The 288,358-nt window shown below is 39.2% G+C and overlaps 1 protein-coding gene across 1 annotated transcript; it reads left to right on the forward strand.

The window, feature by feature from the left end:
* The first annotated feature begins 45,876 nt into the window (after window positions 1-45,876).
* Window positions 45,877-241,007, forward strand: LOC149191908 (ubiquitin family protein). Its single transcript, XM_089404409.1, has 6 exons — window positions 45,877-46,557; window positions 102,117-102,261; window positions 239,744-239,858; window positions 239,934-239,997; window positions 240,188-240,353; window positions 240,455-241,007. The coding sequence occupies exons 1-6, from the start codon at window positions 46,277-46,279 to the stop codon at window positions 240,695-240,697; spliced, it is 1,014 nt and encodes a 337-aa protein (XP_089260535.1). The 5' UTR covers window positions 45,877-46,276; the 3' UTR covers window positions 240,698-241,007.
* The last annotated feature ends 47,351 nt before the right edge of the window (window positions 241,008-288,358 follow it).

The raw sequence follows: 288,358 nt of genomic DNA on the forward strand, positions 1-288,358 counted from the left end.
AGAAAGCATTATCCAGAGGCACTGCTCGTGAGTTTGTTGTACCTGCAGAACAACAAGCTTATCAGCAGAAGCAACCAGCAGCAGGTCCTCCCATCCTCAAAGAAGCTGAGCCTAAAGTTAGCCCATCTTCTATTGACTATGCAGATCTGCAAATTAGCCAAGCTTCTTTTGTCCCCAGCCTAGTGATAAATAAGGGAGAAGAAAGCTCCCCATCATCTTATGCTTCTCTGTCTGTTCAAGTGACAATCCCTCACAGTTGCCCACTAGGCACCGAGGCAGGCCATAACTCAATACCCAAGGCTGATACGGATTACCTCAGTCTTGATATTCCGATGCCTACCCAGGTGCCCTCCACACAGCTTGAAAGGGCAGATTGTCAGATGGCAAAGGAAGAAGATGCACAGTTTTGGGACTCCTCCTTGGATGAGGACTGTTCTAAGCAAGATGTTGGAGCAGATGATGTCTTTGTGTCCTCCACACATGAACACATTGGTACGCAATTTATATTAATTGTGCAAGCCACATATGACACAGAGAAGTACACAGCATTCATTGTTATCCAGCAGGTGTACAAAGGCTCCCAGGAAGAACGTCCAAGGAGGAGAACATACAGAGAGGGGATGAAGTTTGGATCATCTCTACCTGACAAGGTCAAAGGTCCTAAACTGTTTGAGGTAGAGGATCAAATAAATCCAATTTTGCAACTCTTTGATGAACCGGCTGGCAGGCCGGCAGAGAGGAGGAGAAACAATTTTGAGGGTCTAGTAGATGGCCCGTTTTTGAATATTTATATTGTTTTCGAGTCTTAATGATTGTAAGCATGTTCTTTTACAAGTTTTAACGTAGACTTAATTAGACTCCATGCCAAATGGATACTAGGCAATGTTGTTAAGCTTGTTTTGCATGAAGTCATTGGTCTACAGTTCTTAAGACCTCACAGGGAGGATCATCTCATCCCCAGAAGGAGCCAGTGTTAGCTCTGCTACATACTTCAGCATTTGGAAGACCAAATATCAACTTGGTCGTGTGTTTGCGCTCAGAAGGCAGATCGCAACAATCTTTTCCTCCCTTCTCCTTCATTTCCCTTATACTCCCCTAGCCCCACTATCTCTGTTTTCTTCCATAAAACTTCTTCATTCCTCGAATAAACCCTCTGAAATCCGACAAAGCCCCTTTTTAGCCCCAGTCCTAAGCACGAAGTTCAAACCTACCTTAAGACCCGACCATATAACTTGGCGCTTTCATAACTCATCGCTTTAATCGCAACCGTTGATCGTTGCACCTCGATCTAACGGTCCCCGGCCGCATCCGACAGAAAACATGTGCACTGATCTTATACCATCTGATCATCTCTGGAATGATCGGATGTCACCCACTTCCCCCACCACCGAAACATGCCCGCGCTTTAACCCGCGGGGAAAGCGGTTTCCTCCCGTCACATCTGCCACGCGTCGCCCGCTGACTCGCATCGCTCCCTCGCATATGATTACCTCTCACCTCCAAAAGCGGTGCGGGCAATACCGCCTACTCACCTTTCCCCGCGCGTTAACCCCCTGTGCATGTCTTCCGCCTGATCACCGTCGGATCTGTCTGCCCGAGATCTGATGGCTCACGACTGTCCGCCTCCCGTTTCCGTCCATTACTCCCAGCCGTTAAGTCCCCGCGCAGCTTCCGCCCCCGATCACCATTGGATCTTCCCGTGTTTAATCCAACGGCCCTCGTCCACCCCGATCCCATATCTCCCCATACCTTCTGCAAAACGATCCCCGCCATCGATCACTACGATCCAACGGTTGATGTTCATCCTCTGCCCACTCGTATATCCTCCATGAAGTCAACACACCCTGGTCATGCCGTGCACCTGAAGGACGACAGTGATCATCTACCAAGTACCTGGTGCATTTCCTCTCCAACAACCGCATTCAAGAAACAGAGTGGCCGAAGAATGAGAAGGACAAGCCTTGAGCAGTTAAACGCATTTATTAGTTATGGAATGTCTTCCATATTGCACTCCACCTGCTCAAGAAGGACAACAGAATATCAGAGAAGATCAAGTCCGTTCACCAAAGCAAGCAGATTGCAGCAGAGACCCATACTGGATAGTTAAAGCGGTTGGTGGTCAATTATGACCCCTCCACGCATAGAACAACAGGATATTTTTGTAATCAAACTCTATATATACCCTGAACACAGATGTAATCAGGGTTGATGGTTGTTGTTTTGATGTAAATTTCAACTTCTGAAGACTATAACTACTTTGATACTTGCAGCATCTGGTCTTCATTTTCAGCTAATACAAGCTTATTTTGTTGTTAATTGCTCACTTTCCATTTCTACTCTGTTCTAGGTTGTGCCTGTTATGCATTTGTTCATGTGCTCTTGATATTTAGCATTAGAGGGGCTGTCATCCCACCTTTGTGTTGAAGTCTAGTATGTATCATTGAATGTGTTATGCAGGTTTCTGTTTACTTAGTGCCATAGAGTTGTCATCTTGTCTGTGCATTAGGAAATAGATTTGCAGACCTCTTTATTGGTTGCAGCCGGCCATCACATGGTCTTGTGCATCTACCGGTGTGGTAAATATTCTCCATGTTCACCTAATCCTCAAACTATGAGTAATTGGTGGTCTAAAGCCTTGTAGTCTGGGGATGTTCACCCATGTCTGGAGTTAAGCATAGTAGAAGTGGTTATCTAGCTTGAACAAGCATCATTCCTTCCATTCATCCATTTCCAACATCTTGTTGAGTTTGTAATGTTCCCAAGCATCTCTGAGATACAACCTAGGAGAGTTTCTTGGGGTGATAACAAAACCCACAGATGCATTTGCACTAGCAAAATGGGAAGTTAAGAATGCCAAAGCATTAGCTCTCATTAAATATTTTGTTAATGATGAAATGTATGTCCATATATCAAATGCTACATATGCATGGTCTGCTTTGCGAATTTTTAAAGACGTCTTTGATACTCAGCCTGAATCAAATAAAGTTGATCTACAATTAAAATTTTTGCAACAAAAATTGACTGAAGGAGGTGATGTTCTTGAATACATCTCCAGACTTAAGAATTTTATGCAGGAAATCATTAATGCTAGTTTTCAAGCAGTAGATGATAGTTTTATGGTCACATTTTAATTGTTGGACTTCCTTCTTCCTACACACATTTTTTTGGAAACTCTACAATTAACTAGAAAGTTAGAGAAGCTAAAGTTTGATGAGCTTTGCGAAATGTTGACCCAACATGATAAAACCTTTGGGAAGAAAAAGAAAGTTGGTGAAGCTGTTTTTTTCACAAAGACCAACAATAGTAAATCATCAATTGCGAGTTCTAGAAGTAGAGGCAGAGGGAATTTCAATCAGAATCAAGCAACACATAATGTATGAAGTCGAGGTCGAAGCCAAAGCAGAGGAAACAACTTTAACAATGGAAATAGTTCAAGCAGGAGTAATTTTCATCCGCATCTCTAAGCAGTAGCAGTTCTTCTGACAATGATTCTCCAGAATCTTCACCTGATTGACGAACACCAGTTTACATTATTCCTCTTTACAATGATGGTGACTTTTTCATAATCTCAAACAAGTGAGCATCAACTACCAAAATGGGTAGTTCAACCTTTGAAAGATGTAAAGCCTGATGAGCAGAATAAAACAGGAACAAGGAAGTCACACAGAAGTGAAGGAAATTTTGCCTTGATATCAAATGATTTTACTGAACCTTCCACATATAAAGAAGCAATAAAACATAAAGAATGGCAACAGGATATGATGAAATAATATCGAGTAGTAATTGATAACAACACTTGGAAACTTGTTGATTGTCCTCAAAATGTTAAACCCATAGGATGCAAATGGATTTATAGAATTAAGTACAACCAAAAGGGAGAACTTGAAAAGTATAAAGCAAGACTTGTGGCTAAAGGTTTTGTGCAGCAGGAAGGCATTGATTATGAGGAAACTTTTTCTCCTATAGCTAAATGGAACACCATCCGATTAACACTTGCATTGGCCGCTCAGAAAGGGTGGAAAGTTCATCAAATGGATGTAAAAAGTGCTTTTCTCAATGGGGATTTACAGGAAGAAGTGTATATGACACAACCACCAGGTTTTGAAATTGAAGGGCAGGAACATAAAGTCTGCAAATTGATCAAGGCTTTATATGGGTTAAAACAAGCTCCCCAAGCTTGGTATGCAAAAATGGATGAATACCTTAGGAAAGTTGGTTTTCAACGAAGTGAATCTGATGATACTTTGTATGTGCGACAACAAGGTAAATATCTGGTGATTCTTGTTATGTATGTAGATGATTTGATCATTACTGGAAACAATGATGATCATATTGCACAGGTGAAAATGGAGTTACATGCAAGTTTTAAGATGACAGATTTGGGATTACTTCACTACTATCTTGGAGTTAAAGTCTTCCAACATCCACATCATATTTTCATTTCTCAGAGTAAGTATGCAGCAGAGGTTCTTCAGCGATTTGGAATGCAAGATTGCAAGCCTGTTCTTACCCCCATGGAGAAAAACTTGAAACTTTCAAAATTTGAAGGGGGGGGAATGGTGGACAGCACTACTTATAGACAGTTGATTGGCAGCTTGATTTATTTGACAAATACTCGTTCTAATCTGTCTTATGCAGTCAGTATTCTTTCACGTTTTATGCAGGAACCACGAGACAGCCACGGGAATGCAGCCAAAAGAGTTCTTCGGTATATCCAAGGAACAAAAGATTTTGGTCTTCTTTACACAAAGACTAAAAACCTTGTACTTGGTGGTTTTTCAGATGCCGACTTTGAAGGAAGTATTGATGATCGAGCATCAACATCAAGTTATTTAATGAACATGGGGTCAACAGCAGTGTCTTGGAGTTGTAAGAAACAAGCTACAATGGCCACTTCTTCAGTAGAAGCAGAGTACATTTCAGCATGGGAAGCAGCATGTGAAATTGTTTGGTTGCGCAGAATTTTGTAGGACTTGGCCATTTCTCAGGTAGAAGCTACATCATTATTCCTTGACAGCCAGTCAGCCATCAAGCTTGCCAAGAACCCATCTTTTCATTCAAAGACAAAGCATGTGGACACCAAGTATCATCATATCAGATCTCTCATTGCCAAAGATGTCCTCAAGCCAATTTACTGTCCTTCAGAAGATCAGATCTCTGACATTTTCACAAAACCTCTTGGCAGAATAAAATTTACTAAGTTCAGGGATGAACTTGGTATCTGTTGTAATGTATCTTTGGATCATAGGGGAAATGTTAGATGATCCAAAATAAATATTATCGTAGGTTATTAAGTTAGAATAAAATAATTATTAATTTAAGATATTAAATTATTAACTATTAATCTAGAATATTTAATTATTAAATGGAGACATTTAGAATTAGTATATTGTTGTAAAAGGATATGACTCTATAAATGTGTCGTATCTTAGGCTCTAATTTAGGAGAATTGTTAGTAAGTTGTTTGAATAGCTTTTATTGTAAATGGACACTTGTTATTTTATAAGTGATCCATAATTAGAGGTAGTTAGGACATTGAGCTTATAAATAGCTCATTGCAAGAGCGTTTTGTTGTTCGGGTGTAAACTCTTGCAAAATTCCAGACGTAATTGTTTTTCTTATTAATAAAATTACGTGTCTGAGGACACTTCTGCCATTAATTATAGAGTATACGAATGGTCGAACATTTAATGTCATTCTGGCGCCTGTGGACTTTGAGACACAACATGGGAAATGCAGAGAGAGACTTTAGCAACCTGCAAAATAAAACCCTAATTTGTCCAAAAATCTCTCATACCTTGAGTTCCTGCACTAGTCAATATCATGTTCCAATGCTGCACTCAAAATGAATCTTTATAAAAGAAACCATAAATGATAATCCTGCTAATCAACAACATTTAGAAGCAAACCCTAATTATTAGCAATTGAGAAAGGAAACACTAACTAGTAACAATAAAAGAACAAACCCTAACCATGAACATCAAACAAGTGAATGTAAAGATTGTCTTGTCAACTACAAAACACAAACATGTAAACCGTAGATGATCAAAGCTCTGTTAATTCCAAACATGACTCTTCAATCAAAATTAACCCTCTACTCAAGTTTCGTCACTAAATCTTCTTTGCTCTCAATTCGAAGTGCAAGCAAAAGAATAAAAATCACTCCATTTTGTGTGTAAACAAGAAATTGAAAGTGTGACTCAAATATACTTTCAAACACTATCAAGTAATCAGGTGTATCAATTATAGAAGCAATCAGTGTGTATGCAAACAAAACTAAGCTCACTTCAAGCTATTGTCTGCCCAAACCCAAAAAACACACCTTGACAAATGATCTCTTTAAAGTAAACTTGAGAAGTTAAAGTCTGTAGTGACTACATTCTTGCAAAAGAAATATTGAAAATGAGATGTCTTATATCAAACCAATGAATTCAACCAGATCACAAGTGAAAATTTCTTTCTTCAATACATATTCCTGCACTTAGTTTGTATTAAAAATAACAAGTTCAAGACCTCGCAAGTATAGACCATTATTGAAATACCCAATTGCACAATCAAATCTCTGATAGTGACCAAAGACAAAAGTGTTAAAGAAAGTAAATAATCAAATCAAATCAATGAACACACGAACATGCAAACAAATGAAATAACACTTTGGCTTATAAATAATAATTCAAACAAAAGAGTTTCATGGACACCCAAATGTATGGTAACAAAGGGTCAGTAGATGTAGGTAAAACCTCCACTCGAATGCCAAATTTGTCAAAGCTATAACCATGTTCCACCACAAACCAAGAGATATCAAAGTTGGCATTATACTCAAGCAACAGTTCCGATCGTTTCAGAGTTTTTTCAGCAACTAGGTTTTTTCCAATGTTAACAGACCTCATGTGGTTTTAAATTGAGTCTCAACACCATTCATAAAGGTTATCAACTCGTTAAGGAATCCAAATGTCTTGTTATACTTCTTCAAGCCCTAGGTTATAATAATAAAGTTTCAAAGGTTTCTGACTGTGTGTATAAATGTGCAGTGACAAAGGAATCAATCATGCTTCACAATATGCTATATCTATGATGGAATCAACACCCCCAAGGTAACCAATGTCACAACAAAAGAACCCAATCCTTTTCTGCATGCAAAATAGGGTATTATTACAACATAATAGTTATTTGGATCACATAGCTAAAATAAATATAATGCTTGAAAATAATATCATTGTTTCATCCTAAATCCTTCAAATCTAAATGCTCAGTCAATCATAAGTCGAATTTCCATTCATAAATGAATAGAACACATGTAAAAAGGCATCCACAGGTCTATCAAACCAACCAAAAACTTTCATTGTTAAGACACCCTTATAAAAGATAAAACACACACAAAATAGCAAATTCAAACCACACATGAAATAAACAACTAGAGGGATGTCGAGATGGTTTGGTGTGCCCTAATAATCTAGCTCACACCCTCATTTAAAGTCTTAAATTACAAAACCAAAATGAATCATCAAATGCACAAGAAATGAAAAGAGAAACCTGTCATCAGAAGCTTGTATATTAAATCAAATCAATCTTTTACATTAGCAGCCATATGCTAAAGGTAAAAACTAGCACTATGGAATTTATAATAACATCATTTCCCCCCCACATGCCATGGCTTAGATTTTTATAAAAGTTACATTTAAATTTTGGCACTAGCAGCTCATTTTTTCAATTCTGGAAAATTGTGCATTTTTAACAAATTGGCCCCAAAGATCCTTCCGTATCTTCCTAACCATGGAAAATTTTGGAATATTTTTCATACATATCCTAATTTGTCATAGTTTCAACAAGCTCCATGTCTTGGAATTTTCTAATTCAACTCTATTGCCTCGAAAATCATGCTTGAAGTTGATTGTTTGGATATTTTTACAAATCTGGGTTTTACATGATTTTTACAAATATTCCTCAAAGAACCCTTTGGATCTCGCAAATCAATGTGAATTTTGAAAAAATATTTCAAGGGAGCCTAATTTTCCATATTTTTGACAAAACCCATGTTCTAGAATTTCATGATTCTTCTTCATATGCACGCAAATTGAGGAGAAAGTTTGTAGTTTGAAAAATGTGCGAATTTAGGGGTGAATTATTAATTATTTTCTAAAAATTGATTCGCATGACCTGGGTTCATTATAACTCATGTGGAGGTGTTAAAAAATCATTTTGGACAAAAAATCATTTTTGATTTTCCCCTAAAGTTTGTCAATCTATCGAAGCCCCAAATTGGTGTAGGAATGTTAGTGGTGCAGAAACTGAACTGCACTTGGTAAACCACCATTTGGAGAGTGCACTTGACCCTGATTCATTCTTTGAAGAGATCTCTAATTGGAGTAATCGACAGGCCCTGTGGTGACTTATCATAATAACGTCATGAATAATTTCTTTTTCTTGCAGGAATCTTTAGGAGTCTAGGATCAAGGCCAACCGCTATGCACTTAGCAATACATTTCTATAAAGATAATTTGACCAAGTTATAGACCTGCATATGCACAAACCATCGTTAATAATGATTTTAATGTGAAATCATGTTGAAACAAGGGAAATGTGCTAAATGGTAAATATTTACCTTATCATACCTAGCATGCATAAAATAACAACAATAACCATAGAAACTAAGAAAAAGCATGAGGGATTTCATAGCAAAAAGTGATATAGACACAATAAATGCTTGACATCCCCCCATTCTCATCATCTTGCATGTCCTCATGTAAGTGAATCAACTGTCACTCCCTTGCAAAAAAGCAATATTAAATCATTTATAGGTGACCTTGCACTTACAATGATATTCCTGCAACTTTGTGTAAACAAAAATTCCTCTGCTAGATATGGTTGTTCTAAAAGGAGAATGCATGTTGGTTAATTTTTTGTATTGGATTCTTTATTCACTACTACTGAGCGAAAAGGATATTTGATGACAGGGTTGTCATAGATATGCTAACAATGTTGTCACTGCATGGATGTTTTATTATTGAATGAAATAGCCAACGATCAAAAGTCTACAAAGCATCTTAGGAGCAACCCTTAATCAGTAGTTGTTCACCTCAATATCCTCATTATAAATAAAAGTGACAATTTCAAATCCATGGTGTTAAAGATAGATGGAAACATGGAGAAAGAAGGATAACAAAATGATACACTTTTAGAGTGACAATAGCCACAACATACCAATGCTAAGCTACTTGCAACCATTATAACCACTGAAACATTGATGGTTGTATAAAGGAGAAGTGTTAGAATGTGCATCTAGATCTCAACTTGGAAAACTGAAAGAAATATTTTAAGAAGAAAAATCTCATGGTCGGTAATTCGAGAAATCAGGTGGAAAGCAAATCAAACATGCATGAGAAGATTGTTTGTACATCAATGCAGAGGGGGGTAAATTCTAGTAGACTACAACAATAGGAAGAGAAGGAAATACCAAACTCTTCCATATAAAGAAACATGCCAAGAAGATGAAAGTTAATATTCTATTCGCCTCAAGATCACATCCGAACCTCATAGCAATAGATCTAGTCAAGACAGTAGGACTGGAGACTCATGACCATCCTATACCATATCCATTAGGATGGGTCAACAAAGAAGTAGAGATAAAAGTAAACAAAAAATGTAGAATCGAATTTGTTAATAATGTTGATTTATTGATGAAGTAAACTTGGAAGTTGTTCCACTTGATGTATGTGGAATTTTGTTTGGGAGTCCTTATGTACATGTGGAATGTGATCTTCATGAGGATAGCCAACCAATATTGGCTCATCAAGGAAAGAAAATCCTTCATCATCAATGAATACAATGGAAAGTTAGATATCTCACTAGAAATTTCCAACCATGCCAAAAAATTGATCATTTCTAGCAAGATGTTTTGTTATCTTTAAGAGAAAATGAGTTTGTAGAAGAGTCCATGAGAGTTAATTCATCCCTAGAGGAGTGTACTAAGGAGTATAAATAACAACTAGAAGATTTGTTACAAGTGCATTGTGTGTATGTTCAAGGAGTTAAAGAACCTAAGAGGAAAGTGGAGCACGAGAGCTAGTTGTTGTCGGAGCTTTCATTACCAAACATTAGCATATATAAGAAATCCATTATAGAAGAAAATGAGATGAAGAATCATTTTAGTAGAAACTAGAACAGGGTGTCATTTGACCAGGTACCTTCCCATGTGGATCACCCATCATCATTGTGCCAAAGAAGGATGCGAGTTGGAGGATGTGTATTGATTAAAAGGCATTAAACAAAATTATGTTGAAGAACAAGTACCCCTTGCCCAGGAGGGATGATTTTCCAAATCAATTGCAAAAGAAAAATACTTCACTAAGCTAGACTTCAAGTTAGGAAATCACCATGTTGATATTAGACAAGAATATACATGGATTACCACATTCAAAACTAGGAAGGGTTTTTATGTGTGATTAGTCATGTTGTTTAGCTTATGTAATGCACAAAATATGTTCATGAGGTTAATGAATGATATATTGCACCCTTTTATAGATTCATTTATTATTTTTTATTTGGATGATATACTGGTATACACTGCGACCTAGGAGGAGCACACTTACATTTGATGCATTTTCTAAAGACATTGAAGAAGCACCAACTACTCGTTAATCTCAAGAAATATAAATTTTCATAGTAGCCTTTGGTGTATTTAGGATATGCAATTGGTGGGGGAGAGCTAAATATAGATCCTGTCGAGATGGAGGCTAACATGAAGTGGTTGGTGCCTACTAATGTTTTTGTAGTTAGGAGTTTCATTAAGAAGCATAGTACCTGAGGAAATTCATAGCCTCATTTTAGTAGTCATGGCACCACTCCATAACATAATAATGAATGGAAATATTTCTTAGCGGGGGAAGGGTTAGCAAAAGGCCTTTAAGGAGTTAAAGAATAAAATTATTCAAGCATCAATTTTGGCACTATCGAACTTTGAAGTGGAGACAGGTACAAGTGGATATTCTATGGTAGTGGTCTTGATGCAAGGAGGAAGGATTGTGTGCAATCATTCTGAAGTATTTCATGGGATAGTTATCAACTACCCTACCTGCAACAAGAAGATCTATGCCCTGTTGAAATCTATGAAGAAGCGAAAACATATTTAATCAAAAAAGAGACAAAAATCCACACAGATCACTTGCCACTACAGTCGTCTAGGCCCAAAGTAAGCTATAGTAGACTAGGAATTACAAGTGGATGGGGTTTTGATAACAATTTCATTTGGTTATCAAGTACAAGAAGGGACAAACATATTGGCATACATGCTTTCAAGCCCATCCACATTATCATAACTTTGGGAACTTTGATGCACATGGAGCCATTCACCCATGATGCATATAGAGAGGTAAATACAGAGGATGAGGACTTTAAGGAGGTGTTTCAACATTTGTATAGGTAGATTCATGTGCACAGTGGTGACAACATGTTGATTGTTATCTCCAAAAATAATTACTCTACAAGTTGGATAAGTTATGTGTTCCTAAAGGTGAGGAATTATAACTTATCAGAGAGGCTCGCAAATCCAAGCTTGTAGGGAACTTTGTTGTAGGGAAGGCAATGGCTAACTTAGAGAGGTATGTGTACTCACTCATGATACAAGAATAGGTAGCCAAGTTCATAAGATAAGCATGCTTTGTTGTACTAGTAAGCCTAGTAACATGAAATAGGATCTATACTATCCCTTGCCTATACTTGTTGTTGGTTTGTGGTAGTTGAAAGCTTTAACAATTTGTGTGTTCTATTTCACTATAAAAATACAATAAATGGGAAGGAAGTAGAAAAATAATTCTTTAGACAAGTATGGGTGTACTTTTGGATACCAATGAGTATCATTCTAGAAAGCCACACAAGGCTTCTCGGTGCATTTTGGACTACATTATGGGAGAAGATGGACACAAAGTTGAAGAGTTTTATAGCATTCCATCCATATACAAATGGATAAATAATAGTGGTCAATACGACTTTGGTTCAACTTTTGAGGAGTGATAATCAAAACCATTTGAAGACTTGGGATGAAAATTTGGTATATATACAATGGACTTAAAACAAAGAAGTCCACACTCATACTAGTAAGTCCCCATTTGAAGCTTGTATTACATATTTGCCACCCTTCACCTTTGGATATTTCATATGGATGGAAATGAGGAGTGAGGGAATATTTGATCAGAAAAATCCATCTACAAGTACATGAGACTATGTGGAAGTCATGGGAAGAATATGAGGTGAGGCATGATCAACACAAAATAGAGAAGTCATTCAGAGTAGTAGATAGAGTATGGTTATAGTTGAACAAGGAGAGGCTACCTCTCTTAGTAAGAAAATTAATTCTCTATGATATGTTACTTTTGAGATACTAGAAAACATGGGAGATAATTCTTATAAACTCGGTCTACCCCCGTACATGAACATTTACTTAGTAGTCCATTGTGTAGAATTCAAAACCCTATGAACCTTCTATGCTAGATCAGGGAGAGGAGCAAGTAATATATATAAAGGATTTAGATACATTTTCTTACGAAGATTTAAGAGAAAATATAGTTTTTCAAAAGAGTTCTATAAGTACAATATAGGGGCAACATGACCTTTGGCAAATTGGGTTGAAAGGACAACTTCTAGGCAACGATAAATGGTACTCCAGGGAGAAGGAATACGAAAATATTCCTTACCCCATTTAATAAAATGCTTTAGGGACCAAAGCTTCCCAAAATGGGGAGGTATGATCTAAATTGGATCAATATGTTAGTTTTCATCCACCTTGATTCTTTCATAGTGGAATAATTGGAGGAATCATCTCACAAGGCCATTTGTATTGGTGGGTCCCAATTTGGAAAATTGGGTTATGAAACCTTCTAGAAGTAATATGAGGAATTAAAAGGAGATTTCACAAGTAAACTATGCCACTTAAGCATCACACCCCCTAGTCCTATTCTACACTCAAATACCTTTCTAATGGCATAGTAAAGACCTCAAATGGATTCTGCATATAAAAGTTATGTCACCTAGAAGTTGACTTTCCTATTTTTATCACCATGATTCAAGAGGATGCCCCATTAGCCCCCATTGTTTATAGAAAAGGAGATAACACTTATGAATAAGAATTTATAAGATTCAATATTGTAACTATAGTTAAGAGTAAAATGAGTCAAACTTAACCACTAGTAGGTTATCAGGTTGTGTTATAAATGGGCCACTAGGATAAAGAGGGGTTCCATTTGATTCGAGTGAATTTTGCTCCATATATGAGTAGAGAAAATGTGTGTGTGTGAGAGAGAGAGAGAGAGAGAGGGTGTGTGTATTGTAGTAGCCTACAATCTTAAGTATCTCTCCTTTGTACTTGCTTCCATTCTCAATCAAAGAAAGAGGGAATAGAGCAGCCTCACCTTCCAACTGAGTTTTCTCCCCTAAGGGTTTCCTAGATTATATCTTGTGTTTATTACTGTTTGTGAATTTTATTTCACTATTCTCTGTTTTCCTTATTTTTCTATCACATGTATAAGCATAACACATTAATTAATGAATCCATAAATCTAAGGAAAGCTAATCCTCATAGTGTAGATTTCAGATTTTCAAATATACTTTAGCATATCTATTTTGACGAACTGTCTAGTGGAATATCCATTAGAGTTTATGGATCATATTAGCCACATTTGAAGGGTATACCCTAATAATCAAGAGTTCACATATAATGATATTTACCTCTCACAAATTCCTTCGCTAGTTTCCAGACCCATTGGAATTTTGGCTATTTGAAGCATCTAGCATCATGAAAAGATAAAACAACACCATAATATGAACAAATAAGGTTTCCTATTTTGGCATATACATTCATAGACCATAAATAAAAAAAATCCTATGTATTTAGACCCATATTAGAAGTATTTCCGCTTGAGCCATTATGGCATTGTTGTAGCGGCTACAACCACCCTCCAAAATTTTGCCTATGCTTCGTTTTGGAGCCTCCCTCCTAAATCATAACAACTTATCTCGCACTAACCCAGGTACTTGTCCTTTCATTGAAATTTATCTTTTGATTTATGGCTTGTGTTTGCTTACTTTCATTGTTTTCTAACCATGAGTCAATATCTTGACTTGGTTGCAACCTGGTTCCAAGCTTCCCTTAGTGAATTATGCAATCCTTGAGGGCAACTAGCCTTGCTCTCGGGAATTGCGCAGTCCGAGCCAACAGTGATCCTTCAGATCTAGAATTGCACAGAGCCAGCTGACAGCTTCCCTTTAGCTGGGAAACTGTGCAGAGCATGAGAGGCAGCCATAGGCACTCATCCTAGGATGTAGGTTTTAACCCCGTACAAAAATTACCCACATACAAATTCTAAAACACAGAAAATAAACAATGTGAGAGCATAACACATAAAACACATATACACATAGTTTTTCCCCTGGATCCCAAAACCGGGACTACCAGCTTGATTTTTCATTATGTTCCTTTCAATGTTACAATACATATTTATACATGTCGAATCATCCAATACCATGAACCGAAAACCATCGCGTCCAAAAAAACCATGTGCGAAAATCATGCACAAAACCATAGGTAGGTCCGCCCAACCTAATATAGGGTCCAAAAAAAATTCACGAGGCCCTGCGCCGGACCCCGTAGAGGGGGGATACCCCCCCCCGCTGCGCAATCAACACAACGAGGAGGGGCTCCCCCCTCTAACCCCCTAGTTCACTACGTGGACTAGTCGTGGAAAGAATATAACACAACCCAACATTCTCCCACTTGTTGTTTTCTTTCCACAAGGGGCCATAGGAGAGCTTAGTCATTTATCCACCCTTGTAATGCCCATTGTTTCTCTACACCAAGAGAACTTCTCAGAGCTCACATATTTTGTCAAGGCATCTGCAGTATTCTTCAAGTGTCCACCTTTACCAGCAACACCTTTTTGTCTTCTATCATATCCCTCACAAAGTGATACTGAACATCAATGTGCTTTGTCTTTGAATGGTAAGCAGGGTTCTTTGCTAAGAAAATTGCACTTTGGTTGTCACAGTATATCCTTATAGCTCCCTATATTAACCCCATACTTGAACACAATCTTTGCAACCAAACTGCTTCCTTGCTTGCATGAGTGGCTGCCATGTATTCTGCCTTTGTAGTTGATAGTGCCACTACAGATTGTTTCTTACTCATCCAACTGACTGCACCTCCAAATAAGTTAAACACATACCCACTTGTAAATATTCTCTAGTCCAGATCTCCAGCTAAGTCTGCATCAACAAAGCCACGATTATCCAACACTCTGTCCAATCCTGGTCTTCCTTGATAGCATAAGCCATAATCACTAGTTCCACGCAAATACCTGAAAACCCGCTTCACTGTTGTCCAATGCTCCTTCCTCGGTTTTGACATAAACCTGCTCAATACTCCCACTGCATGTGCAATGTTTGGTCTAGCACAAACCATTGCATGCATTAGGCTACCCGCTGCACTTACATATGGAACACTGGACATGTCCTCTTCCTCTTCTTGTGTCTTGGGACACTGTTCAGAAGATAACTTCACACCTACAGGAATAGGAACCTTCACCGGTTTACTATCCTGCATATTAAACCTCTGCAGTATTGTCTTGACATACTTCCTCTGGTTCAACCAGAGCTTCCTCTTTGCTCGATCTCTTTTAATTTCCATGCCCAAAATATAGTTTGCAGCACCAAGATCTTTCATGTCGAATTTGGAGGACAATTGGGTCTTCAAATCCTAAATAATTTCTTTGTAATTTCCAACCAGTAACATATCATCCACATACAAGACCAAATAAATAACACAGTCACCAATTAATTTAAAATACACACAGTGATCTGCATTGCTTCTGGTGAAGCCAAGTCCCCATATAAATGTATCAAATTTCTGATACCACATCCTTGGTGACTGTTTTAACCCATACAGAGACTTCTTTAACTTGCATACCAGTTCTTTCTTACCCTTCACCGCAAAGCCTTCAGGTTTCTTCATGTAGATCTCCTCTTCCAGATCCCCGTGAAGAAATGATGTCTTCACATCCATTTGTTCTACCTCAAAATCAAAAGCAGCAGCAATAGATAAAAGTAATCTAATAGAAGTTACCTTGGCAACAGGAGAAAAGATATCACCAAAATCAATTCCCGGCACCTGGGAATAACCTTTTGCTACCAACTGAGCTTTGTATTTCTCCACCTTTCCTTCTGCATTTGTCTTCTTCTTGAACACCCATTTGCTGCCAATGGGTTTTCTTCCAACCAGCAACTCCACCAGATCCCAAGCCTCATTTTTATGCAAAGATGTCATTTCATCAACCATGGCCTCTTTCCAGAGTTTGTCGTCCTCTGAATCTATTGCTTCCTTCACAATTCTGGGATCATCGTCAGTAATAGATACAACAAAATTTGAACAGAAAGCAAATGGATTATACCTTTCTGGTTGCCTTCTTTCTCGAACTGATCTTCTCACACCCAGAGTTTTTGGCTCTTCATCTTCTGATTTTGCCTCTGCTGTAGAGTCTAATTCTTCCCCCTTAAGCTCAAACTATATCTTCTCAGGTTCCTTTGGTTGGAATTCATGTTTAATAACATCTTTTACCTCTCTGAACACCACATCTCGGCTGTACACAACCTTCCTTGTTACTGGGTTCCAAAGCTTATAACCCTTTAAACCATCCTTAGACCCAATAAAGATGAACTTTTCAGATTTACTATCCAACTTGGTTCTTTCCTCCTTTGGAACATGTACATATGCATCACATCCAAATACCCTCAGATGTGAAAGAGAGGGTTTCTTACCAATCCAACCTCTTGTGGAGTCTTATCCTCCAATGCTTATGAAGGTGATCTATTGACCAGGTAACCTGTTGTCTCCACCGCCTCTGCCCAAAATTCATGTTCTAACCCGGCACCACTAAGCATGCTTCTTGCCCTTTCCATCAATGTCTTGTTCATTCTTTCTGTAACTCCATTTTGCTCAGGTGTGTATGGAGTAGTCTTCTTCCGTGCTATACCACACTTCTTACAGAATTCTTTAAATTTCTTACTGCAAAACTCTCACCGTTATCTGTCCTCAACACCTCTATCTTCTTCTCTGTCTGGTTTTCCACCAGAGCCTTAAATTGTTTAAACCTGTCAAAGACTTCAGATTTCTTCTTAAGGAAATATATCCATGTATTCCTTGAGAAGTCATCTATAAATGATACATAGTACACAAACTTACCTAGTGATGGAACCTTCACAGGTCCAAACACATCACTGTGCACAAGCTCTAATATCTGTTTCACCCTCTTACCACCAGAGGGGAAACTCACCCCATTCTACTTCCCATATATGGAATTTTCACAGAAATCAAAATCCAGAGAGCTATTAGTCATACCTTCTACCATACCTTTACCATTAAGTATTCGAAGGCCCTTCTCTCTAATATGTACAAGCCTTTGATGCCATATCATGGTCTTTTCTCCAGAGACCATTAGATTTTCTCTCCATTTTCAGGAACCACAGAACTGTTGCACCCATCAATAATAGTGCTACCTTGTAGTTTGTACAGAGTTCCAATCCAAACTCCCTGCATCAATACCAGTGCTCCCTGAACCATCTTGTAGGTATTTTTCTCGAACACTATTTCCACAACTCAAAACTTTGACCATTAAATTTCTCGATCTATATCTTTCCACTGCTCACCATCTTCTTTCACCACCAAAATCGATCCCACAGATCTCCCACTGAACAGGGTCTACCACAGGCTCGAGCAAAAACCCTCAGCAACAAAGGCGTCCCCTTGAAGCCAAAACAGCTCTAATACCAAATGTAGGTTTTAACCATGTACAGAAATTACCCGCATACGAATTCTAAAACACAGAGAATAAACAATGTGAGAGCATAACACATTAAACACATCTACACAGATATTTTCCCCTGGATCCCAAAACTAGGACTACCAGCTTGATTTTTCATTATGTTCCTTTCAATGTTACAATACATATTTATACATGTTGAAGCATCCAATACCATGGATTGAAAACCATCACGTCCAAAACCATGGACCGAAACCATCGCGTCCAAAAAAATCATGTGCGAAAATCATGCACAAAACCATAGGTAGGTCCACCCAACCTAATATAGGGTCCAAAAAAATATTTCTCGAGGTGCTACCCAGGACCCCGTAGAGGGGGACTACCTGCCCCCCTCAAACCCCCTTATGACCCCCCCATTGCACAACAAAGCAAGGGCTCCGCCCCCCCTCTAACCCCCAGTTCACTAGATGGGCTAATCGTGGAAAGGATATAACACAACTCAACACAGGAATTGTGCATAAGCTTTTCCCTCAATAGTTGCCCGATGCATGAGCTAGTGAGTTTCCTGGTTCTCTCCAGAAATGTGCAATCTCTCCAGGCAATGCATGGCAACTTTTTCTTGAAAAAGTGAAAATTCATCCTTAGAAAATAGGGATATATTTTTAGCAGTCTGGAGGTGGCACTTGATTTATTTTGGAAACTGTCGCTAAGTCTCGCTTTTTCCTAGATTTTTTTCCTTTGCTTTATAAACCCTAAATCGACAAAATATATTTAATGGACATTGCCATAGCTCATTTTCACATTCGAACTTGGAGCTTTGGCATTCTTTAGGAGATCTAGGAACCTTCGGCACAGTCGTCGCAACTTTTCCAGGTAAGTCTTGTTTTCTAGTCTTTTACTACTTTTTGTATCGCTTTTGTTTGCTTAGCTTGTGAGAGTGTTTCTTTACCCATTTTATTGAACGACCGCTGGCATTTTGATTTGTTTTATCATGTAGAAGTGTTGTAAGTTTTGCATTGCCTTTCCCAAGTGTTGCATGCATTACCCAGTTTTTTCACCTATGGTCATTGTTGCAGCAACTCTCTCCACAAGCTTCATTCTTCTTCAGTGTCATTGATTCATGCACTCATTTATTTGCATGCATCATAATTCACTCATATCTTCACCAACCATCAATTCCACCTTCATATCTTTTCATTTTCATGCTCCCATTGGGCAGATCTAGGCTTCCTTTGCCCGGGGCTTTCTCCTCTCTGGCATGCACTGCGCATTTATGGATCTCAAGGCTCTACCTTGGCTCCAAAAATTGTGGAGAGGTTGCCAAGACCTGGCTCCAACTGTGCACTGTGCAGTTCCAAGAGCCAGTCTTAAGCCTTCGCCACTAGGATTGCACAATGCGCAGTCCCAACCAGCCTAAGCCAGACTAAACTACGCATTACGCAGTTCTAGTCAACAGCAACTCCCCACTGGTAGTTGGGACTACGCAATGGGCAGAACCAGCTAGCAGTTAGTCACCTCTGAGAGCCAGAATTGCGTAATTCTTCCCAGCAGTTGCCCAGTTTGTTGCTTGGTTTGTCCTTGAAGTGCTTTTGGTTTCAAGCTAACATTTTCATGCCATGAGTATCATTATGTCTCTAGGTACAATAGTTGTTGAGCAACTCTCCAGTAGTATAGGTAACATGGCTTCGAAGAAAGTTGCATCAAAGCATACTATCGAGAGTAACATTGGGGAAGAAGTTGATCAGGTGTTAGTGAATTTTACAGTGTATGCAGACACTCGACCATTCATTAAGAAGGGAATGAAGCTAACATGGCAAAAAATCAAGGATATATTGCAGGGGACTTCAAGGAAGATCTAGAGGATCGGAAGGTTTATGTCAATATCCACCAATCAGGCTTACATAAGGTTGCATGCAGGCACCCCACCTTCCCATGTGCGGACATCATCCACTGGATTGCCTCACATACAGATCTAGAGACTATGACATTGAGAAGTTCCAGTGGAACATAGCTTGCTACCTTCAGGACAGAGAACTATCATCAAATGTATCACTTACCTCAGCAGGTGAACCGCATGGATGTACTTTTCTATGCCCCCACAGTTATGTGAACACCAGAGACATCATAAAGTGTTGGGTGAACGAGTCATCAAATTTTAGAGTGACACCCACTCATTTTTACAAAACTAAGTCACTCAAAAAGGCCTACCAGCTCGTGATCATCTTTGCATGTCAATTGTACAGTCAAGAGAGCACAGAGACCTTTTTGTAGAATGGGTGGTTCTGTTAGACCAGTTAGTCAATGATGGAAGGGCACTGAACTAGTCGGATATGTTGGCTCTTCAGTTGAAATTCCATGTGACTAACGACTGAAATCAACCCAAGGATGAGCAAGCGAGAGTCTACATGCCTGTGTATTTACTTGATGCAATTTATGCCCAACATCAGTTTCCTAGCATGGGTTGGACATGGACATCATCAGGGACTGTCGTCAACATTTATTGTAAGTTTCTTTCTGATTGCAGCTACTGAGGATTTATGGCAAGGTTGGCTAACCATTTCATTATCCCGATGTACAAGTTGATCTTTGAGCACGATCCACCTTGCATGTCCCAAGAAGCAATGGAGACAATAATTAACATTGTATATTGGTATGCCTCACCTGATGGCACCTTCATAAGGATGTTTGGCGGAGAGAAGCCTCTACATGTTCTACTAAGGTTTGCCACGGATAAGTTGGTCATGCAAGAGGTCTCATATCACATCTCCACAGGCTTATCAACAAGGTTGAATAGGAGGAAGAAGTCACCATGGCCCACTCTTGCTTTGTGGATTAGATTGTACGAGATTAAGAGATTGAAGGATGTTGATGTCGAAGCTAAGGAGATAGAAAAGTTCAAGTTCAGAACCAAAGATTACAATCTGTATGAGCCCCACGAGATTTTCAAGAACCATTGTGTGAAGGTGTATTATCCATGGATCCACGAGGCATGTCATTGGGCAGAGGAGGACCCTTGGAGGTATTGTTACAACTACTCCAAGCTCAATGAACCGGTCAATATATCCATAGCATGGAAAGTTTCTCTGCCGTCAGCAGCACCACAGGAAGAAAAAACAACAAAGCAATAAGCAGAAAACCGACACAGGACAAGCATAAGAGGAAGATTGTCGAGAACCTAGAGGTTGAGCAAAGCTACAAGTTCAAAGAAGATCCTCTCATTGAGAAAGCAACTTTGGCAGCAAAGGAAAAGAGGCAACAACACGTAAAGAGAGCAAAGCGAAGGAAGAGAGAAATGCAAAGGTTGGAGGAAGCAGAAAGGAAGTTGTAGGAAACAGAGAAGAAGTTGAAAGAAAAATAGGAGTTAAGAAGTAGAGAGAGGGAAGAGAAGAAGAACATTACAAGAAGAAGGGAAAGGCGCGATGATAGAGCAAACTGCACCCATATAGGTTGAGGAGTTAGAACAACCAGCAAATGAAGAAGAAGGTGAGCAGATGTAGGATTAGGAGCTCGCTCAACAAAATGAGCAAAGGGTTGAAGTAATGGACATGGAGTTGGCACAGGAGCCATAGGACCAAGATACCGACCTCATGCTTAGACCACTCGAGGTCGCCCCTCAATCTCCACCACCTTTAGTATCAGAACCATTCCCGAGCAAGCAAGGACATGTTGTCCTCCTTGATGATGATCCGGTGATGGATGTGTAGAATATATCATTTGACGAGTTGCAGTAGAATATAGTACAGGCGCATAGAAATAATTTCTTGGATGATCACATGTCACCTACATTTATGAAGGAAAGGATGATAGTGTCATATTTCAGAAAGCATCCAGTTTCCATGGTCTATGCCACTATGGCTTATGCAGGAGCCACGAGCTCAAATGTCAAGTTCATGTTAGCAGAGAATGAACAGATGTCAAAGAAATTGCAAGCGGCCAGGTAGAAGGTAGAACAATCCGCGTGATCCGCAATGGTAGAGATGAGGAAAGCGATAGTTGTTGAAGTATCAACTCTTAAGGCCACCATGCGGAAACTCTATGATAGATTTGTCACCGTGCATAAGGTGGTGGTCCATCTATATGGTTTTGAATAGTGGAGCATAAAGATTGTCTGAACTCTCAAGGACATACATGCTGTTATTGCCCATGTGCAAGAATGGACAATGAGGTACAAGGGAGCCCCGCTTCACTTGCCAAAGATGATGAAGCCGCAGGCAGATCTAGACAAACCAAGGATTGAGATGTTGATCCAAAACTATGAGTAGCTCGCCTCGTTTTTCAATAGCATACATGATTCATATGCATGGCTGTATAGGATTTTGGATGTCATGGTGAGAACACACAGGATCACATCAATCGGTTCCCTCACCAAAGCTAAGGAGAAGAAACAAGTCCAGCTAGAGGTCGACAGGCACATGGAGCAACTAAGGTGGGAGGCCACTAGCGATGACTTGGAGCTAAGCGCAGAAAACATGTAGAAGTACATTGGTGGTCCTACGATAGTCAAGACCATGTTGCACATGCTTCTGAATGAGTTGGACAAGGGTTCCAAGAACATATACCCAGAAGTTATGGATGCCAAAGTTCACTTCCCGAAAGACATGACCAATCAGTTTGGGGACACCATAACACAGTACCAAGATTGGTATCGGTACGTCACCAAGGATCATCAAGTGGATGTTTCTGAGTTGGTCTTTCCCCAAACTTATGAGTCATAGTGCGTTATCTTATTAGGCTGACTCTAGCCTAACTTGTCTCACATGGGTATATGTGGAAAATGTATATTAATTGTAAATATGTTGTAAGTGAAATTCCAAGTGTCATTAGTGGAATGTGAACAATCGTTATGTAATGTAATGAGTTATTTGTAAATAAGTTGAAGAGTCATAAGGGTAGTTAAAGAGTCACAAGGGGGGATGTCAAGGGTCACCCCACCCTTTGTTATAAATAGAACCTCATAACTCATAGAAAAGGCTTTTGGGAGCCAAGCTTTTAGTTAGGCTTAGGCTTAGATAAAGCTTGGGAGTATTGTGACGAGCCTTGGCTTCTCCACAGCATAGAGCGAATATACTTCTTTGGAGAAGCAAGTATTCTTGACTGTAATGTTCCACTATTGGGGCTAATGGTTGTCAATGGTGTATGTATAGATGGAACTTTCACTTTTAATAATAATAATTGAGCCAACACGCTTTCATGCATATGTTTTTATTGTAGTTGGACTATTTTGGTTGCTTTAGAAATGTATTTTGTTTAACTTACGCATTTTCTTATGAACTACTTTGTATGCAAGTGTATGAATCATGTTGAACGTCTATTGTTGGATTAACCCCTCACTTTGGTTTGTGGACTATTCCTCTTCCAGCTTGTGATTTCATTCCGCTCGTGTGTTCCTTTCAAGCTGCGTACTATTACAGGATTTTAAGGGGCACACTTCCTTTTCCCCTCCGTGTGTTAGAATGCCCATGCATCTCACTAGACTCGCTGCAAGGTCACACACTTGCTTCCGACTAAATTCATCATACTTACCTGTGCACGCTATCGTGGTCAAGGCACTACATTACCACCCACTACTGGTACTCCTACTCCAAATGGTCTAAGTTCTAGTTGGGACTTCTTACTAGGGAAATCCCCTCGAATGTTGGTGGGTCCAGCACCATCAATAGGCATCAAAGTTGACATGCAACTTTTGTAAGAAAAAGTTTTGGACACCCCATTTCCACCTCCTATATATACCCTTTTTTATAACTAGAGGAATTGGCAACTGGGTTGGGCTCGTACTCGCATGACAGGGAGTCAATTATAATTGCTACCATTATACCTCTAGGGCCTACAACCTATTCTCCTCTCTTTAGACTAGGTTATTCCATGGGATTTGAACCTTGGATCTCTTAGTTTACACAACAGTTCATGTGAGTTTCACCACAAGGACTACATTTGATATATAATTTATTTATCTTTATAACTAAATTAAAATCCCAGACCAACCATCCCTTTGCTAAGGTCATTATGCAGGTTAAACAACCCACTATAGGTTCAAAATTTAACCTCATCCAATCCTTAAAACACTTGACATATCCTTTCATAAAATACAACCTACCACTACCATCTCTTCTTGTTCCATTACATTAACCTAGTTTTAGAACCCAAATTTATACTTATTGACTTTGGCATTTTCTTGATGCATTTCCTCTTTTTTGTTTTTTTTTCTCCTTCCAACAAGGGTTATCATAAGCTCCCTACTTCCATTGTACTCAAGATACTCATTGGACTAATGTCTAAGTGTTTTCTAATAATCTTCATCTCTTACTGATCATTTGCATTCCCAATCAAACTACAAAGATTCACTTCAAATCCCCATAAATAAACAATAAGGGAATAAAAATTTTGTCATTGTCATTCACTCCCTTAATGGATCCATCACTTTTAATGCAAGAGATAGCCTACTAGAGATCAACCAAATGCAAATCCTTGTACATGTTCAAGGGGGTAACAAATGTGTCATAAAGGATTTCCATAATATCTCCACCTTTGCCAGTCACCTTTGCCTCCATCCACAATTCACCTCGGGTGCCATTAATGGATAAAACCTAAGCAAAGTTTCCTACAATTTTTGTTATGTTAATAGGGGAAATTTGAGGTCTAAAATTGGCCTCATACGGAAAATAATGAAATAATTGTAAAAAAGGAATAAGGCTTATGAATTTTTAAAGGAAAAGGAAGAAAACAACTTCTTTTAATTGTATTTTGACTTATCTCCTTTTAGGTTTACCCAAATTTCAAGTGTGAGCACTGTTATATGTAAAATTAGATTCTGCATCAAATGGGTGCCCACACTTGAAATTTGAGTAAATATATAAGGAGATAAGTGAAAAATATGACTAAAAAGAGTAGTTTTATTCTTTTCCCTCCATAGATATTTTACCCCTAGGGGTGTCATCATTATCTTGAATCCTATTGGTACTCTTAAAGTTGTTTTTTAAAGTAAATTTTTCATTTTGAGGCCCATTTTTTAACCTGAAAATTCCCTTAATGCCTCTAGTGGGAGCAACCCCTCGAATCTCCTCTTCCTTAATCCCATTAGAATGCCATGTAGATCAAATCAAGATGGTGTTCATATCAGATGACCCTCAATGTGATCAATTGAATAATAAACACTTTAATCCTCCATCATCATCATTCATGCCTTGACAATTTAACTCACATATTTATTAAGTTGATTCAAAACTATGCTAAGCAAATCCTCATCAAAACCCTAGATGTGTTTGCGGTCCTTATCCTCCAAACCTTGTAAAGGTTTGAGGTTCACAACCCATCAAGACTTATGTGCTAATCAGGTTCAAATAGTAGATAATATAAGACAAGACAATATAATTTTGTTAATGTCCAATGAATGTCCACAAAAGTAGGCCAAAGGGATTGTTAAGTACAATGATGGCATTAGAAAGCAGGAGTAACAAAAGATATTGTATGAATGTTTAGGAAAATAGGGTCTTCCGTATATCATTAACACCTATAATAACCATTCACACAACCTGATCATAGATCATAACAACATTTATTTGTATGTGGTCAAAACTCTCTAAGAGGGAAATAGTCCACGACCCCAACCAATGTGGCTAGATGAGATAATTGTACCAATGCAAAAGAAAATTTCTAACTAAGAGAGTTTATCACAATTGATCATTAGAAATGACCCTCCATGCTCTTTAAACAGAGATCATGGACCAATGAAGTGGTAAGCCATATACCAATATCCATTAATATCAAGGAGAATATGAGCCATGGATCACTCTCTATGTAGAACATATTGTGACTATCGAATCACAATGCAACTACTGCATACTAGAAAAACACACTTTTACCTAAAGACACATTGCACCAAGTTGATCTTAACTAACTCCTAAGTTTCTAGATAACCTAACATTCGTCCTTAATAAAAACTTGGGATAGGAATGAAGTATTTACAAATTTTACACAATATGAGAAAGAAGGAGGCATTAGATCTTATACCTCTCTTCATGACAACTTCTTGAACTTATAGCATAGATCAAATATAGAAAACTTTTCTTTTATAAGAGACCTTGTGAAAATGCCTACAATTTGGTCATTTGTTAGTTAAAAGAGTATTTCGATAATTTGATTGTGAAAGAGACTTCTAATGAAGTGCATTTTTAGCTCTATTTGTTTGTTCTGATGATGTTGAACTATATCTTTGACCAACTTGATTTCACTCTAATTTTCACAATAAAGGGTCATTGGCTGCTATTATTGGTGTCCAAACACTAAAAGGATTTGTCGAAGCCAGGAGGCATATTGACTCCTATTAACCATTGCTCGGTATTTTTCTTCTATTGAAGAAGAGCAATAACATGTTACTTCTTACAAGTGTCGGTGTTAAGACCTAAACCAAGACTGAAAACATATATTTTAGTAGATTTACAATCATCGGTGTTGCCAACTTAATCTAAATCAGTGAAACCAACCAATAAAGGAGCCCCACTTGGACTGTAATGTATCCCAAACTAATTGTACCTGAGATATATTGAAGTATCTTTTTTGTTGCTTTCCAATGACTTTCATGGTGTGTTTGTATCTACGGGGCAACAAGACCAATAGTAATGGAAATATTAGGATGGACGTGAGCCAAATATAAGAGGCTACCAATTGACTGATAGTACAAAGTGGAATCAACTTCAGGTGCAGTGTAGGTAGAAATAAGTTTGACTCTCGATTGGAAGGGAGAGGGGGATGGTTTAAAATCTTCCATGTGAAAGTAGTGAAGAAGGTCACATCCATACTTAGTTTGGGAAAGAAAAATTCCTTCATTGTTTTGCAATACTAACAAAGAAAATATCCTGTCTATAATTCCAAACTTCTTCTTAAGGCTTGATTTCACATGGGGTAAATGTTTAGGGTTAGTACTAGTGAGGATAAGGTCATCAACATAAATGAGGAGGATTATGAGAGCCCCCTTACTTTCTTCATGTATACATTAGGGTTAGAATGACATCTAGAGAAGTCGATGTCAAGAGGAAAGTGATCCATTTTTGCATGCCAAGCTCAAGAGTTTGTGTAAGACCATGGAGATATTTCTCAAAGCAACAATCAAGGTTGGGGTCACTTTGAACATAGTCGGGATGATGTTCCATGTAGATTCATTATTGTATATCCCCATATAAGAAGGAAAATTTAGCATGCATTTGATGGACCTCCTATGCATGTGAGGTAGCAAGGACTAGAACAAGGTAGATGAGATTGAATTTGGAGATAGGGGAAAAGGTTTCATTGTAGTAAATTCTTGAGATAATTATTTAGCAACTAACTAAGACTTATGTCTTTCAACTCTTCCATATGATCCATACTTAGTTCTATTTACCAATTTATATGTAATAAGTTTTCTTCCTTCTGGAAGACTGATAAGTTCCCAAGTATTATTTTTTATTAAGCACTGATATTCTTCATTTATTGTTGTGTCCCAATATGCATAGCTTGAAGCTTTTGAAAATGTTTATGTATCATGAGCCTTTGAAAATTGAGCCAAAATAGATGAGGCCTAATGGAACTATGAATGTGTATAGTGATGATTTGTAGGATCACCAACATGATCACCAGTTTCTTCTCTTGTAGAACAAGCCCATCTAGGAAGTTGTGGTGCTTGTGCAAGTTCATGTTCAATGGAATCATCTAAACTAAGGAAATCGAGAGGAGGTGGATTTTCACTCTCACATCGCCATTTAAAGAAGAAACCAAAATAAGTCTAGAAGATGGCATAAGCACCGAATATGGATCACAAGTCAAAGATGGCACAAATGTCAAATGAGGCTTATATGTCAATATATTTTCATCAAATTTTACATCTCTTATAATGATTATTTAAATGGAACGAGGTTGAGGAATTCTATAACCTTTTACATCTTAATAATTTCCAACAAAATACACTTCTCACTTTTAGGTTGTAAGTATTTCCATTTCTTGAGCCCATGCCATACTACCAAATACATGGAAGTGGCTTACATGTCGTTATTTCTGTATGGATTTCCTTTTCCTATCAATATGTGATCCCATGCCATACAGTTAAATACATGGAAGTGGCTTACATGTGGTTTATTTTTAATCGATGCTTCTTTCAATGTTATATTTTTTAAAGCCTTTGTGGGAGTGCAATGTACTACTTGATTTGCACAATTTATTGTTTCCACTTAATAATGAAGGCTTGTCCCCTTAGGTTGGATCATACAATTTGACATTTCCTTTAAAGTGTGATTATTTCACTTAATAACATTATTTTCTTGTGGTGTATATCGAACAATAGGTTGCATTTGAATGCCCTATCTAGTGTATAAGTTGTGAATTTATTGTTAACATATTCACATACATTATTTGTTCTTAACCTTTGCCATTGATGTCCATATTGTTTTTCTACAGAGCCTTTGTAAGCTAAAAACATGTCAAAATTTTTACTCTTAAGTTTTAAAAAGTAAACCCAACTACATTTGGATAAGTCATCAATGAAAGTTAAGAAGTACTTGTACCTAGAGAAAGAAGGATAAGAAAGAGGACCACACAAATCACTATGAACAAGCCATAAAGGGGCTTAAATGTGCCAAGAGTCACATTTGTCGAGAACACAATAGACATAAGCACCGTCTCTACAAGAAACAAGAGGAAGACCTATCACCATATTTTGATTACATGGTTGTTGCAATGAGTGATAGCTTATTTGACCAAACTTCTCATGCCAATTTTTTCTTAAGTCATTGTTATGAGCAATAAAAACCACGAGAAAAGATGATGAACCAGAGTTTTCAAACTTGTACTGTAAACAACCCCTCCCACATTTGCCCACTTTGACAAGCTCTCCAGGGTAAACACGAGTTGATTGTTACTATGATATGACTCGACAACCAAGTTCTAGTTAAGGAAGTGGACCCTACAAACTGAAAGCTTACTATTGTTAGTGCCTAAATCTACCTCAGGCTAAGAAAGGTAGGATCTAGGGTAACATCAAAACATGCTTAACCTGGTAGCTAGCCCTACCAGGTCAGGAGAGGGCTCTCTCCTTGTCAATCTCAGAAAAGATGGCCAATGAAAGCTTGAGATGACTGATGTAATGATTGATTTTAGGCTAGGTATGTGTACATAGGTGTTTGATTGAATTTGATGATGTTTTGTTGGCTCAAATGTAAAAGGCAGATTTGGGTCCGGGGAACGAGACTCAGTTTTGCAGAGATCTCTATGGGGCAAGGTAGGCAAGTGATTTGATACTTCAAATTGAGTGATATGGAGAGCTTTTAGACAGGTGAGGAGTTGAAAAGGGCATGAAAAACTTAGGGATCCTTTTCAAACAGCTGAAAAAATAGATAACTAAACAAACCCTAGGTAGAGCACTGCAATTTTCAATGTATTCTACCTTTAATATGAAATAAAGAGAGATAATGGCATACATAAACACATGTAGACTTACAAATACAGAAGAAAACACAATACCAAAGCAAGATGCCACATGAATCCCATAAAGTGCTACAAACCACTAGTTTATTCCTTAGCCAAACTGTTGCAATGAGTATACAATAAGCTTCAAGCTTTCCCAAAATTCCAACCTTCTACCAAATTCCAACCCCTACACTATGAAATTCATAAAATATATACATTTTTTCATCCTTGTACTAAGGGAATTGAGCTCAACCATTTTCTTCAAAATAGAATCAGTTACATTAAATTTGGACCGAATTTATGAAAATAGGTGTTGAAGATGAACTCGTATCTCCTAAACCATAGCACCTGTTAAAAAACTGAAAGAGGTTTTTGTAGATAAGGTCATTTTAGAGAAAAACCTCTCTCAAATTTGGGAAATTCGTTTCTAGTTGCTCGCAATCGGTGCCACAAAATCATCTCTAAAACATAAAATCATTAAAAATTTAAATATGTGAAAATGAGCTATAAAGATCTAGTCACATATCCCAATTCACGCCACCTGTGAACAAACTGAAAGAGGTTTTTATTACATGGCTCATTATTAACAAAAACCTCCTTGGGTTTTGCAAAATTGTTAGGATATTCCGACACATAGGAAATAGTTAAGTATAACTTGGTCTAGTATAGAGTTAGGTAAAGTGTGTTTCTTTACTATGTACATTTTGTAACTTACAATCCGACGGTCACGATATGTAGTGATTCGACGGTTCATTCTCTCCTCGATATTACCGACACTTGATCCGTGGCTTAACACCCGATTGGTCCATGATCTCTATTTAAAGAGCATGGAGGGTCATTTGTAGGTTAACCGGTTCATGAGAGAAGCTTATGTAAATTTTCATTCTTTTATTAATAAATTGCCTGAAGTGGCTGCGTTGGCTCAGGTCGTGGACTGTTTCCCTCTTTGAGGGTTTTAACCACGTCAAAATATTGGTGTATTGATCTGTGATCTGTGTGTGAGCGGTGTCCTTTGGTGTTCTGTCTGAGGAACTTACCTTGTAAATTCCTACATGGTATCAGAGCTATTTGAGGGCCGCGTCCATTGGTGATCCAAATCTGAAGCTGGTAGAACTGCATCCGACTGCCGTTTCCTAGATCTACTGTTTCTGACTACTTTCGGGCCGATAGGACTGCTCTATTGTGTTGGGAGCATCTGTTCCAGTGAGAAACCCCTTTCGTTTCATACGAAAAGGTTTCTGGTAGCCCCAGCTACGTCATTTTTAAGATCTGGAGGTATATAGTGTTTATTTGCAGTTTACAGTTATTTTCTCTCTGTTTATTTCGGTTTCGGTTTATTTAGCTTTTTTTATCATCGGATCTATACCTTTCATTTCTGCGTATGCTCTTTGCCCTACGACTCTGTGCGATCTGGGAAAATCAGAAATAGAAAGGAAGGATTTTTCTCATGCGTATGCTCTTTTCCGCTGCGCCTTAGTGTGATCTCGGAAAATCAGAAACATTGAAGAAAATATTTAGTTTCCGGCTAAAGCTAACTTCGAGCTGCAAGGTTCGTTTTTTTTGTATGTCCGTGTTGGGTTTTGTGTTTTTTTTTTTTTTTTGTAGGGAAAAAGAGCTTTCTCAAAGCAAGCACGCAACCCAAAGCTTCAACCCCCCCCCTCTCTCTCTCTCTCTCTCTCAAACTTTTTGTATAGCTCACTTGGTCCAAAGCTAATTTATGAGAGTAGAGGTCTTGAGTTCAAGTCTCCTTTTTGTGGGGGCGGATTTTTCATTTCTGCACATTCCCGCACTTCGTCAGCATCTTCATCAATTTTTTTTCAAAAAGCCATAACTTCTTCATCCGGAAGTCGTTTTCCGAACCGTTTTTTTTAAACAGCCTAATTTTTTGAGATCTTTCCATTGGAACACTTAGTTTCAGCATCTATAGCTTCAGTTTCTATTAAAATGTAAAGTCCATGCCAAGTTATTCTTGACAGCACCAACTACTTCCAATGGTGGTCCTACATTGTGGATTTACTTAGAAGTAAAGGTCTTTACAAAATAGCCTCAGGCCAAGAGACCAAACCGAAAGATGAAGTTAAGGTAGCTAAATGGGAAAATAGGCAAGACCAAGCACGTGGGTTGATAGGGATGTCTATTTCTCCAGATCTTAGATTCCATATTGCAGAACTTGATGCTCCTGATGAAGCAATGAAACAGATTACTAAAGTCTTTGGAATTAAAAATGAACTTAGAGCCCATCAACTTGAAAATGAGTTGCTTACATTGGACCCTAGTAATTTTTCTTGCATTGAAGATTTTTTGTCCAAGTTCAAGACCCTTAGACTTCTCTTGGAAGGTGTTAAAGTTAAGAAAGAAGATAGTAACCTTATCTATTCCATTCTTACTAAGTTGGGACCAGCCTACTCTGTGTTTGTTTCCACCTTCCATTCTACAAGAGAAGCCTTCATTTCTCAAGGACAAGACTACAAGTCCCCTTTCTTTGATTCTTTTTGTGATTCTTTAAAAAGAGAATAAGAAAAACTCTTACACCTTGGTATTCTTAATCTTGGAAACTCTTCTAAGAAAGCGTTAGCCACCCAGCAGCAACCAAATCCAAAGAATCCTAAGAAGTTGTATCCTAAAAAGAATGGTCCTAAACCAAACAAGGGTCCTAAGCAATTTCAGCCTCAAAATGAAAAATCGTTTCAACAAAATGATAAGACAAATAAAAACAAAGGGAAGAAGACTGATAGACATTGCAACTTTTGTAATCGAGATGGCCACTTAGAATCCAAATGCTTTAAGAAGATGGAAGCCTTGGAAGCAGCAATAAAGAAGCATAACGTCCATTTGGAGCACTCTTCAACTTCAACTTCATCTTCAGGAATGGCACTTTCTGCATGTGGTTGTCAAGCATCTCAGTCTGGCTATGCACTAAATGTATCTTCTTCTTCTCATTCTCATGAGTGGCTCATTGATTCTGGAGCTTCTTATCACATGGCCAAAAACAAAGCCATGTTTTCTTCTTTAAATGATTGTAACACCAAAAATATATATGTTGGTGATGATAGATCTCTTAGTGTTGTAGGGACTGGAACTGTTCATATAGACAATGGTCAATTTAATGATGTATTATGTGTTCTAACCTTATCCTGCAACCTTCTATCTGTATATCAGATAACTCATTCAGGTGAAGGTAAAATCGTTGAATTTTCACCTCACAATGTTGTAATTAAGGACCTAAGAGATCCTAGACAGATTTTAGCTACTGGCATTGCTGATGATTCTACAAAGTTGTATAAGTTTCACAACTTTGGATCATTAAATCTTCCCTCGGTATTTGTTGCTCATAATGATGAAGTGAGCAAACTTTGGCATGAGCGATTTGGTCACTTAAACTATCACTCTCTTCAGAATCTATGTAAAGAAAATATGGTGACAGGTCTTCCAATGGTATCTTGCAGAGATGTTGTTTGTTCCGGATGTGTACTCGGAAAACATCATCGGGACAATTTTGAAAAATGTGCCTCTTGGCACGCCTTAGCCCCTTTACAGCTCGTGCATAGTGATTTATGTGGTCCACTTCCAGTTGTTTCCTTCTCTGGCTACAAGTATTTCTTAACTTTCATTGATGATTTCTCTAGACGCACTTGGGTATACTTCTTAAAACTCAAGAGTGAAGTATTTAACATGTTCTTGGCCTTTAAGGCCTTTGTTGAAAAACAATCTGGACATCAAATTCTTAAGTTAAGATCTGATAATGGCGGAGAATATGTTAACAACAAATTCATCAACTTTTGCACTCAGAATGGAATTCAAATGCAACATACTGTTCCATATACTCCACAACAAAATGGTGTAGCTGAAAGGAAGAATCACACCTTAAAGGAAATGGCTAATTGTATGCTTCAATATAAAGGACTTAGTCTTAATTATTGGGCAGAAGCAATTAACTGTGCAAATTACATAATAAATCGCACTCCTACTAAGGTTTTAAAGAATATCACTCCAGAAGAAGCATGGAGCTCAATTAAACCAGATGTAAGTCACTTTCGTGTTTTTGGAAGTGAAGCATGGGCCCATACTCCAGATGAGAAACATAAAGCTTTAGAACCTAAGAGTGAAAAATGTATTTTTGTTGGATATTATGAAGATGTCAAAGGATATAGACTTATTCCACTTAAGTCCAAAAATGTTATCATTAGAAGAGATGTAAAGTTTGCTGAAAATATATCGGCCTACGAGCCTAGTTCGGCGGATGTGCCACCTCTCCCTATCTCTTCTACTTTTGAAAATATTTCTTCTTCAGATGATGAAAGCGAGGATGAAAATCCTCCCCCACCTTCTTAGGATCCTCCTTCAGCTCCTCAGCTTCCAAAATGGGTTCGTGCTACTCGGGATGCAGCAGGTGATCTTGCCGGTGATCCTACAGATCAGCGACGTACACGTTCTCAGTTTGATAGAGCCTCTTATTTACTGGCTCAAGCTTCATTGAATTATGATCCTGACACCTTTGCAGAAGCGTCAGGCCATCCAGATTGGGAAGTAGCTATGAATGAAGAATATCATTCATTATTGGCAAATGATACATGGGATCTTGTTCCTCTACCAAAGGGACGAAAACTTGTTAGATGCAAATGGGTTTACAGAACCAAGTATGGACCAGATGGGAAAGTTGATAAACATAAAGCTCGTCTTGTTGCTAAGGGTTTTTCACAAGATGAAGGCATTGACTACACTGAAACCTTCTCCCCTGTTGCCAAAATGAGCTCTTTCCGCCTTGTTCTTTCCCTTGCTGCCTCTTTCAAATGGGAAGTCCATCAGATGGATGTTAAATCTGCCTTCTTGCATGGGGACTTGCATGAAGAAATCTATATGGAACAACCTATTGGCTTTATACAAACAGACTCCAGCCTTGTATGTCGGCTTAAGAAATCCCTTTATGGTCTCAAGCAAGCTCCTCGAGCTTGGTATGCCAAAATGGATAACTTTCTTTTAGAAAATGGCTTTTCTAGGTGTCATTCTGACAATACTGTCTACACCAAGAAAGTGGGCAAGTCTCTTATCATTCTTGTTCTTTATGTTGATGATTTTATCGTGACTGGTAGTGATCCCAACCTTATAAACCATGTGAAGTCTAGCCTTAAAAGGAAGTTTGAAATGATAGACTTAGGACACTTACATTATTTTCTTGGTCTTCAAGTCTTGCAATCGAAGGAAGGTATTTCGCTTTCCCAGTCCAAGTATGCCTGTGATATTCTACGCCATTTTCACATGGAAGACTGTAAGCCAGCCCCTTCTCCCTTTCAGTCTGGAGTCAAACTTTCAGTCACTTGTACTTCTCCTGAAGTTGATGCTACCTTATACCGTCAACTTGTAGGAAAATTTTTGTATCTAACCCATACTCGTCCCGACCTTTCCTTTGTTGTTGGCCTTGTTGCTCAGTTTATGCAAAACCCACATGAAATTCATTGGAAAGTAGCTAAAAGAATACTTCGTTATGTTGGGGGTATAGTTCAGTTTGGGATTCATTACAGTGCTGAAGCAGCTCCTCTATTGGTTGGTTTCACTGATTCCGATTGGGCTGGTGACCCTGATGATCGGAAGTCTACTGCAGGTTATTTGTTCACTCTTGGTTCAGGACCTATTACATGGGCTTGCAAGAAACAAGGTGCCATTTCTCTTTCTTCAGCAGAAGCAGAGTATCGTGGTGCCATAGAAGCTAGTAAGGAAGCCTTGTGGCTTCGTCAGATCCTGTCAGAGTTTGGCTTTCAGCAGCAACATCCGACTACACTTCGGTGTGATAATCAAAGTGCCATTAAACTATGCAAAGATCCAGTCCAACATCAGTGCAGCAAACACATTGAAATGCACATGCACTTCATCAGAAAGCTCATTCACGACCATGTTCTTGAAGTGCAATATTGTTCAACAGATGATCAAATTGCAGACATCTTTACAAAGGCTCTCACAGAGGCGAAGTTCACTAAACTTCGATTTATGGTTGGAGTTCAAGAAGTTGTCACTAAGGGGGGATAGGCTCTGGTGCCTCCTTCCTTCTCCTATTGTGTCATATTTGTAAACCTTCAATCCTATCCCAAGTTGTTCTTAAGGGGGGATGTTAGGCTATTCCGACACATAGGAAATAGTTAAGTATAACTTGGTCTAGTATAGAGTTAGGTAAAGTGTGTTTCTTTACTATGTACATTTTGTAACTTACAATCCGACGATCACGATATGTAGTGATCCAACGGTTCATTCTCTCCTCGGTATTACCAACACTTGATCCGTGGCTTAGCACCCGATTGGTCCATGATCTCTATTTAAAGAGCATGGAGGGTCATTTGTAGGTTAATCGGTTCATGAGAGAAGCTTATGTAAATTTTCATTCTTTTATTAATAAATTGCCTGAAGTGGCCGCGTTGGCTCAGGCCGTGGACTGTTTCCCTCTTTGAGGGTTTTAACCACGTCAAAATACTGGTGTATTGATCTGTGATCTGTGTGTGAGCGGTGTCCTTTAGTGTTCTGTCTGAGGAACTTACCCTGTAAATTCCTACAAAAATTACTTTCCATCTGTTGTAAAATGGCACCGCACTAAAATGACTAAAATAATAAAAAAATATGAAAAAATTGCTTTATTTTAATGTAGGCTCCAAATATCACTGTATATCTCCCACATAGTAGCACCTGTGCATAAAGTGAAGGAGGTTTTTGTTACTTGGTATGTGATGAACAAAAACCTCTTTCACTTTTGAAAAATTCCTTACCATTATTTCAGAAACGGATTTTGTACTAAAGTTGTCATTGTGTGCAACAACTGACCTCAAAACATGCATAATCAAGAATCACTCATTCATTTCAATATGATCCAGAAACTGGTTATAGGAGTGTGATATACCGTTGGAAATATTTTTCCGAGCTTCTTCTAATGGACACATTTGTGACATGTTTTGTGCTAAATATCATGTGCCAAACATCTAACCAAACCAAACCTAGTAAGAGCTCATGTTGATCCCTGGCGACAGGCTACGAAGACTAGAACTAACATCGACTCCATTGGGGATGGCAGGTCCTTCGAGGTGTCAAGAACACTGTAGACCAAGTGCCTCATCCATTGGGCAATATGGTTAGACAGCTGCAAACTAAAAGCAATTCATACCAATCCAAACATACACATACTGCAACCTGTACATAACAAATACAGGAAACTGAAATGATGCCTTTGGCAGCTTATTTATTTACAAATCTACCCTACTTTGCTGCAAAATTGATAGATCAAGTAACGCTATAATGCCAGATCAACCAATCAAGTAACTATGACAAGGATGTTGCTTGAAAGTGTTTCAACCAGGACACAAATGTAAACGCTGACAACCACCCATGCACAAACTAAATTTGGCTGTGAGAAAGACAATCTGAATTATCATTCAAACTGAAAAAATACTCCATATATGCGACAATAGGATCAAAGAAACTAGACTCTGTTTGTTGCCCTAACTCCTCAACATAGACCTCCAACTGCAAAGTGTCAATGCAAACATCAAAGGGCAGCTCTATTGTTTCTTGTTTTGAAGGAGGGAGAGTTTCTAAGAACTTTTTGGGATCTCATAATTCATATGATTGGATCTGATCATTGAAATACTGAATCTCCTTCTCAAATTTTTCAACAACTAACTCAAAGAAACCTGTTTTAGCTTTAGGAGGAAACTTCGGAGATCTCAAAAATTGAAGCACGGTAATGAAAAATACTTCATCAATTTCAATATCCACTAACTGATCTCTAACTTCTTTTAAAACTTCACAAAACACAAGGTTTGCCACATACCCTACCATTTTATTTTAGTGCATGAATGGATCAGTGAGCGCTGGAATCTCTGGATTGAGTTGGAGTCGCCAGGTGAATGTTTCAGCCTTCATATGTGTCTGACTGTTGTCCACCATCAGCAATTAGATCTGCAACTTGAATGATCTTTCCCGGAGAAGATCTGTCACCTCTTCCCCAATTTAATGTACTGGGGCAATTTGCAAGTCAGATGTTCAGTTCATAAACTAGACCGGAGATTGACTGAAGCAACATTCATCTACTTATGCACTTGTAGAGCAAGAGCAGTTCGAAGGCTACCTGGCTAACTTCACGCTTCGTTTGTAGTTTATAAAGCAAACAACAATAATGAACAAACAAACTTTTCTTCCCTAGCGGAGTCGCCACTATGTTAGTGCCTAAATCTACCTCAGGTTGAGAAAGGTAGGATCCAGGGTAACATCAAACCATGCTTAACCTGGTAGCTAGCCCTACCAGGTCGGGAGAGGGCTCTCTCCTTGTCAATCTCAGAAAATATGGCCAATGAAAGCTTGAGATGACTGATGTAATGACTGATTTTAGGCTAGGTATGTGTACAAAGGTGTTTGATTGAATTTGATGATGTTTTGTTGGCTCAAATGTGAAAGGCAGATTTGGGTCCGAGGAATGAGACTCAGTTTTGCAGAGATATCTATGGGGCAAGGAAGGCAAGTGATTTGATACTTCAAATTGAGTGAGATGGAGAGCTTTTAGATAGGTGAGGAGTTGAAAAGGGCATGAAAAACTTAGGGATCCTTTTCAAACAACTGAAAACATAGATAACTAAACAAACCCTAGGTAGAGCACTGCAATTTTCAATGTATTCTACCTTTATCCTTGTTTGATTTAGTTAAGATGAAATAAAGAGAGATAATGGCATACATAAACACATGTAGACTTACAATTACAGAAGAAAACACAATACCAAAGAATGATGCCACATGAATCCCATAAAGTGCTGCAAACCACTAGTCTATTCCTTAGCCAAACTGTTGAAATGAGTATACAATAAGCTCCAAGATTTCCAAAAAGTCCAACCTTCTACCAAATTCCAACCCCTACATTATGAAATTCATAAAATATATACATTTTCTCATCCTTGTACTAAGGGAATTGAGCTCAACCATTTTCTTCAAAATAGAATCAGTTACATTAAATTTGGATCGAATTTCTAAAAATAGGCGTTGAATATGAACTCGTATCTCCTAAACCATAGCACCTGTTAAAAAACTGAAAGAGGTTTTTGTATATAAGGTCATTTTGGAGAAAAAAATCTCTAAAATTTGGGAAATTCGTTTCCAGGTTCTCACAATCGGTGCCACAAAATCATCTCTAAAACAAAAAATCATTAAAAATTTAAATCTGTGAAAATGAGCTGTAAAGATCTAGTCACATATCCAAATCACACCACCTGTGAATAAACTGAAAGAGGTTTTTGTTATATGGCTCGTTATTAACAAAAACCTCCTTGGGTTTTGCAAAATTATTTTCCATCTGTTGTAAAATGGCACCACGCTAAAATGACTAAAACAGTAAAAAATATGAAAAATTTGCTTTGTTTTAATGTAGGCTCCAAATATCACTGTATATCTCTCACATAGTAGCACCTGTGCATAAAGTGAAGGATGTTTTTGTTAATTGTTATGTGATGAACAAAAACCTCTTTCACTTTTGAAAAATTCCTTACCATTATTTCAAAAATTGATTTTGTACTAAACTTGTCATTGTGTGCAGCAACTGACCTCAAAACATGCATAACCAAGAATCACTCATTCATTTCGATATAATCCAGAAACCGGTTATAGGAGTGTGATATACCATTGGAAAGATTTTTCCAAGCTTCTTCTGATGGACACATTTGTGACATGTTTTGTGCTGAATATCATGTGCAAAACATCTAACCAAACCAAACCAAACCTAGTAAGAGCTCATGTTGATCCCTGGTGACAGGCTGCGAAGACTGGAATTAACAACTACTACCTGTCAATATCACTAGATCACCCAGAAGTCAGCCCACAACCTCTGATGATCAAATCTTGAGCTAGAACTGTTTTTCACAATCCTAATACCCCATTCGTGCCCTTGACACATTGTGCACACAATTATGAGGCTCCAACCACACCCATAAGCCTACCTCCATGTGGCTATGACCCAAATTCCTCAGTTTTGTGCTAGTGGTTACGAGATTTGTGCCACTTTTTTAGGCTAGCCTCTAGACCATTGCCCATAACTTTCCAGAAACATAACTATGCTGATAACAATGCTAAATAATCAATACTTGAGCAAAATATTGACAATTGCATTCTTAAAACATGATACACATTTCATCAAACATATGATAAACATTAGACTTACCCAGTGATGGAACCTTCACAAGTCCAAATACATCACTGTGCACAAGCTCTAATATACGTTTCACCCTCTTACCACCAGAGGGGAAATTCACTCGATTCTGCTTCCCGTATACACAATTTTCACAGAAATCAAAATCAAGAGAGCTATTACTCATACCTTTACCATGAAGTATTCTAAGGCCCTTCTCTCCAATATGTCCAAGCCTTTGATGCCACAGCATGGTCTTTTATCCAGACACCACTAGATTTTCTGCTTCACTTTCAGGAACCACGAAACTGTTGCACCCATCAACAACAATGCTACCTTGCAGCTTGTACAGAGTTCCAATCCGAACTCCCTGCATCAATACCAGTGCTCCCCGAACCATCTTGCAGGTATCCTTCTCGAACACTGTTTTTACACCTGCATCATCCAGCTTTCTTATAGAAATCAAATTTCTGGCTAATGCAGGAATATGTAGAACACCTGGAAGCGTTGTAACCCTTCCACCTTGCAACTTCAACTTTACTTTTCCGCGACCAATGATTTTAGCCTTCCTGTCATCCCCAAAGAAGACATCACCACCATCATATTTCTCATACTCGCAGAACCACTCTCTATGGGGAGTGAAGTGAAAGGATGCACCTAAGTCAATCAACCATGCCTCATGATCTACATGTGTACTTGAAGAAGCCAAGTACACATCCCCACCTTCATCTGAGGTGGTTTTCGCCTCTGCAGAAGGAGCCTCATCAGATCCCTTTCCTTTGTCAAGAGCTTTAGATTTACAGTCCCTTTTAAAGTGGCCTTCCTTTCTGCATTTCTAGCACACCACCTTTACAGGTTTTCCTGGAGATTTAGACCTCCCTCTAGATTTAGATCTCCCACTCGATGAATTATTTTTGTTTCTGTCCTGGGACCATCCTCGTATAGACAAGGAATCACCATTCTGGCTCTCCATATTTTTCCGTCTCATCTCCTCCGTCAGCAAGGCTGAGACTATTTCATCAAACTGCAAGGCAGTTGCATTGCTACCTATTGCATTAACCAAACTATCCCACGAATCTGGTAGAGAACACAACAAACTGATGCACTTATCTTCATCTGAAATTTTAATATCAACAGATGCTAACTGACTTACCACAGTATTAAATGCGTTCAGATGCTCTGTCACCAAGTCTCCATCTTTCATCCTCAGGTTATACAGCTTTTTCCGCAGGAATAGTTTATTCACCAGAGACTTAGATTGGTACAAAGTCCCTAACTTGTCCCACAAAGCCTTCGTCATAGCTTCCCTTGATACATTCAGCAATACTGAATTTGAGACACACAATTGCATTGTGCTCTTTGCCTTCCGATCCAACTTCTTCCATTCTTCATTGGACACTCCCGTTGGTTTAGTACCCGAATCTACCGCGATCCATTGATCTTTATCCACCAACAGATCCGCCATCTTGAGTTTCCACAACTCAAAACTCTAACCATTAAATTTCTCGATCTCTATCTTTCCACTACTTGCCATCTTCTTTCACCACTGGAATCAATCTCATAGATCTCCCACTGAACAGGGTCTACCACAGGCCCAAGTGTAACCCCTCAGCAACAAAGGTGTCCCCTTGAAGCCAAATCTTCTCCAATACCAAATGTAGGTTTTGACCCTGTACAGTAATTACCTGCATACGAATTCTAAAACATAGAAAATAAACAATGCGAGAGCATAACACATAAAACACATATACACAGAGATTTTCCCCTGGATCCCAAAACCGGGACTACCAGCTTGATTTTTCATTATGTTCCTTTCAATGTTACAATACATATTTATACATGCCGAAGCATCCAATACCATGGACCGAAAACCATCGTGTCCAAAAAACATGTGCAAAAATCATGCACAAAACCATAGGTGGGTCCGCCCAACCTAACATAGGTTCCAAAACCAAAATTTTCCGATGCGCTGCCCCGGACCCCATAAAGTGGGGTTATGGGTACACCTCAAACCCCCTGTGACCTCCCCCCTCTAACCCTTGGTTAACTACGTGGGCTAGTCGTGGAAAGAATATAACACAACCCAACATTGTTTTACCCTTTTTGAGGAACAGTTGTAATGAGTGGTCGTATTAGCCAACCTCTTCACATAAATCAACATGTATTGAGAAGTTCCAACATCACTAGAACCAGTTGCTATCCTAGACACCACTCGTGTAAAGTTTCAAGCTCGTGTAAACATGAAACTGAATCCAAGCATAGTTCCCTATGGTTCAAGCTTGTGTAAAAATGAACCCATCTCCATTTTAACCCTCATGATTATCATTCTATCAGCCTCTTCCATCAAATGAGCCTTGGTTTTTCTCCTTCCATCGTTACCATTTGCTTGGCCGATCATACAGTTTCACTTGGTTGTTTTACCCTTTTTGAGGAACAGTTGCAATGAGTGGTCGTATTAGCTAACCTCTTCACATAAATCAACATGTTTTGAGAAGTTCCAACATCACCGGAACCTATCCTAGACACCACTCCTTCCTCAAAGTGGAGTCCTCTTTAAGCTATTTTTAGACTCTCGAAATATGAAAAGATTGCTGAGCACTTGTCATTTTTAGCTTGTTAATGGATTGGAAACGACATCTACTCAGTATAAGTTTAACCCTTTTCCAGACTGAGATAGATTATTTACGAAAAAGGAATACGTTGATCAAACATGGTCAATAGGTTCTCTCTTGTATTGTTTTACGCTTTTTCAGACTTGAGAGACAAATATACGAAAAAGAACTTGTGGAGTTTTCTTTTTGTCCCTTTTCAAACTCTCTAAACATGAAAAGGACCGAGTTATCATTGTCGTTAGACTCGTTAAAACATCAAATAGTGACAAACTTGTCCATCATGACAATACCGAGTTTCACCTTCGCTAGACTCGTTAAAACATCACATAGCGATTGATTCACTCGAACGGTGGAATTATAGAACAAGCATATGTTATCCTCCTCAAGCTTGATAAAAATAAAGAGGTATTGGTCATCAATGACTAAGGAAAATGTGAAAAGGGGTAAACCACTTTACGACAGCAGGTCGCCCTTGAACATGACACTTTCACTTCATCACTATGACTATTTGGGTTGGGTAATATGCTTGATGGTCATCGTAACTTGGTCTATCATACCATCCATTACTTTGGTTTTGGGTCAATGCTGCCAATCCATTCAGTGTCGCCGACATGTTCAAGAGAAGTCACTCAGTTTAAATTCATCCTTTGCAATACTCATAAACCTTCATTTTCATGACCGCCAATCCTAAACCTCATGTTGTCAGTCACATTCCGTCTCCAAATATCATTACACTCGTTTTGTGTCGTTGATGTGGGATACATCAAGGAGTCACTTCTTGTCAACATCAACACATTATCTAAGAAGTTGACTTAGAAACACCCTTCCAGTACCTTGAGGCTTGCATACATCAATGACGGGTTTCTCGCTTCCGGTGATAGGTTGACATCATTGGCCTTCAACCAAAAGACTTTGTATGGTGTTTGACATCTAAACATCTATTCACACCATGCAAAATGTACTATAGTACCTTGAGGATCATAATCATTATCGGTGATTACTCTTGCGTCTATTAACGACTTACATAATTGGCTGGTAATCAGATGGTGTCTTCCCATGTTCGACTTCAGATCACATATTCGCATGGTTAGGCTCGTACTTGAGCGAACGATTAAACGAGATAGAAGACCCCGGATCTAGTTTCATCCATCCGGGTTGCGATTTCAGGAAAGTACCAAATCATCCGTACACTAACCTTACATTGACGGTCATCCGATCATGGGTCTATATCTGTAGACGACTATCTATGTACTTGTAATGAAAGTTTATATGTTGAGCATGGGTATGCCTTCCCTTAGTAACTCATGAGAAAAAATCAAAATATCATGATATTATGTATTGTAATCGATGCAGATCACCATTTGCTTCGAAACCTCCTCATCACATCGTAAAGCATATCACTCGACATTATCATTTTCGACTTCATGCTTTAGGGGGCAGCTGTTATAGATCCATTTGGGCACATCACTCCCAACATTCAAATCAATACTGTTAGGGCTCATAAAACCATAATCAAGTTGCTACATGCCCTAGAGAAGTCATCACTTTTAATGCCTCCTTCCTTGAAATTTTCCTGGCCTGAAGCCCTCTAGAAATGCCTCCTTGAGGGACCAGCGCAACCTTGGTTAGGGGTAAATGCGTTTCAGTGCAGGTAGGCCCATGTAAGGGTGCATTTCAGTGCACTTAGGCCCACTTTTCCCTGCACTTGGCGAGATTGAGCGAATCCTCATAGGGTTCTGGGAATATTCTTATATTTTGGAGCCTTCTAGAAGATTCCCACACTTATCATCTCCTATGAGCTCGAAATTGGATAAGGAATGAGTTAAGTAACCTCCTATCCTCTCATCCTTTCCTTTATGGAAACTAACTCTAAGTTTGGAAGGCCATTCAATACCCTCATTTATGACCAAATCACCTCCATTTTCCTATAAATTGAGCACTCATCTAAGTGATCAAGGGCTGGACTTTGAGAATTTGTAAGGAGATACTGTTGGTGTGAGGTTTGAGATTGTAAGCAAGTATTGTTATGCTGCCGGAGTGTTGTGCTTTTGATGTGATGTTGGTTGGAACCCAAGTTGGAAGAGCGATAATGGATTAGACTTCATGGTTGTAATTCTTCCTTCTACTTAATAAAACTATTTACACATTTTCCCATATTCTTGTCTTTATGTATGATGATTATATGTGTAAATGCTTTCGATTCCATTTGCTTATAGTAGATAGATCTCTTGCTTTGATTGGTTTTTGTCCTCTGTTTATGATTGCAGGTACTTTTCAAGCGGATTAAGTTTGAGAAGGAGTGACGGGAGCCATACAAAGGAGACAAAGGGAAAGCGAAAGATAACAAGTAGGTCCCTTGTCTTATTTATCTTCTATAGAAAAAGGTTAAGCGCTTTAAATCTGTTGTTCTAGGTGTAGCTACCCACCTAGGGAAATTGTGTTTATCCGTAGATGCAAAATTCCACATAACACATAGAGGGCATTGAGATTTACACAATCTCCCTAGAACCATCTTGGACAAAGTTAAAAAAAAATCAAATAATCTTCACTATTTATACCCTTAACATCACTTCCTTCATAGTGTTGAGCGTTCTCACCATAATTTGTATATGTATTGCTCACCATAATTTGTATCTATATTGCTACCACTATTATGTTGAAGTCATTCACAATGGCGTTATGTGTCAATGGTGAAGTAAACAACAAAAGTAATTGAGTGAAAAGCTTAGCCATGTCCTAGGTTGTATCTTTGTCCAACCATTGCATACTTCAATTTAGTAGAAACCCTAGCACTATTGCACTAGGTCACAACTTTGTGTAGCAAAAACTCTACTAATCCTCAAACCCAATATGAACAAAAAGGAGCAACAACTATATACACATTAAATGTCCCTTGAATGATTTCCTAAACCACAATTTAAGATATAATAAAAGTATTCTATTTTTTTAAATACATTTATGTGAATGTATTTTCTAATTTCATCATACATATATATTTATAATTTTTTGTTTTGTTTTTGTTTACTAGGTAATGTGAGTCCTGAAATGATTGACACATTTAACTTGTGGTTTGAGTAGTGACTCAGGGGCATCTAAGCTGTCAAAATCACATCTACGTTGGGCCATATGAGCTCTTAGCATGGCTAGATTTTTGCCTACAAATTTTCGAATTAACTGACTGACCTTTACACCACAAAGTGCCTTAACAGAACACCCTGTCATCATCTACTCTAGCTCGAGTGCTAAAAATTATTATTTTATTAATTATTATATGGTTATATATAATATAATTGAATTTTTTTAATTTAAATATTTAAAATTTTATGAATTTTAGTTTTAATTATTTTTTTATATCAATATAAGTATATATATGTTTTGTTAAAGTATTTATTATTAGATAAAACTTAAGATAACTAGCGTAAATCTATCAATCTATCTTCACTGGTTTACCAAGAGTTGAGAATGATCAAATCTTTATGTATCTTAACATATTTGTATCTCAAGATCTTCTAGACTTTTGGTAGATGTGGAATTAAGATGATGTAGATGTGGGGTTAAGATGACTCTAAATTAGTTTAATCCCCTTTAAATAGGCTATATTCCAAATGAATACCATAGACGATAACATGAATAATAAATATAATATAAGTGTTGATAATTTTGAACTAAAAACCACCGATAACTTCACTAAAAAAATAATTTTAACTACTCAACAAAAAAATGTAAAATTTTATTTTAACACAAAATTATTTTTATTTTAAATTAAAATAAAACAAAATTTTTATTTTATCACACTTCATTCATTTTTCTTTATTTTAGAAGTCAAAATATTTAACATCACTTCATACCCTTCTCCATTAAAACATTTTCCTTTGGCAAACCTGCATTATGCATTATTCTGTTAATGACGGAGCTTGACAGCAGAGTTTTACAAAATCACTGACACAGTTTTTGATAAATCGTCAACGTCATCTTCGTTAAGGAGAAGTTTGACACGAAGTTATTAGCAGAATCACAGCAAGAGTTTAATAAAAGCGAGGGTAAAATAGCTGTTTTTATCCGGCGCCTTGTTAGTAAATCCCTTCTCTGCACAAGCTCACTGGTGTGATGTCACTCAATACCAGAGCGCTAATATTAAAAAACTGATAATTTCTCCATCGTCAGTTGCAGAAGCTCCAAATCAGTAGTTGTCATCATTCCCCTTGGATTTGATTGTACGTCTCCACTCCCTCGCCCCGATATACATTTCATCTCTCAATCGGAGAAGAGGGGAAGTGTTTGTACGGACAATGGCAGAGGCTGCGGCACCATCTTCATCTCCTTCGGTGGCGGCAGCAGGAGAAGAAGAGATAACCGTGGCGGTGAAATGGAGCGGCAGAGAATACACGGTGCGCGCGTGCGGAGACGATACAGTGGGGGAATTGAAGAGACGAATAAGCGAGGTGACGAACGTGCTGCCAAAGCGGCAGAAGCTTCTCTATCCAAAGACTGCACCCCCCAAATTAGCAAATGACGCCACTCTGCTCTCCGACCTATCCCTCAAACCATCCCTCAAGATGACTATGATCGGGTATGCTAAATATTTCTCATTTCTTTCGGTTTGCATTAGTAACTGACATCCCTTGGAAACTGAAAAGTGAAATAGTATGTGCTGGTTAATTTGATTCAACTACTAGGGCAAATTTGGCCTTATAGAGTCAGAGGCTTGACTGTAATGCAAACCTAGAAACCTAGAACAGATATGTGAACAGTGGCCCTAATATTTCTTTGTGTTAAGGGATGTCAATTCTAGGGAATTGGTATTTCTTTGTGTTAAGGAATGTCAATTCATTAGAATTTTGACTGCAGCAGGATCATGAATAAGAGGATGAACCCGACCGCTGGTTTTGTATTTACTGGACTTCAAATTGATTTGTGGACGTCTATGGTGGCATCAATTTTTCTGCCCAGTCCAAACTCAATTGAAGTTTATTAATCTTGTATGCAAGCTTATGTCCCCTCGAAAGTTCAAACATCCTCGTTCGTGTTCAGTTGATCTTTTTTTCCCTCACAGGCCTTTAGCTTTGAAAACAAAAACTGTTCATTATATTATTCTAAGTCTACTAACCATAGCTGATGACTTTTATTGAGCTATCATTGTACATAGCTCAGAAAAGCAAAATCTCTTTTTAGTTATTTGTTTTCATGAAACCCATAAAATTTAATTTAATTTAATTTATTTTTTAATTGTCAGAGCTAGAGCAATTAGAGTCAAATCAATGAATGGACCAATATTTACTTATACTGAATTTTAGCTGTGGCATAGTCGGTTAAAGCATGACTATTATACATGTCCTACGTGAACTGCGGAAATCATCCATGGCAATAAAGTCAGAATAACAAAGCATATTTACGGTGCATAGGCTGCCATGATTTTTGCCACCACAATATGTTCCACCACGACTTAGCGAAATCGATGGTGCATTAAAGAACCCTCTAATTTGATTCTCATGGTCTGTTTGCTCAAACACCCAATACCACATGGGTAGGAGAGGGTGGCGGCTCATCACCATTATGCTTTGAAGGCTAGCCAAGATTTTTAGGAGGCTCTTTTGTGCCCCAGCCACAGCAGTTCAAATATTAAATTATATCAATTGTCAGTTGGCTCGGGTTTGATCCTGCTAATTTTGCATCCTAAATTATTTAATTATTAGTTGATTAGGATGTGATCCAACCAGTTTTGTAGGGTGTCTTAGATGGTCAGTGCAGTCCCAGGACTTCAGTTTGAGTTTTTGAATCATTGTATCTTTCTCCACTTCAAATGTTCTCTTTTTGGGCAAGTGGTGTGCTGCCCCTATAGATATCATGTTATTATTTGTGTACCTGTCTGGCTGTAATTGGCATATATATATCTCTGTTTGCAGAAATGGACATGATATTAATTATAGTTTGTGGTTTTCTGGTAACCAATCCAGATAATGGAGGAAGACATTCCCAATGAATACCAGAAACTGGTTGATTTGTATCCTAAAATGATAAGGAATACATGTGAGAGGAGGGAAACCCTTATCTATATCAATAGAATAGCTAAAACCCTAATAAAATCTTAATGCTTAAGTCATTAATAAGAGTCACTTGGTCCTTATTACAATAAAGTGTTCTTTTACAAATAAACCGTTTTTGCAACATCCCTTTGGATTTCTGTGCAGCATTTTCCCATGTTTGGTGGCGGGACTCTTTTGGCGCGCAGAGTGATTTTTGAAGAATGTGTGTAAAAAAAATAAGATGCACTTTATGATATAAGTTACATCAGGAACATAGAACAAGATTTAAACTCCAAACAGCTTATCTGAAAAAAGCTACTACTTCAACCAAGTGAACTAAAACATGGTCATATCTAAAGCATGAAAGGACAAAGGGGGATTTTTTTCAGTGTTGTTAAAATCGCGATAAAATCACGATTTTTTGAAAAAATCGCGATTTTTTCACCTTGCCGATCAAATCGCGATTTTTATACGAAAAAATCGCCTACTTTTTTTTTTGCCGATTTTTACTGAAAAAATCGCCCTTTTTTCAAAAAATCGCGATTTTTTTCGAAAAAAGCGCGATTTTTAACGAAAAAATCGTGGGGGCTCAGGACAACATAGTTTTATAACTTTTTTTGGGTTTTTTCATGCAATGTTTTTTGAAAGAAACAAATAATTTTTGAGTGGGGTAGCTTAATGATCAAGTCTAGGCCCTAGTATGGATATGCTATTCATGGTAATGTTAAATTCTTAAAGTAAAAGTGACATTCTCCTTAATCTTCATTTTCATCCTTTTACTTAAATTTTTAACATTACCATGAAATGACTCAGGATGTTTGAGAGTGGTTCCAGCCTCATTGGATTTCATATGGAGAAAGTAGAATTTTAGATTTCATTTAAAATTCAGCAGACTTATCAGTTTTTCAGGATTTCAGGATTGGGAGATTGTAATGTTTCCAGGTGACACCACCTGCCCGGGCTACCCCTACCACCAGTAGAGGACGTGGTCTACCTCCTATAGCTCCTACTTCTAGTTCTTCAACGTCTAGAGCACATCAGACTCCACTGCCATTTCCACCTGCACGGGCACCAGCATCTACATCTAGAGGGAAAGGGAAAGCTGTGGCATTTTCTCGCAAGAGGGGCAGAGGAAATCAATAGGATTAGACTTTCATTTTATTGTATATGACATTATGACATGATGAGATACATTATCATATTTGTTGTTGATATTTTGAGGCTGAGTTGGGACTCAGGAGTCAAGACTTACTATTCAGGACATGATTCAATGTTATGTGTGATTTTAGCGCTAGAAATGATATTAAACATCTTATACATTAGTTTTTTTATCATATTTATGTGTCAATGTATTTATTTTATGTTGTAGATGGTTTAGATATTAAAAAAATTGAAAAAAAATGAAAAAAAAATGAATATTTTTGTAGCATACGATTTTTTCCCGCTTTTTTCGATTTTTTCCCGATTTTTCCGATTTTTTCCGATTCGTTCCCCGCGCCGATTTAATCCCGATCGCGCTTTTAACAACATTGATTTTTTTAGCTGATGGCTACTCAAGATAGTGGTGCATTACAATATGTTAAATCTTGGGTGTTCTGTGAAAAAAATTTAGACTCCCATGTGGTTTCTTCTTCTAGAAGGACCCCTCCACTTGAACTTATCCTTGGAAATTTACATTTTGTGAAGACTTCTCTTCCTTAACTATAGGATGTCACTTGGCAACAATATGAGAATCCCATCCTCATTTATTAGTGGAGTCTTTGTTGTTGGAAAATGTAACTCGGTTTGGTCTTCATTAAATGTATTTGAGTCATCTTGTAATGTACTTGTCAAAATAATAAAGAAAATAATTTTTATTATTATTATTTTGACTTATTAAAGCATGGGTTTCATGCTTGGGTCACCATATTTTAGGTCAAAGTCCCCATTGAGGACTTCTAGGATTTATTCTGAGTCAATGGAGTCATTGTACTTTTAAAGAGACCCTTCTTGGGCTTTTGAATCATGTAAAAAGGTTTAGTATTGAGTTAAATATAATTTCTGTATCCAAGAGATCAAGTCGGCCTAAGGACATCAATTCGACCTCCCTTGAAACCTGTAAATAGAAGCAAGTCGAATTCATTTGGAGCATCTCATCTCAAGCAAGTTCGATATCTCTAAGGAAGTCAGAAAAGTGCGAAGTAGGTCTAAGGAAGCCAAAGGAAGTGTGAGCTGGGTGTAGTCTAAGGAGAAAAAGAAAAACGAAATTTTGGTGCCTCTCTCTCTTTGTTTTGTGCCCTAGTTTGGGAGATCGAAGTCTTCCAAGTTTTCCTGATGCCGAAAGTTGCTAGATAGTCGAAGTTGTTGGAAGAGAGGTCGAAGATCTGGGAGGCTGACTTGGTGTGGAGGGAAGATTTGGTCTTTATGTAGGGTGAAGAGTCTCAAATAATACTATTGAAAGGAAGAGAATTTTGACCGGGTTTTCCCCTCGAGGGGGGTTTTTCTCTAGCATAGTGCCTATATCTGGTGTCCATTGTTTTATGTGCTTTTGCTTTGATAATTGCTTGATGAACTAAAAGAAAGAAGATATAAAACTTAATAAGAAGTCAAAAACATCACAAGTAATTATCAAGTATAAGAAAATCTTTTTGCCTTTCTGATTTTCTAACATGCTTTGGTGAAGAAGGAAGAAAAAGGCAGTCTCAAGCACTTGATCAAGGAACCATTCAAAAGGATTATCTTAGGGAAGGAGTCTACTATATTCAAGAAAGATGTCTAACACAATCAAGGGAGAGAACAAACTTGAAGGAGCCTCAAACTACAAGTCTTGGAAGAAGAGGATTGACCTCATCCTTGAAAAGAACAAGGTACTAGACTTGGCCAAAGGAAAAATAAAGAAGCCTTTAGATGACTCCAGTGACGCTGACAAAGTAAAATTTAGAGAATTAGAATTGGTGGCCATGACTCTAATGGTAGAAGGAATAAAGGACAATCTTGTCCCATTTATAGGCAACATCAATCATGCTCAGGAAATGTATGAAGCCTTGTCAAAGTTATTCACTATTAAGAACATTGGTCAAGTGGCAAGCTTGAAGAATGAATTAAGGACCACAAAGATGACTAAAGAAGATACAATGGCCTCCTTCTTTGTGAAGATAGCAAGAATAAGAGATGTTCTTTTGGCTGTTGATGAAATTGTTCTAGACAAAGAACTCGTGATCACTGCTCTATTAGGATTGCCACCTACTTGGGGTGCATCTACTGCAGGTCTTAACAGTTGGAAGGAAGCTCCCACTTTTGAAGAACTATGGACTGCCTGTAGTCAAGAAGAATTGAGGATCTCATTAGTTGCCAATTTTGAAGATGTTTCAAATGCTTACATTACTCAACATAAAGGAAAGAAATCGAAAGGACCAAGGAAGAAAGTTGACATGTCCAAAGTAGAATGCTATCAATGTCATAAGAAGAGTCACTATAGAAGTGACTTTCTTGACAATCTAAGAAACAAGAAGAGAAAAAGAGATCAAGCCAATGTTGTTGAAGAGGAAGACCTAAAGAAATCCAAACCCGAAGAATCTGACATAAGGGACTTACACTACTAAGTCCTTAATATCTCATTTTATATTTTTGATGTTTTAGAATTTATAGGTTTTTAACATGTTTTTGGAAAAAGACATTTTTTGTTTTTGTAAGTTTATAGGTATCCCTCAAGCATTGGAGGGAACCCCCAACAACTCCCAAAGATAAATATCTCATTTCCTTTCAATTTTGGTTTCATGTACTCATTTAGTTTTGATGATATTAATACTAATCACCATTCTCCCTCTATTGTCTTGATTAGTAAGACATCTGCCATGATCTCAAGGAGTATGGAAGAGGACCTCCCAAGACAAGGTTTGTCAAAGAACAAAGGTATGCTTTAAAACATTGATTTTTTTTATAATAAATGTTTATCATTTGCAATTTATTACTAACATTGTTGTGACTAGCTATAGTGAATCATATTGATTCTTAATTTGGCCAATTCATCACTTGATAAATCTACCACGCCCTCATATTCTTAACTGATTTTATAGATACCAAGAAAGGTTCTCTAGAAAATCGTAACCTAAGGGTATGCTAATGTGAATGTCTAAAACCCTAAATTACTTAGGGTTATTGTGAAATGCTATTTGAAGTTCTTGTTGATGATGTCATGTTTGGCATTTCAGTATGATCATGAAATATTAACCTAGGATTGAATGCCAAAGTCTAAATCCCGAACCTTTGAAGTTTTGATAATTTTGGGTTTGCTATGTTCTTATATTGAAACCCTAACTCATTAGGGTTTGGTGGAATGTGTAAACAAGACCCTTATCATGTCTTAGAAATGATTTTCTTGGAATATGTGTTTCCCTGATCAAACCCTAGTTTGTTGATATTTGTGAAGTTGGGTTTGACTAACGCATGATATGAAATGCCTATGCATGATGATAACGTCCTAGATGTATGAGTTAACCTATTTGTAGGCGGTCATGAATCCTAGGGTTTGGAACTAAGCCCTAACCAAAGTTTGTTTTTTCTAGGATGATAATATTTGTGAAATTCTAGGGTTTTGAAGTTGAACCTTAGTAGAAGTAAAAATCTCTGATGTAGGTGACAATATGATGATTTGAGATTTGTGAAATTTGAGTTGTAGTTGGACTAATGTTTGATTGGAAATCTAGGGTTTGCAACTAACCTTAGTGGAAGTTGGTCATGTCAATGACTAAGCTGTGATTGGTTTTGATTGACTCTTTTGTATGAAATCTAGGATTTGTATGAATCCCTAGTGGAAAGTTTAACATATGAATTCTGAAGTTTGTTAGATGCCTTGTAGATCTATATTCATTTGAATTGTCTCTAGGGTTTGCTATATGTTGTAGTGTAGGGTATCTCACACCTTTGAAAGAAAGATTGAAACCCTAGATGGAATAAAAGTTGTTATGAAGTAGTCTAGGGTTTATGACAAAGTCCCTAGCAAGATGTTGAAGAGTATGTTTCTCTTGGGTATCTGATATATGAAATGATTTCCTAATTCTGATATGACTAACTTCATGCTTCTATAGATTTGGTTGTACTCGCTATCTAAGTTGTGCAGGTACACAATCTTCAATATAGTGAAGATGTTCGTTGATGTGGTAAGCATGATGGGGATGATGATAACTCTGATGAAATGGTTGGAAGCCACAAAAGATTCTCCAATGATGAAAAGAAGAAGAGATCTCCCTGAGATTAAGAGGGAGTCTAGATAAAGAGATGCTCCCTAGTTGAGAGGGAGGGCATAACTTGGTTTTGATTGAAGAATGAATTTCGAAGGATATGTTGCTGCATGAGAAGTAGGAAAGGAAAGTGTATGATTGAGGAATCTTCTATCAGAGATTCGGTTGATAGTCCTACTATGAAAAGTTGAGAAGCAACATCAAGTTGTTTGGAAGACCCTAGAGGTTTGTATTTGATTATGTACATATGAAAGTATATTATTGATTGGGGTTGTGTTTGTATAGGTGAATCTCTCGAAGGTTTTGATAGCATGCTGGTTACCAATCAGTTTGATTGGGAGAGATTGGTCATCCTTGATTTGCTGGATCAAGGAGTGTTGAGGCTTTGTGAGTGAAGCATTGCCTGGGAGGACATTTGGCTGACACTTTGTGTTGATGTCTAGGTCCCGAAGTTGGAAAGGTGGTGTTGATTATAGAGCTCTGTTTTTGGATACACCCATGGATCTTTGGGTTTGTGGTTAGCAAGTAAGCCTGATGGTACCTAGAGAGGCTAAAAACCTGAGTCCATCTTATTCCCACTTGGATAGATTGCCTTGGTCAAGAATCTAGTCCGTGGCATTGTGGTGCCTAAATTGTTGACAGACTAATGGATAGATTGCCCTGGTCAAGAATCTAGTCCATGGCATTTTGGTGCCTAAAGTTCTTCATGGTTCATATAGTTGAGATCTTCCTTGTACTTGTATATGATGAATACCTCCCTAGTTAAGAGGGAGTGTTGTAAAATGTAACTAGGTTTGGTCTTCATTAAATGTATTTGAGTCATTTTGTAATGTACTTGTCAAAAGAATAAAGAAAATAATAATAATATAATTATTATTATTATTATTGTGACTTATTAAAGCATGGGTTTCATGCTTGGGTCACCATGTTTTAGGGAAAATTCCCCACTGAGGACTTCTAAGATTTATTCTGAGTCAATAGAGTCATTGTACTTTTAAAGAGACCCTTCTTGGGCTTTTGAATCATGTAAAAAGGTTTAGTATTGAGTCAAATATAATTTATGTATCCTCCACATCAAGTCGGCCTAGAAGAGATCAAGTTGGCCTAAGGACATCAATTCGACCTTCCTTGAAGCCTATAAATAGAAGCAAGTCGAATTCATTTGGAGCATCTCATCTCAAGCAAGTTCGATATCTCTAAGGAAGTCGGAAAAGTGCGAAGTAGGTATAAGGAAGCGAAAGGAAGTGCGAGTTGGGTGGAATCTAAGGTGAAGAAGAAAAACGAAATTTTGGTGCCTCACTCTCTTTGTTTCATGTCCTAGTTTGGGAGATCGAAGTCTTCCAAGTTTTCCTGATGCCAGAAGCTGCATGATGCTGGAAGCTGCATGATGCCGGAAGGTGCTACATAGTCGAAGTTGCTGGAAGAGAGGTCGAAGATCTGGGAGGCTGACTTGGTGTGGAGGGAAGGTTTGGTCTTTTTCTAGGGTGAAGAGTCTCAAAGAATGCTATTGAAAGGAAGATAATTTTGACTGGGTTTTCCCCTCGAGGGGGGTTTTGCCCTGACATAGTGCCTAGATCTAGTGTCCATTGTTTTATGTGCTTTTGCTTTCGTAATTGATTGATGAACTAAAAGAAAGAAAATATAAAACTTAATAAGAAGTCAAGAACATCACAAGTAATTATCAAGTATAAGAAAATATTTTTGCCTTTCTAATTTTCCAACATTTGTTTGGATGACCACCTTGTTGCCAAGTTTCTTTCTGAAACAAGATACATGGAAGACATCATGGAGTCCTCCCTCGTTGGGAATGTGTAGAGCATACACAACATCACTAACATTTATTCACACTCTATATGGGCCATATAACCTGGATGAAGCTTGTTCTTGCCTTCTTGTCATAGAGTGGTTTGATTGTGTTTCCATAACTGAATAAAGACCATGTCTCCAACAACAAATTGTCTTTTAGAACAATGCTGATCAACTTGTTGCTTCATGCAGTTAGTCGCCATGGATAAGTTGTCCTTGAGGATGCAAATGATATATTGCGTTTCCTTTAGTTTGTTAGCGACAATATGGACTAAATTTTTTAGTAGTGTAGTCCTTAGATGATGGAGGTTCATAGCCATAAAATGACTTGAAGCGGGTCATTTTTCTGGAAGAGTGGGAGGTAGTGTCATACTAGTATTATATAAGATGGAAGTGTTGTATCCACTTGCCTTGCTTATCCCTTGTGTACATCCTAAGATATCCCTCCAAGCACTTGTAAACACCTCAGTTTGATCATCTTATTGAGGGTCATAGGCAATACTCATATTAAAAGTGACCCTTGCTAATTTGAAAACTTCTTGCCATAAGTGACTCACAAACTTGGGATCTCTATCACTAATGCACTGGGCCTTGTTACAGTGCTTGAGGATAATTAGCAGCAACACTAGTTGTTAGTACTTAAAAAAGAAACAAGAAATTAGTCTAATTATGGGAGTTCATGAAAAAGTTAGTTAGTCAATCTAACTTGGTCATTTCATTTAATTATGTCCATGAGTCTATATAACAAAAAAGAAAAAAAAAACTGAAGTTTCGTTATAAAGAGTCTCCTGGGCATTAGAATAGGGTTTTTTGGGAAGTGTGCTACTGCAACTAGTATGGAGATATCCTTTGGATCTAGAGCAACATCCATATTGCCTTGGATTTGCCCCATTGTTATTGGAACCAGATTGGAACCGGCTGAACCAGCTAGTCCAACCGATTTGGGGCCAAATTCGGTTCGGACTGACCGTTTGAACCGGAACAGGCTTGTTCGGAGGTAGGTTCCGCCAGTCCGAAAAGCCCGCGGCCGCACGGCCTAGACTCTAAAAAAATCATTTATTTATTTATTTTCCTAATTTCTAACCTAGTCTAGCCCCCCTTAAAGCTATTTAAACACCCCCAACCCATCTATTTCACTCATACTATTCATTCAAGTCTCTTGCAATTCTTGATTTGAGTTCGGTGAGGAGAATTCAAAGAATTTTTTGCAGGATTGTTCTGAGAGAGATTTTTTTGCAGATTTGAAGAGTTGATTGAAGTCTTGGAGAGTTGTTGGGTTGAGAGATTTTCTAGCTACTTTAAAGATTTTTTTTTCCCAGAGATCTTTGGGTTTTCTTCAGTGGTTTTTAGAGATATTTTGTTGGGACTGCTACATAGCTGATTTTAGAGGATTTTGGAGCTGATTTGCTCCAAAAAATTTAGAGGGTAAATCAAGGAAATTTTTGCCATCTATTTTTATTCCATTTTCTCAAAAAATCAGTTCTTTTTTCCCAAAAAATTTAAAAACCCCAGTGTTTTTATGCAAATTTATAAGGGCTACTCCAGAGCTGATTTGGGAGGATTTTGGACCTAATTTTTTTTAGAAATTAAGAGTGAAAATCAAGTTTTTTTTTCAACTATTATTGTTCTATTTTTCTCCAAAAATCTATTTTTTTCCTTAAATTTTTTAAGACCATAGTGTTTTTATGCAGAATCCAGATTTGTAATTTTTTTTGTTTGAAAAAAATTGTGGCTGTTATTTTCTTTTATTTTTTCTTAACAATTGTTGAAATTTGCAGGGTTATTTTGAGGGATTTTGTTGGCAAATTTCTGAGGGAGATTTTGGAGCTGATTGAAGAGTTTGTTTTTTGATTGGTTGGAGTTTCTTCTCTTCTCCAAATTTATAGATCTTCTCCAGGTATTTCATTGCCTCTATTCTTCTTTTATTTTTCTCTTAATAAAAATTGCCATAGAATTCTAAAAACCCTAAGGTTTTTATGTAGATTTTTCATTTCTTTTTGTAGAAGTTGTCATGGCCCCCCAAAAACAAGAATGATCCAGCTTGGGTTCACTGCCATTTAAATGAACAAGGGATAAAAGTCTGCAACTATTGTGGGAAGAAAGTTAAGGGTGGGGGGATCCATAGAATTAAAGAACACCTAGCACATTGGAGAGGGCAAGTAAAACCTTGTGAAAATGTTTTTGATGATCTTAAAGCAGAGATGCAAAATCTAATTGAAGCCTACAATGATGAAAAGTGGAAAAAAAAGAATTAAAAAAGATATAGGCAAAAGTCAAAAGGATGATGCTATGCTTAGTGACCCTGATTTTGAAGAATATATGCCCAGTTTTGAAGATTCCTCTAGTTTCCCTACTAGAGTTGGAGAGGGTAGTTCAAGTGCTTTTAACTTGAAGAGGACAACAACCCATAAAGGGATTGACTCCTTTGTACCCTGCACCACCCCTAGTTCTCAACCAACCCTTGATGCTAAATGGAAGAAGATAGAGAAGGAGGTTGCATATGAATGCATTGCTAGATGGTGGTATGATGCAGACATACCTTTTAATGCTACTAATTCTGCATATTATCAGCCCATGATTGATGCTATAGCTTCATGTGGAGCAGGCTTCAAAGGCCCTAACTTTCATGATATCAGGGGGCCACTTTTACAAAATGAGGTCCAAAGAATACAAGAGTACCTTACATAGTTCAAGCAATCATGAACCAAAATAGGATGCACAATTATGTTTGATGGATGGACTGATGGTAGATTTCGTACCATACTACATTTCGTAATTGCTTGTCCAAAAGGTACTATGTTTCTCAAATCTATTGATGCGTTTGATCAGGTGAAGGATGCACAATTGCTATTTCGTTTTTGGATGAAGTAGTTATGGAAGTAGAGGTTGAAAATGTTGTACAAGTGATCACAGATAATGCTTCTAATTATGTTGTAGCGGGAAAGATTTTGGAGGAAAAAACTCCACCATTTGGTGTTTTCCATGTGTAGCCCATTGTTTGGACCTCATGCTCAAGGATACTGACAAAATTGAGTGGGTGAAGAAGTGTGTGGATGATGCGAAATCCATAACCAAGTACATCTATAACCACTCATGGGTTTTGAACCTTATGAGAAAGCACACAGGGGTTAAAGGACTTGTTCGATCAACCATCACATGATTTGCAACCAACCTTCTTTCGTTGCAATCGCTTGTTCAACAAAAATATAACTCGAGGAAGATGTTTTCATGTGGTGAATGGAATTCATCTCAGTGGAGCAAAAAGGTTGAAGGGAAACATATGATTGACCAAGTATTTGACAAAAGATTTTGGTCAAAGGCAGAGGAGTTTGCGCTATTTAATGAGCTTCTTGTCAATTTTTTTGCGGATGGTGGATAGTGATAAACCTACCACGGGTTTTGTTTATGAGCCCATGGATTAGGCCAAGGAACAAATAAAGGCAACATATGGGGATAAAAGACAAAAGTACATTCCTCTATGGAGAATCATTGATGAAAGATGGAACAAACAACTCGATAGACCTTTACATGCAGCTGGCTACTACTTAAATCCAAGGCATGTAATTTTGGATTTTAATGCTTCTTGCTTATAAGTTATAAGTTTTAATTTTTAACTTTTGTTGACTTGATGAATATGTTTTTGTTTTCTGATTTTTGAAGGTAACATTACACTACAAATTTTGAGGCTGATGGGGAGGTATTAGGGGGATTGTATAAATGCATTGAGCACATGGTCCCAGATTCCAAGACTCAAGATCAGATTCATAACAAGCTCTTGAATTTCAGTGAGAGTATCAGTACCTTTGGAATTTCTATGGTTGTAAGAAATAAAGCAAAGAGTCCCCCAGGTAAGAACTGTCAAAATTTGCAAATTCTTATATTACTCATTTCAATTTGCAATTGTTGAGTCCAAGTTTCAAGTTTCAAATTCATTTGTTAATACTTTTTTTTTTTCCTTCCACCTTTTTTGCAGCTTATTGGTAGCAACAATTTGGTGGCGAATGCCTTCAATTGCAAAAATTTGCAATTCGAATATTAAGCCAAACATGTAGTGCTTCAGGGTGTGAGCGAAATTGGAGTGTGTTTGAGCGTATACACACTAAGAAGAGGAACCATTTGGAGAAAAAATGGTTGAATGACATGGTTTTTGTTCAGTACAACCTTAGGTTGAGGCGCAACCAATTGCCAAATAAAATTCGTGAATCAAGCACCATTGCCTTGGCTGACTTTGATCCAACATTAGAATGGGTTGTGGAGAGTCAAGCATCAACATTGAAGACCTTTCTTGGTTGGACTTGGACCCACCTCCACAGGATGCAGAGGTAAATATATCAGAAGCACCAGTAGCAGCTTTTGCTTCAGGGCGAGGGGAATCAAGCCATAATCCCATTGCAGATTTGGATGCTACTCATTCTTCAAATGAGGATGAGGAGGATGATCAAGATGATATTTTATCATTGATTTGCTGTAGCTGTACCCTGTAGTATTGTAGGCTATAGTATCTTACTATGATCTATCATGTTATTTTGGACTATAAAGGCCTCTTAGAGCCTGCGTCTTGATGTTTGTAACTTTTTGGTTCAACGATGTTTTGCACTAAGTGCTACTTTGGTTATATGCACTATTACTTGCTATATAAATGAGAACTTTTGCATATTTGTGTATAAATGATTTGGATTCATATCATTTATATATGAATCAGCACATGAATATATCTGTTTTTTCTTTAAAATATGAATATTTTGTGTTTTTGGTAAACTATTTTTTTTTTCCAGTACTGGTCCGGTTCCGACCAGTTCCCGGTCCACAAGGTTTTTCGATTTGATCACCGGTTTGGTTCTGATAACATTGATTTGCCGTGAGATGACATCCACACTTTCACATGATAGTTTCAGATTGTATCACTAAGGATTTTCAAGCATTAAAGAGTTAGTTCCAGTCATTATCATTATCATCGTTTTCTTCCTGCTATTAGTGTTGTTGAAATATGCTATCAGTTTAGTTTGTTTGTTTGTTTGTTTGTTTTTTTGTATTTTTTTTTTAAATCTTGCAATAGTAGTTATATTTGTATTTATGGAGACTTTGCTTTGGTATAGCCCGGTAAGTGTTCAAAATGGTCTACAAAATTAGGGAGTTATGTCTTAGTAGAGGAGAAACTTCAGTCCACTAGATGTTTAATAAAAATTAGAAACGTTCTTCTGGCACATAGGCATCAGGTATACTGCCTAACCTACTGATCGACTAAAAATAGAAAAGGACAGTACATAACGTCATATAAAAACTAGAACCTCAAAGCAACACTAGCAACTGATTCTACTTGGATTTCAGTGTTTGATTTTTGACATCAACTCTGCTTTGCAAGGAGGCTCGGATGCACTTCTCTTTGTAACAGGGTAACTCACATAATTGGCAATTTTAATGACAACATCTGAGAGAGCTGCAACAAACTGTTTCAATTCTGAATTCTCCTATTTGAGTCCTGCCAAGGTGGCTTCGTTTTCCCTTCTATAATGCTCAGGTGGTTGAAGTCGGCCATCTATCTCCTGGTTTCAGGCTCCCCTCTTCTCTTCTATTTCCCTTAGGCTGTTTTCCAGTTGAGGATTCCACTAAGTGGATTGGAGGGTGGAATAATGGACATCTCTTTGAGTGTCCTGAAGATCATGGTTTGTGCCGCGAGGGGTCTGTTTCAGGGCTTGAACCTCCCTATTAAACACATGATAGCAACAGTGGCATTAACTTGTGTCTGTTGTGGCAGCAACAGCTGGGTGAGGAAAGAGCTGAGAGGATGGGGGAAGAGTAGTGCATAGGCGGAGGAAGGCAGAGGATATGTTGTAAGACTGAGGTTGTGGATTCAAGAGGAAGTGAGGGAGGAAGAGATGCTTATGGCGTGGAAGGAGAGGGAGCCATTCAAGGGTGAAGAGGAGGTGTCTTCTTTCTATGGCATATGTGAGGGAAGCATGGCATGAGTTTTAGGATGATCGTGTGTAGAAATTTCTTAAGAATTCACACTTTAATGCAATTCAGAAATTTCATCTCTTTGACAGAGGTTTCTTTTGTCTTAATCCCATGAATTCGAAACTTAGGGCTGTTATGAAATAGAGTATAAAACATCAGTGGAAAAGATACAATATTTCACTCTCTGACAGCCTAATCATTTGGGCAATTCAAGGAGAAATAATACCAAACAGTCTAGATAAGTTTCAGCCCTAAAGGGCAGTTCATCAAGCATAAACTTGATCTGAAAATTCACTTTTACAGCTGATATAGCAGCAGCAAAGCAACCCCTAAAGTTTACAATGATGGTATCAAATCACTCAACGAAATTTCGCTTTTACTTATGCCAAATCAGCAAGACATATATAGCTGTAAATAACAATACATGAAGAAGATTTATGTCTGAAAATCAAATCTTAAATTGCGCAAATTTTGAACAGATGAAAACTTCATTCTCATGCTTAAGATGAAGTTCATGTACATACCATAGCCTTCTCTCAAGGTTAGTGCAGATCACTGGCTCTCCAAAACTATAGCCAAGGAAAAGCAAGAAAAGAAAAACCTTGGCTTAACCAAGGAGCTCCAACATGCAAGAATCACTCCAAGAAGTCCTCCAAGGCAAGACATCCTCTTATTTTCTTCTTCACCAAAATATACCTTAGGGTTTTATCACAAAACCTTAATCTCAAGCCTTCAATGGATAAACCTTAACTTTAGACCTAGGTTGCACGAAACGGGGAAACGGGTACGAGTTTCCGAAATGGGAAGCGATACGAAACGCGACCTCCCCAAATTTTGGAAACAGGGAAACGCGAATATATATATATATATATATATATATATATATACGTGCAAATCATAAAGCATAAATGGTACATTATAATTTATTACACTTAAACATTAAGATTTAATTTACATCACATTTACTTATGAATGATCACATAATGAAAATAAAAATATTGGAATATCCAAAAGAAACCTTTATTATATATCCAAATCTCAAAATCAGCCTTTATTTATATTAATATATGAGGCTGCAAGTACAATAAAGACTATAAGGCTGCAAAAGAGAGATCCAAATCAGGATTTTCTGCATCCACATCCCATTCTTTAGAAGGACCACTGTTGAATTGGGAGTCTCCTCCTACATAGTCGAACGACCTTAGTGCTCTTGATTAAATACAAGTTTCATACCCTAGTACCCTACATGATCTTGATTATTGGGAGTTTCCCCTGCATAGAGGGCTTGGTTCTCTTAATTAAATACAAGTTCCATACCCTAGTACATGATAAAATCCAATCGAAACATTGCAATCCCCCCAATCCTGAAATCCTGAAAAACAAATAAGTCTGCTAGATTTTGATTGAGATCTAAAATTCTACTTTCTCCATATGAAATCCAATGAGGGCGAAACCACTCTTAAACATCCTGAGTCATTTCATGGTAATGTTAAAAATTTAAGTAAAAGGATGAAAATGAAAAATAAAGGAGAATATCACTTTTACTTTAAGATTTCTTAAACATTACCATGAATTGCATATGCCTCAAACTTCCTGATGAACTGCATATACACACTAGGGCAAAAATTGAATTTTATAACTTTAGACGCGCATCTAGAAGCAACTAGAAGTCACTAACATACCCTAAAAATAAATTTAAAAAAAAAAAAAAAAAAAAAAACACAAGTTAATGAGGAAACGTGGGTCGTATAGCCGTGAAACACGTTTTTGGCCATACTGGCCACGTTTCCGTTTCGGGAAACGTGGCAGTACGGCCGGAAACATGTTTCACGGCTATACCAAACGCGTTTCCGCGTTTTGTACCAGTTTCCGTACGGAAACAGACCTCTGTACCACGTTTCTTGCAACATAGCTTTAGACTCCAAGATTCTTCAATAGGACTAAGAAACCCTGGCAACTCCAAGAAAGAGAGGGATTAAGTACAAATGAACAGAGAGAGAGAGGGGACTAGTGCACTCCTCATCTAGGTCCCATCTCCACGCAAGAGAGGATAAGAATGAAGCACAAAAGTTATATGATCATCTCCAACATCTTCTTCTTCACAAGAGAAAACCCTAGTCACAAGAGCAATCTGCAAAAAAGATGTATAACTTCTCTTAGGGTTTCTTCATGAACCTTAGCAAATCACTCCAAGAAAACAAATACAAAGAGAAGAGGATAATGATGATGATGTTGAAAGGACATTCACTTTTTGCTATATATACGAGAGGTAAGGGAGGCCAACAATACACTGTCGGTCCAAGCCCTTACAGGCAACTTGCAATAAGTTCATGTAGGCCTGCACAAATGAGGCCTTCCACCTTAAGTGTTAATTTTCCATGAAAATTCTGCAATTGCTTAGATGAATAATCTGAAACTAAACTTTCTTTCACCAAGACACAAAAGTTTCTTAACAATAGATAAGTAGCGAAATAAAATGCAAAGATAAAAGCATAGTTACACAAACAAAACACTAATTTTCTTAGGAAACCCAACAAGGAAAAACCTGTCTCCTTAATTTGGTATTTTATTAATTGAGTAAATAAATCAAATACAAAGCAACCCATCTCTTGAGAACAAAGTTGTTCTCCTGCGGATCTAGTCTAGACTTGCCCTAAAAAACCTTGATCACAACTCCTAATCCTTTGCGCACAACCAGGCCCTATTTCCTTGCACACTAGCCTTTCTCCTTATGCACAGAATCTCCTATTTTGTAGAGCATTGGGCTCCTAAATTCATGCGCATGGGGCCTCCTATTTTGTAGCACAAATCTCCACAATCTATGTGCACTTATTACTCAAGGTTGTACACACCACAATTAGGGAGCCACACACAAACTTGTGCACTCAATAATGAATAAACTATGTGACTTCATCCTCCTTTTATTTATTCGATCCATGCTAAAATTAGCAAGTTACAAATTTAGAACTTGAGTTGTGATTGACTAGTCAATTGAGTTTAACTGGTTCTCTGACTCTTCCTTGCTTCAATCAAAGACTGAAGCTCCCAACTCGTTCTCTTCTAAATTCAAACTGCCACTCGAATTGTAGTCAAATTGAAGAAGGTCCACATGATTGATCCTCCAACTCTATGCATGAATTCACCATCTCTATGGACTTGCTCCATGGTCAAGGAAAGACAAATCGTGGTCTTTTTGGTTAAGGCACGAGCCAGAGAAGACCTTCCATGCTACCATTTTCAACACTCCCTCTTAGCTAGAAAGGGATTTTGTACAATTCTCAACTTATCTCTGAAATAGATGAAACAACCTCTTGCCAATGCCTTGGTCAAGATATCTACTATCTACTCCTTTGTTGGTATGTACGATAGCTTCATTATCCCTTTCTACACACAATCTCTAAGATGATGATTCCTGATCTCGATATGCTTAGAGTGATCATGAAAAACTGGATTGTCAGAGAGCTTGATGCAACTCTGATTATCACAATGTATCATTGTAGTCTCCATTCCCTGTCTGAAAAGTCCCACAAGCAACTTCCTCATCCAAATAACCTTGCATGCTGGCAAACTGGCAATGATGTATTCGACCTCTACTTAATTGAGTGCAACTAATATCTACTTCCTGATGTACCAGGAAACAATTGCTGACCCTTGCATGCTGAAGACGCCACTTGAAGTACTCTTCTGTGGAGCTGCCTGCCTAGTCTGCATCTGTGAAGCCCTCAAGTCTCACTCCATCAACTTGCCTATACCATAATTTGTTGTGCCTCTGAGATACCTCAAAACATTCTTTGCAGCAACCCAGTGAACTTTGGTCGGTTCCATCATGAACTAGCTCAACTAGTTCACTGTAAAACAAATATCGGGTCACGTGTTGACCAAGTACATCAACGACCCGATGAGCTGCGTGTATAATGTAGCATCTACTTGCTCTGCCCTACTAGCATCCACCTTCCTCTAGTTTGTGACTAGAGGCATTGCCATAGGCCTGCAATCCTACATATGAAATCTTTGGAGAATTTCTGTAGTGTACTTCCCCTGTCCCACGAAAATCTCACCATCACCTTGCGAAACCTCCTTTCCAAGGAAATAGTGCATAAGACCCATATCCTTTATCTCAAACTCTCTTGCAAGGTCCTCACAATTTTGGATCAAGCTATCTGCTCCAATCAATATAAGGTCATCAACATAGAGCACTAGAATGAGCAGAAGCTCTCCAACCATGATGTAGTACAGGATGGCATCCACCTCACTCTTAGTGAAACCCAATCCTCGAAGGTAGCTGTCAATACGAGTGTACCATGCTCTGAGTTCCTGCTTGAGCCCATAAGAGCTCTCTTCAGCCTACACACATGTGTGTCTCTGTTGAACTCTTCAAACCCCTCTAGGTGGTCCATATAAATCTCCTCCTCAATCACTCCGTTGAGGAATGTTGTCTTCACGTCCATCTGGTGGATCTTCCCCCCCATCTGTGCTGTAAGTGCCATAATCGTCTTTATGGATGAATATTGTGCTACTGGGGCAAAGGTCTCATCATACTTTATGCCCTTAATCTGTGAGAAGCCCTTGGCCACAAACTTGGCCTTGTACTTCTCCACACTTCAATCTGCTCCATGCTTCACCTTGTACACCTAGCATGAGCCTACTACTGATTTGCTCTTTGGCCATGGCACAATCTCACAAACGTCATTCTTCATGATGGAGTATTATTCCTCCATCATGGCATCTTGCCAAACCTGTTGAGAAGCTGCCTCCTTATAAGAAGAAGGCTCCTCCATCATGGCATCTTGCCAAACCTGTTGAGAAGCCGCCTCCTTATAAGAAGAAGGCTCATTGTCCACCGACTTTGTCATCAATGCCATATATATCCTGTGTACCTCTGTGTTTGCTTGAACATGGTGCTAGGACCGTCAACATGCTCCTGAGCCTCCTGAATCAACCTATCAACCCACTTGGTTCTCTTCCTCCTCATGCTAGGAGTTTCTAACTGAGTAGTTGCTTGCTCTCGTCCTGGTCTCTCCTCCTTATCATCTTGCTTTGCATCCCGCTATGTGGCCCTCTTGCCACCTAGATGAGACTCAAACTGTGATCCTGGCTAGGGCTCATCCTCAGGTACTCCAGCCTGCTCTCTCTCTAAGGAATCCCTTAGAACCCAATCCTGCTGGAATCTCACATTCCGCTTGATAACCGTTTGCTTGAGTCATGGTAGATGCACCTTGTAAGCATGGGCTGTCTCACTATATCCCACGGAAATTCCCTTTTCTGTTGTGAGCTTCAACTTCTTCCTGCTATCTTTGGACATGTGGCAGTAAACTTTGGTGCCAAAGATATGAAAGTGTGAAACATCAGGCTTCTTGCTTGTGAAAGCCTACTCTGGTGTAACTCGTCCAAGCGCCCTGTGTGGACTCATGTTTTGTAGAAATACTGCAGTGTTGCATGCTTTTGCCCACAAGAACATAGGCAGTCCTTGATCATGCAACACGGCCTTGGCTGCTTCAACTATGTTGTGGTTCTTCCTCTTAGTCACTACATTTTGCTGAGGGTTATGGGATGCTGTCAGATCTCTCATAATGCCCTAATTGGCACATAAGTCCTTGAAGGAATTGGTAACATATTCCCTGCCATTGTCACTCCTCACTACCTTGATCTTATTCCCAGTCTGGATTTTTACCAAGGCCTTAAATTCCATGAACTTGTTTAAGACTTCATCTTTCTTCTTCGTAAAAGATATCCAAGTTTTCCGAGAATAATCATCAATGAAAGTAACATAATACCTGTGTCTCGTAAGAGACGAAGAAGAGAAGGGCCCACATATGTTTGAATGCACCAACTCCAAATTTGCTTTGGCTCTGCTATCTTGGCCCTGAAAAGAAGTCTTGGCATACATGCCAAGTGTGCACCCCTTGCACACATCATGTTGATCAAAACTTCATGCTGGTAATCCTGTTGCTATTTGTTGAAGAATCTTCAATGCCCCATGATGCAAGTGTCCTATGTCCTTGTGCCAAAGTTCTCCAACATCTCTACTTTTCTCACCACCTGCCTTGCTGCTCTAGGTTGTGCATGTCTCAACCTGTAACCTGTAGAGATTCTTCATCCTCACACCTATCTATTTCACCGATCTAGAAGCTAAGTGCTTGAGGTATGCCTTACCTCTGTTAAAGATGACATCATAGCCCTTGTCCTCAAGGGCAGCCACTGAGACAAGGTTCTTCTTCAGCCCTGGAACATAGAGGACATCTCTGAGATGGAGAGAGCTCCCATACTCCCTCTCAAACTGACAGTACCAACTTCCCTAGTTGCATACTTGCCGTTATTTCCTAGATCAATATGAAATTGCATTTCCTTCTCCTCTAGTTAGCTGAAATTCTCCTTTCTCCTGGTCATGTGGAAAGATGCATCAAAATCAATATACCATGTGCTACTGCCTACTGAGCTTTCCATGCAAGCTATCAATGAGAAGTCTTTCTCAAACTGAGAAGCAAACCCATCTACCTCTGATGTAGCAAGTTACAAACAGTTATAGGGCTTCAATATTTTTAGAAAACTAATTTTCAGATCTGGAAATTTGTGCATTAGATCTCAGAGATGCCCTCAACTAGACTCAAGATTCGAGAACAGACTGGATGGTACCTCAAATTTCGTCATGTAAAATGAGGGTTACACTATTATTAGAAGAGAATAATCTCTGAGATATTATCAACAATGTTGTGCCTTCGCCTACAAATCTGCAACAATTGGTAACTCACAAGAAGGAGAAGACCAAGTGAATGATCATGGATGCTATAAAGGATCATTTGACCCCTCATATATCCAAGAAGAAGATGGCAAAGGAAATGTTTGATGCCCTAGTTGGTCTCGACTTTCTATCAAAGTGAGAACATAAACAAGAAGACAATATTGTGGAACATACTCACAAACAGAAACTACCAGATCACATTCAATCACCAATTACCATATAAGTGTTAAGGCTTCACAACACCCTAAATTCATGAAATATTTTGGGTATCACTTTGATTTTTTATTTTGTTTTGAAATGCAATTTTGTTTCATTTTATCCCCATCCAGGTATATTTTATCATAAGTCAATTGATCAAGGCTTTCAACAATTTTGAAATTTTGAGAATTTTCATGTTTCGAGACATTTCTAAACCTTCCACTTCAATTGCATTTCAGATAATTTCAAAACTTTGTTTTAAACTTTTACTCAGATAATATTCTAAATTTATTCAGAAGTATTCTCCACATTTATGCCAAAAATAAATTTCTTTCTAACCCGTAAACGTTTTTCAATTTCAGGTGCTATTTTCACTTTTCTCAGAATAAATTTTCACTTTCACTAAATAAAACTATAACTTCTCCCCGAACTTCATGTTCCACATTCAAGTTACTTGGAAACTCTCACAAGGCAAAAGGTTTAGCTCTATCTGAATTAAAAGTTAGGGTTTAAACCAAAACAAATCTCATCTGAAACAAATCTGGTTTAAATAAAGTGGGATTCAGGCTTTTATGAAATACTCTAAAAATTTATGAAATGAATCACACGTGTGATTCAGGCATTTTGGTTTGTTAGATTTTGGAACAAAGGGTAACAAATCCATTAAACTTTATGACAATAAACAAGTTTGCCACCCAATACATATCATCCTCCAAAACTGTTGTGGATTGACTGAAAAAGAATGTCGCATTGATTTTAGAATTGCAGTCAGCTGATATATCAGTTTGGAATCTTACAGGTGTTTTCCTTGTTGCTTTGAACCAGTTAAGTTAAAAATTGTTCTTGCAGAAATGCATTTTATTTCTTTTTCCTGTAGAATCAATAAAACAAAACACTAGATCTTTACATAGTTTAGCTTAGAATTGGTTTTCATTTCAAATCTTTTATGTAATTAGTATCCATGCCTCCAAAGAAACTACTCCAAGAACACCTAGAACTTTCCCAAAAAATTTATGAGGAAAATGGAGACTAAACCTTTTGAAAAGAATAAAGTTGTCATTTCAGACAGAGAAATTGAAAATACTAAAACAGTTATAAAGGTTCTAGACCCATATGATAAATATCACAAACCAGGCAATGAAAATTCGCTACCTATTTTTGGAGACATTGAAAACTTGATTTCAAACGACAATGGCTTTACGCAAATGGAGTGAAATATCTAGAAGGTTTAAGGAGAATTACCTAGATTTTGTGCCATTAAGTAATTTTTGATGAATCAGTTTATTCAAACATTATGAAGTTAGGGCTACAATTTGTAGCAGCCAGGGTACCTATCTTTCCCTGCTCTAAAACGATTGGTTGATTTATTGACCATGCTGATAAAAAGGAAAGGGTTATCAAGAATGAAGAGGTAGCAGTCATAGCCTTACTCAAGGCTGTAGATATGGAAAATATACAAGTTTTCTAAACATGTGAAAGTTTTGAATGCAGATTTTGTAGATAACTTTCATGATCAAAATGATTTCAAAGAAACTATGCCAAGCTAGTGGACTGAATATTCCATAAGAGTGATGGTCTCTGTAACATTCCATAAGAGTGATGGTCTCTGTAACATGATGAATCTTAGAGGACCATACATATATGTTATGGATTTCATGTGCAGACTCTACAGAAGACAAAATTGTTGAAGAAAAGTGTAACTAGGTTCGGTATTTGTAAATGTAATTTTGATCTTTGTACCTGTCAAGAAAAAGAAATATTATTTTTGTAAATTATTCGAATGAGTTTCTTGCTCATTCCATAGGTCTAGGAAAGTCAAAGAATCAAAGTCATGTTAAAGAGCTCTTCTTGAGCATGAATATGGGTCAACAGTTCAACCTAGTGTCAAGTAGCCCTCCAAGACAAGCACCATCCTCCAAAGAAGAATAATGCCAGCAACACGATGAAGAAGGCAGTCATGTCGGCCTCGAAGCATATATATATGACAAGTCGGCTCAAAAATAGAGACACATTGGTTCACCCTAACATGTCAGCTTATTATGGAGACGTGACAACTATATAAACCCAGCTAAGGTCACCACTGAAGCTCAGAATCTCAGACATCCTGAAACTGTGGATGAGGAGCAGAGATATCTCCACATACATCTCTGAAGTCTCGGTCAAGCACAGTGGTATAGGGTCTTGGATGAGGTGCAGGAGAGTGAACACAAACCTCTGCAACTTTGGGTGAGGACAGAGCCTTGGCATACTTCTGAAACCTCAGTCACAATTGCAGTGATATCTTCGGACTCCTCTCTGAGATTGCGGACAAAGGAACAATGGTACAGGAAGCTCGAATGAAGGCAGCAGCCAGGACTTCGGATGGATCACTGTGATCTTAGATAAGCATTACAGTGACACAACTTCTCAGCACAACTGTGATCTCGGTGCAAGGAGGATGCTGTCATAAGTCTCGGTACAGCAGTGTTGCAACAACAGTAATCTCAGTGATTACCTTTATAGTGCAGCAGGAACATGACCTAGTTGACATAGTGAATAAAGCAAGATGCAATTGTATTATAGTGCAGCAGGAACAGGACCTAGTTGACATGGTGAATAAAACAAGATGCAATTGTAAGGATCTCTGTGATATTATGGTCATGATCTCGGTGAAGCAGTAACAATGATGATAACGATCTCAATATCAAGAAGAGGATTGGTGTCTTGGTCTTGGAGTGGCCTAGTAGGTCAAGGGTCATGGTCTTGGTATTCGTCAATTGAAATCTCTATAAGAAGAATTATGTGCGGGTTTTCCTCTCCAAGAGGGAGAGGTTTTGGTCCTGGCAGAATGCCAATATCTTGTGTTCTTGTCTCTTTGTTTTTAGTAGCAATTTGATGAACTAATGAAGACACACTCTAATAATATCAAAGAGAAGACTCTGCTAATAAGAATAAGTTGAAACACCTCACAAATAGTTATCATGCTAAGAAGAATCACTCTAACTCTAACTGCCCTAGATTCTTCGACAAAAATCACATGCATTTTAAGGATGACTGGATACCAATGGCACATGAAGTGGTTACCAAAGGAATTACTTTTAATTGGGAAGCCATTTTCTCACAAGCCTTAAAGAAATCTATTGAGAAAGCAAAAGTTCACTCAGAAAGTAAAGGGCTGCATATTTATTAGACAATGTGTGTGTCCATAATTCATTTCAGCAAAGGGGGTGGTAATGGACTAATGCAATCTTTCCTATAGATGACGTATGAGAAACCAATTATGAAAAAGTTTATGTTGCTATTTATGATGAACTTTTTAGCTCCCTTGTTCAAATTAATCTTTCATTAAGGGTGCCACAGGATTACACAGGAGACAAAAGAAGTGATGAAACATATTGAGCTGGCATCTACAAGAAAATATACCTATTTGAGGATATGTGGAGCCTTGGCATCTCATTATATATTGCCTATATATCTGCCAAATAAGTTGATTTTGTTTGAAATTGCAAACGAAACCATTTTACAGGGATTTAACTCATTGCTTGTCAACGATGTTAAGAAGAAATTGTTCATTGCTTACAACTTCCATATCGATCATTATAATTTCTTGAATTCCAATCATGCTAAGCAAGAAAGGAATTTAATGCTGGAACAGATTTCAACAGGGAAAATTCAGAAATTATGATCCATAGGGCTTAGTATAAAGCATTCTACTTATTTCTTGGTCTTGGCCTTATCGTCATGAGAAATCGGAGGATCAGTTGATGTACCAAGATGTTGATTCATTGAATGAAGTTGAATAAAGGATGAAGCACAAGGAAACTAAAATTTGTAACCTACCCTTGAAAGAGAAGCAAGTTAAACTTGAACAAAAGTTAGAAGCTGGAAAACAGAGAAAAAGTCAAAAGGAAGAATAAAAAAGGGTTGCAATTGGAAAAGAAAAACTAGAAGCATAAATGCAAGCACAACAAGAGGCAGAGCAGTTAAAAAAAGCACAGAAAGAAAAGAAGGATAGAAAAATTCGACAATAATATTAAAGAACAAAAAGAAAAGAAGAAAATAGAAGATGAAGAGATGAAAAAAGGGATGATGAAGTGCAAATAGACTCAAAACAACAAGACAACGCCGGTATGAAGAAAGGGGATTCTACGGGCATTGATACTAAAAAATTGGCTGCTGATTTAGTACATATAGCTCTTGATAAGGGTAAAAGTACTGAAATGGAGGAAATAATCATCCTTGGCAACCTTGCAAGTGTGATAACTTAGAATACACAAATGGTTATGGCAAAATTCAAATAAATAACATGTGGGACTGCAAGTGAAACTACTTAAAAATACCAAAAATAACATAAAGAAAGAAATCTGCAATAGTACAGCCTCAAAACACATGTATATAACCGTGACAAAAGTACAATAATACAAAATACTAAAGGAGGTTATTCAAGATTGGGAAAGTGGACAACTCAAGAGAGGGTCAAGAGAGGGAGATCTGATGTGGAAGCCAACAATTTTAAGGTCTCGGGGACTGAATGGGGCTCTAGCTTACCTCAGAGTCCTCTGGAACCATTGGGGAGTCTGGCTTTATGATCTTGGGGGAATTTAGGAGCGGGGGATGCTCCTAACATCCGAACTCAAATGAAAGAAACTCTAAATAGATCTCTAGCTGCTCCTCTGAAACTAGGAGGTGGTCTGATGGGTGCAAGGTGCCCTACTATAGATCTGTATGGAGCTGATCCCTCTAGCTCTGGAATGGATAGGCCGATGGTTCGACACCTTCAAACCTGTCTCAATTGTATCGGCCAGTCTTCCAATGGAGGAGGTTAAGGAGATACCTGGGTGTTGAAATTCTATGGCAAGTGCAGTAGAATACAATTTTCTGCTCTGATAATTACTTCCTAATGATTTTCAAGCATTTTTTCTCGTGCCACTAATATCATTGAATAATTATACGCAGAAAATCCTAACAGTAAATGCAGCAACAACAATAAAGATCATCGAAACACAACCATGCACAATAGACACAATATTTTTACACTGGGAAACCCAACCCTGGGTGAAAACCCAACAATCTTTTCTTGAGGAGAAATTGTCTTTCAGCAAGGTTGACAAATCAGAAATTTGTCTAGAAATCTGTGCCAACTTTACAAGTCAAAATACCAGTAAAACTTGGTCAAACATTTGTATGTCAACACTACACAAACTAGTCAAAAATCAGAAGTTGACGCTATCCAACAACATGGTCAAGCTACCCTGTGGTCAAAGTCTGCAGTTAAACCTGAGGTCTGCAGTCAATGATCTGCACATGCGGCTGCAGTCAAACCCTCGACCTGTAGTAAAAAATCGACTGGTCAACGGTCAAACTACAATCATACTTAACACATGCGGCCTGGTCTCAGCCAAATCAGCAGTCAATGCAGCCTGTTCAAACTCGTCCTTCTCACACATGCAGCCTCCAAGAGAGAGATAAAAATGATGACGAGAGATGAAAGATGATCCTCCAAAACAAATCCCCTAGATTCATATTAATATGCCCTAAAACATAAAGTAAAAGCCACATGATTACAAAATGGTTAAAGTACATGTTGATGGAAGACCCACCTTCCTTCAAGAAGGAATGTCGGATGGGAGAAAGAAATATGATCAATGCAATATGTGGAGGATCTATGGCATCATGTCATGTGTTGATCAATAAGGTTGCTAGCTGGTTGGCTCCAAGGAAGAGAAAAAGGTTCTCCTATGGGTTACCCACCTTTTGGTGAGCAACAGTTCCAACTAATGAAAAGAGGATTTGTGAAGAAACAAGATGATATCCCCTCCTTTAAGCTTCTGCTTCAAGCTCCAATTAAGAAAGCAATCAAGATGGACCTCGCAAGTTGGCACTTTATTTGAGCCCTGGGCTATGAACAGTTGCCCTTCAAATGTAATACTTGCCACAAGTAAGAGCATTTTGCAAAAGACTGCAAATTCAACGAGAAACCTACCACCCAAAAGGCCTTTAAAGAAAAGAGATAATCTAATTCAAAAAAAGCTAGAGCCCAGAAGCAATCATCAATCATCATAAAGAAGAATCTAGTTCAACTGCCTCAAACAAGTTTAGAATCCTATTCCCCTTCCTTTCTAAGAATGAGCCTAAAATTTAGATCACCAAACCCTCTACTACCCTGAATCCTATCACTACACTAGATTCGCACCCTTTGAAGGCATCTCTATTGTCCTAGCCACTTCCTCCTCAGATGTCCAAGCTCCCCTTTGTTGAAAATGATAGCGAGAAAGAGTTCTTTGATTCATGCCTTAATCAAAGGGACCTCAATGAGTTCTTCCTTAGCATGCTCTAGTTCCTATAATTTAGGAATCAATTCCTATAAGCTAGGAGGTAATTCCTACAAGTTAGGACGAATTCCTATGATTTAGGATGAGTCACTACAAATTAGGATGAGTTATGAAGCAATTAACTAATGTGCAAAAGTGGAAGGCCAAGTTCATTGTCTTCTAGTGTGAGTTAACTTGGAAAAGGATGAGTGACAAGTCTCTAATTCTAGATCGAGACTTAGGACAAGTTGCATGAGCCACTTCAACTCAGTTAACAACTCAATCACCAGTTTGATTCCTAAAATATTGACTTGCCAAATTTAGCCATTCGAATTGCTTATAAGGAAGAGCAAAGGCACAATTGTAATCATTCTTCTTGAGCACAAGTATTGTGTGTGAGCTTGTAAGAGTGACAAGAACAAGAAGGAGCTTGTGTGCGAGATTTGATAGAGGAAGAATTGCCTTGGGAATGTGCTAGGAAATAGGGGCTAATTCCTAAGAAATAGGCGTAACTATGCGCTAGGAAGTTGGGGCTTATTTCCTAGGATTTGGGCAAGGATTTCAGATCTCATCTGGGCAAGGCAAGAAGTCATAAGGATCAGGGGTCTTGAGGATTGTTTCAAGCTTAGTTCAAGCACGAAGGTCATTGTATTTTCTATCAAAACATTGTATTACAAGATATCTATTGCTCATTCTTCTATCAATAATATTCTCAAGCAAGCAGAGGGTTTTCCCAATTGGGTTCCCTAGAAAAATTGTGTTGTTGAAATTGTGTGATTGTGTATTTAATTTTGCTCCTACTCCGCTGCAAAGTAAGTGCTAAAATGTGCAACTAGGACCAAATTCCACTTTGGGCAACTCATGTGAAGAAGATGATTATTGGATTGAATTCCTCTTTCCGAGAGGTCCAAAATTGACCTAAGGCTCACTGAATTTGGACAAGGGGAAATATGATTTTGAAGGTCAACACACATGTGTAATTGGTCAAGGTCGGCTTGGGGTTAATTAGACAAATTGAACCCCTCTCCACCACATATAAATAGAAAAGACCTTCATCCTCGTTTACACATTCACACACACCTCTCTCTCCTCATCTTATTGGTTTCGTATATTTGATTAGGCAGCGATTCGTCTCACACGTGCGAGTTGACTTTATGTTTCTGGGAGAATTTGGCCAGTGTTGACTGAGGCTCCTTTGACTACGTTTTTGGAGGGATTATCTATGTTTCAGCAAGCTGCATTTATTGGCACAAATTATGAAGCATTTTGTGCAAGTTGACCTGCAATGACCGTAGGTCTGTGTTGACTAATTTGACAACGTAATTGACTTTTTGGTTTACCGAGTTTGACTACTCTATTGATTGTTTTACTGCTAGTTCACCTCCAAGGAAGGCCAAATTTCTTTGACCTTGATGAGCTAGGACGACTCTTTTTCTGTTGTGTTGACCATTGCTGACTTTCTGGTAAGGGTTGTTTGACCATTGTTGACTGAGAGCAATATTGCAGTTTTTCATTAGGCCATCTATTTGACTAAGGGCAGTGGCATTGGATCATCTATTTTACTCTATTGGATATTTTCTCTCTATTGAACATTTGATATTTGATAATAAGAAGGATTGATTAAGGGTTTTCCCCATCTTGGGGCTTTTCCCTGGCTTGAGCCAAATTCTTGTGTTCTCTTGTCTTGGCTTGTCTTTTGAAATTTATTGTTTATGTTCTATCTACAGTTACTATCAATTTGAATTTATGGTTTATGTGCTTGCTATTGGAAATTAAAGTGAAAATGATATTGGGCTAATAAAAGGACATTGAAGTAATTGTTGCAAGCATAGAACATACCATTGTTATCTAAAATTAACATGGTATCAGAGCGCGGGTGAGGACAAGCCCAACAAGAGAGAAAAGCAATCACTAAGATATTTGTTGGACAACGATTATTGGACAAGTCTCCATGGCCTTTACATCTTACTTCAAGACTTAGGACAAGCTCAATAACAAATTTGACTATCAAGCATGGAAGATGACTTTGGATTTGACTTCCGAAGAGCATGAAGTATGGGACTAAGTGCATGGAAGATGACTTTGGATCTACGATTTGCAATTGGAATGCTTTTATAGGAAATTTTTCCTTCATCATTTTCAAATTACGCTCCATTTTTTTTTCTCTTCACTAGTTGACTCCAATTTGCCTTACTTTTAGGATTTTATAATAATGCCTCTCTCGTCTTGAATTGAATTATTATTTTTTTCGCTTCTTTCACTTTCGTAACCTTTTTTTTATGCTTTTAATTAAATAATAATAATATTATTATTATTTAAATAATTATATATAATTGTATATATATATATATATAATTTTAAATACATATAATATATATTTTTAATTATATAATTAACCTTTTATTTATTTTTTATTTTGTTATTATAACTTTAATAACCTTATGGGTCACAGTTAAATGAAACGAACCAAGGAAGAAACATGACCAAAATAACGTAAAGTCACGACTTATAATATCTGATTCCAATATTGATTTCTATGGCCCAACGACAGAGACGACCAACCTGCGGCTTGGAATAATGACAATGATCAACCTGCAATATGGATGACACATGATTGGTGGGGAATAAGATGCGATCGAGCAGGGAGAAGGTGGAATTGATAGTGAGATGGTCGAGAGTGGCAGTGTTATTGGGCGTACAGAGGCACAGTACACCGGAAGATGCGGCAGAAGGGAGGACGAGGGTAGACAAAAGGATTGGGGTGGCAGAGTGCTCACACAACAATTGGTCGAAGGCGTCAATTCACATTGATGGCGGCAGTGTTGGTGCCCAGTGGCTATAGAATAGAACGGTCCGATGGATGATAGGGAGTTGACGGCTGGAGTCTAATTGGTTGGCGGTCTGTCTCGCTACACGGTGGGGTAGGTGTCGGATATGGTTCGCTGTTGTCGGGTGGCAAGGTAGTGGTGGTGGAGGCCGAAGGCTATGCGGCTAGGTGGAATGGTTTCGTTGGCAATGGTGAACGTGCCACGGGGGTAGCGGTGGAGATGGTGGATGGTTGCGGTCAACAACTCATTGTTTCGTTGTTGTTGCAGGTGAAAGGAACAATCCAACAGCAGTGGCTGCAACTATTAACAAACTTTGACAGGCGACGTGGACCAATCGACTAGGACAATGTTTGGAAACAACCGACGACCAGGTGAACTACGTCGTTTATTTTATTTTATATAACCTTTAAACTTTCGTTTTTCTTTTTTCTTTTTTTATATGTATTTGTTTTAATTTTCGAGTTTTTTTTAGGTAGTGAAATTAATTTTTTTAATTTAATGAATCTCTTCTTCCTTTTTCTTTATATATAATTTTTTTCCAATATATTTATTTTCAAATTTTTTAACTTCTTTTTTTTCTCTCTTTTTTTAATTTTTAATTTTTAATTTTTTTATTTTATATGGCCAAAGGCCTGACGTTAACCTGGAGAACCTCCAAAAGCTTGTGGTGAAATGCTTCAACAGGAACAAAGTTGACAAATTTCGATGGTCAAAGACCTGGGTCAGACTAGCTTTGTGCAGCGGTTGAGCGACCAGAGGATCAAACAACTCTGATACCAATGAAACGAACAAAGTTCGTCCTTCAGTTTAAATATTCCAAAAGACTTGGAATATGAAAATATCCATTGAGGATACAAATATTACTATATATAAAATGTATGAAGAATGATGATACAATTGAGAGAGAGGCTTGCTTATATACCAAGCAGGTGTCCCTTTATGAATGGTCATGTCTTCTTAGACATGCCCCTTTGTTTAACTAATTATTACTTATTTACATATTGTTATGTTTATTATTTATTATCTATATTTATTACTTTTTACATAATTATATTCATAACATGCTCCCTATTGTCAGGTACAGAAGGTCTAAAAATGATCTCCATTTTAACCTTATCCTTCAACAATTCATTAAATAACTGCAAAGTAGATGCTGCTACAACAAGTTCATCTGCCAAATTATTCTTTTCTCTAGGGATAGCTTCTAGATCAAGAGGATCAAAACATTCCATAGTATCCCATACAGCATTTTGGTAGTTTCTTAATCTTTGATTCTTACAAGTAAATGTGTTATTAATCTGCATGATAATTAAATCAGAGTATCCCTTGATACTAAGCAACTTAACCCTCAAATATTTTGCCAATTCAAGACCCAACAACAAAGCTTCATATTCGAAAAAATTGTTGGTCGCTTCAAACTCCAATCTATAGGAAAATTTGAAAATATGACCAAGGGGAGACTTTAATACAATTCTAGCACCTTTACCATGCCTAGAAGATGCACCATCGAAATACATATACCATACTTTATTCTTTAAATCACCCACCTTCTCATCAACCTTGACCTCTTGGGGGATAATAGAGTTAGACAGAATGGCATAATTCCCAAGGCTAGGTTGTTCCTTTATTATTTCATTGTGGGGACTCTTAGGATCTTCAACATGGAATCTTCTTTCAGGCTCTTTGTTAAGTCTAACAAATCCATCACCTCTAGGAGAAGGAATCGTAGCATATGACCAATTCATCTGAATACTTCCTCCTAGATTAGAGGCCCATTTCCTAGACAACAACATGCCCCAAGCATCAGGAACATCAACTACAACTATGTTCATTACAATCATTATGTTAGGGTAAACTGATAAATGAACTTGTAAACCCTTAATCAACCTAGGAACTTCGATATTCTTAGAATCCATGGCACATATGTTGTAGTAAGGACTAAAATTCTCAAGTTGAGTTGTTCCATGTCCGTCTTGGTCATAAAATGCCGAGGCACCAGAATCCAACATGCAGTTATACAATCTATAACCATTAACCAACAAAGTAATAAAAAATGACTGATGATCTTTGTTATCTGAATCCATACTTTGTAAATATATGGGGGCATCCTGATAGACAGTCTTAGGAGCCTTCTGATGAGAAACATTAACATGAGGAGCTTTAATGGCTTTCAATAACTTGGCCTTTTAGGAAGGAATCTTCAATATCTCGATGACAGGAACCCAAATTTTTGCATTATTAAACCAACTTCCCAAATCAACATCCAATCTAGAGCTTGAACCAAGGTTAAAACTTCGTGAGGTAATTTGATTATCATTTTGATCCTTATTCCTTCTTTGATAAGTTAACCCTTTATCTTTTGCAATCTCCAAGACTTGCTCTGGAGAAGGCTTTTCACCAAATAATTCAACCATCAAATCCTTTTCATGATCAAAGTTATTTATACTAAAGGAAGATGTAGAAGACCTGACCTCATGACTATTTTCCTTCAGTTTGCTCCTTGGACCTCAAATCTTCACAAGATACACAATTTGCCAAGATCCAAAATAGAGCACTTATCCAATCTTTAATGAAAATTTCCAAAGACAATTAGTTGAATTTCTAAGAAAGAGTATCTAAGAGATACCCAATATGAAATTAGGTCTCAAACCAATCAATTATCTTCAGATTACTCAATGTTAAGCAAATGGAGTAAATTATCTTCAATGTCACTTATCTCAAACAGAATTAGCACATTTATCATTCACGATTAAGAACTTATGAGCAAATAGAAAGTTAAATGCTAACTTCTTACAACTATCTTCTTGACCAAATATGGGAGACAAAGTTTCTTTAAGCAGTGAGCTTATGTGTGTGTGACATCGAGTATTCAAACTTAAATTCAATGCCAAAAAATCTTGCTGAAATGGACTGAAAACATAAAAATTTCAGAGATTGTGTTCAAGACAGCAGTAAATTCTCTTGCGACAGCAGTAAAGTTAACAGTGAAATACCTTTGTACCCAATGCCTTTAGCAAACCTAAAAATATTTAATCTTTTCAAAAAGCAACTTGAAATGCAAATGAAATTACAATTATATCACTGCTAAGTTCAAACTTCAGAGATTAGTTGTTTATGACAATAGTTAAGAATTTAAATAAGAGTTTGTAAGAGCAGCAAGTAAACTTATGACAGCAAAGATGATGCCTACTGCAATTAGATATAACAGCCCTCTGAAAATTCTTATGACAGTCACTTAGAATTTGTGATGAGGTTAATTAATTAAATTCCCAAGTGAAATAGGATTTTAATGCCACTGCTTTAGATGTGATTAGCTTAATTAATTAGACAGTGAATGGATAAGGGTTTAGAAACTAAACCTGAGGCCCAAGGCCTAGAATTCTTTGCCAAAATCTTCAGTGATGAGCACAAATCTTGACCCAAATTCACTGCAAAGTCTGAAGATGTATCACTCAGAAAATCAAAATTTTTCTCACATTGATGAAACCTGAACAGCAAGGAGAGAAGGTCAAAGATAGGTCCGTGTTGATGTCCAAGGAGCAAACTGAAGGCTGAAAGGGCTGCTGCAGGTAGCATTGGACACTTATATGGTAGCATAGTCAATGTTAAGGGTCGCGTTCAGCCTTGGAGGAGGCAGATTGGAGGAGAGGAGGTTGCTTGAGCAGCGTTAAGGGGTTTGGAGGGTGCCGAGAAGGAGAAGGGTTGGCCGCAGGCCAAAAAAAAAAGGTAGCGTGAGGGTTGCGTTCAAGGTTTAGGGAGTTGCAAATGGGAAACGGAGGAATAAGGGAGGAGGCAGGAGGCAGCGTGGAGGGATAAAGGTGAAGGCTGAGAGGGAAAGGTTGTCGCAGAGGAAGGATAAGGCCTGAGACCGTGAGGAAAGGCTGTCGCAGGAGAGGAGTAGGCATGCACAAGGCTTGAACAGGGGGCAGCAACAAGGAAAAAGGCCACGTGGAAGAAAGGAGGCCATAGCAAGCTTGGATAGGGGTGTCGCAGCAAGAAAGGAGGTTGCCAAGGAGGGTTTGAGCCTTGAGGGTTGTTCGTGGCCCTAAAAAAAAATTAAACACAAACCCTTGCCCAATATTTAAACTTCACTCCCAGATTTGTCTATTTTGCCGCAAAATCGATCTCAGAAATTTAATGAAACCCTAGATCTGAAGTTTTCACTGAATTATCTTGTCGTTTTATACCTGCAAACAAAATTTGAGACAAGATCTTTCCCTCCAGGGCCTAGATCTGTTTCAAATCTCCAAATTTTCCTTGAATAATTTCAGATCTACACCTGCACAAATGAAAAACGAAAGAAAAATCCCAAGACCCAATATATACAAAAATAAAACTAAAACCCAGATTTTAGAAAATAAAAATTATTTCAGATCTATACAATTAAATTACAAATCTAACAGATGTGAGGAGTATTACTCCAACTCCGCGCCCAAATCTGTAGATATAAGCTTTCTTAGCTAGATCTATCTATTTACCACAATTTATAAAAAATGATTAATTTAAAAAATGAGGTACTAGCCCCAAAGATCCTGCAAAAGGAAAATCATAAGATAAGTCTAGGAATTTAGATCAAGAAGGCTCTTCAGATCTTATCCTTTGGGAGTCAACTGGTCCAACTGAGAACTTCCTCAAATGCTCAATTTTTTAAATTTAAATGATTTCTGCACACTTAAGGTCAAGTTGTCAAATCAATAGAGATGTAAAATATCATTGTAATCCTTAAGAATCAAAGATACCTGTTAATTCAATTAAATTATAATGTTATTTTAAATTCAATAACCTGTGCAATAGATTATTCCACGAAAATTATTAACCAACAATTTATAAAAATAGTATTTAGCAGAACATTAAAAACAATATTACCATAAGATATAGGAGAGGAACACCACCATCAATGTAAATCCCAAAGACTTTGCATTATTATTATCCCAAAAAAGATTACAAGAGAGTTTCAAGAGCAAGTATACGACTTAATGATCAAATAATTCGTGAGACAAATGACCTCTAATTTATAGATAAATTCTACAAACGATTAGTTGGCTTGATCCCCGTCGAAGTAATATCGACCGTTGATAAAGATTTAATTATATTTTAATTTTTATTGTTGAAATATTTATTTTTTGACGAATTTTTGAATTTATCTTTTAATTTCTTTTTAATTAGCTCAAAATAATTAATTTTGAGCTAATTTCCTCAAAAAATTGACTTTGACTTTACGACCAAAGACCAAGGGTCCAAATTTTTTTGAAATTTTGAATATTCCCTTTGTGGGGGACCTTCAAAAATTAATTTCTCTAGAATGCACGAATTTTTTTATTTGGAGAAACTATTTTTTGCCGAGACTTAATTTTGACTCTAATTAATTGAATTTCTAGCTTAGGATTTTTAATTTATTTTTGCCAGAAAATTTAATTAATCGACACATGAGAGGATTGATTGTTTTTTCCAACCCTCTAATATTTTAGCATCATGGCTAGAATATTATTTACATAAGATAATTACATTTAACCTATGAAGGAAGAACACCCATTCTTTATAGACCCTCGATTATTCACCCAATTTTGCGACTCAAATATGATATAGTAGACCAAGTGATTTGTAATAAAATAATTTAGCCAATTAGCTAAAATTATTCCCAAATCACTTTACAAAAGAATCGACTAGAACTCTAGGACTTACCTAAGATCTTGACGACAAAATCCACCCTAGATTTGGGGTGAAGCTGGAGGGAAAAACTTTGTCGATCTTTTGTGTCTAAAGACACAGATGAATCAGTGAGACGAAAAACCTCCTAGGATAGAAATCGTCACCAAAATAATAGGTTTACCTAGGTTGTTACATACATAATGGTCTTACTAAGGTCATTTACATTATAAACATACATAATGGGTTTACAACTTTAACAAACTGAAGATTGATGATGAATCTTTGATGATTTGCACACAAGAACATGATGAAATCTTTTTTGCAAAAAAAGAGGTGTAATGTTAAGATTTTTGACTCAAAATAAATTTTTGTTTGACTCTAGCATTTAAAATATGCTTTATAATAATCAATACAAGTACATCAAGTGGCCAAATATACATTATGAAGACCGACCATAGTTACAAATTCAAAAGGTGACAGGTGCAAGGGGGTCATCTATGGCCTCGATGGACAACCAACAATCTCTTTAGCTTGGGAAATCAAAGAAGCAACCAATAATAAAGCAAAATCCCTTGCAACCTTCCAAGGGATGAAACTTTAACAGGACATAACCTCCCAACTATCCTCGTCCTTGGAGATTTTGTTGTTATCCTCTCAACCCTTAGAAATAAGTCTTAATCACCCTCGTCTGGCATCAATCAAACTCTCAAGAGAATATAACCCTTCTTCTAATGATTTTGCTTAGTCTCTTCCACATTCAAAGGCATCAAAAAAGGGAAGTGAATGCAATGGCCAACCTATAGGAACCTCTAAGAGTAGGCAAGATCATACTCGACACAAGGTCTTGGAACATCCACAATCCATATCCCATGATCATTGTGAACCATGCACTTAACACTCCATCATTCAACAAGGGTGATTGACATTGTTTAAGGTTGAAGAAGCGGCTCCATCATATTAGCTTCTAAGTTACTCTGAACGTGTTTACACCATGTTTAGGGGTACCTTATGAGTTTTGTTGTACATGGTGTATGTTCAGCCCCTTAATGGTCTGAGATGGATTGGCACATTAGAGCTGATCTATGATGGATTTGTTGATCCATGATGAATTTGCACACAGGAGACAACTTGCTCAGTGATTGCTTGATCTCAAGTGGGTGATCGCTGGGAAATCCTCCCTAGGGAACTATTCTCTTGCTTTCTTGGTGGACACCCTTCATTACAGACACATGGAGAGATCCACGTGTTTAGGGAATGTGTTACTTAGGAGGAAGAGCATTGTGGATCTTAAAGGAGGGCATCAAGTCCTAGATAACATGGTGTAGCTTGGATTATTCAATGAAGACTTGGAGTTGGCTTAGGACACCTAGGCTAAAACAATATTCTTGTAGGGGAAACTGATCTAGTGGAGTACAAGGCTTTGGAGGAGCAACGAAGTCCGTGTGGGCTTGGGATGGAGATGTGTGGACACACTTTGAGTAGAGACACCATCTTGGAGATTATATTGTGTACGACATTATTTTGGAGCATGACATCTGTACCCTTAATGTTGAAAATGGTAGCGTGGAAGGTATTCTCTAGCTTGTGCCTTAGCCAGAAAGACCATGATTTGTCTTTCCTCAACCATAGAGCGAGTTCATGGAGATGGCGAATTCATGTGTAGAGTTGGAGAATCAGTTACGTGGACCTTCTTCAGTTTGACTATAGTTCGAGTGGCAGTTCAAATTTAGAAGAGGACGAGTTGGGAGCTTCAGTCTTTGATTGAAGCAAGGATGAGTTAGACAACCAGTTAAACTCAGTTAACTAGTCAATCACAACTCAAGTTCTAAATTTGTAACTTGCTAATTTTAGCATGGATCTAATCAATAGAAAGAGGATGAAGGCACATAGTTTATTCATTATTGAGTGCACAAGTTTGTGTGTGAGCTCCCTGCTTGTGATGTGCATAGCCTCGAGTAACAAGTGTGCATAGATTGTGGAGATTTGCACTACACAAAAGGAGGCACTATGCGCATGAATTTAGGAGCTTGGTGCGCTACAAAATAGGAGATTTTGTGGGCAAGGAGAAAGGCTAGTGCGCAAGGAAATAGGGCCTCGTTATGCACAAAGGATTAGGAACTGTGATCAAGGTTTTTCAGTGAAAATCTAGGTCAGATCAGCAGGAGAACAACTTTGTTCTCAAGAGATAGATTGCTTTGTATTTGATCCATTTGCTTAATCAATAAAATACCACATCTTTGTGTTTTATTCCACTGCTTATCTATTGTTAAGAAAATTTTGAGTCTTGGTAAGAGAAAGTTTAGTTTCAGATTATTCATTTAAGTAGTTGCAAAATTTTCATGGAAAATTAACATGTTATCAAAGCAGAGATCAGCATAAAGACCAGCACCAAGTTGATAAGCTTTTTGAAGAGTGCAGATCAGATTTTTTTTTAAGAGAAGTTCTTTGGATAAGCAAGATAGTGTTCTAAGCAGTAAGAGCAGATCATTGTTTAGAGGGAGCCTCTAACTTCTGCTCATGGAAGGAGAGGATCACAATAATGTTGGAAGATAATGAGTTGGAAGAGTTTATCAAGCAAGCTATAGCGCCACCTCAAGATCCCCAACAATTGGCCCAACATACTAAGAATGACACCAAGGCAAAGAGGATTATTCTAGGGGGGTCAAAGATCATATTTTTCCTCATCTCCGTGATAAGAAGACAAAGTTTGAGATGTTTAAAGCTATCTTAGATCTGTATGAGGGTTCCAGTGATGCCAGGAAGCTTGCTCTCAAGGAGAAGCTAAGGAGTATTCGGATGAGCAAAGGAGAGCCCATCATCACATATCTCTCAAAGTTCCCTCAGGTTTGAGATGAGCTAGGTGGTGCGGGTGTGACTGTACCAGATAGTGACCTTGTGAGTCTTGCACTACTAGGACTTCATAAGTCTTGGTATAACTTCCAAGATGCAGTAAGTGGCAGAGAAAATTTTCCTAGTTGGAACGGCTATGGGGTGACTGCGTTCAGGAAGAAATCCGGAGAAGGACCAGAGATGGTAGATCATCAAAGACAGAGGACGAGGAGAACTTTTCCCTGGCAGGCAAAGGCAGCAAAGCCAAGGGCAAGAAAGGCAAATGGAAGGTTAAGTTTAGTTAGAAGGGCGAGAAGAAGAAGAAGGATCTGAGAAAGATCAAGTGCTTCTATTGCCATGAATTCTAGCACTATGCTACAAAATGTCCTAATCGGAAGAAGGGATACAGTAAGGATCATGTTGCTAGTTTGTTCTTCTTTCTGGCAGTTGATTTATCAATTTAATTTCTTGAGGATCTCAATCAAGGAGAAACTCTGATACCATGAATTTTTTTTTTAACCTAGGTCACTTCTGTCCTATTATCTTCTCATTAAATAACTCAAAACATAATTGATTTAACAGCAGAAAATTAAATTCTAGACATTGTATCAATAACACAACAACCAAAAAATGACCAGTGAAAGAAATAAAATGCATATACAAAGATTGTTTCTCCAAATCAACGTTTCATTCATTTGACCAAAGCTTAGAAGGTGAACTCTACATCTTGCTTTGAACCAGTGCTTGTATGGTCATTAAAATCATCTCAAACATCAGTGTGTGGCCAGATCTGAGAGTGTATGACCTGATCTGAGGGTGTATGGCCTGTGCATGAAGAAATGACTCCTACAGCAGCGGTACAGCCTGTATTGCTTGCTGTACTTGGTGGCCCCTTTTAGCAATGTGCTCTTCTTCTCCTTGAATGCACCCTGCCTCTCCTCTCTTGTCATATTTATGTTTTGTGAGAAGATAACTAATCTTCTCACTTCTATCTGCCACCTATCTCAATCATTAGATGTATGGCTAAGATTAAATCCTAATTTAAGTCAGTAATGTTCTAGAACTTATAGAACATTTCATTTAGATTTCTAAAACTAGTTGACTTTAGAGCATAAAATTTTCACTTTTATTTTATTTTTTACAATTGAAATTACAAGATAGAATTAGTAATCACTTTTTGAAGGCAGTCACGATAGAAATGCCTTGAACTACTTTGAAGCAAAAAAAGTTCGTTCTTCAAATTAAATACTTCAGAAAACTTGGAATACGTAGATCTCCATTGAGATACATGAATATATATTAAAATGTATGAATATGAATGATGATATAAATGAGAGTGAGAGACCTGCTTATATACTATGCAGGTGCCTCTTCAACCTAATTACTAATTAACGAATCATTATTAATTATTATCATTTACATTATTTCCGATTTATTTATTCATAACATTGCCTTCCTCCTCAAAAAGCTTTGTCCTCAAAGCTTGTCAATGAAAAATGTTTGATCTCTTTTTCGAGTTCGAATGTCTTCTCGTCTTGGAACAATCATCTTTGTCGATACAAGTTGATATGATTTTCTAAGTGACAAACAAAATTGTTGCACTAAGAAGGGATCAAACCATCCTAGATTAATCTTCTGTGGAATATTCTGATCACTGGAATTTTTAACGACTTGTCATCATAGCACTGGATTGAGGTTACATTACTATTCTTTGGAACATCAGTTTGTTGTTTCTGTTATGAATGGTCCCGATACGTAGCTTGGTTGAGTTGTCTACTCTCATGATTCAAATGTCGATAGGGAACTTTTTTGGTTTGACTTTCCCTTATTAAGTGTGTGGATTTTTTTTATTTACTTCAGGTGACAATGTTGTTGAGTTAGTTACAGAACCTTCACTTGGGGTGTTTATTATCTGAACGGAAACATCTAAGTGCGTCTATTCTTCAACTAGTTTGCATTCTTCTTGAGTTATGATATTCATTGGTTCTACTAATTTCCTTATCTTCAACCTGGACTGTCACGCTTGGAGACTTAGATACTTCTTGAGTAAGTTGCTCTAACTTGTCTTTAAATGACATCTTATCACATTTAAGCTTCTTTATTTGTGTAAGGAGGTTTTGGTTATGATTCCTTAGACGTAAAACCTCTTTGGTTTCTGATTTATCAACCTTATTTTCACTGTTTTGACTTTTAATTTTTTCATTTTTTAGATCTCTGATTTGTTCTAATAATTTTTTATTAAGTTTCTTTAATCGTAAAATTTTCTCTTCTTGTTCTGATAAGTGCTTCTCGAGTTCTTTCTTTGTGACCTTAGTCTTCTTCACTTGTGCAAGTAATTTTTCGACGTGGTCCTTGAGGTGAGAGATTTCTTCATCCTTTTCCATTACTTCCTTGTAATGCATATCCACTAGATTTTTATGTTCTTGTTGTAACGCTTTCTTGTTTTGCCGAAGTTTGGTTATTTTGTCTTTCTCTTGATCTTCCAACTGCACTTTCTCGGTACACTGGATTACGTCGTTTTGTAGGAGTGATGATGGACGTTCAACTTGCAATGTGGATTATGTTTTCTTCATTTCCTTATTAAAATCAACATGTTGTCGCTTATATCTTGCCATTAATTGTCTTATATCTCTTACAATTGATTGTTTTTGTGCATCACTTAGAAATACGACTAAGGTAAAAGTTTTGTAACATTTTATGCAAACAACGTTTTGATTTCTGAATGATTCTTGACAATTAGGGTATCCTTTTGAACAAAAAGGACATATTGAAAAGAAACCACTGCTTTTGGTGGATGACATCTTTTTGTTTTTTATTCACTTATTTTGTCTACCTTTTTTTATTAATTTTTATTGTTATTCTTTTTTTCACCTTTTTAATAATTATATATATATATATATAATTTAATTTTTTATTTATTTTTAATTATATAGTTGTAAATTATATATTATAATTGTATAATTATAAAATATAACTATATAATTAAAAGTTTATATATAATTAAGTTTTTATGATTTAATTATATAATTTATATAACTTTAATGATTTAATTATATAAATCATTAATTTATAACTTTAATTTATATAAATTATATAACTTTTATGATTTAATTGAGCCACAACTTAATGGAACAATGGCGACGATTAATGGCTTCAATTGGTTGACTAAAATAAGGGGTTTGGCTACCGGACGGGCAGGCAATGCGAAAGATAGAGGCAAACGGTGGTGGTGGGCAACAAACGACTGTGGTATGACAAGTTGATTGACGGTGTGCTGGTGGTGTGCAGAAATCGCGGCAACAATGTGCTGCTGGAGAGGGTCAGTTGGCTGTCGTGGAAAGTTGGAGTGCTGTTGGAGATGGTCGGGTGGCTGCAGTCGGTCTGTTGGCAGCGGTGGTGGATGGTCGTAGTCAGGGTCTATCGAACAACCAATCAAAAGATGAGCATCGATATTGGAGAGGGTCGGGTGGTGTGGTGGAACGAAGTCGCAGTGGGTGGTGTTGGGGCTGTGACGACGTCGAGCGATGTGGAAAATTGTTGATTGTGCAGTGACTAGGTGAGAGACTATGGCAGCGAAGACATTAGGTAGGGAGTGGTGTGAACGACAGAAATGGTGCCTTTGTAGGAAATTATTATTATTATTTATTTATTTTTAAGTTTTTTCTAATATATAATCGCTTTTCTCTTTTTTTGTATTTTTTTTTTAATTATATATTTTTTTGACTTTTTAATATTATTATTATTATTATTATTATTTTAAATTATATATTTATATATATATATATATATATATATATTTTTTATAATGGCCAAAGGCTTGATTGGCGATATGGAGAAACTCCAACTTTTTTTAGCGAAACGCTTCAAACTTGATGACAACAATGTTGACGAAACCTTGATGGCCAAGGGCCTGGACCGGAGAGCGTGGCTCTGTGCAGAGGTGAAGCAGCCACAGGATCAAACTGCTCTGATACCAATTGAAGCGAACAAAGTTCGTTCTTCAGATTAAATACTCCAGAAAACTTGGAATATGTAGATCTCCATTGAGATACAAGAATATATATTAAAATGTATGAATATGAATGATGATACAAATGGGAGTGAGAGGTCTGCTTATATACTATGCAGGTGCCTCTTCATGGAGAGTCATATCTTATTTAGACATGACTCTTCAACCTAATTACTAATTAACTATTATCATTTACATTATTTGCTATTTATTTATTCATAACATACTTCCTGCATGTTCACATTGATGTTTGTGCAAGAAGTTCATAACTGAGCTATATTTTTCAACAAGGAGACCATTGTGGGTAGCTAAAAAACTATTTTTTGAATTATTAAATAATTTATATTTTAAAAAACCCTGTTTCCTTGTTTTCAAAAATGCTGGGGGTTGTGTTTCTATGTTGTACCATTTCAAAAACCCATATCTCTTTCCAAGTTTTTTGCAACTTAGCTTTAAAAGTCTAATTATAACAATGTCTTTTTAATTTTTTAAAAACATCTAAAGTCCATTTTTATATCACACACTGGCACCCTGTGGGAATTAAGTGTTTTGGTTAATCACCAAGATATCTGACTGGCTAGTGCAGTGACAGTGGGTTCCCTTTGAATCTGCCCTGAGATTGGAACTAGAAGTGGGAGAACTTTAGGTGGTTGATCAAGGAGATGAATAACCTGAATGTTTGGTAGTTTGGTGAATGATTCATCTTGCTCTAGTTGTACCTACTCACAAACATATCCAATTTCTTTCATATGTGGAGCTTGAAGTGTTGTAGAGACAAAAACATTGCTTTTTTCATTAATTGATTCAAAATTGATAACATCCAGATCAATCCAGAAGGTTTGCCGAGATCACTCCATCCTGTATTTCTCCTTCTTGACAGCTCTGAATCCAGATTTGAAGTTCTCAGTTCCGAATGCAAATGCTGCTTGTTCTAATTCTTTTCTTGCCTGGGGATAGTACTTTATGCTTATTGTAGATTTTCCTTTACCTCAACATGTTTCTGTTGTAAACCATGGTATTGCCTGTTGACCCTGCCACCTACACCTACCTACAAGTTAGTGAGAAAAACCTTCAACTCCACAAGGTGTGGTTGGTGGCAAGGAACTCAGAGAAGGGGTTGTCACACTAATCCCGACTCTCTCCGTTTGAGCTATCTCCTAGGTTAGCTAAGGGGAGTGGTCCCTAATGAAAAGTTAACTTAAAATATGTGAGTTTCTAAGAGAGTGTTATAGTGAAAATGGATTACTTTTAAGGATTTATGAGCAAATATGATGTGAGCAACTTGAAATAATAATGTCAACCATTAACATGAGAAAAACCATAAAACCAGTGCCTTATAAGGAATTTGCTCAAAAGATATATTTGTTCAAAGGAAAATGCAATGCTCTCAAAAGAGAAAGCAAAGTAACCCTGAAATGTGAAAAAAAATTGTTAGCACAAGATATGTAAGATACAAAATGCTTTTTGAGATAATCAACTTTATAAATCAAAACATGTGAAACATATCTTACCAAAACCCAAAAATTAGTAATTAACTTGGAAATGTAAAATAAAGGAAATACTAAACCAAGATATCAATATGCAATTAGACTTGAAGCATGAAAAGAAAGCATTTGTTTGAAAGGATTACAATACTTGCTTTTGGAATAGACATTGCATATGAACACTCAAACCATCAAGAGATAAGTAAAGTAAATGTAATGGAAAGTTATCTTGGTTAATTTTATTAATTAGCTCTACAACAAGATTACAAGTAACTCTTCAATCCTTAGACCTCACCCTCGCCCAAAGATATGAATCTCACAGTGAGGAGTCAATAGAGGAGCAGAGGATCTCTAAGATGTCTACTTCAACCAACTTATGTTGGAGGTAAAATTTTAATGAGGCTTGGGGTCTTCCTATACTAAAATGCCTAGATGAAATGCAAGTTGTGTTAATTCCCCAAATTAAAGTGATGCTACATGCAAATTCTTCAAAGCGATTGATTTGCAATGCTTGAAAATGATAGTGTTCAACATAAGTTGCAATTATAACTTCAATTGGAGGAATAAAATTAGCTTACAAGTGTTGCATGTCTCATCAATGAATTAAAATGATACAAGTAATTTGCATGAAGGTAAAATTTGTTTCAAATAGACAATGACAATAAATTGCTCCAATATTCAAGATAACAATGTAGCATAAAAATGAAGCATGTATTCAAGTGCTCATGAAACAATTTACCAAGGTAAATGGAAATAAATCAAAGTTTGTTAAGAATATAAAATGCTTGCATGTGAAGGATGAATTGCCCAAAATAAAGTGTAAGCTTGTAGCTCCAAGCAACAATGAGATAGAGAATGCAAAGCTCAAATGAGATTGTAACAAACTTTAACTTAAACTTGAAATGTGATAGTGAGGTTGTGTTAATTTTCAATTAAAGCATGCAAGTGAATGAAGTGTGAAAATTTAAACCATGCAAATGTCAATCCACCCAAGAGAAACCTCCCTCTAAATGGGGAGATAGGATACCATGGGAGAAATCCCAAGCTCCCACAAGTAAATTAGATCTTTTATTAATATTACAATGAGAAGAGGGACCTTCAAAGTCCTCAACTAAACTTCAAGGAGAGTCTTCACAATAATTGCTTGAAACTTGGACACTAGACCTCCTTTCTTGAGAAAGTAATGACAAGATTTCACAAAAACTTATGCAAGGGAAACAACGTGAAATCTTCCTCCAAATGCCCACGCCTTAGAGAGGAAAATGGGCAGCCCTCCTGTGAACTCGACTTGGCCAAAATAAGTCTCAAAAGGGCTCACGACATCCTTGGAAATTGAACCCCCAACACTTGCCAAAGGTCCTACAAACACTTGTTAGATGTTGTGGAGGTTGCTCTTCAAAATCTGCCACACAAGAGTTAGCAAACAATCCAAACAATGGTTGCAAAATAAGTTAAGTATTAGTGGAAAAATCAGCAAGATAAAATGTATATGTACAATTATAATTCACAAAAGGCTAAGCTAAAGAGTGAGAGTAAACTCTTGTTCTTTGCTTAGCCATTTTCAAGCTCTTAGATAGCAAATGAAAATGATGAAGTACAATGTTCTTTTTAAAAGGAATTTAAATTTAGAAGCATTCGACTTGTGTACAAGCTATGTTCCAAAACCCTTGCAAAACACTTTGTAAGATAAGACTATGAAGACTCAAAGAACAAATGAGATCTCCTTTAAGAATGTATCAAGAGTGGGTTGGTCTTTCCAAAGACTTCCCCTCACGGTTGATTCTGTGATCCCAACAAGATGTTCCCTCTAGAAACTTCAATAACGAATTAGTTCCATATAGATTTAGCAATAAACAATGATAAAAAACTTTAGAGATTTATTTAAAACCAACTAGAGCATACTTCTAAATCAAATATCAATGCAAGATAACTCTACATTAACAAATCTACAAAAGCATATGGAAACAAATTAGATTAAGCACGAGTAAAATGAATTATACCAATGATCAACAATTCATCACACTCCCAAAGGAGGAGTACCTCATGAATGAAACCCCAAAGTCTTTATTGATATTTTTGAAAGTGTACAAGGCATCAACACTTCTGCAAGCACAATAGCTAGTAACAAGATGATACAAATGAGAGCTCAATGCTCTATTATGTAGAACTATGGGAGCCAATCCCAATGTAGAAGTGATTAAACAAGTGGCATGAGGTGACAATTCCAAAGAGAAATTCGAATTTGTTAAATGGAGCTCTAATGCCAAGTGTAAAAATCGAATTTTGGCAAGTGGACATCATATTCTTCTTCCCTTATGTGCCAAATTCGAATTTTATGATAGAATGACAAGTGTATATGGGTGGTAACCCATGTGGGGACAATTTCCCACAAAAATCTCCACCAAATATTCTTCCAAATCCTCCCAAATGTGCATTAACTTCACAAATTCGAATTTCCAAGTAAGCAACTTTCTCATTTAATGGCAGAAATTCGATTTTATTTGAGCACATGTCCTTTCGTTGATTTTAGGAGTCCACATCACCTTGGGACTTCACTTTAACTCCCCCATAATTTTCCACCTCATTTCCACAACATTTAACATGTGTGAATATTTATTTTTTTCCATTTATTTAATTTTTGGTTTAATTAATTGCCAGATTTTCCACTAAACTTAGGAAAAGTGGGTTTTGAGGGCTCAAAATACATTTCTAACCCCTCAAAGTGTGTCATAATAGAAAGTTGAGGGTGAGAAGTGCAAATTTCATTACTCATACCCCATACAATTTCTCTAGACATCACTTATTACATTTACAAATACAATTTTATTAGCAATTTCTGCAGTGAGGAAAATTAAAAAAAAAAAAAATGACTACCTAGACCTAACCAAATTCCACGATTTTTTTGTGTGATCTAGTATGGTAGTTTATTTGTCTATTTCACACCTCACTCAGGGCATAGTACTAATGTCCAGAGCCTAAGGAACCCATGGAACACTTTGAAAAAGCAGCCTTGAGCAACATAAGAAGTTTGTTTTACAAGGTAGGTGGCTGGATCCTTAATTATAGGAGTGATCAATAGGCTATTTCCCTATTCAAGTAGTGAAAAAAAGTATACATTCATGGGTCTTTCTTTCCCACCCTAGACTGGTTTAGAGACATAACCCAAAAGACACAGTATGTTTCTCATTCTTAGTTACAATAATATACATAGACTCTAGACACTAAGATGTGTTAGGGGCTCAACCTTAAAACATCACCCCAACTTTGGGGTAAAAAGTGAGCGAAAAACTCAAAAAATTATCTGCCTCTGAAAAAGAAGGGATAATTAACCAAACAAAAAAACACTCCAAGATGTACTCGTTTGCTAATCGAGTCCCAACATCCTAGACCTGTTACAGGCTCAAAAACTCATCATTACTAGTATCACTTATTGCAATTTCTTGTAGGGTGTGGAATCTGGGTACAAGAAAGATGATGAGAAAATAGAAGTAGAGTTAAAAAACTCTGTTGACTGATGATATCTGATGGTACAAGTGTCATCTGGATCATCCTTGGCATGGAGTCTTCATATAATCATCAGGTGCCACTCCAATGGTCAACACTGCCCACTCAAATAGTGACGTATTATAATAGCTTTGATATTGGCCAGCTAATTTAAAGTGCCTTGTAGAAATTCATCATCAGTTGCATCAACTACAGTAACACTAGCCTGAGCTCTCTGGACTTCCTCCACTCCCACAATCTATTGAATCTAAGTTTAAAAAAGCCTTCTGATTGTAATAATTTCCATTGTCCTGCGACTTTTACCAACTACCTTCCCAATCAAGTTGACATATGCTTGGTCTTTCCACCAAAGCTTCTTCCAGTAAGGCTTTAAACAACATATGATGACGGTGTCATTGCCTCAACAGATTTGATTTCTTTAGGTTTCTTTGAGAATCCTCTTTGGCAATTAGGTTAGTATTTCTTTTCTTTAGTAGGGTGACATTCCCAGGTTCTTCAATGAACTGTGGTATTTCTGCTATGAATCCTTCATAACGTTCTTTCTTTCTCTTCCAGAATAGGCTCTTGTAGTTGTGTGGCTTTCTTTAACATCAATTTAGCATTTTGAAAATCAACATGATGTAGTTACATCAAGATACTTATTCTGGTAATCCTTTCACGTAAGCTCATCTTGTCATATATTCAGTATAGTCTGTTAATCGTTTCACTTCAGTTCATTTTGTCATATATTCAGTAGCAAAAATGAGGCAGTTGTGTCTTCCTTTCCTTGTAGGATGCTTAAATGGTCTTGCAACATTCAAGTCCATTCTTTGAAATAATTCAAGTGATTGCAGGGGATTTACAGGCATAGAATTTTGTCTTGTAGGTCTTTCCACTCTTTGACACATATCACAGATTTTGACCCATTCATGACAATCCTTGAATAGGGTTGGCGACTATAATTGGACCAAGATATTTTTCTTTGCCACAGCATTTGGTCTGACATGTCATCCTGCCATTCCTTGATGTGCTCCTTTTATAATGGCTTCTTTTTCTTTCATTACACACTGCTTGAGATTATGACCCTTGCCCATATAATATAGCCGTCCATGAATTAATTTTCACTGATTTCTTGATTACCTTTGTCTTTCGCAGAGGGTCTCTTTTGGTGGAAATTACCCATTTGCAAGATAGTCACCGATACCTCCATACCAATGAGCTAACATAGTTATCTCGAAAAGCTGGGCATCCGGTGATTCATCATTTACTCTTGTAGCTGGTTCCCTATGTTTGATATTGTGATACTTGATCAAAAATTGAATGTGATTTTTTTGACCTTATAACTATGAGAATGTGAATTCTTGAAGAAGTATTAACCATCTTGATATTCTTCAGTGAATAATCGGTTTATTCCCTAAATAAAATAAATGCTGGTGGTCAACATAGGATACGAATGGATTTGATAAGAGATGGTGTCTCAATTTCTATAATGTATAAACCATTCCCAAAGCCTCATCCTTTGTCGTTAGATAATACCTTTCTGCTTTTGCTAATAGATGGCTTGCAAAATAAACTGGGCGACTTAAGTTATGTATACCTTCTTGTGTTAAATTACACCCAATTGTGCTCTGTAGTCATATGATACATTTCTGCCTTGTTAATAGATGACTTGTAAAATAAAATGGATGACCGAACTTTTATATACCTTCCTGTGCTAAATTACACCCAACCGTTATGAGTTAAACCTGGAATCCATTTTTTTTCAAATGAATTTATTATATGTTTTTTTTTCCTTGGAAATAACCCCTCAGGAAACACCTGAGCAATTCACCCTGTTATGAGGATGGTACCCAGTGTAAAGTGGGCAGCATAGGTGATGCAGGAAATTTTAACTTTCCTGCAACTTCACTTTGCAATTTTTTTCCAATTTATCTTTTCTCAATGTGAATTCATCTTTTAGAGTTCATGTCTATCCATTTAATTTCAGGTTTGAACTTTGAACATATGAATCATCTCTCCATACATTTTTCTATTCCACGAATATGATTTATAAGGGCCTTACCCTTGTCTTCATCCATGGACTTCTAGAAATGCAAAATGCCAATGCATTACTATATGGAGTTTGCGATATACTAGCCAGTAATCGATTTCAATCCTAACACAAAGTTGCCAATGCATCTTCCATTCCAACGTGTCTCCAACAATGAAAGACTCTTGTCTGCAGCAATCTTTGACCTCCACTCTTCACAGTTGAACCTCAACTCCTCAACGCACATCACATGAACATTCAACTTCATGACATTCAAGTTTAGTACTTAAAACTTTATGGCAGAGATCACAACAATAAGAAAAACATTCTTTATTCACTGCATGCTGACAAGATACTACAACAATCACCAGTATTCAATAATTTTCCACAACTCAGAGATTGGCTGTGCCTTGGTCAATGATTCATACCTTGGGTGAATCACCTTTGAAATACAAGGAATCTCCACTAACAATTTATAATCACTTCAATATCTCCTGTCAGATTTCTTTTGATTAATTGCCATTAATCCTCGAGTGGCTACTGAATCTCTGCATTCATATATTCATCACAAAACTAAGTGTAATTTCCAGATTGCACAGGTCTTAACACCATCAGATCATTCAATGCATCATTCACATAGAAAATCCATAATATGAAGATTTCATTTCATTTAATTATTCTGCATATACACGCAGTAATACTTTCACTCCTTTATTGGCCCGATCTATCAATATTTGGCCATCTGTTTTTGCCCTTAGGCTTACAATAATAAATAACAATTGTTTTAGAACAAAGTAGCTTTTTATGAAAGCCTAAAATCGCTCCACGGTTTTTGCTAAATCTACCATAATTTATCCCTTAAATCTCTCATGCCTCAAAAGGCAGATTCTCACACTAAATTTTTATCTGTTCTGTCTTATCTCTATCCCTAGTTGTTTTAGATAAAGAAATTAAAATTTATTACAATAAGTAAATAAATTTCCTTTTCCATGTTGAACCCCAGTTTGGATCTTTGTCTCCAAAAAGCTTGATGACTTGGAAGCTCTAATGCTCCTGCATCAATCGGCTCAGTGCACCTGATCCCATGGGAATTGAACTGGGGGACATGCACAGCATGCCAGATTACTAGCAACATCCTAGGAGCAGTGGCACCAACTGACTGAACTAGCCTTGAGGCTTGGAGAAAATAAATTATATGCATGTGCGTGTGTTTATTTATTTCAACTTACAGAGACTCAGAGTAGAAAGCCATGACTTGGAAAATGATATAAACTCTGAAACTGGTAGGGTAGCAGGAGTAAACAATTGAAAAAACAGCAGTAATGGCTGTAAATTCTGAAGCAATAACCATAAATTCAGCAGCATTAAATTCAGCACTAACAGCAGTAGTTTAATAATACAACAGAAGTTGTTGTCAATTTTTCAGCAGTATATTTGATAGCAGATTCTGTAACTCTAACAACAGAAAAATATAACAATAGTTGCTAGTGACAATGCCTGAATACTCAATTGTCAGCTATAAAGTCCAATATTTCTTTGAGAAGGTATGAACACCAACTCAGACCAAATCCAAGGTGAATATGAATGTTGTGCTTGGCCCATAGAGTTCTAACTTGTTTCTTCTTACAGACTACTACAATCATTGTTGAAAACATTGGCATTGGCAAAAAATCATCAAGGGTCCAGATTATTACTTATCGGCAATATTGGTGACAAAATTGGAAAATTGCACCAAGCACTATAAATTACAAAATAATAGATTTTCAAAATTTTAAGCATATAAACCAACGACAACCTCAAATAAAGACATTGGCATGTAAATATGAAAAAAACACTATGATGTAGTGGATGCCAAATTAAAAGTCAAAGTTCAAACATCAATTCTCAATGCCGAACCCTTATAGTTGTTGATTCAATATTAATAAATGCAAAATTGCATCATATATATAATCAATGTATCTCGTCATCATGAGTCATAATCAATGTACCACGTCCAGTACGGATTTGCCAATGATCCTCTGATAGAACCGCGGATCAATAAATTGGATCTGTGGGGGCCCAATCTGTGGTTTCGGCTGCTCGATCCGCAGATCTGTGGAGGTTCGGGTGCGGATCTGCCATGGATCACGAGTGGATCTGTAGGTAGGCAGACGATTCTGTGGGGGGCCAAATTTCTAATGATTTTTAAATTTATTTTTTGTAATTTTTATGTGAGGAATTATGCTTCCACAACACTCCGAAGGTGCCCCAATGATGCTCCCTAGATGCTTCCTAGATACTTCCTAATCGTAAAGTTAAATTGTTAAAGTAAAAGGATGAAAATGAAAGATAAAGAAGATACCATTTTCATCTTTTTACTTAAAATTTTAACATTATCATGAAATGACTCAGGATGTTTGAGAGTGGTTCCAACATCATCAAACTTCATATGAAGAAAATAGAATTTCATATCCCATTCAAAACTCAACAAACTTAGTAGTTTTCAGGATCAATGGGATTGTGGCATTTCATTAGATTATATCATGTATGAGGGTATGTGATTGACATTTAATCAAGTGCACCAAGCCCTATATGTACTCCAGTGCTAGTGGTATTGATTGTTGAACTCCTTTGTCATGGCCTTAGGAAAAATATACCCTTCACTTGAGTCAAAATCATTGATTAGGCATGTTAAGCTTTCTCTACCATGTTATAAGGCTTGGATTAGGCCGTTTGATCAAAATTGGGCAATGTTGACTAATATCCTTGAGGAATCAAAGTAGAGGCAAAGGCTAGAGAAGAGGAGAGGAATCTATGTTCTAGATGGTTGATGCTTGAATAATTAATCATTGATGTACAATGGATGCCATATCTATCCTGATTTAAGTACAAATATGCATGTTTTCATATCTTCTACAACTAATATGGTATTTTGGATGTTTTTTTAAAATATAAATGCAAAAAAATATGTGTATATAATAGACGCTTTTGAGATGCTCTACTTCCTAGATTTTTGGAAAATGATGCTTCTAACGCTTCGCTTTCAACAAGCATCCCCGCTTTGTGCAACATTGATCAAGAAGATAGTTACTAATTCGCTATACCTCTTTTATGGGAAAATGAATGGCTCATCATCTCATAGAAGATGCTTGTGGCTAGAGATGCGTGACCATTGGTGGGGGTGTCACTCTATGTAGAAAGTGGTGTCGAGGCTGGCACATCAGTGGCCTCAATCTCAATCTTCTCCTTCTACCCTGTCCCTGCTCCTCATGTAACCATTCTAGTGCCTCCAGAACAAGCATATTGGTCTCCACCCTCCACCATGCTAAGTTGCACGAAACAGGGAAACGGGTACGAGTTTCCGAAACGGGAAGCGATACGAAACGCAACCTCCCCAAATTTTGGAAACGGGGAAACACGAATATATATATATATATATATATATATATATATATATGTGCATTCATAAAGCATAAATGATACATTATAATTTATTACACTTAAACATTAAGATTTAATTTACATCACATTTACTCATGAATGATCACATAATGAAAATAAAAATATCGGAATATCCAAAAGCAACGTTTATTATATATCCAAATCTCAAAATCAGCCTTTATTTATATTAATATATGAGGTTGCAAGTACAATAAAGACTATAAGGCTGCAAGAGAGAGATCCAAACCAGGATTTTCTGCATCCACATCCCATTCTTTAGAAGGACCACTGTTGTATTGGGAGTCTCTTCCTACATAGTCGAACGACCTTAGTGCTCTTGATTAAATACACGTTTCATACCCTAGTACCCTACATGATCTTGATTATTGGGAGTTTCCCCTGCATAGAGGGCTTGATTCTCTTGATTAAATACAAGTTCCATACCTTAGTACATGATAAAATCCAATGGAAACATTGCAATCCCCCCAATCCTGAAATCCTTAAAAACAAATAAGTCTGTTGGATTTTGAGTGAAATCTAAAATTCTACTTTCTCCATATGAAATCCAATGAGGGCGAAACCACTCTCAAACATCCTGAGTCATTTCATGGTAATGTTAAAAATTTAAGTAAAAGGATGAAAATGGAAAATAAAGGAGAATATCACTTTTACTTTAAGAATTTAACATTACCATGAACTGCATATGCCTCAAACTTCTTGATGAACTGCAATTCACTTTTATAACTTTAGAGACACATCTAGAAATCACTAACATACCCTACAAGTAAATTAAAAAACAAATTAAAAAAAAAAAAATTAAAAAAACACAAGTTAATGAGGAAACGTGGGTCGTACGGCCCTGAAACGTGTTTCCGGCCGTACTGTCCACGTTTCCGTTTCGGGAAACGTGGCAGTACGACCGGAAACGCGTTTCACGGCCGTACCAAACGCGTTTCCGCGTTTCGTACCCGTTTCCGTATGGAAACGGACCTCTATGCCACGTTTCCTGCAACATAGCCACCATGTAAATTTTAACACACACACACACACATTAGTGTAAATCCAAACCATTAGATACCAGACATGTAAAGTTTTCTCATGTATATTAGCATGTAAGGGCGAGTGTAGCAAATTGTCATTAAGTATGAAACATATTTGAAGCAAAATACATTAACTTTAAGGTTATAAATGGCCTCTTGTCTCTAGGAAACATCATGCTACCTCAAACATCTATGCATCAACAAAAGCATTCCCTATATTGAGATCCTCCTCGTCAATAGCACCTTCCGTATCCTCCTTTGGCCTTGAGCTCTATCCTCAAGGGACATTAATGCTAGGGCTTGGTGCTATTGGTGGGTACAAGTCCATCCACCTGGTTGCTTTTCAAGTCAACAACCTCCAATTTTGATGAAATTGGTTAACCATGTGTTAAAATGAGGTAGGAAGCTTGACATACCAAATCAATAGTTTTGGCTTTAGTGAAGGGTACATAGAGGGCCTGGTGCTTTTGATAAATTGCCAATCCCATACCATTGTATCAGAATCACTTGGGAGTGCAGTTCTAGAGCAGGAGTGTTCCCAAAACCCATTCTCCTGATACCCTAATTATGATATATCACGGCTTTACAAAAAAAATGACTTATTTTTGTGTATTTACTATTTTATAGTAAAAGCACAAAGTCATTCCACAAAATCTCTTTTCCTTATCATTATGTAGTAGTAATTATGATTTGGTCTACCTGGGGGGATTTATAACAATTGAAGCTAGGCATCAGTAATGAGAAAATAAATTCATTGAACAAACTTCATTTGGGTACTATTACAATAACCTTTTATGGCCTCCTCTAAGCACCAGTAGTGAGAAAAAAAATTCTTTGAACAAACATCATTTGGGTACTTTTATAATAACCTTTTATGGCCCCTTCAATATGTAAAAAATTACATATACTAAGATTTGTACCAGTCTGCTAAGCTGGCTGATAAACTACATGGAGTTTGAAATGCAGTCTATTGTAGATCTCTTACACTGGAGGCATGCGATTTAAAAGCATCTTCTCTTCCAGTTAAAATCTGTCCTGAATCATGCATGTGAAATAATTTGGTGGAAATATTCTATTGAGATTGGAGATTGATCTTGCATCTTGCAGAGCCTAACATTGATTTTCCAGTACTGTGGAAGATGAGATTATTGTGGATCCAATCGATGCCCCGGAGATAATTGATGACTTTGAGTTGGGACAAGATGATGTCAGCGAAATAAAGGACAAGGAAGTAAACAAGCAGAAATTAAGACGCCGCATAGAGCAATACAAGGTGAGACTTTGTTTCTTTGGGTTTTATGCATTTGTAAGTGATGTCATTGAAGTAGTTTGGTGTCCAATACTTTTCAGCTACCAGATTGTAAAAAGTCTTAAGTGATTTATTCGTGATAATATTTCTAGAAAATTTATCAGTACGGTCAGATTCTAGAGTGTCCATGAAAAGTGTATTTGTTAATGAAATGATACGTACACACCTATGATAAATGTGCTTGTTAATGCCTTCTGATATAACTAAAAGAAGAGCATACAATTTAAAAACTTGCATGGTCGTAGTTTTGCAATATTGGCACCTTAATGTATTGTTTTTCTATATCTGGATCATGGGATGCTACTCACTGATTTCATGAATCACACCCTACCAAATTTCACATACTTCTGAGAAGTTCTGACGTAGAATGTCTCGCAAATTTGATGGATTTTTCTTTAGGGAACTTTGAATTGTTACATCAGAAACTGTGTTACAAGGGTCTCAGTCTACTATGCAATTCTGGGCATTGCATAACATGTACTTTGTCAGGGTTTAATGTTGACATACTATGCAGTAGGGTAGCCATTTTTTTCCTGCAGGAGGGAATTCTTAAAGTATTTAAGACTATCAGAAATTTCATGTTTTATAGTTGTCAATATATTTGGAAATACATGTTGGACAGAGCCATGACTCTCTTCCATGGTCTACCTTCATCATTCATTGGAAAGTTAAATTTCTGTTAGTCTGTTGGTTAAATGTCATATGGAGCTTCCTCAGTTGACCGTTTGGCTTGCTTAGATACTCTCCTAACATAATACATCTAACCGAAAGTTTATGTGGTTCTAAATTCTGGAATGAACTCTGTAGTGAATCATTTTATTCTACACTCTAAATTAACTAGATAGCTATGCTATATTATAGTGTAGAATTTATGCCATTATGGAAATTATCTTATGTTTTGATTGATTTGGATCATTATTCAATTCAAGTACATGGGTGCTGGTTTATGAGGTAGTCAGGATTGATGCCGCTGTATTGTCAGACCAATTTCTTGCATGTAAAATTTTAAGAATTGCTAAGTGAGGAGTAACAGATATGTATGATGTTTCTTCTGGAAACAACATGCTAGAACCATTGTATCTGCTTACTCCTGCATCCAATAAGGTGCATTAAAGACTTTCTTCTGTGATTCCTTGAAGTTTTACTTGTGAGCTTTTTCTACAATCATGAACCTCAAATGTCACTTTTCACAATTCATTTGTTTGTCTTCCTGTAATCATATTTTTCTTGGATATCTCTATTGGCAGCCTTCTTATTTGGTTTGGTTTAGGACCTACTTAGATTTAGACAGGATATACTCTAGGCATTGTCTTGATGTGCTTGTCCCATTGGCTGCTATTCGTTAATCAGGGAAGTAGTACAGTTTTTTTCTTTTCTATGTTTGGAAATTTTCCTTTTTGTTCATTTCAAAAGGCTTCATCTTGCTTTTTAACTACTTACTTTTTTGGGGTTCTTATGGTTTGCCCTTGTGTTCCTTACCCCAGGGAATTTAAAAAACAAACAAACAGGCCTCACCCTAAGTAACAGTACATGTCCCTTATCGGAGCGGGTGTGCTGTGTCTATATCCCATGTATTGAACATGTAGACATGCTAGTGTTGAATTTTCCATGCAAGAGTGCAGTAGGTACAATTTTCTGCAAGATAATTATTTCCTAATGATCTTCAACCGGTATTTTATGCCACTATTATCATTAAATAACTACACTTCAGAAAATCTCAATGGAAACAGTAAAAATCCAAGGTTACTTGGAAGCGGGAGCGGGGAGCAACATTTTCAAAAGTTCCTGGTTTTGGAGCGAATCGGGAGCAAATTTTTATATAATATATAGTTTTATATATTTTGATGCACATATGTCAACAAAAGCATGTAGAATGATGAATTAGATATAAAAAAACATAAAAACATGCATTGAACCATATAACATCAATCATCTAGAAGTTATAATCTTCATCAACCACATTCACACGTTAGTAACATACAACATACCGGGTCTCATGTTTCATCAATCTTAAAGTTTCAGGCTTTCAAATTTCAATATATAACATTTATTATCAATTATCACTAAAGTTGTACTTGTAACCATGACAACAAAAAATATCTAACATGAAATTAAATGTTTCAACTTTCACGAAACATCATATTCATAATTCATTACCAATGAGTTATAATTGCCAACTTCAAACTTCAAACTTAAATTGTCATATATTGTTTACAAAAAATATCATAATAAAGATGAAAGAGTCGACAATTATAAAAATTACTAGAAACTAGAAAAGACAAGTAAATCTATTATCCATTGCTAATGCTTGGGCCTCTTGCCACGAGAATGGCCTAATTTCTGAGAAGGTCGTGGTGGTCTTCTGGGAGTCTCGGGAGGAGGCATAGTCGGACGACCAAAACCAGAAGGCACATGCCCTCCATGTGAGGATGTAGATGGAGGTGGTGGCAGGAAATGCAAAGTTGTTGGAACTCAGGCATTGCTATTGGATGGTGGGGGTGGCATGGATGTTATTGCTTCATCATCATCCTTCAGAAGATCTGTTTCCAATTCTTCTAGATGTAGAGCACCATCCTCCAAATTATCTTCTTGGTTGTTGTACCATGTTTGTCATGCATTGTTTACAAAAAATATCATAATAAATATGAAAGAGTCAACAGTTATAAAAACTACTAGAAACTAGAAAAATACAAGTAAATCTATTATCTATTGGTAATGCTTGGGGCTCTTGCCACGAGAAATGCCTAATTTCTGAGAAGGTCGTGGTGATCTTCTGGGAGTCTCGGGAGGAGGCATAGTCGGACAACCAGAACCAGAAGGCACATGCCCTCCATGTGAGGATGTAGATGGAGGTGGTGGTGGGAAAGGCAAAGTTGTTGGAACTCAAGCATTGATATTGGATGGTGGGGGTGGCATGGATGCTGTTGCTTCATCATCATCCTTCAGAAGATCTATTTCCAATTCTTCTAGATGTAGAGCACCATCCTCCAAATTATCTTTCTTTGGGTTGTTGTCCCATGTTGTACAATATGATGTATCCTCACGAGTCCGATCACAATAATGGCTCAACAACCTCAAGTTGTAATGCACATAAACCAAGCTTTCTGCCCGGTTTTCATTGAGTCTGTTTCTTCTCACATTATGGATGAAGCTATAGGTGCTCCAACACTTCTCTGCAAAAGAAGTATTTACAACCTGTGAGATCACTTTTTTTGCCAATTTTGGCAAACGTCCTTGGTCGCCATTTGCATCCCACCATGTGATGGCATCAAATCTGTCCCTATCTTCCATTGCATGCAAAGAACCAAACACTCCAGTGCTAGTGAAGTATCTGCCTAATTCAAGACGTAGATTAACACACTCCTTGTTAGGGACCAACTTGTCTAATGCTTTCATATATCCTTTTTGTACTTCTGGATCTGTATGAGGTTTGGCCCTAACCTCACCCCCTGTTGCAGGTTCGCCCAACCGATATGGAGAGTTGTATTTTGGCATAAGGATATACACCAAAGCATGTAGTGGAACATTAAGTTTATTCCACCGTGCACACACAAAATCGTGAATCATATCATACAAGTTGGGATCTTTTTCCTGAACAATATCTTTTATTTTCCCCAACATGTTATCCATTTGCTCATACACCTCCACAATCACTGGTTTATTTGTTTCTTCAAAACGAATCATGGTATAAATAGGCTTGGTTAATTGCAAAAGTTCCCTCACACGTGCCCAAAATTAGACCATCAAGTGCAGTTTCCTCCACCTATTCAAAACCTTCCCTGTCAACTGCGGTTGGAGCCTTGCCCTTTAATACCTCCCATTGTTGACTTGATACGATGCTGGCCAATGATTCTCTTACCTTCAAAAGACGCCTAAAGGTGAGGTCATAACTAGCAAATCTAGTCTTCGCAATCTTCAATAGGTCCAAACTTGAGTGACTGCGGAAAAGGCCATGGGTATTGCTATGATTGGTAGTAAATTTTATCATTCTCTTGTCTCTCTTGTACAAATCACCAATCCATCTCTATTGATGTTGTTTGTTTTTAATAATATCATGCATCAAAAGGTTCATTGTGTGAACCAAACACCCAGACCAAAATATGTTGGGGTATCTATCCTCAATAATTCCTCTCGTTGCCTTATAACTAGAAGCATTATTAGTGATGACTTGGATGACATTGTATGGCCCAATACGTTTAATTGTTTGAAGTAATGGTTTTGCAATGTTGATGGCGGTCTTGAATTTTTCAGAGTAATCATATGCTGAAAGGAAGATTTCACCACTAGTAGACACAACACGAACATTTATCATTGACTTACCTTTTACATTCGTCCATCCATTAGATACAATGGATAACCCATGCTCATTCCAAGAATTTGTCATCTTACCCAAAGCATTTGTTATTTTTTCCTTTTCATGATCAAGTCCCACGGTTCTAGCCTTGTCATACCCAGGGCTCTTGTATCCTTTGAGGGCATCATTAATGGTAGAAACCATTTCATTTCAATAAGGTGAGCAAAGAACATTGAATGGTATCCCACATGCAGAGAGAAATCGGTAATTTTTGCATCTACATCATTCCTACACCCTTCGTCAAGGAAATCTGATATGGTTCTATGCCTTAAAGGGATGGTTGTTTCCATGCCTCCATATCCACTGGCTTGGGAGGATGCTGATGGAGTTCTTTGTCTAAGTGATTGTGGGCTATCATGTTCAAAACCCTTTGATATTTTAGCTCTGTATTGGGCTTCCTCCTCTTCCCTTATGTATTTGGCTGTTTGTGGTGCTGGCACGCTTACACAAGTTTTGATTCCTACTTGTTTTTCTCCATCCCATGGCATTTTCCCGCAGAGGTGCTTTCTAGCATGGGTGTATGAGCCTGTGTAAGTTTTTTTTCAATGGAGGCATGTAAATCTAGTGGTTCCACCCGCTTTCCCTGCTTTAGACCTAGAAACATATTTCCACAATGGGGTTTGGACTGCTTTCATTTTTGTGCCCTCATCACCTCCACTCTTCTCTTCCTCCTCACCAAGGTACTCCTCATCCTCTCCAAGGTTTTCAAATCCACCAAAACCCACTTCCTCATCCTCTTCATCATGATCAACCCTCCTTCTACTCTCCAACACCATAATAACAAAAAAAGGAACTAACATCAAGAGAATGCCAAGCCATATAGCCATGTTCTTTGGTGGAGTTATAGTTTCTTTCCTGCAATAAAATGGAGGAATTCGAATGCGAAAGAGAGAAGAGAACATTTTCAGTTACCAATAAACATATAAAAAACACAAATGCTAGATTGGAGTCTAGTTCCTACCTCTTTGGCCTTCAATCCCAAGCTCCAATCTCCCTTGTAAGCTCCTCAAGCTCCCAAGCAATCCTCTCAATCTCTCTCAATCTTCCTCCTCAACTCAAGCTCCAATTCCAAAAGCCCTCTCTTGCTTTCTCAATGTGAAAATGGTGAGTAATGGGAGGGGAGGAGGGCCTTTTATCTCATTTTTCCCCTCCCCTCCCTTGCTCGTTCGTCGTGCGCCTTTTTTGCCCACGGGAGCAGTCGGGAGCATTCGCCGACCGCTCCTGCCTTTAAAAAATCGCTCTGGGAGCGGTCAAGGAGCTAACACTCTTGACCACTCACTCATTCACTTCCGAAAAAATAGGGAGCACAAATTTTTTTAGGGAGCACGCTTCGGGAGTAGTTCGAGGGGGGCGGGCGCTCCCCCGCAACCTTGGTAAAAATCATAGAAAGACAGCAATGCACAATAGAGACAATAATTTTACATTGGGAAACCTAACCTTGGGAGAAAACCCAACAACTTTTTTGAGGATAAATTGTTCTTCAGAAAGGTTTACAAATCATATATTTGTCTAAAAACTATGCCAATATCCAAATCAAAATACAAGTGAAAGTTGGCCAATTCGCTGTCCTTTGAGGTTAGCTCCTTTATCCCTTCTTTAGGCCTATTTTACCTATAGCCAACGACCTTCCTGTTGCTCGTGTGGCCTTCTTGGTGCTCTTGGGGCCTTCTTGTTGCTCCTACGACCTTCTTGCTCCACACATGCTACTGTTGGAGTTTCTAAGTTTACTTATTTAGAAACCCTTCATGCACTTTATCCGATTTATTCCTACCTACTTGTTATTTTCCTTAACAAGTTATTTACAATGTAAATACTGAAAATAAACACTAGTGCATGCTCAACATATTACAGATCAACAACTAAAAAGAAACAGAAACAAACACACCATATGACACCATTATTTTTGGACCAATGTCCCCGGAAAAACCCAATGTGGGAAAACCGGTGCAGCTATCTGAGGGTTTTCTTATTAAGCAATATCAGAGTACAATCTGGGTGCCGAAACTGGCCTACCCAACAGAGAATTTCCTTGGCAGTAATACCTCTTGGTTTCTGACAAATCTCCTGGCTGAAACCCCGGATAATCCTTCCGGTAGCTCCTTAGCACAAAATTGCTCAGAAACCCTAGTGTTTGCCCAATTTGGACTGCGTCAGCCTCTCCTAGCCCAGCGCTGGCCTTGCGTCAGCCTATGTTGGCCTGCGTCAGCCCCAGGAGGCCCTGCATCAGCTCTTTGGGTCTCTACGTCAGATACGCTAGCCTCTCTAGTGCTCTGTGCAGCACTTGGCTGCCTCTCCGTGGCCCTGCGTGAGCATTGGCAGCTCCTGCGTCACTATCTCTGGCTGCTCTGCTGCTCTCCTGACACTATCTTTGCCTCTCTATTCTTCTGTACTCAATGCCCCTCAGCGGCTCTCCGATCACTGATTCTATCTCTCTTAGCAAACCCCGCTCTGGAGAATAGAATGACTGATCACTCTGGTGTGTTCTCCAAGTGACCCTCAAGCCTCCTCTTATACTTTTCCTGTTGACATATCAATGGCCGAGATTAAGTCCCTAATCAACGACTAAGATTAGATTTGGCTTGATCCATGTCTTTTGGACCATTCTAACACAGATTCATATTAATACACATTAACATTTTATTTTCCATAAGTTTAGAATTAGAGACTCCATTAAAAATATCAATTATTTTAATATCTCCTGATCTGTTTAGAATTTGCCCAAACCCTTTCTGGGTATTGGAGATCTCATGTGCCCCAACCTCTCCACCAAATTTTGTGGCTAGAGCACATTCGATGCTACCCCAAATCAACACTCCCTCTTAGCGAGGACTATGCTTTAGCAATACTCCTCACTGAGTATTACTCTGATCATCTAGCATCAGTACCTGTGCTAATGTTAGGCCTTCTTGCCCAACATCCTCTGCATTGCTGCATCCTGTACTGCTGCCCATGGTTCTGCCGCTGCCACTGTTGCATCTGTACAACAGCTCTCTCTGCATCCGTGCTGCTGCTGGTCCTTTCTCCCAGCACTGCATCCGCATTGCACCTCCTCTCATCATGCTGCATCGTGCTACCCACTGCTGCACTGCAACTCAGTTACTGAGAAGTAAGTAACTGATCTGCCAATCTGACCTCCCTGTTGGGCTAGAGACACCCATTGATGCTAAAGCTCCCTCTGCCGCTGACAAGTGATCCCTCTCGGACCTTTGCGCTGCTGCAACAACTCCCTGCATCTTGCACCGTTGCACACCTCTCTGTGCCATCCTACACTAGTGCAACACTCTTGTGCCTCTCGCACTGCTATAGCCTGCTAGCCTCGCGCTATCTCGGGACTCTTGCACTGTAGCTCTCTCTGCTGCTCCATCCGCATCCGTCTCTACGCGACTTAGCCAGTCCTGCTACTCCTCTTCGGGGCTCCCGTAGCAAGGTCTAATCCAAGAGGTTGGGTACCTCGAGGATCCTGCCCCTCATCTTCTGTAGTCCGCCTGACTACAGCTCGATGTCTCCCCACTTCTGCTCAAGTGGTGCGTGTGCACTCATGGCACAATCATCGTCTGTCAAAACTTCCTTCTCTGCCCGTTCTGGCGCTGCCTTATTCTCGAAAGACTCTCCCTTACTCTTCTTCCTTGGACACTGGGTCGCATAATGACCCAGCTCCCCATAGTGGAAGCACTTGATCTTGGAGAGATTCTTCTTCTTATGCTTTTCCTGCTTTCCCACAGATGCTAGGGCAACATCTTCCTCCTCATGCTTGACTTTGATCCCCTTGCTGCTGCTACCCGTCTTCGATTGCCGTCTGATCTCTTCTTTGCGAAGAGCTGCCCACATCTCGTCCCAAGGTGGGAGAGTCCCTCTGCCCAGTATACTCTGGACAAATACCTCCCAGTCTTTTGAGACAACATTCAGGGCTGTCCTCACTATCAACTCCTGATCCGGTGTCACCTCTATAGCAGTCAACTGATCTCGGATCTCATTCAGTCCTCCGAGGAAGGTGTCAATCGGTTTTCCCTTCTGCATCTGATACGACCTCAACTGATTCTCAAGGAGCATTCTTCTCTGCACAGAAGTATGCTAGTATAGCTTCTTGAGAGCCTCCCACATCTCAAATGCCGTTTCCTTTTCGGTTATGTGTGGTACTACATGATCCTTGATCCTTTCAAGGATAATGCTCTTGGCCCTTGCCATTGCTTCCTCGTACTTGTCGTTTTCATTGGGGTCGACTGGGATAGCTATTACCTTCAAGGCGAAGTTATTGACATGATTTCTATCAAGTACGGATAAGATTTTGGCCTTCCAGACTGCGAAGTTCGACGCTTCGTCCAGTTTATCCTGGTCTCTTACTCCGTGTAGTGCCATGATGCTCCTCTACTTCCCTCCTGGAAGTTCTCTGTTCGACTCCTCTAAGTCTCTACTTCCCGTCTGGAAGTTCTTTTCTGGACTCCCTCTGAGTCCTGATTTCCCTCCTGGAAATCCTTCTGCCACTGTCGAGATGCTCCCTACTCTGATCGTCTTGTGCAACCGCACCACTGATCCTGGTTCCTCGGCTAGAAACCCTCGGTAGCAACTCCTCTGGCCTTGCTCTATCAGGCATTGTTCTAACTACAGTACCTCACCAGCTCCACTCTGCAATATTCCCACAGCCTTCTAAACCCCAGCAACTTGAAGGTGAGAGTTCTTAACTTTGCGCAATCCGACCGCCTCAGCCAACTGCGTCAGTGTCCCAGCTACCGTGTGGCTCTGCGTGAGGCTCCTTTTGCCTCCTTAGCTTCTGCGTTGCCTCTTCTTGGCTCACCCTTGATGACGCAAGCACTGCGTCACCCTTCCCTTGTTGCTGCTCTGCTAGAAACAACTTTTGTCACCTCGGGACAGCTGTTTTCTGCTGCTATTACTCCACTCGGCTGATGTCGTTAGTCCTCCTGTGATCTGCAATCACCCTCTGATACCATGTTGGAGTTTCTAAGGTTACTTACTTAGAAACCCTCCATGCACTTTATCTGATTTATTCCTACCTACTTGTTATTTTTCTTAACAAGTTATTTACAATGTAAATACTGAAAATAAACACTAGTGCATGCTCAACATATTACAGATCAGCAACTAAAAATAAATAGAAACAAACACACCATATGACACCATTATTTTTGGATCAATGTCCCCGGAAAAACCCAATGTGGGAAAACGGTGCAACTATCTGAGGGTTTTCTTATTAAGCAATATCAGAGTACAATCTGGGTGCCGAAACTGGCCTACCCAATAGAGAATTTCCTTGGCATTAATACCTCTTGGTTTCTGACGAATCTCCTGGCTGAAACCTCGGATAATCCTTCCAGCAGCTCCTCAACACAAAATTGCTCAGAAACCCTAGCGTCTGCCCAATCTGGACTGCGTTAGCCTCTCCTAGCCCAACGTTGGCCCTACGTTAGTCTATCGTGGCCTGCGCTCTCCCCAGGAGGCCCTGCGTCAGCTCTCTGGGCCTCTACGTCAGATACGCTAGCCTCTCTGGTGCTCTGTGCAGCACTTGGCTGCCTCTCCATGGCCCTGCGTGAGCACTGGCTACTCCTGCGTCACTATCTCTGGCTGCTCTGTTGCTCTCCTGGCACTATTTCTACCTCTCTGTTTCTTTGTACTCAATGCCCCTCAGCTGCTTTCCGATCACTGATTCTATCTCTCTTAACAAACTCCGCTCTAGAGAATAGAATGACTGATCACTCTGGTGTGTTCTCCAAGTGACCCTCAAGCCTCCTCTTATACTTTTCCTGTTGACATATCACGGCCGAGATTAAGTCCCTAATCAACGGCTAAGATTAGATCTGGCTTGATCCATGTCTTTTGGACCATTCTAACATAGATTCATATTAATACACATTAATATTTTATTTTCCCTAAGTTTAGACTTAGGGACTCCATTAAAAATATTAATTATTTTAATGTCTCTTGATTTGTTTAGAATCTGCCGAAACTCTTTCTGGGTATTGGAGATCTAATGTGCCCCAACATCTCCACCAAATTTCGTGGCTAGAGCACATCCGATGCTACCCCAAATCAACAACTATTGTCCAAGAGGGATAAGAGAAATGATGAAGAGAGATAAGAAACTTGCTCTTGTTTGGTGGAAAAAATGAGACATCACACCCTCTATTTATACTTGTCGAATGAGGTGAAATAACCCAAGGGACACACCCCTTCATAGGCTGGGCAGACTTGTCTTTCTTAGGCCGACTTGTCACATCACATCAAAATTTTCATAATTCTTCTGCGTCGACTTGAAAACCATTTAGCCACACTGGAATACCTCCTGATGCTACTCAAAAATCAACACTCCCTTGCTAGGTATTCTTCTTAGCTAAAAACAAATTTCCCCTTAGCTGAAATCTCCTCCACAAGAAAAGTTCATGAACTTGCTATGTCAATTTAGTGTCTCCTTACATGCATGTCTATAGAAATAGATCACTCCATCCTGGAGCAGGCAATGTGAGTAACGCGGGCAATTTACCCTTGGTCAAATCATCACAGGGCTGCGGGGGAGCCCCCCCTTGCACCCGCTCCGAATGGAAGCACTCAGGGAGGACACTTCCAAATCACTCCTGTTTGGGAGTGAATTTCTGGAGTACGCATCTTCAAAAATATTTTTGCTCCCTTGCCTGGAATGTTTGGTTCTTTGCAACCTTTGGCAATTTTTTTTTTGTGGTCAAACTGGAGTGTTTGGCTCTTTGCATGTAATCAATGATAGAGATAGATTGGATCCTGTTGAAGGGTGGAACATGTATGGCCCTAGGGGACCTTTGGCAAAATTAGCAGTTAAAGTGCTTTCCCAAGTGGTTAATACTTCTTCTGTAGAAAGGTGTTGGAGCATCTATAGCTTCATCCACAATGTCAAAAGAAACTGCCTCAATGAAAATCGAGTAGAAGTCTTGGTTCATGTGCACTACAACTTGAGGTTGTTAACACTATTGTGAGTGTTCTCGATTTGATAGAGCATATATCACTTGGGACAACAACCCAGACGAGGATAATTTGGCGGATGGAGCCTTACTTTTAGAATTGTTGGAAGTAGAAATTTTGGACGATGAGGATAAAGAAATAACAAAAACATCAACAAAAATGCCATCCCCATCCACTAGCAGGGCTCAAGTTGCACCAACTTTGTTGTCACCTCTATCTGCAACATTGCATGGAGGTCATGTGCCTTTTGGTTCTGGACACGGTTCATGACCATTGTAGAGTTAGACTATGTGGGAGGAGACTCTCATTGTTCATAGATAACGAGAAAAGAAATTAGAAGTTTGTCATGGCAAGAAGAAATTTTAGTAGATAGTAGATTTACTTGTCTTTTCTAATTTCTACTTTCTAGTACTTTTTATAACTATTGACTCTTTCATATTTATTATGGTATTTTTTATAAACAATATGTGACAATTTAAGTTTGAAGTTGGCAATTATCTCATTGGTAAAGAATTATGAGTATGATACTTTGTGAAACGTTTCATTTCATGTTTGATATTCTTTGTTATAGTTTGGTAACGATTTTAAGTACAACTTCAGTGGTGACAAATGCTATATATTGAATTTTGAAACTTTGAAACTTTAAGGTTGATGATAATCGAGATGTTGTAACTTGTGGAACTGTGGTTGATGAAGATTATAACTACTAGATGATTGATGCTATATGGTTTAATCCATGTTTTTATGCTTTCATAAATCAATTCATCATTTTACATGCTTTTGTTGACATATATGCATCAAAATATATAAAAATATATATTATATAAAGAATTCTCCCAAAGATGCTCTTGAACCGAAAGCTTCTTAAAATTGTTTCTCCCGCTTCTCGCTTCCGCTTTCGCTTCCACTTTCGCTTCCAAGCAACCTTGAATCAGCATGGCCTAGCCAAATCAGCATGGCTTCTCAGGTAAATGTATCCATCTCTGCTGGTCAAATCAACATGACCTAGCCAAATCAACATGGCTTGAGAAAGTTTGCCCCTGGGCAATTCACCCTTGGCCAAATCAACATCGCTGTATGGTAGAAAGTTTGCCTCAATGCTGCAAGCATTAATACTCCTGGCCATTCATCCCTAGCCAAATCAACATGGCCCAATGGGTGAATTTATCATTCTCCTCTAGTCAAATCAGTATGACCCCGCGGGAGAATGTCTGCTAGATCTTGTAAAAAAATCAACACTCCCTCTCAATGAGGGAGACATTCTACATCACGCCAAGCTTGTCTCTGAAGTATAACAAACATCATTCTAGACAGAGGCTTGCTGAGAATGTCTGCAATTTGCTTGTCTGTGGATATATATTGGAGCTTCTCTGCTCCCTTCTGCACCATGTCTTCGACTATATCCAATTGTACCACATAGGTATCTCAACACGTGCTTTACCACATGCCTCGCTTCAACCATAAACTGGCCAACTTCCTTCACTAGATCCATCACCATAACTACTTTCTGGTCACCTTGATTGGGTGCTCCCTCTAACACTAAAGTAGATCCTCCTGTGGAAATCCTGTCTGCTCCCTTTGTCACGAAAGGAAGTCCTTCTGCCACTGTTGCTCCCTTTGTTATTGAAGCATACCCTCCTGTCTAGCATGGTCCCCTCATAGTAGGCAAACTACTTCTAGAGACCTCTCATATATAAGCGTCTAGTCTGACAATCTCAACCCATGATATCCTCTTGGAAGGCTGCCCCTTCCACTCTGCCTAAATATTTACTCCTCTTGAACTGGAAGCTCTTTCGGTCATCTGGAATGGTCCAAAACTTCTTAACAATTTATACAACCCTCCCTCTTGAACACCAATCACTCTTGTTGAGTCTATGCTCGAGCCCTTAGGCCATAGAAGAACTTGACCATTTGGTGACTAGAGCAAAAGCCTCCTTGGTCCACTCCCTCTTTTTGGGAGAACCCTCTTTCTACAAACCTCGCTTGGTACTTCTCGATGCTGCCATCTGTTGCATGAATCGTTGCCTTGGCAACCTCTGCAATGGACCTATTCTTCCTTTCTGTGAACCCCATTCAAGAGGCCATGGAAAAAGAAAAGGATTATAAGCAAACAATCATTTTTTGATATCCAAAGCATACAAAATAAATGGACAAGAGGCTGACCAAAAAATCAATGGTGAAGAAAAATATGATTGGAAGTACTTATATCTTAATCTAGGAAGAAATTGCTGAGGGCTTTTGGGAACTATCAACTCCCTCTTGATGCTTTCCTCCTAGCAGAAATCATTGAAGTCCTTGGAAGTATACTCTCCTCCATTATCTGACCTCAAAACCTTGATCTCCTTTCCTATTTCTACTTGAGCCTTGAACTTCTGGAACCTATTGAAGACCTCATCCTTGGCCTTCATGGGAAAATATCATTAATGAATGTCAAAAGAAGTATTCTTTCCGAAGTCCATTTGCAATCTCATCAAGTTTAGATTTCTTTGTCTTCTTTTGAGGTTGATGTTCATCATCATCATCAACATCAACATCGGATGTTGATGCATGCTGCTTTTACTTCCTTTTCTTCTGAGGGCACTTGGAGGCATAATGTCCGAAATCATGACGATTGAAGCACCTGATCTTTGAAATGCCCTTGTTATGATTGTTGACTTTTCTGATTAGGGCAAATGACTATCATAGCAACTCCAGGGGCAACTTAAACAACAAAGATTAAAGGAATGGCAAAGGAAAAAGGAATGCGGGACATCAAGGAAATGGTCGACCCTCCAAGAAATCAAGGAACTCCAGGTATGAAGAATCAAATGTTGTTAACAATAAGCAAAAAGAGTACTATCTTATATCGTCCCTCTCCACTGCCTCTCCTTCGGACAGTTTGGTAAATTGGCTTATTGATAGTGGTGCCTCAAGGCACTTCACTAGATACAAGGAAGCCCTCTCTGATCTAATAGAAAAGGAGACAAACTTGGTGATCATCCTTGGAGACGATGCCACCTATCCCGTAAAGGGAGTAGGGAATGTTACCCTTCAATTGAATCAAGGTAACACCATTCATTTGCAAGAATTACTATATGTACTTGATCTCAAGAAGAACCTGGTGTCCATTTCAGTAATGGAAGACAAATGTTATGAAACCAGCTCACAAAAAGATAGAAAGATAGATCAACGCCTTAGAAATAAGTGTCTTCAAGGGGGCAACCTCCTTTACATTACACAAATGAACAATTCTTAGACAATTCAAATGACAAAACCTCCTTTCTATATATAGGAGTCTAAGGGGTCACAATATAACCAAGCCGACCTCACAATAATAATATAAAGGCACACAAATAACAATAGAGGGATTCTATGGGTCACACCAATAATAATAAGGGATACAACGACAATAGTAATGGGGGAATCACTAATATTATAGGGACCTAACATGCCTCTCTCTTTCAAAAAAGTGTTGTCCTCAATGCTTGAGTAGTTATGGATGCTTTTGTATAAAATTCTCATCCTCCCATGTGGAATCTTCAGCGGATAAGTTCTTCCACTTGATGAGATATTTCGAAATTGATTGATTTCGCAGCTATCGAGTTCTTGTTTCTGTGACTGCTTCCAGTTCCAATATAATTTTTCCTTCCTCGTCAAGTTTTGGCAATATTGTTTGAACTGGGAGCTTGTTGCCTATAATCTTCTTTAAACATGAAACATGGAAAACTGGGTGCACTCGAGAAGTTGCAGGAAGCTCCAATTTGTATGCCATAGTACCAGTCTTTTGCAACACCTTGTATGGACCATAATACTTTGGTGATAATTTATTATCCTTCTTAGCTTGCTTGAGGGACATTTGTTTATATGGTCGTAGCCGTAGGAATACCCAGTCACCTACATAAAAACTTCTTTCGCTGCGATGTTGATCTGCCTGTGGTTTCATTCTATTCTGCACCAACGTGAGGTTATCCTTTAAGAGTTGGAGAAATTGTTGTTGATGCTCGATGTGATGATCCACTGCTTGAACCTTAGAATTTTCTCTTAAATATGATGTGATGGATGGTGGATGATATCCATAACGTGCCATAAATGGGATCATTTTTGTTGCAGTATGGAAGGAAGTGTTATACCACCATTCAGCCAGAGGCAACCATTTGACCCATTGTGTCTGTTTATCAAATACAAAGCAATGAAGATATCCTTCCAAACATTTGTTTACTATCTCAGTTTGCCCATCAGATTGAGGATGATAAGATGAGCTATGAGCTAACTAAGTACCGATATAAGAAAGTAATTCTGTGCAAAAATTTCCAGTGAAAATGGGATCTCTGTCGCTTACAATAATCTTTGGGTTTCCATGTAGCTTTTGAATTGTTTCCACAAATGCAGTAGAAACTGTACTGGCTCTAAATGGATGTGATAATGCACAAAAGTGTGCATATTTGGTAAGTCTGTCAACTACCACCATGATGACACTCTTTCCTTCGGACTTCGGTAAACCTGTGATAAAATCTATTGAAACCTCCTCCCAACGTTGGCTTGGAATGGATAAAGGTTGTAATAGACCTAGGGTCTTAATTGTTTCAACTTTATTTTGTTGGCAAACCAAACATTTTGCCACAAACTTTTGAATATCCTATTTAAAGCCATCCCAAAAAAAATCCTTCTTAACCCTGTGGTAAGTTTTTAAAAATCCTGAGTGCCCTCCTAAGGGTTTAGTGTGCAATTCCATAAGAATCTTTTGTTTGAGTTGGGAATTCTTACGTAGGTATAAGCGATCTTTGTACCATAATGAATCATTTTTCCAGCTAAATGTATCAGATGTATTGGAATCTTGTTTTAACTTTCGAATGAGTGCTCACACTTCTTCATAATTCTTCCATTCCTCCCTTGCTTCGTTTATCCAATCTGTTTGGATAATAGAAATGGCGCACAACAATGCTTCTACATCCTCATCCTTTCTTGAGAGTGCATCTGCCACAACATTTTGCTTCCCTTTTTTGTAGATGATTTCAAAGTCATAACCCAACATCTTTGTGACCCATTTTTGTTGCACTTCAGAGGATAATCTTTGTTCTTACCCTGAAGTGTCTTCCCATTAGGTAGGGTTGCCATTTCTTAAGTGCATGTAGTATTGCCAACATTTCCTTCTTATAAATAGCTTTGTGTAAATACTTTCCCTTGATTGGACGACTTTCGAAAGCAATGGGTCTTTCATCTTGCATTAAAACAACATCAATTCCATTTCCTGAAGCATCACATTCCACAATAAAGGTTTTTGTGAAGTCCGGTGTAGCTAAGACTCGTGCTTGGCACATTGCCTCCTTAAGATGTTCGAAGGCCTTTGTTGCTTCTGGAGTCCATGAAAATGCATCTTTCTTCAATAATGTTGTTAGAGGTGCTGCTATTCTCCCATAATTCTTAACAAACTTGCGATAATACCTTGTCAACCCAAGAAATCCTCACAGATGCTTTATGGATGTGGGGATTTTCCATTCCATAATCGCTTTAATTTTGTTAGGGTCTACCTTAACACCTTCATGAGATACAATATGACCCAGATATTTCACCTCTTGTACTCCAAAGAAACATTTGGAGTTTTTTGCATATAATTGTTTTTCCTCCAATAGTTTGAGCACCCTGTCAACATGTTCAACATGATCTTTCCAAGACTTGCTGTAGATTAGTATATCATCAAAAAATACTAACACAAATTTTGTAGGGAAGGGTTTGAAAATGGAATTCATCAAACCTTGAAATGTAGAAGGTGCATTGGTAAGGCCAAAAGGCATGACCAAAAATTCATAATGACCCTCATGAGTTCTAAATGCTTTTTTCGAAATGTCTTCAGTCTTCATTTTGATTTGATGATATCTTGAACGAAGATCCAACTTGGTGAAGTAAATTGATCCATGCAATTCATCCAATAATTCATCAATGACAGGAATGGGAAATTTATCTTTAATATTTAGCTTGTTGAGCTCCCTATAATCCGGACACATCCGGCATGATCCATCCTTCTTGTGCACCAATACTACTGGAGCAGAGAGAGAACTTTGACTAGGTTGAATTATACCAACCTCTAGCATTTCTGCAACCATACATTCAATTTCACTCTTTTGGGCATAGGGATATCTATAAGACTTGATATTTGGAGGAACACTACCTTGAATCAAATGAATAGCTGATCATGGTCACGAATAGGTGGGAGACCTTTGGGAGTCTCAAATACCTTGAAATGATTGTCCAAGACTTTTTGGAGATCTAGAGGAATATATGATTTCGATGTGGGAACCTCTAGCGAACATAATTGTGCAATTACACCTCGTTGTTCTTTCTTTAAAGCTTTGTCATACCGTTAAAGTTGATTATCTTTCCCGGTTTCCCTGCAATACCCCTTAATTCAACTTCTTTTTCTTCCGCAGAAAATTTCATGAAAAGTTCTTGAAAATTAAAAGCTATTATACCCAAGGATTGTAGCCATTGGACTTCTAGTACAACATTAACACCACCCATTGGAATGGAAAGCATTGGGCTATTCAATACATATTCTCCCATGGATAGCTTGATATTATGGCACTTTCCAGAGCAATTTATGGTTCCTCCACTTGCAACCATCACTTGACACTGTGGTGCTGGATATAGGAAGCAATTCAATTCTTTTGCTATCTAACAATGAAGAAAATTATGGGTACTTCCCGAATCAATCAACACTATTACCTTTTCCTTCTTGATATGTCCTTCTATCTTGATAGTTTGAGGAGTGGCAATTCCAGCTAATGCATTACAAGATATGGCCGGATTCATTTCTTCTTTAACTAGGGTTTGTTCCTGGATTATATCCTCTTCTTTCGACATTTCTTGTTCCTTTTCTTCCCCCTCTTCACAATCTATGTCAAATAATTTCTTCTCAGCACACTTATGACCTTTAGTGTATTTGCTATCACAACTGTAACAAAGCCCTTTTGCTCTTTTTTCTTCCAATTGTTGTGGTGTCAACCTTGTAGGTTGTGGAAGGCTAGGGGCTACAACACTTCCATTTTTATAGTTGTGAGTGGTAGGCTTCTTGGTTGCCATAATTTTGCTTTCCATTTTTCTTGCTAACCTGAATGCCTTCTCCAATGAATCAGGTTCCCAAAGGTGAACCTCATGTTGGATATTATCCTTTAAAGTCCCTATGAACACATCAATCCTATGCTCCTCTAGAATGCCTTCTCCAATGAATCAGGTTCCTAAAGGCGAACCTCATGTTGGATATTATCCTTTAAAGGCCCTATGAACACATCAATCCTATGCTCCTCTGGAATGCCTTCTCCAATGAATCAGGTTCCCAAAGGCGAACTTCATGTTGGACATTATCCTTTAAAGTCCCTATGAACACATCAATCCTATGCTCCTATGGAATATCTTTTACCCTTATGTTCAATTTTTGGAAGTCCTCAATGTGCTCCATCATTGAACCCTTTTGTTTGAGATTTATCAATTGGCTAAAAAAAGGTGTTTCTCTTTGTATTCTCATAATGTGCTATCATTTCCTCTGTGAAAATTGATGACGTAACAAGTGGTTTACGAGAAGAAAGCCCTTTATACCATAAAAATTGATCTGGTTCTAAATATGAAGATGCAATATCTACTTTTTGTAACTGTGGTACGCCATGTAGATCAAAATATTTCTCCATCTGTAGTATCCAATTTATCGGATCCTTGCCACCAAACTTCCTCATCTCGCTTTTTCTTGATTTTAGGAGCTCAATCTTGAAACGATTGTAACTTTGTAATTTCAGATTTCCAAGTTCTAAAATTTCGTCCTGTAGTAGCCCTCTGAGTCCTCTTTCTAACCCCGAAAGTCGGATCAAGATTGGATTCTGTAAGGAAGCGTTATGTCAAATCTCCCACGATGACTGGATTATAGATTGGTTCAATGGAGCGAACTTGTACGAAGTGCCACGTGTCACTGTTTCAACCTTAGGACTTGAAACCGATACATAGAAAACTATAGTCCGTCCTCGTTCTAAGACTTCTTATGAAATTTCAATTTGATGCTCAAAGAGAAAGTTATGACGATATTCCTAAGGTCACCTGTTTAGGATGTAATTCGGGAGCCTGCAGAAACCCTATATGTCTCAGATTATATCTTCGAAAACATAGCGAGACAAGATCTGAAATTTCGACCCGAGCTTCACCACAATTTCGGTTCAAATGGGTTTTAATTTCAGAGTCTGATCCTTCGTAGAACAAATACTATAGTGAAAATTCCATCATGACATGTTTGCTATGAAATTCTGGAGCTTGCAAAAACCTTAACTTCCTCAGATCATATCTCCGAAAATATAGCGAGACAAGATCTCAAATTTGGACGCGAGGTTCAGACAGATTGCTTTTCAAATGGTTTTTCTTTTAGCTTTTGAAACTTCGTAGCGAAAAAGTTGTAGTGAAAATGCCACGATGACCTGTTTGGAGCAGCGAAACCCTAGAATCCACAACTTTGATACCAAATGTTATGAAACCAACTCACAAAAAGATAGAAAGATAGATCAACGCCTTAGAAATAAGCCTCTTCGAGGGGGCAACCTCTTTACATGACACAAATGAACAATTCTTAGATGATTCAAATGACAAAACCTCCTTTCTATATATAGAAGTCTAAGGGGTCACAATATAACGAAGCCGACGTCACAATAATAATATAAAGGCACAAAAATACCAATAGAGGGATTCTATGGGGCACAATAATAACAATATGGGGACAATAGGGGCACAACAATAATAATAAGGGATACAACGACAATAGTAATGGGGGAATCACTAATATTATAGGGACCTAACAACAAAGGATTCAATGTGGCTTTTATTGATGGAAAGGTATGTGTTTGGTGTTGATTTTTGGTAGCATCAGATGTGCTCTAGCCATGAAAATTGGTGGAGCCTAAGGCACATGAGATCTCCAAGACCCATAAATCGTTTGGGGAAATTCCACCCGGATGGAAAGATATTAAAATAATTAATATTTTTAATTAGACCCTAAGTCTAAACTTAGGAAAATTAAAATATTAATGTGTATTAATATAATATGGGTGAGAAAGTTCTAAATAACAAGGATCAATCTAGATCTAATCTTAGCCATTGATTAGGGACTTAATCTCGACCGTTGAATTGTCAACATGAAAGTATAATAGGAGGCTTGAAGGTCAGTTGGAGACACACTAAGACACCAAATTGATCAGTTAGTTTGATTTTCTGGGTGAGGTTTGTTGGGGTAATCGAGAAAGTGCTCTGTTGCAGCGAGGGGAAGTTCGGCAGGATGCTGAGAATACATAACAGAGAGACAGTGAAAGTGCTGGAGAGACAACGCAGAGCCAAGGAGGGTTGATACAGAGGCAGCCAGGACTAACGCAGAGGCTAAGGATGCCAGCGCAGAGGACGCAGAAGGCCGTAAAGTTGATGCAGGCAACACAGAGGTTTGCAGGGCTGACGCTGGGCTGAAGAGGATGCGCTGAGGAAATTCTGTGGGGCAGACTGAGACGCAGTTCCAGAAGATAGCTTGGAGCAACTTTCGCTGTCCAGCTCAGGAACAATCAAAGTTACTGTGGGGCCAATCATTCCGTTGCTGGTTAGTCGGAATATCTGTCTCCAGAGAAAGGTACTATTGCCGAGGACAATCTCTGAAGGGTGAGCCATTTCTGGCACCCTAGTTGTATTCAGAAATCTACATAATAATAAAACCCTCATATTTGTTGCACCGGTTTTCCCGCATTGGGTTTTTCCGGGGACAATTGCCCAAAAATAACATTGTCCCTTGTGTTGTCTCAGTTTATTTCAGTGGTTGATCTGTATATTTGTGAAGGTTGCAATTATGTTTATTTCGATGTTTATATTATTAAATAACTTGTTAATGTAAAGAACAAGTAGGAGATAATAAACCAGATATTGCAGTAGGGGTTATGATGTATTAGATTCAGAAATTTTCAAATGGTATAAGAGCCAGGGTGCAGATCACAGGAGGTCTAAAGACACTAACAAAAGAAATCTAAAAATTTGTAGCAGAAGCAGCTGTCCCGAGAGACAACGCTCTTCCAGAGCTGAAGAGGCAAGGGAAGAAGTGACACCATGCGTAGAGGGTGATGCAGAGGCTCATGCAGAGCCTGCGTCAACATTTTGAGCTAAGGGAAGCGCCATCGTAGAGACAGAAGGAGGCAGATCAGGCCTATGCAGTGCTCGGTCATCTTTCTCAGCTAGGAAGGATCGACGTTGAGGCCAGAAGGAGCTGATCCGGCTCTCACTGTGATTGCGCAGAGCTAGAAGGGCTCAGATTCTTCAGTTGCCAGGGCTAAGGGAGTTGTGCAGATTGTGATTTGAGGAGCTGGTGGGACGCTATTTCTGTCTGTGCAGAACAGTGTCTAAGGAGACAGAACCAAGGTAGAGGGAAGCACTACCTCGACGGATTTCTAGCCAAGAAATCCAGATCTGAGTTGCAGCAGCAAAGGGGGATTGGAGAGGAGTGATTTGATAGTTGGCCGATTTCCAGGAGGGAAGTCGAGACTCAGAGGGAGTCTAGAAGAGGAGTAGAGATTGGAGTGAATGGATTGAAGGATCAGGACAGATTATACGGGGCTTCCAATTTTGTCATCTGGAAGGCCAGGATCCTAGCAATCCTGGATAAACATCTCATCAAGGACGATGCCTTGAAAACCGTAGCTGTCCCATTTGACCTGAATGCTAATGAGAAGTATGAGGAGGCCGAGGCGAGGGCGAAATGCATGATCCTAGATGGGGTCAAAAATCATGTCATATCACATATTGTTGAAAAGAACACAACAAGGGAGATGTGGGAAGCGCTGACCACCTTATACCAGGGCTCTTCCGTGCAGCGGAAGATGTTATTGGAAACTTAGCTGAGGTCATATCAGATGCAGAAAGGAGAGGAGATAGATCACTTCCTCCTCAGGTTGCAAGGAATTCACGACCAACTACTTCCGTGGGGTCTACACCGGATTCAGAGTTTATGGTCAGGACTGCTCTAAATGTAGTCTTTGAGGACTGAGAGACGTTTGTCCAAAGCATCTTGGGCAGAGCGACTCTCCCTAGTTGGGAGGAGATGTGGGCAACTCTTCGATAGGAAGGGATCAGGGGGTTGACCAAGGTGGGGAGTAGTGGTAAGGGAGTTCGAGTTAGTAAAGAGGAGGAGGAGGATGCAACTCTAGCATCTGCGGGAAAACAAGGGAAGAGGAAGAAGAAGGACATCTCCAAGGTCAAGTGCTTCAATTGTGGGGAGCTGGGCATTATGCATCTCAGTGCCCCAAGAAGAAAGGCAGGGGAGAAGCTTTCGACTCAAAGGCAACTCTAGCAAAGGAGGAAAAGGATGTTGAGATTGATGACGATTGTGCCATGAGTGCTCATGCACCTCTAGAGAAGAGGTGGGGTGACATCGAGTTGTAGTCAGGAGGACTACATGCGGAGGCATGATCCTTGAGGTGCCCAAACTCTTGGATCACATCTGACTCTTGGAGCCTTTAATGACAGTAGCATGATGACAAGTGTGGAGTGGAGCAAGTTGTGATGGAGCGCAACGCAGGGCTAGAGTGCATAAGTCTGTAGCAACGCAATAGAGGTTGCAACAAGGTGAGAGGCACAGAGGTGTTTGCAGCAGCGCAGTGGCAGCAGAGGGAGCACAGGATTTCAGTAGAGGTAGCTTCAGTATCATGAGGCTTCACATTGACTCGGATGTTAGTGGTTGGGAGAAGTCAGTTACTTACTTCTCTGTAATTGAGTTGTAGTGCAGCAGTCAGCAGTGGCAGTGCTATGAGCAACATTTGCAACATGTTGAGAGGTAGCTGCAGTACAGATGTAGCAATGGCAGTGGCAGTGTCATAGGCAGCAGTACAGGAAGCAATAGTGCAAAGGATGTGAGGCAGCAGGCCAAGCATCAACACAGGTACCGATGTGGAGGATCAATGTGATGTTTCAAGGGTGAAGCATTACTAGCACATTCCTCGCTAAAAGGGAGTGTTGATTTTTGGTAGCATTGGATGTGCTTTAGCGATGAAAATTGGTGGAGAGGCTAAGACACATGAGATTTCCAAGACCCATAAATCGTTTGGGGAAATTCCACTTGGATGGAGAGATATTAAAATAATTAATATTTTTAATGAGACCTGTTGTCGCACAGATTGTCACGGCAACACTCAGACCGGGGGCTGTCACCATGATCCCCGATCTCTCCGTTTAAGCCTGTCTTCCGCGGCTAAGGGGGGTAGACCCTATAGGAAAATGGATGACCAACTGTGAACCAGTTGAGTTGGGAGACACGAAGGGAAACCAACACTAAGTTGATTTTATTAAGTTAATAGACCAGTGCCTTATAGAGTTAATGGCTGAAAGATTATCTATCAAATGCTGCGGAAAGATGAACTCATTAACAATCATTTACCATCAGATAACTCAAGCAATGCAAGATATTCGATAAACGCACAATGCTTTAATAGTGATCCAGCGATTAAAACTCAATAACGATATTCCAGCGATTAAAAATTTCGAAAGATAAATGCTTTAAACAACCACGTAATTTCAAATGTTAACCAGAGATCACATTCATATAGCTAATCTTTAAATGATCATTCAAGCATATTTAACCACATGAAAATGATAAACATTAATCCCACATCAAAAATTTAGCCTCAGCAGAAAAGATATTTCGCAAACATGGCAAATCCTTGAGGCAAGACTGAATCTGGCAAAATATTTCCAATTTTTTTTTTTTTTTTTTTTAATGTAAATAAAACAAGACTAAGCTAACTAAAGATGAAACTTTAAATCTAAAGAAAAATCCAAACTGTAGGACAAAATAAAAAGTCTAAAAAATTACTTTTTATGCCTTTTTTTTATAAAGTTAAACAAAACTAACCTCTAAACTTAAAAAAAATGAAAATCAAATTTATTCTAAACTAAACTAAACTAAAGAAACCTTTTTTTATGATTTTTTATATGTTTTTTATGAAAAACTAAATAAAATAACCGCAAACCTAAATCTAAATCTAAAACTAAAGTCCTAAAAGTAGAAAGAAACTTTCAAATTTTTTTTATGATTTTTTATTTTTTATTTTTTATATTTTAATTAAAATTAAAATCTAAAAACTGAAAATGTAATTCTAAAAGCTAAACAAGAGCTCAAATCTAAAACCTAAACTAAATAAAAACTAAAGATTAAACCTTTTGAGATTTTTTATTTTTATTTTTCTTTTAAATAAAAGTCAAAACAAACAAAATAAAATAAAATGGAAATGAAAATCCAAATTTAATTTCTTTTTATTTTTTAATTTTAATTTATTTTTATTTTTATTTTTTTCAACTTAATTTTTTTTTGGGAAGGATTTTATGATTAAATCAAATCATAACGCATTTCATGGAAATAAAAATTAACGCTACCACACAAATGAAAACTAAAGATTAAAAAAAAAATGAAATCTAAACTACATACCTACGCTAACTCTTTACATATATCTAAACTAAATTAAAAAAGAGGAAAAAAAAAGAAACCTACGCTAATCCCTAACTGAACGCATACATAAATAAAAGAAAATTGAAATGCTTGCCTGTTGTTGTTTTACTGCTTGTGCGTATGTGCAGGTTGGACGACAACAGCAAGGAGCAACAGCATATGGAGGGGGCTGAACAACGATTTGCAGGTTGAAGGGCGGAAAGATAGCAGTGCGGATAGTGATGAGGTCGGTTCTCTTTATGTTTGCAGGTGGAGATGAGGCAAATATGCAGGTCTGGCAGTTTATGGAGCTTCAGATAAGAGAAATGAAAGCAAACAACGGAAAAAAGCAATGTTTTATGCAGGTTAATGAAGATATATGGGAGCTGAGAACGCAGACACAACAAGGGTGAGCTGCATGAGCTGGGCAGCAAATGGAGGCTGCAGAGAAAGCGTAGGAGTGTGAAATGATATGCTGTAGAAAGCAATGGCTGAGCAGGACAACACATAAGGATTGGAAAAATGAACCGGGGACTTACCTGCAATAATTAAAAAAAACCCCAGGCAACAGTAAAAGACCCAGAAATTTCCCAAAACTCTGTTGAACTTTTTTTTTTTTTTTTAGATCTGAAGAATTTAAAACCCAAAATCAAACAATAGAGAATAATTCCCAAATCCTCCAGAAGACAATTTTTTTATTTTATTTTATTTTATTTTTTGTTTATTTATTTATTTATTTTTATGCAGCACGAAAGCACGAAAACCCACCAGGTAGCCAATCAATCTAAAAAAAAATAAAAAATCACAAGAACTTAAAAATGTTTTCCAGAAAACTTAAAAAAAAAAGTTTTCAATCCACTCTTCAAATTTCTTGAAACCCTTCAAAATTCCAGATTTTAAAAATTTAAAACTCTCTCCTTTAGATTTGACCCTCACTGAAATTCCAGATTTGAGAACTTGATTAATTCCCTGAAAAAGTGATGCTGACGGAGCCCTAGAGATCCAGATCTTACCCTCCAGGGCCTAGATATGGACTCTTCATAATTTTTTGACTTCAGATCTGCGACCTGCAACTTGCAACCTGAAAACAAACAGCCAAAACTTGAAAATGCAAAAAGTAAATGAAACCCTAAAAGCCCTAAGAACTAGCTAAATAATTACAGTATTTGCAAACTGAAGGCTCTAGGTAGCCAGATTTATCGTTAATCACAGTAATATTATCAGAATTTAATTTTAATGTGAGACACTCCAGAAAACCCTGCATGCATTCATAAAAAAAAATTTCAAATGATAAGCCCGGGATCAAGAACTGGCTGGGCTCTTTCAGAAAACACAATCCGGGAGTTGGCTGGTTCAGCCGAGAACTCCCCCTAACACCCGGTAATCTGAAAAAAGGATTTCCTGCACAACTTAAAATCAACCATTAACATAGAGGGAGAAAACAATAGTGAAACCCAGATCAAATGGAGATACCTGCCACTATATTTCGGAATCTAAACTATCATTCAAACCCCAAAGATCAGACAAGATACCTGTGCCTAGATCAATCTTCATTAAGCTATCATCAATGGCTGAAATTAAAATTATGCAGAAAAATAAAACAATCTTATAGCATTTCCAGAAGAGTAACACCAGCAAGATTTTTAACCCCAAAGTCTTTCTTTATTGCACAAAAAATAACTACAAGAGAGCTCTCTTTAGCACCAGACTCCCGGATCAAATCTCATCTCAAATGACCCCTAGCACCCTATTTAAAGGAAAAATTCCCAACAGCTAGTTCGAGTGATCCATGTCAAAATCATCTCGATCGTCGATGAGGATCAAGATATCTCTTAATCTCATCCGTCGAATTTTTAATGCATTAAAAAATTGAAATTCTGCATTTATTTACTCAAAATATTATTATTTTATTATTTTTAATTTATTTTATAAATTTTATTATTTTTTATTATTATTTTTTTTAAATTTTTATTTTTCAGTTATTTTTAAATTTTTTAAATTTTTAAATGGATCCTCGAACTTAGCCTTTGGAAAAACTCACCTAGGACCTAGGACCTAGGACTTATGAGGGGATTAAAACATTTTCTAACCCTCAAGACACTTTACATCATGACTTTTACAACTTTACATCTCAAGGGGGAGAACCCATTTGACTTAGACCTTCATAAACCACCCAGTTCTGCGACACAACTATAATCTAGCAGATTAACACATTAGGATTCTCCTAAGATTATAATGACAAAATCCATTCCGGCTTTGGGGTTAGGCTGAAGGAAAACTTTGCCGATCATAGATTGGTGAGACAAAAAACCTTCCGGAACGTAGATTATCACTAGGAAATTAGGTCCACCTAGGCAATTTACATACATGACTCATATCTGCTAAGATTATTTACAATTCACACATGCAGACTGGGTTTACAACATAGATTGATCAAGTCGACGATGACTGTCGAATGGCACGGACGTGTTGATCAAGCGATATCCCTTTTTGCGAAGAAAAGGGGGTGTACTGCTATGGGTAGTTGACCGGTAGTGGTCAACATCTGGCTCTACTTGGGGACACGTTGTTGCACTGTAGGAACGTGAGTCCAGAATCTGCATCCACGCAACACACAACAGAAATAAGTAGCGTCCATCCAAAAATCATCATATAACATTAAGCACAGGAAAGATAAAAGCTCTTCATTTATTAACTATCTAGTAACATGAAAAGTAAATCTAATCCTAAAACAGAAATGAAAATGCTGAAAAAAAAAAACAAGGAGTAAGGTTAGAAATACAGGGGACGCCCCATGGCATCAGATGTGTTCAATATAGTGTATACTGAGCATTTGCCCGCTTTCAGGCAAATCTATCGGCTGCTTGTCGGATGTGCCATGTCCAATTCTACATATGGTAGGACTCTTTCCTATCCGAAAATCAAGCTGCTCGCGGCTGTCTGATGCATCAAATCTTCTTCTCATTTTCTTCCTCTTGCTCTTTTTCTTCCTGGTAGGCTGTATTATTGATGACGTGGAACTTTTTGCTTCAAAACTCTCAGATGAAGTATGCAAGATATGCTTGACATGTATTTCTTCATTCTGCATCTGCCCTGCCAAGGATGATGGACCAATCTCACAGGTGCCATGAGTTATAACTTGATCTTGAATGACTGGTGGATTAACCGTGTGAGTATCAATCTGATTATTAATTTCCCTTTCATCCTGGCAATTTTCAATGGAACAAAGAACCTCATAACAAGATGGAGCTTGCTGTAACAGATAAGGAGGCTTATGATCTATTGACATTCCTCGGTTTCTTTCATCTTCCGATTGCTGTTGAAATTTCTGAAACTGTATTTTAATGGCATCCATCTGACTAAAGTGTTCAACCTTTATAGCACTAATTTCCCTGGCATGGTTTTCTTCCATATCTTTTATTACTTTATCGTTCTTTTCCTTCAAGTTTATCTCTTCCTTATGATTTGCTTGCATGTTTGTCATATTTTCCTCTAAGCCTGATAACTTGCTTTGCAGAAAACTAATTTCTGTGTCATGATTAGTTTTTATGGCCTCAATTTCTTTAGCATGCTGATTTTGCATAATTTCCATCTCCTTATTACGTTTTTCCAGGTGGGTGCATAAAGTTCTCACATCATTAGCGTAATTAGTTTGATTGACCTCCATATTTTTTACCAGCCGCATTAGTTCTTGTATAATTTGCTTCTGATCTTCCTTTTCATTGTCAACACTGTTTTTACAATTTGTCCCTGCTTTTCCACTATCATAGATTTGATCTGCAATGGTACAGGTGGATGGCACATTCTGATATGAAGAATTGTCTTGGAATCTTTCATCGACAGCTGGACCTTTTACAAGATTACTTTCATTCTGTTGCACAATTTTAGGGGCACAAGGCAAGCTATCTGGATCACCATATCTATCTTTAAAAGCATCGACAATGTCTTGTAAAGAAGTGAAAGAATCTTCAGGACAATTATTAAACCAGTTCAAAGCATCACCCTTTAAAGAATGGACAAATAGACGCATCTTGACATCTTCATGATTATATTGAGGAAGTCTACAATATATGATCATTACACAAGTAAACCTGTTTAAATGCTGTCTAACAGCGACTGAATCACCACCTGAGAACAAAAATAATTTAGAAATGGCCTCTTTTGGAAAATCATGGAGATTATCAGTAAAATGACATGGTTTAAATGAATAATCCATAATGAATAACTAGGGACCAAATGGATGATAGAACGAGATCTTTGCTCAAGAAAATCAATAGATGAGAGAAGTGGAGTCGCCACTTGAACAATGAATCTAATTCTAGGATCCAAAAAGCAACAAACAAGCTGATATGAGGGAGGCTTCTTGTCTGGGAAAAATAATAATAAAAAAATTAGAGTCGCCACCCAAACAAGAAATGAACCGAAGAGTAGTCGTTGATATGACAAAAGATAAGGTGATGAAAAGATCAAAAGACGTCAAAGAATGTTGGCCGTTTGACAGGCTAATGAATGGCGTAAAAGATGAGACGATGCCAAATATTTTTGACTCTGCCAGCTCAAATGAAAAATAAGAAAGAAGAAATAATGATGAATGTCGAATAAACCAAGGACAGAAAAAACTTTGTCCCCGGCAACGACGCCAAAAAATGCTGTCGCACAAATTGTCACGACAACGCTCAGACCGGGGCCTGTCACCCTGATCCCCGATCTCTCCGTTTAAGCCTGTCTCCTGCGGCTAAGGGGGGTAGACCCTGTAGGAAAATGGATGACCAACTGTGAACTAGTTGGGTTGGGAGACACGAAGGGAAACCAGCACTAAGTTGATTTTATTAAGTTAATAGACCAGTGCCTTATAGAGTTAATGGCTGAAAGATTATCTATCAAATGCTGCGGAAAGATGAACTCATTAACAATCATTTACCATCAGATAACTCAAGCAATGCAAGATATTTGATAAACGCACAATGCTTTAATAGTGATCCAGTGATTAAAACTCAATAACGATATCCCAGCGATTAAAAATTTCGAAAGATAAATTCTTTAAACAACCACTTAATTTCAAATGTTAACCAGAGATTCATATAGCTAATCTTTAAATGATCATTCAAGCATATTTAACCACATGAAAATGATAAACATTAATCCCACATAAAAAATTTAGCCTCAGCAGAAAAGATATTTCGCAAACATGGCAAATCCTTGAGGCAAGACCGAATCTGGCAAAATATTTGTAAATTATTATTATTATTATTATTATTATTTTTTTTTTAAATTGTAAATAAAACAAGACTAAGCTAACTAAAGATGAAACTTTAAATCTAAAGAAAAATCCAAACTATAGGACAAAATAAAAAGTCTAAAAAATTACTTTTTATGCCTTTTTTTTATAAAGTAAAACAAAACTAACCTCTAAACTTAAAAAAAATGAAAATCAAATTTATTCTAAACTAAACTAAACTAAAGAAACCTTTTTTATGATTTTTTATATGTTTTTTATGAAAAACTAAATAAAATAACTGCAAACCTAAATCTAAATCTAAAACTAAAGTCCTAAAAGTAAAAAGAAACTTTCAATTTTTTTTTTATGATTTTTTTTTTTTATATTTTAATTAAAATTAAAGTCTAAAAATTGAAAATGTAATTCTAAAAGCTAAACAAGAGCTCAAATCTAAAACCTAAACTAAATAAAAACTAAAGATTAAACCTTTTGAGATTTCTTATTTTTATTTTTCTTTTAAATAAAAATCAAAACAAACAAAATAAAATAAAATGGAAATGAAAATCCAAATTTAATTTCTTTTTATTTTTTAACTTTTTCTAGATTTTTATTTTTATTTTTTAACTTAAATTTTTTTTTGGAAGGATTTTATGATTAAATCAAAACATAGCACATTTCATGGAAATAAAAATTAATGCTACCACACAAATGAAAACTAAAGATTAAAAAAAAAAATGAAATCTAAACTACATACCTACACTAACTCTTTACATATATCTAAACTAAATTAAAAAAGAGAAAAAAAAGAAACCTACGCTAATCCCTGACTGAACGCATACATAAATAAAAGAAAATCGAAATGCTTGCATGTTGTTGTTTTACTGCTTGTGCGTATGTGCAGGTTGGATGGCAGCAGCAAGGAGCAACAGCATATGGAGGGGGCTGAACAACGATTTGCAGGTTGAAGGGTGGAAAGATAGCAGTGCGGATAGTGATGAGGTCGGTTCTCTTTATGTTTGCAGGTGGAGATGAGGGAAATACGCAGGTCTGGCAGTTTATGGAGCTTCAGATCAGATAAATGAAAGCAAACAAAGGAAAAAAGCAATGTTTTATGCAGGTTAATGAAGATATATGGGAGTTGAGAATGCAGGGACAGCAAGGGTAAGCCACATGAGTTGGGCAGCAAAAGGAGGCTGCAGAGAAAGTGTAGGAGTGTGAAATGATAAGCTGTAGAAAGCAATGGCTGAGCATAAAATGGACAACACATAAGGATTGGAAAAATGAAGCGGGGACTTATCTGCAATAATTAGAAAAAACCCCAGGCAACAGTAAAAGACCCAGAAATTTCCCAAAACTCTTTTGAACTTTTTTTTTTAGATCTGAAGAATTTAAAACCCAAAATCAAACAATAAAGAATAATTCCGAAATCCTCCAGAAGACAAATTTTTATTTTTATTTGTATTTTATTTATTTATTTATTTTTATGCAGCACGAAAACCCACCAGGCAGCCAATCAATCTAAAAAAAAAATAAAAAAATCACAAGAACTTAAAAATGTTTTCCAGAAAACTTAAAAAAAAAAGTTTTCAATCCACTCTTCTTCAAATTTTTTGAAACCCTTCAAAATTCCAGATTTTAAAAATTTAAAACTCTCTCCTTTAGATTTCACCCTCACTGAAATTCCAGATCTGAGAACTTGATTAATTCCTTGAAAAAGTGATGCTGACGGAGCTCCAGAGATCCAGATCTTACCCTCCAGAGCCTAGATATGGACTCTTCACAATTTTTTGACTTCAGATCTGCGACCTGCAACTTGCAACCTGAAAACAAACAACCAAAACCTGAAAATGCAAAAAATAAATGAAACCCTAAAAGCCCTAAGAACTAGCTAAATAATTACAGTATTTGCAAATTGAAGGCTCTAGGTAGCCAGATTTATCGTTAATCACAGTAATATTATCAGAATTTAATTTTAATGTGAGACACCCAGAAAACCCTGCATGCATTCATAAATTTTTTTTTCAAATGATAAGCCCGAGATCAAGAACTGGTTGGGCTCTTTCAGAAAACACAATTCGGGAGTTGGCTGGTTCAGCCGAGAACTTCCCCTAACGCCCAGTAATCTGAAAAAAGGATTTTCTGCACAGCTTAAAATCAACCATTAACATAGAGGGAGAAAACAATAGTGAAAACCAGATCAAATGGAGATACCTACCACTATATTTCAGAATCTAAACTATCATTCAAACCCCAAAGATCAGACAAGATATCTGTGCCTAGATCAATCTTCATTAAGCTATCATCAATGGCTGAAATTAAAATTATGCAGAAAAATAAAACAATCTTACAGCATTTCTAGAAGAGTAACACCAGCAAGATTTTTAACCCCAAAGTCTTTCTTTATTGCACAAAAAATGACTACAAGAGAGCTTTCTTTAGCACCAGACTCCCGGATCAAATCTCATCTCAAATGACCCCGAGGACCCTATTTAGAGGAAAATTCCCAACAGCTAGTTCGAATGATCCATGTCAAAATCATCTCGACCGTCGATGAGGATCAATATATCTTTTAATCTCATCAGTCGAATTTTTAATGCATTAAAAAATTGAAATTCTGCATTTATTCACTCAAAATGTTATTATTTTATTATTTTTAAGTTTTATTTTTTTATTATTATTTTTTTATTTTATAAATTTTATTATTTTTTTTTAAATTTTTATTTTTCAGTTATTTTTAAAATTTTAAAATTTTTAATTTATTTTTAAATGGATCCTCGAACTTAGCCTTTGGAAAAGCTCACCTAGGACCTAGGACTTAGGACTTATGAGGGGATTAAAACATTTTCTAACCCTCAAGACACTTTACATCATGGCTTTTACAACTTTACATCTAAAGGGGGAGAACCCATTTGACTTAGATCCTCATAAACCACCCAGTTCTGCAACACAACTATAATCTAGTAGATTAACACACTAGGATTCTCCTAAGATTCTAATGACAAAATCCATTCCGGCTTTGGGGTTAGGCTGAAGGAAAACTCTGCCGATCATAGATCGGTGAGACAAAAAACCTTCCGAAACGTAGATTATCACTAGGAAATTAGGTCCGCCTAGGCAATTTACATACATGACTCATATCTGCTAAGATTATTTACAATTCACACATGCAGACTGGGTTTACAACATAGATTGATCAAGTCGACGATGACTGTCGAATGGCACGGACATGTCGATTAAGCGATATCCCTTTTTGCGAAGAAAAGGGGGTGTACTGCTATGGGTAGTTGACCGGTAGTGGTCAACAAGACCCTAAGTCTAAACTTAGGAAAATTAAAATATTAATGTGTATTAATATAATATGGGTGACAAAGTTCTAAATAATGAGGATCAAGCCAAATCTAATCTTAGCCATTGATTAGGGGCTTAATCACGATTGTTGAATTGTCAACAAGAAAATTATAAGAGGAGGCTTGAGGGTCAGTTGGAGACACGCCAAGACACCAAATTGATTAGTCAGTGCGATTTTCTGGGGCGAGGTTTGCTGAGGAAATCGAGCAAGTGCTCTGTTGTAGCGAGGGGTAGTTCGTCAAGCAGTTCGACAAGAGGCCGAGAATACATAGCAGAGAGACAGTGAAAGTGCCAGAGAGACAACACAGAGCCATGGAGGGCTGACGTAGAGGCAATCAGGACTGACACAGAGGCTAAGGAGGCCAGCGCAGAAGACGCAGAAGGCTGTAAAGATGATGCAGGTAGCACAAAGGGCTGACGTTGGGCTGAAGAGGCTGTGCTCAGGAAATTCTGTGGGGCAGACTGAGAGCTGATCAGTTGATGCAAAGCTGTAGGAGGGTGACGCAGTTCTAGAAGATAACTTGGAGCATCTTTCGCTGTCCAGCTCAGGAACAATCGAAGTTATTGTGGGGCAAACCATCCGGTTGCTGATTAGTCGGAATATCTATCTCCAGAGAAAGGTACTACTGCCAAGGATAATCTCTGAAGGGTGAGCCATTTCTGGCACCCTAGTTGTATTCAGAAATCTGCATAATAAGAAAACCCTCATATCTGCTGCACTAGTTTTCCCACATTGGGTTTTTTCGAGGAAGATTGTCCAAAAATAACGATGTCCCTTGTGTTGTCTCAATTTATTTCAATTGTTGATTTGTATATTTGTGAAGGCTGCAATTGCGTTTATTTCGATGTTTATATTATTAAATAACTTGTTAGTGTAAAGAACAAGTAGGAGATAATAAATCGGATATTGTAGTAGGGGTTTCTGATGTATTAGATTAAGAAATTTTTACATTTGGAAAAGAAATTTTAAAGATGCTTTTACTCTTGGGTTCAGGGTTGACAGTTCGTATCATGTTGGAGGAAGTCCATTGGGAGCCATGTCTTGCAACAGATCACTACAATCTGAACTATGGAATTGGAGGTTTGCCCATCTTCATTCCAAGGCCCTACCCGATGTGAAACAGATGGTGACAGGTATGCTCGAGTTCAAAGTAGAGCATGAAGGTGTATGTCCGCGATGTGCCGAAGGAAAACTTAGAAGGGGACCATTCCCCTCAAGTAATAGCAAAACCACAAATATATTGCAATTGATCCACTTCGACATATCTGGTATGATGCCCGTAAACTCTTTGGGAGGATACTTATATTATCTCACCTTTACAGATGATTATTCTCGCAAGACCTGGATCTACTTCTTGAAGAAGAAGGATGAAGTGTTCACCTGGTTTCAACACTTAAAAGCCTTGATTGAAAACCAATCCGAGAAGAAAATCAAGATATTGAGGACTGATAATGGGACCAAGTACAAATCCAATGAATTCCAAGATTATAGCAGAGAAGTTGGCATTAAGAGGGAGACTACAATGCCATACACTCCCGAGCAGAATGGCGTGGCTGAAAGGAAGAATCGCTCTATTGTAGAAGCAGTTCGTGCCATGCTTCATGATCAAGGCCTTTCGAAGTTCCTATGGGATTAAGCTGCAAATACCGCTGTGTATGATCAAAACCGATGCCCTCATCAAGCATTGGACTCCAAAACTTCTGAAGAAATGTTCACTGGAAGAAACCCGATGTCTCTCATTTTAGAATTTTTGGAAGTCCCCTATATTTTCATTTGCCAAAAGAGAAAAGAAACAAATTGGGTGCATTTGGGAAAAAAGGAATCTTTCTGGGCTATAGTGAAAATTCTAAGGGATATAGAATTTATGTCGCTGGTCAAAGGGAAGTTGAGATAAATCATGATGTCACCTTCAACAAAGATATGGCCCTCAGGGAGATCAACAACCTTCCTATCCTAAGGAAGGATAAAGAAGTTGACACCGTAAGTCAAGGTGTAAAAGAAGATGAATTTGTGCTTGATGTTGATGAACCTATGGATCCTATTGATCCTCCTCCTCATGAGCCCTCATCCTCCAAAAGGAGACTCTCATGGCTTAGGGAGACTCTCGAAGATGCCAAGAGACACATTGAATCGAGGGGGACTTTCTGTGAAAGCAAGAAGCCGAACATGTATCAAGGATATTTGACCGCCATGAGCACGGTCATTCAAAATGAGCCTTCATTATTCGAAGAAGCGTGAAGCATCAAGTATGGAAGGATGTTATGAATGAAGAATACAAGTCAATTATGAAGAATGATGTCTGAGATGTGGTCCCTAGACCCCAAGACAAATTGGTTGTCACCTCTAAGTGGCTCTACAAAATCAAGCATGGAGCTGATGGAAGTGCAGAGCCTCTCGTTCACAAATGTAAGAGGGAGTTGGCTGCTGAATTTGAGATGGACCTAGGACTGATGCACTATTTCCTAGGGTTGGAGGTCTGGCAAAATCCATGTGAAACTTTCCTCTCTCAAGGAAAATATGTTGTGAAGATATTGGAAGGATTTGGGATGGTGGACTTCTAGCCTGTGACTACTTCGATGGAACTTAACTTTAAGAAGTTATGTGGTAGTCTTATTGGACCTGAATTGGGAAATGCTTCTGAGTATCGTCAACTCATAGGAGCACTGATGTTCTTGGTGAACTCCCATCCGGACATATGTTTTACAGTTAAGACATTGAGCCAATATATCCTTGAGCCTCATCATATACATTGGATTGGTGTCAAGAATCTTCTGAGATATCTTCGGGGCACAATCACTCATGGACTGAGATACACTGTCGGAGATCTGAGGCTGCATGGTTATTCTGATGCTGATTGGGCTGACAGTGTGGTGGATCGCAAGAGCACTTATGGATGCTATTTTTCTTTGGTTTCTGCTTTGATATCCTAGATGAGCAGGAAGCAGAAATCGGTTGCCTTGAGCACCGCTGAGGTCGAATACATAGCTGCTAGTATGGCCTCCTGTGAAGCTGTCTGGTTGAGGAAGCTCTTCAAGGAGCTGTTTGGACATGTGCTGGATACCATCGTGATCCTCTGCGACAACCAGAGTTGGATCCGATTATCAGAGAATCCCGTGTTTCATGATCGCTCCAAGCATATAGATATCAGGTACCACTTTATTTTGGATATGGTACAACCAGGAGCAATAAGGCTCCATCACATTGGGACTGATGAGAAGGTCGTCGATATTCTGACAAAGCCCCTGGGGAAGGTCAAGTTCTTGGCCTTCCGAGAACGACTTGGAGTCGTGCAGAGACCCTCTTATGAGGGTCCTGTATGAGATGGACATTGAGCTCTGGGAGCTCTGAGGGGCGTGGGGTACTTCTTGGAGCGATGAGCAACCATAGGGTGAGTGGTTCAGCCTTCCCCTGTGATACTTTGGCGACATGTAGGCAAGATGAGTGGTTCATTCTTCTCCTGCTGAGACATCCTACCCATGCAGTTTGTGACTCATGGGAGTACCTCTCATCTGGCCAATGAGTAGGGAAATGAGGATAGGGACCATAGTACTATCGATGGACGCATCGTGTACTACTATACTCCCTATGCTAGGATGACCGATATTGATCTGGGATCAATTGGAACTGACTTCGGGTCAGTAAGAGTGGTATGAGACACTCTCTTTTGATTGGAACTGACTTCAGGTTAATAATAGTGGTATGACACACTCTCCTTTGATTGGAATTGACTTTGGGTCAATAGAGAATGGTATGATACATTCTCGATCACTTCTTCTTTTTCATAGTTCAGTAGAGCAGAGCAGTGCATTGATGGCAAAGATAGTACAAATTGGCAGATGGATTAGCAAATTGAGTTCTCCCTAGTTGAGAGGGAGTGTTAAAATTGGCAACTAGGGCCAAACTCCACATGGGTCATCTTATTTATGACAACTGATATTTTCTTGGATTCCTCTTTCCGAGAGGTGTAGGATTGATCTAAAGATCATCCGATTCTGACATTTACAAATGAAGTTACGAATTTATGTTGATTATGATCAAATTGTCAAGGACGACCAACAAAATTATGTAGGCTCAGAAGCCCAACAATCACGTCTATTCATCCTCAACGTTGCATATAAATAGAAGGTGACTTAGCCTCATTTGGACACACTCATCTTCACACTTATCTCTCTCTCTCTCTCCTCATTGATTGGGTACGAATTTCTGGGCCTCTTTCTCTGATTGAAATTTCAAGAGGCCGAAATATAAGGAGGCCGAAATTTCACAAGAGCGAAATTTCAGGAGGACGAAATTTCAGGAGACCGAATTTCTGGATAGTTTGACCAAGCGTTGACTAGCATGCGTTGACCTCCTTTGACTGTGTTTTTATGAGGGCTATCTCTGTTTGGGCAGGCTGCATTTCTGGGCATAGAAATCGAGGCTAAACGTTCGCTGTTGACCAACGTTGACTGCAGCTAGGGTTGACTGCAGGTGGTTTGTTTGACTAGGCTGAATTTGATTGTTTTGAGGGTTGTTTTATCTTGCTGTTTGGAGGCCGAAGTTGACTGAAGTTGACCAATTTTCTAAGGGTCAAATCTGCCCTGTCGACCAACATTGACTTTTCTAGTTAGGGCTCTTTTGCTGCTGTTATAAATTATCAGATTTGTAAATTGTACTATCTATTTCTGCTGAACTATTGAAGACTAAAAAAGATTTGATCAAGGGTTTCCCCGCATTAGGGTTTGTCCCTGGCTGGTGCCACATCTTGTGTCCTCTTGCCTTGGCTTGTCTTCCACTGCTTATGTTTATGTTCTATCTGCATTTTACTATCATGTTGATGTGATTGCTAATCTGAATATTGATAATGGGCTAATAAAGAAATTGAAGTTAAATTGCTCTAAAGCATAGAACATACCTTTGTTGCCTAAAATTAACACAAACTCTATACCATCAATGTTATCTCCAATGGCTCTAAGTTCATCTCTCAATTGGGAGACTCTCATAAGATAAGAAAAAATAGAATCTGATCTAGACATCATAACACTCTGAAGTTGATGCCTCAAGGTTAGCTTCTTGCTAGTGTTGCTACTCTCATATAATCCCACCAAAGCATCATAGACTTATTGGGCAATCTTCAAATTAGCAACATGAGGAATCAAGTGATCCTTTATGGAATCTATCAATACCATTTTATTGTTGGCTTCATTCTTCTTATACTTGGATTTTTCCTTAGCTCCCTTTGACTCTGGAATAACTTTCTCCACATGATCTTGAATCTTATTTTCTTCCAAGATAAGGAGTATCTTGGTCTTCCAAATTGGCACCTTTCAACTTGTCTTCTACTCTAAGAGTTGACAAGATATCCAATCAAGCTGCTAAATATTGTCTCTTAGACTTGTTACAACTCAAACTAGCAGGGGACCAAAGGGGGATCCCTAAAGGGCAAATGCTAGGCCAAGGGTAACAAGTGGAGACTTAGTCCATTGTCACCTCAGTTAAGGCTCCCTTCTATTTACGGACTTTCACATATGGGAGGAGACCCGGTATATATGGAGGCACCAATGAAGGATCAATCAATGGATATGAGTGACCCAACTAAAACCCTTTCTCAGAAGAGTTTGAAGGATGGAGCTTGCTTGCTTTCTAAGCAAGGTACTATGTATTCTAGGGAAAAAGTAAGCCTCTCAAGCTCATAAATGAAAAAGTAAGCCTCTCAAGAGGTCAAATAATAATCTAAGCATGTTGTAGGGCCCTCTAAGAGGCCTAATGAGGTCCATGGGTGCCACAATGAAGAATAGGACCCTCAAAAGTAGTGGACAAGGGGTTGGCCCCTTGTAATAACTTGTGGTGATTGAAATGATATGTGGGGGTGTTGATTTGGGGTAGCATCGGATGTGCTCTAGCCACGAAAATTGGTGGAGAGGCTAAAACACATGAGATCTCCAATACTAGAAAATGGTTTGGGCAGAATCTAACCAGTTTGGGAGATATTAAAATAATTAATATTTTTAATGGAGTCCCTAAATCTAAACTTAGGGAAAATAAAATATTATTGTGAATTAATATAAAACTGAGTTAGAATGGTCCCAAAGTCATGGATTAAGCCAGATCTAATCTTAGTCGTTGATTAGGGGCTTAATCTTAGCCGTTGAATTGTCAATGAGAAAAGTATAAGAGGAGGCTTGAGGGTCACTTGGAGAACACACTAAGTTGATCAAGAATTCAATTTTCTGGGGCAGGGCTTGTTGAGAAAATCGAAGCAGTGACCAGAGTTGAGTTGAGGGGCAGTGAATGCAGTAGCAGAGTGGCAGAGATAGTAACGGGAGCATCAACGCAGAAGCCAGGAGAGGGTTGATGCAGAGCCAGCTAGAGGCCATGCAGAAGCAACCAGAGGCCACACAGAGGCAGCCAAGAGTTGTGCAAAGCTTGAGGAGGGCTAGCATGAGAGACGCAGAGGCTCCAGAGGATGACGCAGAGCCCAGAGAGGCTGACGCTGGGCAGAGAGGCTGACGCAGACCCCAGAGGTTGACGCTTGGAGATTTCGTGGGGCAGATTGGGGCTGATATCTGTCTCCGACTGGGAGGTACTACGACTGAGGGCATTCTCTGTTGGGTGAGCCATTTCTGGCACCCAGATTGTATCTTGAAACTGCTTAATAATAAAACCCTCAGATAGTTGCACCGGTTTTCCCCCATTGGGTTTTTCTGGGTACATTAATCCAAAAATAACGGTGTCACTTGTGTGCTTGTTTTTCCTTCAGTTGATGATCTGTATGTGTTGAGACTGTACTTGTATTTATTTTCAGTATTTACATGGTAAATAACTTGTTAATTAACAGAACAAGTAGGAAGAAATAAATCAGAAAGTACAAGAAGGATTTCTAACAGTTAGACTTAGAAATTCCAACATGGTATCAGAGTGTGGTTGCAGATCACAGGATAACTGAGGGCATCAGCTGAGCAGAGCAGCAGCAACAGAAACAGTTGTCCCGAGTGACAGAAGCTATTCCTAGAGGAAAAACAACAAGGAAGGGGTGACGCAGTGCCTGCATCATCAGTTCGAGCCAGGAAGAGGATCAGCGCAGTGGCAGAGAGGAGCAAACTTGACCTACGCAGTGCCCGATCACCTTTCTTAGTCATGAAGGATTGACGCCTGATCTGAAAATGGAAGTACTTGAAATTGTGTGTAAGGTATCCATTTCCATTAAATTAAATGTGCAAACTGTACTCCATGTCTTGCTGATTAAACAAAGTGTTTTTGACAACTGTTTATGAGTTTTTGTGTGCAAGAAAGTTAATATAATTTGCTGTTTACATATTAAATCAGAAATTTTTAGCAAGATAACTTCAGCATAACATGACACAGATGTTTGATGAGCAGTTCACCCCTCCTGGGCTACGTCTGCTGGATCAAGCCTCCCAAAATGAGCTTGTCCTCTTGTATTAAAACTGCTTCAAATGCTAATACAAGTGTAAAGGTGCCTCAATAGGCAAATCTGAATGCAAATACAGATTCAGAAGACATGAAAAAGCTAAAAATGCCTTTCCACAATCACTAAACAGTGAAAAATTACCCAATACAGTGCCTTCTTCAATAGGCCCTAGTGGCTCTTGGAACTTCTCTGAAACTTTTCAGGCTATAGAAGTCCTCAAATGGTTCTGAAACCTTTGCCATTAGATTCAAAAGGTCGAAAATAGCAGAAAATGGCTTTTGTTTCACCTCAAACAGGTGAACACAACCCAACACAGCTCCAACACTGAAATGGCCCTGGTGGCCCTCCAAGCTTCCCTGAAGCTAAACAGTGAAAAGAAAGCCTAAACAGGAAAAATAAACTGTGTAAATGAATTCAGAGCACAGTAAACAGTCAAGATAGACTTTTGTTTCACCTCCAATGGATGAACACAACCCAATGCAGCTCCAACACTCTCTAGGCCTTGGTGGCTCCCCAAACTTCTTTGCTGAAAAAGTATCTGAAGATCACCTCTGTTGGCTCTGAAACCTGTCCCAATGGCTCTGGAATGCTCAAAATACCCAAAATAAAAAAGAAAAATTCTCATCAAAAGGCCTCTCCTAACCAAAGTTATGGCTCATTCAATTTTCCTTCAGTTTGCCCTTGAAAATCTCCACTAAAATTGGCTAACTGCTAGTTAGCCCGAGTAAATCTGGCCTTACCGCCAATTTTCGCACTGACTGCTAGTTAAATGGTCAGTTGACCGTAACCGTCGGCGGGATTTCTGTATGTGACCACGTCGGAGCCCTCATCCGTCGCGCCAAATCGTATCTGTCGGGTATAGGGTGTGGTTCCGAGCCCCGGGTTATATGATTAGGGGGCTGGCCCCTTTTCCGCCCAAACTTAACGTTTATTAAACTTTAAATATATATTAACGCCTATGGTTGTTAAGAACCAAATGTGGGCGGGCCGGTCGGGCCTTTGGGCTGGTGGCCACCCGACCCGAGGTCGAATCCCGTGAGCTCCATAATATTTTGCCCAAAACAACTTTGCAGTCCAAGGGCCACGTGTCAGTGCGCGATTGGACCTCGCAAAACAGAATATTCCCGAGAATATCCCATGGAATATTCTAAGGAATATATATATATATATATATTTTAAATAAAAAATTGAAGAATATTGGGCTTTTTCAAATCACGATAACTTCTCCATATGGTGTCAATTTTTCGAACTGTTTGCGGCGCCGAAATCAGGGAGACGAGATCTATCCGGTCGTTCAGGTTGCAGCCCATTTTGAGCACTTTCAATTTTGAGCTTTTTCGACACTTAGACTTGAGCTCCTGATCACACCTCCCAAATGAGAAGCTTTTGGACCCCAAAAGCTCACTGAAATGCTGAAACTGAATTGTACAACAAATGAGAATAACATCATCCTCTTTTGTTCAGCCAAATGAGCATAACTGATACCAAAATATCCTGACTTGCCAACTGTCGTCATGGCGAATTTTTGCTGAATGAGCCATGTACTTGTCGAATCTTGACCAAGTTTTCTCGCCATACCAATCTGCAATTTTCAGAAACCAGCAATGACACTTGCTGATGTATGAGCTAAATGCTTTCAATGCTCATGCGAGCTTTGTCAATGTCACTATGCCCATCAATGGCGATTTCTTCTCCAGAATGAAAACTGAAGGTGACTTAGGCAAATACCCACAACAAACTTCAAAAGATGAAGTATCTGTAGAAGAGTGCTTGGTCCGGCTGTAAGCATGCTTTTCTAGCTCATGGAATCTTGCACCGCTTTGCACCGACACTTCGTTCTCTGCACCAATCGACACCAAAGGCACCTTGTGCAACATACAACATCAACAACAAGTTGACCTAAAATGTGCTATCCAATTGACACAACCATCAATATAAAAAGTATGCACTCAATCGACACAAATCGACAAACATGTGCGACACAATCGACACAAGTCGATAAACAAGAAGATACATATTTACAAACACGTGTATGTATCATGTACAATGAACTATATACAGTTCGCTAGTTACACATACAACCTCTATGTACATGTGCAACTTCAACTCTTACTTTTAAATACCAACAAGTGTATCATCCCAAAATACATGTGGGTGACAAAGAGCTGAACTAAAAAGACATTGCTGCAATATAAGTATCATACTCATCTTTTACACCTTCATGGCGAAATTTTGCAACAACATAAAAACTCCTTCAAACCGAAACTGCTTTTACATGCAATCTTGCATCAACTTTTCAATTGAAATACATGATTGGTATGCATGTACAAAATAAGTATGAAAATCAAACCCCATGGCGTCTTTTGTTGCAGCAGCAGTTCTTCATGTGCATCTTTCACATCGATAATGGAATCCATAGATCCACTTGCGCCAATATTTTTGTCCTCAAGTTGCATGTGCTTTGGATGACTTGTTGGATGCAAGGTCCAACAATGAGAGACATCATGTCCCTTCTTTTGGCAAAATGTGCAACTCTTAAGCACTTTCTGAGAAAGTTCTCTTTGCCTCTTCTGCTTCCTGTGGGCTTTCTTTTTCAACCAGCATCTTGAAGCAACATGGTTAAATCCACCACAAAATGTGCAACAAAACTTTCTTTGATTTGAACAAGCAAAATAATCATTCTTTGCTGAAACATAATCAAATTGATCATGTGAATAATTATACCTCTTTTGTTGCATGGAATGTCCATCCTTTTTGTCTTCGAGAGACGATGAACTAATAGAGGAGACAACTTTCCTTTTCAGACTTTCATCACTGTGCTTGTCTTGAAAACTGTTTACATTTGCATGCTCGCCATAAGCGACATGTTTACCCTCTACTTGTTGCAATGATGGCTTCAAACAATGGTAAGGATGATTGCCATTATGACATTTATGCAATTGAGAACTTGGGATAAAGGTTCTCTTTGAATTTGCATCACATCCATTCAAGGATTTGGATTCTTCGCCATAAAACTGCTCATATCCAAGACCAACATTCTTGGGATGCTCCACCACCGAAATAGGTTCAACCATGCCTTGTGCATGCTTGCCCAAACCTTTGCCTTCTTGATAGCCCATCTTAAACATTAATTTGGACCCTATACCTCTTGTATGCTTTTCAAAAGAACCAACACACTTTTCAATTGAGGAAATTGAAGACAAGTTTGAATGATTTACCTCCTGAGGATGAGGTATTTTCTTGGACAAAGCTTCTTGAGCTTGAAGGAGTTGTTTCTCCATGTCATGCAGTCTTTGGAGAATTGTTTCCTTCTCTTCCTGCATAGCCAACAATTGTGCATGAAGCTGAACACTTTCTCTTTGATCCTGAATGAGAATCTGCACCATGTCCTTCACCTTAATGAACTCATTCTTCATGTCATCATTGAAGAATTTCGTGAAGGAGGAAACTTCACTTGTGGAAGAAGTTGACATCATGTAAATGGTCAGTTAACAAAAGGAACTTCAAAACAAAGTTCTCAAAGCTTTCAAACAAATGACAAGCCTTTGACCAAATGTCTTTCCAGCTACACTCTTATTCAAGCAGCCATAAAACACAAATCAAATGGAATATTCCGACTGCTCCTGAGTTTGTGTTTTCCAAAGATAATCTTGAGATAAATTGGAGTAAGGAAATTAGTCTTCAACCCTTTTCAAGACTTAGCTAACATCAACTATCCTTGCACTCAAGCAAACTCAGACAATCAACCAGTTTGCAAACAATAAAACAGAGATTGACTGTTTTAACACCTTTTTGCACAAACAAATGCTCAAAATATAAACTAAACCAGAGATGGACTGAAGTAGCTTTTATCTACTATGCAATTGTATAACAAAAGCGGTTCGAAGGCTTCCTGGCTTGCTTCAGACTCTGTCTATAGTTTATATTGCTTCTCATAGACCACAGAAACAACAACAACCAGCTCTGATACCATCTGATCTGAAAATGGAAGTACTTGAAAATGTGTGCAAGGTATCCATTTCCATTAAATTAAATGTGCAAACTGTACTCCATGTCTTGCTGATTAAACAAAGTGTTTTTGACAGCTGTTTATGAGTTTTTGTGTGCAAGAAAGTTAATATAATTTTCTGTTTACATATTAAATCAGAAATGTCTAGCAAGATAACTTCAGCATAACATGACACAAATGTTTGATGAGCAGTTCACCCCTCCTGGCTACGTCTGCTGGATCAAGCCTCCCAAAATGAGCTTGTCCTCTTGTATTAACACTGCTTCAAATGCTAATACAAGTGTAAAGGGGCCTCAATAGGCAAATTTGAATGCAAATATAGATTCAGAAGACATGAAAAAAATAAAAATGCCTTTCCACAATCACTAAATAGTGAAAAATTACCCAATACAGTGCCTTCTTCAATAGGCCCTGGTGGCTCTTGGAACTTCTCTGAAACTTTTCAGGCTGTAGAAGTCCTCAAATGGTTCTGAAACCTTTGCCATTAGATTCAGAAGGTCGAAAATAACAGAAAATGGCTTTTGTTTCACCTCAAACAGGTGAACATAGCCCAACACAACTCCAACACTAAAATGGCCCTGGTGGCCCTCCAAGCTTCCCTGAAGCTAAACAATGAAAAGAAAGCCTAAACAAGCAAAATAAACTATGTAAATGAATTTAGAGCACAGTAAACAGTCAAGATAGACTTTTGTTTCACCTCCAATGGATGAACACAACCCAATGCAGCTCCAACACTCTCTAGGCCCTAATGGCTCCCCAAACTTCTTCGCTTAAAAAGTATCTGAAGATCACCTCTGTTGGCTTTGAAACTTGTCCCAATGGCTCTGGAATGCTCAAAATACCCAAAATCAAAAAAAAATTCGCATCAAAAGGCCTATCCTAGCCAAAGTTATGGCTCGTTCAGTTTTCCTTCAGTTTACCCCTGAAAATCTCCACTAAAACTGACTAACTGCCAGTTAGCCCGACTAAATTTGGCCTTACCGCTAATTTTGGCACTGACTGCTAGTTGAACGATCAGTTGACCGTAACCGTCGGCGAGATTTCTGCATGTGACCACGTCGGAACCCTTAACCGTCGCCCCAAACCATAACTGTCGAGTATAGGGGGTTGGCCCCTTTTCCACCCAAACTTAATGTTCATTAAACTTTAAATATATATTAACGCCTTTGGTTGTGAAGTACCAAATGTGGGCGAGCCGGTCGGGCCTGTGAGCTGGCGGCCACCCGACCTGGGGTCGAATCCCGTGAGCTCCATAATATTTTGCCCAAAACAACTTTGCAGTCCAGGGGCCACGTTTCAACGCGCGATTGGACCTCTCAAAATAGAATATTCTTGAGAATATTTTGGGGAATATTCTAGGGAATATTCCTCGAAATATTCTTTTTTTTTTTTCAATTTAAAAGAAATAAAAAATTGAAGAATATTGGGCTTTTTCAAATCGCAATCGCTTCTCCATACGGTGTCAATTTTTTGAACTGTTCGCGGCACCAGAATTAGGAAGACAAGATCTATCCAGTCGTTTAGGTTGCAACCCATTCTGAGCACTTTCAATTTTGAGCTTTTTCGACACTTAGACTTGAGCTCCTGATCAACGCCCGTGGCCAGGAGGTGCGGATTTTGCTGGTGCCGGGATTGCGCAGAGCCTAGAGGTTCTAACCTTTAGTTTGCTGGGGCATAGGAGGTTGTGGGTAAGTTGCGAAGTGAAGTTGGTGGGGTACTGTAGTCAGAACAATACCTAACAGGGCAAGACCAAGGAGGAGGGAGTCACTGCCAAGGATTTCTAGCCAAGAAATTCGGATCAGTGGTTCAGCTGCACTAACAATCGGAGTGGGGGCATCTCGACATTGGCAGAGGGGTTTCCAAGAGGGAAATCGAGGTTCAGAGGGAGTCACACTGAGAACTTACAGGAGGGAAGTAGAGAGACTTAGAAGAGTTGAAAGAGGAGCAGCGAAATGGCAGTGAATGGGGTAAGAGATCAAGAAAGACTGGACGGAGCCTCAAACTTCGTAGTCTAGAAGGCCAGGATCTTGTCCATTCTAGACATGAATCGTCTCAAGCACTTTGCCTTGAACACGATAGTGATCCCAGTTGACCCGGCTGAGAACGAAAAGTATGAGGAGGCAATGGCGAGGGCCAAGAGCATCATCCTTGATGGGGTCAGGGACCATGTAGTTACTAGTACCACATATTTCCGAAAAGGACAGGGCAAATGCGATGTGGGAGGCCCTGACAAAATTGTATTAGGATACTTTCGTGCAGAGGAAGATGCTACTAGGAAATCAACTGCGGTCATACCAGATGCAGAAGGGAGAACAGATAGACACCTTCCTCGGTCGATTGAAGGAGATCTGGGATCAGTTGACTTCCATAGGGGCCATGCTGGATGGGAGATGTTGTTGAGGACCGCATTGAACACAATCTCAGAGGATTGGGAGATATTTGTCCAGAGCAATGTTGTTAAAAGCGCGATCGGGATTTAATCGGCGCCGGGAAAAAAGCGGAAAAAATCGTTAAAATCGGGAAAAAATCGGAAAAAATCGGGAAAAAATCGTTTGGCACAAAAATATTCATTTTTTTTCATTTTTTTTCAATTTTTTTAATATCTAAACCATCTACAACATAAAATAAATACATTGACACATAAATATGATAAAAAAACTAATATATAAGATGTTTAATATCATTTCTAGCGCTAAAATCACACATAACATTGAATCATGTCCTGAATAGTAAGTCCTGAGTCCCAACTCAACCTCAAAATATCAACAAAAAATATGATAATGTATCTCATCATGTCATAATGTCATATACAATAAAATGAAAGTCTAATCCTATTGATTTCCTCTGCCCCTCTTGCGAGAAAATGCCACAGCTTTCCCTTTCCCTCTAGATGTAAGATGCTGGTGCCCGTGCAGGTGGAAATGGCAGTGGAGTCTGATGTGATCTAGACGTTGAAGAACTAGAAGTAGGAGCTATAGGAGGTAGACCACGTCCTCTACTGGTGGCAGGGGTAGCCCGGGCAGGTGGTGTCACCTGGAAACATTACAATCTCCCAATCCTGAAAAACTGATAAGTCTGCTGGATTTTAAATGAAATCTAAAATTCTACTTTCTCCATATGAAATCCAATGAGGCTGGAACCACTCTCAAACATCCTGAGTCATTTCATGGTAATGTTAAAAATTTAAGTAAAAGGATGAAAATGAAGATTAAGGAGAATGTCACTTTTACTTTAAGAATTTAACATTACCATGAATAGCATATCCATACTAGGGCCTAGACTTGATCATTAAGCTACCCCACTCAAAAATTATTTGTTTCTTTCAAAAAACATTGCATGAAAAAACCCAAAAAAAGTTATAAAACTATGCTGTCTTGAGCCCCCACGATTTTTTGGTTAAAAATCGCGATTTTTTCGAAAAAATCGCGATTTTTTGAAAAACTCGCGATTTTTTCGAAAAAATCGTGTATAAAAAAAAATGCCGATTTTTATGGGTAAAAATCGCGATAAAATCGGCACTGCGAAAAAATCGCGATTTTCCGATAAAATCGCGATTTTATCGCGATTTTAACAACACTGGTCCAGAGTATACTGGGCAGGTCGACCCTTCCATATTGGGAGGAACTGTGGGCGACTCTTCGTCAAGAAGAGATCAAAAGGCTAACCAAGGTGGGAAGCAGCGGCAAGGGGGTCAGAATCAAGAAGGAGGAAGAGGAGGATGCTGCCCTAGCATCTGAGGGAAAGCAGGAGAAACAGAAGAAGACAGACCTCTCCAAGGTCAAATGCTTCCACTGTGGGGAACTAGGTCACTATGCAAGTCAGTGTCCGAGGAAGAAGAGCAAGGGAGAGGCTTCTGAGACCAAGGCTGCACCAGCAAGGGCGGAGAAAGAAGTGGAGATAGATGATGATTGTGCCATGAGTGCTCATACGCCACTTGAGAGGAAGTGGGGAGACATCGAGCTATAGTCAAACGGACTACAGCCAATGAGGGGCAGAATCCTCGAGGTACCCAACCTCTTGGATTATACCTTACTACGAGAGCCCCGAGTAGCAGTACTGGCGGATGTTGATAGAGACGGATGCGGATGGAGCGACAGAGGGAGCTATAGTGCAGGAGTCCAAGGACAACGTGAGGCAGCAGTGCGAGATGCTGAGTTGTTGCAGCAGTGCAGAGGTCAGAGAGGGAGCACTTGTCAGTGACAGAGGGAGCTTCAACATCGGGAGTGTTTCTAGCTTGACGGCAATGTCAGAGTTGGGAGATCAGTTACTTACTTCTCAGTAATTGAGTTGCAGTGCAACAGTTAGCAATGGCAGTGCTATGGGCAGCACAATGTAGTGTGATGAGAGGGAGCTGCCGTACAGATGCAATAGTGGCAGTGGCAGGGCCATGGATAGTAGTACATGATGCAACATTGTAGAGGATGTTGGGCAACAGGCCTAGCATTAGCATAGGGATCGATGCCGGATGATCAGGGTGGTGCTTAGTGAGGAGTATTACTAGAGCACAGTCCTCGCTAAGAGGGTGTGTTGATTTGGGGTAGCATCGGATGTGCTATAGCCACGAAAATTGGTGGAGAGGCTAAAGCACATGAGATCTCCAATACCCAGAAATGGTTTGGGCAGAATCTAACCAGTTTGGGGGATATTAAAATAATTAATATTTTTAATGGAGTCCCTAAGTCTAAACTTAAGGAAAATAAAATATTAATGTGAATTAATATAAAACTGAGTTAGAATGGTCCAAAAGTCATGGATCAAGCCAGATCTAATCTTAGCTGTTGATTAGGGACTTAATCTCGACTGTTGAATTATCAACAAGAAAAGTATAAGAGGAGGCTTGAGGGTCACTTGGAGAACACACCAAGTTGATCAAGAATTCGATTTTCTGGGGCAAGGGCTTGCTGAGGAAATCGAAGGAGTGATCAAAGTTGAAGATGATGGGCAGTGAATGCAGTAGCAGAGAGGTAGAGATAGTACCGGGAGCATCAGCGCATAAGCGGGGAGAGGGTTGACGCAGAGCCAGCTAGAGGCCATGCAAAAGCAGCCAAAGACCACGTAGAGGCAGCCAGGAGCTGCGCAGACCCTGAGGAGGGCCAACGTGGGAGACGTAGAGGCTCCAGAGGCTGACGCAGAGCCCAGAGAGGCTGATGCAGAGCCCAGAGAGGCTGATGCTAGGCAGATGCTGGGCCAGAGAGGCTGACGCAGACCCCAGAGGTTGACGCTGGGAGATTTCGTGGGGCAGCTTGGGGTTGATATCTGTCTCCGACTGAGAGGTACTACTGCCAAGAGCATTCTTTGTTGGGTGAGCCATTTCTGGCACCCAGATTGTATTCTGAAACTGCTTAATAATAAAACCCTCAGATCGCTGCACCGGTTTTCCCGCATTGGGTTTTCCCGGGGACATTAGTCCAAAAGTAATGGTGTCACTTTTGTGCTTGTTTTTCCTTCAGTTGATGATTTGTATGTGTTGAGACTGTACTTGTATTTATTTTCAGTATTTACATGGTAAATAACCTGTTAATTAACATAACAAGTAGGAAGAAATAACTCAGAAAGTACAGGAAGGATTTATAACAGTTAAACTTAGAAATTCCAACAAGGGGCACACAAGTGTTCTCATGGGTCTCCAAACAAATCGAAGATGCTTGTAGATTTCTTGCAAGGGCTAGGATGATTGTGTAGGTGATGCCACGTCATCGTGCAAGTCCTGGATCATTTGCCAAGTGTATGGTGTAGATCTGGGACCAACTGGGAATGATGGATCAGATGCATCCTCCTCGTCTAATAAGTGAACCACGAGCAATCTTTGAATGGCTGTGGGGATCTGTGGAATGCACTCTGCTGCTGTGGAGGCCCATGGCTCTTAACGCTCACCCTATATGTGCCAATGTAGCCGTCTTGAGGATTAGGACCACGTACAGGGAGACCAAACCCAAGATGGAACCATGTTGCATCCTGCATAAGATCCAATGCGTCCCTTAGCTTTCTAGTACAACAAGTCATTAGAGAAATCGAGTAAATGAGCTTACCTAATCATGGACCACAGGTGGGGACTCCATAATGGTCTGCCCTTCCATAATGGGCTTCAGGATGTGCCAATGTCTCCTAAAGTCCAAATGGGGTTAACCAATAATCCTATTAAGTGGTTTCTACTTCTAAAGAGGATAATATAGTCAAGGTACATCCTTCAAAAGGCGGTGGCATGTGACAAATAAGTGAATGAAGTAGGGAGTGAGAAGGGGCAACTTTGGGTCACATGCTGGGGCAAAAGGGTAGCTAATAAGAGGGAAGCCCACACTTGGGTTTATAATGTGTAGGAGGGAGCAATCATAGTACATCAGGTGCCTCGACTTTAATTTTTCCACCCTTCTTTATAATCTTTTTATGATTTTCTTTGATTAATTGCTTGGGGCTCAAGGGTGTAGAGCATGATGTATAAGATGTAATAGTGAATTCCCCCTCTTAAGGTGGGGCGGTTCATCGCCCACTAGGGGTTGGGATAATCATGGGTTCCTATATGATGAAGAAGGTTCATAGAACTTGTAGGAACCAGGGTGATGGCCATGATGATGGGGTAAAGCTCATGTATTGGCTTTTGTCCACGTGCTAAATGTATTTGTCCCAACCATATTGTGCATTTTTTAATGTGGCCATATATGCTTTTACCTTTCTTTTCAGCTGCATCAACCTCTGCGCTTCTTTCCAAGCCATAACCCAAGGTGTGGGCAAGGGGAAGGGGCAAGCTAACCCTATGTGGACCCAATGGAGGAATGTGGACCTAGGCGTGGGAAATGATGAATGGGGTAATAATGAGTGGAAGGAGGGTAATATAAGCGGATAAGGGAGCGCGATCACACAACCAAAATTGGGGTTTCTCGTGAAATACCATTCTTGGAACCAAATGGTATGTAAAAGAGATTCCACTGGACTAGAATTCAAGGTTAATTCCTAAGAGGGGTCTAGCGGTCAGAAGCACAAACCTAGCTCATTCTTTCCGCCGAATCCCCCCATTAATCCATGCCCAAAAGTGTCTATGATAAGCAAACTATAATATTCAATTTCCAAATGACAAAGCATACCTTTAGATTCAGAAGGCCCACCTTCAAACATACGATCATGGCAAGTGGGTGAGGGACCACATGGCTGGCTCAGATGGCAGAGAAATGGCACAATGAGCTAGCTGGTGGCTGCAATATGTTGTTGGGTGCCTACTGAGGACCATGTTGGAGAATTTTTTTTCTCTTAGGGATATTACCCACAAAATGGTGGGTAACATCTGGCTCCAACTAGCACGTGATCTCTTGGAGAAGTGGGCGAAGCTACTCGAACGGGAGGTAACGAGAACTCCAACAATCTCTTGGTTACCGTAGACCTATCACGTGCACATATAATAAATGGAAAAACACGGGGCAACATTCTTTCACGATGTCTCATGATCACACATGCTATATGTTAGTCCATAAAATCAACATAAAATAAAATATGCAAATATGCATCTATCTACCTTGAGAAATATCATATGACCTTAGTTCTAATGAGAAAATGAGCATGCAATGCATCCTATCCTAACATGCATGTAGTAAGGCTAATACTAAGTGTAATCATAAAGCCAATGCAACCAACATATCATCAATTCAATATAAATACGTTTGACTATATGATTACTTATGTAGCAAATCCCAAAGTGAGTGCACACCCAAACACATGGAGGATGTTGTGGGTGAGAGGTGGGAAAATATGATGTCCACATAAGGATGATTATGTGAGAAGAGGTAAGAAAAGGATGCAATCTAGTCTGTGAGATCTTCTCTTGCAACCAAAATATAGATGTTAACAACCAAGCTCATAAAATTTTGATGGATGGCAACCTCTGGCATATCACTTCCATCATTGTCCTTATTATTTACGTTATGGCTTATGGCCTTCATTTGGTTATGATTAGTAGGAAAGGGAGGTCGATGAGATGGAGAAACACAAGTAGGTCACACATGATGATTACACTGGAGAGGGGAGACTATGGACTGATCAAAATCTTGAGGGTGCGTCCAAGGAGGAAAAGTATAATCAATGAAGGGCTTCTCCTTGACACTATACTTGAGAGGGGGGATGAGCTCACAGTGACTTGAGATCTTATGACCAGTGGTGAGGGAATCACTTAATGAAGACTCAAGATGATGGCCAATAGGAAAAAGGGAGAAAGAAATATTGTATTCAACGGGTTGTGCTTTCCCAAAATCATAATCTAAAGGCTCAAGTGATTTGAACATAGAATCATAGTCAGGAGAAGTGGGAGGCTTATCAATTCCCTTAGTATCAAAGATTGGATCTCTCCTAAAAGGAAAATTGATCACTTCCAACTACCCCTCTTTATGCAAAGGAAAATGAAGATTCCCCTTCCCAAGGGTATCAATGGGTATGTCATCATAAATAGTGCTTGAAGGGAAGGGAACCAATCTCATCCTTATCCTCCTTGTCGGTGTCGTAAATGGGAGCACAATCAAATTGATGACCGACAATTTCCTATTTCTCCTTCTCAATGTGGAAATAATCTTCAATGACATCTTTCGAGGGGCTAATGGGATCATTTTTCTCAAGGTTTTTCAAAAGAGGATTCATTGGGAGTAATATCCTTGAGAAAGGTAGGGTCGGTCTCAATTTCACTTTCCATAAATTCATCCTTCGAACACGTGTCCTCAAAATCATCATTTTCATCATGTGGACCCAAGGAGGATTTGCCTTCTTGCTCATTACCTAGATTCTTAATGTCTTGATGATGCTCGATGAAGGCTTCCTCTTGGATGCTTAATGTAGGGTGTACTTGTAAATGTCTAAGAAAGCCATCAACGTACTCTTCAATAGATGAAATGCTCCTAGGTTCATGATCATGCAAGCATGGGTTATGACCACTGAGAGATCCCATGAACAATAACAGAAGGACATCTTGGTGGACAATCATTGCTCTTGTAGCATGTGCATTAAATCTTTCTATGTGGTCAATTGCAGAGGGTGGATCACCATCAAACACGAGCACCCCACGTACAATTCTTCCAGTGACATGATTAGGATGCCCAAGGATGCTAGCAATGTCCAAAGCGGGAAGTTTATCAAAGAATGACAACCTATTTGAGGTATACATGAAAAATATGTAGGAGTCGCTAGGGTGAAATTAAAGATGCCTGGAAAAATGCTTGCTTCACCCTAAAAGCATCAACCTTAAACTTCAATGAAGAACTAGGGCTTTGTTCTTCCAATGGAGTTGCCAATAATGATATGTCAATATGTCTTATGGGGAACAAAACACATGTTTCGTGTCCTCGAAAACGACACCAAAATGTTACCGTTCAAACTAGCAGGGGACCTAAGGGGGATCCCTAAAGGGCAAGTGCTAGGCCAAGGGCAACAAGTGGAGACTTAGCCCATTGTCACCTCAGTTAAGGCTCCCTTCTATTTACGGACTTTCACTGATGTGAGAAGACCTGGTATGTATGGAGTCACCAATGAAGTATAAGTCAATGGATATGAGTGACCCAACCAAAACCCTTTCCTAGAAGAGTTTGAAGGATGGAGCTTGTTGACTTTCTAAGCAAGGTACTATGTATTCTAGGAAAAGGAAGAGAGGATTAGAGGGTTAGGTTTATGGGATAAAACTTGTGAAGGACTTCCCCAATCCCTAAAATCCTTGTTAGAATTAGTATCCCAGATGGTTCTTGAAGAACGGTCTTTCAAAGGAGTGGGACCACATGGGGCCAAATGGACCTAGTCTAGGGTTTGAGGAAAGTATGTAGCAACCAGTGATGTTCTTACCCTAGACAAGGTGAAGGAAAGGATCAAAGAAAGATCTTCACTTGAAGATGTTGTCTTGACCCTACGAGGTACTAGCCTTGGGGATGGCAGGGCAAGTTTTGATCCCGGTGTTGGGGGTCGACTTTTCTCCCAACTCCATTGTCGGAATGGCTTCAAAATTGGAGGAGAGCTAGAGAAAATGCCAACGCATGAGACGCTAGGAGATTGTATTTTTTGGATGGCTAGGTTGTCGAGAAATTGATTCCCTATGTACCCCAACTTGGCTAGACGTTGAAGGAGGTGAAAGAATATGATTTTGGGTGACCACCATTGATAGATTAATGCCTTAATATTTGGGATGGAGTCTATGATGAATATGAGTAGGATTTCTTGGTTCCCAATCAAGAATGCCTCAAGATAACTTTGCTTGCCTTCTAGCTCAAGAAGAAGCAACCCTGCAAATTTTATACTTCGATGTGCAAAAGGAATTGCTTATCAAGGTCAAATTCTTTGATAGAATTACCCCTAGGAGATTTTGCTCATATTACATGGCCCATACATTGAGAGATGCTATAATAGAGACAAATTCCATAATTTTAAGCAGTAAATGCATGCAACAATTAGCCCTAGAACAACGAAAATCCCAGTCCAACGTATATGACAAAAGTAAACAAGAATAACATCAAAAAGCATGTACTTACATGTAACAAAGTATATCCAACCATTCACAAATGACAAAGAGAGAAGTTCCAAGAGAAGATAGACCAATATCCACACATCAAAATTCATCCATAAAGCTCCAATTCATCCTCTAGAAAAAGTGCGAAAATCTCAAGAGAGAGAAGTGATCCAAACCAAAGTGATGATGAGCAAATGAACTCATCTCACTTGTATTTATACACAACTTAGGAGTTCGAATTAGCCTCCTTGGCCTACATAAGCCCCAAAAATAAAATAGTGTTATAATAATTCAACTTTTGTTGACAAGCCCACCAAACTAGCTCATAAATGGAAAAGTAAGCCTCTTAAGAGGTCAAATAATAATTTATGCATGTCGTAGGGCCCTCAGTAAGGCCTAATGAGGTCCATGGGTGCCACAATAAAGAATAGGACCCTCAAAAGCAGTGGACAAGGGGTTGACCCCTTGTAATAACCTGTGGTGCTAAATGATATGTGAAGCCACATAAGTGTCCTCATGGATCTCCAAACAAATCGAAGATGCCTGTAGATTGCATGTCAGGGCTAGGATGGTGGTGTAGGTGATGCCACATCATCGTGCAAGTCCAGAATCATTTGCCAAGTGTATGGTGTAGATCTGGGGCCAGCTGGCCATGATGGATTAGGCACATCTTCCTTGTCCAGTAAGTGAACCATGAGAAATCTTTGAATGGCTGTGGGGATCCGTGGAGTCCAATCTGCTGCTGTGGAGGCCCATGGCTCTCAATGCTCAACCTACATGTGCCAATGTAGCCCTCTCGAAGATTAGGATCTCGTATAGGGAGACCAAACCCAAGATGGAACCATGTGCAATCGTGCATAAGATTCAATGTGTCCCCTAGCCTTCCAGTACACAACAAATCCTTAGAGAAATCGAGTAAATGAGCTTACCTAATCATGGACCACAGGTGGGGACTTCATAATGGTCTACCCTTCCATAATGGGCTTCGGGATGTGCCAATGTCTCCTAAACTCCAAATGGGGTTAACCAATAATCTTATTAGATGATTTCTACTTCTAAAGGGGATAATATAGTCAAGGTACGTCCTTCAAAAGGTGGTGGCATGTGACAAATAGGGGAATGAAGTAGGGAATGAGAAGGGGCAGCCTTGGGTCACATGCTAGGCACAAGGGTAGCTAACAAGAGGGAAGCCCACACTTGGGTTTATAATGTGTAGGTGGGGGTAATCGTGGTACATGAGGTACCCCGACCTTGATTTTTCCACCCTTCTTTATATGCCTTTTGCCTTTTTATAATTTTCTTTGATTAACTGCTTAGGGCTCAAGGTGGTAGAGCATGATGTATAAGATGTAATAGTGAATTCCCCCTCTTAAGGTTGGGCAGTTCATCGCCCACCAGGGGTTGGGACAATCATGGGTTCCTATATGATGAAGAAGGTTTATAGAACTTGTAGGAACCAGGGCGATGACCATGATGATGAGGTAGAGCTCATGTATTGGCTTTTGCCCACGTGCTAAATGTATTTGTCCTGGCCACATTTTGCATTTTTGAATGTGGCCATATATGCTTTTACCTTTCTTTTCAGCTACATCAACCTCCGGGCTTCATTCTAGGTCATGACCCAAGGTGTGGGCAAGGGGAAGGGGCAAGCTAACCCTATGTGGACACAATGGAGGAATGTGGACCCAAGTAGGAGAAATGATGAATGGGGTAATAATGAATGGAAAGAGGGTAATATAAGCAGATAGGTGTTAAAATTGGCAACTATGGCCAAACTCCATATGGGTCACCTTATTTATGACAAGTTGACAACTGATATTTTTCTTGGATTCCTCTCTTCGAGAGTTGTAGGATTGATCTAAAGATCATTCAATTTTGACATGTAAAAATGAAGATATGAATTTATTTGTATTATTGATAGATTGTCAAGGTCAGCCAACAATCAAATTAGGGATTTTTACCCCTAGTTCATCTTCAACGTTGCATATAAAAGGAGGAAACCTCAAGTCATTATTCTATCATCTCATCTTCACTGATCTCTCTCTCCTCACTTGATTGGGTACGCAAATCTGGCAACTTTCTCTCACACGTGCAAAGGAAGGAGGACATACTTGTTTGACTACGTTGACCAAGTTTGATCGAGCTGCAGGGAGACTACTTTGGGCTGTGTTGACTAGTGTTGACCTCCGTTTGACTGTGCTTTGGGTGTGGCTGCTTCTCCTTGGCAAGCCGCAAATTTGGGCACGAAAATCGAGGTGATTTTACCTCTGGTTTGACCAGCGTTGACTGCCCTAGTTGTTGGCTGCAGTTTGACTTTTGTTGACCAGCATTTGACTGGACTTTTCAGGGCTGTTTTGGACTATTTGGGTTCGCTGTTGGAGGCCGAAGTTGACTGGGTTTGACCAAGCTGCTTGAAGGAAGAATTCTGCCTCGTTTGACGAGCATTGACTTTTCTGGTTAGGGCTTTACTGTTACAGTCTTAAATTATCAGGTTTGTAAAATTTGTACTATGTCTCTGCTGAACTATTGAAGAATATAAGACGAATTGATCAAGGGTTTCCCCACATTGGGGTTTGTCCTTGGCTGGTGCCACATCTTGTGTCCTCTTGTCTTGGCTTGTCTTCTACTGTTTATATTTATGTTCTATCTGCATTTTACTATCATGCTGATGTGATTGCTAAATTGGATATTGATATTGGGCTATTAAAAGAAATTGAAGTAATTTCTCTTAAGCATAGAACATACCAAAAATTAACATGGTATCAGAGTTTAGGTGAAGACAAAGCTTAAGCAAGAGTGAAAGAGCAACCACTGAAGATAGTTGGACAAGGACGAAAGGGTCAATGGGTTCCTCATCCCACTTCCTAGCTGAAGACAAGCTCTTTGAAAAGTCCGACTATCATGGATGGATGATGTCCCTTGATCTGATATCGGAAGAACAAGAAGTGTTGGATTATGTGAGGGATAAAATCCCTTAGCCTCTTTCAAATGCACCAACAGCTACAAAGAACAAGTACAACAAGGCAGAAGTCAAAGCGGAGAAGATTATCAGAGATTCCATTGACAAGCGACTGGTGGCCTACATCTTCGATTTGAACACCTCCAAGGAGATCTATGACAGGTTGGTCAGCATGTTCAAGGTTAGTGATGCAAATCAAATTTTATTTCTCAAAAATAAATTGAAGGATATTAAGAAGCGCAAGGACGAGGATATTCAATCCTACTTCTTAAGGATCACTGAGATCAAGAATGATTTTCTATCGATTGGAGAGGTCATTCCTGACAGGAACTTACTATTACTACCCTTGGAGGACTCCCTCCCGAGTGTTATATATTTAGAACCACTATTCTCAATAATGATCGAATTCTAGGGTTTGAAGAATTGATGTCAAGATGCATTCAAGAAGAAACAAGAATGGTGGAGCAAGAAATGCCTTCTAATAGAGGCAACCCCACTGCTTTCTCCGCTCATTCCAAAAGGAGAAATAATGCAGGGTCTAAAGGTCATTTCAATGGAAAGCCTGGATCAAAGGGTGGAAGGAAGGGCAGGTGCTTTGTTTGCAATAAGTTTGGCCACTATGCAAGGGAGTGTCCAAATAGAAGGGACACATCACATGATGATGATCACAATCATTCCAGGGGCAACTTCAACAACAACAATCAAAGGAATGGCAGGTTCAATGGCAAAGGAAAAAGGAATGCGGGACATCAAGGAAATGGTCAACCCTCCAAGAAAGCAAGGAACTCCAGGTCAATGTTTTAAAACTCCGACTTCGACTCCGACTCGGCCGAGGGTCGACTCCGACTCGGTATCGACTTGGCCAGCTCGATTTCAATGACTCGGTCATTGTAAAAAATACATTAAATATTTATTTTTTATAAAAACACATAATTTTAAAGATTTTCATTCATGTTTCCAAACACACAACATTAGAATATAGATAGAAGACAACATATGATCAAAGTAGGCTCATGAATATATCCATTATATCAAAATGGCACCCAATGCATTGTCCAATACATACACGATGATGATATAGAGATCAAAACAAAAACACATAACCAAGGAGGCTATAAATGGCCTCTACAACAAAAGTTTGTGACCAGTACTATTGGCTACTGCTAGAGTTGCCAACATCATCTGGCTCAGTGTTACTTGGAAGTTGGGAGCAAGAGCGAAAGTGGGGAGCGAGAGCGAAAAAGGGAGCGGGAGCGACATTTTCAGAAGCTCTTGGTTTGGGAGCGAATCCCAGAGGAGTTCGACAACCAATGTCACTAACATCAAGGTACATAGAGGGATTGGTGCTCTTGATTAAATACGAGTTCCATACCCTAATACATGACAAATTCAATGGAAACATTGCAATCCTCCAATCCTGAAATCCTGAAAAACTGATAAGTCCGCTGGATTTTGAATGAAATCTAAAATTCTACTTTCTCCATATGAAATCCAATGAGGCCGAAACCACTCTCAAACATCTTGAGTCATTTCATGGTAATGTTAAAAATTTAAGTAAAAGGATGAAAATGAAGATTAAGGAGAATGTCACTTTTACTTTAAGAATTTAACATTACCATGAAATTTGAATAGCATATCAATAGTAGAGAGCATTTGAGTGTGTTAAATAGGGTTTGGGAGGGGGAAATGGACCCCAAATAACATTTAACTAATTCATAAAACACATTGGAGTTCAAACCAATCAGCAAACACTTCAAAATTTCACTAAAAAAATGTCAAATCACTGTTTTGATGGGGTTACAGGCCTCTGGTTATGACTCGGCCGAGTCAATACAGAAACGGCCGAGTTGGCCGAGTCAGCCATGACTCGGCCTACTGAACCGTTTCCTCCACCGAGTCACATTTCTGGGCAATGAAACGGATCAACTCGGCCGTTTCCGTTTCGAATCGGCCGAATTTTAAAACCATGCTCCAGGTATGAGGAATAAAATGTTGTTAACAATAAGCAAAATGAATACTCTCTTATATCGACCCTCTCCACTACTTCTCCTCTGGACACTTTGGGGAATTGGCTAATTGATTGTGGTGCCTCAAGGCACTTCACCGGGTACAAGGAAGCCCTCTCTAATCTGATAGAGAAGGAGGCAAAATTGGAGATTATTCTTGGAGACGATGCCACCTATCCCATGAAGGGAGTAGAGAATGTCACCCTTCAATGAGATTAGGGTAACACAATTCATTTACAAGAAGTTTTATATGTACGTGATCTCAAGAAGAACCTGGTGTCCATTTCGACAATGGAAGACAAAGGATACAAGGTGGCATTCATCGATGGAAAGGTATGTGTTTGGAAAAGGAATTTTAAAGATGCTTTTACTCTTCGGTTCCGGGTTGACACTTTGTATCAAGTTGGAGGAAGTCCATTGGGAGCCATGTCTTGCACATTACGATCTGAACTATGGCACCGGAGGTTTGCCCATCTTCATTATAAGGCTCTACCCGATGTGAGACATTGGTGACAGGTATGCCTGAGTTCAAAGTAGAGCATGAAGGTGTATGTCCAGGATGTGCCAAAGGGAAACTTACAAGGGGACCATTCCCCTCAATTAATAGCAAGACCACAGATATATTGCAGTTGATCCACTCCGACATATCTGTTATGATTACCATAAACTCTTTGGGAGGATACTTACATTATCTCACCTTTACGAATGATTATTCTCGCAAGACTTGGATCTACTTCTTGAAAAAGAAGGATGAAGTGTTCACCTAGTTCTGTCATTTCAAAGCCATGATCGAAAACCTATCTGAGAAGAGAATCAAGATATTGAGGACAGATAATGGGACTGAGTACGAATCAAATGAATTCCATGACTATTGCAGAGAAGCTGGCATTAAGAGGGAGACCACAACACCATACACTCCCGAGCAGAATGGTGTGGCTGTAAGGAAGAATCGTACTATTACGGAAGTTGTTTGTGCCATGCTTCATGATTAAGGGCTTCCGAAGTATCTATGGGCCGAAGCTGCGAATACCGCCGTGTATATTCAAAACCGATGCCCTCATCAAGCATTGGACTCCAAGACTCTCGAAGAAATGTTCATTGGTAAGAAACTCAATGTCTCTCACTTTAGAATTTTTGGAAGTCCTGTATATTTTCATTTGCCGAAAGAGAAAAGAAGCAAATTGGGTGCATCTGGGAAGAAATGAATCATTGTGGGCTATAGCGAAAATTCTAAGGGCTATAGAATTTATGTGGCTGGTCAAAGGGAAGTTGAGATTAGTCATGATGTCACCTTTGACAAAGATATGGCTCTTAGCAAGATCAACAACCTTCCTATCCCAAGGAAGGACAAAGAAGCTGACACCGGAAGACAGGGTGAAAAAGAGGACAAGACAATGCCAAATGTTGATGAACCTATGGATCCTATTGATCCTCCTCCCCAAGAGCCCTCCTCCAAGAGGAGACCCTCATGGCTTAGGGAGACTCTCGAAGATGCCGAGAGACATATTGCATCGAGGGGGACTTTTCGTGAGAGCAAAAAGCCGAACAGGTATCAAGGATACTTGACCGCCATGAGCACTATCATTCAAAATGAACCTTCATCATTTGAAGAAGCCATGAAGCAACAAGTATGGAGGGATGCTATGAATGAAGAGTACGATTCTATTATGAAGAATGATGTCTGGGACGTGGTCCCTAGACCCTAGGACAAATCGGTTGTCACCTCTAAGTGGCTCTACAAAATCAAGCATGGAGCTGATGGAAGTACAGAAAAGTTCAAGGCTCGCTTTGTTGCCTGAGGCTTCTCTCAAAAGGAAGGTGTAGATTAGGATGAGATATTTGCACCTATTGCCTAATAATACACCATCCGCTCGATCATAGCCGTTGCTGCCTCGCAAGGATTGAACCTATATCAGATGGATGTCAAGACCGCTTTCTTGCATGGTTCGATCAAAGAGGAAGTCTATGTGGAACAACCCGAGGGGTTTGAGGTTCATGACCAGAAATCTCATGTATGCAGGTTGAAGAAGGCTCTCTATGGCTTGAAGCAAGCACCTTGGGCTTGGTATGAGAGGATTGATAGCTATCTGATGAAGCTGAGATTCACTAGAAGTGAAGCCGATCCAAACCTTTACTTTAAGGTTGAAGATGATAAACCTTTCATACTGGTACTTTATGTGGACGACCCCTTTTTGACAGGTGCAGACCCTCTCATTCACAAATGTAAGAGAGTTGATTCCCGAATTGGATATGAAGGACCTAGGATTGATGCACTACTTCCTAGGGTTGGAGGTTTGGCAAAAGCCAGGAGAAATTTTCCTATCTCAAGAAAAATATGTTGTGAAGATATTGGAAAGATTTGGGATGGTGGACTGCAAGCCTGTGACTACCCCGATGGAACTTAACTTCAAGAAGTTATTTGGTAGTGCTGCCGGACCTGTATTGGAAATGCTTTTGAGTATCGTCAACTCATAGGAGCACTGATGTTCTTGGTGAACTCCTATCCGGATATATGTTTTGCAGTTAATACATTGAGCCAATATATGGTTGAGCCTCATCACATACATTGGATTGGTGCTAAGAATATTCTGAGATATCTTCGAGGCACAACCACTCATGGACAGAGATACATTGTCGAAGATGTGAGGCTGCATGGATATTTTGATGCTGATTGGGCTGGCAGTGTGGTGGATCGCAAGAGCACTTCTGGGTGCTGCTTTTCTTTGGGTTCTACTTTGATATCTTGGATGAGCATGAAGCAGAAGTTGGTTGCCTTAAGCACTGCTGAGGCCGAATACATAGCTGCGAGGATGGCCTCCTATGAAGTTGTTTGGTTGAGGAAGATCTTCAGTGAGTTGTTTGGACATGTGCTAGATACCACCGTGATCCTCTGCGACAACTAGAGTGGGATCTGATTATTATAGAATCCCGTATTTCATGATCGCTCCAAGCACATAGATATCTGGTACCACTTTATTCAGGAGTTGGAAAAACGAGGAGCAATAAGGCTCCATCACATTGGGACTGATGAGCATGTTGCCAACATTCTAACAAAGCCCCTGGGAAAGGTCAAATTCTTGACATTTCGAGAACGACTAGGAGCCATGGAGAGACCCTCTTATGAGGGTCCTGTATGATATGGACACTGAGCTCTGGGATTTCCGAGGGGCTTGGGGTACTTCTTGGAATGATGAGCAACCATAGGGTGAGTGGTTCAACCTACCCCTAGTGGTTTGTTGTGTACAGGGTGAGTGGTTAAACCTTCCCTTATGATACCCCGTGGTGACATGTAGGCAGGATGAGTGGTTCATCTTGCTGAGACATCCTACCCATGCAGTATGGGACTCATGGGAAGTACCTCTCATCTGGCCAATGAGTAGGGAAATGAGGATAGGGACCATAGTACTACTGATGGACGCATCGTGTACTATCGTACAACCTATGCTAGGATGATATTGATCTAGGATTAATTGGAACTGACTTTGGGTCAGTAAGAGTGGTATGACACACTCTCTTTTGATTGGGACCGACTTCGGGTCAGTAAGAGTGGTATGAGACACTCTCTTTTATCTGGCATTGACTTCGGGTCACCAAAGAATGGTATGATACATTCTTGATTCATAGTTCAACAGAGAAGAGCAGTGCAAGGCAGTGCATTGATGGCAGAGATAGTACCGATTGGTAGATGGATTAGCAGATGGAGTTCTCCCTAGTTGAGAGGGAGTGTTAAAATTGGCAACTAGGGCCAAACTCCATATGGGTCACGTTATTTATGACAAGTTGACAACTGATATTTTTCTTGGATTCCTCTCTCCGAGGTGTAGGATTGATCTGAAGATCATCCGATTCCGACATGTAAAAATGAAGATATGAATTTATTTGTATTATTGACAAATTGTCAAGTTCAGCCAGTGATCAAATCAGGCATTTTTACCCCCAGTTCATCCTCAACGTTGCATATAAAAGGAGGAGACCTCAAGTCATTGTTCTATCATCTCATCTTCACCGATCTCTCTCTCCTCACTTGATTGGGTACGCAAATCTGGCAGCTTTCTCTCACACATGCGAAGGAAGGAGGACTTTCCTGTTTTACTGCGTTGACCAGGTTTGACCGAGTTGCAGGGAGACTGTGTTGGGCTGCGTTGACCAGGTGACCTCTGTTTGACTGCGCTTTGGGTGTGGCTGCTTCTCAGTGGAAGCTCGCAGATTTGGGCACAAAAACCAAGGTGATATGACCTCTGGTTTGACCAACGTTGACTGCCCTAGTTGTTGGCTGCAGTTTGACTTTTGTTGACCAACATTTGACTGGACTTTTCGACGTTGTTTTGGATTGTTTGGGTTCGCTGTTGGAGGCCGGAGTTGCTTGAAGGAATAATTCTGCCCTATTTGACCCGCATTGACTTTTCTGGTTAGGGCTTTACTGCTGCTGGCTTAAATTGTCAGATCTGTGAAATTTGTACTATCTCTCTTTGCTGAACTGTTAAAGAATATAAGAAGAATTGATCAAGGGTTTCCCCACATTAGCGTTTGTCCCTGGCTTGTGCCACATCTTGTGTCCTCTTGTCTTGGCTTGTCTTCCACTGTTTATATTTATATTCTATTTGCATTTTACTATCATGCTAATGTGATTGCTAAACTGGATATTGATATTGGGCTATTAAAAGAAATTGAAGTAAATTGCTCTTAAGCATAGAACATTCCAAAAATTAACAATAAGGGAGCGGGACCACGCAACCAAAACCGGGCTTTCTCGTGAAATACCATCCCTGGAACCAAATGGTAAGTAAAAAAGATCCCACGAGACTAGAATCCAAGGTTAATTCCTAACAGGGCTCTAGGGGACAAAAGCACAAACCTAGCCCATTCTTTCTGCTGAATCCCCCCATTAATCCATGCCCAAAAGTGTCCATGATAAGCAAACTACAATACTCAATATCTAAATGAAAAGGCATACCTTTAGATTCGGGAGGCCCACCTTCAAACATACGATCATGGCAGATGGGCGAGGGACCACATGGCTGGCTCAGGCGGCGAAGAAACGACACGATGAGCTAGCTGGTGGTTGCAATGGGCTGCAAGGTGAGGACCATCTTGGTGTTAGGATATTCTGACACATAAGAAATAGTTAAGTATAACTTGGTCTTGTGTAGAGTAGGTAAAGTGTGTTTCTTTACTATGTACTTTTGTAACTTACAATCCGACGGTCACGATATATAGTGATCTGACGGTTCATTCTCTCCTCAATATTACCGACACTTGATCCGTTGCTTAACACCCGATTGGTCCATGATCTCTATTTAAAGAGCATGGAGGTTCATTTGTAGGGTAACCGTTCATGAGAGAAACTTATGTAAATTTTGCCTAAAGTGGCCGTGTTGGCTCAGGCTGTGGACTATTTCCTTCTTTAAGGGTTTTAACCACATCAACAATACTGGTGTATTGATATGTGATCTGTTTGTGAGCGGTGTCCTTTGGTGTTCTGTTTGAGGAACTTACCCTGTAAATTCCTACATGGTATTAGAGCTATTTGAGGGCCGCATCCGTTGGTGATCCAAATTTGAAGTCGGTAGAACTGCATCCGACTGTCGTTTCCTACATCTACTGTTACTGACCGCTTTCTGGCTGAGAGGACTGCTCTATTGTGTTAGGAGCATTTGTTCCAGTGAGGAACCCCTTTCGTTTGACGCGAAAAGGTTTCCGGTAGTCTTAGCTACGTCATTTTTAAGATCTGGAGGTATACAATGTTTATTTGCAGTTTAAAGTTATTTTCTCTCTGTTTATTTCGGTTTATTTAGCTCTTTGTTTTTTTATTACCGGATCTATACCTTTAATTTTTGCGTATGCTCTTTGCCCCGCGATTTTGTGCGATCTGGGCAAATCAGAAACAAAAAGGAAGGATTTTCCTCATGCGTATGCTCTTTTCCGCCGCGCCTTAGTGTGGTCTCGGAAAATCAAAAACATTGAGGAAAATATTTAGTTTCCGGCTAAAGCTAACTTCAAGCTGTAAGGTTTGTTTTTTTTTGTATGTACGTGTTGGGTTTTGTGTTTTTTGTTTTGTAGGCAAAAAAAGAGCTTTCTCAAGTAAGCATGCACCCCAAAGCTTCAATGACTAACCTTTTAATCTAGCTCACTTGGTCCAAAGCTATTTTAAGAGAATAGAGGTCTTGAGTTCAAGTCTTTCTTTTTGTTGAGCTAATTAGATTAAGTTTGGAAAAGGGCGGATTTTTTTTTAAGTATAACATTATCATTCATTTCCGCACATTCTCGCACTTCGTCGGCATCTTCAACAACTTTTCTTCAAAAAGCCATAACTTCTTCATCCAGAAGCCGTTTTTTTTGAATCAGTCTAATTTTTCGAGATATTTCCATTGGAACACTTAGTTTCAACTTTCAACATCTATAGCTTCAGTTTCTGTTAAAATTGAAAGTCCATGCTAAGATATTCTTGACAACACCAACTGCTTCCAATGGTGGTCCGACATTGTGGATTTACTTAGAAGTAAAGGTCTTTACAGAATAGCCTCAGGCCAAGAAACAAAACCGAAAGATGAAGATAAGGCAGCCAAATGGAAAAATAAGCAAGATCAAGCACGTGGGTTGATAGGGATGTCTATTTCCCCAACCCTTAGATTCCATATCGTAGAACTTGATACTCCTAATGAAGCAATGAAACAGATCACTAAAGTTTTTGGAATTAAAAATGAACTTAGAGCCCATCAACTCAAAAATGAGTTGCTTACATTGGACCCCAATAATTTTTCTTCCATTGAAGATTTTTTGTCCTAGTTCAAGATCCTTAGACTTCTCTTGGAACGTGTTAAGGTTAAAAAAGAAGATGGTAAGCTTATCTATTCCATTCTTACTAAGTTGGGACCAACCTAACCTGTGTTTGTTTCCACCTTCCATTCTACAAGAGAAGCCTTCATTTCTCAAGGACAAGACTACAAGTCCCCTTCCTTTGATGCTTTTTGTGATTCTTTAATAAGAGAACAAGAAAAACTCTTACATCTTGGTCTTCTTAATCTTGGAAACTCTTCTAAGAAAGCCTTAGCCGCCCAACAGCAACCAAATTCAAAGAATCCTAAGAAGCCGTATCCTAAAAAGAATGGTCCTAAACCAAACAAGGGTCCTAAACCATTTCAGTCTCAAAATGAAAAATCATTTCGACAAAATGATAAGGCAAATAAAAACAAAGGGAAGAAGACTGATAGACATTGCCACTTTTGTAGTCGAGATGGCGACTTAGAATCCAAATGCTTTAAGAAGATGGAAGCCTTGGAAGCAGTAATGAAGAAGCATAACATCCATTTGGAGCACTCAACAACTTCAATTTCATCTTCAAGAATAGCACTTTCTGCATGTGGTTGTCAAGCATTTCGATCTAGATATGCACTAAATGTATCTTTTTCTTCTCATTCTCATGAGTGGCTCATTGATTCTGGAGCTTATTATCACATGGCCAAAAACAAAGCCATGTTTTCTTCTTTAAATGATTGCAACACCAAAAATATATATGTTGGTGATGATAGATCTCTTAGTGTTGTAGGGACTAGAACTGTTCATATAGACAATGGTCAATTCAATGATGTATTATGTGTTCCAACCTTATCCTGCAACCTTGTATCTGTATATCAGATAACTCATTCAGGTGAAGGTTAAATCGTTGAATTTTCACCTCACGATGTTGTAATTAAGGACCTAAGAGATCCTAGACAGATTTTAGCTACTGGCATTGTTGATGATTCTACAAGGTTGTATAAGTTTAACAACTTTGGGTCGTCAAATCTTCACTCGGTATTCGTTGCTCATAATGATGAAGTGAGCAAACTTTGGCATGAGCGTTTTGGTCACTTAAACTATCGCTCCCTTCAGAATCTATGTAAAGAAAATATGGTGGCAGGTCTTCCAATGGTATCTTGCGGAGATGGTGTTTGTTCCGGATGTGTACTCGGAAAACATCATCGGGATAGTTTTGAAAAACATGTTTCTTGGCACACCTCAGCCCCTTTACAGCTTGTGCATAGTGATTTATGTGGTCCACTTCCAATTGTTTCATTCTCTGGCTACAAGTATTACTTAACTTTCATTGATGATTTCTCTAGACGCACTTGGGTATACTTCTTAAAACTCAAGAGTGAAGTATTTAACATGTTCTTGGCCTTTAAGGCCTTTGTTGAAAAACAATTTGGACATCAAATTCTTAAGCTAAGATCTAATAATGGTGGAGAATATGTTAACAACAAATTCATCAACTTTTGCACTGAGAATGGAATTCAAATGCAACATACTGTTCCATATACTCCACGACAAAATGGTGTAGCTGAAAGGAAGAATCGCACTTTAAAGGAAATGGCTAAGTGTATGCTTCAATCTAAAGGACTTAGTCTCAATCTTTGGGTAGAAGCAATTAACTGTGCAAATTACATAATAAATCGCACTCCTACTAAGGTTTTAAAGAATATCACTCCAGAAGAAGCATGGAGCTCAATTAAACTAGATGTAAGTCACTTTCGTGTTTTTGGAAGTGAAGCATGGGCCCATATTCTGGATGAGAAACCTAAAGCTTTAGAACCTAAGAGTGAAAAATGTATTTTTGTTGGATATTATGAAGATGTCAAAGGATACAGAGTTATTCCACTTAAGTCCAAAAATGTTATCATTAGAAGAGACGTAAAGTTTGCTGAAAATATATTGGCCTACGAGCCTAGTTCGGCGGATGTGCCACCTCTCTCTATCCCTTCTACTTCTGAAAATATTTCTTCTTCAGATGATGACAACGAGGATGACAATCCTCCCCCACCTTCTTAGGATCCTCCTCAGCTTCCAAAATGGGTCCGTTCTACTCGGGATGCATTAGGTGGTCTTGGCAGTGATCCTACAGATCAACGACGTACACGTTCTCAATTCGATAGAGCCTCTTCTTTACTAGCTCAAGCTTCAACTAATTATGATCTTGATACCTTTGCAGAAGCTTCAATTCATCCAGATTGGGACGCATCTATGAATGAAGAATATCGTTCATTATTGGCAAATGATGCATGGGATCTTGTTCCCCTTCCAAAGGGACGAAAACTTGTTAGATGCAAATGGGTTTACAGGACCAAGTATGGACCAGATGGAAAAGTTGATAAAACATAAAGCTCGTCTTGTTGCTAAGGGTTTTTCACAAGTTGAAGGCATTGACTATACTAAAACCTTCTCCCCTGTTGTCAAAATGAACTCTATCCGCCTTGTTCTTTCCCTTGCTGCCTCTTTCAAATGGGAAGTCCATCAGATGGATGTTAAATTTGCCTTCTTGCATGAAGAAATCTATATGGAACAACCTACTGGCTTTATACAAATAGACTCCAGCCTTATATGTCGGCTTAAGAAATCCCTTTATGGTCTCAAGCAAGCCCCTTGGGCTTGGTATGCCAAAATGGATAGCTTTCTTTTAGAAACTAGATTTTCTAGGTGTCATTCTGACAATACTGTCTACACCAAGAAAGTGGGCAAGTCTCTTATCATTCTTGTTCTTTATGTTGATGATCTTATCCTTACTGGTAGTGATCCCAACCTTATAAACCATGTGAAGTCCAGCCTTAAAAATAAGTTTGAAATGACAGACTTAAGGCACTTGCATTATTTTCTTGGTCTTCAAGTCTTGCAATCCAAGGAAGGTATTTCCTTTTCCCAGTCCAAGTATGCATGTGATCGCCTACGCCATTTTCACATGGAAAATTGTAAGCCAACCCCTTCTCCCTTTCAGTTTGGAGCCAAACTTTCAGTCACTTGTACTTCCCTTGAAGCTGATGCTACCTTATACCGTCAACTTGTAGGAAAACTTTTGTATCTGACCCATACTCGTCCTGACCTTTCCTTTGTTGTTGGCTTTATTTCTCGGTTTATGCAAAACCCACATTAAAGTCATTAGAAAGCAGTTAAAAGAATACTTTGTTATGTTCGAGGTACAGTTCAGTTTGGGATTCATTACAGCGCAGAAGCATCCCCTCTATTGGTTGATTTCACTGATTCTGATTGGGCTGGTGACCCTGATGATCGAAAGTCTACTGCAGGTTATGTGTTCAGTCTTGGTTCAGGACCTATTACATGGGCTTGCAAGAAACAAAGTGCCATTTCTCTTTCTTCAGCAGAAGCAGAGTATCGTGGTGCTGTAGAAGCTAGTAAAGAATCCCTGTGGCTTCGTCAGATCCTATCAGAGTTTGGCTTTCAGTAGTAGCAACCGACTACACTTTGGTGTGATAATCAAAATGCCATTCAACTATGCAAAGATCCAGTCCAACATCAGCGCAACAAACACATTGAATTGCACATGCACTTCATCAGAAAGCTCATTCACAACCATGTTCTTGAAGTGCAATATTGTTCAACAGATGATCAAGTTGCAGACATCTTTACAAAGGCTCTCACAGAGGCGAAGTTTATTAAACTTCGATTTATGGTTGGAGTTCAGGAAGTTGTCACTAAGGGGGGATAGGCTCTAATGCCTCCTTCGTTCTCCTATTGTGTCATATTTTTACATCCTTCAATCCTATCCCAAGTTGTTCTTAAGGGGGGATGTTAGGATATTCCGACACATAAGAAATAGTTAAGTATAACTTGGTCTAGTGTAGAGTTAGGTAAAGTGTGTTTCTTTACTATGTACTTTTGTAACTTAAAATCCGACAGTCACGATATGTAGTGATATGACAGTTCATTCTCTCCTCGATATTACCGACACTTGATTCGTGGCTTAGCACCCGACTGGTCCATGATCTCTATTTAAAGAGCATGGAGGGTCATTTGTAGGGTAACCGTTCATGAGAGAAGCTTATGTAAATTTTCATTCTTTTAAAAATAAATTGTCTGAAGTGGCCGCGTTGGCTCAGGCCGTGGACTGTTTCCCTCTTTGAGGGTTTTAACCACGTCAACAATACTGGTGTATTGATCTGTGATCTATTTGTGAGCGGTGTCCTTTGGTGTTCTGTCTAAGGAACTTACCCTGTAAATTCCTACACTTGGAGACTTTTTTTCTCTTAGGGATATCACGCACAAAATGGTGGGTAACAAGACTGACTTCAATGGCTGCTCTTTTAACAAAGCTCTGACACCATGTTGAATTTTCTATGCAAGAGTGTAGTAGATACAATTTTCTGCTAGATAATTATTTCCTAATGATCGTCAAGTAGTATTTTATGCCACTAGTATCATTGATTAATTACATTTCAGAAAATATCAACAATAAATGCAGCGAAAACAATAAAGATCATATAAAGACAACCATGCACAATAGAGACAATAATTTTACCTTGAGAAACCCAACCTTGGGAGTGTGATATCACTGGAATAATTTGACACGGTTTTCCTTAGAATATTGCTTCAAAAAATCAAACCATAAATTTCTTTATTGAAAACCCGATGAAATTGCATGATATGAAAAATGAAATTTGCAATATAAACCCATACACTACAATTCAAAATAAACATGAGACATATGTAGAGAATCTTAGCCTTATTGTATATTAATATAAAATATGATATTACATGCCAATACAAAGACTAATTGGAAAACGGTCTCCAAAACTATTGCTGCAACACTGAACTGGGCCTCCCAAACTGAATTGGAAATTAGCCCAAATTGGAGATCTATGTGATTCCCACTTCCAATCCACAGATCTGCTCCAGATGTTATCACAACTGATGTTGATGAAGGTCCATGAGATTTTTGATTGTAACCTCCCAATAGTGAGTTGGGGTTTCGTCTAACACACCAAGAAACCTCAGGGTTTTCGTCCTAGGGCCCTCTAAGCCGAAAAACCAAGTTCTCAGAACCTTTCCCAAATCAAAGATGTTCCAAATGACTTGTTTCCCCACTCTTTTAAGGACTTGATGGATCCCTCTCCAAGCTTCTAGCACTTTTGTTTCTATTATTTTATTCTCTCTCTTGAAGCTTGTCCCTTTAATTTTATGTAAGTGACCTTTTATTCTATCTTATTTTAGTCATTTTCATCTCGGAAAATGGTAAATTTGACGCTATGATCTCTATGGCCATTGAAAATCAATTTTCATCATCCCATCTAGTATATCTCTTCATTTCGGTTCCAACGAGCTATTACACTAGGTGATTCTTCAGATAATCCTCCCCAAATAACATCTTATAGCGTATTTAATTAAAATATGCTAGTAATAACCTCATTTTATGGGAATCATTAGAATGCAATAGAACTAAGAACGAATTGTGTGATACTGACCCTGATGAATAAATATAGCGAGCGAACCCTGTTGGACCTTATAAAACTCCTCCAAAACCCTTTAGGGTCACCGATAATGTAATCTTTCTCATGTAACTTGGGTGACACAACCCCTGGAATCCATCTTAACTACATCATAAGGGAAACTAGAAATGGGAACATTATGAATCCTCCCGCTCCAAGATTGCTTGCCCTCAAGCAATCCACATCTGTCAGTTGTAAAGGCGTTTGTACACCAATACCAAGATCCCATATGAACCATTGTACTACATCATGCCTCCTTGCCACCCAATCATTATTGGATCTCTCAATACCTAGATCCCAAACAATCCTCTGACTCAACTTGCTACTAATAGATCCACTTCGATCCCATAGCCAAGTCGTGCATCTCGTATCCCTCATGTCGAAGGGCTCCTGCTGTGCTTGTAATGTCCTCTACAAATTGAGGACAAATAGGACTTATTAGCTTATCCATCCCCATAGGCTATAGTCCTAAATAAAGCGGATAAAAACCCAAAATACCCATTATTGGGCAAATTTTGGGTCAACTGGGCGAAAGAAACCCAAAATTGGGGTTTGACTAAGGTTCACTCAATCAATTAAAAGAGATGAAACCCCTTAGAATATCTATAAATAAATGAGACTTGAATTCATTTATAGGTATAAAGTGTGGATCATTTCATTTGTTATTGAGCATTAGCTCTGAAGGTCTTAAGACCTCTTTTTCTTTGTCGATTTCGGTGGTGAAAGGTTCCACCCTAGTTGACCATTTTCAATTTTTTCTCATTCTGTTATAGGCACAGGAATTCGATTTGAAAAGGGAGCGAAATTTTGTTAGTTGTTGGTCTTGTTTGTCTCAGGATTATGTTTCTTTCAGGCAGTGAGGGTTTGGTCTATGTTGGTTCGTGGCTCTGGGAACTGTTGCACTCATTTTGTCAAAGTTCCGAGGAAGTAGATGTACCATATTTTTCTTCAAAGGATCGAGATCATTAGCCATCAACACTATTTTATTGTAAACCCATTTTGCAAATTTTAATGTAAATGATGTTAGTAAGACCATGAATGTATGTAATAACCTAGGTAAGCCTATTATTTTGGTGATAATTTCATCCTAGGAGGTTTTTCGTCTCATTGGCTCATCTGTGTTTCTAAACACAGATGGTCGGCAGGGTCAGCAGAGTTTTCCCTCCAACCTCACCCCAAAGCTAGGGTGGAATTTGTCGTTAATGTCTTAGGTGAGTCCTAGTGTTCTAGTCGAGTCTTATGTAAAAGTGATTTGGGAATAATTTAAGCTAAATGGTTAAATTATTTTATTTCAAATCACTTGGTTTACTAGATCATATTGTGTCGCAAAGTTGGGTGTATAATCTGAGCATTTAAGCCGAACGGGGATCCTCCCTTTGGAGGTTGAATTGTAAAAATCTTATATAAAAAATATTTTAGTGCATGGTCCCTTATACTTAGACACCATGGCTAAAATATTAGAGGGTGGAAAAAATTATTAATTCCCTCAAGTGTCAATTAATTGAATTTTTTGGCAAAAATAAATTAAAATCTTAAGCCAAAATTTTAATTAATTAGAGTCAAAATTAAAAGTCTAGAGAAGTGAAATTCTCTAAGTGGAAAAATTCGTGGGTATCAAAAGAATTAATTTTTAGAAGTCCCTCACTAAGGGAATATTGGAAATTTCAAGAAAAATTGGACCCTTGGACCTTGGTTGTTAAGTCAAAGTCAATATTTTGAAGAAATTAGCTCAAAATAATTATTTTTGAGCTAATAAAAAAGGGATTTAATGAGAGATTCGAAAATTCCTCAAAATAAATATTTTCAACGGCTAAGATTAAAAGATCATGAAGAATTTATCAATGACCAAGATTATTTTTACAAGGATCAAGCCAACTAGCCGTTATTTTTCCACTTGGAGATATATTTATAAATTAGAGGCATTTGTCTCAAAATCCATCTGATTTTTGGAAGAAATTTCTGCAGAAAAGCTGATGTAACGCTACTGTCCCGCCGGGAACGTTTTTTGAATCATAATAAAGACTTTGGGGTGTGGTTCATAGTGTTCATTGTTGATTGATTTGTGGTATGTGCTGGGTACAGACTTTTCTACATTGTGCTTAATATTTTTTAATATGTTCTTCATTAGATGGGGATAAGATATCATTTAATGGTATATTTTGAGTTTATCGTAGGTGATCTGATTTAACCATATGTCTAACAAGCTTTCTTGAGAAAAATATAGGTTCCCCAGTCCTTGGGCTCAAAGTTCACAAACTATGGGCATGAATTGACCTTGTTTGGACTTCAAATATTTTTATGCTTTATCCAACTTCGCTAAGGCTGTAGCTTACATTTATTTTCCAAATTATTATTAGCCATTTATTAAAGAAAACTCCATAATTTTTTTCTCAATTTTTTTTTATTTAAAAGAAGCATTGTATATTTGTAAATTTTGTAAATAATTTTTTCTAATTGGGGTTTTAAAACTTTTTGTATATATTGGGGTTTTGGGTATTTTTCATCTTCTTTTTTGTAGGTGAGATCAAGTGAAGGAGCTGAAATAAGAGATAGATTTCGGCTCTTGAGAGTAAGATCTAGTCTCCAAATCTTTTTGCAGGGCCAACAATTGAAAAAATTGAACAAAATTTCATATCTAAAGCAAGTTAATTTCTCTGAAGCAAGGGTCTCAAGTTTCAGCCCTCTCGGGCTTGGATCTAGCCCCTCCAAGGCCAACGTCTCCCTCCTTAGTCTTTGCGTCAGCCTAAAAACCCCCAACATCATCCTTTTTAGCACTTTTAGGGTTGGCAGTGACCTTCTGAGGCCTCGACCTCCCTTTTCGGCCTTGCGTCAAGCCCTTGAGGCCTTTTTAGGCCTAGCCGCGTGTCCTAGGAGGCCTCAACCCCCCTTCTTTGCTCTAGATGACAACCCTAGAGGGCTTGCCGTGGGTTCCTAAGGCCCTCAGGGCCTCGCTGCAACCCTTTTAGGGCTTTCTCTCCCTCCTCTGCCCTTGGCTCTCCTTTTGTGGCCTCTTTTCGCCTCTTTTCATGCTCTCTACTCTCCTCCCTTGGTTGTTGCCTTTTTTTAGCCTTTTTCTTGTCTTTTAGCCCTATTCCTTGCCCTAGATTCCCCACTGTCCATTTTTGAATTTTTGGGGACTGAAGCTTGGTGTATTTTGCAGAAAATTTTGGCTCAACGTTGGTGTTTTCAAGTGGCAAATCATTGGAAAAATTTTGACAAGTTTTGGGCAAGTGATCTACAAAGCTTTGGGCCTAGGATTTGCTCTCTAAACCCTCATTTTCTCACTGTTTTCCTACAACTGTAATATTTACTTCATAACAGTGAATTAAAAGCCCTAAAAACACATCTAATTGGTTAAAATAGTTCAAAAATTGCATAGTAAAATTTTCATAAATTTTGGCCTTTTGGGTATGAGTATCTCGCTTAGATCTAGTTTTTAGCTTGCTAGATTATCTTTGTATAACTTTGAAATCAGATCTGATATTTTCTGAATATTGCATCTTAAAGGATTTAAAAATCTAATTTTTCAGTTTGGGAAGCTTATTTTAAAATTTGGGCATAATTTAGCATTTGTTGTGGCATTAATAGGTCACTGGTTGTTCACTTTATTCACTGTTGTAATAGGTGTTTCAGATTTGATATAACAATTAGTAACTCATCATAAGTGGGTTAAAATTCACCAATTTACATTGGAAAGTCATTAAATTACTCTTTGGTCATTTTATGATTCATATGTTTGGTAATTTCCTTGTTTTGAAAGTGAGATATTTACTGCTGTCCCATATTGCATTATAAGTAACTCTTCATCATTTACTTAGTTTATAGTGGTTTATGTTGTTAAGCTCTAACAATTGCTTGTCTTGTGATAGATTTTGAGAATTTGTTAACTTGGCATTAAAATCACTCACACATGTAAGTTCTGATCAAGTAACTTTAGGCATTTGAAATCTAATTGACATTGTGACTTTAGCATAAGATCACTATTGGAATATCTTGAAGTAATTAATTAATAAGTGGATAAGTGCTCTAAGATTTTTCAATTGTAATCATTGATTAAGTATCTCGTGGATTGATTTATTGTTGGCACTAAGTTAATTGGCACTTCCTTAGTTGTGAGATTGTATATAGCTCATTGATAAGTACTCTTGTTGTTAAAGATTCATCATAACTTAAAGTACTTGAACATTAAGCTAATCTCAAACTAAGAATTTCACTCATCATCATTCTAGTCTTAGTCTTGCACCTAATAACTTACCTCCAAGCATAAGCTTGGTGGATAGACTCCTAGGACAATCCTCTCTTACCTAGCTTGAGGGATTCAACACCTTTTTATTGGTTAACACAGTGACTTTGCAGTCGTCAGAGCCACAGTCTCAGCAATGCCGAAGGCACTGGGTGGTTGGAACACAGGGGGAGGTATCGTTAATCAAGCCTCTGCTTGCTTCCTGTTGGCTTCCATCCCACAATCTACTCTAAAGATTGGTCTCAAAACAATTAAGAGGAAGGTTCCATTTAGACTGGGCATTTAATCTAAAAGCAACCAAGATCCTTGCATTACACCTAGATCTTAGGATTTATATAGCATATAGGTTAGTTAATCATTTAAGCAGTGGTTGTCCATTCGATTACTTGGTCTTAATTTGAAACAAACAAGAATTTCGACTCCATAAGGCACTGGTCTCATACTTAAATCTAATCTAGTCATTGATCTTGTTAAATTTAACCAGGTAACTAGGCCACTCAACTGTGTCTCCTGGACAAGTTGGTTTCCAACTTGTCTCTCATCATCTCATTTCCATAGGGACTACCATCCATAGGATGCTATTGGGAGACAACTAGAACATAGTGGGTGGGGATTAGAGTGACAGCCTCCGCCCTTAGCGGTTGTCGCGGGGCCTGTATAATCTAAGCGACAACATTTTCTAGCATCGTTGCCGGGGATATATATTTTCCATTCCCAGGGTTTACGATAATTTCTCAATCTTTCAATCTTTCCATCTTTTTTCATTCCTTGTCCTGTCAACGTCACAACATTTTTGGCACCTAGCCTATCATCATTCTTCATCTTTTCATCACCTTATCCTTTGTACTCTCACTAATCCTTTCATCTTGTTCATTCACACTATTAGCACCTGGACATTTAGGTTGGTTTCCTGTTTGGGTGGCGACTCCACTTATTCAACCATTCACAAGAGCCTACTCTAGAAGGAATCCTGGTATCTTGGTTAACCTCGCCCATGATCTTGAAAGGGTTCTAAGAGCTCGGCTAAACAAATTACATTATAGAGAGCAACTAAATTTTCTTAGATAGGAAGTCCTCCTTGATCTCCATTTTCTTTTCATCAATCCTCTGAATTACATCATGGGTGACTTTTACAAGCCTTGCAACTTCACCAACATCCAAGGGTACCATTATGACTTGCCAAATGAATCTACCATGAGTAGGCTGCCAATCTTCCAAGGAAATAATGCCATCAATGCCGAAGCACATATAAAGAAATTCAACAGTTTCATCCAAAGATTTGCTCATATTACCGCATACAACCATGAAGATGTTAGAATGAAGCTGTTTGTTCTATCCTTAGAAGATGATGCTCTCGATTGGTTTCATGACAACGCTGATAGATAATGCCTTTGGGTCTTTAAGGACCCTCCTTGATTCATTCAGAGATAAATATGGGGATAGGAGGGAAGGAAAATATTTGGTCAAAGAATTCAACACTATTAAGAAAAGAGAGAATGAAATGGTGGATGAGTTTAACCAAAGGTTCAATAATATTTAAAAAGATATGACTCAAGATTACAAGCCTCCTGATAAGACAGTTTTGGAATAGTATTTTGAGGCTTACCACGTTGAAACCCAATATGGGGTAAGACACGCTGACCCCAATACTCTAGCTATTGCCCAAAGCACAACTGAAGAATTAGAAAAGGACAAGAAAGCCTTAGGAAAATTACAAATCCCAGAGTTTGAAAGAGGACAAATCAAGTCTACGGGGAAAGAAGTTAAAAGAGAAGAGTTAGAATCAATTAAATAATTGACCCGATTAGTAAGAGAAATGAAGGTTGAACATGCCATACAAATAAGCGAGATGCAGAATCAATTAATACAGATGGAAAGAAGCTAAATGCAGAATATGTTGCCCATGAATAATAAATCCTCCAAATGATCAAAGGCCTCCTACACCACTTGAGTCTGCTAACATGATTGATGAACCTGTTCCTTTCTGTAGACCTTGTGAGAGTTTCCATGAAGAAAGTAGATGCGCCTTTGCTAAAAGAATCTTGGAGGAAAGTAGACACCAACATAATAATAATAATACAAGTCAAGGTAACTCCTAGGAAAGTCCACGTGTTGACATGATTTCTTAAACCTTTGACATCAATACCTTCAATGAAGAGAAAGACCCCATTACTCAATCATATGGTGAGAAGCCACCTCAAGAACAAATTCTAGAACTTGCCAAAAGTAAAGGTTATACTTATCAGAGGAGAGGTAAAGATCCAAATCAAAATAAGCAAGTCCCTTCTGAAAGGTATAAGCCCGGATTAAAGGTGGTTTCTCTGAAGATAGTCCACGAGTTTTCTTAACGATTCAGATTCTTTGCTGAGGTTGCCGCGATTTTAATTGCTGGATCTGTGACATGCGGTGAGTATAAGTCAAGCACAAAAGTTTTTAATGAAGCACTGTGTGGTCAAAATCACTGTTGATAATATCGGCGATATTCGAAAATATCGCGATATTTTCGGCAAAACGATATATCGCCGAGAAAATATCGCGATATTTTCAAAATATCGGCAAATATCGGCAAAATATCGCGATATTTTGAAAATATCGGCAAAATATCGGCTATATTTAAAAATTTGAAAAAATTATTTTTATGCTTGCCGATATTTGCCGATATTTTTGCCGATAAGATATTTTCTGGACCCTTGCCGATATTTTGCCGATACCGATATTTTCAACACTGGTCAAAATAGACAAACAAAGATTTTTGAAGAAGCGTGAGATAGGGACGTCTCCGGGGCTAGGTCGATTTTCGAGTCTCTTTTTAGGCCCCGATCAGTTGATACATTTAGATGGAGAATTATTTCTTATGGAACATTCAATTAGTCTTATTTGATACATTTAGACGGAGAATTATTTCCCTATGGAATGTTGAATTGGTATTATTTTGAATTGGCAAACTATCTAAATCTGTGTATAAGCGCTTTGAGAGTTGACCAAACATTGTGGAGTAACGTTGGAATATTTAATATTGATAGTTGAATTGCATTATTTTTTATTACAATATTATTAGTTAAAGTTGCAAATATTTTTGTTATATTCTTATAAGGAATTTTACTGCAACCCTAGTACACATCTAGGGCATAAAATTTCACTAGTATATTACAGTGGTATTAGAGCGCTAGACTCCTGCTAGCTTGTGAGAGTGGTGTATGTTGTCGGGAGATACAAGTAATGTTACTGTTAGAAATAACAAGGGTAATCACAGGATGATCATGGAAGGTAAAGAGGAGCGAGGAGATCCAGACACCAGGGATCTCTTACATGTGTTGATATATGGACAACCAAAAATATCAAATTTAATATTACAAGGGCAACAACTGTTGAAGAATCTAGGGAAAATTGGAGTTAGAGTGATTCTTCTTATCATGATAGCTATTTGTGAGGTGTTTTTCATTTTTCTTATAGCACAATATTCTCTTTGACATTATTAGAGTGTGTTTTCGTTGGTTTATCAAAACAAAGAGACAAGAACACAAGATATTTGGCATTCTGCCAGGGCCAAAACCTTTCCCTCTTGGGGAGGAAAACCCGTACTAAATTCTTCTTATAGAGATTCCAATTGACGAATACCAAGACCTTGACCCTTGACCTAATATGCTCCTCCAACACCAAGACACCAATCCTCCTTTGTGTCGCTGCTGAGATCATCATTATTGCTCCATCACTGTTGCACTATCAAGATCTTCATTGCTATAACATCATTGCTGGACCTTCATGTAGAACTTCACCATAATGATGAAATCATTGTTGCTACACCATTGCTGCTCCTTCCTTGTGAGATTATCTCTATTATGTCATCATTGCTGTGACATCTTTGTTACACCTCGCTGTACTACTACCGATATCCTCACCGTGACTTGTGAGACAACGATCATCAAGTAACGTATATGTTGAAACAGAGTGTGACTGAGATCCTTCAGGTATGCCGAGACTATGACTGAATACTGAGGCAATGAGTGTGAGGAGGCTGAGACAGAGAGTGTCTTTCTTTCCATATCTATGTTGAGACTGTAATGTTGCTTCTGTGATCACCGAGATAGGGAGGAGACCGAGTACATTCATCTTGATAATATCCATTCAAAGAACAATGATTTCAGAGTTTTGCGAGATCTTAGGACTGTGATTACTCACTATAATCACCACTGAAAACTTCAGACATATCTGAGGTTCTGTCTACCTGTAATGCAGATACTTTCCACGACTATTTATAGTAGTTAGTCCCTTGTATTAAGTCGACGCGTATCCATGAAGTGTTGTGACTATTTCTTTGAGCCGACATAAGTGAATTTAATTCTTTTAGGCCGACATGACTATCTTTTTAACTTTCTTTGCTTGCAGACTTCTTTCGTGCTTGTCTTGGAGGGCCTTTTAGACTAGTATACCTTTACATATATGTTCTTTACATTTCTTTGACTCTTTGACTTTCCTAGACCTATGGAATGAGCAAGAAACTCATTCATATAATTTACAAAAATAATAATATTTCTTTTTCTTGATAAGTACAAAGATCAAAATTACATTTCTAAATATGGAACCTAGTTACACTTTCTTCAACAACAACAAGGACAACAATTAATGCAAACATTGGCTCAGGGTCAACAAAAACTTGCCTAGTTGATGACTCATCTCATAGGGAGTGAAAGTGTTGGCAGCAAAAACAGAACTAACATGGAGGGGAATTAGAATCTTAACCCTAGTCCTCCTAACACTAGGAGAACCAACAAGAGTCACCGACCGTTGCTTCCTCAATTCACGAATAATCAAGCTGTAGTAAATCAATAAGTCGTTGAATCAAATAGATTACTAGACTATTACTTTCGAGAATATGTAACGCTAGAAGAAAACACGCGAGTCGCCATGACCTTCAATGAATACAGTATCATGGTCTAGTAACATTAGGGCATGCCAACGTTACCTCTTATGAAGATTTTACGCAAAGGCTAATAGAAAGATTTGACTAAAAGAACCTAGACATCCACTTTAGGGAACTTGCACTTCTCAAGCAAACATGATCACATGAAGAATTTCTTTCAAAATTTGAGCATATTGCTGTCATGGTAACAGAGATATTTGAGGAAAGATCAGTTATGCTTTTTACGGAGGCTTTATTCGAACCACTGCAAGGATGGGTTAAAGCATTCAATCCCTCCACTTTTCAAGTAGCTATCAAGAAGAATTGTGATATAGGGAATGTTGCAATCAAATCAAAGGCCTCTCCTAAACCATTCATCCCTGCAAAAGATAAGGAAAAGAAGGCATCGTCGATGTGATTGGCCCAAAAGGGACAGGCTAGATCAGGAGACCCGAAGTGAACTAAGAAGAAAAAGGCTATGCTTTACTTGTAGAGACCATGTGAACTTGGACATCGCTGCTTAGGAAAGGGGAAGATTCACTACATCGAAGTGCTCTCTGACGACAAAGAAGAAGGAGAAGAGGCCACTCCAAGTATTGAAGAAGAGCACCGCAGAAGGAAGCAAACAAAGAAGAACAACCTAGCAGCTCCAAGGGAGAATCACCAGAAGAAGCAAAGGGTGAAGCGAAGGCCAACAAAGAAAGGAAGTACTGCCCCCAAGTCAAGATTGCAATCCTTGTAGGTACCACCAGGTATTACATCATCAGGGTTAGGGGAGTTGTCAAAGGGCAACCCATCACAACACTAATTGATGGAGGAGCCACACAAAGTTTCATTGATGTATCAGCGGTGGCCAAAAGAGGACTCCTCACCTAAGAGTTCGAAGGCCTGGATGTGATAGTTGCAGATGGATACAACTTGGATTTCACCCGAATGATACTAGGTTTGAACGTAACACTTGGTAATTATACTTTTACTAGTGACTTTTATGTGATAGATCTTGCAAACATCAATATGGTATTGGGGGTACAGTGGTTGTATTCATTGGGAAAGCACATGATGGACTACCAGGCACTAGAAATGGAGTTTAAAGCTCCTAATGGTAGCAAAGTCGTTCTGAGAGGTATGGCAAATAGTGGACCACAAGTCGTTTCAGCTAGAAGAATGGAAGCTTTCTTCAAACATGGCAATGTTGCCTATGCAACAAACTACAAAATCATGAGCAAAAGGGTTCCCGATAGCGATAAACCGTAGTACAGGGTAGCTAGTCAACAAATAATAGACAAGCATGCTCCAATTTTCGGTGACATTCCTCTAGGATTGCCTTCTAAGAGAGGATTCAAGCATACTATAGAATTGGAAGAGGGAGCTAAGCTCGTGATCACCAAACCCTACTGACATCCAAAGAAATTCAAGGATGGAATATAAAAGACCATCCGGGAGTTGTTAGAAGTGGGACACGTTAGACCTAGCTCGAGTCCATTCGTCTCATTCGTAGTTTTGGTAAAAAAGAAAGATGGCACGTGGAGAATGTGCATTGATTACCGAGCACTCAACAAGAGAATTGTCAAAAATAGGTACCCCATCCCTAGGATCAATGAATTATTGGACAAAATTCACGAAGTAGTTTACTTTTCAAAGATTGATTTATGATCAGGGTACCATCAAATCCGGGTTCGATAGGAGGATGTGTCGAAAACAACATTTTGATGTCATTATGGACACGTTGAATTTTTGGTCATGCCATTTGGACTAATAAACACCCCTGCCACTTTCCAATCCTATATGAACAATATCTTTGACAATCAACTAAGGAAATTTTTATTAGTGTTCTTTGATGATCATTTGAGGCATTTGGATACAATTTTAAGCATTATGCAGGAACAATCTCTCTATGCGAAGGCATCCAATTGGGAGTTTGGGTTGACCGAGATTCTTTATTTGGGACACATAATCAGCGCAAAGGGAGTACAAGTCCATCAAGAGAAGATCCAGGCAATAGTGGATTGGCCTACACCCAAAACTCTAACAGAATTACGAGGGTTCCTTGGAATCTGTAGCTACTACCGATGGTTCATTAAAGGATTCTCCCAGTTAAGTGCACCTTTGACAAACTTAACCAGAAAAGGAGCCTTCAGGTGAATGGAGGAATCTGACAGGGCGTTCAACAAGCTCAAAGAAATAATGAGCTCATGTCTAGTATTGGCTCTTCCTGACTTTGTTCAACCATTCATATTAGAATGCGATGCGTTAGGGAAAGGAATATGGGCGGTCCTTATGCAAAAGGGCCATCCCATCACTAGACGGAAACTGGAAGATTCAGAAAGACTTTATTCCATATGTGACAAGGAGATGCTAGATATGATGCACGCATTGGCAAAATTCAGACAATATCTGGTGGACAACAGATTTGTAGTTAGGATAGACCACAATAGCTTGTGACATTTCTTGGGTCAAAGGGACCTGAACGAATGACAACAGAAATGGGTAAGCAAAATCCAAGCTTACAACTTTGACATTGAGTACGTAAAAGGGAAGAAGAATGTTGTGGCTGATGCACTCTCTAGGAAACCAGCAACGTGTGCTCTCATGGAGATTGCAGAAGATTGGAAGGCACACCTCTCAGTAGAATATACCAAGAACCAATTTGCTTGCGTGCTAATCGACAAGATCATCCAGGATGATAGGTACAAAATAATTGATGAAGTCATTTATTATAAAGACAGGATATACTTGGTTCTTGAATCTACACTCAAGGAAAAGATCTTGAAGGTTACACACGACATCCCTTCAGTTGGGCATCAAGGATTCTTCAAGACCTATTGATAGATTCAGGAACAATTCTTGTGGAAAGGACTCAAGGAAGATGCGATGAAATACAATAAGGAATGTATGACACTCCAACAGAATAAGGTTGAGCACACACATCCTGCAAGGCTTCTCCAACCTTTACCAATCCCAACACAAAAATGGGAGAGCATCCGAATAGATTTCATCACAGGGTTACCCAAAGCACAAGGGAAGGACTGCATCTACACAGTGGTTGACAGGTTGACTAAATGTGCACATTTTTTTGCCATCTCAGTTGATTACTCGGCCGAACAAGTGGCAAAACTGTTTTTCAAGGAGGTCTTTAGACTACATGGATTGCCAAGGAACATAGTCAACGATCGTGACAGTTGATTTATGGGCGCATTTTGATAGGAGCTTTTTAGGCTAGTGGGAACTGAATTGACCCCTAACACTAGCTAGTACCCTCAAACCGACAGTTAGACATAAATTGTGAATAAGTAGATTGAGAGGTACCTACACAACTACATGACAGGTCAACAAAAGGCATGGATTAAGTGGTTATACCTTGGGGAGCATTGCTACAACACCACCTACCACTTATCCATTGGGATGACACCCTTCAGAGCTCTATATGGATATGATGCACCATCCTTCATTGATAGAATTTTTGGAGACAACAAGGCACCTCTTGCCAAAGACTGGATACAGGAGAGTCAAGACATTCTCAGGGTACTCAAGGAAAACATACAGGTAGCTCAAAACTGACAAAAAATATATGCAGACCAACATTGGACAAAGCACAATTTTGAGGTGGGAGATCTTGTTTTCTTGTGATTACAACGTTATAAATAGTATACACTTAAGAAAAGCGGAATGGAAAAATTGAAGTCGAGATTTATGGGCTGTACAAAATTATCCGTAGAGTGGGCAAGGTGGTATACGAGTTGCAGCTACCTAGTAACATCCAAATTCACAATGTATTCCATGTCATGCCTCAAGTACGCTGTGGTTTAGCAAGTCACCACCTATGTAGAATTGCCACCATTAGATGAAGAGGGTCAACTAGAATTGATTCTAGAAACAATCATGGCCTTGCGGGAATAGAAGCTAAGGGGAAGAGTAATTCCGGAATATATCATCTGATGGAAAAATTTACCAGAAGAGGATGCGATGTGGGAAGGAGAACGAATTCTGTAGCACCCAAAGCTGAAATTGCTTGAGGGCAAGCAATCTCGGGCAAGGGGGACTATCTATGAATTGAGTTCAAGTAAGACTTATTAGCCAATCCATCCCCACAGGGCAAATAAGACTTATTAGCCTATCTACGAATTGAGGACAAATAAAACTTATTAGCCTATCTACGAATTGAGGACAAATAAGACTTATTAGCCTATCCATCCCCATAGGCTATAGTCCTCCATAAAGGGGATAAAAACCCAAAGTACCCATTATTGGGCAAATTTTGGGTCAGCTGGGCGAAAAAAACTCAAAATTGGGGTTTGAGTAAGGTTCACTCAATCAATTAAAAGAGATGAAACCCCTTAGAAAATCTATAAATAAAGGAGGCTTGAATTCATTTGGAGGCATCAAGTGTGGATCACTTCATTTGTCCTTGAGCATTAGCTTTGAAGGTCTTAAGACCTCTCTTTCTTTGTCAATTTCGGTGGTGAAAGATTCCACCCTAGTTGACCATTTTCTATTTTTTAATTTTTATCAATCTATTCTAGGCAAAGGGGTTCGATTTGAAAAGGGAGCGAAATTTTGCTAGTTGTTGGTCTTGTTTGGCTCAGGATTGTGTTTCTGTCAAGCAACGAGGGTTTGGTTTATGTTGGTTTGTGGGTCTGGCCAAAAAGGCAACAAAGGCAACAAGTTCTTTAAGACTGGGCACAAAAAAAGGTAGCGAAAATCTCTAACCAAGAAGGATCGTCAATCTTCTTCCCCAACAGAAGGAAAAAAAACAAAGTTCACTCAAAAGCAGTTCGAGGGTCTGAGGATTAGCAGAGTCATGGCCTAGTTTTTTTGAAGCAAGTTTTAACTCCAATTGACCAGGTTGGATGTAAAGGGTAACTTAGTTCTGCTAAAGACAATCTACGAGTTTTCTTAACGATTTAGATTCTCTCTTGAGGTTGTTGCAGTTTTAATTTCTGGATCTGTGACAGGCGGCGAGTATAAGTCAAGCGCAAAAGTGTTTAAGGAAGCATCGTGTGGTCAAGATAAACATGCAAATATTTTCGAAGGAGCATGAGATTGGGACGTCTCTAGGGCTAGGTCGATTTTCGAGTCTCTTTTTAGGCCCCGATTAGTTGATACATTTAGATGAAGAATTATTTCCTATGGAACATTGAATTGATATTATTTGATACATTTAGACGGAGAATTATTTCCTATGAAACATTGAATTTGTATTATTTGATACATTTAGATGAATAATTGTTTTCATATGAAACGTTGAATTGGTATTATTTTGAATTGGTGAACTGTCTAAATCTATGTATAAGCGCTTTGAGAGTTGACTAAACATTGCGGAGTAGTGTTGGAATATTTAATATTGATAATTGAATTGCATATTTTTATTACAATATTATTAGTTAAAGTTGCAATTTTTTTTGTTATATTCAATACAAGGAAATTTACTGAAGCCCTAGGACACAACTAGGGCAAAACATTTCACTAGTATATTATAGTGCTATGCCCCTGATTAAGAATATTATCCTAAGATTTGCCCCATCAATAGAATACCAACTCATAATTTCTCACCAATCCATCCCATGGGAAGGATTGAATGTATGAGCTGTTGAAGAAAAGGGTAACTAGGTTCGGTATTTGTCAATGTAATTTTGATCTTTGTACTTGTCAAGAAAAGGAATTATTATTTTTATTAATATGAGTTTCTTGCTCATTCCATAGGTCTAGGAAAGTCAAAGAATCAAGATTATATTGAAGAGCTCTACTTGAGCATCTATGTAATGAAAATGGGTCAACCTAGTGTCTAGCAGCTCTCCAAATGACAAACACCATCCTCTTTGTCACGTCGGCTTGGTGATCAAATTAAATGATTGTCAAGTTGGCTCATAAAAGATGACACAACGGTTTAGTGGTCATGTCGGCTTATTTATGGAACCTAACTACTATATATAGGCGTGGAAAGAATACACATTAAAGGCATAAAACATTATGGATGTCTCCGAAGTTTCGGTGGTGATTACAATAGGTAATCATAGTCTCAAAGATCTCCATACCTCTCAGATATCTAGGTCAAGTTTAGTATTACAAGAATCTCGAATGAAGGAATATTACAGTGTCTCTGTTGGAGTAAGATACCATGACTTTTGGATGGGTATGACAAGAGATACACTCTCTCACAGTCTTGACATAACAATGATCTCGGTGCAAGAAGAAGATAGTTACAATCTCGGTGAAGACATCAGTAAGAGAGACCTAGTCACGTTCTTGACATAACCAGTTTGATAAGAACTTTGGTGATCCTACAATAATGTTCTCTGTCTTGGCATACATTGTAAGTAACAACTATACTGTCATGGAAGTAATCATGTAAACATTGTCATGATCTCGATGAAGACAAGGCCAGTATAAATATCTAGTTGACATGGTGATGATCTCAGTAGAAGTGCAACAATCACCTAGATGAAGGTGCAACAATGGTACTATTGTAATGATGACCTGAGTGAAGCAACAATGATGAAGATGATTTCAACAGTGACAAAGAAGAGGATTGGTGTCCTGGTCTTGGAGTGGCATAGATAGTCAAGAGTCATGGTCTTGGTGTTTGTCAATTGGAATCTCTATGAGAAGAATTATGTGCAGGTTTTCCTCTCTAAGAGGGAGAGGTTTTGGCCTTGGCAGAATGCCAACATCTTGTGTTCTTCTCTCTTTGGTTTTGATAGCTATTTGATGAAATAAGAAACACACACTCTAATAATGTCAAAGAGAAGATTGTGCTAATAAGTAAACTAAAAAGGCCTCACAAATAGTTATCAAGTCAGGAAGAATCTCATTAACTACATGTGCCCTAGATTCTTCAACATGGTATTAGAGCTAAGGTGCTGAAGTCAAATGAAGGGCAACAAAAGAAACATACAAGGATCTATCTTCAAGGATATCAACGCAGGTTGAAAGGATTAAAGGAGCAATTATACAACAAGCAGGTCGACAACTGTCATGGAGTATCAACTTCAGTAATTACAGTCATGCACTCAACTCATGCTCAGTTTGATGGAGAATATCAGTTATCCTCACTTCTTGATCACTGAACTTTCTCCATGCCATTAAAGATAGTCTCAGGTATATATATATATATATATATATTATTGCAAAAGTAATCCAAGGAATATCTCTCACAATCCATAATTACGTCACTGTTTCAGTATAATCATTACATAAACGCAGTTTTGGTGATGAGACAGTCCATCTATATAGTGCCACCCACAGTTTAGTTATGTTATTCATTGACAAGTTTGGGCTCTCAATACATTGCCTCTCTACACAACACACATAGACATCACTCTGCAGTGCCATATCAATATACTTGTCACAGTCTCTAATTCTGTCTATGATTATGATCTCAATAGCATGGTGCTCGGATCAGAACATAGTATCACTAACATGTCAACAATATGTTGAATTCAAAAGTGCCTTAAAATGAGTTGGGATGGTTTTGAAGCAGTCTCGGTGATGTCTAGACCACTGATGTCATGGTGCTAGAAGGCCTCCAAGGAAGTCGTGATGAAAGGATACTAATGATGGGCAGCTCAAGCAAAAGAAGCATCAAGGTGAAGATATCCTATTCACACACCAAGTAAGTATCTTTCAATTTTATAATCAGATTTGGTTAAATGATTTCATGATTGCAAGAGGATTTATAAATCGGTTAGATAATCGAAAGTCCTTGCATAGAATAAGGAGGATTGTCATAATCTTCATAGAAAAGAGAAATCATGGATATCTATGAAAAGGTCTATGAAGGTCGAGCATTGTTTGAATCCATCAAGAGATTCATAGGATTCATATATCACTCAAAAGTCCTCTCATACCTAAATAGCAGAAGAGGAGACATAAAGAGAGATATATGAAATGCTAGATATACTCTTGGAAATTAAAGTAAAGAAGGTCACTTAGACCTATACAATAGTAAAGGTATCAAAGAATGAAGGAATAACTTCATGAAAATCTAGGAAAGATGATAAGAAGGTAGTCATCATTGATGAACAAGGTAACAAATATCAATGAACAAAGAAGGTTACTTCACTCAACAATTTGTGGTCTCTATGCTAGATAGAGAAAGACAAGTTCCAGTCTATAGTATTAAAGGATAAAAGAATTCAACCTTGTGCAGAAAGGAAAGGCAAGATTGGTCCTCAAGCAAAGACAAAAATAAGGATAATTAAGATTCAATGCCATAGAAAGATTTTGGAAGCTCATATCACTGAAAGATGGAAAGGCAATGTTGGTCCTCAAGCAAAGACAAAAATAAGTATAATTAAGATTCAATGCCATAGAAAGATTTTGGAAGCTCATATCACTGAAAGATGGGGGAAGCTGAAGAAAAGGGCCAAGGAAAGAGGGAGCAACAAATCTCTCCTATGAGTAAGATGGTATCCCTCACAAAAGGGTCCTATCATAAGCTCCTAAATCTTGTGTTATAAGATATGACAATGATAATAAGATGCATCATGGCATCATGGAAGCATTAGAAACAAGAGCTCGTAATATCTCCGTAATGATCATGAAGGACAAAAATCCATGGCAGACAACATGTAGGATATGTAGCTCTTGGAAACCTTAGTGGACATTGAAGGAAAGAAAGGAGTCATCTAAGGTTCACCATATATCAAGTCAAAAAGGAAACATCTGCCAGTTGGGGATATACAAGATCCTCAAAATTCTCTGATGGAATCCTCATCGTAGGGTTCACTAATCTAGAGAGGAAGCAAATGTTTCAACAAGAACTCCAACATATGGTGTTAATTTTAGGTATGCTCTATGCTTAGAGCAATTTATTTCAATTTTCATAGTTAGCTCAATATCTTTTCTAGATTAGAAATCACATCAGCATTAAAGTAAATTGCAGATAGAACATAAACATAAATCACAGAAAACAAGCCAAGACAAGAGGACACAAGATGTGGCGCTAGCTAGGGACAAACCCCAATGTGGGGAACCCTTGATCAATTCTTTTTATATGTTCTTCAATAGTTCAACAGAGAGAGAGATAGTACATATACAACAGAAGTCAACACTTTGACTTATCTAAATAAGAGCATAGATCATCTCTAAGTAGATGATACATGAAATAGTTGAACTCAGTTGAAGACATGCTGCTTCAACTGATTCTCCCCGGTGACTCCATTACCATGTGGCACCTATCATTGTGCTGCTCCTCATCATCATGCTGCACCTCGCTGTGCTGCACCATGTTACACCCATCACTGTACTGCATCATGTACCATTGCTGTCCCAATGTGTTTGCAGTGCCATGCTTACCATGCTGTCCCATTGTGTTTGCAGCACCATGCTTGCTGCTGTCCCATTGAAGCATTGCTGTACCATCTACTGTCCCAATTTGCAGCACCATGCTTGCTGTCCCAATGTAGCATTGCTGTACCATGTTGCTGTCCCAATTTTGCAGCACCATGCTTGCTGTCCCAATTTGCATTGCTGTACCATGTTGCTGTCCCAATTTTCCAGCACCATGCTTGCTGTCCCAATTTGCATTGCTGTACCATGTTGCTGTCCCAATTTTGTAGCACCATGCTTGCTGTCCCAATTTGCATTGTTGTACCATGTTGCTGTCCCAATTTTGCAGCACCATGCTTGATGTTCCAATTTGCATTGTTGTACCATGTTGCTGTCCCAATTTTGCAGCACCATGCTTGCTGTCCCAATTTGCATTGCTGTACCATGTTGCTGTCCCAATTTTGCAGCACAATGCTTGTTGTCCCACTGTTAAGCATGACTAGCCCTCTAGTGCTGTGGCCATGCCTAGGAGAGGCTCCTTCATACCACGTTGACCTCTTGAGGGTCTGTCCATCTCAATGCAGCCCTAGATTAATTCCAACAGCTTGCTATGGCCTGCGGCCTAGCTTGCTGTAGCTTTCGGTCTCCTCAACGTGCCCAAACAGTCACTTAATTTCCAGCGTTTAGTTCCTCATCTACTCGGCCTTGCAGCCTGCCCTCTCGACCCTAAATCCTTGGCCCTCCATCCAACAATTCAGTCACTTGAAGTGGCCTGCGGCTAGGGCATCATGGACCTGCGGCTAGGGCAGGATAGACCAACGTTTAGGGCAGAATGAATAGGCTTTAGATCAGCCAGGTTAGGGCAGATTTAGGACAGCGTTAGGGTTGCTTTAGGACTGCGGCTAGGGCTTGTTAAGGCCTCCTCCATAGCTGCGTTAAACTTCTTCCATGAGCTCCTTTAGGTCAATGTAGATCCCTTCCATAGCTTCGCTGGCCTGTCTTCTTTGTTGCGGCTAGGGCAGCTTCCTTTCCTCCAACGTCTAGGGCTTCTTCCTCCTAGATTTATCTCACACTAAAACCTAAGACAAGTGGAGAGAAATCAAGAGAGAAGTGCGTGTAAAATGACTCTCAAGTCATCTCCTTTTATACTAAAACATTGAGCACATGTGGGGGTTATTTGGCTGTTGGCCGACCTTGACAAATTGTCCCATAACACAAATAAATTCATATCTCCATGAGTACTTATCGGAATCGGATGATCCTTAGATCAATCCTACACCTCTCGATGAGAGGGATCCAACAAAAATATCAGTTGCCATTAATAAGATGACCCACATGGAGTTTGGCCCTAGTTGCCAATTTTAACATATGGAATCCATGAGATGATGATATATCATATGACATGAAGTAGATCAAGGGATTGAAGATATTTTCAATCAAGGAAGTTGCTGGAAGAAGCCTCGATGACCTGAAGATAAAATAAGGTATGTATGCTTGTGTTTAATATTATAATGTCATGTCGCATGGTCGCTGGTAATATGGATCTTTGCTTCTATCTTAAGAAGCATGATCAAGAGAAAAAATGATTTCTTCCTCCGAAAAGATGCAGGAAGGCATAAGTCCCACTAGATGAAATCAACATAATATGTGCACATATGAAGTATGAGGTGATTGAATACAATAAAGAAACTCTGATTGAAAGCTATGGAATGTGTGAGGGAGGAAGAGATCATGAGATATGCAACCATGATGAAGGCAATCAACATCTAAAGGACCAAGAAGATTTGACTAGGAAATCTCCCAGAAAGATATGAAGACTTTGATGAAAGTCTGAAAAGAATGAAGACCCTTGATAATGGATATCTTTGGGAGATGTGACAATATGTGTGCAGGATGCTGATACCTACAAGAATATGTCATGATGAAGAGCCATCTCGTAAGGTATGATTTAATTTAATATAATGTTTTAATTTCTTGAATAATATCTGGATGAGTTCATGCAGGGCTACTAGAACAAGACTTGTAAGTACAAGTGCAACCAACATTCATGCGATGGATGGAAACTCCTGAAAGAAGCATGGAGAGAAAAGAAGTAGCCATATGAAGAAGGTTCCAGATATGTACCAAGAAGACCACTTTCCATGAAGAAAGGAATGACATGACGAAATAAGAAGGAAAGTGATTGATGATTGTTGCCCTACAAGGAAGAAGCTCAACTAAATTTCATGACATCAAGGAGAGAAGTTGATCTAGCAGTTGAAGGACCCACAAAGAAAAAGTTGTTGATATATAGAAGATTCCCTAGCTAAGAGGGAGCTCTAACATGTTAAGTTTAGGTATGTTCTATGCTAAAGCAATTTATTTCAATTTTCACAGTTAGCAATCACATCAGCATTAAGATAAACTGCAGATAGAACATAGATATAAATCGCAGAAGACAAGCCAAGACAAGAGGACACAAGATGTGGCGCGAGCCAGGGACAAACCCCACAATGTGTGGGGAAACCCTTTGATCAAATCTTCTTTTATCTTCAAAGTTCAGCAGAGAAAGAGAGAGAGAGTACATTTACAACAAAAGTCAACACTTTGACTTATCTAGATCTAGCATAGATCATTTCGTATAACGATGAGATCAGTTGAAGACATTTTGCTTCAACTGATTCTCAAGGTGACTCCTTCACCTATCATCGTGCTGCATTTGGTCCTCTAGTTGCACCACTGCATACTGCACCATGCTGTACTAATCATGATTATCATCATGCTGCCCATGTCCATGATTTTATCCATCATCGTGTTGCTCAAACTAATGTGCATCATCATCATGTTGCTGCCTCTTCTCCATGTATCGTTGTGTTGCCCATGCACGTGATCTCATAGTGCTGTAGATCATGCTGCTGCCCATGCACATTGTATCATACATCATGCTGCTCATAATGCTGCCCATGCTATCTTTCTTTTGCTTCATTATGGACTTCATATACATATCAGCCTTAGCTGCTTGCTATGGCTTGCAACCTAGCAAAGCAGCTTATGCAATACTCCATGCAGTCCCATTGTTTTCCAAATAGGTTTCACTGTGTGAATCAGGGATATGACTGTATTCCATACACAACATATATATATATAACTGCGTTCCATCATGAGGCGTATATATGTGATTGCATTCCATTTAAATGACTGCGTTCCATACATATACATATGGTTGCGTTCCTTTTGTGTTCCATACATATACATATGGTTGCGTTCCTTCTGCGTTCCATACCCCATATATATGACTGTCTGGTACTGCATTCCAATATATTTATTGCGCATATGATTGTGTAGTATATTATATGGCTGCATGTATAGAATTGCTGCGTATGACAACGTTTAATTGCAACGTATTCCATGTATGACCTGTGTTGCTGCGTACATATTTCATGTATCTCTACCACGCTGCTAGATCTAGGGCCTGCGTGTATATGAGTCTACAGGACAGCGTATAAGGTTTGAGTGTTGCTGTTAAGTTTGCTGCCATGACTGCGTTCCTTCTGCGTGACTGTGCATACCTTGTATGGACTGTGTGGTGTGGTCCTTCATTACAGCGTTGAGTTTCCACTGCGACTACCCTTCAAGTTACTGTGGGTTATATAACACTGCGTTCCAAACAACAGGTTCTATATATGACAACGTTCATTCCACGAGCAGCGTATCTTTGCATGAACTGTGTATATAACTCAGGAATGAACAACGTGTGATTGCAGCTCCATGCATACACTGTGGCTATCATGCATTGACTGCAGCTATACCTCAGGGATGAACAACGTGTGACTGCAGCTCCATGCATTGATTGCGGCTATCATGCGTTGACTAATTCATCACAGTGTTTAGGGCTTCACGTGCCTGGGATCTTCTCCCCTCATCTACGTCTAGACTTCTTCACAATCGTTGCTCCTACGTTTTAGATCTAGGGCATTATTTGACATAGGCCAACGTATCCTTTATGTGTTTTTCTTTCTCCAAAAACCCAAGACATGGAGAAGAGATCACACATGAAGAGGATGTGTCTTCAAATGACTTCAAATCCTCTTCTATTTATACTAAAACATGGATGATGAATAGACACGTCTATTGGGCTTCTTGAGCCTACGTAAGAGCTAGTCGGCTTGATAATAATTACATAATCAAAATAAATTCATATCTCCATAAATACTTATCGGAATCGGATGATCTTTGGATCAATCCTACACCTCTCGACGAAAGGGATCTAATAAAAATATCAGCTGCCATAAATAAGCTTATCCACATGGAGTTTAGCCCTAGTTGCCAATTTAACACTCCCTCTCAACTAGGGAGAACTCTATCCATTGATCTATATGTCTGACTGTACTATCTTTGTCATCAGTGCTCTGCTCTGCTGGCTCTGCTCTACTATGCTAAGCTCTGCTGGCTTTGCTCTACTCTGCTCAGCTTTGCTGGCTTTGCTCTGCTCTGCTCAGCTCTGCTGGCTGTGCTCTGCTCAACTTAGCTCTGCTGAACTATGAAGAAGAAGAATTGATCGAGAATGTCTCATACCATTCTCCACTGACCTGAAGTCAGTCTCAGAGTGCGAACCAGTAGTCTCAGACCAGTCTCAACCAACCCAAAGTCAGCGTCATAGTGGGTACTACTCCTACCACTGGTCCCAGACCAGTATCGCAGGCTCAGAGAGTGTGCCACTGGTCCCAGACCAGTCTCAACTGACCCGAAGTCAGTGTCATAGTATGTACCACTCTCACTGGTCCCAGACCAGTCCTGCATTGACACGAGGTCAGTCTCATAGTATGTACCACTAGTCCCAGACCAGTCTCAACCGACCCGAAGTCAGCGTCATAGTATGGTACAACTCCTACCACTGGTCCCAGACTAGTATCATTGATCCCATGTCAATGGAGGTCATCCTAGTGTAGGGAGTACGATAGATACAACGATGCGTCCATCGGTAGTAGGTACTACTATGGTCCCTAAATTCATTTCCTTGCTCATTGATTAGATGAGAGGTACTTCCCATGAGTCCCAGACTACATGGGTAGGATGCCTCGACAGGAGAACTAATCAATCCTATCCTCACAGGAGAACACATAAATCCTGCTACAATTGCCATGGAGAACACATCAATCCAGGCCTCACAAGGGAACACATCAATCCTGCTACAATCGCCATGGAGAACACATCAATCCAGGCCTCACAGGAGAACACATCAATCCAGGCCTCATAGGAGAACACATGAATCCTGCTACAATCGCCATGGAGAACACATCAATCCAGGCCTCACAAGAGAACACATCAATCTTGCTACACAGGAGAGCGAATCATCCTGTTCCACAAGAGAGTGAATCATCTTGTCCCACAAGAGAGTGAATCATCTTGTTCCAGGTGTGCACCACTAGGGGAGGGTGAGTTACCCTGTGGTCGTATGATGCTCCAGTAAGAATCGCAAGCCCCCAGAGCTCCATGTATGCAACATGCAGGACCCTTGTACAAGGGTCTCTTGGCGACTCCAAGTCGTTCAGGAAAATCACAGATTTGATCTTTCCCCGGGGCTTTGACAAAGTGTATCGACCTGTACATCATCTTAAAGCGACGGAGCCTCCTTGCTCATTGACTTGCTATATCCCAGATAAGGCAGTATCTGATGTCCCTCTGCTGGAGCAATCGTCGAATACGAGATTCCTCAATAATCGAATCCCACCACTGGTTGTTATAGAGAATCACAGTGGTATTCATTATGTGCACAAACAACTAATTGAAGAGCTTACCCAACCAGGCAGCTTCATACGAGATCATACTCGTAGATATGTATCCGGTCCCGACGGTGCTTTCAACAACCGACTTCTGCTTCCTGCTCATCCATGATATCGAAGCAGAATCCAAAGAGAAACGACACTAAGAAGTGCTCCAGTGATCCTCCAAACTGTTTACCCAATCAACATTCAAATAATCATGCAGTTTCATATTTCTGGCATTATATCTCAATCCAGGAGTGATTGTGTCTTGAAGACATCTGAGAAGATTCTTGGCACCAATCCGGTGAGGCTCAACCAAATATGAGCTCACCATGCTAATTGCAAAACATATGTTTGGACGGAAGTTCACCAAGAACATCAACATGATTGAGTTTATGAAACTCAGAGGCATTTCCCCAATCTGGTCTGACATCACTACCTTATAGCTTCTGAAAGTTAATATCCTTGAGGTAGTCACAGGCTTGCAGTTTATCATTACACATACGAAATCCAACTCCTTCTGTCTCCTACAAATGAGAGGGTCTGCACCTGTCAGACATAGGTGTCGGTATGAGAGGTCTGTCATCCACAACCTTCGAATGGTTTGGATTGATTTCACTCCTAGTGAATCTCAGCTTCATTAGACAGCTGCTGATCCTCTCATACTATGCCCAGGGTGTCTCGCTTCAAGCCATAGAGGGCTTTCTATCACCTGCATGCATGAGATTCCCGATCATGAATCAAAATTCCTTGGGTTGTTCCAAACCTGTGGCCCTGTGGCATGAGGGGGATGGTCCCCTTATAAGATTTTCCTTCGGTACATCTAAGACATGTACCTTCATGCTCTTTTTGAATTCAGGCTTCCCTGTCACCATTTGACTCACAGACCTTCGGTGCTATGTGTCAATGGACTTCCTGTAACTTAATACAACCTTGAACTCAAAAGCATCTTTGAAAATTCTATTTTTAAATGCGTACCTTTCCATCGACGAATGCCACTTTAAAACCTTCAACTTCCATTCTTAGGGTTCCTTGCTTCCTTGAAGAGTCGGCCGTGTCCTTGATAAGCTGCATCTTTGCCATTCGGACACTCCTTCGCATAAGGGCCGAACTTATAACCAAGACATCTGCCTTTCCATCCACCCTTAGATCCGAACTTCCCAATGAAGTGATCTTTAGGTATGCCATTAAAAACTTCCGCTGTGTCATTCTGATAACATTCTCTGCTTCAACTTCACTCTAGGTGAATTATGAGGAACCCATTGATCCTTCTGTCTTGTCCCAACTGTCTTCGGTGATTGCTCTTTCACTCTTGCTTGGGCATTGTCTTCACCTCAGCTCCGATACCATGTTAAGTTTAGGTATGTTCTATGCTAAAGCAATTTATTTCAATTTTCACAGTTAGCAATCACATCAACATTAAGATAAACTGTAGATAGAACATAGATATAAATCGCAGAAGACAAGCCAAGACAAGAGGACACAAGATGTGGTGCGAGCCAGGGACAAACCCCATAATGTGTGGGGAAACCCTTTGATCAAATCTTCTTTTATCTTCAAAGTTTAGCAGAGAAAGAGAGAGAGAGTACATTTACAACAGAAGTCAACACTTTGATTTATCTAGATCTAGCATAGATCATTTTGTATAACGATGAGATCAGTTGAAGACATTCTGCTTCAACTGATTCTCAAGGTGACTCCTTCACCTATCATCGCGCTGCATTTGGTCCTCTAGTGGCACGACTGCATACTGCGCCATGCTGTACTAATCATGATTATCATCATGCTGCCTATGTCCATGATCTTATCCATCATCATGCTGCTCAAACTAATGTGCATCATCATCATGTCGTTGCCTCTGCTCCATGTATCGTTGTGCTGCCCATGCACATGATCTCATAGTGCTGCAGATCATGCTGCTGCCCATGCACATTATATCATACATCATGCTGCTCATAATGCTGCCCATGCTATCTTTCTTTTGCTTCATTATGGAGTTCATATACATATCAACCTTAGCTGCTTGCTATGGCTTGCAACCTAGCAAAGCAGCTTACGCAATACTCCATGCAGTCCCATTGTTTTCCGAATAGGGTTAGCTGTGTGAATCAGGGATATGACTGTCTATATGACTGTATTCCATACACAACATATATATATAACTGCATTATGAGGCGTATATATGTGACTGCATTCCATTTAAATGACTGCGTTCCATACATATGACTGTGTGCCTTTGATATGATTGCGTTCCATACATATACATATGGCTGTGTTCCTTCTGCGTTCCATGCATATACATATGGCTATGTTCCTTCTGCGTTCCATACATATACATATGGCTGCGTTCCTTCTGCATTCCATACCCCATATATATGACTGTCTGGTATTGCATTCCAATATATTTATTGCGCATATGATTGCGTGGTATATTATATGACTGCGTGTATAGAATTGCTGCGTATGACATCGTTTAATTGCAAAGTATTCCATGTATGACCTATGTTGCTGTGTACATCTTTCATGTATCTCTACCACGATGCCAGATCTAGGGCCTACGTGTATATGAGTCTATAGGACAGCGTATAAGGTTTGAGTGTTGCTGTTAAGTTTGCTGCCATGACTACGTTCCTTCTGCGTGACTTTGCGTACCTTGTATGGACTGTGTGGTGTGGTCCTTCATTACAGCGTTGAGTTTCCACTGTGGCTACCCTTCACGTTATTGCGGGTTATATAAGACTGCGTTCCAAACAACAGGTTCTATATATGACAGCGTTCATTCCACGAGCAGCGTACCTTTGCATGAACTGCGTATATAACTCAGGAATGAACAACGTGTGACTGCAGCTCCATGCATAGACTGCGGCTATCATGCATTGACTGCGGCTATACCTCAGGAATGAACAGCGTGTGATTGCAGCTCCATGCATTGACTGCGACTATCATGCATTGACTAATTCATCACAACGTTTAGGGCTTCACGTGCCTGGGATCTTCTCCCCTCATCTACGTCTAGACTTCTTCACGATCGTTGCTCCTGCGTTTTAGATCTAGGGCATTATTTGTACATAGGCCAACGTATCCTTTATGTGTTTTTCCTTCTCCAAAAACCCAAGACGTGGAGAGGAGATCACACATGAAGAGGATGTGTCTTCAAATGACTTCAAATCCTCTTCTATTTATACTAAAACGTGGATGATGAATAGACACGTCTATTGGGCTTCTTGAGCCTACGTAAGAGCTGGTCGGCTTGATAATAATTACATAATCAAGATAAATTCATATCTCCATAAATACTTATTGGAATCGGATGATCTTTGGATCAATCCTACACCTCTTGATGAGAGGGATCCAATAAAAATATCGGCTGCCATAAATAAGTTGACCCACATGGAGTTTGGCCCTAGTTTCCAATTTTAACATAACAGGTCCCTGATCAAGAGGGAGTTTGAATTAAGATCACCCCTGATTACAAAGGAGTGACAATTATGTTTTTCCATGTCATATGTCATGCACTAGACCAGGACTAACAATCATAAGTTTAGATGAAGGCCATGAATGGAAATGTAGACACATGAGAGACACAACATTCTTGTCTTCATCTGGGAAGAAAGAATGGGAGGATTGGGTAATCATCTGGCTTTCGATACTCTTTGAGGATGTGTAGGGCATCCAAGATAAGAGTAGGCAAGAGGATCGTTATTCTTTGAGGGTTGGGAACCCAAGATAAGAATAGTCCTAGAAGGTCATACTCAGTGAACACCTGGGTGGGTATGTACCTTGAGAGACAATGATGAAGGTGTCTATAAATCATTGGTCTCGCCAACATTGTAGCTCATGGTCTCGTGGAGAGATGGAGCTGTTAGTCAAGGCCTTGCACTATGACAATGCTGATTGATATGATGCTATATAGATGGGATTACCAATCCGATTCTTCTTATGAGAAATTTTTCAGATTTAGAATAACCAAGTACCATTTTAAATACCTCCCTAGTTAAGAGGGAGTGTTGAAGAAAAGGGTAACTAGGTTCGGTATTTGTCAATGTAATTTTGATCTTTGTGCTTGTCAAGAAAAGGAATTATCATTTTTATTAATATGAATGAGTTTCTTGCTCATTCCATAGGTCTATGAAAGTCAAAGAGTCAAGATATATTGAAGAGCTCTACTTGAGCATCTATGTAATGAAAATGGGTCAACCTAGTGTCTAGCAACCCTCCAAATGACAAGCACCATCTTCTCTATCACGTCGGCTTGGAAATCTAATTAAAAGACTGTCAAGTCGGCTAATAAAAGATGACACATGGTTTAGTGGTCATGTCAGCTTATTTATGGAACCTAACTACTATATATAGGCGTGGAAGAATACACATTATAGGCAAAAAACATTGTGGATGTCTTTGAAGTTTCGGTGGTGATTACAGTAGGTAATCATAGTCTCAAAGATCTCGCATACCTCTCAGATATCTTAGTCAAGTTTAGTATTACAAGAATCTCGAATGAAGGAATATTACAGTGTCTCGGCTGGAGTAAGATACCGTGACTTTCGGATGGGTATGACAAGGGATACACTCTCTCACAGTTTCGACATAACAGTGATCTCGGTGCAAGAAGAATATAGTTACAATCTCGGTGAAGACATCAGTAAGAGAGACTCAATCACGTTCTTGACATAACCAGTATGATAAGAACTTCGGTGATCCTACAGTAATGTTCTTTGTCTCGGCATACATTCTAAGTAACAACTATACTCTCATGGAAGTAATCATGTAAACATTGTCATGATCTTGATGAAGACAAGGCCAGTATAAAGATCTAGTTGACATGGTGATGATCTCAGTAAAAGTGCAACAATCATCTAGATGAAGGTGCAACAATGGTACTATTGTAATGATGACCTCAGTGAAGCAACAATGATGAAGATGATTTCAACAGTGACAAAGAAGAGGATTGGTGTCTTGGTCTTGGAGTGGCATAGATAGTCAAGGGTCATGGTCTTGGTGTTCGTCAATTGGAATCTCTATAAGAAGAATTATGTGCGGGTTTTCCTCTCCAAGAGGGAGAGGTTTTGGCCCTAGCAAAATGCCAACATCTTGTGTTCTTGTCTCTTTGGTTTTGATAGCTATTTGATGAAATAAGAAATACACACTCTAATAATGTCAACGAGAAGATTGTGCTAATAAGAAAACTAAAAAGGCCTCACAAATAGTTATCAAGTTAAGAAGAATCTCATTAGCTACATGTGCTGTACATTCTTCAACATGAACACCTGTACATGGAACAAGTCCACTATGCGAATGCTGCCCCATGCTCAACTCATGATGTTGCATTTGGTCAACCCATAGGATCCATCTAGAAAACTCTGATAGTGTTACAAGCCTTGTCTATGTACTCCTGAAGAGGGTTGTGCTGAGACTCCAATATACGTTCCCCTAGTTGCCCAGTTAGGGACGTTAGCTATTCCCCAACACTAGACAACTTGGCCTTTGAGTTGGGACACACAACTCCAGGCTCCTCTAGTTTACTGATCTGTTGTAAAATGGTACCTTGGAGTGTTTGGGCCTTCTTCCTCATCGCCATAAGATTTGTCCTGAGATGCTCAATCTTCTCCTGATGACTAACATCTAGAAGTCTTGTAGTCCAACTGGATATCCCTGCATCTACTTGCACTCCATCAATGGTTGGATGCTCAACTTCCTCAACCACGACTCCAACTTGAGCCTTCAACTGGCTCTCCAAAGATGACTCATCATGCACACTATGTATATCATCCTTATCTTGATCATGCACCTTTAAGTGCTCCTCATGCTGGATCATCATTATTGGCTCATCCCTAAAGTCTTCTTGAGTGTCTTCTCCTTGGCCTTCTTCACACATGGGAACAATCAAACATGGATGCATTGCTGAACTGCTGTCAACATCTCCACATGATTTCACATAATCTCCATGTTGGACACCTAATCCTCTAAGGGTTGGTGTGGAAGTTGAACAGTCAAAGGGAGTCCAAGAGACCACTTGGAATATGAAACCAAGGGTCACTAGACTTGTATAAATATGTATCATTGTGAATAATAATGCATCCAAGACTGATCTTTCATATATCCCGTCTTCACCATGGTTGTGTTTAACATGGCATCAGAGCTGCAGGCATATTCCTATCCTACTCAAGTGTGAGCCACTTGTTTTGTGGCCTTTCCCTGCATATCAGTTCTGCCTTGCGACCATACCTTATTTTTCTCATTAGAACTGCTCCCTACGACTGTTTCTCTTTTGGATTCTGCTTTGAAAAACGATTTTCCTTACCAACTCTGGGTTGGCCTGACAAAACCCCCTGCCAGGGGCATTGTTACCATAATAAGGGAGACAGGTCCTTGTCTCTTCCACTTCAATTTCCTTAGGCAGTGGTAATGCATTGGCATACTAATGTTTCTACTCCACTCTTTACGCATGTTTGAGTGGAATACGAGCTATTTGGGAGCATTATAAACATTGAAGGTTTCTTGTTGCATCCAAAACAATTCGAGTTGCCCCTCTGTCATTTTCTGTTGATTTCCTGCATCCCTGCCTTAGGCGTTTCACCCCCTGACCGTCCCTCTTCCCAGTCAATACTTCTGCATCAGTGTTTTTGACTAACAAAGATGGGAGAGAATTGCCAAAGAATCAATGGGTAGAGGGAGATACTGTTACGTTGATGTGCGAGGTGCGTAGAACTTAGCGTGGTTGAACTCCTTCCTATCCTTTGGCCTTGGTACATGTACTGGTGTATGGGGAAGAATGCGACTATGTGCTAAATGGTAGCTCTTGGGTTTTTTACTCTCCGCCTTGGCCTCTCTGTTTACAGAAATGCACATTTCCATTGCAGAAACGCACTTTGGTATTTCATTTTGCTAGTTACACCATTCTGTTGTTCTTTTTGAATGATTGGTTGAATGTACGCCAACTCATCTCTTTGTAGTCTCTATGTGTTGGAATGAAGCACGTCTCTGTGTCGGAATGGAGCGTTGAATAGATTGTGTTTAAGCCTTTTCTGCAGTGATTGAATGCCATGAAAATCTTTGTGTGTTGAGTCCTTATGGTGCATTGGCTTATATATATATATACATATATATACTCTGAAAGCACTAGAAGGAGGGCATTCTCTTACCAAGCGTGTATTTTGAGATTGAAGATAGCATCAACCCATTCCTGGAATTCCAAGCAAAGAAAATTTCCCTCGTTCTCCAAAATTACATCGAGGGCCAGCGCAATTTAAACTTCCATGATAGCTGGATCAACTAGAATATCTTGGTTTTCCAGGCCAGTGGTTGCCTCATTGCTAGATGTAGATACATTGTCACTAGTGCCTTCGATGCCTTCCTCTTCCTGTTTGCTGCCATCCTCGTCCAATTACCAACCTAAGCTTCCTAGCTTCGCGTATCGAAGACAATATTCTTTCACCTTCTGGTCATAGGCATTCTTGTCACACAACATTAAGGTCCCAACATCAACATTTAGAGGATCCTCTACATTGGGATATCATAGAAGTTGTGGAAGATATATTTCAAATATATTCACCAGATCTGTCATTGAAGACCATTTCTCGTGAAGAATGTCAAGACAATTTTTTCCACATATCTCATCAATGTTGGGATGGTAGATCCTATTCACAAAATGCATAGCTGGTGGTTTGTATGGATAATCAACTGGTAATTCCACCTAAACCGTCCACTCTCCATCTTGGTAAAGATTGTCTCGAGGTCCTTTGAACTGCACATTGAATTTATTGTTTGAATCCTTTACGTTCTTCACTTTAAAGCCTTTCATCAGAAGATCCACGATATTTGTATTGCTGCGCTTGTCTGTCGATCCAGTGGACATAGTATTCAATTGAATTCAAAAATTAATTGAATGCAAATACCTAACAATGCCTTTCATTTACTTTTTACTTGTCTTTGATCATCCGAGGTGTTAAAGGTTTTTTTGGGGCGTGCAACCTATAATCCACCCTAGCAGATTCTGAGAGCTCACAAATAAATTCTATAGCGGTGGGATGTTGCAATACTCATGTATTATGCTTGAAGTAAGTTGAGCAATGTGACTTAGATCTTGAAGCAACACTCATAAAGGACTTTGACTTGGGATCATCAAATGCAAATTCTCTTGAGGCATTTGTGGAATATTGAGTTGTATGTTGAGTGTGGATTAACCAGCGTTGTTGGGATTATTATATACCTTGTTCAAAGCACAATTGGAAGATTGTTTTTTCTTAGCAAAATCAATAGCATATGAGTTAAGACCTCAAGTCAGATTTTATTTTCCTCATTATTGTTTGCTAATTGTGGAAGGGTGGAATTGCAAGAAAATTTTAAGTTTTAAATGGATCAAATTGATAGTCTATTAGAGTTATTGAAAACTCTAATCGTGTCTATTGTTGAAAGCACCGTTAAAATCAACAAGGACACTATTCTGATATTCAAATTTGTCTTCAAGGTGCATAAGAAAAGATAGAGTTTTTGCAACTTGAATCTCAGCTTCAGCAAGAAGAATTACAACAATGGAGTCATCATTCTGAACCTGTTTCTGTTCAGAACATTGAGACAGAGTCCCATAAGCAGCGAATCAATATAGTACCAATAATGGAGAAAGATGTAGAAATTCAGCCTAAACTTCCCAAGCCCATCATCAGACCCTAGGAACAACTTTTCCATAACAAGCACATAACTGGTCTTGGATATGACGAGGATGTGTTCTTTCATATTCCAGATTACTCAAAGCCCATCCAATTTTAGAGTGTTGGATTCCTTCATGACAATTCACCTTCAGATGTTTCAGATTCTGCTCCTTTTCCACAACAACAACAACAGAATGTTAAATGCCAACATTGTGACTGAGTTGGCCATATGAAAGATCACTGTTTTGATCTTCATCCATGTGAGCACTGTCATAAAACCACTCATTCTTCAAACAGATGCTTCAAAAACAAACCTCCTGCAAGAACAAAGATTCATCTTGGATGGATTACTTCTTGGCAATGGGATTCAACAACCAAGAAGATATTTAAGTCATATGTCAGAACTTGTTCTAGAGTATTGAACAGTCTTGCAGTTGAGTTTTCTCCATCATCTCACCTTGTATCTGACAGGGGGGGAAGTGATGGTCATATACAAGCTTCAAAGCCACATCAAGCGAGCTTGAGCCACAACCTGCCATACCAGATTCAGAGTTGTAGCCAGAGACAGAGATGCCCTTGAGCATGCCTTTGGTTGGTGGTCAGCCTTAAACCATCTATGCGGGGTTGAGACCTCCCTTTTCAGGTTGAGCTTCTCCCTCTTCAAAGAATTGGGGACACTTCCTCTAGCAGAAGACTTCAACTTCTTGCCAGTTCTGGAAGAGTTCCAGGAATTGCATTAAGCATTCCAGAGTTGGTGGTCATCCTTAAACCACCGCAGGTTGTAGACCTCCCTTTTCTAGGTTGAAGGTCTCCCTCTCCAAATCATTAGGGACACTTCCTCTAGCAGAAGATTTCAGCTTCTTGCCAGATTTGGAAGAGTTCCAGGAACTGCACTAAGCGTTCCAGTGTTGGTGGTCATCCTTAAACCACCACCTTATACCAACATCTAAGAGAGCACATTCAGCGTAGTGCTTCCATGCATTTTTGCAAATTTTTTTATTACAACTCTCTTCTTGGACTCATTCATACCACTTCGGATTAAGGGGGGAATGTTGGACACGTAATCCTGTAAGGGTTGGTGTGGAAGTTGAATTGTCAAAGGGAGTCCAAGAGACCACTTGGAATATGAAACCAAGGGTCACTAGACTTGTATAAATATGTATCATTGTGAATAATAATGCATTCAAGACTAATTTTTCATATATCCTGTCTTTGCCATGGTTGTGTTTAACCCTCCAAGAATCCCCTCCTGTTCTACCATTCCACATAAGCATGAGTGATTAGGCTCCCAATGTCCCATGCAGCTGAAGCAAAGATTTTTCCTCCTTAATTCATTCTTGTTGCTCATCTGAACCTTTGCATTGCCAACACCACTCAAGTGATCAAATGGACAAATTTTCTCTTTCATCGTTGTCAGCTTTTCCATGGTCAACTGTCTTCTATACAATTTCATGTTTTGCTCAACTTACCTTTCTACTAGTCCATAAGTAACAGGTCAAACAATTTGTTCCCTCCTCCAAAGGCCAACAACTTGGATGGCAACTACTTGCAAATGGCATCACGTTCTCCCATAACTGAAGACAAAATAGATTGCATGTTTGCTTTGACATTGTTTAGATGATGTTACTTAATGTTGAAGAAGCATTGGGACATTTGAAGAATCAAATCATTGCACTCTAGATCAAGCATGATGTCATATGATTTGACTCCAACCATGACTTCTAAAATCTTGAGCCTCTTTTCCAAAGTTTGACCCATGGCATTATCCAACTCTTGAAAGCTTTCTACTATCAGCCGAAAAACTCTCCTCATAATGTCATCATTGTAAGGAGGTATAGATGAGGTTAACCTTATGATCTCACTAAGATAGGAGGCAACTATATGTCTTACCCCTTCACAAGGGTGCTCCAAGAACTTTTGCTATATCAAGGCAAGCATTTTAGGGCTTAATTTAAACTCCTCCAATCTGATTGACTCACCTTGGAAAGGTGTGAGTCTAATTCCTCAAATTTGAGAAGGGCTTTCACCTTCACCTTCACCTTCATGATCTTCAAACTAGAGCTAAATGCAAAGAGAAAATTTCTTGTCTCCTATTCATTCCGCTGATCTCTTTACTACCTTTGCTGAAGAATAACATGGACTCATTTTGAGAAGGGCTTGTTGTTTTGCGTTTTTGTCTGATCTATATTGCAGTCCACTGAGGTATTGTTGTGCTGATTCATGAGGCATTTTAAATACTCCATTATGTAGCAGTTTTATTGGCACAACCTCAGCAACATACATACATCATTCAAGACTCAACATAGAGCATTGATCATCAAACATATACAAAACTCTGGTAGCATACAAATAAGATTGAACCACAAATGTTGAAATAGATTGTTACTCCTATTTCGATCCCTGAGATATCCAAGGCTGAAATGCCACCACTTGTTCAATACAAAATTACACAAGATTACGTAGACTTAGCATTTGCAGAGCATCTTTGATCTGACACTTATAACAACAGTTCAATACATATCTTTCGCGGGCTTGGCATGGTGCCTGTGGATCTCTGTGTTCGTTGTTGTATTTAGTCTGTTGACTCCAACACAATGCGATTTCCCTTGCCGCCTTTATTAATCTACCCTGTTGACACTGCAGTAGTGTGGTTTGACCTGCAGAGACGATAATGATTCATAGAGATGACAATGATTTGATCCAATGCTATAGCCACTAATAATTCAATAGTGCCACACCGTCCTACTCAATTGACCATATTTCACAGGTATCTTTATTCGAACTCAGTCTTGGGCATGATAATCGAACATGCCATAGGAGCATACAATCAAAACTCCAACATTCAAATTATCGCTTTGACCACGAATTCCATATTCAGTTTAATGATAATCAACTTGTTGGACCAGATCGAACAAGGATTAGATCAATAGGAATGTTGTGGTATTTATAATTTTTACCACTTCGAAACAACGTGCAAATCACGTTCTCGGCCTTCACAACTTGCGCATTCACAACTTGCACTCTGCCATTGGTACGAGAAATAGCCTTAATTCGCACAAGCTCTTCCCTAAGCAGTGCGCATCATTCGTACTGCAATCACCCTTTAGATCACATTATACATTTGCATTGACCCTTCCGAATTTGGCTTTAATAAGGTGACTTGATATGGCTCCACAAGTTACGACTTCGATCAATCCATGCAATTGACAAACCCATCTCCACTAATTTGGCAAGAAAACCTTCAGGCTGGCAGGAAGAGCGACTCTGATACCACTGTAATATTCCTTTCAGAATTATGGCAATCAATTTGGAAATAAACTCATAAATCCACGGTAAAAAATTTAAACAAGACAACCCTCGTTATAAATTAACTATTTGTTAAAATTGGCTACTAGGGCAAAATTCCACCTTAGGACAGCTCATATGATGGAGATGATTATTGCATTGGATTCCTCTTTTTGAGAGGTCCAATTTTGATATAAAGATCATCTCATTATGACAAGCAAAAATGGAATTTTGAATTTATTCTTTCCCATGCACAAATTGTCAAGGTCGACCTCAGTGAAATGTAGGCTCATGAAGCCCAATGGATGTGTATCTTCACACACAACGAAGTGTATAAATAGGAGTGACCTCTCTCTCATTTGGACGTCATTCATCTCATCACATATCTCTCTCTCCTCTCTTGATTGGTTCGTACAACTTGAGGCTTCTCTACTTCGCACGTGTGAAAGAGGACGAATTTCAGGACTGTTTTTGGAGTCCGAAAATTTCAGGAAATAGGGCGGCGTTGACAAGCGTTGACTTGGGTGACTTTGACCAGCGTTGACTTTGTTCTTGTGGGCAAAATTTCGTTTTCTGAAGGCAACATTGATTGGCACGATTTTCAAGGTGATTGGGATAGTTTGACTGGTTTGACTTCAGCGTTGACTTCAACCTTTGACTACAGAAATTACAACAGCGTTTCACTAGGTTGACCGCGCTGTTTTTGAGTTGACTTGACTCTTGAGGCTGAATTCTCTTGTTGTTGACCGAGCTGCTTGGAGGGCATTTTGGAGCTGCTTTGACCACCGTTGAATTTCTAGTTAGGGCTGCAGTTGACTGCTGATTTGATAGGACTGTTTTGGGCATGCAATTATGATATTTTTGCTCTCTCTCTCTTTGTGAAACTAGTGAAGAATAAGAAGATTTGATGAAAGGGTTTCCCCACATTGGGTTTGTCCTTGGCATCTGCCATATGTTGTGTCCTCTTGTCTTGGCTCATCTTCTACACATGTTTTTATGTTCTATCTGCATTTACTGTCATGTGTTTAAATTAATGTGATTGCTACTGGATATAATTGGAAATTGTCATTGGGCTGCTAAAGGAACATTGAAGTAAATTGTGCTAAAACATAGAACATATCATTGTTATCTAAAATTAACATGGAATCGAACCTTAGGTGAAGACAAAGCCCAAGCAAGAGTGAGGAAAGGAAATCACCAAGGGTAGTTGTTGGACAAGGAATTGGAACTAGTCCCATTGCCCAATGACAACTACATCTTTCTTCAAATCCAAGGAAAAGCTCAAGGAAAAATCCGACTATCATGCATGGAAGACGACTCTAGATTTGACATTGGAAGAAAATGATGCCATGGACTATGTCAAAGGAAGAATAGCAGAGCCTCCTTCAAATGCATCCATAGTTGCACAAGCAAAGTACAAGAATGGTGAGGTTAAAGCTATGAAAATTATTGTTGATTCTATTCACAAGCCTTTGGTTGCCTATATTTTTGATTTGGAAACATCTAAGGAGATGTATGACAAGCTGGTTGGGATGTTCAAAGTAAATAATGCAAATCAAGTTCTCTTTCTCAAGAACAAGTTGAAAGACATCAAGATGGATAGAGGAGAATCCATCCAATCCTACTTCATGAGGATTACCGAGATCAAGAATGATCTCCTATCTATTGGAGAAGTCATTGGTGAGAGGGAGCTCACTCTTATTGCTCTTGGCGGCCTTACAAGAGAATGAGATGTTTTTACACTACCATCCTCAACAATGATAGGATTCCGGGTTTTGATGAATTATTGGCTAGATGCACTCAAAAAGAAATAAGGATGATGGAAAGAGGCAAGCCCTCAAATGGAAACAATCCTATCGCCTTCTCCACTAATTCTAAGAGGAGGAACAATGCTGGTCCAAGGAATCAAGGACAAGGGTTCAAGCCGGTATTCAAAGAAGGAAGAAAAGGAAGATGCTTTAATTGTAACAGGTTTGGCCACTTCGCTAGAGAGTGTCCTCACAAGTAGGATACTCCAAGAGATTATGGCAACAATAACAACAACTTTAAGGGCAATGGAAATCAAAGGAACAACAGATTCAACAACAAAGGAAAGAGGAACGCTTCCGCTACTCGAAATGGAAATGGTCATCCTCCCAAGAAGTCGAGAAACTCCAGGTATGAAGAAGTTAATGTTGTAAAGCAAAAATAATTTTATCGTATTTCTGCCCTCATCACTGCCTCACCTCCAGATACATTGGATCATTGGTTGATTGATAGTGGTGCCTTCACTAGCTACAAAGAGGCCCTATCAAACTTGGTTGAAAAGAAGACGTATATGGAGATTAGACTTGGGGATAATACCACTTATCCCGTGAAAGGAATTGGCACTTTTACTCTTCACTTAAATCAAGGTCAAACTCTTCATGTACAAGAAGTGCTATATGTACCTAATTTGTAAAATGACTTGGTTTCTATTTCTGCAATGGAAGATAAAGGTTTTAAGGTGACATTTATTGATGGGAAGGTTTGTGTTTGGAAAAGGAACCCAAGAGATGCATTCACTCTTGGATTCAGGGTTGAAGGTCTTTATCAGGTTGGAGGAAGTCCGTTGGGAGCAATGACTTGTGATACTTCTCTTCAATTCGAATTATGGCACCAAAGATTTGCTTACCTTCATTTCAAAGCCTTACCTGATGTAAGGAAGATGGTCACAGGTATGCCTAGATTCAACTTAAATCATGAAGGTGTTTGTCAGGGACGTGAAACTGGAAAACATACAAGGGGACCATTCCCCTCAAGTGAAACTCAAACCACCGATATTCTTCAATTGGTCCATTCTGATCTATTAGGTATGTTGTCTGTGACATCTTTGGGTGGATATTTGTACTATGCTATTTTTGTGGATGACTTACGTCGCAAAACATGGATCTATTTCTTAAAGAAGAAGGATGAAGTATTCAAATGGTTCCGCTCTTTCAAAGCCTTGGTTGAGAATCAAATAGGGAAGAAGATCAAAATATTGAGGACCAATAATGAGACCAAATATGAGTCAAATGAATTCAAAGACTATTGTAGAGAAGCTGGCATTAAGAGGGAGAGACCACTATTGCATATACTACTGAACAAATGGGTGTTGTCGAAAGGAAGAATCGTACTATCATAGAATCCACCCGTGCTATGTAACATGATCAAGGTCTACCGAAGTTCATATGGGGAAGCTGCCAACACCATTGTGTATGTTCAAAACAGATGCCCACATCAAGCTTTGGACTTCAAGACACTCGAAGAAGTATTCATCAGTAAGAACCCTGATGTTTCTCATTTTAGAATTTTTGGTTGTCTTGTATATTTTCATGTGTCGAAAGAGAAAAGAAACAAACTAGATGCATTTGGGAAGAAAGGAACGTTTGTGGGCTGCATTGAAACTTCGAAGGCATAGAATATATGTGCCTGGTCAAAGAGAAATGGAATTAAGTTATGATGTCGCTTTCGATAAAGATTCCGCTCTTAGAAAGATCCAAGATCTTCCTATCCCTAGGATGGACATTGTTGATGTTGATGTTGATGCAGAAAAGCAGGATGAACCTCCGTTTGATGAACCGATGCCCGATGTTGAAGGTCTGATGGATTCCATTGATTCACCTCCTAGTGAGCCCACTACTTCAAGAAAAAGACCTTTGTGACTCAAAGATACTCTTGAAGATGCTGAGAAACATATTGCACTGAGGGAGACATTTTGTGAAAGCAAGAAGCCAAACTACCGAGGGTACTTAGCTACCGTAAGTATCGTTGTACAATATGAGCCTTGCACATTCAAAGAAGCTGTGAAGCAACAAGTTTGGAAGGATGCAATGAACGAGGAGTATGAGTCGATCACGAAGAGTGATGTTTGGGATGTGGTTCCTAGGCCCAAGGACAAGTCTGTGGTCACTTCAAAATGGCTCTACAAGATCAAACCTGGAGCTGATGGGAGTGTTGAAAAGTTCAAAGCTAGATTTGTTGCTCGAGGCTTCTCTCAAAGGAAGGAGTAGACTACAATGAGATATTTTCTTTGGTTGCCCGATATACCACCATTCGTTTGATTATAGCCCTTGCTGCTTCGCAAGGATGGAACCTACACCAGATGGATGTCAAGACTGCCTTCTTGCATGGTTCGCTTAAGGAGGAAGTATATGTGGAACAACCCGAGGGGTTCGAGGTTCAAGATTGTGAGACACATGTATTTAGGTTTAAGAAAGCCCTCTATGGGTTGATCGGTAGTTATCTTATGAAGCTGGGATTTACAAGGAGTGATGCTGACCCGAACCTATACTTCAAGGTTTAAAAGGACATACCTCTCATTCTGGTCCTTTATGTGGATGATCTCTTTCTGACAGGTGATGACCATCTCATTCATCACTGGAAGAGGGAGTTGGCTTCCGAGTTCAAGATGAAGGACCTAGGACTGATGCATTATTTCCTAGGGTTGGAGGTCTGGCAAAAGCTAGGTGAGATTTTCCTTTCTCAAGGAAAATACATTGTGAAGCTACTTGAGAGATGTGGGATGGTGGATTGCAAGTCCGTGACTACTCCGATGGAACTCAACTTTAAGAAGCTATGTGGAAGTGCTGCTAGGCCTAGATTAGCAAACCCTACTGAGTATCGTCAACTTGTGGGGGCCTTGATGTTCTTGGTCAACTCCCGTCTTGACATATGCTTCGCTGTGAATACGTTGAGTCAATATATGGTTGAGCCTCATCACATTCATTGTATTGCTGCTAAGAATCTCTTAAGATATCTTTGGGGCATAATCCATTATGGATTGAGATACACTGCTGGAAATTCGAGGCTACATGGATATTCAGATGCTGACTGGGCAGGCAGTGTGGTGGATAGGAAGAGCATGTTTGGGTGTTGCTATATCTTGGATGAGTAGGAAGCAAAAATTGGTTGCACTAAGCGCCGCTGAGGCCAAATATATTGCTGCGAGTATGGCCTGTTGTGAAGTTGTTTGGTTAAGGAAGCTCTTTAGTGAGCTATTTGAGCACGTGTTGGATACCATCGCGATCTTCTGAAACAACTAGAGTGGGATTCGCTTATCAGAGGATATCGTGTTCTACGACCTCTCCAAGCACATTGATATCAGGTACCACTTTATCCTGGATATGGTACAACGGGAGCAATAAGGCTCCAACACATCAAGACGAATGAGCAAGTCGCAGACATTCTCACAAAGTCTTTGGGGAAGGTCAAATTCTTAACCTTCCGAGAGAGACTTGGAGTCGTGGAACGACCCTCCTATGCGGGTCCTGTATGAGTTGGACACAGAGCTTTGGGAGCTCCTGGGGGCTCGGGGTACTTCTTGGAGCTATGAGTGACCATAGGGTGAGTGGTTCACCTTCCCCTATGATACCCCATTATGGTTGACATGTGGGTAGGGTGAGTGGCTCACCTTCCTCTACCCAGACACATGCATGTAGGGCGAGTGGTTCACCTTCCCCTATGATTGACATACGCATAGGATGAGTGGTTCACCTTCTCCTATGGCATATGAGCAGGATGAGTGGTTCACCTTCTCTTGTTGATGCCCCGACACACATCCTACCCATAGAGTCCGAGACTCATGGGAAGGACCTCTCATTTGGCCAATGAGTTGGGAAAAGATGGTTAGGGACCATAGCACTACCGATGGACGCATCATGTACTGCTGTACTCCCTATGACTAGGATGCATGGTGTTCAACAACTTGATCTGGGATCAAGGACTCACTTTAGTTAGTGGAGAGTGGTATGATCTTATGACGCACTCTCGATCATTTCTTCTTCATTATTACTTCATGTTTTAGCAGAGCAGAGGAGGGAAGTGATGACAGGGATGGTACATGATGACATGATGGCATGATGACAGTTGGATTGGTAGCTAGAATTCTCCCTAGTTGAGAGGGAGTGTTAAAATTGGCAACTAGGGCCAAATTCCACCTTAGGACAACTCATATGATGAAGATGATTATTGCATTGGATTCCTCTTTTTGAGAGGTCCAATTTTGATATAAAGATCTTCTCATTCTGACAAGTAGAAATGAAATTTTGAATTTATTCTTTCTCATGCACAAATTGTCAAGGTCGGCCTTAGTCAAATGTAGGGTTATGAAGCCCAATGGATGTGTCTCCTCACCCTCAACAAAGTGTATAAATAGGAGTGACTTCTCTCTCATTTGGACATCATTCATCTCATCACATATCTCCCTCTCTCCTCTCTTGATTGGTTCATACAACTTGGAGGCTTCTCTACTTTGCACGTGTGAAAGAGGACGAATTTCAGGACTTTTTTTGGAGGCAGAAAATTTCAGGAAATAGGGCAGCGTTGATAAGCGTTGATTTGGTTGACTTTGACCAGCATTGACTTTGTTCTTGTGGGCAAGATTTCTTTTTCTGAAGGCAGCATTGATTGGCACGATTTTCAAGGTGATTGGGATAGTTTGACTTCAGCATTGACTCCAACCTTTCACTGCAGAAATTACAGCAGCATTTGATTGGGTTTACTAAGCTGTTTTTGGATTGACTTTGACTATCTTGGAAGGCCAAATTCTTCTGTTGTTGAACGAGCTGCTTGGAGGGCATTTTGGAGATGCTTTGACCAATGTTGGCTTTCTGGTTAGGGCTGCAGTTCACTGCTGATTGGACAGGACTGTTTTGGGCATGTAATTATGATATGTGTACTCTTCCCCTCTTTGATGAACTATTGAAGAATAATAAGAAGATTTGATCAAAGGGTTTCCCCACATTGGGGTTTGTCCTTAGCATCCGCCATATCTTGTGTCTTGTCTTGGCTTGCCTTCTGCACATGTTTTTATGTTCTATCTGCATTTACTGTCAATGTGTTTAAGTTAATATGATTGCTACTAGATATAATTGGAAATTGTCATTGGGTTGCTAAAGTAACATTGAAGTAAATCGTTTTAGAGCATAAAACATGCCATTGTTATCTAAAATTAACAATATTCCAGATGAATAATAACACAATGAATTATTCTCGTCCAACAAATTAGATAAAAATACAACAATGATAAATAACACAAGAAAAACTCAGCTTTATTTTATTACTAGAGCAAGATTACATGCCAATACAATAACTGAGATAATGGCTTCAAAATGATCTTGGCAATACTGAATTTGGCCTCCCAAACTGAAACTGGAAATGAAGCTCAAGTTAGAGATCTGTGTGATCCCCACTTCCAATCCACAAATCTACTCCAGATCTACTCACAACTAATGCTGATGGAGCTCCTTGAGATTTCTGTCTGAAACCTCCCAACAATGAGTTGGGGTTCCATCCAACACACCAAGAAACCCAAGGGATTTCGTCCTAGGGCTCTCTAAGCGTGAAAACCAAGTTTTTAGAACCTTTCCTAAAGAAAATGCTCCTAATCCAAGATGTCCCAAATGACTTGCTTTCCCCCTCTTTAAAAGACTTGATGGATTCCTCTCCAATCTTCTAGAAGTACTTTTATTTTTATTATTTTATTCCCACTCTAGAAGCTTCTTGCTTTAATTTTACTTAAGTGACTTTTTATTTTATTTTAGTTAATCATGGACAACCTGCTGTCCTTTGAGGTCAACCCTTTTAGCCCTTCTTTAGCCTTGTTTCACCTGTGACTCATGTGGTCTTCCTTTTGTTCTTGCGACCTTCCTACTCCACATGTGTAACTATCCAAGAGGGATAAGAGAAATGATGAAACAAGAGAAGAAACTTGCTCTTGCTTGGTGGAGAAAATGGGACATCACATCCTCTATTTATACTTGTCGAATGAGGTGAAATAACCCAAGTGACACACACCTTCATAGGCTGGGTTGACTTGACTTTCTTGGGCTGATTTGTCACTTCAATTTTTTTTTTTCAGAATTCTTCTAGGCCAACTTGAAAACCATTTAGCTATACGAGAATACCTCGCGATGTTACAGAAAAATCAATAACTAGGACATGTGTACGTGTTAGAAACATGTCAAACATGTCTCCTTGCATGTCCAACACAAGGCAAGGTCCATGGGGACTCTTAAAAAGCATTTTATTTTATGTGGACAAAAATGTGGGGTGTGTTTCCTAATGATTTGTGTTTGAACTTTGGACAATAGGGTTGAGTTGGCTTTAGCCAACTTGGATCTTAATGAATTAAGTCATTTTTGATGATGGTGATGTTGAATTTTCATAGTTCTTCTAATCTAATAATTGCTTCTATTGATTTCTTAACTTTTTTTTTTGCACAGAAAAAAGCGAACCATCCATTAATAAAAATAGAGAGTTACAGAGCATATGCAGAGCATTCCGAAAGACTCGTTCTTTGCCTTAGAAAAGGTAGAAAGAAAAGAGTCTCAGCTGATTTACAACAACCAGCTCGACATCCTCAGCTGGTTTGCAAGGAACCAGCGCAACAGCCTCAGCTGGAGGACATGAAAAAATAGAAAAGAGAAAGAGACCGAAAGAAATAAAATACAAAGAGGGAGGGAAATTATGATTTTCTCCCCTTTTTCTTCTCAACCTTTCGCCACTCCCCATGAGATGGGGAGGATGAAATAAGGACAAGAGAGGAGTCCTCCACAATGCAAGGAGCGTCCTTATCTGAATCGGAGTGTTCTGGAGAATGATGTCTTTTAGCCCCGCTAGTGTCCTCAAGAACTGGATTTTTCTTCGGCAAAGAGGCCGGCATTCCCTGCGCTGCCAAATTCTCAGATTCTGGCGACATGTGAGCTTGATTGTATGCTAAGGGGGAGGAAGTCGTGGCTTCGCCCCCAGTTGGATCATCACCATGATCAGGTGGAGGGTTATCTACCTCTTCGTCTTCTGATTCTTCTTCTGGGTTCTCTGTGTGTTGCCAGCCTCTTGGTTTTTTTGCTTGTTTCTTGTTCCTTTTGCTTTCTCTTTTGACTTGAGGACAGTTATTACGGAGGTGACCTGTTTGTTGACAGCCTCGGCACCTGAAGGCCGTGTTTTCGTAATCTAGTGGTTGTTTCCACTGGGAGTTGTTATGAATCAAAATGATGCTATCAGGTAGCCCTTGACTGAGGTCAACTTCGACACAGATTCTGGCAAAGGTATGTATGCATTTAGCAATTATTTCCACATCTTGCTTGATGTATTTGCCTATTGCATTTCCCATTGCTTCAAAAACTTTGGGAAGCCAGAAATGTAACGGGAGGTTATGTAACCTGACCCAGACCGGCATTTTGGAAACCACCATAGAGGAAGGGTCAAAACCCGGAAACCATGGGGTCGTGAAGAGTCCTGCATTGCCCCAAAACCATGGCCCCTCCTGGAGGACATGGTCTTTTTCCTCGACTGTGTCAAATTTAACAATAAAAAATCCTTTGGAGCATAAATGGATGTCACAGTTTGGTGACCATGTGGAAAAGATCCAATGTCGTAAAGCATCTGTTTTAGGCCAAAAGCCATTGAATCTACAAATGACTGCCAAGGAAGAGAAATCATCATGAAAGTTGTTTACCTCAGGCAGATCGATTGTCAAAACTGGAGTCTGCTTACTTTGCTCCACTATATAAGGACCAGGAAGATTTTGAGGTGGTGCTGGCTTGTTGGTGGCTTCCCCTTTTCCTTTGATAGCATCCTTGAACGAACCTGTGCCCTTTGAGCTAGATCCAAAACTTCCACCTCTCAGCCTCATGCTCAGAAAAATAGTTGAATCTCTCACTATTCCATAGTGCTGCACTGTAAATTTTTCCTGTAAAATGTGTCCTGCATAAACCAAACTCAGCAGGCTTGCTGATATGCCTAATAATTCTTGAATTTCGTCCTTTAAGTTTTTTATCAGCATCCCTGTTCTGATTTGCTTGCAGATCGTATTCCCTGACAGGGTTCTGATGAAGATTTGTACCACTTCAAGACTGGGATCCTTAATTGCTAATTTTGATTTTTGCCTGGATCCTTCTGCTAGTTGATTCTCCAGGACAGGAAGGGGAGCTGGCTTGCCATGGTCGATTCTCCGGTGTTCATTTAAAGTATCTGGAGGACCTGTAAGAATCAGGGAGACCTTGACCTCTCGACGAAAGGAGTTCATGGAGAGGGGTGTCCAGAGCATAAATTTCTCCGCTGCCGAGATGACAACCGCCCACATCTGCTCGGGGGAGAACAGGGGAGCCTCAAATTGCAGGGAACCCAGTCCCAAACTCCCGCCCCATACTTGGTCTTCAACCAAACCTTTAAAAGACTGCCAGAAAGCGGCAGAAAGGGCCCACGACATGCCGAAGGGGGGCAGAGGAACAGGCAGCCGCATCGTTTTCCAACAGACACAGACATTGCTGCCTAGCCAAGCCGAAACACCCGCGGCAGAGAGCACAACTACCCGAAGCAGGGTAGGGTCCGGATGATTTGAACCAAAACGCCCAGGGCAATGACGAAAGGTGCTCAGATCCGCCCTGAGAAAACCGACCTGAGCCAAGAAGGGAGAGAAATCTTCCGGTCTCTGTTTGCTTTGATTCGGACCATGATACTCCTTTCCAGCAAAGGACCCGGGCCAAAACCAAAGTGAATAATCGATCTCTGTGAACCCAGCGGCCAGGCTCCAAGCAGTTCCAAAACAAGGCTGATCTCTGGGAGCAGCGGCGGCACAAAACAATTCTGAAACCCTAATCACTCTAACACCTGCCATCGCACCTCCCGCTTTCACCTTGAAGTTCGATATCATTTCAAACTAAGGAATAACTACTATATCCCCATAAACTATCACATTGCATTGATTTCTTAACTTAATCTTTCATGTGTTCACATTCATCATTAAGTAATTACACAGAAGATCTGAACAATAGAAATAATAAAGATAGTAGGATCATAAAGAGATGACCAAACAAGAGACAAGTATTTTACTGTAGGAAAACCCACTTGGGGGAACCCAACAACCCTACCCTTAGAGAAATTCTCCAATTCAACAAGAGATACATCTAAACCTTCTAACCAAAATGAATGTCAAATTGACCAACAAGAAAGTCCTGGTCAAACCTGGTCAACCTGGCCTCTTGTCAAGTGAATATTCTTCCCACTAAAATCAGTATGGTCTGATCTGCTAGGGCTGGATTTCGGCCTACTTCTGCACTAGAAAAATTCAGACATGCTACCTAGAAATGCCCAAAAATTTGGCCTTTCTGTCACACATGCGAAGTCAACAACAAAGAGAAAATGCCACACGTGTGAGTTCAAACAAGAAAGAGAGAGCTCGGTCCATTGCTGGATAACTTCAGCCTTCTTTGCTTGGATGAATAGAGAGATACTTCATATTAGGTGAGATCCGAGTTGTGTCAAGGGAAAGAAGTCAAATGCCTTTATATGGTGATCCTAGGATGCCGAATAGGTGTGACAAGGGGCAGGGCGACTTAACTTTCTTGGAGCCAAATTTCAAAATTCAAAAATCAAAATTTTTCTCTTTTGAAGCTGACATGAAGAACATGTCTTATATTTATTATTACATATATTTGGAGGGCTAAAAATTTTAATTATGAAGATTGACCATAGCTACAAAAATCAACACTCCCTCTCAGTTGGGGAGGCATTAATAATGACTATCTAGATGTTCTCTTATTGACAAATTTCTATAAGAAAATGTTAAAACAACATTATCAACATCATCTAATTACCTTAATCTTGGTCAACAACTTTGACCCATGGTAAAATCTACAACATCGACTAGGTACCATAATTTTTGTTAGCATCTAAAACCCATGGTATATCATTAACATCAGCTAGTCACCATGATTATGGTTGACGCCTCTGACCCATGGTATGCAGACTAATCCGAGTTCACCATCATCCTTGTCAATCTCTTTGACCCATGGTGAAACCCTAGGGACACACTCAATTTATTTGAGTAATCCTCATTTAGAATCCAAAGGCCTCATTCTGGGCTATGATGCTAAATGTGCTCACTCAACCTATTTAGAGAGTAATCTTGAGCCTGATGCTGAAAGGCACCCACTCAACTCTATGGCTGAGTAATTTTGGGCCTCGAGGACCATTCTTCTTAATTCTGGTCAACATACTTGACCCAGGAAGAATGATTGTCCTAAGGAAAAGGTTGAATGAGCTAGCTATGTTGATGTGTTAATCCATTGCTTGTGGAAAGCCATCCTACATCAACATCATGCTCAACAAGTCGTCACTTGGAGAAATTCACCAATTATCCAAGTTGTTACTTGGAACTTGGTCAACACTTGTGACCTATGGTGAAACCTTGGGCTATTACCATTCTTGTATGCTAATTGAATGGTAATTCTCCTACCTGATGCTAAAGGCACTCACTCGCCCACTTGGGGACCATTTTGGGCCTTGATGCTTTCTAGGCCATTCTCCCTAGCCACACTACATGGCCCCTGGTCAATACCTTTGACCTGCCAATATCCTGACCTAGGGAGAATGTTTGCCCCTTGATGCTATAACATCAACACTCCCTCTGACGGAAGGAAGCATTCTCAACTAATCTATGCTTATCCCCGAAGTATACAAACTTTACCCTGGGATAGAGGCTTCATGAGAATGTCAACATCCTGCTTGTTTGTAGAAATGTATTGGAACCTCACTGGTCCCTTCTGTACCATGTCCGAAATGTGGTGGTACCATGATCTCGATGTGCTTCAACCTATCATCACGGTCATCTCCCGCACTTGATCAAATAATCACGTGAGCAACTTCCGAAGCCATACTGCTTCACAACTCGCCAAACTAGCTGCAATATACTTGGTGTCTATAGTCCTGAGTGCGACAGATGTTTGCTTCTTGCCAAAGGAAAACCCAAACTAAATCATCATCCAAATGTGCTCTTCCTGTCTTCAACACTCTCTACCCAATCTGAATCTGTATACCCTTGTAGTTGTTTCCTTCACTCAAACCATCACCACAACTACTTGACACCGAATTATATCTTGTTGTAGCAATCTGGCTGTGCCCTTTGCATTTTAGCTTCTTCATATTAGTTATCATGGAAGTGGCCATGGATTGGCTCTCCATCATCCCAAATCTCTGAAGGATCATGATAATATGCTTACTCGTCTTTTGCCCCACTTCTAGTTCTAAGAAGTAATGTATCCAACCAAGATCCTTCATCTCGAATTCAGATATCAGCTCCCTCTGACGTTGAAGCAGGGCTTGATTGCTCCTGCTATCACGCGAGTCCTTTTGCTCCCATCAAAAACAGGTCACATAATAACAAGATCAAGCAGGACTAATCAGATATCCATCAATCCAAGAATACCAAGCCCAACATGTTTGCTTGTGATCGTACAAAGCTTTCTTTTGTCTACAATCATGAGACTTCTTCTCATGTACCTCAAAGCCCTGAGGTAGCTCCATCTACACTTCTTCTTCCTCAATTGCTCCATTGAGAAGAGCGATCTCTGCATCCACCTGATGCATTTTTCAAAGCAATAGAAATGATAATAGTTCTAATAGATGTTTACTTGACAACTGAAGCAAAAGTCTTGTTATAGTCTTCTCCCTCTTTATAGGATAATCCTTGAATCTTGCTTTGTACTTCTTTATGTTGCCATCTATCGCATAATTTTAGACCCACTTGGAATTCACCACTAACTTTCCTCAAATCTTGACATAGTCTTCATTATGGTATCCTTCAAACTTGTTGTCTTGCTTGCTCCCTCTGAACTAGGAGCTCTTTTGGTCATCAGGTATGATTATAGATGTCAGTGCATTTTTCTCCCTCTAAATCATTGATTTGGGAGAATCCTCTTGCCACAAACTTTTCTTCGTTCTTCCCAATGCTTTCATTTGCTTTCAGAGCCTTGTTAGTCTTTACAATGTACCTACAAACGTCATTAGGAAGCCATGGAAGAACGATTATAACCCAACAAGGAGAAACAAGGACAAGAGGCTAGGCAATAGTAAAACAACAATAATAATGAAGGAAGAGAGATATAAGATACTTATCTTTTGAGGATTATAGGGAAATTTCAGCTCTCTTGATCTTAGCCTTCTTGCATCCATCTTGCAAGTTTATCAAGCTTGTCCTCATTATCAACGTGATGTCATTCCTTCCTTGAATGAGCTGGATTTCCTTATTTCAATGGAAACATAGATTTAGGTCTAGCTCTCGGGTTTTATCCACAAACCCTAAGGCCTTCTAAATTGCTAGGGTTTACAAACCCTAGATTTTCAATTTTCATCTATATCCTTTTGGAAGTTCAACAAAGTTTGTCATTTGCAAATTTTCTTTCCCTATCCAAAACATAGAATCGATATGCCCTTTTTGCATATGTGATGAAATCCATAAGAGTCATCTATCAATCAGATGATCACCCTTGGTCCTTCCAAACCAAGTAACTTAACTTCCTAAACACCATTGTAGTGGCAACAATAATTTGTCCTTTAGTTCTGAAAAATACTTGGTCATCAATGATAGTGATCCCACTTCTCAATTCAATGTGCAAAGACTAGATTCCAGCCTTATGTGGCATTAGGGGCTTGGATCTCAACAACTTCAACACTTCAACCTTTGAACACATCTCAAAGGAAATATCCCTTCAATCCAATATAATTCTAGTATGCCAGATATTCTCAGTATAGGAATGGAACACATACTCACAACATTTTCCTAATGTGCATAGATCAAGGTTATGTCATTCTTGTGTAGTGACTGTATCATGAAAAGTGTCATCTTGAAGAACACACACTTCAGCAGTATAGAATTCAGGAACATCATTGTTAATAATATGATCAACAACACAATATTGTCAAACTCCAACATCCCTAAAGTCATCCTCATTGACCAACTAGCTTTTCAAAAACATCTTGTAAATACATCTTCAACACGACCAGGACATCAAAAGCACAAGATGAAATTTGCATATATCTTAACTCGTTGATCCTAAAATATCATTCTCAAGGGAAGGATATCAACAATCCATAGAGGGTTATCTTCAGTTGTGAGCATGAGAAAATTTCGAAAATCTCAACAAGGGTCTTCCTTCAACCAAGAGAAGGCAAGAATATCATCTTAGTAAACTCCTTGTCCCTAAGAGAATACGACAACCCTAATAGTATCCATTGTTATTCCCATAAGGTGCAAGCTTGGAATCAATCTGGATTTGACCACCATATCTCGAAGTACAAGTGCATCAATAGCTTAGCATCATACCAATGATCACATATATGTTCAATCTCTGCACAAATCTACAAGGTGTATAATCAATGCTGGAGATTGGTTCTATTTGTATCAATCACTAAAATTTCCATTGTTGTAAACCTTTGTGTAAACAACTTAGTAGACCACAGACAAAGGTGTTTCTTCTGGTTATTTTTCTGAGGCTCCTTGGTCTTCTTCAGGTCTCTCGACCTCCTGTAACAGGCCTTCTTGGCCCACTGTAACAGGCTCTGAGGCCTTTTCGTCCTACTGTGATAGATTCCGAGGAACAGAAATTAAGGGATTTGACCCTCTCCACAGATACAAGTATGCTTCAACCTTCAGACTTGATGGATTTTCCTTTGATCACTCATTTACACTCCTTCATGGATGCCCTTTTAACCCTTACTTTGATTCCATGTTGACTTTTCATAGGTCTTCTGATCTGATAATTACTACTAATGATTTCTTAACTTAATCTTTCATGTGTTCACATTGATCATTAAGTAATTACACAAAAGATCTCAGTAGTAGAAATAATAAAGGTAGTAGGATCATAAAGAGAGCCAAACAAGAGATGCAAGTATTTTACCCTGGGAAAATCCACTTGGAGGAAAACCCAGCCACCCTTTCCTTGGAGAAATTCTTCAATTCAACAAGAGATACATCTAAACCTTATAATCAAAATGAATGTCAAACTGACCAGCAGGAAAGTCCTAATCAAACTTGGTCAACCTGCCCTCTTGTGAAGTCAATCTTCTGCCCACTAAACTTGGTTTGGTTTGATCTGCTAGGGCTGAATTTCAGCCTACTTCTGCACCAGAAAAGTTCGACCTGCTGCCCAGAAATTTGGCCTTTCTGTCACACGTGCGAAGTCAACAACTGAGAGAAAATGCGACACATGCGAGGTCAAACAAGAAAGAGAGGGCTTGGTCAAATGTCGGATATCTTCTTGCTTCTTCTTCTTCTTTGTCTTCTTCGCTTGGAGATCAAAGAGATACTTCTTATTATGTGTGATCCAAATTGTGTCAAGGGAAGGAAGTCGAATGCCTTTATATACTGATCTTGGGAGGCTGAATAGTTGTGACAGGGGGCAGGCTGACTTGACTTTCGTAGAGCCAAAATTCAAAATTCCAAGATCAAATTTTTTCTCTTTTGAACCGACATAAAGAACATGTCTTATATTTATTGTTACATATATTTGGGGGGCAAAAAATATTAATTATGAAGACCGACCATAGCTACAAAAATCAACAGGTGATCCTCTTGAGGGGTCATCCTCCACACAAACATATGCAAATTTTGGATTGGATATAGAGGAGGAGGAGGAGGAGGATGGAGGAGAGAGCATTGGCAGTGTTGATGATTTTGATGATTCTGACATGGAGGAGGACTACATAGTATTGACAAAAATGAGCTATGAGATTCTTGCATCTATGCTCTAATATCTACCCATATTTTGATTTATCATTAATATTCCCATATATAGTATCAATGACATAGTATCTACGTAATACATTTTGATTTTGATGACATCAAATGACTTAATGATAACTATAGTTTATGGTTCTAACTTCTAACTTCTAAGTTCTATTTTATGACATCTGTTTTGAATTTTCTGATTTCTTGTGTGTTTGATCATCATTGATGTAGTAACTAGTTGTATTGGTATTTTGTAGCTGTACTAGTCTCAAAAAAATTTGGATCTTTATGCCTATATATATATATAATGTGTCCCCCGTGTCATGTCTTTGGGGTTGCCATGTCTTGTGTCAGATACTTGTATTCGCATGTCCTCCATGTCTTGTGCTCTTGTGTCATGTGACTTAGGCCTCAACATTTTATTTTCTTGAATTTGTTTCTATCTCTTAAATTGTAAGAGGTTTGCGAGGTCTAAATCTTAAATGTCACATGGTATCATGTCTCATTGCAACCTAGTTTTGTATTGGAAATCTTAATTGTAGCAACAAAATAGCAGACTTGCTGTCTATTCTTAATTGGTTATTAGGAAGGGGGCATGACTAACTAATCTTGCAAATGACCAACATATTGGACTAGATCAGAGAGAGTATAGACCTTGCGTCTTAGGTGTGTCATCTGATGTAAGCGAATGACCCCACAACCCATCTTTCAGGCATGGTTTGGCGTCCACCCATTCCACTTGGGGTCATTTTCACTTGGTTTCTTTCCTTCACAAAGAGTCCGATCCTTAGAGACTTTCCACTAGATAAGAGAGGTATCCCTCCCTTGCACTTTGCTCTTTGGAAACGCTCGCCTCACATCCTTTCCCAGCTTGGGCACAACATTGGTACTCAGGTGCATTGGCTTTTTTAGATGATTACTATCTCCCTATATTGTCTTCCCCCATTCAAATTCTGCCTTTATATGACATGCCATCTCTTGTTGATTAAACAAGTTTGAACTAGACTATCAAATAGGATATCTACAGATTGTACCTTTAGGTCACTTGGATCTCACTCTTGAAAAGCTTGGGCTTGAAAATGTTTTTCTACCTAGAGCAATTTTTGGAGTTGCATGATGGCATGCTCATGTACCCTCTTATACATGTAGACACTGAATGCACTCACCCAGGATCCCTTGAGAACAACTTCAGGTTGGCTCCCATTGACTCTGGATAGAGATAGATTGTTGATGCTAATAGCTCGGGTAGGTACTTTTGCATAGACGTAAGTGTCTAGGCACGTGGAAGTCGCCTAATTGACCCTCAACCTTAACAATTACTTCAATTACTAAAGTAATTGATTTTTATAAGAAAAAGTGAATTAATCTCATGAAATACAAAGGTTATTTGCATTAATGAATTAGATGAATCTCAATTGTTGATCTCAAATGATTTTGAGATCCAATCTCAATTGTTAATCGCATTGGAGATTAGGGTTGTGGATTCGATCAGTAACTCAATCTTATAAAAGGAAGGTTAGGCTAAAGGAGAAGACACACCTTGAGCACAAGGCATAGTGAGAGCTCAGTGATTGGGTTGAGGAGGGCTTCCATTCAAGTGTGTAGATTTTGAGGAAGAGTGCAAGGGCAGCAAGGGAGACAAATCTAGATCAACGAGCGAGATTGAAGGATAGATTTGCAAAGGGGTTTGATAAGTTGGGATAACTCTAGGTTTCTTGTTGTATTTGTATTTTCCTTAGTGGGCCATTTTAGAAACAAAGCCCTTGTAAGTTCTAAAGTTATTTGAATGGGGAACTGATTTGAAGGGTGCATGTTATGAGATTGGTGTCATTTTGCTTCCGTTCTTTATTATTTATTTATCTATTAAAATTCTAGTTGTGCTTTTTATTTAGTAGATCTGCAATAAATTAATTTGTAGCAAAATAATTTACTAGGTAATGAATTGCCAGTAGCTGGGGTTAGAAATTAATATAGATCACCATATACCATGATTTGATAGGATTTGCTAGGTGTGCCACCTTTAAGAGTCAAAGACGGAGATGGACCTCATTTTTGGTGTCCCCTATACTATGAGATCAAAGGATGCTATCACTGCCTCTATAGGGATTCGTGAGGCTCAAACGACTCCCTCTGTACTTTCTTTGGTACCAAGATCAAAGATGCTTCAGATCTTAGCTCCTACATAGCATGCCCCACCCTGGGATGACCAAATCAATTATCTCATACTTCCTCATTGATCTGTTAGATTGGAGTAACAAATTGTAGGTGGAGTTCTAGATGATCTGAAAATGGGGCACTTAGGCTTCTTGTCTAAGTTACAAGAACCTCTCCCACTTCCAAAGCTTTAAATATTCCCAAGTCTTATTGATTAACCAATGCAGAATTAAATGTGCTTGAAAATATAGGTGTATGTTGGTATTTGTTTTTAAACTGGTTATATGCTTTAAAATTTGCTATTTGTGCTGATATGTAAATGTGCTTGAACTGATATATTAATACATATAACAGTGAATAAAGTAGCAGAGACAATGCAGCAATAAAACACACACAGAACAACAATATTAATTAGGAGTTCACCCAAAACTCCTGGGCTACGTCCCTGTGAGCTCTAGTCAATTCAACTAGGCTCTCTGGGATTATGGTATAAGTCCTTTTACAAGCTCTTGGCTCAACTCCTGCTGTTTTACACAGAAACAGTGGGTTCATACACCATTTTATCCCTTGGCCCTTGAAGCTCTTGGCTTTCTGGCTCTGGCTCTTGGCTCCGGCTTCTTTGGCTCTTTGTCAATTCTCTGTCAGTTCTCTGGCTTTCTACTTGAACTCCAAGTGACTCCCTTGGCTGCATGCGCTTCAACTTTTGCTTTTTGTGCTGCTTTGCTTCTATGCTCCTGCTCTCATTTGAGCTCTTTCAGACCTCTGCACTGCCTGCTTTGGCCTCGCTTTCTGCTTATGCTCGGTTTCAGCAACACTCCAACAACAACCACCACCAACAACCTTCTTCTCTAACATTCATGGCTTTTAAAGCCAATCGGCGCTTGTCTCTTCATTCTCCCTCTCGGGCCCTCTGGCTTCCGGCCTTGGTCCACTCAAATCCCCTCTTTGAGCATTAGCAATCATTGCTAAATGCTTTCAGGGATGGTTGCCACCTGTTGTGCAACGGAAAGGACCTTCGGGCCTTTGAAATCCCCCAAAAAAATGCGTTCTCTGTTTACACAGAGAAATACATTAAAACATAGGAAAATTCGTCAATCCGTCATTTTTTTGGACTTCAAATATTATGAATTCCGCCTTATTTTCCATTGGGTCCGCTTGTAATCACTATCGCAAGTCGCAATGCCCTTGTGCTGCGTTCCCCCTTGTATTTATAAAAATACATTAAAAACATTGAAATTCCGACGGAGGACCTTATGGCGGACTTCAAACAATTATTCAGTGGCATTTTCAACCCTTTCGGGTCCAGTTGCATTGCATCGGCGCATATATATACACGTCTCGCTCCGTCGCATTCCTCCGACGCGATGTTGCGATGCGATTGATTGCAATCATGTATCGCATGGACCCGGGGTTCCCATATGGCATGGCCGATGCCGACGTCGATTGCGATCCGTTGATATCGTCAATCGCGATATCACTCGGCGTGGGGGTCCCGCCTTTGCCTCGTGGCATGGCCACCGTCGATGCCGATCCGTCGATATCAGCGATTGGCATATCGCTTGGCCCGGTCCCGCCTTAATGTTATATGGATGTGCCCACCTTCGACCCGATATGTTGAGGATCGACGATTGAGGGTGCCCTCGCTCTCCGCTTAAGTCCGCCTTTGGCCCTCCTCCGATGTGATTTCCCTTTATAAGGGTTTTTTGCCCATTTTTAAAGGATTTTTGCCTCTTTTCCCAAAGAACAAGGCATCTTTTTGGAGCGATAACTTCTGCATCCTAAGTCCATTTTTGCCCATTCAAGTTGCGTTGGATTCAGAACGAAGAGATCTCTGAAATGAGACTATTTCCGAGAGCAGCCTGCGACTTTCATTTTCCTCTGATTTACAAAGTTTTTGTGCCATTTGGCACTTTTTACCTCTTATATGAAGTCTTTTAGACTTAGAGGTTTATCTAGGATCCTTTTTTGGATCACGCCTTCCCACTAAAAGAACTTTTGGTCTCCAAAAGACTGATATACTGATCTGAACAGTATCTGAGAGTAACAACACTCTCTTCTTTTAGCCTCCATACACTTGCATTGCATAGTGCCTTTAACCAAAGTTTTTGACCACTTCCCTTCTTGGATGGGTTGGTCTTCTTGGGAAGAGCTGTCTTCCTCCTTGCCTTTCTACAAAACTTCTGCTGAATGGTCATAGAAGGTGGTTTGAACTTCTTTGCCTTGATCATTGATCCAAGGTGGCTCAAACAAATGTGAAGTGCATCTGCTCCACAAAATTTTCATTTGTACCTGTTTGAAATGCTGTCAACAACAATTGTTAACAACAATAGAAACACAGACAACAACTTGATGGCCTAAACTCCCGCTTCAACAAGAAACAACTTTCTCAGCTTGTGAATACCTCCATGTCTTACATCTGCATACAAATGATGGACTAGATAACAAGCCCACAAAACATGCCTCTTAACAAATGACTCCTCAAGTCAAGCATGTAGAAAAAGACCATTAGGACTCTTTTTCCAAAAGATGAAACACTTCATCATTATCTCCATTTGAAGACCAATTTAACTTCTCCCAAGTCAACATGGCATCACATGCATGTCAAAGCAATCAACCCTGCAAGTTAATTACACATACATGTTTAAAAACAAGGAAATCATCAACATCCCTGTGTTCATGCATCTCATCCTTTAAGTTTCACTTAAGCACACTGTACTTTCGAAGCTGAAATGAAATATAATGTAGATGCATCAAAAGACGTGCAATCTTAATCAGATAAGAACTCTAACTGTTCCTTACCAATCCCTTTCAAAGGTACTACCTTTGTTTGCACATCAACATCATCATGTGAATCATTCTAAGACACATCATTCATGGAATCTTCACTTCCATTTCTACGATCTTCTCTTTCCACTTTCTTCAGCTTTTGTGGAAGCATTGCTGGATTTAGAGTCCAACATTTTGCAGCAAGATGTCTTTGCTTATGGCAGTAAGTGCACTGCATGTGCATCCTCTTGACAGCATGATTTGCCTTGTCCAATGGACCTTTGGCTCTTTGCTTCTTTTCCTTCAAAAGTTTCCTGTATGTGGCCATTCTCTTCCAACATCTAGAAACATGATGGTTATCCAAACCACAAAAGGAACATGCAATTCTTTTCCCATGCTTATGTGGAAATTTACCATGCTTTGCAAAATCAAAAGGAATGTGTTTAGAACTAGATTTATACCTTCCTCTTTCACCTTTATTGCCTTCATGAGGAGGTGAATCAAATGAAGAAGTGGCTCCCTTTGGAACACCATCAATCTCTTCAAGGCTGTTAGAGTCTCCCCAACTCTCTAGTTCAAGTGTGTGCTTCTGAACACCTGCATCCTGCAATTGATGTTTCAAGCTATTGCATTCCTCCTTAATACAACCTTCACACTCTTGAAGACTTGCAATGCAACTCCTTCTTGGAGCTGTTTTAATGGTCTTTATGGCAACTTTGGATCTCTTTCCATAAGACTGTCCATAGCCAAGACCCAAATACTTAGGCCTTTCCTCAATCATTATTGGCTCAACAATACCTTGTGCATGTCTACCCAAGCCTTTTCCTTCATAGCCCATCTTGGACATTAGCTTGGAACCTATGCCTCTAGTATGTTTTTCAAAAGAACCAATATAAGCATCCTTAGAGGAATTTGAAGACAAACTGGAATGGTTTACCTCTTCTTCAAGCTGATACTTGACTAAGGCTTCTTGGGCAACAAAGAGCTGTGTCTCCAACTCATGCATCCTTTTCAGGTTCATATTTGCAATATGAAGTTGCCTCTCCATTTCCTGCAATTTGTCAGAAAGCAATTGCTTCTCTTCCTTCATGGAATTCAACTGCTCTCTAAGTCTGCTGCTCTTCCTTCCATCCTCATACATTTCTCTCACCATATCCATCATGATGGACAATTCTTGCTTTATGTGTTCATCAAAGAATCTTGTGAAGAAAGCAGAATTTGAGGACCCACTTGTAGAAGTTGTCATTATGCCAATGAACAAAAAACCTTCAACAAGATAAATAAAGAGCTTATTCAGCCACCTTTTGCAACAAACCTCTTGTGCTCCAAGGATTGTCTTGAGGTCCTTAGGGATAAGAAGAGTGCCTTAAGCTCCCTTTCCTTCTTGTCCTTCCTGGACTGAACTATCAATAGCTTTCCCTTTACCTCTGCAAACTCAGAAAATAGTTAGTCTGCAAAACAAGTATACAATCAGCCTCTTGCTGTTCAAACACCTTTCAGACAAGCAGCTTTTGCTTTGTCAATCAAGTATTCTGATATAACCTTCTTTGAAAGTGGGGTTAACCAATCTTAAACTCTGATACCACCTGATCTGAAAATGGGGCACTTAGGCTTCTTGTCTAAGTTACAAGAACCTCTCCCACTTCCAAAGCTTTAAATATTCCCAAGTCTTATTGATTAACCAATGCGGAATTAAATGTGCTTGAAAATATAGGTGTATGCTGGTATTTGTTTTTAAACTGGTTATATGCTTTAAAATCTGTTGTTTGTGCTGATATGTAAATGTGCTTGAACTGATATATAAATACATATAACAGTAAATAGAGTAGCATAGGCAATGCAACAATAAAATACACACAGAACAACAATATTAATTAGGAGTTCACCCAAAACTCTTGGGCTACGTCTCCGTGAGCTCTAGTCAACTCAACTATGCTCTCTGGGATTATGGTATAAGTCCTTTTACAAGCTCTTGGCTCAACTCCTGCTATTTTACACAGAAACAGTGGGTTCAGACACCATTTTATCCCCTTGCCCTTGAAGCTCTTGGCTTTCTGGCTCTCGGCTCTTGCTCTTAGCTCTGGCTCTTGGCTCTGGCTCTAGCTCTAGCTCTTGGCTCTGGCTTCTTCGGCTCTCTGTCAGTTTACAACCCTTTGGCTTTCCACTTGAACTCCAAGTGACTCCCTTGGTTGTGTGCGCTTCAACTTTTGCTTTCTGCGCTGCTTTGCTTCTGTGCTGCTGCTCTCAATTGAGCTCTTTCAGACCTCTGCGCTGCCTGCTTTGGCCTCGCTTTCTGATTATGCTCGGTTTCAGCAACACTCCAACAACAACAACCACCAACAACCTTCATCTCTGACATTCATGGCCTTTAAAGCCAATCAACGCTTGTCTCTTCATTCTCCCTCTCGGGCCCTCTGGCTTTCGGCCTTGGTCTGCTCAAATCCCCTCTCTGAGTGTTAGCAATCATTGCTAAACGCTTTCAGCGATGGTGGCCACTTGTTCTGCAACGGAAAGGACCTTCGGGCCTTTGAAATCCCCCAAAAAAATGTGTTCTCTATTTACACAGAGAAATACATTAAAACACAGGAAAATTCGTCAATCTGCCTTTTTTTTGGGACTTCAAATATTATGAATTCCGCCTTATTTTCCATCGAGTCCGCTTGTAATCGCTATCGCAAGTTGCAATGCCCTTGTGTCGCATTCCCCCTTGTATTTATAAAAATACATTAAAAACATTGAAATTCTGACTGAGGACCTTATGGCGGACTTCAAAGTTCAAACAATTATTCAGTGGCATTTTCAACCCTTTCGGGTCCGGTCGCGTCGCATCGGCGCATATATATATATACATAGCTTGCTCCGTCGCATTCCTCCGACGCGATGTTGCGATGCGATTGATCGCAATTGTGTATCGCATGGACCCGGGGTTCCCATATGGCATGGCCAATGCCGACGCCGATTGCGATCCGTCGATATCGGCAATCGCGATATCGCTCGGCGCGGGGGTCCCGCCTTTGCCTCGTGGCATGGCCATCGTCGATGCCGATCCACCGATATTGGCGATCGGCATATCGCTCGGCCCAGTCCCACCTTTATGTTATATGCATGTGCCCGCCTCTAACCCGATATGTCGGGGATCGGAGATCGGGGGTTTCCTCGCTCTCCGCTTAAGTCCGCCTTTGGCCCCCCTCCTCTGATGCGATTTCCCTTTATAAGGGTTTTTTTGCCTATTTTTAAAGGATTTTTGCCTCTTTTCCCAAAGAGCAAGGCATCTTTTTGGAGCAATAACCTCTGCATCCTAAGTCCATTTTTGCTCATTCAAGTTACGTTGGATTCAGAATGAAGAGATCTTTGAAATGAGACTATTTTCGAGAGCAGCCTGCGACTTTCATTTTCCTTTGATTTACAAAGGATTTGTGCCATTTGGCACCTTTTACCTCTTATATGAAGTCTTTTAGACTTAGAGGTTTATCCAGCCGATCCGCCAATATTGGCGATCGCGATATCGCTCGGCGTGGGGGTCCCACTTTGCCTCGTGGCATGGCCACGGTCGATGCCGATCCGACGATATCGGCGATCGGCATATCGCTCGGCCCGGTCCCACCTTTATGTTATATGCATGTGCTCGCTTCTGACTCGATATGTCAGGGATCGACGTTCGGGGGTGCCCTCACTCTCCGCTTAAGTCCACCTTTGGCCCTCCTCTGATGCGATTTCCCTTTATAAGGGTTTTTTTCCCATTTTTAAAGGATTTTTGCCTCTTTTCCCAAAGAACAAGGCATCTTTTTGGAGTGATAACTTTTGCATCCTAAGTCCATTTTTTCCCATTCAAGTTGCATTGGATTCAGAATGAAGAGATCTCTGAAATGAGACTATTTCCGAGAGCAGCCTGCAACTTTCATTTTCCTCTAATTTACAAAGGATTTGTGCCATTTGGCACCTTTTACCTCTTATATGAAGTCTTTTAGACTTAGAGGTTTATCCAGGATCCATTTTTGGATCACTAGAGCACACTAGACAACAAGATGGTGTGACCCTAGGTTTCTCCTCAGCCTCCTCCTCTGGGAGACCACCCGATACTTTTGTGACCAGTTCAAAGTTGTCGGTCCCTACATTAGGCCACATGTATTTAGAGAATTAGAGGTGTTGAAAAGTGTAACTAGGTTCGGTCTTCATAATGACATGTAATTGTAATGATGTAATAAAAATAATAATTATTTTTGTAAGCCTTGCTTCATGGGTTTCATGAGTAAGTGATTTTATTTTATATGGCTCCCATTGAGAGCCTTAGGATTTGTCTTTAAGAATTAAAGTCATGTATGAAGGGCTCTTCTTGAGCATATGTAAATTTTATTTTAGATGGCTCCCATTGAGAGCCTTAGGATTTGTCATTAAGAATTAAAGTCATCTATGAAGGGCTCTTCTTGAGCATATGTAAATTTTATTTTAGATGGCTCCCATTGAGAGCCTTAGGATTTGTCATTAAGAATTAAAGTCATGTATGAAGGGCTCTTCTTGAGCATATGTAAATTGTATACGAGTCTATGTCTATGTATAAATAGCCCTTCAATGACTAGCACAATCCTCCTCTTCATGTCGGCTTCAAGTAAGAATAAGACATTTATGTTGGCTCACCTCAAATAAACACACCTATTCGGATGAACATGTCGACTCATTTATGGAGGACCAATTACTATATATACCCAACTAGAATCTTCACATAAGTACAGTTCAGGGATTCAGATACCTCTGCAATTTCAATGGGTAATCACAGTGAACAAAACTCGACTATCTCTGAGATTTTCGAAGGTCAATTATAGTGCTAACTTCAGATAAGGGTATAGAAGTATAGAGATAAGCTCGCATTCCCCTGAAATTTGGATCACAGAAAGGAGACCAGTTCGGATCACAGATAGGAGACACTAGTTCAGATGGAACTTAGAAAATGATGAAGGGACAACGAAGACTTGTTTAAGGACTGATCACAGTTCGGATCTCTAAAATTAGGGTGGCAAAACACAAAGACAAAAGTTCGGATTTGGATGAATAGTTACAGTCAAGTTCGGATATCATTATAGTCAATAAGTTCAGACTTCTGTGAGAAAGTCTCAGTGTTATAAAGAAGACACAATTCAGTAATGGAAACCACAGATTCGGTGCTATATCACAGTGATTTGGTGACATTACATTGACATGTTTCGATACTATCTCTAGTGTATCTACAACTCGTTGAAGAAGATGATCTCAGTATGAAGAAGGTCGAAGAGGAAGAGGAAGTCAAGAACAAAGGACTAGTGTCTTGGTCTTGGAGTGGCTAATAGGTCAAGGGTCTTGGTCTTGGTATTTGTCAATTAGAATCTCTATAAGAAGAATTTGTGCGGGTTTTCCTCTCAAAGAGTGAGAGGTTTTGGCCCTAACTTATATCCTACATGATGTGTCTCTTGTGTATTTATGTTCATGCATTGTTTAATGTTTGATGAAGAAGAACACTAATAATCTAACATGAAGAAGATTCTAATCTAAAGAAGTAAAAATCATTCACAAGCAGTCACTAATGGGAAGAGAAATCCCCTAATGCTAATGCCCTAGATTTCTTAACATGGTATCAGAGCTAAGGTGCTGAAGTCAAAGGAAAGGGCATCTAATCAAAGAGACATTCAAGGATCAAGTTTCAAGGAAGGCATCAAAGCAAGTTGAAGGCTATCAAAGCGAAAGATCAAGATCTACATTGAAGAGTCAAACCGTAGATCAAAGAAGCAATGTGCAACAACAAGAGCTTTTGTTTCTATAGTCATCATCAAAAGGTCACAAAGACCCTCATCAAGTTGTCTACAAGGCAAGATAGCTTGAGGACTTTAAGGATGAAGATCACATCATCTTGGAGAAAGTCGAAATCCTAGAAGCATTTTTTATCTACACTACAAGAGAAGTCAAAGTATATTGAAGGGCAAGAAGGCATTGTCATCATTTTCAAGGTTATAAAGCAAGCAAAGATCCTCTCCTTGTTCTTGAAGAAGTTCATCCAAAGAAGCAAAAAATCATTCTCATCAAAAGGAGCAACCTTCTCTACTAAAGAAAGGCTTTTTCATTTGGAAGAAGATCATCCAAGAGGGAGTTTAATAAAACTGCTGGATTTGTGATTTATTCAACTGTTGGTGTTTGTTTGTTTTAATGAATTCACATGGATCTACAGAGCTATTCTCCTGAAATTAAAATTTTAACATCAAAAATCTTTGAAGTTATGGTAAAATTAAAAAGGGGTTCATTACAACATAATACAGATTTCCTTTGGCTTAGGTTCCGGGTCTGAGGGGTAATTATTCTGCCAAAATTGTGGGACTTCACCTGGCCTAATCTCTTTTTGAGACATGCCATTCGGGTGCCGAAATGACAGGGAGAATGTAAGCCTGGTGGATGGCTTCATACTCAATCAACCTCACTAGTGAACCAGGGCCCTGTTAGTAACTAAACATATAACAATCTAGTGTATTATCCAAAAAATTGTCAAAAACCTTATGTTGCTCTGGATGACAGTGGTAGTATAATTTTGGAAAAGAAAAGAACCAAGTGAACTGGTTGAGTTTTCAATTTAAGGCAGCACTTTCTAGTGAAAATACTCACACAACTATGCGACAAAGTCATTTCTTGAAGTAGGCTGTAGGTTGGCAGAAATAATTGGAAAGTGGCTAGAAATGTTCCCATAAGCTAAGAAATATGCAACAAATGGTGGGAAAGTTTTGCAGTTGACGACTTTCATTTGCAGTAGCTGAGGAATTTGTAAACATAGGAAAAAGAGGGAGGAATGAGGAAAATGCCATTTATTCACATGAGGTATACTAAGTGCTGGAGACATTTTTAACTTACTGACAGGAATATTGTGCATATCGGAAGCCTTGTGCAGAGAGACATCAATAGCTAATTTAAATAGCATTGCCCAAGCACAACATCAGTAAAGGTTTTATTCTCGTATTTAGCATATAATATATAAGGAGACTGGGGAATGTGCATATAGTAGTGTCATTGCTTATACAAAGGACTGCATTCTTTCATAATAGTTTATAGATGAATCCAGTGAATGCTTTAGTTAAAAACTTGATCTTAGATATTAGTCAATGTAAAACACCGAGTAATATTATTGCTGAATATTATACCTTCAAACCAGGTTAGTAGTGTGGCTGCTCAATGCTGAAACCTTTCTTTGTACGAGTGATGTAATTCTGGAAAAAATATAGGAGATTGTTGAAACATAAATGAAATAATTTCTATTAAACTAGCTTTACTGGAGTGTTTCATCTTCATGTCTACAGCTAATGTTTTCACATCTTAGTTGATGTCTCTTTTGCTGCCGGTTTATGGAGCTGATCCATTAATTTTGTTGGTGGGTCAATGTGTCAAATCTTTAGAGATAGTAACTATTTCAATAGGAAAAAAAATTAGTTCTTTGGATCTTTTATTGTACATTTGGAAGGGCTAGATAATTTAAAAATAGAGAAATATTTTGGCTGGCAGATCAAACAACTCAATCCATGTCGTGAAGGCAAGAAATTACTTGTGTTGGACATTGACTACACATTATTTGACCATCGATCTACAGCTGAAAACCCTGTGGAGCTTATGCGTCCATGTAAGTGTGGTGTAGAGTTTAGTGCTTTTTCTGAATAACACAATATTGCTTTTCATTTAATACGTTGGATTGCAGATCTCCATGAATTTTTGGCAGCTGCTTATGCGGAATATGATATAATCATATGGTCTGCAACGAGGTTAGAAACATTTGTTTTTCTATGCTTATTCCCTTTATTGATGCAACATTGACTATTCTGACAAGTTTTATACATTATAATCTATATTCTTAGCATTTAGATTTGTTTAGGCAATATTGTCTTATATTGATTTATCTTATTCAGTGCATTCTATGGCTAACGTGCCAAGTTCTATGCTTATTCTCTCTAGCATGAAGTGGGTTGAGGTGAAGATGGAGCAGCTTGGAGTTCTCAATAATCCGAATTACAAAATTACGGCACTCCTTGATCATCTAGCAATGATCACCGTGAAATCTGATTCGCATGGTGTCTTTGATTGCAAGCCTCTTGGGCTAATATGGGGCTTGTTTCCCAAGGTACACTATAGTAAAATTTACTTTTATATTATGTTTGTGTTGTTATTTGCATTGTTCATCTGGGATATAATAATCTTTTGTATATTGTTGTCCCTTTCCAGTACTACAATCCCAATAATACAATCATGTTCGATGACCTTAGAAGGAACTTTGTCATGAACCCACAGAATGGGCTGGTGATAAGACCTTTTCGTAAAGCTCATTTGAATCGCAGCACCGATCAAGAGCTTGTAGGGCTTACACAGTATTTGCTTGCAATAGCAGAATTGGATGATCTTAGCCATCTTGATCACAAGAAGTGGGAGTCATACACCGAGCAAGTGCTAAGACAAAGGCGTGCATAAGCAATCTGCTAATTCGAACCACAAAAACTAAGGAACTGCTTTTGGTTAATTAAATTTTATTAATACAGATATGAAGACATACATTGAAAGATGATTTTGTTTAGACTTTTGGACACTAGTCAGAATCTAATTGCCACTGTATGCTGAATCTGAGTTCCTGATATCATTGTATCTCAAGGGATTTCAAGTGATATGATTGCAAGTTGACTAAGTTTATTAAATATTCATTGTAGCTACAAGCGTTATACAAAGGGAATGCTTAGTTCAAGAGAGGAAAGATCAATAACACACAAATCTTTTGAAAGACTTAGTAGTTTCTAAATTTTTTCTCATAGATATTTTATGTGGTGGGCTTTACATGCTTATCGTGGGATCTGACATTGTGTTGTTTGGCATTTGCATTTCTTTAGAGAACTTTCAGGCATGACTATGAAAGATTCATTTATGCTCAACGAGTGTAAAGTATCTCGAGCACTAAGTAGTATCACATGTGTCCAGTAAAAATGATTGATTATGTTACTTTCTAATAACGAATAATAGTAAATGAGATCAGTAAATGACAAATCATTGATGTGTGTTGACAACTATTTTTAGAGACGGTGTTCAATTTGGGTTCTAGACCTCACGAGGAAACCAAAATATTTGGTAATTGATAAGTCACGCAATTTTTGACGTCTAAAACGAATATAAAACAAAAAAAAATGTCTCGAAGTCTCTTCTTAATTCATTGTTATGCATTATACATTGGACGTATAAATTGAAAGTGTGATGGATTGGGTAGGTCGCTAACAGTTTTGATTTTGTATAAAACGTATGTCGAAATTAGTTTGTACAAGTAACGATATTAATAAAATTTCATGTGTTGCTATTAGTTTGCGTATGGTGGCTTCATCTTTGATTGTATGTATCGTATAATCAAGCATCACGATCACGATATCCTGCATGGTTTAGTGACCATGCTGCATGTTTGTTGGATACCACGTGTGAATGATCTTTCTTTTACTTTGTTTCGATCTCGATCTCTCGGCCCATGGGTCATCAATTACCTATACAATTAACAATGACGATGACAATTACGTAGGCCTATAAATTGAGGGCTAGGACATACACTTGTAGGTTATGAAGAGTTGGCCAAAGTATAACTGCAAGTTCACTACAATCATGCAAGGTTGGTTGGTTAAGTTAGGATTCATAAATATAATACAATGGAGTAAACACAACAAAAGTGTCTTGTAAACCGGGTATAATTAACAAAGATGAACTACAATCATGCAAGGTTGGTTGGTTAAGTTAGGATTCATAAATATAATACAATGGAGTAAACACAACAAAAGTGTCTTGTAAACCGGGTATAATTAACAAAGAACATTTTTCTAACTCGGAGTAAGCACAACAAAAGTATTTTGTAAACCCATTATAATTAACAAAGAGCATACATCTAATCCAAGCACAACATAAGTGTTTTGTAAACCCATTATAATTAACAAACCCAATATAATTAACAAAGAACATCCCTCTAATTTGGAGTAAGCACAACAAAAGTGTTTTGTAAACCCATTATAATTAACTCAAATCCATGCTCCTAGGTGTTAGATGGGTGACAACCTCATGGTTGAGGAAACACCCATTATAATTAACAAAGAGCATCGCTCTAATCCATGCTCCTAGGTGTCATATGGGTGACAACCTCATGGTTGAGGAAACTTGAGGTTATGTTAAAAGTATTTTGAGCAAAATGTGGTGCACATGACTATATGAGATGCATTATCATGATAGAGTAGAGATGTATAACTTAGTAAATAAAATTGTGCTACTCTAAATATACAATTGTATACATTCATAAATATGCTTTTATTACTATTGACACTATGAAAGTAGACACTCTAGCATGATGGTTGGAGTAAGATATCACATTAACATGAAATAGTGTAGGGCCAAGCTATGAGAGCTTGGAAAGGAAGTGAAGTCACCACATGGTGTTTGAGAGACAAGGAAAACTAGGAGAAAAAGAAAGGGAGAGAGCCATTAGATTAATTAGGAAGTTTGAGTTAATTAAGTGAATTATAAGGTTGGAGGTTAGTTTTAGTTGTAAGCTATTTTATGTCTCATAACAATGAATATTTAAACCAAAGAAAAGAGAATGACTAAATAAGGTTAATTAACCTTTACATTAGTGATATACTTAATATCTACAAGCATCTAAGAGAAGATATAATCTAGCTAACCTATTTCAACTCACATTTAAAGGTGGAAAAGTGTCGAGTTTATTCCATTTTCATTTCAGTGAATAAGAAATCCATGTAGGGAAGAACTAGGATTTATTTGCTACATTAGGTGAACCGAAGTTTTGAATTAGGTTTTGTATTAATGACAATTTAATGAGATAAATATTTATTCTTGACATCAAAGAGCTTGTGTGCAAGTTCATTTTCATTACGAAGATCATTTTATTTATTTTGTAAAAGGTTCATTTTTGCTCTTGGTCATTTAATTATTTAAAACTATAGGTCAATGGAATTTTAGATACCTTTCAATAGGTAAATTACCAATATATCTATTGGGAACATAATGAATGGGCTGATATTTTATCAATGGTTTCCCTTTGACAATAAAAACATACTAGCTGGTTGCATATGAAGGCTCCTCTGAATCTACCATACTAGGCCTATCAAATTTCTTCATAGTCCCTTGATACAAGTAGTTGTCAACATTTTTGAGAACTCTATGGTCTTATAGTTTTTAAAACCTCTATAAAGTAGTGTTTTTGTTATATGATGTGTAGAGCAAGGGCTCTTTGGTCAAGACTTTTAATAATTCCTTTTTAAGGTAATGTTTCTTTTTTTGGATGTGAATTGCGCTTATAAACAAAGTAGCAACTCTTTGGTCAAAACTTTTAATAATCTTGCTTTGGGAAATGATTTTTTGGATGTGGAATGCACCTATAGATTCTACTTGGTATTCAAATCGAAGAAAAATGATATGTTTTTTTCGTTGGAAAAAAATAACCTTAGTTGACTAAAATATATTTTAAATATCCCCTACCCTTATGAAAAGCCATGTCCAATCCAAACCATATCCAATTCACACCATCCATGAATAATCACAACTAATGAACATTTATATGGATAATCATGATGAATAGAACAATAGAGAGGTGAATAGCACTTGCTTACAATATGCTTAAGGTGGCTTAAGCCATGTACTTGTGATTGCTAGGTAGGATGATCCATGAAGTTGTAGAATGACCACTTGCACTTAATATTCCCTATAAATGAAAGGTTCACTCAATGACGATTTTTGGCACTCAAGGATTCACTCAATAATGATTTTGTGTCATGGATTTCACAAAATGGCATTGATGATGGATACAAATATAATATATAATATTGATGTGTATATGAATGAATGTCCTCAGATTGTGTAGAAGGTAATCTATAAATATTTTATCAAGGGTCACATAGGGGGGCTTTGGGCACATGAGGTGTGACTTTAAGATGAAGTTGACTTATACACATGAATTTTATTTTTCTTAAAATGTATAGTTTATGTTGAGTCCAAATGTAGTGGGCAAACTTATTTCACTAGTAATATAAAATAGAGGGACTTTTGGAGTTAAATAAAGAAAAGGTTAGATTTAAATTTTTTTATCTACATTTTATGCAACTAAAATTTACATTTGTAATGTCAAATGCATTATCTTAATGAAAGTAAGCAAGGGTGATACATAAATATTTACAAATAGAAAACCGAAGCCCTAACATGGACATTTCCTATAGAATCCACTTAAATGGAATAATCCATGGGGGCTACTTCTTCTATTAGATATGTTGGAGCTTGGTGCAATGGAGGAATCAAGCATTACATTGGAAAGTTAACATAAGTAGTCACACACACCAACAAATCTTTTAAGAGCGTTGTTGTTGTCTCTAGGTCTTTGCCCTTTTCTATAAGTTGGGTAATGGAGAACTGCACCTATACCTCCCATTGTTTTAGATGTTAGATGTACGACTGAAATTTTTCTTAAGTAGGCACCAATGATTGATATTAATTCCTTTATTCTTGTGGTAAGTTCATGGATTCCATTTTCAGGGAGGAGACATCTACATGAATTTCACTTCTCTAAGTTGTTGCTTGAATTGCTTCTAGTTCTCTACCTTGCACCTAAATAGTGAAGACCCTTTTTGTTGGAGGGGAGGAGAACCAAGGTCATGTGATTGGAAATGAGGAGGTCGATCCCATATGAATGAGGCCTAGGAAAATTGTAGGTTTTACCCTTAGAACACTATGGCTAGAATGCATGATGTGGGGGGGGGGGGGGGGGGGGGGAAAGATTCTAGAACACGAGGATACTGATACAAACTAGAGGGGCGGAGGAGAATTGGCTAGGTGTTTGCTTGGTTTATCTTAAAGGAATGATGATAGAGGAGAGAAATGACAAAGGTGGAGGTCACTTATCACCGCATGCGCGAGAGAAGATAGGATGGTGGGGCCTTAACTACCTTTCTGACTTCATAATTGTGGCAAGTTGTGCAATGACATAAGAGGGTGTGGGAAATTCGCACCCCAACCTTGCATGATTACTCAAGTGACCATATCATGGCATACTAACCTAGCTTGTTATGGTTCCATTGTGGCCCCATTTCATCAAGATGTCTCGGGGTAGGTTGGTTCCTTCATTTCCCATAGAATTTGATTCTAATTTTTTTGATTAAAAACATAGCAGTAGTGGACTTAGGTGAAGTGGATCACTAGAGCTATTTTTTTTGAAGATTAATCTTTCCAAGGATGGGATAATATTACCCCTTGTAAATGTCATGATATGTCATCGGGTTCCCTTAACTATGATTTTCAAGCCTTGATAGATCACTAAGAGCTGACTTCATTATTAGTTGCAGTTTCAATGCCCAATGCTAATTAAGTGTCTACTTGTTCATAAAGGGTGTAGAGAACTCGTCCCCTCTTCATGCCTACAACTCTAGGGTTCCCCTTTAGTGCCCCATAAAAAAGAAAAAGAGACAATGAGTGTATTCAGTATTTCCTAGTCTCGATGCCTAAATTTTAGTCATGTTTAGCCTTAGAATTCCACTATTGAACTTCATTGGGAAACAAGTTTTCTATTGTTTTGAAAGAGGAGGGTCATCTAAAAGATTTTAGAGCCAAATTTTCTTTGACATATTATATATAGATGGAGACCATCTTTCACTTTCCTTCTTATTCTTATGAACTCTTACATTAGTGTATAGATTGAGGTGGTAGTTTGGAGGGAAGGGTTATCTTGAGCTTTGAAAGTGGTGCACTCGTGGTCTATGCATATTTTCCAAGTAATGAATTTTGGGAGGGCCTTGTAAATACATGTTAGGAGAGTTTTCTATTGAGAAGATAGGGTAGTGGTGGTGTTTCTTTTAGGAAATAATGAGTTTCCACTAATTCAAAAAACGAAAATATTAGATAGGGGGTCCTTTATTGCTTGATGCTAAGTTTGTGTAATGTAGGGACAATGACAGAGAACATGTTGAACTGTTTCTCTCATTTTCTTCCACAAGGGGCTTTGGAAGGCTTGAATATCCCTGACTTTTGTAGCTTCTTTGAGGTGATAAGTTTGTTGCGTGAAAGTAACCAACATATAATTTTAATTGCATCTCCTTGCCATATATGTGACCAAAATTTAGAAGTTGGAGGCACATCTTGTTGATCAAGAAGCCATCTGTATAATTTTTGGACTCATATAGTCACCTCCTTTACTTTCCTAGGCTCGTTCATCTCCATCAGAGGTGGAGATGGGGGTGACCTGTTTAACATTTTAAAGAAGAGAGTTCGCAATTCTTCTTGTTTTTCTCTTCCGTTTGATGCCAGGGTCATAGAATAACTATGTCTAGATTCTGTGCTAAAGGGGATGCTAACTTTTTGGGTTACTCCAAAAGTGTTTTCACCCACATATGAATGGAAGCTTGAACTTGAATATAGTACTAGCATAATGCACTCAATTGTAGTAAATTTTTGGAGTTAAACCATGTTGAGTTTAGAAACTTCAACACACCCTAGTGCAAGCCCCCAACTATTCATTGTATGTCATTAGGAAAACCCTATAAATTGAAAAACAACCAAATAATTTTAATCACAAATATAGCTACAAGCTTATTCAATATTGAGATGCCATTGTCATTGTCATTTATTGATCCTTCTTGCTCGTTAAACCTCCAAATTTTATTTCAATAATATATCTTCAATCTCTCTCTATTAAATCTTGTAACTTGAATTTGTTTTTTCAGCTTTTACATTGTTTACATTGAAAAACTTTCTATTCCAATAATATTCTTGTAATAATATTTTTATAAATCTTCCCTTTTTATTTATTTAATTCTATTGATTTGGTTTACCATTTTGACTATATGATGTTGATTTGTGGTAGAATTGGATGTGCTCTAGCCATGAAAATTGGTGGAGAGACTAAAGCACATGAGATCTCTGAGACCCAGAAATGGTTTGGAGAAATTCCACCCGTTTAGAGAGATATTAAAATAATTAATATTTTTAATAGAGTTTTTAAGTCTAAACTTAGGAAAATTAAAATATTAATGGGTATTAATATAAAACTGGGTGAGAATGTTATAAATGACATGGATCAAGCCAAATCTAATCTTAGCCATTGATTAGAGACTTAATTTCGACCGTTGAAGACTCAACATGAAAAGTATAAGAGGAGGTTTGAGGGTCAGTTGGAGACACACCAAGATTGATCAATTAGTTCGATTTTTTGGAGCGGGGTTTGCTAAGAAAATTCAAACAAGTGATTTGTTGCAGCGAGGGGCAGTGAGTATATAATAGAGAGGCAGAGATAGTGCCTGAGGGTCAGGGTAGTGACTAAAGAGGCTAACGCAAACACAGCCAGAGCTACACAGAGCTAGCAGGAGTCACACAGAGGCACTAGAGACTACGTAGAAGCTGAGGGACCTGCGTGGGTGACGCAAAAGGTGAGAGAGTTGACACAGAGAGGTAGAAGGCTGACACAAAGGGTTTAGGGGCTACGCTGAGGCTAGCAGGGCTAACACAGAACCTAGGATAAGTGCCAGAAGGTTTTTCGTGGGGAAGACTAGTGTTGAGAGGCTGAATATCTGTCTCCGAGAAGAGGTATTACTGACGTGTACAAATCTCTGTTGGTGAGCCAGTTAGGCACCCTAGTTGTACTCAATAAATCTGCATAATAATAAAACCCTCAGAACTATAGCACCAATTTCCCACATTGGGTTTTTCCGGGGACGATTGTCCAAAAATAACGGTGTCCCTTGTGTGTTTGTCTAGTATTTTAGTTGCTAATTTGTATATGAGTTAAGGTTGCATTTGTGTTTATTTTCAGTATTTATATGTATAAATAACTTTTTAATGGAATAAACAAGTAGGTGAAATAAACTAGATAATGTAGTAGGGATTTCTAACTTGTCATACTTAGAAATCTCAAGATGGCATCAGAGCGTTGCAGATCACAGGAGGAATGAAGGCATCAATGATATTGGAAATTTGTAGTAGTAACAACTGTCTTGAGAGACATAGCTGCTCCTAAGTAGAAGGCAGCAGAGAAGGAGTGACACAGAGGGCCTGCGTCATCATTTCGAGCTAGAGAGAGGGCTAGTGCAGAGGCAGAGAGAGGCAGAAGAGGCTCACGAAGAGCCATGTCATCCTACTCAGCCATGTAGGCATGACATAGTTGGCCAGAGGAGTGATTTAGCCTTTGCTAGGATTGCGTAGCGCTGGAGGGCTCAGTTTCTTCAGTGGAAGGGGCTTAGGGAGCTGTGGGAAGATTGTGGATTGGGAAGTTGATGGGGTGTTGTTTCTGTCGAAGCATAAAAGTACATAACAAGACAAAACGAAGGTAGAGGGAGTCACTACCTTGATGGATTTCTAGCCAAGAAATCTAGATCCGAGTTGAAGTTGCAAAGAGGATTGGAGAGGAGCGTTTTGACATTTGGCAGGAAGATTTCCAACAGGGAAATTAGGACTTAGAGGGAGATTTCTAGGAGGGAAGTCAAAACTCAGAGCGAGTCGCGAGGAGGAGTGAAGATGGCAGTGAACGGACTGAGGGACCAAGGCAGGTTGGACGGGGCTTCCAACTTTGTCCTCTGGAATGCCAGGATCCTGGCAGTCCTAGATAGACATCGCATCAAGGGCTTTGCCTTGAGAACCGTGGCTATTCCAGTAGACCCAACTGATAATGAGAAGTATGAGGATGAAGTGGCGAGGGCAAAGTGCATAATCCTTGATGGGGTCAAGGATCATGTCGTACCACATATTGTTGAAAAGAACACGACAAAGGAGATGTGGGATACTTTGACCACATTGTATCAGGGCACTTCCTTGCAGCGGAAGACACTATTAGAGAATCAACTATGGTCGTATTAGATGCAGAAGGGGGAGAATATAGATCTATACCTCCTCAGATTGCGGGAGATTCGAGACAAACTTACTTCCATAGGGGCCACACTGGATCAGGAGTTCATGGTGAGGACCACCCTGAGTGTAGTCTCCGAGGAGTGGGAGACATTTGTCCAAGGCATTTTGGGCAAATCTACTCTTCTAGGATGGGAAGAGATGTGGGCAGCTCTTAGCTAAGAAGAGATCAAACGATTGACCAAGGAGGGGAGTAGTGGAAAAGGAGGTCGAATCAAGAAAGAGGAGGAGGAGGATGCGGCTCTAGCATCTACGAGACAACAAGGGAAGAGGAAGAAGAAGGACATCTCTAAGGTGAAGTGCTTCCATTGTGGGGAGCTGGGTCATTATGCATCCCAGTGTCCCAAGAAGAATAACAAGGGAGAGGTTTCTGACTCCAAGGTAGCTCCCGCTAAGGTGGAGAAAGAAGTTGAGATCGATGATGACTGTGCCATGAGTGCTCATGCACCTCTAGAGAAGAGGAGGGGTGACATCGAGCTGTAGTCAAGAGGGCTACAAAATATGACGGGCAGGATCCTTGAGGTACCCAAACTCTTGGATCATATCCGGCTACGGGAGCCTCGAATGACAGTAGCGGGATGACAGATGTTGGGTAGAAGCAAGATGCGATGGACCAACAAGGCAATGCTAGAGTGCAAAGGTTTGTAGCAACACAATGGGGGTTGTAGCAGTGCGAGAGGCACAAAGCTGTTTGCAGTAGTGCGAGAGGCACAAAGGAGGTTGCAACAATGCGAGAGGCACAAAGGTGTTTGCAGCAACGCAGAGGCAGCAGAGGGAGCACATGGTAGCGGCAGAGGTAGCTTCAACATTAGAAGGCTTCCAAATTGATAAGGATGTCAGTATTTGGGTAGATCAGTTACCTATATCTCAGTAACTGAGTTGTAGTGCAGCAGTTAGCACTGACAGTGCTATGGGCAGCATGATGCATCATATTGAGAGGGAGTTGCAGTACAGATGTAGCAGTGACAATGGCAGAGCCATGGGAAGCAGTGCAGTGGATGTTGGGTAGTAGGCCAAGCATCAGCACATGTACTAGTGGGGAAGGATAATTGTAATGTTCAGTGGTGGAGCATTACTAGAGCACATTCCTCACTAAGAGGGAGTGTTGATTTGTGGTAGCATAAGATGTGATCTAGCCATGAAAATTGGTGGAAAGTTTAAAGCACATGAGATCTCCAAGACCCATAAATGGTTTGGGGAAATTCCACCCGGTTAGAGAGATATTAAAATAATTAATATTTTTAATGGAGTTCCTAAGTCTAAACTTAGGAAATTTAAAATATTAATGGGTATTAATATAAAACTCGGTGAGAATGTTCTAAATGACATGGATCAAGCCAAATCTAATCTTAGCCGTTGATTAGAGACTTAATCTCGGACGTCGAAGACTAAGTAGGAAAAGTATAAGAGGAGGCTTGAGGGTTAGTTGGAGATACACCAAGATTGATCAATGAGTTCGATTTGTTGGAGCGGGGTTTGCTAAGAAAATTCGAATAAGTGATCTGTTGTAGCGAGGGGCAGTGAGTACATAGCAGAGAGGCAGAGATAGTGCTTGACAGTCAGCACAGTGACTGAAGAGGCTAATGCAAAGGCAGTCAGAGCTATGCAGAGGCAGCAAGAGCCACACAAAGGCAACTAGAGATTGCGCAAAGGATGAGGGGCATGTGTGGGTGACACAGAAGGCGAGAGAGGTGACACAAAGAGGCAGAAGTTGACGTAGAGGGTTCAGGAGCTACACTGAGGCTAGCAGGGATGACGTAGAGCCTAGGAGAAGCGCTTGAAGGTTTTTCGTGGGGCAGACTAGTGATGATAGGCTGAATGTCTATCTCCGAGAAGAGGTATTACTGCCATGTAACAATCTCTGTTAGGTGAGCCAGTTCGACACCCCAGTTGTACTCAAGAAATCTGCATAATAATAAAACTCTTAGAATTATTGCACCGATTTTCCCGCATTGGGTTTTTCCGGGGACGATTGTCCAAAAATAAAGGTGTCCCTTGTGTGTTTGTTTAGTATTTTAGTTGTTGATATGTATATGAGTTAACGCTGCATTTGTGTTTATTTTCAGTAATTATATGTATAAATAACTTGTTAATAGAATAGACAAGTAGGTAAAATAAGTCAGATAATGCAGTAGGGATTTCTAACGTGTCAGACTTAGAAATTTCAACATATGATATAATTCTTAACTTGTTTCCTTCATTGTGTTTCTTATCTCTATAAGTAAAAAAATTTCACATCTTCTTTCCCTTTTAAGATAATTATATTCATATCCATTTTAATTAAACATTTCATTTTTACATTCCATTTCAAAATATTCACATTGAAATATTTTACTAAATTTTATTTTTAAAATATAGCACATTCATTTCCATTTTTAAATTACATATTATTTATATATTAATGAAAATGCTATTTCTACATTAATTTTAAATTTTAAATACTATATTATATTATACTAATACTCAAATTTTAATATTTGATTATATTTATAATATTTTAATTTATTGTACCTTTTACTTATTAAATATATTCATGATCAATGTTCTCTTAATCCAATTCTTATTGCCTTCATTAATAATTTCCATTCACATAATCCCTCAACATTTCTTCTATTATATTATAATTTTTATTTTTATTTTTTAAATTTAGTTTTTACCATTTCACTATATTATAAATTTCCATTTTTTTTTTTACTATCAGAGATAGTGATGAACACCTTGAATACTAGTACTAATTATATGTTATGATTTTTCTTGAATGACTAACTTATTCTTCACCTAGTTATTTAGTCCACGAATTCTTTCTCTTCCTTCTATTAAAGATTTATTCGAATCCCTTGATGATATGTGAAGTGTATAGCTAAAACATTGAGAATTTTTTAAACTTTATAAGAATTTAATTCAAAAAGTTTTACTATAACTATGACTAATCGTGTAAATATTCAAGCTCAAATAATGCAATTGACTAAGATGTTTCTATTCTATGAGGCATTATTACTAATCCATTGGATGCACACGATGGGGGTGTTGGTTGCTTGATTAGGATATGTACTATCTAGGAGGATAAGTGTTAGGCACTTTAGACGAAGGTACTTACCTCTAATATCATGGACCACATGACATATACCAGGGAGGTTATATCCTTGACTTGAGGATGTTTGTGTTGAGGAACATATTTCATGGAGATTGGCTATGGATTTAAACACATAAGGAGAAGTATTAGAGAAAGTAACTACCTTGACACACATATTGAGGAGTGTTGGGCATAAGAGGACATTTGGCACACAACTAGAGGAGGGTCACCTTGCATGAGGATAGTTGTAGAAAAAGCTAACACGTGAGGGGGAGTGTTGGTATAATAGAATATTGGATAGTATCCCATCTCGGAGGAGGGAATTATGCTTAGAGGGAACACCCCTTGCAGTAGGTTAAAACCCAATGTGGCACTTGTCATCCCTGTATTGTAGAGTGCTCCATGTGCGATTTCTTTTTAAATAGGTCTAAGGTTACTTGTGTGGACCTTGTCCATGTTTATTATTGGTTCCCATCACCTATTGTATATAAAGGGAGGAGAGAGACTTTGTCATTACTCACTATAAATGTACTCATTTGTTATATATTTATATTTATATCTTAGAGAAGTTTTGTAGGAAGAAAGTCCCAATGTTTGTAATGAGAACCCTAGAGTAGACATGAAGATGGATGCTAGTGCTTGAAAATGCTCTACTTGTGTGATGCAAGAGGATGCCAAGACTCATGTGTACTATAGAGAAGAACATAAGCACCGGAGGAGTGGAGGATTTTGATAGATGATTTTGTTGTTGGCTTGAGTTACTAGCACTTTGTATTGTCTTGTAGAGGTCATGGATCTTGTTGTGAAGTAAGAGGAGGTATCTCTAGGGTTCCAACCTAGAGAAGAGTTGAAGAAGAGAGATAAAGCTTTGGAGGATATTGTAGCCCTGTTCTTGTGTGATGCATGAAGACTAGGGAAAAATAACAGTGTTCCAGATGAGTATCCTTGCTAGATGAGTGGAGAGTCTTGAGCTTGGTTTGATACCTTGCTTGGAAGAAGACTTATATATTGTATTCTTGATGTTCCATGGAGGTTTTAGTGCTTGTTTTAATGCAAGAGTTGAAGACCTAGGGTTTTCGGAATTAAAATATATGATTGACACGAGGACTTGGAGGATAGTGGTAGAGTTGTCATGTAACCCTTGAACTTGTGTGTTGCAAATTGGTTAGGAATTGTAATCGATAAGGAATACAACTGCAGTGTAAATACCTAGAGCATGGTAAGATGCCTTGCTTAGAGGACTTGGAGCTTGGTGAGATATCTCACGTGAGTGTGCAATTTTCATGTCATGTTATGATGCTTTTGAGGTATAATTATTTGATGCAAGTGATTGAGTGTCCAAATTTAGTTAGGATGGATTCCCAACTCAAAAGGACTTGGAATTTAGGGTTTGATGGTGTGATGCTAGTTTATTGTGGTTATCCTAGCTAGGATCAGAGAGAATTGTGGTGTAGTCCTCACTTTTGATAAGCTAGTGGACTATATGTACTAGATTTTTAGAAGAAATTGGCATGTATTTGCACCTCATTCTTATGTTAATGTAAAGTTTACACTAATTTCCTAAACTTTTATACTTGTATATCTAATTTATAAATTATTTCTCAATGTGATTTGAGATTTTACTAGTGTTGGATTATCATGCTAATTCAATACAACAATAACAAGGTTTACTTGGGTGAATTGACAAGAGAAGCTAACATGAAAGATTTGTAGTTGAGACAAATATGTTGTAGTAAGATTAAATTCAAATATGGTTTGTAACAAATATGTTCTTGATGGTTGGGAGTCAACTCCCACGTTTGTATATGATTTAGTGTTTTTTCATTAAGATGCCTAGTTTATTAGTTGATGGAGAAACTTTTTATATGTTGTTACCATTGATAAATTAAATTTAACCGTAAGGTTGGAAGTTCAATATGAAACAATGTTTTAGAACCTCAAGCATTGAGGTGAAATTTTTGAATGTATTAAGCATAAATTCCTGAAATTTGCACATGGTATTAGAGCTAATTGAACTAGTATTGCCTTCTTATTTATTTTAACATTGAATATTTTCAGCGATAAACCTGGTAGTGGTTGTTGTGTGGTGAAACCCTAGTGTTCTTGTGAGAATAAATTGGATTCTTGAAGGGTTTGTTGAGGTTTTTTCATATTTTCCCCAAGGATTGCAGAGCCGCTTTCACCTAGGATCATGATTGATCTACTTTATATGTTGGTGAGTTTGTTGATTTATTTACAATATGCATGATGCCTTGGAGGACCTATAATAGGTGGTTGATTTGTTCCTATGTGTGTTAATGCTTCGAGTGGGTTGATTGATACAATAGACATGCTTAACAATTTGATTGTTTTATTATTTTTGGAGCCTAGGAGGGGCTAATTCATTAGGTGATACTAATGATTGTTGGTTGGGATTTATGACTCAGGGATTTGAAATAATGGTGACCTTATTCAATTTTAAGGATTTTTATGTATTAGATAAAGATTCCAATGTTGTCTCTTATGGATAGTATTGGTTATGCAACTCTTACATTATTCAGTAAATGGGAGGGAGCATCTACCAAAGTGGCAAAATTTATGGTCTGACTTGTTGCAAGAAGAGATAAGGAAGAGCACCAGAGATGGAACCTCATCCAAGCATGATGATGAGGAGAAATGTGCCTTAGATGGAAAGGAGAAGAAATGGAGAGGAAATAAATTCCAATCCAAAGGAGATTCTGGTCAGGGCGGCAAGAAGAAGGACTTTTCGAAGATTAAATATTTTCATTGTCATGAGCTAGGACTATGCCACAAAGTGTCCGCACAAGAAGGCTGGCAAGAAGCCCTCAGGGGGAGCGGCAAGTGAATCCCTTACATCACAATTTGAGTTGGATTTCACCCTCATTTCTTGCATGGTGACATTAGCGATGGATTGTGTGTGGTATTTGGATAGTGGAGCCTCATTCCATATGATCGACAAAAAATAATTTTTCAGTGACTTGGAGGAGAAGGACCTCCAGATGCACATCAAAATGGGAGATGATGGAAGGTATAGCGCGACCAACATCGGTACTGTTACTTTTCAGAGGGAGACTGGTTCTCCTCTCATATTAAAATATGTCATGTATGTTCCGAGTATGAAGAAGAATTTAGTTTCAGTTTCTATGTTGGAGGGCCGTGGCTATGATGTGATATTTAATGAAGGAAAGGATTTCCTTTTTCACATAGACTCAAGACAAGTGAAGCAGATCAAGGTTTGGGTGAAGAACCTCTATAAATGGGATGTAGAATATTGTGCAACATTGAGCATAGAAGCAGAGAAGGTGCAAAGTTGAGACATCGATGAATTATGGCATAGAAGATTGGACCATATTCACCATGGAGCTTTGAAGATCATGCAACAAATTTCTATAGGACTTCCAAAGGGTGCACTAATGCAGAGAGATACATGCAAAGGGTATACATTGGGGAAGTACACCAAAGCCACCCTTCATGACAAGGATAGTTGAGCATAAGAAATCCTTGAAAGAGTTCACTTAGATGTGTGTGGACTGTTCGCGACAACCTCCATGGTCAAGCACGAGTATTATGTAATATTTGTAGATGATTTCTCATGTAAGTGTTGGATTTTATTCATGTAGAAGAAATATCATACATTCTCTAAATTTTGTGAAATTAAAGCACTTGTTAAGAAAGACATTGGCAAGAAAGTGAAGGCTCTTAGGAGGGATAACGATGGAGAATATTTGTTGAATGAATTCAAGAACTTCTGTGCATCAGAAGGAATTTGACTAGAGTTAATATCACCCCAGAACCCACAACAAAATGGGGTGGCTAAAAGGAAGAACAAAAGTATTGTGGGTGCTGCATGGGTGATATTACATGATCACGGCCTACCATTGCACTTGTGGGCTGAAGCGTGCAACAAAACTATATATGTGTAGAACGGGAGTCCTCATCAAATTCTCGGGATGAGCACACCAAAAGAAGTTTTTTTCAGGTAAGAAACTAGATGTGGCACACTTCAGGATCTTTGGTTCATCAATTTAATGTCATGTTACCAAGGATGCAAGGGAAAATCTAGAGACAACAAATGAGTTGGGAATATTTGTGGGGTACTCTGTTACACCTCACAACTATAGAGTGTACCTTCCATCTCACAGGATGACAGTGGTTTGTAGAGATGTGAAGTTCGATGAAGTGAAGGCCATGAGATGTTCCCTTGAGAGGGAGCTTTAGTTGCATGCAGATGAGGAGCTTTTAGCTCCAAATGAAGAACCTCAAGATGATGTGGAGCAACCACATATAGAGCAGCAGAGAGTGGAAGAACCCACTCATGCAGAGACTTCCAGAGATGGAAGGAAGCGTGCCAGAGAAGCTGACAGATTGACGCATGATGCTAGAGAGAATGTGGGAGAACCCACGTCATAACGCATGCAAAGGAGGTCACCAAATCAGTACATTGGATACATGGATTTGATGAACAAGAGTGTAGAGATTGAGCCATCCTCATTCGAGGAAGTAGTGAGCAACCAGTATGGGCTGATGCCATGGTAGAGGAGTGTGACTCCATTATTAGAAACAATGTTTGGGAAGTGGTCCCAAGACCAGCAAACAAGTCAGTGGTGATTTATAGATGGATTTACAAGGTAAAGCAAGTAGAATATGGGAGTTTCGAGAAACACAAAGCCATATTTGTGGCCAAAGGGTTGTCTCAGGTGGAGGGAATTGATTACGAGGAGACATTTTCTCTAGTAGCAAGGTAATTTTTAATTAGATCTATTTTAGCAATTTCAGCATAGATGAGATGGAAGATACATAAGATGGATGTGAAATTTTTTTTCTCAACGGAGTGATTGAGGAAGAGGTGTACGTTGAAAAACCAAAAGGATTTGAGACCTTCAATAGAGAGTCACATGTGTGCAGACTCAGGCGAGCGTTATATGGATTGAAATGATCACCCTGCACTTGGTGCACCAGGATCGCCATCTATTTCACCAAGTTTGGCTTCACCAAAAGTGAAGCAGATGAAAATATTTACCATATTGTGGTTGAAGGTAAATTATTGATTATAGTATTATATGTTGATGATTTAATTCTAACATGTGATGAGAATATGGTAAAATTTTGCAAAGAGGATCTTGCGAGAGAATTCGAGATGAAGGACCTAGGGTTCATGCATTATTTCCTTGGTATGGAAGTATGGCAAGGAGATGAGGAACTATTTGTCTCTCAGAGAAAGTATGCTAAAGAGATACCGAAGAAGTTCCAAATGGAGAGAAACAAACCCATGGAGACTCCTCTAGGAGTGAATTGGAGGAAGGAAGATGCTACATCAAATGAAGTAGTGGAGGCTACTATTTACAGATAACTTGTGGCTTCACTTATGTATTTGGTGAACACACGACCAGACATATGTTTTGCAGTTAACCAACTTAGTCAAGAAATGATTAAGTCAACCAAACTATATTGGAAGGCAACTAAACATGTGTTGAGATACCTTAGAGGCACCACTCAGTTTGGTATTTCGTACAAATGGATAAAGGGAGTGAAGCTGTAAGGCTTCATAGATTTAGATTAGGTAGGGAGTCCATCCTACAGGAAGAGCACATTAGGGGGAATCTTCAATATTGTGTCAACAATAGTTTCTTGGCACAACAGGAATCAAAGATCAGTTGTACTCAACTTGGTAGAGGCAAAGTACATGGCTTCTAGTCAAGCAATTTGTAGGCTATCTGGATGAGGAAGATCCTTGTTGGGTTATTTGGTCAGCAGATGGATCCTACATTGATTCACTGTGACAATCAAATTTGTATCAAACTCTCCGAGAATCCGGTTTTTCATAATTGGTCCAAGCATATTGATACCTGGTATCACCATCTATGATATTGTGTGAAGAGGAGAATCATGTTGTTGGAGTACATTCCTACAGAGGAACAAGATGAAAACATCTTGACTAAGGAATTTTCAAGAGGAAAATTTGAGTTCCATAGAGGTAGGATTGGGGTATCTAATAATCCCTTTCTTGTTGATAGGGAGTGTTGAAAATGCAACAAGAAAATCCTAATTTAATTTTGTCCTTGACTTAAATTAAGAATAAAATTGTAATTCCACATCACATGACAACTTGTACAAATTAACTAAGTTAATTTGACTTAGTTGGCTTAGTTAATTCAAGTTGAGGGTCTAACTAGAGTTATGTTGAGTGTCCCCTACATTATATGAGCCCTGGTTCAGTTTATTTTGAGTCGTAATTTAGTTTAACTGAGTTAAAATCAGTTAAACTAATTCCAATTGACAGAGGAACTAGTAGGAGGTCAAACAGTGGGGTGCTGCTTCATGTGTTCAACTAGTTAATTGATGATTCACCCATAAATAACTCATGCATTCCAGATCCAAGAGTTACCCAATTGAGATTGGAGTTCAAGGGAAATGTACTATCAGTTGTATAATCATCCAAATTGTACGGGTGGTGCATGTAGTTAGAGGAAGGCCTATGAGGATTTCACAATTCATATTGAGAAATATCCCTAATTAATAGGGGGATGATTCCCAAGGAAACGACACAAGGAAATAGGGACTTGGGCAAGTGAGAAATTGGTTAAGTATTGGCCTAGGCTTGTCTAGGAAGTTGTGAGATAGATAGAGATAGTGTAGAGGTTTCTCAGGCTTGAGCAAAACATTGTAATCTTCTCATATTTTCCGACTAATGCAATATATAGATAGTAGGGTTTTTAGCTGTGGATTTCCCCAGGAAATCATTGTGAAATTTGTTGATTGAATTTTTTCTCTTGTATGCTTCATGATTTCACTATCATTTAATTGTTTTCGTTGACGAGTAGAGTAGATTCAAGTCTATTGTTTTAGTAAATTACAATTAGCAATTTTAATCTACAAGGAATTTATACATTGAGAAAGGATGAGGAAGGAAATCTTGGAGATAGATACAAAACCTATGGTGGTGGATTTAATGATTGATTTCAATATTGCAACCAATGTGAGTAGTGATGAGATCTAATGGCAAGGTTGTTGGATTCTCTTAGTAAGAGGGAGTTCGCCTTGATGATACTCTTGCTTCATGATCCTCTTAGAAAGGAGGAGGTGACCTTATTGAGGATGTTGCTTTAGCTGGAAAAGGATTTGAGGTGAGTAATTATCATGTTCATAGTTTTGGTTATAACCCTTTATGGGTTGTTGTTACTTTTACCATGAGCTTTTCATTTCAAGATTGATGAATTGACATGTATATATGTTTTTATCTTGTATTTTCGATAGATCTAGTCCACTTATCTTCATTTATTAGGAGATGGGATTATTTTTACGGGATGTCATGAACAAGTATTTGTGTGGTGTTAAAATATTTTGTTACCTAACATTGACTTTAGGGATGCTAAAGTTTTGATAGGTCATAGTAGAGGGGATTTCTAGGGGGAGATGCAATAACTTGGTTTGATGGTGTAAACCAAGTTTCTTTGATTTTTTTATCCTTGCATGCTGGCCATTCAAAGGCGAAGTTGTATATTTATTAGTTCTTACTTGGAGAAAAACACACCTTTGTGAGTAGTGATTGGCTGGATGGGATGGCATATGCACCTGTACTTGTGGGTATAATTCTTATAGATGCTAATAGATAATATATGATTTTGATGTCATTATGGAGGAGTATTCTTCCATTTTTGTGGAGGCACAAGATTTATTGGTTGCATATCCATAGCTAGTTGCTTAATGTTATAGAAAACACTTTTCTCACCAAGAGGGATTTTTAGCTCTTGGGTTTACTTGAAAAGTGTTTTTACCTAGCTAAAATAGTGTTAGATCTTATAATACCTTGGTTATGCTTGATGGAAATATGAATGGATCGATATGAGTATAATATTTTCCTTGGATAGAGTGCTAGCATAACAAACATACCTTGGATGCTTTTATCCTATATGGCAAGAGGACAAACCCATTGGATGCATAGAAAAGGGGAACTAATTGTTTGATTAAGAGAGATACTAACCTAGGAGGATGAGCTATAGGCACCTAAAGTAAGGAACTTAGAACTAAAAGCATAGGACCATGTGAAATACAATTTGGTGGTTGAAAATTAACTTAAGGATGCTTGGCGTCAAGGTCCTAGCTACCATAACTCAAAGAGATGGATTATTATATTGTTATCTAAGAAATAACATTATTAATAAATAAGTCTAGTATTAGTGCGAACACAACTCTTGTAAGGGGTTTACTAGAAGGCTATGTCTACTCAAAACTTCCTCATATAGAATGTTTTAAGATGATATAAATTTCATATATATATATATATATATATATATGTATGTATGTATATGTATGTATGTATGTATGTATAAGAACTTAGAACTAAAAGCATAGGACCATGTGAAATACAATTTGGTGGTTGAAAATTAACTTAAGGATGCTTGGTGTCAAGGTCCTAGCTACCATAACTCAAAGAGATGGATTATTATATTGTTATCTAAGAAATAACATTATTAATAAATAAGTCTAGTATTAGTGTGAACACAACTCTTGTAAGGGGTTTACTAGAAGGCTATGTCTACTCAAAACTTCCTCATATAGAATGTTTTAAGATGATATAAATTTCACACACACACACATATATATATATATATATATATATATATATATATATATATATATGTATGTATGTATGTATGTATGTATGTATGTATGTATGTATGTATGTATGTATGTATGTATAGAAGCATTGTTAAGGATGTATTGGAGAAATATTGCAATAGAGCTATGCTCTATTAGAGGTTGCCCCCTCTAAGAGGCAAGTAAACATTGTGCTAATTTTAATATATATATTTTTTCATCCGGGCTCCATATATCATTGTGCTAGTTATCTGATATTTTTTTGCTTACTTTTTGGATGTCATTTGTTTTATGCTTTGAACAGGTTTATTGGGTGAAATACAAGTGGCATCATAAAAATGTCCTTGGCCAAAAAAGGGGCAATTCCACGTCCTCCCCCCATCCCCTACATTCCCATATTTTTCCAATGACGAAAAAGACACTAGTAGATATTAGGTTGATTTTAGCAACTTTCTAAGGTGAAATTATAGAAACCAACCACATATTTGAAATCCTATTGAAAAAAAACCCAGTTTATAAATAATTGTCTTAAACAGAGTGTAGACATAATAAATATCACTAATTTAAAATCACTAGTTTTGAGGATATTTTGGGGATGTGTTGTAGCGGTTATAACCACCCTCCAAAATTTTGCCTTAGCTTCGTTTTGGAGCCTCCCTACCAACCATCCTCAGTAGCATGTCTTGCATTGTCAAGTACGTGAGCTTCAATGGTTTTCTAGGAGCTTGACAGCCTGTGTATGATAGCTTATTGCATTCCCCTCACAGGCTACTTCCACCGACTTGGTCTAGTTGTTGGCTGAGAAGATCCCTCTAGAAATTGTGCAATTCTGGAGGGGAACTATTCTTCCCTCTAGAAATTGCGTAATCCTGTCTGGTAGTCTTCTAGGCTCAGAAACTGTGGAATCCTGCCAGTCAACTTTCCTAGAGAAAACTGCCCAATCTGACCCAACAAGACTGCTCAGCCCATAAATTGTACAATTCTGGGAAATAGTTAGCTTCTCAACCCAAAAATTATGTAATCCCTCTAAGTAGCCAACCCAACTCCCTCCCTGAAATGCGCAAATTTATCGCTCAGGAAAGCAGGCTATTGCATGTGCCATCAGGTTGACTGATTCCACTTGGGACTGAGAAAACTTGACTTCCATGCATGGGCTACTTTTTCCTGAAATAGAAAAAGGCAACATGCAAAAAGCATCCCTAAATTTTAGGGAGCTATTTTTAGCAGCTTGAGGTTACATGCAAAGATCGTTTTAGAATCTTTTCTCCAAGTGTTGCTTTTTCCTAGATTTGTGGCATGTGCATCATGAGACTCAAACTTATTTATTCGACGCTTCAGAGCTCACTTATTCACATCGATCTTGGAGCTCTGACACCCCACAACACATCTAGGAGTCTTCGACACATCCAGGAGTCTTCGACACATCCAACTCAACTATTTCCAGGTAAGTCCGCTTAACTTGTCTTTTGCAACATTTCTGTCGCTTTTAGTGTTTTGGCTTGCGTGACTAGTGTCGTCTGCTTGATTTCTATGAATTTTTGTTGTCGGTTGCATTCATATTAGCTTGTACTAGCACCATTTCAGTTTTCGTTAGCATCTCACTACTGTCGCATGCATGACACTGTTTTGCACGAACGATCGTTGATTAGGCGACTCGTTTCACACACATGCATGTTGTTCCATTTTCTGAATCTTGCATTCACTATTTGCATGTGTGATCATTCACTCCTACTTACACTCAGTATCGCCATGCATTCACATCCCCAATTGCTTTTAGTTGCTCGTCGGTGGGTCTGGGAAACCATGGCCCGGACTCTGCCTCACCAAGACAACATTGCGCAATCCTGAGAGGGAAGGATCCGCCTTCCTCCCATAAATGCGCATTTCTACCTAGTGACTGTCCTCTAGTCTTGCATTGCACAATTATGAGGGGAAGTGATTGTTGGCTCAGAAAATTGCGCAATGCAGTCACTGGGCCTGCAACCCCTAGTAGCTGAAATTGTGCATTGCGCAATCCCAACAGCTAGCATGCCAGTCTGGATTGTGCATTGCACAATTCCAGTAGTCAACCAACCTCCCAGTAGTCCAGACTTCCTTTTGCGTAGTTCTGGCAGCTAGACTCCCACTCTCCGAGGAAACATTGCGCAATCCTTGTTATTCAATCCCCAGGTATGTTGCATGTTGTTCCTCAAGTTTACTTTGGTTTTAACTGAAATATTTCTTGCCATGCATGTCTCCATGTCTCTAGATATAGTAGGTGTTCGTCGACCTCTCAACAGTTCAGGATCAATGGCCCCCAAGAGACCAGGTTCAAAGGACACCGACGGAAGCGCAACTGAAGCATTAGTTGAGCGAGTGTTTACAAGTATTCCGATCTACGAAGATACCAAGATGGTTGTAGACAAGGACATCAAGCTGAAATGGCAATAGGTCAATGATGCATTTGCACACACATTTGAAGAAGACCTCGAACCCCGCCAAGTCTATGTGAACATTCAAAAGTTTGGCTTTTACCGGATTGCATGCGGGTATCCCATGTTCCAATGCGCAGACATGATACATTGGAAAGTCTCACACACTGATCCTGAGACAATGACATTGAGCAGTATCAGCGGGACAAAGATTTCTATCTTCAGGGCACAGGATTATGATCAGATGTACCATATATCGAAGCCAGTGATCACCATGGAGACACCCTTCAGCTTACCCAGCGGCAATTCCAACTCTAGGGATATATTGAAGAACTGGGTAAAGGAGCTGGCCAAATTCAGGATGACACCCAACCAGGTTTACAAGAAAAATATAGAGCGGAAGGCATATCAATACTTGGTCATATTTTCATGTCGCTTGTATGGCCAAGAGAGCACGGAAACCTTCTCACAGAGTTGGGTGATCGCATTGGACCAACTGGCCAATGGAGGAAAAGCATGCAGCTCATCCAACATGTTGTCTCATCGGTTGAAGGAACAGGTAACAAGAGCTCGACAACTTCCCAAAGGTCAACAAGTTGAAATCTACATGTCCTCTTATATATTGGATGCAATCTGTGCCCGTCAGGAGTTCCCGGGCTTGAAGTTGGCATGGACATCGGCGGAGACCTCTGTGAACACTTATTGTAAAATTTTGTTCGAATGCAGCTTCAGAGTAGTTATCACACAACTGTCAGATCATTTTTTCACCCCAGTGTACAAGATGATATTTGAGCAGGATCCACCTTGCATGTTGAAGGAAACAATGGAGGCACTGATCGACTGCACCTTCATATGGATGTACAACATAGAGAATCCTTCGCATGTTCTATCGAAGTTTTCCTTGGATAAGCTTGTCTTGCAAGAGGTATCATACCACATCTCGGCAGGATTGTCAGCTACGATGCACCAGAAGAAGAAGGCACCTTGGCTCGCTCTTCCGTTGCGAATCGAGTTATACAGGATACAAAATTTCATGCATGTGGATGTCAAAGCAGAGGATATCAAGAAATATCCTTTTGATTCCCGAAGCTACAATTCGTATGATCCGCATTGTTTTTAAAATATCACTGTACGATAGTACAGTTTCAGTGGATCCACGATGCGTGTCATTAGGTGCAGGAAGACTCATGGAGATATTGTCACAACTTCTCTAGGCCCAATGAACTGGTCCACATCATTGTGGAATGGTTAGCATAGCAGCATGAAATAGCATCCAAGAGAGCAATAGCAATAGAGGTAAACATACCGGCGTGCGAAAAATGCAAGAAGAAGATTGTTGACGGCGTGGGGTGCATAACAACTCTGCAAGTTTTGAGCCGACCCACTTGTGCAGAAACCAGCTTTGGCAATAGAGGCGAAGAGGCAACATCACGATAGAAGGAATGCGCAAAGGCAGAGAGAAAAATGAAGAATGGAGGAAATAGAGAAGGAGTTGCATGAGTTGAAGGAGCAACTCTAGAAGGAACAAGAGCTGCGCAGACAGGAGAAGGAAGCGCAACAAGGACATGCACAGAAGGGGGCGCAACATGTACAGACAGATGAAACTGCACTCGTACAGGTAGTCAACGCATCCGAACAGGTGGCAGCAAGCAGACAGAGTGAGCAGTCGCAGGAGCAGGACTTTGCTCAAGAGATTGAACAAGCACTTGAGTAGATGGATACAGACATGGAGCAGCAGGAGTTAGAGCAAGACATCGACCTCATGCCTCACCACCAAGAGGTCAACCCACCAACTTCACCGGATCTAGAAGCGGAGCAAGTCCCAAGTGACCAAGGAGACACGTAGATCCTTGGAGACAATCCGAAGGGAGAGATGCACAACATCTCATTCGATGAGTCCCATCATATATTTGTGCAATCTTGTAGAGTGTCCACTTTGGATGATCACACATCTCTTGTGCAGTTTGAGGAACGAGTGATTGTGCTTGACGTGCGCAAGCATCCAGCAACATTGGCTGATTCTACCAAAGCATATGCTGAAGCCACTAGCTCAAGTGTTCGCTTCTTGAGAGCTGAGAACGAGCGAATGGCTAAGGAGTTACAGACAGCCCACCAAGGAGGAGAAATGGTTACAACATCTGCCCAAACAGAGTTGAATAAGGAAATACTAGATGAAGTATTGTCCCTTGACACAGTCATGCGGGAGTTGTATTCCAAGTTTGGTCCCGTGCATAAAGAAGTTGTCCATCTCAATGGTTGGAAGTAGTGATGTGCGAGGAGAGCACATATCTAGTCAAACGTGCATGCTGATGTTGATTACATGCAAACATGGACAATGAGATATAAGGGAGCCCTGTTACACTTGCCCAAGATGATGAAACCCGGAGCGGTCGAGCTGAAGGCACACATCCAGAGTTAGATCCGTAACTATGATGATATCCCGCAACTCATCACTAGTCTACAGACTTCCCATGCACGGGTATTCAGAAGTATGGATGTTATTGTGCGTGCAAACACGATCCCATCTATCAGGACACTCACCCGGGCAAAGACAAAGGCACAAGTCTGACTGGAGCTTGACTCGTACTTTGAATAGTTGATGCACATAGCCACTAACCTAGACTCGGTGATCAATGCAGATACCATGCATCAATATGTCGTTGGTCCGGCCGCACTCAAGGCAATGATGCGCTTGTTATCATACGAGTTGGACAAAGGAGCTCGAGCAGTGTACCTGGATGCTATGGAGGTAAGAGTTCGTTTCCAGAAAGATGTCACCTTAGAGTACATAGACACCATCGTAGACTACCAAGAATGGCATCAGTTCACCACCATCGACCATCATGAGGATGTCAAAGAGTTGGTCTTCCCATAGTTGTTTGAGTCATAGTGATGTCTTGCATGGCTTGCTCAAGCCTTTTGTCTGGCATGGGTACATGTGCAGATTGTATGTAATGTCTTGTCAAGTGTATGTTCAAGTGTTGATAATTGGATGTAACAGTCATAGAGTAGATGAAGAGTCATGAGGGTATATGAACTATCACAAAGGGGAATGTCAAGGGCCACCCCACCCTTTGCTATATATAGTCCCTCATAACTCATTGTAGAGGATTTTGGTCAGCCAAGCTTCCGATAGGAGTATCTTAGAGAGAGCTTGGACAATATTGTAACGAGCCTTGGCTTCTCCACTATGCAGAGATAGTATATCTCTTTGGAGGAGCAGGCAGCAGTGATGTAATGTTCCACTGTTGGAACTAGTGGTTGGTCATGGTTGTATTGTTTGACTGGAACTTACACTTCTTAATATAATAGAGCCAACACGTTTCATGCATATGTCATATTGTATTTCAGCTATCTTGTTTACTCTAAATGATATATGTATCTGTTTTCTTACGCATGCATGTGTAGCTATTTTCTATATATGTATGTATGAATCTTACTGAAATGTGTTGTTGGTTTAACCATCACTTTGGATTGCTAGCTTACTTGCCTTCCATGTTGTGATGCATCTTTTCTCATGTGTTCCCTTCTTAACTACATGCTTTCACAGGTTTCCAAGGGGTGCACTCACCTCACCCTCTGTGTGTTAGAACCGTTCATGCACCTTCCTTGACTTGCTGCATATGTCACACCCTTGCTACCAACAGGGACATCTTACTTGCATTTGTGCGAAACAACGGTCAAGGCGATACCGTACGACCCATTGCTGGGATTCCTACACCAAATGGTCTGAGGCCTAATTGGGACTTCCTACCTGGGAGATCCCATGACATGTTGGCAGGTCCAACACCGTCAACATTTCTGGTGCTAGAAGGAGGGCTAGATGACAAGCTTTGTCCTCGCACCCTGTTTTGAACCTTTGCACATCTATCATGGATTCTGTTACACTCACCCCTCCACGATGTTTTATGCATGCCAAACCTCTCAGCATCACGAGGGAGTTTTTTGATCTCTTGTCTGAATTCATGTATGATGGTGAAGGCAAAGTGGCATGGACTATGTTCTTACAAGACTTCCTTGCCATGCTTGACGAGGAAGATGGATGTTCTGACGAAGAGGACAACTTGCTGCTTGCATACACACTTTGCGAATCCCCACAATGGTGGTGCTGCATCCTACCATCTCACAGCGTGCACTCACTTGAGAAATTATGTGATCTCATTGAATCTACTTTCTATCATTTTGATCCAGAACCTATTGACCAAAAAATGTTACAACAACAGAACACCCCGCATGAATCACCTATGGATTTTTCACAGTGCTTCCGCGTTTTGTAGTTTGAAGCTTCGAAAATCCAGATGAAATTTCCTTATCTCTGGGATAGGTTCGAATACTACTTAACAAATAAATCCATCCCATGAGGAATTTTGAGCCCAAGCCTCGCTTAACATATTTCAGTGATGGATCTAAGAAATCACAGATGAATATGATCACTGTCACCAATGACTGTCTGCCATCCCCTCATCAAACAGCTCTGCCACTGTAGAGTGATGCCGGAGAACAAGCACCCATATTTTTTCAGCTGTCACATCCTCCCAACATCACTTCGCTTAATTTTCGCATAGATTTGGTTGTGAGTTCATTGAGTTGTCACATGCATTTTGTACCTCCACCTCCGTCTTCGTACTTAGATGATTCTCCAGATGATACTGTCTTGTGTTCTTCCATTTTGGACTCTACACTTGTTGTGAATGAGGATCAAGACATTGACAGAGTTGGTGTTGCATAACCAACATGCACTGTCATTCATGAAGAGTATGACTGGGAGCTTGAGCATCAACACTCGACGAAGGATGACTCCCTTTTGTCTGAGCCTCCTCCGTTCTTTCTTGACATCTTTGGTCAACCTTCCATCCATGACTTCGCATGTGTATCTCCTTCTATGGATGCACCCATTGTTGATCATTCGTAGAACACACCGGAAGTTAGTCCATCATCCGACAATGGAGAGAACCAATTATTCATTGAAAATCCACTTGACTTTTCATCTGCTTTTTCTAGAAACATAGAAAATTGTGCAATGCAGTCACTGGACCTGCAACCCCTGGTAGCTGAAATTGCGCATTGCACAATCCCAACAGCTAGCAGGCTAGTCTGGAGTCCGCATTGCGCAATTCTAGTAGTCAACCAACCTCCCAGCACTTCAGACTTCCTTTTGTGCAGTTCCAACAACTAGTCTCTCGACCTCCCAGGAAAAATTGCGCAATCATTGCTAGCCAATTGCTAGGTATGTTGCATGTTGTTCCTCAAGTTTGCTTTGGTTTTAGCTGAAATATTTCTTGCCATGCATGTATCCATGTCTCCAGATCTAGCAGGTGTTCATCCATCTCTCAACATTTCACGATCAATGCCCCCCAAGATCCCAGGTTCAAAGGACACCAACGGAAGTGCAACTGGAGCAATATTTGAGCGAGTGTCTACAAGTTTTCTGATCTACAAAGATACCATGCTGGTTGTAGACAAGGACATCAAGCTGAAATGGCAAGAGGTCAATGATGCATTTGCATGCACATTTGAAGAAGACCTCGAAGACCACCAAGTCTATGTGAACATTCAAAACTTTGGCTTTTACCGGATTGCATGCGGGTATCCCGTGTTCTAATGCGCAAACATGATACATTAGAAAGTCTCGCACATTGATCCTGAAACAATGACATTGAGTAGTGTCAACGGGACAAAGATTTCTATCTTCAGGGCACAGGATTATGATCAGATGTACCATTTGTCAAAGCCAGTGATCACCATGGAGACACCCTTCAACTTACCCGAAGAACTGGATAAAGGAGTTGGCTAAATTCAGGATGACACCCAACCAGGTTTACAAGACAAAGATAGAGCGGAAGGCATATAAATACTTGGTCATATTTGTATGTCTCTTGTATGGCCAAGAGAGCACAAAAACCTTCTGGCAGAGTTTGGTGATCGCATTGGACCAACTAGCCAGTGAAGGAAAAGCATGCAACTCGTCCAACATGTTGTCTCATTGGCTGAAGGAACAGGTAACAAGAGCTCGACAGCCGCGCAAAGGTAAACAAGTTTAAATCTACATGTCCTCTTACATCTTGGATGCAATCTGTGCCCGTAAGGAGTTCCTAGGCTTGAATTTGGCATGGACATCGGTGGAGACCTCTGTGAACACTTATTGTAAAATGTTGTCTAAATCCAGCTTCAGAGGAGTTATCACACAACTATCAAATCATTTTTTAACCCCGGTATATGAGATGATATTTGAGCAGGATCCACCTTGGATGTTGAAGGAAACAATGGAGGCACTGATCGACTACACCTTCATACCAATGTACAACACGCAGAATCCTTCGCATGTTCTATCGAAGTTTGCCTTGGACAAGCTCGTCATGCAAGAGTTATCATACCACATCTTGGCAGGATTGTCATCTAGGCTTCATTGGAATAAGAAGGCACCTTGGCTTGAAATTTCAAGCACGTGGATGTCGAAGGAGAGGAGATCAAGAAATATCCTTTTGATGCCCAAAGCTACAATCTGTATGACCCACATTGTTTTGTAAAAGATCACTGCACGAGAGTACAGTTTCAGTGGATCAACAGGGTGTGTCATTAGGCAGAGGAGGACCCATGGAGATATTGTTAGAACTTCTCCAGGCCCAATTAACCGGTCGACATCGCTGTGGAATGGTTAGCATAGCAACGTGAAGCCACATCCAGGAGAGCACCAACAACAGAGGTAAACATACTGCTGTGCGACAAAGGTAAGAAGAAGATTGTCGACATCATGGAGGCAGAACAAAGATGCAAGTTTTGAGCAGACCCACTTGTGCAGAAAGCAGCTTTGGCAATAGAGGTGAAGATGCAACATTGTGATAGGAGGAACGCGCAAAGGCAGAGAGAAAAATGAAAAACTGGAGGAAAAAGAGAAGGAGTTGCATGAGTTGAAGGAGCAACTTCGGAAGGAACAGGAGTTGCACAGACAAGAGAAGGAAGCACAACAAGAACATGCACAGAAGGGGGGAAAACATGTATATACAGATGAAAATGCACTCGTACAGGTAGTGGACTCATCCGAAAAACTGGCACCAAGCAGACAGGGTGAGTAGTCGCAGGAGTAGGACTTTGATAAAGATATTGAACAAGCACTTGAGTAGATGGATACGGACATGGAGCAGTAGAAGTTAGAGTAAGACATTGACCTCATGCCTCACCACCAAGAGGTCGACCCACTAGCTTCACCAAATCTAGAAGCGGAGCAAGTCCCAAGTGGCAAGGGAGATACTGAGATCCTTGGAGACTACAAAGGGAGAGATGCACAACATCTCATTCGATGAGTCCCAACATAGAGTTTTATAGTCTCGTAGAGTGTCAAATCTAGATGATCACACATCTCTTGTGCAGTTTGAGGAACAAGTGATCGTGCATGACGTGCGCAAGAATCCAGCATCATTGGCTGATGCTACTAGAGCATATGTTGAAGCCATTAGCTCAAGTGTTCGCTTCTTAAGAGCTGAGAACGAGCGTATGGCTAAGGAGTTACAGACAACCCAACAAGGAGGAGATCTAGTTACAACATCCGCCCGAGTAGAGTTGAACAAGGAAATACTTGATGAAGTATTGTCCCTTGACACAATCATGCGGGTGTTGTATTCCAAGTTTGGTACCATGCATAAAGAAGTTGTCCATCTCAATGGTTCGCAATAGTGATGTGCGAGGAGAGCACATATCTAGTCGAACGTGCATACTACTGTTGATTACATGCAAAATGGACAATGAGATACAAGGGAGCCCCATTACACTTGCCCAAGATGATGAAGCCCAGAGCGGTCAACTTGAAGGCACGCATCTGGATTCAGATCCGTAACTATAAATATCTCTCGCAGCTCATCACTAGTCTACAGACTTCCCATGCACGGGTATTCAGAAGTATGGATGTTATTGTGCGCGCAAACGCGATCCCATCTATGAGGACATTCACCTGGGCAAAGACAAAGGCACAGGTTCGACTGGAGCTTGACTCATACTTTGACGAGTTGATGCACATAGCCACCAAACCAGACTTGGTGATCGGTGCAGACACCATGCATCAATATGTCATTGGTCCGGTAACACTCAAGACAATGATGCGCTTGTTATCAGATGAGTTGGACAGAGGGGCTCAAGCAGTGTACCTGGATGCTATGGAGGTAAGAGTTCATTGCCAGAAAGATGTCACCTTAGAGTACACGGACACTGGACTACCAAGCCTAGCATCAGTTCGCCACCGTCGACAATCATGAGGATGTCGAAGAGCTGGTCTTCCCACAGTTGTCCGAGATATAGTGATGTCTTGCATGGCTTGCTCAAGCCTATTTTGTCTCGCATGGGTACATGTGAAGATTGTATGTAATGTCTTGTCAAGTGGAAGTTCAAGTGTCGATAGTTGGATGTAACAATCATAGAGTAGATGAAGATTCATGAGGGTATATGAACTGTCACAAAGGGGAATGTCAAGGGCCACCCCACCCTTTTCTATATATAGTCCCTCATAACTCATTGTAGAGGCTTTTGGTCATCCAAGCTTCCGATAGGGGTATCTTAGAGAGAGCTTGGACAATATTGTAACGAGCATTGGCTTCTCCACTATGCAGAGATAGTATATCTCTTTGGAGGAGCAGGTGACAGTGACTATAACGTTCCGTTGTTGGAACTAGTGGTTGGTCATGGTTGTATTGTATGACTAGAACTTACACTTCTTAATTAATAGAGCCAGCTTGTTTCATGCATATGCCATATTGTATTTTAGCTATCTTGTTTACTCTAAATGATATATGTATTTGTTTTCTTACGCATGCATATGTAGCTATTTTCTGTATATGTATGTATGAATCTTACTGAAATGTGTTGTTGGTTTAATCATCATTTTGGATTGCTAGCTTACTTGCCTTCCATGTTGTGATGCATCTTTGCTATTGTGTTCCCTTATTAACTACGTGCTTTCATAGGTTTCCAAGGGGCGCACTCACCTCACCTTCCATGTGTTAGAACCGTTCATGCACCTTCCTTGACTTGTTGCATATGTCACAACCTGCTACCAACAAGGACATCTTACTTGCATCTTTGCGAAACCGCGGTCAAGGCGATACCATATGACCCACTGCAGGGACTCCTATACCAAACGATCTGAGGTCTAGTTGGGACTTCTTACCGGGGAGATCCCCTGACATGTTGGCGGGTCCAACACCATCAACATTTCTGGAGCTAGAAGGAGGGCCATATGACAAGCTATGTCTCTCGCCCTATTTTGAACCTTTGCACATCTATCATGGATTCTGTTACACTCACCCCGCCATGATGTTTTTCACATGTCGAACCTCTCAACGTCGAGAGGGAGTTTTTTGATCTCTTTTCTAAATTCATGTATGATGGTGAAGGCGAAGTGGCATGGCCTGTGTTCTTACAACACTTCTTTGCCATGCTTGACGAGGAAGATGGATGTTCTGACGAAGAGGCCAGCTTGCTACTTGCATACACACTTCGTGAATCCCCACAACGGTGGTATTGCATCCTATAGGCTGACAGCGTGGACTCACTTGAGAAATTCTATGATCTCATTGAATATACTTTCCATCATTTTGATCCAGAACCTCTTGACCAAAAACTGTTACAACAACAAAAGACCCCACATGAATCGCCTATGGATTTTTTGCAACGCTTCCGTGTTTTGCAGTTTGAAGCTCCAAAAATCCAGATGAAATTTCCTTGTCTTTGGGATAGGTTTGAGTACTATCTTAGCAAATTAGTCCATCCCATGAAGCAGTGTGAGCCCAAGCATCGCTCAACATACTTCAGTGATGGATCTGAGAGATCACAGATGCATACGGTCATTGTCACCAGTGATTGTTCGCCATCCCCTCATCAAATAGTTCCACCACTGCAGAGTGATGCGGGAGAACATGCACCCACATCTGTTCAACTGTCACATCCTCCCAACATCACTTCACTTAATTTTTGCTCAGATTTGGTTGTGAGTTCATTGAGTTGTCCCATGCATTTTGTACCTCAACCTCCGTCTTTGTACCCAGATGATCCTCTGGATGATACTATCTTGTGTTCTTCCATTCTAGACTCTACACTTGTTGTGAATTACGATCAAGCCATCGATAGAGTTGGTGTTGCCCAACCAACATGCGCTATCATTCATGAAGAGTATGACTAGGAGCTTGAGCATCAACACTCGGCGAAGGATGACTCCCTTCTGTCTGAGCCTCCTCCGTTCTTTCCTGACATCTTTGGTCAACCTTCCATATATGACTTCACATGTGTATATCCATCTATGGATGCACCCATTGTTGATCATTTGCAGAACATGCTGGATGTCAGTCCATCATCCGAAAACGTAGAGGACCAATTATTCATTGAAAATCCACTCGAATTTTCATCTGCTTTTTCCGAAAACACATAGGGTGAATTTGTCTGCTTCTCATCTATCTGTCAATGAAGGCAAAACTCCACAGACTATTGAGGGACTTCATCCCGAGTTGATGGTTATGTCAGGCCCTCACTGTCTTGAGGTTGGTTTCACTTACGATCAAGAAATTGTTGAAACATCCAAGGCTTCTCATCACTCATTTGTATGCATTGAATATCAATCTCACACACAAATCATGCTTCCTCCACTTGAACTACATGATCCCATCACTCATGCATTGGAGGAATCTTACATTGCAAGCACACATGCACGACGCAAGTTGTCTTTGTTTCTTTCCTTTGCTTGCATGTCACAGTCAAGAGTATGCGTATGTTTCATAGCTGCACATAGTGTCGCACAACACCATGATGATTCCACGGACTATATGTCATGCACTTTCACTTACTTATGTTCTGTGGACACATTGAAACTTGGAGTGTGTTTATATTCAATGTTATATCTTTCATGTTTGTTGGTTGGCACAATTGTGCTGTTCTCGAACCATGCCTTCACCAACATGGGTCAACCAATGCGCCAGTGGCTGCATTGGAAGTATCACTTCACGTGATCAGACCCATGCACTCTAATCTTAGGAGTAGGAGTAGTGTTTGCTTCTGGTTGTTTTCTTGCATGCTTGTTTGCTTACTTAACTTGCATATTTGTTTGTTTGCTCGCTTGTTTTCGTTCCAATTTGCTTTCACATTTACTTACGCTTCTGCTTTGTTTTATGTTTATTTTCTTGTTTTTGTGCTCATAGGTTAGTTTCACATGAAACCATGTGTGACTCTTGAAACAAGCTGGGTAAAGTACAACAGGCCTTGTGCAGCTATCACTACTTGGTTATCTGTCGTGCTACCTCTGTATGAAGAACTTGTTATTTTTAGTCCATGATATGTCGATGGAAAATACGTATTGTTCGAAGTGAACCTTGGTGAAAACACAATTCTTGTGCGCTAACTAGTGTCACCTACTCTAGTCGGTTGTTTTTGGGTTAACCCTTGGCAGCTCAATCAAGTAGAGTACAGTGAGGGGGAAAACATTAACAAGCACATCAGAGGTATATATAAACTACTTATCTGAAGCAAAAACCTCTTCCGCTCTCAATAAGTCAGGATCCCTCTTCCACCTCTGAAATGAATAAGTGCTATGCACAATTATGAAAATGAAAAATGAAAAAAAAAATGAAAAGTGAAAAAGTTTGAAAAATGAAAAATGAATAAGGTGAAAGAAGAGAAAGGCTTCCCACATAGAGAGGTGATGCAAGTAACTCCATTGGGATATTGACCAGGCTCGCTGGTAGCGGAGTGATTCTTGTGTTCCTATGTGACTTCACCGGGGTACTGTCCAGGCTCGTTTGCAGTAGAGCAACACCAGAGATAAAACTAAAACTCCGATGACTATACTGCTTGTGCACCAAATATACCCCTTAACCCCAATCGAAACAATTGTGTTGGCTTGGCTTGGAATGTGTGTTGACCGACCAAGAGAGTGGTAGATGCTACATATTACAATCAAGCAAGTGTATAAACCAAGACGAATTGAGAACTAAACAATACTTCTAGAGGTGTTAGACTTTCTTTTCATGAACAAGGTCCATTTGGAGAGATGGAGTTCTACCAATGTGTTGCCAAGTGTTGTAGCGGCTATAACCACCATCCAATATTTTTCCTTAGCCTCGTTTTGGAGCCTCCCTACCAACCATCCTCAGCAACATGTCTTGCACTGTCAAGTACATGAGCTTTAATGGTTTTCTAGCAGCTTGACAACTTGTGCATGATAGCTTGTTGCATTCCCCTCACAGGCTGATTCCACGGACTTGGTCCAGCTTCTGGCTGAGAAAATCCCGCAAGAAATTGTGCAATTCTAGAGGGGAACCAGTCTTCCCTCCAAAAATTGCACAATCCTGTCTGGCAGCCTACTCGTCTTAGAAATTGCGCAATCTTGCCAGTCAACCTTCCTAGAGAAAACTGTGAAATCTGACCCACGAGGACTGCATAGTCTAGAAATTGCACAATTCTGGGAAGCATTAAGCTTCTCAGCTTAGAAATTGCGTAATCCCTCTAGGCAGCCAACCCAACTACCTCCCAGAAATGCACAAATTTCTCCCTTAGGCAAGAAGGCTGTTGCATGTGCCATCGGGTTGACCGGTTCCACTCGGGACCGAGAAAACTTGACTTGCATGCATGGGTTGCTTTTTCCCGAAATATAAAAAAGAAATATGCAAAAATCATCCCTAGATTTTAGGGAGCTATTTTTAGTAGCTAGAGTTTACATGCAAAGATCGTTTTAGAATCTTTCCTCCAAGTGTCACATTTTACTAGATTTGTGGCATGCATGTCATGAGCCTCAAACTTATTTATTCGATGCTTTAGAGCTCACTTCTTCACATCGATCTTGGAGCTTTGACATCCCACAACACATCCAGGAGTCTTCGCCACATCTAGCTCAGCTATTTCTGGGTAAGTCCGCTTAAATTGTCTTTTGCAGCATTTCTATTGCTTTTAATGTTTTGGCTTGTGTCTGTGCCATCTGCTTGATTTTTATGAATTCTTGCTATCGTTTGCATGCATATTAGCTTGTACTAGCACCATTTCAGTGTTCATTAGTATCTCACTGTTGTCACATGCATGACACTGTTTTGCATGAACGGTCGCCGATTCGGCGACTTGTTTCACACACATGCATGTTGTTCCATTTTCTGAATCTTGCATTCATTATTTTCATGCATTATCATTCACTTCTGCTTACACTTAGTATCGCCATGCATTCACATCCCTATTTTCTTTCAGTTTTCTGTTGGTGGCTCTGGGAAACCTTTTCTCGGACTCTTTCTCACCAAGACAACATTGCACAATCCTGAGAGGGAAGGATCTACCTTCCTCCTAGAAAATGCATGTTTCTGCCCAGTGAATATCCTTTAGTATTGCATTGCACAATTCTGAGGGGTAGTGACTGATGGCCCAGAAAATTGCGTAATGCCGTCATTGAACTTGCAACCCCTGCCAGCTGAAATTGCGCATTGTGTAATCCCAGCAACCAACAGGCTAGTTTGGATTGTGCATTGCGCAATTCAAATAGTCAACTAGCCTCCCAGTAGTCCGGAATGACTTTTACGCAGTTTCGACAGACAGTCTCCCCATCTCCCAGGAAAAATTGCACAATCCTTCCAGTCAAGCCCCAGGCATGTTGCATGTCGTTACTCAAGTTTTCTTTGGTTTTAGCTGACAGATTTCCTGCCATGCATGTTGCCATGTCTCCATATCTAGCACGTGTTCTTCCATCTCTCAACAATTCAGGATCAATGGTCTCCAAGAGAGCAGGTTCAAAGGACACCTATGGAAGCGCAACTGGAGCAGCAGTTGAGCGAGTGTCTACAAGTTTGTTGATCTACGAAGACACCAAGTTGGTTGTGGACAAGGATATCAAGCTGAAATGGAAAGAGGTCAATGATGCATTTGCAGGAACATTTGGGGAAGACCTTAAAGACCACCAAGTCTATGTGAACATTCACAAGTCTGACTTGTATCGGATTGCATGCAGGTATCTTGTGTTCCCATGCATGAACATGATACATTGGATCATCTCGCACACTGATCCTGAGACGATGACATGGAGAAGTGTCAGCGGGACAAATATTTATACCTTAAGGGCACAAGATTATGATCGAATGTACCCTATGTCGAAGCCAATGATCACCATGGAGACATCCTTCAACTTACCCAGCAACAATGCCAACTCTAGGGATATCTTGAAGAATTGGGTAAAGGAGTCGACCAAATTCAGGATGACACCCAACCAGGTTTACAAGACAAAGACACTGCGGAAGGCGTACCAATACTTGGTCATCTTTGCATGTCACTTGTATGGCCAAGAGAGCACGAAAACCTTCCCACAGAGTTGGGTGATCGCGTTGTACCAACTAGCCAATGAAGGCAAAGCATGCAATTGGTCTGACATGTTGTCTCACCGATTGAAGGAACATGTAACAAGAGCTCGACAACCGCCCAAAGGTCAGCAAGCTAAAATCTACATGTCCACTTACATCTTGGATGCAAACTGTGCTGCCAGGAGTTCTTGGGCTTGAAGTGGGCATGGACATCGATGGAGACCTCTGTGAACACTTATTGTAAAATATTGTTCGAATGTAGCTTTAGAGGAGTTATCACACAACTGTCAGATCATTTTGTCACCGTAGTGTACAAGATGATATTTGAGTAGGATCCACCTTGCATGTCGAAGGCAACAATGGAGGCACTGATCGACATAGTAGATTGGTATGCCTCACTGTCCAACACCTTCATACAGATGTATAGTGTGGAGAAGCCTCCACATGTTCTACCAAAGTTTGCGTTGGACAAGCTCATCATGCAAGAGGTATCATACCACATCTCGGCAAGATTGTCAGCCTGACTACACTGGAAGAAGAAGGCAGCTTGGCCCACTCTTCCGTTACGGATTAGGTTATACGAGATACAAAATTTCAAGCATGCGAATGTCGAAGCAGAGGAGATCAAGAAATATCCTTTCGATGCCCGAAGCTATAATCCATATGACCCACATTGTTTTGTAAAATATCACTGCATGGGAGTATAGTCTCATTGGATCCATGGGGCATGTCATTGGGTGGAGGAGGACCCATGGAGATATTGTTACAACTTCGCCATGCCCAATGAACCGGTTAGCATTGCTGTGGAATGGTTAGCAAAGCAGCATTTAGGAGAGCACTAGAAACAATAGCAGCAGAGGTAAACATACTGAAGTGCGACAAAGGCAAGAGGAATATTGTCGACAACGCGGAAGAAGAACAAGGTTGCAAGTTTAAAGTAGACCCACTTGTGTAGAAATCATTTTTGGCAATAGAGGCGAAGAGGAAAAAACATGATAGGAGGAACGCGCAAAGGCAGAGAGAAAAATGAAGAATGGAGGAAACAGAGAAGGAGTTGCATGAGTTGAAGGAGAAACTCTAGAAGGAACAGGAGTTGCACATACAGGAGAAGGAAGCACAACAATAACATGTACATCAGGGGGCGTAACATGTACATAAAGATGAAATTGTTCCCATACAAGTAGTCGACTCATCCGAACAGCTGGCACCAAGGAGATAGGGTGAGCAGTCGTAGGAGTAGGACTTCGCTCAAGAGATTGAACATGCACTTGAGCAGATGGATACAAACATGGAGAAACAAGAGTTAGAGAAAGAAATCTAATTCATGCCTCACCACTAAGAGGTCAATGTACCAGCTTCACCGGATCCAGAAGTGGAGAAAGTCCCAAGTGACCAAGGAGACACTGAGATCCTTAGATACAATCCGGAGGGAGAGATGCACAACATCTTATTCGATGAGTCCCAGCATAGAGATTTGAAATCTCGCATAGTGTCCACTCTGGATGATCACACATCTCTTACATAGTTTGAGGAATGATTATCGTGTCTAATGTGGATAAGGATCCAACAACATTGGTCGCTTCTACCAGAGCATATTCCGTAGACACTAGCTCGAGTGTTTGATTCTTGATAGTTGAGAATGAGCGAATGGCTAAGGAGTTATAGACGACCAAGCAAGGAGGAGAATTGGTTACAACATCCACTCGAGCAGAGTTGAATAAGGCAATATTGGATGAAGTATTGCCCCTTGACATAGTCATGCGGGCATTGTATTCCAAGTTTGGTGTTGTGCATAAAGCAATTGTCCATATCAATGGTTGGCAACATCCATGTGCGAGGAGAGCACGTATTTTGTTGAACATGCATGCTGTTGTTGATTACATGAAAACATGGAAAATGAGATACAAGGGAGCCCCATTACACTTTCCCAAGATGATGAAGTCCAGAGTGGTCGAGTTGAAGGCATGCATCGAGAGTCATATCCGGAACTATGAAGATCTCCAAAAGCTAATCACTAGTCTACAGGCTTCCAATGCACATGTATTCAAAAGTATGGATGTTGCTCTGCACGTACATGCAGTCCCATCTATTGGGATACTCACCCAGGAAAAGATAAAGGCACAAGTATAACTGGAGCTTGACTCGTACTTTGACAAGTTGATGCACATAGCCACCAACGCAGACTTGGTGATCAATGCAGACACCATGCATCAGTATGTCACTAGTCCAGCCGCACTCAAGACAATGATGCATATGTTATCAGATGAGTTGGAAATAGGAGATCGAGTAGTGTACCCAGATGCTATGGAGGCAAGAGTTCATTTATAGAAATATTTCACCTTAGAGTACATGGACACCATTGCGGTCTACCAATCATGGCATTAGTTTGCCACTGTCGACCATCATGAGGATGTCGAAGAGCTGGTATTCCCACAGTTGTCCGAGTCATAGTGATGTCTTGCATGGCTTGCTCAAGTATATTTTGTCTTGCATGGGTACATGTGCAGATTGTATGTAATGTCTTGTCAAGTGGAAGTTCAAGTGTTGATAGTTGGATGTAACAGTCATAGAGTAGATGAAGAGTCATGAGGGTAGATGAACTGTCACAAAGGGGAATGTCAAGGGCACCCCACCCTTTGCTATATATAGTCCCTCATAACTCATTATAGAGGCTTTTGGTCAGCTAAGCTTCTGATAGGGGTATCTTAGAGAGAGCTTGGACAGTATTGTAACGAGCCTTGGCTTCTCCACTATGCAAAGCTAGTATATCTCTTTGGAGGACTGGCAGCAGTGACTGTAACATTTCGCTGTCGGAACTAGTGGTTGGTCATGGTTGTATTGCATGACTGGAACTGATAATTCTTAATATAACAAAGCCAACACATTTCATGCATATGTTGTATTTTATTTCAGCTATCTTGTTTACTCTAAATGATACATGTATCTGTTTTTTTATGCATGCATGTGTAGCTATTTTCTGTATATGTATGTATGAATCTTACTGAAATGTGTTGTTGTGTTAACCATCACTTTAGATTGCTAGCTTAATTTACTTCCATGTTGTGATGCATCTTATCTCATGTTTTCCCTTCTTAACTATGTGCTTTTAAGCGTTGTCTTTTGATAGAAAACATCTATTTTGATATACCTATGAGTATCAACCGTAGACCTGCTGCATGGGAGGACCGAATGGAAGAAAAAGTAAGCTAGGTGGGCCAGGTAGTGCCAGAAGCTATTACTTACTTAAACATTTCTATTTGCTTTCTTAAGAAGTGCTTGCCTAATTCTATTCTCCATTCCAATAAGGGGCCGGATTAGTTTGTAAATCACTATGAATGGATGGGTTTAGGCCCGACGCAAGAAGAAAGGAGAATGAATGTCTCTTAGTTCAAGTTCATGATTCATTTAGTTGTTTCTCCAAACGAATGCATAAAGCCTGCGATGCTCCTTTATTTACCTCGTAGTCCTCATTTAGATCTCCCTACAACCCGCCAACTGACTCAAAGAGGTGAGGGTGTTCTGTCCCTTATGCTTCCTTGTCCTAGGTGCCTTGATGTCTAGTGTGGCCCTACGGACTGGGTTACCCGAGGAAGCACCCCATTCCTAAAGGAAGGAAGTCGCTAATGATACTTTTTGGTTGGAAGGAAAGCGAGCGCAACGAGTGAGCTAAGCGAGCAATAGCGAGTTTCGCGGAGCGAGGAGCATTATCGAAGCGTTAGCGAAGTGTTATCGAAGCTAAGAGGTGTTAGTCCAAGTAAAAAGAGATAGGGGGATTATTATATACGTAATAAGTCTACTTATCAGTAAATAGTATTATCCACATAATAAGTATACCTAGCTATATGGGTGTGTATCACTGCCTAGGTGCATATCATTAGCTGAGAGAGTCACTCTTCTTTGTTTCCCACCCATAGAGAGTCGCTCTTTCTTTCCCACCCAAATTGTTAGAGAGAGGGCTCGTCTTTCCTAGAGTCGGTCTTTCCACCTAGCTAGAGTTAGACCAGATATAAGAGCTGGTCTTTCCTGGAGTCGGTCTTTCCTTCAGTCCTAAACCATTGGTTCCCTTATCTCAGCAATCTATGTCTAATCCTTCGTATTTGTATACCTTATCCCATATGTCACGGGACACAGGACTAAGAAGATGGTGGGCATATTAGCATATCGAGATAGCCAGAGGCACATCTGTGACCATACCATCACTAAGAGGATGGCATATTAGCATATCTAGATAGCGCCCGAGCCCAGAGTACTTGAATTAAAGGGCTCATTAATCAATTTGATTTAGATCATTTCCAATTGAAAGCTACGAGTGTCTTAATATTGCTATCCTCCCCCTTATCTGTATCCATCCAGAATGAGATAATAGGCCCCGATAGGGAGAGGCACGAGGAGAGGAACGAAGTGTTCCCGCTCATAAGTAAGCCAGCCCAATCGGAGATCCATAAACTCGGTTGGACTGGCTGTAGTTTCCCATTCATGGCCATACCAACCAAGCCCTGGGGCTTGCTCAAAATAGCTCCTAGTTGTGCCCGTCCCTATCCATCCAGCCAATTGCGTAGCCCAGCCATTGTATCCATCCTGCCTGTACGATGTGTTCCATCCATCTATTATGGGATAAAGGTGGGATTCCTAGGCAATGTGATTTAGACTCAACAAAACGACGCACTCTTTCTTTCCTGCAACCCGAAATTACCACCCAAACCCAAGGACTATAAAAATGCATTCGGACGTTGCTCTGGGTCTCTGAACTAGCTATCTATAAGTAAGTAGGGTCGAAAAGTCCCCCGTTGTTGGTTTCATTCCACTGGGAAATCCCTGGCATGATTTTTCACCCGATCGTAGCTCCCCCAATCCTACTACTGAGCGAGAGCCAACGAACAAGCATCTCGCTGGTTGAGTGTACCCGATTCAAAGCCAGGTTCATTTCGCTACTAAAAATAGAGAAAGGATAGGATGGCCTGTCGTGCGATCCAGGGATGCATGCAAAGTCGGGTCTTTAAATAGTACTAGCGCCATGTTGGTAAACACGGCCAGCCAGATGGGGTATCCATCTACCACAACCACATCGAACCGGCTCCCTTCATCGAATATGTGTATAACAAACATCCGTAATGTTCACCATCTCCCGTGGCTGTAAAGGCACTCAAGCAAGCCATTGCATTGCATATTTACACCCGATTTCCAGTCCAACTTTCGTCCTTCCCACTGGTCTATTTCATCTCTTTTCTTTACGGCTTCATGGAGCACTTTCTTTTTCAACTCGATTGAGCTTCACTTTCATTTCATTATAGACGTGAATTCCATATCATGTCTACTTGGTTCTAAGGTCCAAAAAGAAGACCGGATCGCTCCATGCACTGAAGTTAGAACCGTTCACGCACCTTCCTTGACTTGTTGCATATGTCACACCCTTGCTACCAACAGGGACATCTTACTTGCATCTGTACGAAACCCCAGTCAAGGCGATATTGTACGAGCCACTGCTGGGACTCCTACACCAAACGGTCTAAGGTCTAGTTGGGAATTCTTACCGGGGAGATCCCATGACATGTTGGCGGGTCCAGCACCGTCAACAGGATGGTCACATGATTACAAATATAATAAATTTTTGAAGAGTGACCAAATTCTGGTCAAACTACTACCATTAGTTGAAAATTGGGTGTCACATTTCATTATTGGGGTCATAGTAACATATTATAAAGATATAATCATTACTATGCTCATTTTCATCTAACCACCTCGAATATTTTTTCTGCAGTTCTTGTGTTGATTATTGTGCATTGTTTTTTTGTTGTTCAAGGTAAGGGTTTACTCATATTATATTTTCAAACTATGGTGGTACTTAACATGTAGTATCAATGATTTTAGTTTTTTCAAAGCTAGAGATGTGGTCCAATGTCTATAAAAAACTACATTAATCTATTGCTATGCAAGTAAAAATGTGGTTGGGGAAGAATACACACATGAACTACACATAGTTTCACTTACCCCTATTGGTATACCTTTGAGTAGTACCAGATTAGACAACACCTGTACACACAATATTACTTCCACGTACCCTTAGATATATCAAAAACCCTATAAGCATCCTAAAACCAACTTTACTTTAGCTGATTAATCACCTTTCTACTGTATTTGCACTAAGAACAACACTTAGGAAGAATATTCTCATGTACCTAGATAATTTGGTAGTATGACTAAGGGTATGGTTGACAATCCTTAGTTAGAGCCTTGATATGTTTGGACCTCAAACATATATTAGAGAGCTATATCACAGGGAAATACCTTGTCCTTGGAACCATTCAAGCCCCAATCCTTACTTATTTATTTCATGGACACCCTATTTACTACATCAAGCTATGAAATTCCTACTCATTTGTTAATATTCAAGATTGGAAATTCTATCAGTGTATTATTATTCATCCTAAAATATAACTGCATTGGAGTTTAAGAAAAATAATATATGGAATTCATTATCCTCATAGACAATGACAGTACCCATACTTTTAGTCAATACTGAGTCACCCAAAAACCCCATTATTATATCCATGCAATCAATAATTTCAAAATTATGATGGGTAATGGTAGTGCCATAAAATGTGGCGGTCACTGTGAAAATGTCTACCTTAAAATTGAGGATTATTCTCTTAAATATCACATGTTTGATGTTGAATTGGGGGGTTGTGACATCATACTCAGTGCTAAATGGTTATGTACTATTGGCCACATCACTATGTATTTTAAGGAATTATACATGAATTTGTAGTATTAGGGGGACCATTACACTTTAAGGAGCATTATAGTTGTATCACTCGAAATTATTAGTTCACATAGCATGAAAAATCTCCTTAAAAAGGCCCATTTTGGTATCATTTCAGAATATCGTACTATTAAAACTTTTGAGACTCCTTCGTAATCAATTCATCCTAATATGCATCTTGTATTTTCCCACCATACTCAATTTTTAAAGACCCCAAAGGCCTACCACCTTCCTGTGGTTCTCATGATAATTTAATTTCACTTTCCTTGTAGCCTTCCCCCAAATGTTCATCCTTATTACCCCACTTTGTTCAAAATAAGAAAACTGGGAAAGTTGTTCAAGAATTGTTAGTGTTGGCATCATCCACCCAAGTACTAGCCCTTATTCCTCTCTTTTGGTCATGGTCCTCACAAAGAAGGAACTTGGTGCTTGTGCCTTGATTTTTGTACCCTTAACAAAATTACCATTAAGAAATAATTCCTATTCTTGTCATTGATCTCTTTATGTGAACTTATCAGTGCCTAATTCTCCACCAAACTTGATCTTTGACCTAGTTATCACCAAATTTGTATAAAGGAGGTTGATTTTCCAAACAATACCTTTAGGACACATGAAGTTCAACATGAGTTCTTAGTCATTCCTTTCTGCCTCTATAATGCCCCCTCCACTTTTCAAATCCTCACGAACCACATCTTTCAACTTTTCTTAATGATATTTTTTCTTATTCTCCTTTGGGACATCTTAATTTACAAAAAATAATAGCAGCCCCACCTCACCCATTTGGATAAGGTCTTATAATTATTGTCTCATCATAATTTTTTTTCTTAAAATGTCCAAATGGGACTTTGGGGCCTTCGAAGTGGAATTCTTATGTCGTATTTTTAGTAAGGATGGTGTATGAGTAGACTTAAAGAAAATAGAAGTTATGGAGGATTGGGGATGATCTAACACTCTTAAAGGCTCACGAGGATTCTTGGGCTTAATATGATACTTTAGAAAGTTTACAAACTATGGAAAAAATTGCAGCTTCACATATATCCTTACTTAAGAAAAAACCTTTTCATCAGATTAAGGTTATTAATATTTCCTTTTAGGCTTGCAAAGATGCTATGCACACCAATCCAGTCATGATAGTCTTGATTTCACTAAGACTTTTGTCTTGAATTTGATGCCTTAGTTAAAGGCATTATTGCAGTTCTCATGCAAGAAGGCCTCCCCCTGGCCTTTACTAGCAAAGAAATTTTAGTGTGACAGTTGGGAAAATCCACTTATGAGAAAGAAATGATATACATTTTGCATATTTTCAATATATGGCCCATATACTTCCTTGGGAAATGTTTCCAGATTAAAACACATCTTCATAACTTAAAATATTTTTTGGAGTAATGGATTTTATCACGAGAGAAATAGAAATAGGTCACAAAAATGGCTAGCTCTAATTATGAGATCACATATAAAAAGTGTAACAACCTTGGATAAAAATCCATGTAAAAATGTATAAGACCATGGTCATGGGACACGTATTCCAAGCTTAATGTTGGGAAAGACATCCCAGTGTGGGTGTTCATTGGTTTATTATGGCTAAGGAAATTGGCAAAGGCAATGTAAAAGGATTTGATGGCTAAGGAAATTGGCAAAGACAATGGAAAAGGCATTGGAAAGGCAAAATGACATTTTTGGCACATTTATTATGAAAATAATGGAATTACGAGAAAAGGAAGTTCAAAAAAGGTTGCATGTGAGGAGGAAAATGAAGGAAAATAATGGAAATTGAAGAAAATAAAGGCATCATTGATAAAAAGGCTTCTGAGGATCAGTTGGCAAGCTTTTGCTCCAGCTTTATTAATGTAGCTTTTTGTTAGTTCAGTTTTGGAGCTATCAGTCTATTCTCACACTCTCTCATACTCTTGGACACTTAGAGTTTTCTTGGAGCACTCTTGGAGAGTGTGGCATACTTGGATGCTTGGAGCAAGAAGGCAAAGGAAGAGTAGGAAATCACAAGAGGACATCAGGATCAACAACTAAAATGGTTTTTACTTGCAGGTACTGAGTTGCATGTATGTTTTCTTAGCTAGTTTTGGCATGCATGACATATGAATGTGGTTTATTGGTCATGATATGTCATTGGCATGGAGGATTTCTAGGATTGACAGTGGATTTGCCTAACCTTTCTATTTCCGGGATAGCCATGGTGTTGTGGGTTCATTTCTTTGTTTTTTTGGTTGGTTAACATGTTTCCTTTAGCTTGGGTTGAGTTATTAGTTCTTGGAAGCCTTGGTTGGAAAAATGCTCTGGAAGCCCTTGGTGGGTTGAGTTATTAGTCTTGGAAGCCCTAGTCGGACAAACACTTTGGAAGCCTGATAGAAACCGTGGGTTGAGTTACTAGTCTTGGAAGCCTTGGTTGGAACAAATGCTCTAAAGCCCTAGAAGGCTTGGGTAAATACCAATCTGGTGATGGATTCTAATGGATGGTTGTGAGGTGGAATCATTATTTGATGGGATGAGGTTGTTTGGCCTCTGGAAGCCCTAGTTTAGTTTTGATGGATTGTTCCATGAGATCCCACATTCATGCTTGGAATATGGCATGGGGGTGACTGACTAAAGAGAGATTTGGCTTACCCATGTCTATGGTCGGGTGATATGTGGAAGCCCCGGACTTGGTTGCATTTTACTTGTGGAAATAAATCTCTTTCCTATGGTATTAATGTGCAAGTATGCTTATTGTTATGTGGCTTATATGGTTATTCTATGCTTAGTATCTCTGATGTTTATATGTTGGTTATGAATGAGTTTTATGACTGTTATGATGTTTGGCCCATATCATGTTTTTACTTGTAAATGAATGAACAATGTATCTATGGCCTAATAGATGAAATTGCAGCTAATGTGTTGAGGTATCAATGCTTCTTAGCAAATATTAGATAAGTATGAGACCCCTATGCTTAGTTTTGGTGTTAAGACCTGTAGCTTTCATATTTGTGATATGTTTGACAAAATTCCTGTCATGGCTAGTAGAGGTCCAATCTAGTCCTTGGAAAGGTTTTTTCAAATGTCTTTGTTCGACTGTTTGAAATTTCATTTCTCAACATGTCATTGAGTTCTTGGTAGTAACCTAGGCCTTGGGCTTGAAAAAATGGCACAAATCCCGAAGTTGCAGGCACAACACTGGGGAAAATTTTTCGAGAAGCTCCATTGCCCTTGTTGTGGGATCTTCTAGAGCCTCCCAGAAGCACCCTTGTCCATATCAAGGGAGCATCCAAGGGTTTGATGCACTAAAGTTTTATTTGGTCTCAGAGGCTGGTTACCTAAGTGGTTGGGATGGCTACTAGGAGTTTTGTTGCTGAGGTGGCGGGTTTGCATGGTGTGTTTCCGTCGATTCCACTTCCTTAACTAACACATAGGGATTCAAATCATATCATAGTAACTTCTTGTCACATGTTTGCGCTGGTTGGCCGGTTAGTTGGGTAGATGTGGGAGGAGGGTGTTATAGAGTGGTATCAGAGTGGGTTTCGTTCTCTTTGGGGAATGTTTGGGTTATGTTATAATTGGGTGATATATGATACCACAAAGTGGTATCATAGTGAGTTTTGTTCTCTTTGGGTGGTATATGATTTCATTCTTTTGGGTGATATCTGATACCACAAAGTGGTATCAGAGCATGGTTCACCCCTTGAATTGGATGGGTAGAATGTGTTTTTCATGCATGCATGTAAGTTGCATGTGTTCTTTATGTTTTTGGACTATGTGCTTGTTGTGCATGCATGGTGGTGGTCATTATTGATGTTGTGTCGCCATGTGGATTGATGATGTTGTTGTTGGGATGTGTTAGTCATGAATGCATGTCGATTGTATATGCATTTGTTATGCATGTCAATGTTTATATGTTGTTATGCATGCATTATTATGGGCATGGTACTCGTGCATGAGGTCGTTGTAGCCATGTCAGGTCATCATGATGTTGTTGGTATGTTATTATGCTGATGTGTTGATTGAGGTGAAGCAAGAGATGAAAATAGTTAGAGTGAGGTTGCATCAGTAGACTTTGGGGTAAGAGCAGATCATCATATAATTTTG

The sequence above is a fragment of the Pinus tabuliformis genome, chromosome 2_2, assembly GCF_031772625.1.
Source record: "Pinus tabuliformis cultivar Carrire ecotype Pingquan chromosome 2_2, CPIR1, whole genome shotgun sequence".
Classification (NCBI taxonomy): domain Eukaryota; kingdom Viridiplantae; phylum Streptophyta; class Pinopsida; order Pinales; family Pinaceae; genus Pinus; species Pinus tabuliformis.

Coding starts and splice junctions, on each gene's coding strand:
- LOC149191908 (XM_089404409.1), top strand. CDS start 46,277: ATGGCAGAGGCTGCGGCACCATCTTCATCTCCTTCGGTGGCGGCAGCA. Junction 239,998..240,187: donor ATCATATGGTCTGCAACGAG/GTTAGAAACATT, acceptor TATTCTCTCTAG/CATGAAGTGGGTTGAGGTGA. Junction 240,354..240,454: donor TATGGGGCTTGTTTCCCAAG/GTACACTATAGT, acceptor GTCCCTTTCCAG/TACTACAATCCCAATAATAC.